This window comes from Sturnira hondurensis, unplaced genomic scaffold (genome assembly GCF_014824575.4).
Source record: "Sturnira hondurensis isolate 20B ecotype Veracruz unplaced genomic scaffold, ASM1482457v3 Scaffold0008196, whole genome shotgun sequence".
In the NCBI taxonomy this organism is placed as follows: Eukaryota; Metazoa; Chordata; class Mammalia; order Chiroptera; family Phyllostomidae; genus Sturnira; species Sturnira hondurensis.
In genome coordinates, this window is record NW_028080827.1 from 12259610 (window position 1) to 12547967 (window position 288358).

Consider the following 288358-nt stretch of genomic DNA (forward strand, 5'->3'; position numbering starts at 1 on the left):
TGAACTCCTTAAAGTCAAAAATGTTCTTCCATGTCACGCCCATCATCGGTTCCTATTCTCCCAGCTTAATCCAAAGAAAACACATATAACACAGAATTGGTCCTGTGAGGGCAACTGGGATACACTTTCACAGATCAAAAGTGCAAGATGCTGGGTGCTTTGATCTGTACTTATTTTAACCGCACGGCCCTCCATAGCTGCTAATTATGTGCCAGGCACTGTTCTGAGCTCTTCACAGACGTCATCTTAGTCAATCCCTGTAACAACTTGCTGAGACAGGTACTATTTCCATCCCCATTTGTTTTCCTGGAGTCCTCTTAGCATTCCAGTCAGCTATGCTGAGATGAAGATGTAGCTAGTCAGCCACCAAATAAAAGAAAGTTGGTTACATTTAGCACCGATGCATAAATGGGTGACAAATCAAGTGTCAGCCTTTGACCCCAGGCCTGGATCCCACAGATTCCACACTGATCACTGTGCGTTTACTAAGCACCGACCAGCACTGACCCTCCTTGAGTCCACAGCCTGGTGGAGGAAACACCACACACCTAAACAAACAAATCACCAGGCCACATAACAAGGACATGAGGATCAGAGAGGGGACAGCAAGAGAAAGTAATGACCTCTGGCAGATGAGAAGGCTTCCTGGAGGGGGTGATATCGGCAATTCATTTTCATGGATGGACCAGAGTTCATGGGGAGCAGCAGAGATGGGGGAGGAAGAGGGATTGCGAGGGTCCCTGCTATGAGCGGCTTTTGTGGGGAACTCTTGGCAGTTGGGGGCAGCAGGAGAATAGAGAGAGGGGAGGGGTTGCAGAATGAGGGGCTATCATTTAGGTGGTGGTTTTGCCTGCAATACCAAGAAGTTGAAGTCACTCAAGGATCTAATAGTCATTTCTGTTCTAGAAAGATTCTTGAGCAGCCGTGCAAAGGAGGATGGCAGACCACACATAGGCTGTTGTGATAAACCAAGCAAGAAACAGTATGCACATGAACTAAGACCCGGGGGTCTAGGGGCATGTGGGAACCTTCAGCTTTGGGCTGTTTGGCAGGCAGGTATGGAAGTTCAAGGTGACACTCCAGCTCCTGACTTAGCAGGAGGGCACAGTGTGCCTTGAAACTGGGAGCAGACTGGGAGCATGTTTGCAGGGCCAAGGGCTAGCTCAGACCGTCCATAAGCTTGGGAAAGCCAAACTGAGCAGAAGAAATCTTTATTATCTCAGAGAAGTTATTCAGATTCTCACTCACATCTCCTTTTAATAAAATATGATGCATCTCATTCTGTCATCACAGTGAAAAAGCATGGCTCTTTGCTGGGAATTAATAACCTTTCAAACTAACAACCTGTGGGTAGGAAAATTGGCTTCGTTAATACTTCCCCTTGTACTTGGTAGGTTCATCATCTCTCAGTCCAGCCATGCCCTGAAACCCAGAGCCCAAGACTCATCATTTGAGAAGCTGAATGACTTGGTACTCGAAAGAGTGATCAGGCTCCTTAGTCTTTTGGCCTAATTTAGTTCACAGACAAAAAACACTGGCATAGCCTTGTGTCCACTCCTCAGCTGTCAGGGAGGGAGGACGATTAGCCTGATTCCTAATCTTGGCAGAAAAGATGTCAGTCGTTTTGACATCAGAAAAGATGTCAGTGCTACGACTATGGAAACTGGTGCATCCTTGGGTGATAACCACTCCCATCCTAAAGTAGCTCAGGAGCAGGATGAGGCTCCCCCCAAAAAGAGGCTAAAAGGCCTTTCAGGAAAACCAAAAAATAGTGAAATCTGAAAAGCAATCTTTCTCTCCCTACCACACCCTTGCCCAGTCTTTGAAAGACTCCAAATGGATAGTCCTTTATCCTTGTCTGCTGAACGCTTTGGCAGCCACCTGTCACAGAGTACAAAGTCCAGAGCCCTCAGCATCCCAGGGCCCTACACCCTCTGTATGCCCAGGCCTCTCTCCTGCCTCCTTATGCCCACAAGGTCCCGTGCTTCTGAGCCCTTACTCAGCTGTTCCCTCCTCAGCACAGAAAGACCTACTCCCTCTCACACCCACCCACTACCCCCTCCCCCCACACACAAGCCCTCATTGGTCCTTCAAGGCCAAGATTAGCATCACTTTCCCTGAAAAGTTCTCCTTGAATGACATGCCCCTTCACACAAAATTCACCACTTCCTTTATGATCCTACCCACTCCACCACTACCTGGTCTGTACCAGGCCACATTATATAATAAGTGATGAGTTAAGCTACACGCAAGAATGCACAGTCATCTAACTGAGATGCTCTATTCACTGTCACCTAGCATAGGGACGTCGGGAATTGCAGCACAGAGACGTGGATTCAAATCCTGCATTTATCACTTACTGGCATTGTGATTTTGGGTGAAACCCCTGTCCTCTGGGCCTATTGCCTCTCTCTTATTCCTACTGTCCTAGAGTTACCTACTGGCTGGCTGGTCCTATAGTCACCAGGATGGTAGTGGGGAAGGTGACCCTCTCCACCTCCATGTTGGGTCCTCCTAGGTTACCCTCCATTATCTCCCAGGAGAGAATGGCCATTATCCCAGAAATGTTCTTTGGGGTTTCCCAAAGCTGTGACTCACGAGTATGTCCACCAACTCACCAGAACCCCATTGGCTGGTGTCCCCTGCCACCTTCCGGTTGTCCCAGAACTGGTGGAGGTAGAACAGATTTAAGCACCATCCCCAATCTTCCATTCTAGAGCCATTTGGAAGAAGATCTCGAGCTGTTGAAGAAAATGAAACGCTGCAGGAGATGAAGACAAGATTTCTACTCTTTGAAAGGGGAAGTGACAAGGCCTGTCAAATCAGGCTCCACCGTCCAGNCACCAGAACCCCATTGGCTGGTGTCCCCCGCCACCTTCGGGTTGTCCCAGAACTGGTGGAGGTAGAACAGATTTAAGCACCATCCCCAATCTTCCATTCTAGAGCCATTTGGAAGAAGATCTCGAGCTGTTGAAGAAAATGAAACGCTGCAGGAGATGAAGACAAGATTTCTACTCTTTGAAAGGGGAAGTGACAAGGCCTGTCAAATCAGGCTCCACCGTCCGGACACGCTCCTGCAGTGCGGCTTCAACTCCTCCCTGCCGCTGGTGGTGATCATCCACGGGTGGTCGGTAGGACACGCCGCCGCGGCCTTTTTCTCTCTGCTTCTCCATTTTCTCCTTTTCTCCCTTGTGTGTTCAATTCTAATAAAAAGATGGGGAGCTGGTGATAACAACGTCATGCATACTATTTGTAAAGCACATTCTAATTTTCCAAGTGCTTCCCCACACATTATCTCACTGAGTATCTCAATTCCATGAGTAAGCAGGGAGGGGAAAGTATAATTATCTCCACATTTCAGATAATAAAATGTGACTCAAAGAGGTCACACAGACATGAGGGCCCAGACTGCAGCCCACGCAGGTGAAGCTGCATGTCTCACAAGAGCAAGTAGGGAGACAGATGTCGTCTCTCGATGAAATGTATCTGTCAGTGTTAAATTTAGCTGCAAATAACAGAAACCCATTTGGCAGTGGTTCAGAGAAGTCAGAATTTATCTCCATTTCATACAATAGTCAGAGATATGTAATCCAGAACTGGATAAATGGCTTTGGTCAATGAAGTCCTCAAAGTCCCAGCTCATTTCCAGCTCACTGCTCTCCCATCCTTAGACATAGGCCTCATCCTCCTAGTCCAAGGTGGCAGCTACTGCACTAGCCATCACATCTTCATTCCAGGTAGCAAATGCTGTATACAAAGGAGTTGAAAAGCAAGGAGTTTTTTAACAACAACTTTAGTGATATATAATTCATATAGCATACAATTTATCCATTTAGCATGTATAATTCAATGGCTTTGCCATAAAAGAGAGGTGGTTTGTTGTTTTTTTTTAAGTTGGCCTCCCAGAAGCATCTGTGAAATACTTCTAGTAACATCCATTGGCCATACATCAATGGAAAGGGAGCTGAGACCTGTGTAGCCTCTTAGAGAAAGTATAGCCTTTTAGTGATGCTAAAAATTCCATTTCTACAGAAGAAGAGGGGAGAGAATACTGTGAGCAATAATCAAAGTCAAATTAAGTGAAGCCTTATCTCCAAGAGGAAATTCTGACTGCTGGTCACCAGCCCACCCATGATTTGAAGCTCAGTTCACAATATGAAACATCCAGGATTTGGGAGTCTATTTCGTGACTTGGAAACCTTTCCCTGCCGTCTAGTTGGAAATACCCCTGAAACCGCTTCTACTCCACCCTGGAGAGCAAAATGGGCCCATCTACCCACACGCCACTCCTTCAACAAGTATTCTCCAAGGGCCGCTACGTGCAGGCGCACAACCTCCCATGAACAAAACAGACCCCTGCCTGGCCATGAGAGGTGGTAGGGAGCCACGTGATGCCGTGGGTGTAGCCACGAGGTGGGGCGCCTTCTATAATCATCCTAGAATAGCACAGGGGCTCCTGCAGCCTGCCAGCAGTTTCCCCTCAGAATTGGCAGGGATCCCACCCTAGAGAAATGGGGGCTGGCAGCGAAAGTGGTGGGGGCCTTTTCTGCCCCTAGAGAAGGGACCTCACATAGATTGAAGCCCTACTGGAGCAAGGCCCTTGGCATTATGTATCAGCCCATTTCATCCTCATTCTCCCTGCATCCCTTCACCTCCCTGCGCCCTCCTGACTCCCCCTGCTTCCCCTCGCCTCTCTCTGCCTCCAGCAATACCCAGGTGTTTGTGGCTCCTCCTATGCTCCATGGGATTTCTCTCCTCTTGGCCTTGGCCTTGGCCTTGTCCTTGGCCTTGGCTCAGGCTGTGCTTTCCACCTATAGTGTCCTTTCCCCCTTCTCCTTTAGGACAGTATTCATGACATATTAGGTGCTCCAAAAATACTTGTTAACTGAAATAATGACGGAAGAAATATCTCGTTTCTTCAAATGCAACATGAAGATAATAGGGTCCTTTTACCAGAATGAGCTCTTCATTCTCAAATTCCTACCCAGACTGGAATACATCTACCATTATCAGTAATAATAATAATACAACTGCTAATAAGAACTAACATTTGCTGAGTGCTTACTATGTTTCAGGCAATACTCTAAGTGCTTTGCATTCATTGACTGATCTCGTCTTTACAACAGTCTTGGAAAGAAGGCACTATTCTTATCCCCATTTCCGCATGAGAAAACTGGGGCACAGGGATGTTAAATAACTCGCTTAAGGTCACTCAGCTAGCACCTGGGAGAGTCTGGATTTGAACCCAAACTGCTATATCCACACAGAAGGCCCTGGGGAAACATTTATTAAATAAATGGATCTTAACCTGGACGACACGTCAAGCCACCAGCTTTGCTCTTCACCTTAGTGGGCTAGTCTTTAGCCACACCTGCCTTTTCTCCTCTCCCCAGATGTACCACACTGTCCCTTTGTCATTCTGTGCCTCTGCCCATGCTCTTCCTTCTGCCTGGGATGCCCTAGACACTGCCCCCCCACCCCACCCCCCACCGCCACCGCCCCAACCAGCACCACAGTCACCTGCCCACCCTATTCTTAATCCTATTTCTCCTTTACAACACAGCATAAATGTATTTGCCCTGGGAACCCATCAGAAGTGCCCTTTAAACATTTATGGAGCTTCTACTATGTTTCTGGCTCATGGAGCTGGTCACTCTGAAGCAAGCCAAGCGCAGTGAGGGAGAGGAGAGGAGATGCAGTGGGTTTCAGAAGTGCGGCAGAGCAGGCCACCAGGAGGAGCTGGCGCGGGAGCTGACCCTCCAAGGACAGGTCAGGGTTCAGTGGCTGATTTACACAGGAGTTTCCATTGATCTAAGGCTTGGAAAGTCCTAAAATAGGGAAATGCTAAGACAACAGTTCTCAATTAGGGACTGGGGTGTAGCTCCCAGGAAACATTTGGCAAAGCCAGGAGGATTTTTGGTTTTCATAACAGGGGCAAGGGGTGCTGCTGGCATCTCCTGGATGGAGGCCAGAGATGCTGCTAAGTCTCCTACAACACACAGGACAGCCCCACAGCAAACAGGGATCTGGCCCAGATGTTCATAGTGCTGAGGTTGGGAAACCCTTAGAGAAAAGATCCAGTGTTACCCAAGAGTTGGAGAAAACCAAAAAGAGGTGAATAGAGAAAAGGAGGAAATGACTGCAAAGCCCCCTCTGTCCCCTCCTGGTGAAGCTGACCACCCTGTGGGCCTACCCTCAGCTGGACGGCTTGCTGGAAAGCTGGATCTGGCAGATGGTGACCGCGCTGAAGTCTCAGCTGGCCCAGCCGGTGAACGTGGCACTGGCAGACTGGATCGCCCTCGCCCGAAACCACTACGCCACCGCTGTCCACAACACGCGCCTCGTGGGAAAGGATGTCGCGGCTTTTATCCGGTGGCTGGAGGTAAGACCTGCCCCAACCTCCCTCCTCACCTTTCCTCCAAGACCCAGTGAATTCAGCTGGTCTCCAACAGCAGCCCAGACAGGAGAACCACGTGGGCTAAGCTCACAGGAATAGAAGGGCCTGAGGTGGTGACCAGGCCCCAGGGCTCTCTCGGCTGCCTCACCTGCACCCCTTTTTGAGGAATCATCTTCCCCTTACCATCCATCCATTAGTCCTTTTATGTTCACCAGTTGGATGTGCTACAGGATCTGTGTATCCTATAAACCAGCAATCCCCACACAGGAGCTACAAACAGGATTGCTTCAACAGGGCATTCATACCCAGGTGAAGACAGGCAGGCAGGAGGCCTAATCACTAGGCAGGGTCCCAGGTCGCTGAGCCTGGAAGGAGAGACGACAGGGTCTGCAAGGTGAGAAGCCAGTTTGGGTCTGCCGTATGAATGAAGCACCTCATTTGTGATCAGGCACCAAGAACAGAGTGGCAGCCTGAACAAGCTGGACCCACAAAGGCTTTTGTCGGGGCAGCTCTTCTCCTCCTGCAACCGAGTTATCACTGTCTTCCAGGCATCTGTTCCGTTTTCCCGAAGCAACGTTCATCTTATTGGGTACAGCCTGGGTGCACACGTCTCAGGATTTGCTGGCAGTTACATTGGCGGAAAGCACAAGATTGGGAGAATTACAGGTAACAATGCCTGATAACNTGAAGCACCTCATTTGCGATCAGGCACCAAGAACAGGGTGGCAGCCTGAACAAGCTGGACCCACAAAGGCTTTTGTCGGGGCAGCTCTTCTCCTCCTGCAACCGAGTTATCACTGTCTTCCAGGCATCTGTTCCGTTTTCCCGAAGCAACGTTCATCTTATTGGGTACAGCCTGGGTGCACACGTCTCAGGATTTGCTGGCAGTTACATTGGCGGAAAGCACAAGATTGGGAGAATTACAGGTAACAATGCCTGATAACTACGACCGTAATCTCACAGATGCATCAGGCCACAGAGCAAGGACCTGCTTTCCCAACAGTCTCCTAGTGAACACACTCTCAGCTTCCTTCCTGCTGGCTTGGTGTCTGGGGAGGGCTTGTAGCACTGTTGGAAACGCGAGCCTGGTCACGGACTGCTGCCCAAGAGAACTCAGAAATTGCAGCCTCCGCTGCTACTGCCTTTCCTCACACAGATGCCCCTCAGAGTCGGACCCTGTAGGATCTAAGAAGTAGATTTTTCTGTACACTTTCATAGCAGAAAGTTTATTTTTCAATTTATAATTTAAAAAACCCAACATGAACAAGTTAAAGAGTCACAGCCCTAAATATGCTGTAACAGCAACCACGTTTGTGCCTGGGTTTCCACATTGGTGAAACACATGGGTATTACTTGGGGCCCCCTTTGAATTGAGGGAGGGACCTCTGCACCAAAAACCTCGCCCCACACTCTACACCAACTCAGAAATGGCCCTGGTACCCAGGAAGAGATAAAGACATGCGAGAAGGCCTCTCCTCTAGGTGTCCCTGACCTCAACCCCACCCCCATGCTGCCCCAGAGTGACATGAGGAAAAACACACCTGACCAGATAGTTCCCCAACCACGTCCCCAAGGCCCACGAATCCCCACAATGGCCCAGGCGAGGCCCTTTGCAATGAGTGTAGTGTCCCAGAGCTTCAGCTTCTCCTCTGGCTGTTCCCTCCCTCTAGCTCTAGGCTTCAGTAACACCAGATTTTCCTCCACTTCACAAAGACGTCGTGGCCTCTCGTGCTTCTGGGCCTTCGCATGTACTGTTCCCTGTGCCTGGAATATCTTTCTGCCACTCACCCACCAGCTCTCATCTACCCTCAAACTCCTACTCATCCTTCAAGACCAAACAGGCTAAAACAATGCTTCGCAGGCTAAAACAATCCAAAGGAAATCTAAGATGAATAGCATTGCTATGACCTTTTACTTTTATCAAGTAAGAACATTTTTGGCAACTATTAAATATCATCTAGTGTTATCATTACTTCATAAAAGAAGACATTTATTTTAATATGAAAAAAGATAGGGATAATGGCAGATATTTAAACCAAGTAAATTTGTCATTATGAGAGTCCTTTTTTTTTCATCCTGGGGTGACTGGGGAGGCCTTGTCCCCAGACCAGTGACTGTGTCCCCACCAGTGTTATGTAACACCCAACAGCCTGGGTGTGGGCAGAGCTTCTCCAGAAGGCCCAGGAGGCCCATCACCAATGAACCAGGACTTGAGGTTGATCAGAATCACAGAGGCTGGATCAAGCCCGGACCATCTCCCCTTTGACTGGTACCCTGGGCGCCATCAGGCATTATTATCCAGGACCACATGTCAGAGACAGCGAGATGGCTAATTACTATTGTCCTCTTGTAGTCAGCCTGATGAAGAAAGGAATATAAATCACACCGAGACATTCTTCATTTATAACTGCGGAGAGGGCTGGAGAACAGGCACTCTCCTGGCGTCCGGTCAGTTCCTCCGCCCCTCTCAAGGATGAAAGCCAGGGCTGACATGGGGCATCAAAGGGCCCCCCAGAGAAGGTAAAGGAAGAAAGGGAAAAAACCTTGGGTGCATAAATGCTCCCCAACTCCCGCCAGCCAGGGGCTGCCACTCACCTCATGCAAACACATCTGTCACTTGAGGACTAGAGCTTTGAGAATGCTATCTGCTCTCAGTATCTTCTCCACCAGGGACCAGTGACGTACCGAGGCTGTTCTGGACCATCCCATGAAATGACATTAGTGTAGGAGAAAAGCCAGCTTGTTTAGGGAAGTTATAGGCAACATTCTGGCAAATTGCTTCTTTTTTCATGGGTAGGTTAAAACTATTTACAATAAGCACAGTGGGTTTTTTGCAGGCAAACAGATGCTCTTGAAACTAGCTTGAGAGGTACTTAAAATTGACTTGCTTAAATAAATCAGGCATTGCCTCATAACCTTATTTCTACCACTGCATAGTTCCTGCAGACCTCTTTTCCCCATAGATAATGCCCAGCTTGTGTTCAATTTTCAGCACCATGAATTACTGTGGTTTTACTGCAAAAAGGTTGTGGCAAGATTTTCTAGAGAAAGATTATGCCCTAGGATTTTCTTCTTCCTGCTAGCCCATGAATGTGTAATAACATGAATAAGCTAAAAAGAGCATCTCTCCTCCCCTCCCCTTGTTCTTACCTAAACCGTGCCCTTACTTTCCTGTTAGGGCTGGATGCCGCGGGCCCTTTGTTTGAAGGAATGTCCCCCAGTGACCGTCTTTCACCAGATGACGCCAATTTTGTGGACGCCATTCACACGTTTACCTGGGAGCACATTGGCCTGAGCGTGGGCATCAAACAGCCCATAGCACACTATGACTTCTACCCCAACGGAGGCGCCTTCCAGCCTGGATGTCACTTCCTAGAGTTCTACAAACACATTGGCAAGCATGGCCTAAATGGTGAGGAAGAAGACATGGCCAAGAGCACTGGCCTGCACCCCCACCCTCGCATGGGGCCTCTGCATCCTGTGCAATCTACCAGCTCTGTGGATTCTGGGAAGAGTTTGGCAAGGATGGGGGCCCAGGGTGTATGCTCACCAAGTCTGTTCAGAGAGAGGGCTTGTGGGTAAGAGCTGGTGTTCCCCCCTGCAGGCCCCTCCTCCTATCAGACAGAGGTCCTTGGGGCTCAAGCTCTGAGGATGCACTGAGGGCACCACCGGGAGTCCCCACCTCTTGCCCCCACTCAGTTCAAAGCCTCTCCAGGAACAGTAGCCCTTCTGAGAGTTGAAGGCGTTTAGTCCGCCTTCTCCAGAAGCTTCATCACTCAGGCAGCTTCCACTTCTCTGCTCACACGAGGACCCACTCACTAGATTATAGCTTCTTGATACTTGGCCTCACAAGAGTGTGAAAATTCTTCCACCTCTGTGAGGTTTATTCAGCTGATCCTCCAGGACAGTACTGTGATTCTTTCAACTCGAAGTTCAGCTCTAAACATGTCCCCGTGACTTCCTATAGCTTAGGGCAAAACCTGGATGTGGCATCAGCTGGGCCGTGATCCCACTTTTCTCTCAAATCCAAAACAGTAACATGAGTATCAATAACATGCACAGGGTTAAAAAACAAAACTTAAAAAAGCAAATGCCATACTCTCCATAGACGTCCCAAATTTCTCATTATTATAAGATGTCATCCTAATTAAAACATGCCAACTCACAAAGCCACTGGAGACCCCCACACTGCATACCGGTCTCACCCCAATCATCCAAAATCGAGCTGAAAACACACTCTCTTGTGATTGCATCACCCCCCTCACCCCTCCTGTATCAGGATGCCCTTCACACTCGACATGATCTCATTTGGGCTGTACTCCCAGCCCTGCAGCCACCCACACACGAGAGAACCCTCTGGGAACATCCCCCATCCCTTCTTACACGTTCCTGGTGTCATCGCACCTCCAGTCACCAGCAGTCCTGGCCGCCTGTCCCCAGCCAGCCTCTCAGACCCACACCTCCTGACACCCAGCACAGACCTCTAGGGTGGTGTGTGGCCACTAGTTGCCTGGTAAATGCATCTCTGAGCAATGAGTGCTGTTTGCTTTGGTGCTAAACTTCAAGGTGATGGAACCAAGTACACTCACTTAGCTTGTCCGACCTGGGTGTGGTTTTCCTCAGTTTTCTTCACCCTTATGTTGGCAAGTGATTCTGCGGTGTCTCTCACAACCAAAGCTAAATGAAAGGCAGCTTGATAACCGTTCTACCACCCTCATGACCGGGGTGAGGCTAGGTGAGGTGGAACGAGTCGGTGAATGTCTTTGAAGCCCCGTTTCCTCACTTGTAACAGCGGCCTCAGAGCTGGACGAAGATGCAGGGAGCAGATGAGTGAAGGCAGAGTACCTGCCTCGTGGTAAGTGCTCTGCAAATGTGGCCATGGGTGACCAAGAGCTAAGGTGACCAATGTCGGGAGAAGGGCTTTTGGCAAAGTTACCTGTGCTGTGCTTTCACATTCGGCACTTTCCATGACTTGTGGTGGTTTTTTCAACATTCTCTGTGAATCATTTACTAGATTAGGTTAATATTTGGAGAGAGAGAAATAAAGGAAGAAAGAAAAGGAAAGAAAGAGACAAAAGAAAGGAAGAAAAAGTAGCTGAACCTCCTAAGCTTGCTGGAGGGGTTCAGACCTGGTCACTGGGGCATGCTCTTCTAGAAGCCCGTCCCACACCGGTCTTAGTGGCCAGTTACCCCAGGGACGCAATGGCTGCTTTGGGACAGAAGGTAGACACTGCCAGAGGGGCCTCAGCTCTCAGCTCAGTGGCTGGGCCCCTAGTGCCACAGCCTGGTGTCCCTGGCTTTCCTAAGAAAAGAGGTATTCCACCCAAGCTTTCGTCAGCTAACTCATTTGTGCATTTTTAACCATTTAAGAAAGAAATTTTTCTAAAAGAAATTACATTACCCTGCTTCCTTAAATAATTTGATAGTTTCTGAGTGACTTGGGGTTCCCTTTAAAACATCTGCCACAGCCTGCGGCACCTGTGGGGTGCCTGCACCTGTGCCTCCGCACCAAGTGACTGAGAGGACCCTACGCTCCCCGAAGGTCTTCAGTCGCCTGTTATATGCACCATCGTCAGTGGGTCGACCTCAGCAGCCCCACCCGTCCATCCCAAGGTGCTGCTAGTCTGCACTGAGAAACAAGGCCATCCTTTGAACTGAAGGTTTAATCCTTTGGATTAAAGGTTGATAGTGTCCCTCTTGCCCTGTGTTCCAGCCATCCCCCAGACCATAAAATGTGCCCATGAGCGGTCGGTGCACCTCTTCTTGGACTCCTTGCTGCACCCCGACCAGCAGAGCATGGCCTACCAATGCAGCAGCATGGACCGCTTCAGCCAGGGCCTGTGCCTGAGCTGCAAGAAGGGCCACTGCAACACGCTGGGCTACCACACCCGCCAGGAGAGGCAGAGCAAGAAGAGCAAGAAGTTCTTTCTGGTGACTCGAGCCCAGTCTCCCTTCAAAGGTGAGTGCAGGTAGCCTGGAGCCTTCGCCAAGGACAAGGAGACAGTGCCCTGTCGGAAGGGTCAAAAATTCCCTGGAGTCTTTTCCTGGAATGACTTCAGGTTCTATTTTACTGTTTCTGAAATTGCACAGACTCCACACAGTGATATTGACAAGGCCTTTCTTTTGCCAAGAATGCGGCCACTGTGCTGCCAAATGCTAAAAGAAAAGCCTTACTACTTTCTGATACAATCCTTGGGTTGGCCTCTCTTCGTCCACTTGCATGGTCCCCTGAACAGTTACCTCCTGCCACAGGTGTCTCTGTTACGGAGACCTGGAGGTGTCCTAAACCCAGACTACAGCCCAGTGCCTTCATCTGCTCCTGACCCCCATGGAAAAACAGCTCCAGGCTACATTCATGGCTCCTCATTTTCCCGCAAGTTTCAATCAGCTGAGCATACAGGATATCACTGCCTGGTCGAGGCCTTTCCGAGATGCTTTTCAACTTCCACTGTTTCCCCGTCAGATCCCCACCTCAGGCAGAAACAGAGCCCCTGCCCCTCTCTGGGTTGAACAGGAGGTCAGAGAAAGGGCTGTGCTCACATCTTGGGCTGAAGCCAGCAAAAAAATATTCCACTGAAGCCCAAATCTTCCTGCAGGGAACCAGGGGACATCTATTGCCATTAACATTTCTGCCTAATCCTTAAAAGAGCTCATGAATGATTCAGCATCTTTCCTAGCACATGCTCACCTGCACTGGGAGGAACCCGTGTTTTGCTGTTTGATTATCACCATGCAAATATTCATATTTGCAGAAGGTGTATGCATCATTACCACCACTGTGCATCTGCACAGTGTTTCACACAAAACGTTAGATGCAGCCATTTATTTCCGGTGGTTCCCACACAGCCAAGCAAGGTCGGCCTGGCTGGTTACTATCCCGCTTTAAAAAGAGAGCAAAACTGGGACAGAGTGACCTGCCCACACTCCAGGCTGTGGGCAGGTACATCTGACTCCCAGTCCAGTGCTCCTTTTTACTATCAGGCTCCCAAGTTCAAGCTCTCAGGAGACTTATTTTTTAGGTGTGGAGTCCTCTGTTAATCTGAGCCTTTGCCCTTCAGCCAGATTTCCCTTCCCTGAGCCCAAGCTGCCCAGGAACGACAGGAATCATTGTGGGCAGCCGATGGCTTCTGAGAGTGCTTGGAGTGGGGGCGGGATCCTTCCCACCTGAAGGGCTGGAGAATCCCCTTTGCTGCTTGTGCCTTAAGGCCAGAGCAGGTGAGGGAATCAGGAAGGCCTCCTGCTTCAGGGGCTCCCCCACTATAGGCTGCCAATTAGACACTCACTCATTTGGGTTAAGCCGCTTCTCTTTTAAATGGCAAAGCTGCCTGGAATGATTAAGCTTCTCAGATAATCACATTTCCCTGGATCTACTTTAATCCCAGACTGTTAGCATTGCCAGAGACTGTTCACCCCTGCCAGTTTCACAGACAGGGAAACCGAGGCCCAGAGGGCGGAAATCGTTTGTCCAGGATCACAAAGTCGGTTCTTAGCAGAGCCAGCATTTAGACCCACGACTCCAACCAGCTAGCTGAGTGATTATGGTTAGCCCAGTAGCCTGCCCTGGTCTGTTTGTGGAGTGATGAAGGCAGGAGAAGAGAGGGGGTGGGTCGCTTTCCTTTTGAGATCAACTGGGAAGAAGGGCTATAGTTCATCTCCCAGGGATGGGCTGTGCATCTGAAGCAAGGGGACTGATCCAGACTTAGGGCTGGGAGAGGGAGGGCCGTGGGGAGGGTGTCAGGAGAAGGGAGAGGTAGAAGAAAGAGCAGTAGGCACAAGCCCGGCTGAGTACCTCCCTTTTGCCCAGGTACCCCCCACCCCATGCCTGACCTCCCCATGCTGGTGGTGGGAGCTCCCTTCCTATTAAGGAGACCACAGAATCACAGCAGCTACCAGCACTGATGTAATCACTTATTTGTTTCTTCTTCAAACATTAATTGAGCCAGAGTAGGCAGAGTCCCTACCTCTGAGGGGTTGGGTGAGACCGGCCCTGGCCATTTGGTATGTGCTCTGTGCTGTCCTGGAAAGACAGGTCATGAACCCCTTGGAGAAAACACTTGGGTCTCTTTATTACCAACTACCCGCCTTGATGAGAACTGGACCCACAGGGCCGGTGATGATGGAGGTAAGCCTATAAGGCAGGACTGCCTAAATCTGGTCAGAACCCAGACCTGCAGCAGGGTACTGAGGTTTCAGTGATATAACCCCCCTCCTCAGGACCTCCCAATTCTCCCCAGTTCTGCTTCAGTCCTTCCAGTAAGCCAAGTTCAATCCATCTGCTCACCAGTGGCCAGGAGCAGCCCTGCAGCCACACCAAGTGGTCCTGGGAATGGCTGGGAATCACACTCAGGTGAGACTCCACCTGTTTGGAAGCAGCTGCTCACAGGGATGCTGCGATCCGTCTGATGCTATGTCATCCAATATGATAGCTGCTAGCCATATGTGGCTATTTAAATTATTTAAACTAAATAAAATCAAAAATTTAAGTCCTCCATCACACTAGCCAGCTTTCAAGCGCTCAAATACACAGTTGCTGTCTCAGAGAGCACAGAAATAGATCTCCGTCACCGCAGAAAGTTCTCTGGATGGTGCTGGCAGGAAGCCTTTAATCTAAGCCACCATAACTACACCCTTCTCTACCCATCACTGCCAAGATCGTCTCCGCCTGGGGCCCCCAGAGCCTGTTTGGCTGGCCGCCTCCCGCATTTGATAAATATGTATCAGCTCATGAAAGAACTGACTTGCCCAACTCGGTCTCACAGAAGCCACAATCTGTGTTTTTCAAGGACATCTGATTGTACTATATATTTTAGTGCAGGGCCTGGCTGGGCAAGATATAACTCACCTCGCAGCTGTAGTTTTACAAAGGATGACTAACTTGGCCTTTGTTCCTCTGGCTCCCAAGATATTCTGACAAAACCATCAAAGGATCTATTTTCTACAACCGACTGCCAGAACGCGGGTAGACACTGGGAGAGCACAGCCCCAGCAGGGGAGAACTGGGAAACAGTCGCTGAGTGAAAGGAGGCAACTCATTGCCCCTTTCCATTCTCATTCTCTCAGGAGGAACCTTTAGCAGTTTGGGAGGCAGGTTTTTAAGGGGGTGGGGTAGAAGCACATCCACATTCAGTTAAATTCTGCTTAGCAAGCGCCTTATCTAACTGGTCCCGGGAGCTGTCAGGTGAGGCAGTGGGTGGAGCAGAGGGAAGCGGACCCTGGGGCTGTGGTCCAGGCACCCTGCTGGGTACGCACAAGAATTATCCCGCTTAGTATTTAATCCTCACAACGACTGAGAGATACTGAGGGACAGAGACAGAGACAGTGGGGTGGCAGTGAGAGATGGGGTGGGGGGCGGGGAACTGATTCATTTTCCAAAAAAAAAGTTAAGATTGAAAGAAGTTCAGTCTTCCCAAAGCCACACCGTTTGTAAGCCTCAAACACACTGCCGGACCCGAAGTCTCTGATTGTCATGGCCCTCGCTCCTTTCACTCCACATGGCCTTCTCCACCCCCATCCTTCCCTCTCCTTCTTTCTCTCCCCACCCCGCCCCTGCCCCGCCCCTGCCCCGCCCCCGCCCCGCCGCCTCAGCCAGCAGCGGACCTTGCTTCTGTCGCCACTCCAGCTAGTAAGAGGGTAAGAGCACTCTTCTCTTCTGGTCATGAGACGACCAGCCAGACTGTCGCCCGGGGTGTCTGTGTGTCTTTGGCTTTTCTCAGCTACTTTTTTGGAAGGTTTTCACTGACTTCCAGAGAGAGTTCCAGAAGAAGCAATACTTACAGGAGACGTTGTACAGGCTTAGGATTAGGACAAGGAGTCTCCAGAATTGGGCTTTGCCGCCAACAACACATGTGACCTTGACCTAGTGACAGAACCTGTGGGGGAACACTTAACACCCATTTTTAAAAGAAGGAAACTAAGCTTCAGAGAGGCTGTGCGTGCTAACCACCCCGTCGTGCTTGGTGGCAGAGTTGGGCTGCAACCTAGGGTCCTGTCCCTCAACAGAGAACTCATTGCCCCCCAACATGAGCCCCCACAGCACTGGCAGTGGGCAGCAGGGCACCAACCAGCATGGCACTCCTAACCACTCACACTCACACACTCACACAACACATTTCTCAGTCTTTACACACGTACACACGCACACACACTCCCCTATTTCCACCCCTAGCAGAAGGGGCAGCTACCTACAGAAGGGGCAAGGATCAGATCTTGTGGCTTTGGGCATCACTTAAATGGGGGATTACTGTTAAGCCCAAAGGTAGGCTTAAGCACCGACCTAAGCGCACATGCACACACGCATGCGCACACATGCACACGCTATCAAAACCCCTTTTCTTCCTCCGCACCTGCTCTGAGCTCGTTCCTGCAGCCCCTCCCCGCACCCTGCAGCCCGGCTGCCTCCAGGGGTGGCCTTCTGTTCAGTATAGCCCCTAGGCCTCTCAGTCCCAGGATGGGCAGCCTGCTCCTGGGTTAGAGGCATTTCAGACCCGGAGCAAGCCCTCAGTGCTGCAAGAAAACGCAAGAGATCCCACTCTTACCATCTCCGCCAGAGAAAATCAATAGATGGAAAAAATATGGCCTCTTTGATGTTTGCAAAGGGAGTCATAATATCTCCCAGAGCCTATATCTAATGATTCAGAATCATTTTTTCCAGGAAAGTAGAATAAATAAAAATAAATAAAAATGTTCTCTCTTCATGAATTTCACAACCTGGTGCTCACAGTGGCTGCCTTGAGAAAATCACCTTCAGCTGTTTTTTCTTAAGTGGCACCAGTGGGCTTCACACAGGAGTGGGGCGTCTGGACGCAGGCGGAGTCTGGTGAGGAGAATTTCAGGGGCTTCGCCTCCCTGCTGTAGGCGCAGTTTGCTTGATCTCACTCAGGGTTCATCAATTAGTTCATGTTTTCCATCTGTAAGATTTGAAATAGTTTCTCCTGCCTGCACTGAGGCGTGTGTTGTCCTGGCCTCTGTGCACTCACAGGATCAAAGGCATTTTCCCTAAATCAAATTTTTAAAGCCTTATTAAGCATGTCATAAAGTAAAATGAGTAAAATCGTGCTTTTTCCCTTAATTTTTGTAATAGTATCATTGTCCTGGAAGGGGGGTTGGGTATTGATGATAGGCAAGTTGTCTTTTTTCCCCAAGAAAAATAGTATAAAAATTTCAAAATAAGAAGAAAGAATTACTTCTCAGTATGGAAGGCCCTATCTTTTTAAAAAATATCAACGGCAAGTCTTCTCCAAAACAGCGACTTTCCCAGAGCGGGTAGTATGGGGTCCCCTGTGCTATCACCGTGCTGAGGGCTCTGCAGCAGGGCACCCCCTCTGTGCGCACAGGGGCTCTCCCACTCCCCCACTTCAGTCCCTGCCCTGCAGTCCACGTGCCTTCAAGCCCCTTACAGCTCACACATCCTTGACAACTCTGACTTTCGCACAGGTCCCACCCCAGGAAGACACTGGGGAGGGAAGGGGGAGGAACAGAGAACTCTCATTCATGGGATGTGAGAGCTAAAGGAACCTTCGCAGTCATCTAAGCAGATCCGGGTTTTACACTAGCAAGCGTATCCACAGCGTGAGACGAGACAAGGGGATCAATCTCCTCCTACAGGCAATTTAAGAACAAAGGAAGACAGAAACCCATCTCCAGGACAGAGACAGGAAACATTTATCCCCGCAGGGGCTAACAGTCAGGGGACAGGTGGGGGAACCTGCAGCAGTGATGGCCCAGGACGTATGTCCATGGGCGGGAGCGGCAGGCACTTGGTCCTGGTGGCTTCATTTGAGCAGGTTTCGACCACAGCTTTTCTTCAGGGGCCGAGTGTCTGCCATTTGTATTCTAAGGGTGGATTTAGCTACAGAACCAGAGCCCTAGGAGACAGTGAGTGGGAAGGGTCTTTTGGAACCAGAGAGACACCGCGTTTGAAATTCTGCTCCACTTCTAATTATCTGGGTAACCAGCCTCCAAGTCTCAGCCTCCTTTCTGTAATTCACCAGGATCATTGACACCCGGTTTGTCTAGGTTTCAGCAGAAAACAGAACTCCATCGGCCTGGGTCAGCAAAAGGGAGTGGGCAGGCCTCCTTATGCTTGGCAGGCAGTATTAAAGAAACCAACGTAGGGTATCAATGCGCCCCGCATCTGGTGACAGGCCAGGAAGTTTGAGGGGATACCCGGGAGAGTGGGAGCTGTGGAGGCATGGGGTGCAGTTACTGTGTTGTCAGGCTCCAAAGCAGGACGGAGCAGAGAAGAAACACCCTGACCTCCCTCTGATCTCCTGCGGGTGCCTCCCCAGAGGTCACTCTCAACCAGAAACCACTCTGCAGGGCAGCCAGGGCCGTGCTGCCCGTGGGGCCACATCCTGGGGTTCGAGCTGGGCGGAGAACGGATGGGGATAGCAAGGGTAAGTATGGAAACCCAGTCTAACCAGCATGTTGTCCGTATTTAGTCTTGTTATGAGGACAAAAATAATGTATGTAAAATACTTAGCAGGTAGTCGAATGCATAGTAGGATCTCGACAAGTGGAAGCTGTTTCCTCATGAGTCCTATTCACACGTGAGGCCTTTATTGTGGCAGGAGTCACGTGCTTTCACACAAAGAGCCCCTGCTGCGGTGTGTGCTGTGACCTGCGACCTGTGAACTCAGCGTTAACACAACCAGGACTGCCCTCAGGGAGATAAGACCTGGACCCTGGTGCCCATGAGGCAGAGGGTGACCAGAGTCTCATAAGACTTCCCAGCTGCAAGCTCCTCCAAGGCCAAGACCACAGCTCTGGTTCTCTCATTTTCTTTCTTAATACTTTTCAAAGCTTTTCTTTTTCCAATGAGATTCTAATTAGAATACATGCTTATTGTGGAAAATGTTGAACTTGTGGAAAAGCAGAGAGAAGAGAATTAAAAAATTCCCTCTCTACCCTCTCCAGAGACAAGCACTCAACATTTTTGTGAATGCCCCTCCCATGCATTCTGTTTTATAGTCAGTCTCATATTACACGTACAATTTACTTGTCTGGTTGTTGTTTGAGGTGCTCCCCACTTCTTTTATAAGCATTGAAATCATTCCAAAAGTATCTTTTAATGAGCTCATAAGAGTAAATCACATGACTGGGAATCTGAGCTCGGAATCAGCAGACTAACATTTAATCACAGCTTACCAGGTCTTCACCAGGACTCACCCTCAGCTTCTTCATCGGTGAAGCGATGCGGGAGGGAGAATGAGTAAGCCTCTTACGGAGCTGTCGCAAAGAGAAATGAAGTATTTATTGATGTGGAACCGTTAGCTCAGTGTCTAGGACAGAGTAAAGAGCTAAATGGTAGCTATCATAATTGTCATCGATAGTCCATTGTCATTCCTCCATTTGTGAATATTTAGGGTGTTTCTGATTTACTTTTAATTAAGTAATTCTGTTAGGAGATGTTTGAATTTAAGTCTTCTTTCCCCACTTCAACTTTTTCCCTAGGGTATATAAAGGGCTTGGTCTCAGGTTTCAACAGTTTAAAGTAGTTCAGTTTCTGGAGCCAGGTGCCCTGGGCCGACCTGCCAGCCGCGGCTTACTGCCTGCGCAGTCCCGGAGAAGTCACTTAACCCCTCTGTGCTTCAGTTACCCTGCTCTCAGAGGTCATGATGTAAGGATTGAAGGAGATAACATATGCAAAACACTCAGCACAGTTCAAATAAATATTAGCAAACATTATCATCATGCATATTGCCAGCTACACTCTTCCTTGTTTGTCCCTGACAGCTTTTAGCACTCGGCTGAGCACCAGGGACTTCCAGTTAATACATATTAAACTGGGTTAAAATGCATTGTTAGCAGCATTCCTTGGGGACTCTGACACATGTCCTTCCTCCTCCCTAGGAGGTTACCTGAGTTCAGTTTACCTCAGCCTGTCTGCATCATACCCGCCTCCCTCAGCAGATGCCTGTGGCCTGTGTCTTTGGAAAGACCTTTTGTTTGGCCTTAGTTCAACTTGTAACACTGCTCTCTTGAGTTTCCTAGACACATCTTAAATAGTGGAAGACCTCTCCAGAGGCTCTGAGACTGCAAGCCAGAGTCCCTGTTCACCACAACCACCCAAAGGGTTAGGGGCCTTCTTGGTACTTGACCCACAGCCCTTATTTCTCACCCAGAGTCTCACAGTCCTGAAAGTATCAGACTACTTTATTCTGAGCTGGAAGATTTAAGCCCCTATTATGTACAGGTCACTGGAGTAAATCCACCACAAAGGCCAAATGGGAAGATCGGTTTATGCCAAAGGGTAGGTTTGTATAAATAACCCAGAAACCCAGCAATGCAGGCACACCCTGCAGATGGGGTATTGGCAACCAACCATCAGCCACAGCTGCTATGTGTGTGTGCAGCTACCTGCCTCCAGTGGAAATGCACCATGTAGGAGTTAGTAGAATGATTCATGAGGGTGAGCAATCTCCACATGCTGGGTGCGTGAAATGGATGACCAAGTGGCTAGTTCTATATTCTGTTCTTCCCAGTGGGAATCCTCATATAACAAACCTTGATACACAGGCCTTGACTCCTCAGAGGCAATTTTCCATCTTGCCAGACGTTAATATGTACCCTAATACTGCTAAGCTAACTGTCAGGCCATTCATCCCATGTATGTTCAGTAAGTAACTACTATGTGCAAAGTACAGTATCAGCACAAGTGGGTTAGTCATTATTTAAGCCAGGAAAGGCAAGTATGCAGCAGGCATACCATAAATCCCCTATCCTTTGCCCAGAACAGACCATAACTAGCCTTCCAGGAGCCTGGACATGGTCTCAGAACCCAGTCCGAACACGGGCTCTAGGGGGTCCTTTCAATCACACTGACATGCCATATTACACCTGTCTGCAGTCTTGGAGCTAAAACACTGCAGGCACTTAGAGAATGTGGACAAAAAAAAAAAAAGAAATCTGAGGAGCTCTCAGCCAACTTGGAATGAGGGAGGGGAACTGTGAGGACAGACCCACAGCTGGTTGGTGCAGCAATGCAGGCCAAGCCAAGATCAAGCGAAGGTCAAGCCAAGGCCATGTTAGGAACCTTGGCAAAAGGTCCACACTAAGATCACAGGTGCTGCTATGTGACCTTGAGCTAGTCACTTCGCCTCTCTGAGCCCGTTTTTTGATGTATAACATGGAGATGATGATTACACTACCTACCTCATAGAATTGTTATGAAACGTTAATGAGATGGAGCAATGTGAAGTATCTAACAATACCTGTCTACTGGTAAGCAATTTGTTTTTATCAATGAAATATAGACTATACTTAGGTAAAGAATAAAATAAAGTTTCTGCCTTCAAACAACCCAGTAGAAGGACCTAATGGACATTTGGTAAAATAGAAAACTTTCAGGCCCAAGTGCTAGAACTCGAGTTACCTTATTTCCATTGGGAAAATGTGCTCACTGAACCCCCAGGGCGAGTCCCCAAGACCAGCCCCAGGGATGGGGCTGTGGCCACTAGGGCATGCCTCAGCCGGCATCCCGCCTCACCCCAACACGGACCCCATGAACAGAGGCAAAGGGAAAAATGGTAGTGTGTCCTCTTGCCTTTGGTGACTAAAAGGCAAATATCCTTTGATTTATGTAAGGGGACCCCTCCGAAACACATGGAACATTCCAACAGAATTGCACCCAGAAACCGGCAATGGCAGACATTGTACACTCCTGTTCTACCTTCTTCTGTGGATAATTCTTATTAGTACTATTTTACAAACACAAGTCCTTCCTCTGTAGACATTCAGAAAGTGCAGAGAAGGAAAGAGAAGAAAAGATATTCATAATTCCATTGCCAGGGTCAAGAGGGGGAAATTGGGGTATCTATCCATCCAGACTTTTCCCTCTGCACTTTTAAATTTTAAAAATGAGATTTTTAATTTACACACTTTCTGCTTAAATTCTCTTCCTCTCTCTCTCTCCTCTCCTCCCTGCTCCCAGTGTACCATTATCAGTTCAAGGCCCAGTTCCTCAACCAAATCGAGAACCCGGCGGAACCTACGTTTACCATGTCACTCCTGGGAACAGAAAAGGAAATGCAGAAAATCCCCATCACGCTGTGAGTATGAGGAGCGGCCCTGTGCGTGGAGAGGACAGACTTCACTTTCTCACAGGCACTGGATGGACTCTGTACTTTTTGACAGCCAAGCCAGATACAACCTACTCCCCTCAGCCCATTAGGACTGCTCCAAAAACCCTATCAGAAGAGACACCCACCCAAGCCCAATGCCTCGTCATCCCTCCTTGGCCTCACTCAGTCTCACCAGTTACTTTATGTTGGTTCCACTTGCATCTGTGATGGGCGCTGTGCCCTGTGGGCTGAGCAGAGAGAGAAGCCAGAGGTGGCCCAGGCCCGTCAGCAGTGCGGGAAGTAGGTCCGAGCAGGGCAGAGTGGTGAGGGCCGGAGCAGGTGTCCGCAGGAAGGCCCCGAGTGCCTCTCCAGTGAGTTCTGAATAGTAGCCCAGAAATAAAACTGTTATCACTCAACTTGGCACCGATTTCCCATCCCAATCAGCCTGCACTGCCAGCCTGTCCCATCTGTCCCCCGTCCTGTTACACACCTGCTCACAACATGAGCAGTGGCCTCACACCTCCCTCAGAGGCTCCCAGCCTCGCTGGTCGGAAAAGGCCCATCAGCTGCTTTTCCTTAGCCTCTCCCCTCCCAGTGTACGCTCTCCTTGGGAAGTGACACTGGTCCTTTACTCAATCCCGGGACAGTCCTCAGCTTCTGAAAAGTGCCCCCAGGCTTTGATCCCCACTAGTCACCCTGCTTCTGTCATTCAGAAAGTAGTTCTTGGTGCTCCACCCTAGTGGCAGAGAGGAACTTATCCTTAGGATGCTCCCAGTCTGGCAGGGTGCGGGCATTCCTGTGGTCCTCTACGATGTTCTGCAGGAAGAGCTATGCCGAGGCACGCAAAAAGCCCTCCATCCACCTGTCTCANAGTGACACTGGTCCTTCACTCAATCCCGGGACAGTCCTCAGCTTCTGAAAAGTGCCCCCCGGCTTTGATCCCCACTAGTCACCCTGCTTCTGTCATTCAGAAAGTAGTTCTTGGTGCTCCACCCTAGTGGCAGAGAGGAACTTATCCTTAGGATGCTCCCAGTCTGGCAGGGTGCGGGCATTCCTGTGGTCCTCTACGATGTTCTGCAGGAAGAGCTATGCCGAGGCACGCAAAAAGCCCTCCATCCACCTGTCTCACCCTAAATCTAACATTACCTATGCACTGTCGCAAGTCTCTCTCTGGGGGATTGTTCTGAAAAGAGTGGAAGGGGCCTCAGCGTTGGGGTATTTTTAATGTCCTGGCAATCAGTGAGTAAAGCTGATAATGATACCTATGAATATGCACCTAAATCTTGCTGCCGTCTGTACATCCCTTTAGTATATGGTTTTTTATGACAGTCATGCTTTGTTATTTAATAGAAGTTTCTATTTCTATGGGGAGACACAAAGCCTTAATGGGAAGGAGAGTGTGGTGTTCATCAAGCCTGCAGAGAGCTGCGCTGCTCAGAGGCCATTGCCCAAGCCCCATGGTCTCATCAGGGACAGTTTTCCCGATTTGTTGACATAAAAACTAGGAAGCCTTAGCGACACCAAGTTAACTAGATCTTTTATTGTGGAATTCTCAGAGCCTTTTAAATACACTAACCCAGAAAATAGTATGATTTTCCCCAATATTAGTGGTCTAGCAAACCCCTTTTTATCCTGGTGTGTCCATTGCTCTATTAACAACCTATCCTACACCAGTTTGAGAAATGCAGCAGAAATGACCACCCCGAGTCACACGTGCAAACCTAACACACCCTGACTATATCTAAGCATCACTTTGCAGTTATAAAGAAGCTGTCTGGTTTCCTTTGTATTTTCAAGGGATGAAGGAATTACTAGTAATAAAACCTACTCCTTTCTTATCACATTGGATTCGGATATTGGTGAGCTGGTGATGATCAAATTCAAGTGGGAAAACAGTGCAGTATGGACCAACGTGTGGAACACAGTCCAGACCATCATCCCATGGGGCAGCAGACCCCACTACTCAGGCCTTGTTTTGACGAGAATCCGAGTCAAAGCAGGAGAAACCCAGCAAAGGTGAGTGCTAATTCAACTTCCTCCTAACAGCTATTAAGCATCTACAGGGGCCAGCACTTTTATAATTTAATGCTTGCATTTATGTGAAGTGGGCATTATTCTGTCCTAATAATGGAGTATATACACTCAGGGAGGTGAAATGTCCATCACGAGTTCACTCAGCCATAAGAGGGAAGACGGAGATCTGCATCCGGGCCTTCTGAGTCTCAGCCTCGCCTCTTCCCACTGCCTGTGTTTAGTAGCCGCCTGCCTCCGGAGTTTGAGAGGAATCTCCCCAGCCCAATACAAGGACCATGCTTTGAGTGACAAGGACCCAGATTCCATATTTCTGTTGTTATTGTTCATTCAAAGGCATGCTTTTAACAGATTGCAATCTCAAAATCTCACTCTGTAACAGCACTTTTCAAATCTTTGCCTGCCAAAGAATCTCTGGGAAGCTTATTAGATGTGCATAATTCCCGGGCCCACCTGCAGAGCTGCTGATTCACCACGGTCTGTGGAGGGACCAGAGACACACATTTGTTACTAAGAGCCCTCAGAAATTCTGACGTGGACCAGTGGGTTACTCTTAAGAAATGCCGCTCTGTGTGATTTAATATCTGCCTTGGCCAAAGGGTCCTCTGGGACAATAAAGGCCTAGGGAGGGGATAGGAATAAAGGAAAGGAATATCTCCCAGCTGCTACTTCAGTCTGCTCAGCAGAGCAAAGGGATGCCCAGCATATTTTGCCATGGCAACCATACTTGTCTATAGTTCTGCAGGTCTCCATGAAAGGAGAATTCTGTCCTCCCCAGACCTCTCCCTGACTCTTCCTCCTGTGGTCAGGACACTGGTCTCTCCTCTCCCATTTCCTTTGTTGGGCAGCTCATTTCTCTCTTTGGCTTGTCCCCAGCAGGGGTGGAAAACAGCAGGCCTCTGACAACCTCCCACCCCTGCCCCAGGTTTCACTGCCGGAAGGGGGCCCAGGGCAGATTCATGCCCCCTGAGTCCCTTCCACAACTGCACTCTGAGAGTGTGTCTTCCTGGGATACAAAATCCTGGCAACCATAGAGAGCATAGTCTGCATTCTGCCAACAGATTTCTCCACATGATCAATTCCGAAAATTAAACTGCTCCTCTCCTCCTCTACGCTTAGCTATTCTTGCATGACCACTTGGCCCTTTAGATCAGCTCCACGTCTGAGCAGCAGCCCCCCAGACACACTGTCAGCTAGTAATTCCTCCAGTGTAGTGGCTGTTCACCATGACAAGTCTATGTGACTTGACCTCAAAGGTTGCCTACAAGACAACCCTACCTTTTCCACTGGTGCTTATCGCATAGTTCTCAAGAAGGAAGGAGGGAGGGAGGGAGTGGAGAGGGAGCGACACTTACTGAGCTCCCACAGCACGGGGAGCATTATACAAAGTGCTCCAGGAGTCTTTCCAGTGACCCTCTGAAATGGGTAATATTGGCTGTGCCGACTCAGAACCTAAGGCTCACAGAAGTCACACAGCTTGTGGACATTGCTAATAATTGTCCAAGCCCAGATCTGACTTGGGTTTGTCTGATTCATGGCTCATTTGTTGCCCGTGCACTGTTTCCAATAGGTCCTTCCTCTGTTATTCTTGGCCCTGTTAATCTGACCTTTTTTAGTGTAAACCAGCAGAGTGGCAGTGCTGGACATTAATATATGTGCACACCAAACTCTTCTTCATGGCTGTCAGAGGTACATGCAGAAAACAGAGGAGGGGCTGGGGGACCTAGAGTGTTTTTAAATAAGATTTTATTTATTTATCTTTAGAGGGGAAGGGAAGGAGAGAGGGAGAGAAATATCCATGGATGGTTGCCTCTGGTGAGTCCCCTGCTGGTAACTGGCCTGCAACCCAGGCATGTGCCCTGACTGGGAATCAAACCGCGATCGTGTGGTTCACACTTGGACCAGCAAGGGTTTAGCACTGCATGGCCTAGGAATTCCAGAGGAAAGACATCAGTTCAGGGTGGTGGTCTTGGGGCTGTGCTGCCACAGGCTTCGGGAGGCCAGGAGGCATTCCCAGAGAGACAGGCAGGGAGCAAGGCAGGGATCTTATGGCCTCTGTGGCAGCTGGTCCTAAACTCTAGTTCTGACTTCACACCTCTGTGGAATAAACGTGTAGAATAAACCATAACTGCACCTCTCTGAGACTCAACTCTCCAGTAATAAATGGGAATTATATTAATGCATCTCATGAGACTAATAACAATTACTAATTTTTAATTACCTTCTACAAACCAAAATCCCAGAGCCAACATGCAAACTCAACCTCGTACTCTCGATCTCTCTGCTAACTATCCGGGGGGGACACAGTGGTTAGATCATTTGCTCTGTGACTCCACGGGGTTATTTTTCTCTCCCAAAGGCACAGAGTTAGGGACAAGAGTGTCCGTTGTACGGTGAAGGGAAGGGCAGGCAGTATTAGCCCTACTAGAGGACATAAAACACAATTAGCTAAAAGTAATGAGATGTTCCATTTCCATAGTAATCTTGTAATTCAAAACAAAAATCAATGAGATCACCTTTGGTCACCCATTAGCTTGTCAGGAATGCAAAAACAGCAAGCACCTAGGGTTGGGATAGGTGTTGGTGCCGGTGTGGGGCAGCGGGCACTCTCATCCACTGGTGGTGGGAGTGAGCATTACGGAGCTTCTGCAGGGGCATTTCCCTCAACCACTACCATGCAGTGAGCACATACCTCATGCCAGGCACTGCTGTGGGCACCAGACGCACGGCAGTGAACAGAGGAGACAAAGGCCTTGGTCTCACGGACCTTCCATTATCAAAATTTTGCATGTGCATGATATATATGGCCAAGAATATAACATGACACAGTTTTCCGGTGTCCATCCTGGAACACATGAATTGTGTTCATAGAGGATGGACATACACAGAGTTTCCTGCAGTGCTATTTGGAAACAGTAAACTGTGGGGAAGCCTCAGGACCCACAGGACATGGCTGAATGCATGGAACTCTATGCAGGCAAGGACTGTCATGCAGCAGGTGGGTTGACATGACAGGGCTCCGAGTGTGTTATTTGGTGACAAGGAAAATTTTCAGAAAAATACCTGCAAAAAATCTACATTTGCATATGAACATTGACAGATGTGTGAATGCCCTGGAGAGACTAAAACCAAACCATGAAGTAGGGAGGCAAGCAACGCTGGAGAAGGGGAAAGGAGAAGAGGCTCAGTCATATTTGACTTTATTCTTTTCTATTTGAATTTTTCAAGAATGTGTTTATAAATCCCTCATAACGCTTTTATTTCAGCTTCATTGAAGTGTATTTAACAATAAAATTATAAGATATATATATCAAATCATCACTGTGATTTGATACACAGGGCAGGTTAAAATCGATTTACAATTGTATGCATGCAAAACAGTTGATCCTTGTGTTATTAGTTATTAATTATTATATTATTTATTTGCATTGCCACCGTAAACGTACTTTTGCCCAATCATGTACAAATACGTTGTGAAAGGATTCCTCCCGTCTAATTAACAAACACATTCATCACCTATTTATCATTTTTGTTGTTCTGAGAACATTTATGTTTACTCTGTTAGTAAATGTCATTTATACCATAGAGCATCACCAACGATAGTGACTATGTTTTTTATTATTAGTTCATCAGACCTTATTCATCCTATAGCTGAAAGTTTATACCCTTCCACCAACTTTCCCCTGGTCCCCTGCCCCTGGCACCTGGGAACTACTTTTCTATGATTTTTCTATGATTTATCTGGCTTTTACATGAATTTACAAAGTCTGATTTAGTAAAGACTTGACCTCAGATGTAATTCAGAGAAAAGGAAACCATACACGAGAATTCTCTGTGACTATTGCTAATTTTTCCCTAATAGATGCAGTTGAAGTTAGTAACACAATATAGCCCCTCGGGCCAAACTACTGGTCAAAGCAGTCTAGCCATTGTTCTCCATGAGAGAGTGAGACAATTGTGATGCCCTCTCTGGCAGGACAGCGTCTACCCCACTATGAGGAAGGGGTAGGGCTTACACAACTGGGCTAGGCAGAGGCTGGTGACAGTGGCCTCCTGTCCAGGGACCTTTAAGAACAGCTTTAACAAATTGGAGCTCGAACACAGAAGGAAGGCTGGGAGTGGAGAAGGGACCGCCAGTGTTTGTCCCAGAGTCAGGGCGGTGTCTGGAAAGGAATGCCAATTGCCCTCCAATCTCTGAGGAGTGGCTATGAAGGAGGACACAGGAGGACGGCCCCTAGGACTCCAGGTCTTCCAGAACCGACCCCACTCTGGAGCAGAGCCCTGGGAAGGCTTCCGCTGCTTGCTTTCACTGAAGTTAGGAAAATAGCTGCAAACATAGAATCTAATTTTTATAAAACACATCGCATGTGTTATATCAAATGAGCACTTAATGAAGGATGAGATGCTTCGGTAAGTTCCACGTAAAACTTAATGGTGTGTTTGTTTTATGTTTTCTATTCAGAATGGCATTTTGCCCAGAAAACATGGATGACCTACAACTTCACCCAACCCAGGAGAAAACCTTTGTGAGATGTTACATAAACTCTAAAATCCTGAAGATAAAGAACAGATGAGTTTTAATGAAGATCCAGTGTAAAAAATAAATGATCTTATTCCTTATCTGGAATGGTTGCCTTATTTGGAAACCAGTTATGTAAAAGAATCTTGGGTGAAGTTTAGACTTCAAGGGGGAGTATGTTTCACTACTATAAACTAAGTTTTTCATAACTATATTATGTAACTTTATTCAAATATTAATGCAACCAAATATTTTCCAATTTTAACTCTGATTAAATTGTAATATATGCAAATAAGTACAAATGTAAGAGCCATTTTAGATCTGTTGTTCTAATTTAAAATGTCTTTCCCAATTAAGTCAAATTTCCCATAGTTCTTTGCCAGTTTATCCTGATCAGTTTTTGAACCATGCTGGAAAGAGTCTTCTTTATTACATAACCAGTGCTTCAATAAAGTGAAATTAATCACTAGTTGTCCCAGTTTTCCTCTTCTACTAATGCTTGCCACAAAAGCTAGTGGAAAATCTCAAGAGTTAGGTATCGAATCTCAAACTGTCCGATACATGAAATAACGATGTTAGATCTGCAAATTCCATCACAGAGCACGTGAAGGAAATACTGGGTGTGGTGATCCCTTGGAAACGAGTTTCCGGTGGTTCAGAGGGGAAGAGCAGCTGTGCACACGTCACCACCTGCCCCGACATGGCCTAGGCTCGGCTCCACACAGCTCTTGGTTCCCATGCTCTTCACCAACGCAGGGTGAAGGGGCTGGTGCACTGCAAACAACAGTCCTGAGGAGAGATCTGCCTCTAAACCAGTGAAAGATGATCTGTCATGATTCACCTTTGTGTGGAAAAACAGCTGGGTCAGTGTCGCATTGTGTCCTGAATGCTACTCTTGCCTGCAAAAGTATCTGGCAACACTTTCAGGTAGAGTGTGCATGTGTCTACAAATGATGGATGTTCAAATGAACAGTATTTTCTATTATGGCTGAAATATTAGATTCACCCTAAAATCACCTCTCATCATTAACTGTCCAGGAAGAATCTGAAATACAGCGGTCCTCCATCTTCTTATTCTCAGTTTCACTTTCCAGGTTTCGGTTACCCTTGGTCAGTCACGGTCCAAAAATATTAAATGGAAAAATTCCACGAATAAACAATTCGCAAGTTTTAAATCAGGAGCTGTTCTGAGTAGCATAAGGAACTCTCACACTGTCCCATTCTGTCCGTCTGGGATGTGGGCCATCCCTTTGTCCAGTGTCTCCATGCTGGATACACTCTCTGCCTGTTCGTCACTTGGTGGCTGTCCCAGACATCAGATCAACCGTCGGGGTATCACAGTGCTTGTGTTCGAGTCACCCTCATTTTACTAAATAGCAGCCCCAACACACAAGAGTAGTGAAGCTAACAATTCAGATAGGCCACAGAGAAGCTGTAAAGTGCTCCCTTTAAGAGAAAGAGTTTGTATGTATATGAAAAGAAACACAGTATATATGAGGTTTGGTATTATCCATGGCTTCGGTTACCCACTGAGGGTCTTAGGACATATCCCCTGCAGACAAGTGGAGACTCCTATATCCCTTTTTGAAAATACTGGTTGCTATATGCTCTAGAGAGTCCATGCACATGCATACCAGGAGAAGTGTGGAGGAATATTCCTATAAGCTTTGAAATCATCACAACCAGAAACAGCTGGGTGGTTCATTTGGTTGGAGCGCACCACGCACCAAAAAGTTTGTGAGTTCAACTTCCAGTCAAGGCACCCACCTGGTTGCGGGTTCAGTCCCTGGTCAGGGCACATACAGAGGGTAGCCAATCTCTCTCTCTCTCTCTCTCTCTTCCTCTCTCTCAGGTGTGGATTAAAAAAATGAGCCAAAGTTATACATACAAGAACAGGATTGACCCTAGAGTAAGGCAAGGAGGCACTCAGGGTGCAAAATTTTAAAAAGCATTCATGGGATTGTGCATTTGCGTAAAGACACAAACATGTACAGTATGATACAAACAAAGCTAAACTATATCATCAGGGATGGGCAAATAGGCAGTAAAACTTTAAGGAAAAGCAATAAAATCACTAGCACAACAGTGACACCAGGGTAACTCTAGGAAGGAGGAAGTGCACATGAGTTTCCGGGTGCCAGCTCAATCATGTTCTCACTCCAGGTGGAGGGTGCCCAGGTGTCCATGTTTCCAACCATTTCTTTAAAGATTTTATTTATTTATCTTTAGAGGGGAAGGGAAGGAGAGAAATATCAATGTATGGTTGCCTCTCGTGTGTCCCTGCTGGGAACTGGCCCGCAACCCAGGCATGTGCCCTGACTGGGAATCAAACCACGTTCGTGTGGTTCACAGGCCTGTGCTCAATCCACTGAGCTACACCAGCCAGGGCCCAACATGGCAAATTGTTAGCTGGACCATTCGAAACTCCTCTTGGCCTGGATTGTTTTCATGTGGGAAGATGTGCTCATCGCCCTCACATTTGCTGAAGTACATCTTCGTATGGAAGTCAAATGGGGAAACTGAATAATGCAGCCACAACGCTTTATTGCACATGCAGAATGCTGGCTCATCCGCTGATTATACGCACCTCTCTCCAAAGAATCTGTACTTAGGAGCCCACTCAGGAAAGATAGTACTGGCATCTTGCCTTTCAGGCAAAAGCCTGTTTGCGCCTTTACTTGTAAGAGAGCACAGGGAAAGAAATAGAGCATCGATTAACACTGCAGCTGGGCTCTTTGAGGTGCATGGAGTCGGAGAGAAGGAAATGAGCCCCCCATTCAAGACTGAAATGAATGCTCTCTCCTCCGCAACAAAGCTGAGTATCCTCAGTGTTCACCTTGATGGTGTCGCCTCAAATATTGCAAAAGCTTTGACTGCACTTATGCACATCCAGGGTGGCAGAGCAGGAAGCCAGCTGCCCAGTGCAATGCCTGCTTTCCCACAGAGGAAAGTCAGGGTTAGAGCAAAGTCAGATGGATTCGAAATAAAAAGATAAGCAGGAGGTCGCCAGAGGGGTAGGGGTGTGGGGCTGGATGAAAAAGGTGAAGAGGTTAAGTACAAATTGGCAGTTATAAAAAAGCACGGGGATAAAAAGTACAGAACAGGGCATAGAGTCAGTAAACACTATAATAACTATGCCTGGTGCCAGGTGGGAGCTGGACTTACTGGAGTGATCACTTCTCGATTCCATCCAGGTGATGTGTCTAATCACTGTGTTGTGCACCTGAAACTAATATCGCATGTCGACCGAGATTGCAAAATACCCTGTAAAATTTTTCTTTAAAAAAGAAACAAGTTCCCTGGCCCAGTTAGTTGGAACGTCATCCTGTGAACTGAAAGGTCACGGGTTCTATTCCAGATCAGGGCATGTGCCCACATTGTAGGTTCCATCTCCAGTCCCAGCAGGCATGAGAGGCAACCAATTGGTGTTTCTCACATCAGTGTTTCTCTTCCTCCCTTTCCTTCTCTCTAAGCACATCTTTAGGTGAGGATTTAAATAAATAAATAAATAAATAATTTAAAGAGACAAGTGAGAGGAAGACCAAGGAATTCAATCCCAAAAGTCGCCATCTACCTGCTAACCTCATCCACACTACCTACTTCTCCTTGATAGTGATCAAGCGATCATGATGACTAGCCCCTGATAGTCCTTGGATGGCACGGGTCCCATCTCTGCTCTTCTACCTCCTCCCTCTTCCTCTCTCTCCAGAACTTTCTCCTCCCTGCCTAACTGAATCTCACCTACCCATCCAGGCCCCATTATTTTCACCAGCCATTTGCTAGCTCAGGCCAGTCCATGGATCTCTCTCTCCTCAATGCCTCGCTGTAACATGAGCGATGCTCTGTACCACTCACTTGGCCCTCACTTACTTGTGCCCCGCTGGATTTGCCCCTCCTCTCAGACTCCCCTTCTCCCCGCCCTCTGCCCAGCCTTTCAAGGTTGGCTCTCTCTGCTCACTCTGCTCTCTCTCTTTAGGCAATCTCGCCCACTCCTGTGGCTTTCATGAGGACCCACACAGGCCAACCGTTCCCACATTAGAGTTCTCTCCTCTCAGAATGTCCAAAACTGAGCCCACTATGTCCTCCCTGCTTCCCCAGACCCGCTCCTCCCCATGCCCCTTGTTCCGTAGCTCAGTGCTTGTCATCACTGCCCCTCAGCCCTTGATGCCAGACATTGGGGGCTCATGCATCATGTTCCCTCTCCATTGGCCCCTCGCAACCAAACAATCGCCAACTCCTGGATTCTACCTGCCTTTCTTCAATGTGCTTACATCTCCCCAGCTCCGAAGCCATCATTCTCTCCTCTCCCACCACTCCCTCTGGCTGGGGTGTCTGCCACGATTTTCCAACTCTTCCGGTTGGGTCTGCACTTCTCTTTCAATCCATTTTCATCACAACAGCCAGAGTGATTTAAAAATATATATATATCAGATCCCACTTTCCTGTTTTAAGTCCTTCAAATGAATTCCCACTACTCTTTGGAGAAACTCCCAAATAATTACTCCAGCCCCCAGGCCTCGGGGCAGGTTTTCACTGCTGCTCCCTCGTTCACTACGTCATTCATTGTCCACAGGTGCCAGCCCAGCCTGCGTGTTGGAACGGCCTTGGAGGCTTTAAAAGCCGCCCAGGTCTCAGCCCCTTCCCTAGAGAGTTTGATTGACTTGGTCTGGGGCAAGGCCTGGGGACTGTGGCTTAAATAGCTTTCCCGATGATTCTAACGTGTGCTGCATTTGAGAAACGTGGGTCTGGACGCATGGGCCATCTTTCAGTCCTTTGGCCCAGTGCAGGTGTTACTGCATCGGGATCCTTTAACGAGGACCGTCCCACCTGACACGAGCTTCTGTCAGCTCCCCCTGCTATACTTACTCTTAGCGCCTTTTCATTCTTCTGGTAAAATTATTGTAGCCATGTCCTGTGGAACCATGAACAAGGTGAAAAATCAGCATGTGAAACAATGCAAAGGTTTAAAAAGCGAAAGCTAATCACCTCCCTGCGCCCACCCCCTGCCCACCCCAGTGGGGTAGGGTAGAGAACAGCCTCAGCCTGGGCGGTTATTCCTTCCAACATCCCAAAGCATTCTGACATGCTCAGGGCGTTCTTGTCTTCACCAAAGCAGAATCATAGAAGTATACAGGCTCCCCTGCAGCTTGCTTTTAGTTTTTATCTTTCAGCCAATGATATATCATTGGTCTCCCTAGAAGCCAGGGGAGAGGGATCTTTCTCTAACCCCCATACAAGTAGAACCGCACACACTGCAGGAGTCAGTGCCATCTGTTTCCTCCTCTCCTTGCCTGGGCAGTCGCCCTGGCCCCTCGCCCACGTTAAAAGCTAGAGGTGTAATTAAAATATCTCCTATAGTCATACATCCTAACATATAAACCCGTTCTCATACACAAGGGGGCTTTCTCTATGTTACAAAAATGTAATTCTATTATGCATTCTTTTTAGCAAATTGATTCTCTTACTCAAATCTACCTCCTGAAGTGTTTCTAGGTCACATGGTTTAGTTCATTATTTTTGTTGACGGCATAATATTCTACCTCATAGAGATGTCTTCATTTATGGTTAGTCTCCTACTGATGTGCCTTCACTTTGCTTCCAGCTCTTTGCCCCTCTGCAAAATGCTGCATTTGACATCCCGATACATCTATTCCGTATATGTCCAATAATAGGAAATACTCTTAGGAGTGGAATTGCTAGGTCAAATATTTATGTATACATCATTTTTAACTTAATGTTGCCATATTATTCTCCTAAGGCACCTCAACTGTTGGCAGTCCCCCCGGCAATGTGTGAGTGCCTGTTCTCTCCCCACCTCCTTGCGGGCAGAAGCACTAACTTCTCATTTTAATTTCTGTCAATCTGATGAGTGTACGTGATGACCTCATGGTTACTCTACATTTCCCTACCTGCTTTGAGAATTGAGAGTCCTTCCATATGTTTATTGGATTTGCTGTACTGTGAATTAATTGTCCAAATCCCATTTTCTGTTAGAATGGTTGTCTTTTTCTTGTCAGTTTGTGAGAACTATGTATTTTATGAAGTATATAAACCCTTTATCTGTGCGCTTTGTGGCAAATATTTTTCTAAATCTATTCCTCTGTGGATTTCAACTATGGTATTTCTTTGTTGTACAATAGTAATAAAGTCTCACATTTCTTTTATAACATATGGATTTCCTGACTTAATTATAGCCTCTCTCATCATTGAACTGCTCTTCCACAAAATGAAGATTTTCATCTGAGATTTGTGTTTGTTTCAAAGGCTTTAATCTGAAATATACTTTTGTACATGGTGTGCAATAGAATACCGATTTTATTTTCTTTTATATAGCTAAAACTCACACTAACATTATTTATTAAATAAATTTTCCTTGCCGAATTGAGATCCCACCTTTATCATAAATTTTAAGTACATACTGAGAATTACTTCTTAATTCTCTATTTCATTACACCTTGTTTATTTCTATTCTAATCAAACTTAATTGATTTCAAAGTCTTTAATTTATTTGCTTACAGATGCTTTATATACTGTATATTCTCAGATATCTAGTCTTTAAGGTAATGACTTTACCTTAAGAACTTTAGGGTAATATAGTACAATTCCCCTAAAATCTTTGTTAATATTCTAATTGGGAATCACACAAAATCTAGAAATTAGTACAAGAACTGGACATTTTATTATATGAGGTCCTCTCATTCAGAACCATAATGTATTTTCCATTTTTCAGATTTCACTTCATGTTCTTTGATAAGATTTTGTAGTTTTTATTTTTAATTTTCACTTATTCCTGCATAATTTTATTTTTGTCACTATTGAGAATGGAATCACTGACTCCATTTCTGTTTAATGGGGTTTATCACTAGTACATAGAACTAAGGGTTCTGTAGCTTTGGGGTTTTATTTATTTATTCTGTATTTGTCCACTTACCGAGTTACCTTACTGATTCTGCTCGGTTTGATTTGATTCTTACTAGACTCTCACGGTGCACAATCACTTCGTCACCAAAAAAACAGCCCACACTGATTAATTTATCCTTTCACCTTACCAGCTGGGCCAGGAGCGCTAAGACATAAGAAAATTGATAGCGAACCCACTGTTTCATTCTTAGTATTAAAAGTTTTAATGTTTTGCTTTTATAATGCTTTTTTTCTTTTTTTAGTTTTGGCAAGTAAAGTCTATGGGATCTAAGTGATTTTGTTCTATTTTTCTTCTGTTTTTCCTAGAAATGGCTACTGGAATGTAGGAAATGCCTTAGTAACATTGGTGTTTCCTCTTTAGTTTATTCATAACAGATATTACGTTGACAGATTTCCTGCTCCTGACTCACACTCGCATCCTTGCAATAAATCCTCCATGGTTACAATGCACTTTTTTCATAACATTGCTGGGCTCCACTGACTAAAACTTCTGTAGATTTTTGCCTTATTTTCCTAAGTGAAACGGAGCCACGCCTTTTTGTGTGCACTGTCTTCACTGGGCGCTGCTGCTGCTCCACAGCTTTTATCAACGGCCTTGGATAGTTCAGATAATATTGCAATGATCATTTAATTTTTTTAAATAGAGAAAAGCTCAGCTGTGAAACCATCTGGTCCTTGTGCTTTTGCATCTAATATTCTTAGGTTTTCAGCTTTTACTTGTTTATTGCATGTAACATTTATTTAAATTATTATTGTGAGATACCTCCAAGTATGAGAATAACAAAGTTATATATGATCTCAGGAATGAGTAAATGAAACATAACATTAAATCACAGGAAAAATCACAAAGTAAATTTTGAAATTCTAATAATACTTCCTGAGGTAATCAAAGCAAATGAATATATTTTTCACAGAAAATAAGATTAAGCCACAAGAATGCTATGCAGTGCTCTATTAAACATTAATTAAAAATGTTTAACGTCAAACATTAAAAGAACACACATTCTTTTGTGTATTAGGTATAATACACAAAAGAAAAAAGGGGAAAACAATAGACTATAAAGTTGAATAGCTTTTGTTAACTCTCAAGAGAAATTATGTTGGAGAACGGTAATATTTCTCCCAGTTCTTAGAGATACCCTTCTTAAGAGTATATTTAAATACTATCTTTTGAGAAAATATATTTGGAGTAATTCCAAGTTCTTTCAATTCCTGGGAGGTTGTAGGGTTTGTTTATTTCATGGTTGGTGCTTTCCGAACATATACGTGTTTATTTTCTACCGTATTCCCTGAAATTCTAAATGGAGTAAGACCTATTACTATTTGTATTTTTAAGTAGTGACATACAATAACATATGTAGCCCCATTAAATGGGCCCATTAATTTAGGAATATAAAATAAGGTAATAGATCTAATACACTGATACAAAATTTTCTTAAAAAACAATTAGTAGACTACACGAAGTTATTTCTGTAAGAACCTCTCTAACTCTACTCTCTCTTCTGAGCCGGAATAAAACTAGTAAAATTAAAAGGTCATAGTAGCAAGTGTAAATTACATCTGGATTATAATGAGTTTAGTTAATCAGAAAAGGAGAGACAAACACTCAGGACAATGTCTTTTTTCTCCCTAAAAAGGAAGCTTTCACCTTTATAGCCGGGGCCAGGACTAAGGAGGCAAGCAAAGCACCCAGGTCACAAAACCCAATGAGCGGAGGTTGTGACGTGCCGGGGGGCACTGGTGCAGTGAGCCAGCGCCTGCCGGGGAGCCAGGGTGCCCAGGGGCAGGGCTGGCGCCTGCGCAACTCCATCTTCTCAAATTCTGTGCCCCGAACACCTCACTTGCCTCTTCAAGTCTCAACTCTGTTCATATTAATGTTTTTTAATTCTTGTTCAAGTACAGTTTTCCGTCCCCCACTCCCAACCCAGCCCACCTCCCCCCCGCCCCGCCCCCTCCCTCCCTCCCTCCCATTTCCACCCCCTTTAGTTGTTCTCCATGTGTCCTTTATACTAGATTCTGTGAATCCTTCCCCTTTTCCCCTGAAGTTCTGTTCATATTGATTTCTTATTCATATTTTCATTTGCTTTATTTTGCTTCCCATAGAATTTGCTCTGCAGAGAATCAAGTGCTTTTATTTTTATTCTTCTTTAATGAGAATGGTCAGTTGACAACTTTTCCTCTAGGTACAGAATCTGATGTAAAGTATTCTCCTCTTCATTGCTTTCTAGACAGTTTGCAGTTTTGGTTCTAAATTCCATTTTGTCCCAACGGTTATCCAGAAATTATTCCTTAATTTATGTAGACTATTCTGGACATTTTAAGTGGCTTATTTCTAATTTTATTGGCCTCTCCTTTCTACATACGGTAAGGCTTCCTTTTTGGTCATGCACACAATCAATGTTTATGATATTCTATTGAATATACGAAAAAATCCTATGATGTTTACTTCAGGGACTTACAATGACCTATATATTTATTAAATTAAGTATGTCAATTGTATTATTCATCTCTTCTTTGTCATTATTTTTTGTGTATTAGATCTGATTCAAAAAAATGTTTGAGGCCTACAATATTTTTACCAAGCTGTCTTTGAATTTACTTTGCTTTTGGTATATTAGGTATACCAAAGTAAATTCTGAGAATGTATTTTATATTGTTTCATAGTATCCTTCTTATAGGGCCTTTAACCTTAAATTCCTCCTTGTCTGCTATTAATTTTGCTAGTCCTATTTTATTTTTTATTATATTTCATTGGTATCTTTGTAAATCTTTTTATAAACTTTTCTTTATATTTTGTTCCTATAAAAATTTTAAAGATATTTCCTTCCTAGATAGTGTGTAGCTGGTTTATATTTTTAGTTCAGTCTAAGTGGCTCTGATTTTTAACAGGAAAATCCAGTCTGTTTACATGTAGTGTAATGATTGGACTCCTCTTATTTGTCAGCTTATTTTACTTATTTACCCCTTTTATTTGTATTTCTTTTTTCAGGCTGATCAAATTGCCCTTATTTTCCCCTTTCCATCTTGTTAGTATGACTTCTCTTGTAGATTCCCAGTCTGTTTGTGGCTACTTCCACTCCCTGTGGCTGATGATCAGATAAAATTTTCTTTACCATTATATGAAAGTCAGACATAGATTTCTCCCACCAAACACTCTATTCTTCCACCCCAAACTTTGGAATACTTCACTTCCCCAGCATTCCACAGCCAGCCACACCCCAGATGAGACTTCTGCAATGCTTCCCTCTTTTCGACCCACCCCCAATACCCTGATTTGCTGAGATTTGCTTATTTTTAGGTGTGGACTGTTTTTACAGGAGTCGTCAGGCAGACGGTGATCAATGCAGGAAAACAATAGACTTCCACAGCGCGGAGGCCCCAGCCACACCCCACAACAGTCCGAGGGACAAGCTTCTCTGCACTTCGAGAACCCAGGTATGGGCTGCACACCCCGAGTTCCTAAGATTTTACGTTCTCCTGGCCTTTCCCTACTCTTCTGGAGACTTTGAGTGTATGTGCTCGCTAAGTAATAGCTATCAATAATATATATATATATATCCTTGGGTTATTTTGCATCACTGAGTAAAGGAAAGTTACAGGACTTCTCCCTGGTCAGTTGCCACACAGCCCCTTTCTCCCAGTGGTCAGCAGTTTTTTTACATTGCGTCCTCCGGTATTGTAGATAAGCAGTCCAATGCTAGGACGATTCTTCCTCCTTCAGGAGGAATTTGTTCTCTGCAGAAACTTGGAAGATTTTTCTGTCCTCTGATAGATAGCTCAGAGATACAATATACCTAGGAGGCTTTCTATCATCAGTTCCTCCTGGAACTCTGTGAGATGTCGCTCTTCAGCTCAGAAACCTTCCTTATTTTATCAACTGCCCCCTTCTGTCGCATCTCCCCAAGCCACCCCCACCCCCCACCGGATTCCTATCCATCTTCTGATTTATGTGTCTTTCTGTTTTTGCACTGTGCTTTGAGTTGCATCTTTCTCTTTCCTTGCAGGGCACTAATTCACACATCAGCAGTTACCACTTTCTCCGTCAATTCATCTCTTGAAATTGTTATACCAAAATCTCCCTTTTGGATCTTAGAAAAAAAGTTTTTTGTGTGTGTGTTGCACTTAAATCTCAAGGGTTTTCTTTCTTTCTTTTTTTATGTTTTGTGTGTGTGTGTTGGGGGTGGGGTGGGCAAGGGGATCTGGTTCAAGTTATCTACGCCAGAAATTATTTTTGTACTTAGGGTTCTGCTTGTAACTTTTCTCCCTGGCTGCTGGGCCACATTAGGAATCTTCTTTTCTTTTGTTTGCTCACAGAGGCTGTTTCAGCCACTGGCTTATCTTAAGTGGCAGCCTTCCCAGAGCAGTAGAAGGAACAGCCACAGCACCCCTGGCCCAAGCTTAGCAGCAGATGGGTTACCAGTCCTCTGAGGAGGCTCTAGGAGGAAGCCCTTCCCAGGCTGCTCAGCTCTCTAATTCAGGAGTGGTGGCAACTCAACCCACGTGGGCCAGCTGCTCAGGACCGGGGAGACCAGGTGCACTCACAAAGCCCTTGCCCCACCCCCTCCTCAGGGCTCCATGTTACCGCCCTCAGGCAGAAGACTGTCGCCCCCAGCTCTCTCTGTGAGGGTTCCTGAGGCCTAACCCACCTCCCAGACCTTGTTTGTCCCCTGGAGGTCCCAGCAACTGCTTTTCACAGGAGAGGGAGGTGGGTTAAATTCCAAGTAGAAAAGAGGCGGGGTGTGTTCACGCCACTATCTTTCTATAAGCCCCTGTTCCTCATACCTCAGGACTTCTTGATTTCTCGTTTATTTTTGCGTTCCAAAGAGCTCAGTAAAATATGACTGACAAAATGCCACCACCCTTGCCTCAAATCTTCTCTGGTGCAGGGTCTATTAATTGTGATGCTTTGGGAAGGTAACTCAAACTGGCTTACATTTTTAAAAAACTTTCTAATTTCTCAAAAACATTGAGTCCCAAGGTAGGGTGGGCTTCAGTGATGATTGGTCCAGCAGTTCAGTAATATCTCTAAAATGACTTTTTCCCCCATTTTTCTGCTCCACCATCCTTGATTTGGCTTCATCCCTGGGCTGAGAGCAAGTTGGCTGCTGCGGCAGCAGACTTCGACACCGCAACACCCAGCAAAAGACAAGCAGAACCCCCTTCACATGTTAGTGGCCAGACTGGGTTACACGTCCATCCCTAAACTTGGCAATGGTTAGTTACCAAACACCAATCATCTCTTAACCACATGGCTGTTTGAGAAGATACTTTACAATCACAGAATACGTGCTCCCAAGCTGAATGTTCTCAGTTCAGTAACAAGTCTTTCACATGAAAACAAGAATGGCTGGCATTTGAGTGCTCACCATACGCAAGGTTACTTGCAAACATTCTCATTTAATCCTCATGACAGGCCCCTGGGGTAGCTAACATTATTCTTTGTTTCCCAGATGAGGTACCTACAGCTTAACTTTTACAAGGTCATGGTTAATGAACCATCATTTCCCTCCTTATAGATTCTATCTATCTACAAATGCAGCCTAGCATAGCACTCAGCAGCAGAAAACGTCCTTTACATACTAATTGGCTTGGACCCCATGTGAGAGATATAATTAGATCTCGACTTTAAGACACTGTTTTTTATATTTGGGGGCCTGGTAACTAGCTAACCGTGCAAATCATTCAGGGTGGACTGCGCTTTCCCTGAAGCTGCCGGGACGGTGCTGAGGCCTTTGGCTTTGCCTTGGAGTTTCACCTCTGTTTCATCATATAACAAGCTCAGGAATCCGCTTACGAAACAACCCTCAAATCTTATTATGGAACAGCTGAGCCCTACACATGGAACACTCTTGGCTTGCACATTCATTTTATATATTCCCTTTGAAATTATCAGGAATCTGGGAAGTTAAACAAGTGTTTCATACTTGTCTACATTGAAACTTTCCAATGGAGACTCTGCGGTGTAATTGTTTCCTCTTCCCTCTATGAAAGCAATACGTGCTCACAGGACACATCAGCGGAGCAAAGGAACCCGGAGCCCTACTCCCCAACTCTCCTCCCAAGACACCCACTGTTAACTATGTGGTGTGTTTCTATGGACTCTTTTAGCAATGTATTTATTTTTAATTTTTTATTACAGAAATACTCAAATATACATAAAAGTAGAGATAGTATAATGAAGTCCAACGTTTTCATCACTCAGCTCCAACAAGCAACACTGACAATGCACCGTGACACGTTTGACATCACATGTGTCCGGTGGTTTTAAAAAGCATTCTGAAAAGAGCCCGAGTTCATAAAAAATTCAAGCAGTATAGAAAGATGGAAAGTAAAAATTAAAAATACTCTTCCTCCCTCAAGTCCCTTAATTCCAATGTTCATTAATGTTTGCAACGTATCAGTCTAGACATTTTCTATTAATGTATTTTTACAAACTTAAAAACTCACATAAGAAATCAGACTATCCATATTTATTGCTACTTGCTTTTCCACTTACTATTCCTTAGAATTCCTCTAGAAGTAAATACCTGGAGGCAGTCTGCATTCTTCAGCAGCTCTGGGAAGCATACTGCACCCCGGAATGTGGGGGAAGGTGAAAGCTGACTTGGATACGTAAATCCTGACTCTTAAAGCCTCAGACTTACAGAGTTGTGTAACCATCAAGGTATGTGCAAAATGCCCCACAGGAACGTGGGGAAAAAGTGTAACTTCCATTCATGTTTACGCCATCCCTTCATGAGCTCGTATATTTTCAAATATACATAGTGCATTAATACATTTGTGTAATTAATAGATATTTCCTTATTAGAAACATATACTCGGACTTCTGCCAAGATGGAGGCATAGGTGGAAACACTGTGCCTTCTCCCACAACCAAGTTTGAATACAACAAAGGTTTGGAGAACAAAGACACAGCCAAACAACAGAAAATTGAATTACACGGAAGTCCAACAACAAAGACCCGTTCAACCAGGACCGGTAACAGGGGCGGAGCCAGCAGCGGAGCAGGGTCGGGCAGGAAGGATCCCTCCACCCAGGAGACCCAGGCGACCCAGGCACGCAGGTAGCTGGGGTAGCATCGAGGACCCAGTGAGGGTGCGGGGCAGGCTGAGCACGGTCACACATTCACGTGCAGATAAACCAGCAGAGGTGTGAGCAGTGAGACAGATCCTGCAGTCCGGGGGCAGGAGGAGGCAGAGGAGACCACCATTGATTTCCTTTGACCCCGCCCCCACATACAGCGTCACAACCCAGCCACTGAGTTGCCCCGCCCTGGTGAACACCTAGGGCTCCACTCCTCAGACGTAACAGGAATGAACAGTCCAAAATATGGCTCAAGAATAACTCAAAGCCCCAGAGCTGATAACTCTAAGCGAAAAAGAAATAGCGAACCTCTCAGATGCACAGTTCAAAATACTGGTGATCAGGATGCTCACAGAACTTGTTGATTATAGTCACAAATTAGAGGAACATATGAAGGCTAAACTAATTGAAATGAAGGGAAATGCACAGGAAACCAATAGTGATGGAAAGGAAACTGGGGCTCAAATCAATGGAGTGGACCAGAAGGAAGAAAGAAACATCCAACCAGAAAAGAATAAAGAAACAAGAATTCGAAAAAATGAGGAGAAGCTTAGGAACCTCCAGGACATCTTTAAATATCCCAACATCCAAATTATAGGGGTACCAGAAGGGGAAAAGAAAGAGCCACGAGTGGAAAACTTATTTGAACAAATAATAAAGGAGAACTTCCCCAGTCTGGCAAAGGAAATAGATTTCCAGGAAATCCAGGAAGCTCAGAGAGTCCCAAAGAATTTGGACCCAAGAAGGAACACACCAAGGCACATTATAATTACAATTAGCCAAGATTAAAATGAAGGAGAGAATCCTAGAAGCAGCAAGAGATAAGGGGACAGTCACCTACAAAGGAGTTCCCATCAGACTGTCAGCCGATTTCTCAAAAGAGACCTTACAGGCAAGAAGGGGCTAGAAAGAACTATTCCAAGTCATGAAATACAAAGACCTACAGCCAAGATTGCTTTATCCAGCAAAGTTTTCATTTAGAATGGAAGGACAGATAAAGTGCTTCTCAGATAAGATCAAATTCAAGGAGTTCATCATCACCAAGCCCTTATTATATGAAATGTTACAGGGACTTGTCTAAGAAAAAGAAGATAAAAAATATGAACAGTGAAAGGACAGCGAACTCACAGTTATCAACAACCACGCCTAAAACAAAAGCAAACCAAGAGGACAGCTAGATCAGGAGTGGAACCATAGAAATGAAGATCACATGGAGGGTTAGCAACAGGGGAGTGGGAGGAGGAGAAGGGGGGAGAAGGTACAGAAAATAGCATAGACAGTAGGTAGAAAATAGATAGGGGGGGAGGGCAAGAATAGTATATGATAGAATCCAATGAACTTGAGACAGGTGGTCATAAACTAATGTGGGGGATTGGTGGGGGAGGGGGTGTGCAGGGTGGAGGAGAATGAAGGGGGTGGAATAGGACAACAACTGTAATGGTATAATCAATAAAATATATTTTAAGAAAACGTATTCTCAAGTTGTTTAAGTATGGGGTACAAGATCAGCAAAGTGAGACCACTGCCCCAAGCAGATTTCTGGAGGCCACAGAAAGCAGTGCTGCTTGCGAGAGGGAAGGCGCAGGCTAAGGGCTTGTTCCCTCGGTCCCTGCCACCCATAGTCTGTCAGTGCTAACTGCTGTGACAGACGGGAGACTCCAAGCCCAGTGAGAATTCCGTAATTCCTTGCTGGGGACCCTGCAAAACAGTGCCTGCCATCTAAGCAGCAACCCCCCTGATGTCTTTGCTGACCCTGGACTCTCGAGGGGAAGAAACACCAGAAGAGCTACCTGGTCTGGCAGTGCTGTAAGGCCTTGTTAAGGCACAGTCGGTGTGACTACACTAAGGAGTACCTCATTTGCAAAAAAAATCAATACATGAAAATAAAAGCAAACTCTGATTTTTAACTCAGCATTTCTGTTTGACCCTGGACTCCATACCTAGTCCAAACTTTTTATTTTCCTGAATATCTGTTTAAAAACCTATGGAACTAGAATTTTATGGGGAAACTTTATAGAGAAATGTTGACCAGATCTCCTGCAGGAAAATACAATTTACAAAATGTTTAACTTCCACTTTCCATTATGAAATAGTCAAATACCATAGATAACTTAGCTAACAAAAACACTTGGCCAGGTGCACAAGAACGAGGGCCTCCATATTTCATTTCTAGTTCAAGCTGCGTCCACCTCTGCCCGGAGTTATCATTTGTAACTAACACGCTCCAAAGCTAAGCTGTGCTTTTCCCGCTTGTGCAAAACGTGGCGGGTACATTTTATATTCTACAAGTACAAGTGCACATTAGATTATGAAAGGAAATTTCTCCCCAGAGGTGAGGGGAGGAGGTTGTTCTACCAAGAGGATTTGGAATCAGAAATGTTAAAATTTAGAAGTATGGGTGTTGGTAACATGTTCTAATGAAACTAGCTTTGTGTTTATTTTATGAAATTAGTTTCACTGCCTATTTACAAAACACACACCCTTTATTAAAACACAAATGTTTACTGAACATTTACTATAACCAAGGAAACAGAGATTACCAAGGCACAGTTCTGTAGGAGAACCAACGGGGGCAGGCAATCCCCTTCTGCCCTGGCAGAAAGAAAACATACCCACTGGCAGGACAGCGTGAAAACGGTCAAGGAACTTGCCCGGCAGTGACATCATTTCTAAAAGCTTGTGACAGTAAGTCGGGACTAGAGCAAACTTTCACAAAATCTCTAAAACTCAGCTCAAGCCAATCTCCTTTGGGAAGTCCTGGCTCTCATGTGTCTCCTCTAAGTCTCTAGGTGCTCTGTGTTTGTATGTTTTACGGCACAAATCCCTCTGAATTGTAATTGTTGGGCTCTTTCCTGCCATTCAACTACATGAACTGCATTCTCTAGAGGCTGTGAGGACAAAATGCAGCTAAGTCGATAAGAGGATGAAAACTGAAGTAACCAATGGGAATAGACATTCTTTAACGAGCTTGGCTTAGACAAGGCAGGTTTCCACTGCAACGTGGTACATGCCATGACAGATAGATGTGCACACCGGAGAGCAGTACGTCGGAGAGACACTTCACTCACATGGTAGGAGGGTCCACGTCCTAACTCTCAGTCCATGGTTGTCATGATACAGAAATGAAGGTCGGAAAAGCCAAGGCCTATTACAACTCCCAAACTGTTGAGCCAACATCCTTAAGAACAATAACCGAGTATAACATCTGCCAAAGTAGAAGCCAGCTCTTCAGTAAACTAACACAATGCTAAGCAAAAATGAAAAAAAATCATTGAAAAATACATAAAGGAATCTGAAGGATAGGTTTACATATAATAAAAACAAGAGCAAATATTGAGTTGGCCAAAGTCCATTTTGATTTCCGTAAAATAAAGACATTTCATTTTCACCAATAACTTTATTGCTTTGGATATTTTATGTTGGCTATCTCCTGCTTGGAATAATGTTGATTGTTCACTTACTGTATCAATTTGATCACTATCAACTTCAACTGGTCTACCCAACCGTCCAGTGAGAGATCTCCAGTACAAAGCTTCACAAACCACTTCTGACACACTCAGTCACAGGACCTTCTCCATACACTGCACAAAACTTCTTGTGAATTTCCATTGCATATTTTCTTCCATCTCCCATATTAAAATGGCTACACAAAAAGTTACCAATTTTTCCCTGGCTAGTATAGCTCAGTGGATTGAGTACTGGCCTATGAACCAAAAGGTTGCTGGCCAGGTCCCCAGTTGGGGTGTGCAGTGTATGGAGAAGGTGCTGTGACTTTGCAATTCCATTGTTGTGTCTCTCACACATCAATGTTTCTCTCTCCCTTTCTCCCTTCCCCTCTAAAAATAAAATATTTTTTAAAACTCACCAATTTTATTAAGTTTCTTAAATGCCTGCTGATTAAGATAACTGTCACACTACGACCTAATAAAATTGTTTCAAATGAAGTTAAAGAGAACGAAGTGCTACTAGAGCCATCTTACGAAAAAAACAAAAACTTTTTGGTCAACCGAATGTAATTTTTTATTATTAAAAACTGTATTTTACCTCTTTTCATCAGTCAGATTTAGGCCCAAGCATCACTTTCATGGAAAAGCATCCATTCCCTGACATGCCTGACTAGGTCCCACCTCCTCCTGAGTCTCATCCCTGCGTGAGCTGCATGGACCACAAAGGCCTCCCCATCGCAGCACTCACCATACTTGGAATTGTGCAGGTATTCACCATTCTTTGATTAATATGTCTCATCTACCAGAACAAAAGCTTCACGAGGGCAGGGACATTGTTCAGTTCACTACTATACTCCTATCACATAGCAGAGGTGCTGGCACAGACAAGAGCTTCATATCTGTCCAGTGAGCCACTGAGGTAACCAGTCCAAACAGATCAGCACATGCCTACCATAGGGGCCTAAGAATTCCAAACACCTATGATAAGATTTCAAAGGAGAAGGGAGGAAAAAAGGACAATTCACTTAGTCAGAGGTGCTACTAACAGGGACTTATACAAAATGAAAACTACAATCACAAAACTAAGTGATGAAAAATTAATCACAACATATTGACACCTTCATTTATAAAAACTTGGTTTTGTGTTTAGATATATGAAGGCTAACTCCCATGCCCAAAAGGAGGAGAAAAAAGAATAAAATATATATTTAGAATGAAAATAATGGCTTCATTTATTCAGTATTACCAAACAGCCTCCACTTTTCCAAAACGTTTTCTGAAACTTATGCAATAGAAGCATTTTATGTAAGACAACCTACACTCTATCAAATTACTCTAATTTCTTTACACTGAGAACAAACATATCTTTTTAAAGACACATTTCTACCTCTGGGCATCATTATCATTTCAGCAAGAGCAGAATCTAGTTTATGATACTGAGCTACTTAACATTTATTCTAATACGGAACACGCAGATTAAATGTGGGTAGTCTGATCACCCTCCCTGATGTAACAGAAAATAAACATTTTCTTTAAATAGCTAGCAAGCCCCACAAAAAAACAGTGAGCAAGGAGGGATCTAATGGCCTGCTTGCAAAGCTGCTGAAATAACCGATAGCTTCCAGCATTCACCCTAGCCGTTAGAATCAATTAATCATTCACTGTAACTGGAGCAGAATATAATTAATTATGTTAGCTTGGCTGGTTCAAGATTAATTCCACTAAAAAAATCATTATGAACATGGGCCATTATCATGAATTATTGCTAAAATAAAAACAGTAATGAATGAGCTTCTATATGAATTTAATTCACATTTTTTAAAAAACCTTTACAGAAATTTTCTAATATAAACCCAGGGAGAAAAATAGTATAATGAATCTCCAAGTATCCATCACCAGGCTTTAACAATTATCAGCTCATGTCAATCTTGTTTCAACTAGATTTCCACATACTACCAAACTCCAACTCCTTATTTTTTAATATATTTTATTGATTATACTATTACAGTTGTCCCAATTTTTTCCCCTTTGCCTCCTCCACCTAGCACCTCCCCATCCCCCCCAACCTCCTCCCCTTACTTCATGTCCATGTCCAAGTTCTTTGGCTTCTCCATTTCCTATACTGTTCTTAACATCCCCCTGCCTATTCTGTACCTACCATTTTGTATTTCTTAATTCCTGGAACTTTTCCCCCATTCTCCCTCCGTCCCCTTTCAACTGATAACCATGTAAATGATTCCACATCTATGATTCTATTTCTGTTCTGCTTGTTTGCTTAGTTTGTTTTCTAGATTCAATTGTTGATAGTTGTAAATTTACTGCCATTTTAATGTCCCCAGCTTTGATTTTCTTTTTCTTAAATAAGTCCCTTTAACATTTCATATAATGATGACTTGGGGATGATGAACTCCTTTACTTTTACCTTGTCTGGAAGCACTTTATCTGTCCTTTGATTCTAAATGATAGCTTTGCTGGTTAGAACAATCTAGGTCATAGGTCCTTGCTTTTCATCACTTTGAATACTTCTTTCCAGTCCCTTCTAGCCTCAGAAGTTTCTTTCAAGAAGTCAGCTGACAGTCTTATCTACAAAGGGAACTCCTCTGTAGGTAACTATCTGCTTTTCTCTTGATGCTTTGAAGATTCTCTATCTTTAACCTTTGACATTTTAATTACGTTTTTTGGTGTAGTCCTCTTTGCATCCATCTTGTTTGGAACTCTATGCTTCCTGGACTTGCATGTCTATTTCCTTTGTCAAATTGGGTAAGTTTCCTTTCGTTATTTTTTCAAGCAAGTTTTCAACTTCTTATTCTTTCTCTTCTCCTCTGGCCCCCCTATGAGTTGAATGTTGGTACTTTTGAAGTTGTCCCAGAGGCTCCTTAACCTATCCTCATTTTTTTTGGACTTTTTTTCTTCTTGCTTTTCTGATTGAATATTTTTTCTTCATTGTTTCAAATCACTGATTTGATCATCAGCTTCATCCATTGCACTGTTGAGTCCCTGTAAATTTTTACTTGTTAGTGTAACCATTTCTGCCTGGGTTTTTTCCTTGAGCATCCTAATAATGAGTTTTGAACTCTGCATCTGATAGATTGCTTGTCTCTATTTTCTTTAAGTTTTTTTTCTGGAGTTTGCTGTTCTTTCATTTGGACCACATTTGTCTCCTCACTTTGGCAGCCTCCCTCAGTTCATTTCTATTAGGTAGGCTGCTTGACTCCATCTTAGTAGCGTGGCCTAATGTAGTAAAGTGACAGTACGTTGGATGGGGTAGAGGCTTAGGTAATCGCCAGGGCAAGGCATCCTTTGTGAACTAGGTTGATGAAGTCTCAAGATATGGTGCCGCAGCTCTCTGGTTCTGCATGGGGGAGGGCTCAGAAAAGAAACTGCCTGGCCTCTGAATTTTTGTTCAGAAGGAAGTTGTCCACCACTCACCTTGATGCCAGACACTTGTTTTTCCTGGTATGTCACTGGTGCCCTTCAAGCTGTTTCCCTAGTGCTGGAGCCCAGAGGGAGTGAGTCCTGTGTAGGTTCTAAGTCCATTGCAGGCATTTTAAGAAGAGATGCCTGGGAATCCCACAATTTCTTCCATTGCCCCACTCCCACCAATTTTTACAGCCAGAAGTTATGGGGATTTACATTCCTGGCACTAGAACCCTGGGCCGGTGGTCTGGCATGAGGCTAAAATCCCTTGATTCTGAGATGTCCCACTCAATTTTCATCTGCCATGTGTGGTGTGGAACTGGCCCATGCCATGTCTCTGTCCCTCCTAGCTGTCTAAATGAATGTGACCTCTTTAATTCCTTAGTTGTCAGACTTCCATACAACTCAATTTTCTGACAGTTCTAGGTGATAGCTGTTTTGCAGTTTGTGATTTTTGCTGTGGCTGTGCAAGGAGGCGAGTCATCTTTACCTACACCTCCATCTTGAATGGAAGTTCTCTCTTCAACGCTTTTATTATTTTTAAACAAATCCTAAATACCATATCATTTCAAACATTTTAATTTGCATTTGTAAAAGGGCTATTTTTTAAAATGTTAACACTATTCCATCATCATACCTAAAAAATAACTGTAAAACATTTTCACATCAGGTGTAGCTCAGTGGATTGAGCACAGGCCTGCAAACCAAAAGATTGCGGTTCGATTCCCTATCAGGGCACAGGCCTAGGTTGCAGGCCAGTTCCCAGCAGGGGATGCATGAGAAGCAACCATACATTGATATTTCTCTGCTTTTCTCCTTCCCTTCCCCTCTAAAGATAAATAAATAAAATAATTTAAAAATCACCAAATATCCAATTAGTTTTCCTATTTCCCTCATGGTATCATTTTTTCATTTGTTCAGATCAGGACCCAATTAAGTCCATAAACTGTAATAGTAGACATATCTCTTAAGTCTCTTTTAATCTTCCTTTTTTCTTTGCAATTCCTTGAAGAAATGGGGTCTTTATCCTGAGATTTTCCAGTCTAGATTTTGCTATTTAAATCCCTCATCATTTAATGTGTTTCTTCATTTTCTGCACTTCTAGTGAAGAGATGGTTAGGTCCAGAGGCTTGATCAGGATCAGATCTGACTTTTGGCAGGGCCGCTTCCCAAGTGGCATGTGCACTTCCATTAGGAGGTGTAAAATGTTTGACTGTTCTCTCTTTCATGAAGTTACCAGTCACTGGTGACCACTACCTAGATCCATTCATCCTTTGAGGGTAAAATGGTGATAGTCTATCATTCTCTAACTTACCATGTAGAATATTCCTTTAAGAGCATACTCCAAAATAACTATGGTTTTATAAACTATCATATTACCTCATGGAGTAAAATATAAGCTTCAATCTCCTGTAGGTATTATCTTTACTGATGCTAAAATTATCTCAGCTTTGGCCAGTGGGAACTTCTCCAACGTGGCTCCTGAATCTTTCTGAGAGACCTGTAATAGCCTCCTTGCTTTCTGGTATGGCAGTGGTTTCTAGGCTCTCCTTGGGCATTTCTCTTCCTAGATCTGGAATTAGCCATTTATCAAAGGATGTCCTAATAAAACAATAAGGTCAATTAAGAAGTCTCCTATTTTTGTTTCTAGTAAGTTCATGTGGTTGCATATCTATAAATTTTTAAGCATGGAGCTATCAGATTTAAGAGAAACGTCTATATAATACATATGCTAATGGTGAAAGTATTCTTATATATTAATGGAAGGAGTATAACTTGGTACATCCATCTGGAAGAAATTGTCAAAGTTTTTATCAATGATCTTTTAAAAACCTTTAACCCAACAATTTCACTTTTAGGAATTATTAGGCTTAGGATTTCCTTTATAGGACTGTTTAAAATCATTAACACTCTGAAAACCTAAATGTCCAAACAACAGGAACTGGTTAATTTTCAAAATGTACAGTACCTCCATAGAATGAAGTATTCAGTCATTAAAATGATGCAGATATAAGATCAATGTATTCTTAAAAGAGAGGTGGATCACAGAAGTGCGCATATTATGCCTTTAGCCACATGTGCAGGAAAAAAGTCTTGAAGGTCGTATTCCAATATTCCAACATTCCGTGCAAACGGCTGTTCTCATGTCTCCAGTGCTGGTTTAGAATTTGGCAGCACTGGGTCTGTCTGCCAAGTCAGATGCAATTCTTCTATTTGCTTCCCAGTTCCAACATTTTGTCCTCATTTTTTCTCAAATATCCCTTGTCCTTGTTGGATTTTGCTCTTTTCCCCCCAATTGCTGTGATTTTAGTGGAGATTTTAGGAAAGAGCAGAAGCTAATCAACATTTTCCTCTATTTTTACCTATCATCTTGTTGCTTTTCATAGGAGAGAACAGACACTCTGAAAAACTTATCAATTATAAGATATATAAATTTCCACTGAAAATAGTGCAAACATACATGTAAGACATACAAACAATACAGCAATATAGAACACAAGGGCTCACGTGTACCCTAATACAGAGTGCTGGATACAGAAACAATAATGGCAAAATTAAACTGGTAATAAATAGAAAAAGAGATTCAAATGGAAGTTTTGAATCAAGGACATAAAACCAAAAATGGTGAAACTGAAGCTGAGGTCTGCAGGGCAAACTCATCATCTTAGTTTAGTTCTTAGAAGTGAAAAAAAATGCTTTTCAGAAAGCTGTAATTTCTTGTAATTTTAGTGATTTCTCTGTAAATGAACCGTCTCTGGAGCTGCTTAAAACTACATCCAACTTGCTCTCTAGTTTTGGGAGACTATGACCCTTTAAATAATGAACTTTTTTTTCCTCTTGTACCACTGAAGATGGGCTGGGCTGCCCAGTCTTATAATGCATTTACTACAGTAACTCTCTCAGACTTTTGATTAAAGTGATTAAACAGAAAACATATATACATAACACAGACACAGACAATGGGATGGGGAGGGCTGAGGTGAGTAAAACAGGGTTGGAAATAGACTGAACTTGGGGCAATGCACACACGATACAGTATGCAGATGATGTTTTTTATTCAGTTGTACACTTGAAACATATATAATTTTGTGAATCAATGTCACACCAATAAACTCAATATGAAAAATGAAAAAGAGAAATACTAAACCAGAAATTAAAAGCCTTCTCAAGCACAAGCACTCACAACTGCACAGCTGCCAAGGACACTAATCCCTCTTTGGAGTAGTAATAATCATTACATCTTATAATGTACAGACCATAGGAACAGATTTAAGGACTTACAGAGCAGTCTGCTCAACTTGGAGAAACCCTCAGTTTTCATGAACCTGTGAATATGACAAAAATCAAGTACCCAGGCACAAAGTACTGAAGGCATCTCAGAAAACAAAACTGGTCAGAAAAATTGTCTTTGCCCTTAGGGAAGTCCTTTCCCAAACTGTATGATATTGCTTGATAGTATGAAAATCACTAGGTCCAGAACCTGTAATAATTTCTTTTACTGCTGATTTTGCTTGAGTTGTTGCTGAAATTTAGAAACTAAAAACAATTTTAAACAAAATCTAAGCATTCAATTGTCAGTAAAAAGTAACAAACTTTCAGTCACCTGAATTAATACTAATGGTTTCATGAACAAACAAAATTGAATATAATATGCATTTTAACATTTCTAAATTAAAGTACTAAAAAGTATGCCATGTTTATTTATTTAACAAATACTGTTTATTTATAGGTGGTCCCAATTTAAAAAAAAGAAAAAGAATTAGGGGAGATTATATTCTATGCAGGGCACCATTGTAGACTTACAATTTTTTCTAGGTGATTAAAATGCCAAATCTTTTCTTATTTGCCATATATTTGACAATGCATTAAAATGAGGCTCAATTTTTTAAAGACACTTATTAAACTAGACTTTTAAAATAAATGAGGTACTCAGCATTCAGAACTTTGCAAAAGAGACATACAGTAGGTCCTCGAATAACATTGTTTCATTCGACATTTAGCTATAACTTTGATGAGATGTTGTAGGAACTTAAGTCTTGTTTCTCTCAATTAACTTATAGTAAAGTTGGTTGCATTATACATCGTTTCATTTCAAGTCTCAGAACCTATGGAGCAAGTTAAGTGAGGACTTACTGTCAGTAAGACCAGTTTCCAAAATGTCAGCTCTTCCAAGACACTTTGAAATACAATGAAGAGTGGTTGGGAATAACGCGAAACAGTTGAGATTAGTTAAGTGTTTTTAAAATGTTCAATGTGTAGATACAGAGATATCCAATCATAATTTTTTACAAGGACTCCAAACTAGGAATAAAGAGATCTGTACTTGTATGGAAAGAGACAACCCCTTTCTCTTTAACAATCTCTTCCATTTAGGAAGGAAAAGATGCCTTGAGGGAAGCTTCTTTGGGCAGTTCTCAGAGTTCAAAGAGAATGGAACCTTTAAAATGATTTCATCAAGTCTATTTATTAATGCATTTCAAGTTTCAAAAAACCTTACATCTTTGCACAATACTTTATTTTTTGTAATTTTTAGTAAAAATTTCCAAAGTGAACAAAAAGATACTGTATAAAACACAGTGGACATTAAACTGACAGTAGTATTAGATTTCATTTGTCTTGAACCTTTTGTTTTACCACATCTTGATTTGCCATGGAGAGTTCAGTGCACGTATCTCTTTTCAGAAAACATTTAACTTAGACTCAAAATAAAATAGGGCAGTGTGTACCTGCCAAAACCTTACCACAGGATAACATTACAAGCAAAAAAAAAAAAAAAAAAAAAAAAAAAAAAAAAAACCAAAACGAAACAAAACAGAAAGTACATGTTCCAAAGTCTACCACACTCAAAAAGTTACTAAGAACTCTTGCAGAATAAAAGTCACCATTTTAGAAATGCAAAGCCACTTTCAACCTTTGCACAGTCCAAAACAAAGGCATTTAAATGATTTAAAAGCAATTACATACATACCTACCTACTTGTTTGTTTAGAATTATTTATAGTCTATCTGGGGTTTCATGTACAAAATTTTTCTCTAAATCATGTACAAAAAGCTGCATTTTTGAAAAAAGTCACCACGTACTGTACAAGTTTACAAGGAAGAGATCCCATTATTTTCTCTAGCATTTTTGGCCTTGCTGGCTTGTGTCACATTATGAGAATGATTGTGTAAACCTTATACTCTTAAGAAAAAAAAGAAAAATAAAGAAGTCAAAACACAAATTTTTTCAACTTTCCCTAAATTTGCCTCCTATGTGAAGCCAGGAAAATCATAGCCATTTATGTCTAATTTAAGTCATGTAGTTGGAAACAGAAGCAATAAATATGTCACAAGCTTAAAATATTCTTGTAATGCCCCTTTCCATTCCTGCATAGCAATAAGCCTGTTAATGCATTAAATGCTTTTGCTTTCCTTAAAAAGCCAATTATTTACATCTGTTTAAAAAATAATTTGGAATGGGACATTGTGCTGTTTCACCTCCATTGCTGTTAAAATATTTTAGGGAAAAAAATGTCAGAAGGCCTATCTATAATTTTAACTACTAGTTGAGCAAATCACTCTTCTTTAGTGGTTACCAATAATCAGTGATGATATGCTAAAAAAAGCTCATATACTCTGATAAAATAAAGACATAGCTTTTCTTCTCCATATCAGACAAAAACCAAAAACATAATTAGCATACTTTAGATATATGGAAAATACAAATAAAGGTTACAAATATAAAGAATCACTTCATTGACATAATTTCTACTGAGGCATGAATAAAATGTCACCTATTGATTCAAAAGTGGAATTGAATAAGAAAGTTTAAAATAAGTAAGCAGAAATCAGACACATTAAAGAACTCTGAAGTAGTACGCTGCATATGTCCAGTTGCACAACACCTCACTGTGTTCTTCAGCATAGTCACTCATGTGCTCGTAGCAGCCATTTGATAAAGACAAAATGAGTATCAGAACCAACTCCATCATTAAAAAAAGGTAAATTGATTCTCATTTCGAAACTGCCTCTGTAAAGCATTACAGAATCCTGGACCACTGGATACCACCATTCTCTGTTATCCTGAGTATGTCAATTAAACAGTAATTTTTCATTAAGAGCGGAAAAATTTTATAATACAAAGAAACATCCATATTGCAATTTCTGTTTACAATTGCACACAGAAGTACAGTGTACGTAAGAAATACATGTCTGCATATAACAAGGTATGTACATTGGCAAGTGATGTCTCCAATGTTGAGGTGGTCGAGCCTCCTAGCCTTGACTGGCAGTTGAAAAAAATATATATATATATTTCAATTTGTGATAAAAGTTTATACAGAGCCAAGTTTGCCTGCAAGTGAAGAAATGCAGCAACGAAGAACAGGGAACACAGGGCACATAATAATATTCTAAGACTTTGTGCCATTAGATTAAAAATATCTGTCCATAAGAAAATTGGGTTTCTTTTCCATCCCCCACCCCCAAATTGGAATTTTCAGGCTTTAAAATTTAAGTAATTCCACCTGGTCTGAGGACATGATCTCTTGCCATTTTTTTCTTCAACTCTTATTTGTGAGGGTTTAGTTTGGGGATGATTTAATAGGTGTCTCTTTGGAGTGAAGTTTCCCATTGTAGGCACTAGGAAGAACCAAGGCAAAAGCTGCAGTTAACGTCTCATGTGTCCCATCTGATAACTCTCCCGGGGCCTCTGACGCTGGGGCTGCTGAATGGGCTGTGGAGGTCTCCTCCTCTTTAAAGTGCCTGCGAGTCACAAGCAAAAGTAGAACAGACTTACCCGGAGCCTTATAATCTTTAAAAACAAAGTTGCCATATCAATAAGGAAGGTTCTAGATAGGTACTATCCAACAGAAATAGGTCATATATGTAATTTCAAATTTTCAGTAGCCACAATGAAAAAAAGTAAAAAAATAAAATAATGTCAATTATTTTATTTTTTATTTCACTTAGTCCAATATAGCCAAAATATTGTCATTTCAAGACATGATCAGTAAAATAATGAAATACTTCATTCATTTTTGTATAGTAAGTCTTCAAAGTCAGATATGTATTTTATACTCACAACACATCTCAACTGAGACTAGGCACTCTCAAGTGCTCAACAGCCACAGTTTATTAGACTAATATGGATTCTGAGGACAAAACCCATGACAAAGAAATTACTGAGTATCTTTGAACAGATGAGTTAATCTCTCAGCAACTCAAATGCCTTGTCTATAAAACAGGGAGAATAACTAACTCACACAGTCTACTCTGAGGGTGATATGGTCATTCATGTAAAAGTGCTTAACACTATTCGTGAGGGTTCAATAAATAGCGGCTAAGGACTTTTTTTAAGTTTTAAAGGTAGAATTTGCTTAAAGTAAAACCAAGTAGAAGAATTGTTTCATTGAATGAGACCATAATTAGTAGCGTATCTAAAAAATGTCATGGCGCCCTTAGAAATCCCTAAGAAACTGATACAAATTGCAGAAGGCTAAACATTGTAAATTTGTGAAAAGTAATGAAATAAAAATTAAATTTCCTGATTCCCACCATGATACTATCCCAGCTTCTTTACTGAGCTATCTTGCCCTAAATAGGTAAATCCAGGGAAACAACGGAGAGAAAACTGTAAGAAACCCTTAGTTTTCATGTGCTTTCTGTCAGGTAGTAGAATCGGCCTGAGGCGAGAGGCTTCATGAGAAGCCTACGAGGTCTAAGAGGGAACTGCTATCTTTTAGCTCTGGCTCTCCTCCACCACTGCCTTGGGGACGATCTCCACCCTAAACCTGCAGAACAGAGTGCCGGTCCAGGAGTCCTGCAGGCAGCGTAGACGCCACAAACACTCTGGGGACGGTGAGGGAGAAATGGGGGAACAGATAGTCTGGAGCAGTTGCTCCCTACCATTTTCTTCTGTAAGTCCCTGGAGCTAATCTAAACCCTCCCAGTGCCGTGTCTCCCTCAGAGGGAGAAGGTGAACACCAGACCTTAGGGGCTATTTTCAGGGAGGAAGAATGGTCACTTGGTGACTAAAAGCCTCCACCCTAAGACTCTCCCACAGACTCTATTTCCCCATAAGCACCATCCCTAGGAAAAATGAATTTATGTACCAGAAAATATCTGATGAACACAAACACTAAAAGCAATAACAGAAGCATAGCTATTAGACTAGAAAGACCAATCATTTAAAACAAAATTGGAAGATTTTACAATATGAAAACAAGAGAATAAGTATCAAGCAAAAATAAAACTTTCTAAGTCTAAACGTTTTTAGACACTTAGAGTAAATTAGCAATAAATTGGCAACCATTAGCTAGATTGGATTGATTTTTTTTAAAAAAACACTTAAAAATCAACTAATTCATCCAGTAATCGCATTCTCAAGGAGAAAGTACTATAAAATCAGTTTCTAAAGACTTGTTTATAATTCAATTCTACCTGCTGAATGGTTCTGTGTTATAAAAATACATACCTTGCTCAAACTGTCTTACCTGGAAGAGGTTTAGGAGGAGGCAACTTTGGATTACTACTTGGAGTGTGAACACTGCATATCTTAATAAATCCAGCCATTAACATGATCAGGGCAATTCCCATAAGCAATACTGCCCACCAATTAGCCTAGAAATAAGCAGATTTTTCTACTGAAAAGACTACAATATATTTTAGAATATTTTATATTATATAAAATACAGAATAGACTGTATTACATTTTAGTTTTTAAACAAGATGGCACATACATATTAATTTTAAATATAGAAAGTATAGAGGAAAAAAATAAAAGTCACCCATAACTTCACTTCCTAGAGGAAACCACTCAATCTTATTTCCCTTTCAATTATGTCATACACATGGATGAACACAAAAATGGAGTCATCCTGCACAGAGTTTACACTGTATTTTCCCATGTTATTACATATTTCTCCCCTTTTGGCCTAATACTCACACAGACTATGTTTTGTTTGCTTTTATACGATCCATTGATTTGAAAGTATATTATTGGGTTGGCCAAAAAGTCCATATTGTTTTTTTCCATAAAATAGAAGACTTATTTTTCATATTCACCAAAAACTTTCTTGACTTGGATATTTGGAGTATGTCATCTATCTCCCATGTGGTATAACATTCATTGTTCTCTATTAATGTCTCAATTTAATTGCCAACCAACCGTGGAGCATCGTCCAGTGAGAAATCTCCAGCACAAAACTTTGCAAACCACTTCTGACACATTCAATCAGTCACAGCACCTTCTCCATACACTGCACAAATCTTTTCTTTATGCATTTAATTCGTGTGTTTTGCCTTTCTTGAAATAATACTGCATAATATGCTGAAAATGCTGCATATTTTACTCCATCTTCAGTATTAAAATGGCTATACAAAAACTTAATTTTGGTAAGTTTTTTAAAAAATGCATGCTGGTATGGCAGCTGTCACAATACAATCTAACAAAATCATTTCAAATGAAGTTTAAAGACAACAAAGTGCTACCAGAGCCATCTTATGGAACAAACACAAATGAACATTTTGGCTAACCCGATACTTTAAATTCTACCACTGAAATTTATATTATTTTTCCTACTCATTGAAGACTAAAACTTTACCTTTTGTTGAGGCCCCCTTTTCCAGTTATTCTACTTCACTTGTGATTTGAGACCCAGAATACTGTTGTAAAATTATTTTTATATGATATATCTTAATTTTCATCATATTGCACAATATATATCATAGTATCTGTTACATATATTAATTTGTTTAAAGGTTAATGGTCTTTTTTAACATGAAAAAGTGGAATGATATATTCTAGAAGCAGGCAAACTTGACCCAATCTAAGAAGGAAAAAAATTCTATTTCCAACTTAAATCAGATTAAACAAATCAATTAGCTATATAAAAAAACCTTCAAAACTGGTATAATTTATATAAAAATTACTGTTGTCACTTAATAAATTACAAGTCTATTTTGCAACTCAAAGTATTCAAATATTAAGATAACATGTACAAAACGGTAATAACTTTAAAACTATGAACCTTCACATTGGCTTAATAGATTGTTATGGTACATATACAGTTATTGGTAATTACTGCAAATAAAAATCTCATTTAAAGAAGATCTTCTACCATCTGGGGGCCTTATAACAACCAGCCTATAACTTCGATACTGTTTTCTTTATCCAGCAGTGACAATGTAATTACAGTAATAGAAACTAAAATAAAAATGCACGTTGTGGCAAAATACTCCTGCCCACTTTTCCATATGTGCATAAAGCCCTTCGTATATATACATATTTTTAATTTGTTTACTTTTAAAGGAATCTCAAACTTATACAAAAGTTGCAAGTATAATACAAGTAACTTTTAAAAAACTGGAACCAACTGAGAGTATGTCGCTAGTATGATGCCCTGTTACATCTGAACATTCTAGCATGTGGTTCTACAACATCAGGGCGTTTTCCTAGACAACCACATCACTATCATCAGTCAGAAAATCAGCACTGATACATTACTACCATTTAATCCTTAGACCCCACTCAAGTTTTGCCATTTGTCCCAATGCCATTCAGTTCAGAATTGCATGTTGCATTTAGCAACCATGTTTCTTTAGTCTCCTGCAATACGGAAGTCTTTCCTTGGTTTATATAACTTTGACACTTTGTAAGATTACAGGCCAGTTATTTTGTATCAAAATGTCCCTCCATTTGGATTTCTCAGATGTTTCCTTATGATCAGATTCAGGCCATACCTCTTTGGTAAGAATACCACAGAAATGACACCAAGGTATGCATTCTGATCATTGCATCCTTATCAGGTGACACATGATTTTGATATCATTATTGGTGATGTTAATTTGATCCCTTGATTAAGATATTATCTGCCAAACTTTATCATATAGATACTCTTTTGTAATCAATATTTTGTAGGAACATAATTTGTAACTATGTAAATACCAGTTCTTCATCAAACTTTTAATTTATTCATTTATTTATTTATTCCCTCATGGTTTCCTATTTTACTCAATAGGTTATAATACATTACTTTCACTGTTGTGTCTTTTGGTCATGGCCCATAATTCTTTGAGTACTTCACTTTCTGACACAAAGTAAAAGTTCTAGGTTCATCTTGTTCTTTCCTGGACCCAGCCCAGGAGTAAGCCATTTCTCCATTGAACCCTGTTCTTTTTAGAGTAAGGCCTAATGCAATTCAGCCTTACTTACTGCCGAAAGATTTACTTTTTTAAGAGAAGCTACAAATCTAAATTTTTGTGCAAAATCTATTTTTAAATGCTGGCAACTCATTCAGATTTTCTAGAAACAACATGTAGACCATACAAGACATGTTTACCCAGAAGAATCTCGCTTGGATACCATACATTTACCATCTACTTTTCAGAGATATTTTTTACATCCTACTGAGATTGCCAGACAGTTTTCTAAAATTTTCTTTGGGTTTCTATGGAAAATAATTTTCAGGAAATGGTTCTTCCTGTGAGTCTTTAGGGTAATATTCCCTGTCCCTTATTGTACAAATTTTCCATAGTCTCCTGTTGTTTTTTTGTTTTATTCATCCTCATAACAAACCCATTATTTATCAGAAGGCATGACACAAGGCCTACCCTCAGTCTGTCAAGTGCTGGTTGACTTCTCTGTCCATTTCTGCCCACAGTCACAGGAAGAATGATAAGCACATCTTCTGTCCTGTCCCCAGCATCCAGATCTTTTAAATACGGCATTTAATGAAGCAGGATTTTCTTCTACCTCCACTGTCTGGGTTTCTGACACTCTGACCCAGTAAAATACACAAGAACCCACATTACCAGCTTGCACTGCCTTATGTTCTCCTCTGTCTCTACACCAGTGATTCTCAACCTTGGTTGCACATTAGAATCACCCGGAAAGCTTTTAAAATTCATACTCCCAGACCAAATCCCAGACATAAATGGGGTAGGGGTGAGATCCTAACACTAGTCATTTCACTAAAGCTCCCCAGATGACTTCATTATGCATCCAAAACTGAGAGCTACTGGTCTCTACTAGGGGTCAGCAAACTTTTTTCATAAAGTGCCAAATCAATAGTTTAGGCTTTGTAGGCCATGTGGTCTCTGTCACAACTACTCATTTCTAACTCTGTAGTGCAAAAGCAGCCATAGATAACAGCAAACAAATGAGTAGGGCTGTACATTACAGTCAGACCTTCTTATCCATGGTTTCCCATCTGTGGATTCAATCAACCACAAATTGAAAACAGTACTATTTTCAATCCACGGATACAGAGGGCCAATGGTATGCACACTGTTCTATGCCATTTTAAATAAGGAACTTGAACATCTCCAAATTTTGGTACTGTTGGGGGTGTCCTGGGACCAATCCCCCATGGATACTGAGAGACAATTGCATTTACAAAAACAGGGAGTTGAACAGATTTGACCCACGGGCCACAGTTTGTCAACCCCTGTTCTGTATCCACATACAGCACATTTGTCGAATGGATACCATTCAACACTAGCTCCTTAGCTCTCTCTATCTTACTACTTTCCTGAGAGTTTTGGGGGAAGCCAAGAGTATCTGACTGGCTGTAGAAAGAGGAGTCATATAACTGGGAAGAGCTGCTCAAAAAATCAGCACTCACATGGTCAAAAAAGTGTTTCCCATCTCTGACTAGATGTAAGAATTATTTTGTGTGCTTATTAAAATATAAGATTCTCAGGCCACAACTGTACATATTCCAATTCACTTGTTCTGGTTGGTGGAGGGTCCGACCAACTACATTTTAAACAAGGACACCAGAGATTAGGATGCAGAACAGTGCTTTGTATTAGTGTAGACACACTGGCATTGTGGTGCAAGACCATTCTCAGCAATGCAAGAAGCTGAGTATCCCTGGCCCTTATTCATCAAATGCTAATGAATCCCTCAGTTACTCTGACATCTATGGTACATTTCCAAATACCCTCTGAAAGGAAGTATCATCTCTAATGTGATCTAATCCATAGGGATAAAGGGTCAAGGGTCTTCTTCCTACTACTTTCAGGCTGATGGGCTATTTCTGTTATGAAAGATGCACTTCTATTCCTAATGTTCATTATATTCTCTAACATATTTCCTTCCTTCCAGTCTTCCCTGCTCAAAAACATCTTCCACCTACTCATCAATATTATAACTGCCTAAAAAGTGGAATTGACTATGTCACTCCTTTCTGCAAAACCCTTCTTCATAATCTTGCTGCCAAAGATCTCCAAAATAGACCATTAAGTGGAAGAAAAAAAAACCAAGCACACAATAAGGTGCTGCAAAGTAAATATATGATTCCACTTATTTTTTAAAATATGTATTCTTACAATAATATAAACAATTTCTGAAGAATGAAGAAGAAACTCATCTTGAAAAAATTCCAAGGTAAGCCCTGGCTGGTGTAGCTCAGTGGATTGAGTGCAGGCATGCGAACCAGAGGATCGCGGTTCGATTCCCAGTCAGGGCACATGCCTGGGTTGCAGGCCAGTTCTTTGCAGGCCATCCTCCAGCAGAGGATGCACAAAAGGCAACCATACATTGATGTTTCTCTCCCTCTCTCCTTCCCCTCTAAAGATAAATAAATAAGTAAAATCTAAAAAATAAAAAGACCTTCTTTATAAAAAAAAAAAATCCAAGGTAAAAAGAAGACTTCTGGCCAAGATGGAGGTGTAGGTGGAAACACTGTACCTCCTCGCACAACCAAATTTAAGGACAACAAAGAATTAGAAACAAAAACACAACTAAAACACAGAAAAATTGAACTGTACCAAAACACAGAAAAATTGAACTGTACCAAAGTCCAACAACAGTGAACCATTCATCCAGACTGGTAAGAGGGGCAGAGTAAGTGGCCAGCAGAGAGGGGTCCCGGCAAGAAAAGGCAGTGATCAGCAGACCAGGCACAGGGATGAAACAAGCAAATCCAGTAAGGCTTGCAAGGTGGCTGGCTGACCATGGACACACATTTGCACACAGATAAACCACGAAGGTTTAAAAACGGTCAGTGAGACAAACAGCACAACCCAGGGCTCCAGGGACAAGAAATAAAGCATAAAAGCACCAACTGGAAAAACTTTGGGGGTTGAAGTGCCAAGAGAGGCTCCCAGCCTCACAGGAGAGTTCATTGGGGAGACCAACAGGGTCCTAGAAGGTATACAAGCCCACACACCCGGGAACCAGCACCAGAAGGGCCCAGTTTGCTTGTAGGAAATGGCAGAGGGGACCAAAATCCGAGAGAGAGCAGAACAAACGCCATTGCTCCCTCTCTGACCCCGCCCCCAGTCACAAACCAGCAACTGGGTAGACCCGCTCTGGTGAACACCTAAGCCTCCGCCCCTCATACCTAACAGGGGTGAACAGACCAAAACATTACGGCTCAAGCAGAAGAACAGCTCAAAGCCCCAGAGCCAATACTTCTAAGTGACCAAGAGATAGCTAACCTATCAGACACACAGTTCAAAACACTAGTGATCAGGATGCTCACAGAGCTGGTTTATTTTGGTTGCCAATTAGATGAAAAAATGAAGGCTACACTAAGTGAAACGAAGCAAATTGCACAGGGAAACAACAGTGATGGAATAAATCTGGGACTAAAACCAATGGAGTGGACCAGAGGAAGAAAGAAACAACCAAACAGAAAAGAATGAAGAAGTAAGAATTCAAAAAACTGAGGAGAGGCTTAGGAACTTCCAGGATATCTTTAAACATTCCAACATCTGAATTATAGGGGTACCAGAAGGGGAAGAGGGAGAGTGATGAGTGGAAAACTTATTGGAACAAATAATAAAGGAGAACGTCCCCAGTCTGGCAAAGGAAATAGAATTCCAGGAAGTCCAGGAAGCTCAGAGAGTCCCAAAGAAGGTAGACCCAAGAAGGAACACACCAAGCCACATCATAATTGCATTAGCTAAGATTAAAATAAAGGAGAGAATCCTAGAAGCAGTAAGAGATAAGGGGACAGTCACCTACAAAGGAGTTCCCATCAGAGTGTCAGCGGATTTCTCAAAAGAGACCTTACAGGCAAGAAGGGGCTGGAAAGAAGTATTCCTGATCATGAAAGTAAAGGATCTACATCCAAGACAGCTCTATCCAGCAGCTTTCATTTAGAATGGAAGGGTAGATAAAGTGCTTCTCAGATAAGGTCAAGTTCAAGGAGTTCATCACCAAGCCCTTATTATATGAAATGTTAAAGGGACTTATCTAAGAAAAAGGAGTTAAAAATATGAACAGTGAAAGAATAGCAAACTCACAGTTATTAACAACCACACTTAAAACAAAAGCAAACTAAGTGAAGCAGACAGCTAGATCAAAAGCAGAGCCACAGAAATGGAGATCACATGGAAGGTTAGCAACAGGGGAGTGGGAGGAGCGGGGGGAAGGTACAGAGAATAAGTAGCATAGACAGTGGGGAGAAAAAGGACAGGGGGAGGGCAAGAGTAGTGTGGGAAATGTAGAAGCTAGAGAACTTATGACACTTGGACATGAACTAAAGGGGGGAAATGTGGGGGTAGGGGGTGGACAGGGTAGAGTGGAATCGAGGGGGGGAAATGGGACAACTGTAATGGCATAATCAATAAAATATATTTTTTTAAAAACAGGCAGTGGGCTGAATTTGGCTGGTGAGCCATAGTTTGCCAACCCCTAGATAAATGGTTGGTTCTCAATCCTGGCTCCTCATCAGAAATACTTAAGCCCCATTCCAGGTGATTCTGAATTAATGGGTCTAAGCCTTGAGGTAATTCTCACACACAACCACAAAGGAGGACTGCTGCTCTTAATGCTCCCCCAAGTGACTTCTAAGGATATTTAGGGTTTAATAAAGTTTGCATGAAGAAAGATTTCTGGGGTTAGTTAAGTTTGAAAATAAAGTTTAAAAGGTTTTTTTTAATTTCAGCATTTCTCACAATATTCTCAGAAAAATCTAAGAAGGGACTACAGTAGGCGATGTTTTCCAGATTTATTTGACCACTAATCCTATGGAACTAGTATTCTATGAATCACCTAGAAAACACTGCTCTAAATCTTTTATAAAGAATGCCAGGTTAAAAAAAAATAAAAAAAAATAAAAAAATAAAAAAAAAAAAAGAATGCCAGAGCCCTGGCCGGGTTGTTTAGTTGGTCGGAGCTTCGACCCCTACACCAAAAGGTTGCAGGTTCAATCCCTGGTCAGGGGGCATACGGGAGGCAACTGATCAATGTTTCTCTCTCACATTGATGTCTCTGTCCCCGCCCGCCTTCCTCTGTCTCTTAAATCAATAAATATATCCTCAGGTGAGGATTCAAAAGAACACCAGATACTTAAAATGACTAAATGACTAAAATGTCTAAAATGAATAAAAAATATGAGAGCAGAAATTGACAAAAGAGAAATACAGTTGGTTCTTATCCAAACAAAAATTTTAAAAGTCCAACTCCTATAAATCTGAATAAAAAAATTTCAAAAATCCACAAAATAACATGCAATTATCTTTAAAAGGGAAGAAAAAATACAATAATAAATTTGGAAAAAATCAAGGTCAAAGATGGTTTCTATGATGTCAAACCTAACACATAAGATGTAGAAAATATGAACACATCGAAAAGTCTGTAAGAAACTGAGAAAGAATTACCAATGCCCCCCAAACCCTCATTTTATAAAAAGGAGATGATGATACAAGGTCTTAATAGATTTTCTGGTGAATACTCTCAAACTACTCAAGAAGTTCCTAACTCCCTGATAAATCCAAGGGATTTTGGGCTGACCTACTGGCCAAATAGATACATAGTAGGTACTGAACAAATATAGTTAATATATTTTTGACAAATATATTCAAAACATTTTCAAAACAGCTTTACTCCAGAAAAGAAAGTAAAAGTCTTTATCACTTCATTACCATGGCACCAGTAGCAGTGAGTAACTCACACCCTGAAGTATTAAACTGCTTAGGTTCTTCCTCTCTGCCCCACACGTGGAGAAAAAAAATGCAACAGTATACAACAGAAAAGAGATGAAAAGCTATGAGGGGCCACGGAAAAGGAAAGTCAGAGAAAATAACCCATCATTCCTTTCACAGCTTCCTACACCAGAGCAGCCTAATAACCTATATTATTAATTAAAAAAACACTTTCCTGACATGATGAAAGACCAAAGCATAAGCAACTGATGTAGCTAAATAAACTCTACTATGCAAGTGAACTTGGCAGGTAACACAAATGACGCAAATAACTTAGAGACTAGGTGTTTGTTATTATACTGTTTATGCCGATAAAAGCAGCAACAAACACCCAAGTGGTACTTTTCAGGCATTGTGAAGCATACTATCCAAAAGAGTGGCATGTGGATGCCAACAATGATATAAAATAAAAGCATTCTACATCCGAGGCAAACTTACATAAACCTAGAAGTGCCTGCCCTGGCTGGTATGGCTCATTGGATTGAGTGTCAGCCTGTGAACCAAAGGGTCGCTGGTTCGCTTCCCAGTCTAGGGCATATGTCTGGGTCACAGGCCAGGTCCCTACCAGGGGACACATCACAGCCAACCTAGAAGTGCCTGATCAATGAGTTCCAAAGCACAAGAAAAGACTTCATATTGCTAAAGACTTCATACATATTCATTGTACGAAGCATTTCACTAAATACTCAAATCTAAACTATGAAAAAAGGTTTTAAAAATATATAAAAAGATCATTTCTATTAAATATTTTAATAGGAATTAATGAGTTTTTTAAATTCCAAATGAAACTGAGTCAAGATTGGACATAATGGAAAAAAGTGAAAAAAAGAAAAGCTGTTTTTAGATGATATGATGGCCTATTGGAAAACCTACAATACCTGCCACAACATATACTCAGTAGAACCCTACTAGAGATCCCCATTATTGGATTTCTTTTTTGGAAAATATTGATCTCTATAATAGACAAGTTTACTACATCTCAACCTATTCTTAATGAGATCATCTGAAAAAAAGAAGAAAAGAAGTGGATCTGAGTCGAACATAGGAAAGCAAAAGGCCAAGAAAGGTAAGCTACTTAAAGTCCTAGAACTGACAAAAGCAAGAAGGATGACCTGAATCCCTGCGTAATTCCCAAGCCTGTACTCATCCCACTTCACCATAGTGTCACAAGGCACTCTTCGTGTAACAGATATTTTTTTGGATACCTATTATGCACCAAGCATAGGAGTACAAAAACAGTAACACATCATGTTTTAAAGGTATCTAAGTTAATTGCCCCATTATTTGGTTTAAAATCTAGGTTTCCTAAATATGACTTCAAGGATCCGCCCACTACCAGTCATTACCTACCTAAAAACCACATACTCTAACACAAAGTGTTATTCTTCCATGTGTAATAAACACCCTTTAATGTTGCAGATTATCCCAAAATTTTCATTGTAGGTTATCCTCAGAGTATCAAAAAGAGTGACAATCCACACAAACAACTTTAGGGACTTTTGAGGCATCCTCACTCCTGAACACACACAAAAAGAGGTGAGAAAACACACTGGAGAAGGGGGTAAAAGAGAAGGGCTAGTTCTAAATCATTTCCAAAGCAAACTTAATCAGTTCAGGTATAGAACATTCTCAAAAACTTCACTTGCAAGCTTCCTACTTATATCTTAATGTAATCACTTAGAAACATGAATATTTAAGTGACTTAAGGTAGTCATTCTCAGCAATCTTCTAAGAAAATTTCAGGTAATTTAACATGTGTACAACTTGGAGAAATGTGCGCTTAAAAATAATACAATTTAGTAGATTTATGTTGGAATGAACACCCATAATCTTTAACAAATCTGCAAAAAGCCCTATATCTGATCTTACACTGTTCGACATTCCTATCACTGACAAGATGAAGACCCAGAAATTGTATTGAAGCATCAGGAAAAAAACCTTCAGAAAATCACCAATTTCTCTTTCATCTCTCCTGTTCAGCAAAATAGAACCCGCAGCTGGCTATCTGTCATATTGAGACAAGGGAGAAGTATAAAAATCAAGCAGGGCTTCCCAAAGCAACTTGAGGAATAACTCCCATGAAAATGCCCTACTCATATGTACCAAAGGAGGAAGTAACCCACCCAGGACACAAACTAGGGAGCAGAGTAAAACAGAATGACTCCTATCACCTACTAACTAATTGAACAATACACACGCAGAGATTCTGGTCACTTTAAAAGAAAATAATACCTAGGGATAGTTGAACTTTAAAAACCACTCTTAAAATAAAGTAATTACAGTGTAAACAAGTATTTTTCTCATAACACTGGTGACCTCTGCCCAAGTAAAATTATGCTCAAAACATTTTAAGATACAGTTTCTTTATTAAAAAAAACTATACTTACCACAATCCATTCAGCAATGTTTTCATAGAGCTCTGGACTAAAAATTGCTTTTTTAAGCCTAGCTAAAGGACCATCAGCATCTACTAATCTGCACCTCATGAAAACATCACAGTAGCCTCTAAAATCATTGCAAGGGGATCCAGGTTGCAGGGTGATGGTTCGACCCATGAAATGCTTGCTCCACTGCACAGACCCTGTGCTGGCACAAGTTGACAGGTCCACTGGAAAAGAAGTGCCAAATGTAAGTTGAAGATCAGATTTTCTAGCGAGCCAGTAGGGGAGAAAGGGAAGAAAGGAAGAAACTGCCTAAAATCATTATCATGACATGTTGTATAGACTTTCATTAGTTAGGCTAGATAACACCACTGGTAATTCACCTTAAATGTTACAATATAAGTAAACAAAGAGCAACCCTTGACTTAGTGCCTACAATAGCTTTAAAATCTTCTAGTGGGCCCTGGCTGGTGTAGCTCAGTGGATTGAGCTCGGGCCTGTGAAGCAAAGGGTTGCCGGTTCGATTCCCAGTCAGGGGACATGCCTGGGTTGCAGGCCAGGTCCCCAGTGGGGGACACATGAAAGGCAATCACACACTGATGTTTCTCTTCCACTCTTTCTCCTTCCCTTCCCCTCTAAATAAATAAATAAATAAATAAATAAATAAATAAATAAATAAATAAAATGTTTAAAAAAAAACCTCCTAGTGGTGTTTACAGTAATTATTGCCATAAGGTTAGCAGGTTTTTGTGTAGTTTATCATTTTAAAAAACTCCAGTGATCTAATAGTAGAAACACAAAGTTATACTACATTTAAAATTGTTCTCAAGAGGGTAAGTTTAGCAGGAAATTATCTGTGCAAAGTGTATATCAAAGTTTAACACTTAACATGTAGGAGAAAATAAGGTTTTTGAAACAAATTTTATACTCTTCTTGTATTTTAAAAGCCTTACTCTTCTTCATACAGCAGACGTGGCATAATTCCTTATCATCTTTGCTATCAGAACTGGCACAGGTACATTCCTCCAAGCCGTATTTCTCACAGATGGACCCTGCACATTGCTGAAAGGAAAACAGATGATCAATTATTTAATCCCTATGTAGTCAAGTCTATTGTTTGTTCAGAGTAACAGACAGATCCAAGTCTCCAAAGCTAAAATAATTAAGTAGAAATACAATCTAGGGAAAAAAGCTTAATTTAGTATCAGAAAGGGATCATATGAACACATTTGAAAAAGTCTAAGTGCAAATAAGATAGTAAATCTTTTAAGGAAATGGCAACTTAAAAAATCTTTACAAGTGCCCTGGCTGGTGTAGCTCAGTGGATTGAGCGCGAGCCTGTGAACCAAAAGGACGCCAGTTTGATTCCCAGTCAGGGCACATGCCTGGGCTATGGGCCAGGTTCCCAGTAGGGGACACATGAAAAGCAGCCACACACTGATGTTTCTCTCCTTCTCTTTCTCCCTCCCTTCCCTTCTGTCTAAAAATAAATAAATAAAATCTTTTAAAAAATCTTTACAAAGTAAAAACAGAAAGAGGAGATGAGCACCAATTTTATGTTAATTACTATATAGCTCCTTTATAAGGAGAGAAGAATGAGGTTCTCCTCATGAAGAAAGTGATCATTTAGGCAAGAAAGATTCAAAGGCATCACATTCTTTTATTTAGGGCATTAAAAAGATATTAACTTACAAAAGTTAAAAGCAGTAAAAAGTCACATGACTAGCTGTGTAATTTTTCTCTTGAGAATATCAAACACACAGTGGAAAGATAAAAGGCAAGTCGATAATTAATTGATTGCCACCAGCAATTTAATACATTATGGCTTTGTGGCGAAATAGATAGGAATATTATTGAAACAGGGACTGAGATTAATTATTTTAACTAAGCACCCTTAAGTGTCAACAACTATTCTGAAAAAGCAAGTTTTATAAAACTAAATTAAAAGCATATAAATGGAATGCTTACCCCATTAATGCATACTTGTGTGTGCCTATTACAGTCTGTGAAGTTTGGTTTGGGGTCAGACGCCGGGCAGAGAGCTGTAACACCATTACATATCCCTTCTTTCGCACAGTCGGAATCATCCCGACACTTTTCAGTTTTCGACTTGAATGCACACTGTGCTGTACAACAGGGACCTTGGCTTGGACTAGAAGAAACATTGAATGATTAAAGAAAATCATTAGAATACTTTATTTATGTACATATTCCTAATTTTTACATCATAAATCTCATCTTTTAAGTGGTATGTTACTGATATACAACTTCAAATATTGGAATAAAAGGCTACTAAGTTTCAACATTATAATAAATGTAGAAAAGTGATTATCGTATTTTTATAAGCAAGGTGTCCTTACTCTATTTTGCTCTTAGTGAAAGGGAATACTAGGCAAATTATCAGTGACATTATCAATTTATCAATTCACTGAAAATTGACCTTAGTCAATTTATCAATTTTCTGACATTTATATGCCAAAATCAAACTAGGATAAACAGACCAACCACTTAAAAAGTATTCCACAAACAATAGTCTATTGCTTATATTAGTTACTACCAAAGTAATTTGACAAGTGAAGTAATCAATGATATTGTTTTAAGAGTGTATGGAATTAATATTATTTAAATATTTAAAATTAAGACTCTAAAAATATGGACAATAGTCATATTTTTAAAGAACTAAATAAAATGTATTTTACTGAGTATCCTTTGCATGGCTTTTTTTAACACCCACCACACAAATTACAAGTAGTTCAATCTGCCAATAACAGTGTACTAACCAATACTATGGAGTAGAAATAAATAAAATATATTGTAAAAAAAAAAAATAAAACAAAACAACAAATAAAGATAGTCTCAAAACCATATGCAACTCTTAATCTGTTTAAATCTGTCTTAACCGCCTTTAAGTGACTTTACAGGAACATAAACATGACTGGAATTAGCAAGGCACCTGCACTGTTTTCCAGGTTTTAGCTTGCACTTTCTGCCTTCCGGCTGGTTTGCATCATAGCAGCATTCGTCTTTACACTGGTCACTATAGCCGCAGTCACATTCTTCACCTTGCTCTACCATCCCATTTCCGCAAATAGGTTGGCCAGATTCTGAGGAGAAAAACCAAGGCAAAGTGAGCACTGTATGAACACATTAATTTGATTTAAAATCCACAAACTCTGGAGATTCATACAAAAGGAAAAAGGAAAGCTTTGATGAGTAAGAAAGGTAGAACAATCTAGAAATCTGGAAATCAGAAGACCTAATTCCGACACTGGCTCAGTCACTAATTAGCAATGGGGCCTGGGCAATTTGCTTCCCTTTCTTAGGTCTCAGTTTCCTCACCTGTATAGTGAGGGGATTTGACCTGATGGTCTCCTCCTCTAAGGCTCCTTCTAAAACTGATGACATTCTTATGCCACACTACACTGAGCTTTACCGAGCAGTAACAGCACTGTTTATATTACACAAATATAACTTAAGTTAGTGACTTATCAACCAGAAAATTAAACCTTTTTTGTTAGATGGAAAAATTCAAACCTACAAAGAAGTAGTAAAAGAATAAGTACAATAAACACCTATGTACCAAGCACTCAGCTTTAACAACTATCAACAATATATTGTCAACAACTCTACCCAACATATTCGTTTTTATAAATACTCCAGGATGAATCTGAGAGAAGTTTCTTTCTTTGTTAAATCTAACCATAGTACCACTATCACACCTGGCTAATCTCTATTTACTTTTACATGCTTTATTTGTTAAAGAAACTGGTCATTTTGTCCTATGGAATTTCCCACATTCTATTTGACAGAATTTATCTTAGTCCACAAGTATTTTTTTTAACTTACGTTAGTGTTGCACCTCAGCTAGACCAAGCTCCTTAAGGGAAGAAGCACGAATTATTTACATTGTTTGTATTCCCACAGAGCTTTATCAGTATTGGGTCAAATCTTGGTTCATTAAGGTTAGGCTGCCTGTCTTAAGCATACCAAATAATTTTAGAGAAAATGTTAGGCTCTCTTTTAAAGTTCTTTGATTTTGTCAGTTAGGTTTAAAATTAGAACAAGAATGCTACTGTTTATAAGATCATAAAATCACAGAACTTCAGCATCTGCAGGGAAATAACAAAAATCAAATGTCTTCATTTTACAGAAAAGAAAACTAACTTCCAGAGACCTTGAGACTTGTAGGAAACCACATGCCCCAGGATGGGCAAAAGACTGGGTCTCCTCAATCTCAAATCTTGTGCTCTTCCTCTACACTAAATCAACCTGGCAAACAGTTGCAGTGCACGTTTCAAATGGAAAACTGAACTAAGTAGAACGGAGTACATCTCAAACGCAGGAACTCAACATGAGGGATATCTGAAGTCCAGAAAAAATATTCTAGACGTCTACCTTTATAATCAGAAAGTTCATTCTCATCTTTTTTAAAAGATTTAGTTCATACTTATCTTTTAAAAAATATTTTATTTATTTTTTTAGAGAGAAGGGAAGGGAGAGAGAAAGAGCGGGAGAGATGCATCAATGTGTGGTTGCCTCTCACCCGCCCCCACCAGGGACCTGGCCTGCAATCCAGGCATGTGCGCTGACTGGGAATGGAACCTGTGACTCTAGTTTGTAGACAGGCACTCAATCCACTGAGCTACACCAGCCAGGGCTCATTCTTATCTTTAACCACATCAAATATTAAAGATAATCTTAGCAATAATTAAAGTTCTACCTTTCATTTTTTTACCATCTCTTTCATTTTCTAAAACTGGATGCATGCACATATATACTAGGTAAAGAATGATTCTTCTAAAGTCTAGTAATAATTACTTTATAATCCATGTGACATGTAATTAAGTAGAAAAAGGAAAATAATAAAGTCAGAAAACGTTTGATGCAATATTCACTACACATTAATTTACATCTCACATAGAAATATTACTTCAATCAGCTACTTGCTAACAGTTTAACACAGAAAAGGTGCTGTTTTTTTTTATTTTATTTTATTTATTTACCTTCAGAGGGGAAAGGAAGGAGAGAAGGAGAGGAGTATCAATGTATGGTTGCCTCTCGCGAGTCCCCTACCGGGAACCAGCCCTCAACCCAGGCATGTGCCCTGACCGGGAATCGAACCGCAATCGTGTGGTTCGCAGGCCCGCGCTCAATCCACTGAGCCACGGCAGCCAGGGCAAAAAAGGTGCTGTTTAAATGCAACAATTGTAATAGGTACATATTTCATTATAAAAAACAAATTTCCTTCCCATAATACCTACAAAGCAATATGTTCATTTTAAAAGTGAACTTCAACCAGAACATTTATTTGTGAAAATCCAGCTTACAAATGAAGAACTTATGCAGAGGTAAGAAACTTTAGAAAAATTACACAGATAATAAAAATAAAAATGACAACATCAGTGTAATTTTAATCTATACTTTAAAAAGAAAAAGATGGCTTTAAAAGAGAAAGCCAATCAGTAAAAGTACAAATAGATAATTTGGATCTCATCAAAATTTAACATTTGCTCTGGGAAAGACCCTATGAAAAAGACTGGAAAAAAAAAAAAACAAGCTACAGACTGGGAGAAAGTATTTGCTGATCCGTATCTAACAATCGACTAGTATCTAGACTGTGTAAAAGACCTCTTAACAGAAAAAATTGAATTAGAAATGGTCAAATATGCACATGAAAAGATGTTCAACATTATTCATTAGCTATCAGAAAAATAGCAATGAAAATCACGAGATATCACAATATACCTATCAGTAGAGATGAAATAAAAATCTTAAAAATGCCAAGTGTGGGTGAGGATACAGAAACATTAGATCTCTTATACACCGCTGGTGGGAACATAAAACAGTACAACCACTCCAGAAAGCTCAGCAGTTTCACATAAACAAAAACAAATAATTACTATATGACCCATCAGTTGGACTTGAGGACATTCATCCCAGAGAAATAAAAACACATGTTTATGTAAAAAAAAACCTACATATGAATGTTTCTACCTGCTTTGATCATAATAACCAAAAAATGAAAGTTGCCCAGATGTCCTTTAACAAGTGAATGGTTAATTAAACAAACCATGCCAAAAAATACTATTCGGCAACAAAAAGAAACAAACTACTGTACTGATACAGGCAACAATTTGGATGAATCTCCAGAGAATTATGCTGAATGAAAAAGCCAATCCCAAAAGGTTACATACATTGTATGATTCCAATTACATAACATTCCTGCAGTGACAAAACTTCAGAGATGAGGAATGGTTACTGGGGCAAGTGAGGGAACAGTAGAAGGGAGGTGAGCGTGGTTATGAAAGCAAGCACTGAGGGTTCCTGTGGTGACAGAACTGTTCTGCACGGTGTTTATGCTTACCCACACACACGATAAAACTAGAACCAAACACACACAGAAATGAGGAAAACGGGGAAATTTGGATAAGATCTGTGGATCACATCAGCGTCAAACCTGGTTATGACATTCTACTATATACAGCTTTACAAGATGTTACCAATGGGTGAAGGGTACATGGAATCTGTTATTTCTGCCTGTGAATCTGAACTATAAAATTACAGTTAAAAACAGAAGGCAATGATGTTATCTCAATTACACCTCAATTTTTTATAGGCTTAAAAAAAGAAAAAAAGGCCATGCTTATCTGGAAATTGCCCTCAATTCTTTCTCCTTTGCTGTCAAATATTTAAACCCATTTTTGAGCGGTCTTTATGTATAAGGTAGCCACCTCAATTTTGCCTTCAAGTAACTTATAATTTTGTGAAATAAAACAAGAACCCCACCAAAAATACTATAAGATAGACTATATAGAATATTAAATGTCATGAGAGTCCTAACAGATGAAGAGATAAATGTGTCATATCCACTGGATGAAATACTCTTCAGCCACAAAAACGTCTGACAATCTGACACATGCTACAACTGGAATACTGAAAATGCTATGCTAAGTGAACTAAGGCAGAATCACACAAGTACAAATACTGTACGATGCCACTTACATGAGGCACCTAGAACAGGCAAATGCGTAGAGGCAGAAAACAGATGAGAGGTTACCAAGGGCTGAGGAGAGGAAGAACAGGAATTACTGTTTAATAGTTACAGAATTTCTATTTGGAGTGATAAAAAGGTTTGGAAATGGACAGTGGTGATGATTACACGACATTGTGAATATACTTAATGCCCCTGAAATGGACGCTCAAAATTAGTTTAAATACGTATTTTATTTTATGTACATTTTACTACAATATGGGAAAAAAAGAATTTCATAGCAGCCTAATTCATGTTAGCCTAAACCTGAAAAGCCCAGGTGTTAATCAGTAGGAGAGTGAATGAACAAACTGCGACGCTATGCAATATTATTCAGCAATAGCATGAAACAGAATACTAATGATAAATCTCAAAATATTATGCTGGGTAAAAGCCGCCTTCCACAAAATGGTATAAACTATAAGATTCCATTTATAAGAAGTAAAACAAGCAAAATTTATCTATGGCAAAATAAATCAAAATAGTGGTTACTTCTCTCTCTTTTTAAAGATATATTTCTTTTTAGAGAGAGGGGAATGGAAGAAAAAAGAAAGGAAAAGAAACATCCAATCAGTTGCCTCTTGCATACACCCCAAGCAGGGACCGAACCCTGTAACCAGGGCATGTGCCAGGAATTTGCCCTGACTGGGAATCCAACTGGGGACCTTTTGCTGTGTAGTACGACGCCCAACCAACTGAGTCACACTGGTCAGGACAGAACAGGAGTTACTCCTGTGTGTTTTGGGAGCAGAAACTGATTGGGAAGGGAAATGAAAGAACCTTCTGGGTGGTAGAAATGTTCTATATCTTGACAGGTTACACAGGTAAATGCATTTGTCAAAGCTCATCAAATTGTGGACTTAGGATTTGTGTATTTGATTTATATAAAAAATAAAAGACTCGCAAACAATAATTAACCCTAATGATATGTACCCTGAATTGTTGAGGGGTGAAGTATACTGATACAATCCACTTTAAATTGCAACAAAAATATGGACTAAGGTACGGATATATTGATAAATCTGTGATAAAGCAAATACACCAAAGTCAAAACATAGGTGGTGGGTACACAGATGTTCACTATATAATTCTTTCAAGTTTGAAAACAGTCGTAGTAAAATATTGGGAAAATATACCTACCAACAAAACAGTTGTTTCTCTTCTTCTCAAGAACTTGGCTTATATTTCTAATGCTACACAGTGAGAATTTATTGTTGTTAAGTTTGTCCCCAGATGTTGCTCTTGCATACATGATGTAATTGCCATTTTCTTTTTGTCCTAAATTCTTAGATTCTCCTGGAGTGCACTCTGTTCCAGAATCATGCTGTCAAACAGAATACAGACTTACATAAACAGGGAAGTCAAACAAGGTTTTCAGGGCATTTGATCAAATGCAATTTTCTCATCAGAAGAACAATAGAGGCTTGGTGAACTCTCCTTTGAAAAGATCTTACAATTGTTTTAGATTGTATGGTGGAAAACAATCTGCTCTTTTAAGGCTGCTGTCTTAGAAGGGAAAGAAAAAAACAGCGAAGTTCTAATCACAACAACTCACAGCTTTGAAAGTAGGGAGTATAATGAAGGACAAACTATCATAAAACTCTATTAAAAATGAGTTCACTTACTTTTAAAAGTAGTAACAGGAATATAAACTACTTAAAACTACTAAAAAGTCTTTGAAATACACTTTAAATTACATGCTATTGAGAAGACAGAGGTAGGGAAAGACAGGAAACAAAAGAGAATGGTATGGGGCTAAGTAGATACAGGACAGGCATCTAAGAGAGTCGAGGACTCACATAAGAAAGATAAGTAAATGCTGAGTAGGGATAGAAACACAATGCTCCATTTTAATTTTTTTAAAGATTTTATTTATTTCTTTTTAGAGGCAAAGGGAAGGAGAAAGAGAGGGAAAGAAATCTCAATGTGTGGCTGTCTTTCGCTTGCCCCCCACAACCCAGGCCTGTGCCCTAGCTAGGAATGGAACCAGAGACCCTTTGGTTTGCAAGCCTTCACTCAATCCACTGAGCCACACCAGCCAGGGCCAGTGCTCTATTTTTAAATGAAGACTAAGAAAAGCCAAGAGGTAAACCAAAACACTGCTTTGTAGAATAAAACAGAAGACATACATAGGTACAAAAATAGTTTATGGCATTGGTAACTATTAGGAGAATTATCAGATATATACAGAAAAGTATCAAACCACAACTCCATGAATTTTCTCAAAATAATACACTTACTTACATGACCAACACTGAGATCCAGAAAGAGAGTAATACCAGATCCCAGCAGGTCTCCCCAGCCCCAGGGAGGATATGCACCTAAAAGCAAAACTAAAGACCCTCACAATGCTCCACAATCAACAATTCAGAACTTGTCAGCAAAGACCACCTTGAATGTACCCCCCAAAAGTGTTGTGAGTTCAAATATAGATGGTTTCACAAACTATAATCTTACTTTAAGAAAACATAAAAGCTTTTTTCTGAGTACAAAAACAATATATATTTAGACATTTTAAAAAATGAAAAATGGACAAAGAAAAATTCAATCATAACCCACTAACCACATGACCACTATTCACATTCTGGTCCATTTCCAACCTGACTTTAAAATATTCTAATATAAAACTTGTGCTAGACTCAGTGTACAGTTGTATAAATGGATTCTTTCAGTTTAACTGTACAGGGCAAGCATTCAATACGTTTATTATTTATTTTAACCCTCACCCAAGGATATGTTTTACTGATTTTTAGAGAGAAAGGAAGAAAGTTGGGGCAGGGGGTGGGGAGAGAAACATCCATGTGAGGAACATCGATTGGCTGCCTCCCACATGTTTACCAACTGGGGAGCAAACTGCAGCCTAGGCGTGTGCCCTGTCCAGGAATCAGACTTGCACTGCTTTCGTGCGTAGGATGATGCTCTAACAACTGAGCCACCCAGCCAGGGACAAAAGCTTTATTTTTAAATGACAGTAGAGCATTTCACTATACTTTCCTAGTTGTGGGGGCATTTAGGCTGTTTTAAATTGTTTGCTATTATAAATAAAATGGCAATGGATACCATTTCACTTTTATGGTTGAAATGTACACAAATCTTTCACAGATTCTGCATTTATTTCTTTTAGTTAGATTCCCAGAGGAAGAGTCAGTCAATAAAAAGATCAAATATTTTAAGGGTCATTTTTTTTCTTTAAGATGTTTGTTTGTTTGTTTGTTTTGGGGGTAGGAGAAGGGAAGGACAAAGCGAGGGAGAGAAACATCAATGTGTGGTTGCCTCTCACATGCCCCAAACCGCGGACCTGGCCTGCAACCCAGGCATGTGCCCTGACTGGGAATCGAACCGGTGACCCTTTGGTTCACAGGCCTGCACTCAATCCACTGAGCTATACTAGCCAGGGATATATTAAGGGTCTTGATACACACTGCCAAACTGTCTGACAAAAGGACATATTAATTTATATAACAGTATGGATCAAGATTTCAATAGGCAGAGATGGGAAGGAATTGGCTTCCTGGCAGAAGGAAAGTTTTAAAGAACTGTTACTATTTAATTTGACAAAAGAGGGGAGATAACATTGAAAATAAACTTGAACCCAAATTATGGAAGATCCTAAATGCTAAGATAAGAAAATTGTATCAGTAGGTACTAAAAGTAAGCTGTAAAGAGAAATGACATGATCAGAACTATACTTAGACAAAGATTAATCTGGTAAGAGTGGGCACATATTAGAATTTTCACACTGAGAGACAGAATTTGTCTCATTTACAATTACAACTTCCCACAACACAGATTATGAAGTGGTTAACAACAGGTATGCAATAAACATTTGAGACACGGTAAATAAATATAAGGGATACCGTAAACCACTCAGAGAAAAAGTAACATTGACATAGTATATAGATTTATAACAGGAGAGATAAAGATACAGACGGCAAGGAAGACAGGCTTGGGAGTTTACGGTTTGCCTGTTCTTACTATTAAATTACTGAATAAATATTTAGTAAGTACCTATTACATATATGAATGATAGCACCAACAACATGCACAAAGGAATGGGGTGTGTTTAAGCACAGTAGAACCATTAAACGAGTATTGTATCTAGATAGGGTATGTGGCAAAAGCGCTGTAACCAATACAGGCTACAAGGACTATCACCGACATAGGAAGACCAACCCCCACAGGACTTATGGCTTAGAACAAACAGAAGGCCAGCTCAACCAACAAAGTGACTCATTTCACCTTGCAGTAACCCTTAGTCTCATTATATGCTCACTGTAATATATTAACATACTAAACGACCCAACCCCACCTGACTGAAAGGGAAAGCCCACATAAGGACACAAAATGGCGGACGGCGGTCTTCCAAGAAATCTCCACCACTTTTCCCAGAAAAATCCTGAATATTCTGCCCCATATTGAAAGACCTACCCCTTGATTAAATGAGAATCAATTTAAAAAAAAGTAAATCACTAGGGCGGGGCTGCTCTGTGAATGGAGTAGCCACTGTCTGCCTCTCTCTTTCACTAATGAACTCTCACTTTAAACTATGCTAGTTCACATTTGAGTTCTTTCCTGCTGGAAGCCAAAAAGCCCACAGAGGGTCACGGCCTTTCAGATCCCCGGACTGGGGAAAGCCATCAGTACGACAGGAAAAAAAAGTGAGACAGACAAAAAATGGGAGCCAGTTTACCCACTAGACAATAAGTAATGTAACATTAACGTACTGAAAATACTCCTCTAGCAACTGGGTAGGAGATGGATTAGACAAGAAGGGAAGAGAGAGCAGAGCAGACTCCCACCCAAGTGTGGTCCACAGACCAGCAGCAACAGGGGGTTTCTTAGACACTTGCGTCCCACCAAAAACTCACTGAACCTAAATTTGTATTTTAAGGTCACCAGTATTTTATCTGCTCGATAAGCTTTAAGAGGACCTAGACTGAAAGGTAGGAGAACGGTTAGAAGGTGCTACAATCTCCTTGGGGGAAGGCTGGAAACAAAAAAACAGGGAGAGCTGGGAGGACATTTAACTGTCCTAGAAAATGCAAATTACCAGTGAACAACAGTTCTCTGCTCATCTCTATAATTTCAATTACTCTTTTAAGAACAGGACACAAAAACAATCAAGAGGCAGAGAGATTAAATACATCTTAAATACTTTCTGAAATTTTAAAATATCAACTTCATTCCACAGTAGAAAAAGACAAAATACCATATTTTGCCATGTATAATGCACTCCAGTGTGTAATGTGCACCCACATTTTTGGCCCAAACTTTCAGGAAAAATATCTTGTGTTTTAACTTTTTAACTCAATTATTAATTTATTTATATTTAGAAACCAAACTGAGTATCATATTCCAGGATATTATTGTGCATACAGATATAGTTTTTGCTTTCTAGAGCTATACTTTCAACACATAAGCATAAATAAAAGAATTAAAAACATTTATTTAATATGAAATTAGTACTACCCATGTATAAAGCACATCCTTATTTTCTCCTCAAAATTTTGGGCAAAAAAGTATGTAGAATACACTGCAAAATACAGTAGTAAGCCCTAACAATGCTTTAACAGAATTGAAGTAAAACAACCACTCCACAATTTGCTAACATTCAAGATGTACTTTAAACAATAATAAGTGATTCTCATTCAATGAATATTTCAATAAATCATGTACCAGGCACTGGTCTAGGGCCAGGAGGTACAGAAGTGAATAAAAGAGACAAAATCCCTTGCCTTCATTGAATTCTGGCATTGTTAGATTGATTTTTCTTATTTTAATCACAAATATTCTATTTTACTCCCTTTCAATACAGTCAAGCACATGACTATGTTCTGAGATATAAAAACTCAACATTCATACATATTTGTTTTCATTATAAACAAAAAAAATCACGACAAAAAAGGTTAGTAACTTTTATTATTTTATTCAAAATCTAGTAATTAGGCAATACTTACTGGAGATCCAAAGTTATGTCCAACCTCATGAGCAAAAGTAATGTGAGAGACTTTGGGAGGTACATGAGATCCATAGTTCTGAACAGTAATAATTCCAGTGTTTAAGGACTTCTTCTTACCATCTGAATAGAGCTTACTTTTTTCACATATTCCTCCAGAGCTTCCTGATTCAGAACAAAAGATGGCTAAATTATTATCTATTTTCCCCCCAATAACTTTCTAATATGTGTTATACTAAGACATGTTGTATTCTGAGTCCAAAAATATAACTTGGTACCTACATATACAAAACACTCAAAAGTTTCTTTGGTCCAAGATTAGGAACTCATTCCAAATAAAGGTTTTAATGAAGAAATTCCCAGGATGGAGTAGAAAGCCCTTATAAAATATCCCTCTTCATAATTAAAACATTCCCCAATTGTTGTTCCCATTAATTTAGCAAAAAAAAATGTTTGCGTTTCTGTTAAATTTGAATATATCAGTATTTACACTAAGTCAAAGTCCATACCCTTCATCTTTTAAACAGAAAATTTGAAGTAAATGAAAGTCAAGTAAAATATTCTCAAGTGACATTATGAAAAAGTCACTTCTACAAATAAAAGCAGTGATGCACAGGAGTATGTATGTGATTAACTATCTTGAAAGGCAACATAAAATGAATTTTTTTTAAAGGAAAAGAATTAGCCATTGTCAGGGGCTGGGGGTGTGGGTTTGGGAGAAATAGGGAGAGGTTGGTAGAAGGTAAAACCTTCGATTATACAAATTTTCACAATGTATACAAATAGAAAATCATCATGATGTACAACTTCAAATATCTCACAACTTTATTTGTCATTTACACCTCAATAAAACTGAAAAAGAGAATTACATTAAATGGGCAAAAAACAAAGGGAGGAGGGAAGAAAGGAGAACATGACAAGGGAGAGCAAATGTGGCAAAATGTTAACTATCAGATATTCACCATATTACTCTTGCAATTTTTTGGCTTGTTTGTAACTTTTTTCAAAATAAAATAAAATAATTGAATTATGATTTTCTAATGTGCCTTGAACTTTGAAAGAAAACATGCATTTTTACTTTGATTCTGTCCCTGTTCTAGTTGTTTGCCTAGTTTGTTTTTATAGGTTCAGTTGTTGATAGTTGTATGTTGTCATTTTACTATTCATAGTTCTGATCTTCTTCCATTTCTTTAATATTTTTATTGATTATGCTATTAGAGGTGTCTCATTTCACCCCTTTATTCCCCTCCACGCTGCACACCCCCCTCACCTGCATTCCCCCCTTTAATCCATGTCCATGGGTCATACATGTAAGTTATTTGGCTACCCTATTTCCTACACCATTTTAACCACCCCTCTGGCTACTTGGTACCCTGCCATTTATGCTTCTTATTTCCTGTACCTTTTCCTGCATTCTCACCACTCCACCTCCCCACTGATACCTTCTATGTGACCTCTATTTCTCTGATTCTGTTCTTGTTCTAGTTGTTCGCTTATTTTTTGTTTTCACTGTTTTTCTTTTCTTTTAGGTTCATTGTGGTTTTTATCTTCTTTTTCTTAAATAAGTCTTATTACATTTCATGTAATTAGGGTTTGGTGATGATGAACTCCTTTAAATTGACCTTATCTGGGAAGCACTTTATGTGCTCTTCCATTCTAAATGATAGCTTTGCTGAATAGAGCCTTTGAATACTTTCCAGCCTCTTCTTGCCTTTAAGGTTTCTTTTGAGAAATCAGCTTATGATAGCCTTATGGGAACTCCTTTGTAGGTAACTGTCTCCTTTATCTTGCTGCTTTTAAGATTCTCCATTCTCCTTTAATCTTGGGTAATTTAACTGTAATTTGCCTTGGTGTTTCCTTTCTTGGGTCCAACTTCCTTGGGATTCTCTCTGAGTTTCCTGGACTTGCATGTCTAGTTCCTTCACCAGACTGGGTAAGTTTTCCTTCACTACTTTTTCAAGTAAGTTTTCAATTTCTTGCTCTTCCTCTCTCCTTCAGCAGCACTATGATTCGGATACGGGAAGGCTTAAAGTTGTCCCAGAGGTTCCTAAGCTTCTCCTCATTTTTTTAAATCCGTTTCTTCATTCTGTTGCAAATCCAAATTGTATGTTTTTTCTTCCTTCTGCTCCAAATCATTAAGGCCTGGCATCCTTCCTTACACAGTTGGTTCCTTGTATATTTTGCTTTTTTTCACTTTAGGTAACCTTTATTTCTTCCTTCATTTTGCAACCGAGCTCAATCATTTCTGTGAGCACCCTGATTACCAGCATTTTGAACTCTGCATCAGATAGGTTGGTTATCTCTTCATCACTTAGTTCTTTTTCTGGAGTTTTAATCTGTTCTTTCATTTGGGCCATGTTTCTTTGTCTCAGTGCATGTTCCATTGTATGGGGCAAAGCCTTAGGTATTCACCAGGGTGGGGCAACTCACATCTCTCCGTTGTGGTGCTGTATGTCGGGGAGGGGAACAGTGCTGCTTGCTAGGGTCTCATCCCACTTCCCTCGCTTCCCACAAATAGATTGTGCCCTTTCAGCTTCTGATTCCCAGGTGGATGGGTTTGTGTACATTCTAGGACCCCATGGGCCTCTTCAACAGACTCTCCTACAACACTGGGAGTTTCTCTCACTATCAAACCCCGCCACTAACCCCGGTTTTTACAGCTAGATGTCATGAGTCTTTAGTTTCCCATGCTGAAACCCTGGGTTTCATGGTCTGTCTTGCTCCCCATTTGTTTTCCCACTTTTCTGTGCATGAATATGGGACACCCAGTCAGCCAGCCCCAGCCTTGTCCACTCGGTCCACTGCCTTGTCATGCTGGGACCTCTCTGCCCTGCTGCCAGTCTCCGCCCCTCCTACTGGTCTGGGTGTTTCTTTTAACTCTTGGTTGCCAGATTTCCACGCAGTTTGACTTTCTAACATGTCTAGTTGTTTTCTGTTTTTAAATTGGTTGTTATCTTTCCTTTCGTTGTGCAAAAAAGTAAGGTGTTTCGACTTATACCTCCATCTTGGCCAGAGTCTCATAGTTTTCTTAATAACTTTATTAAAAACTTTTAGTAAGAAGTTCTGTATATTCACATTTAAAAGGTTTCTCTACTTGAGTTTTTGTTAAAATACTATCAAAAGGAGTAGCATATTCTGATAACTGATCAAATTATTTCAAATTAGCTTTCTAAATGTATGCAAAGTTACAAACATGTCATTAAATCATTTTACAAAACATAATCCTTCATAAAGTATATAATAAAAAGCAATTACAAATGGATCTGTGAGAATGGCATGACACTACAATTACTGCCTTATTTCTTTTAAAATTACAAGTAGCTCTGGCTGGTGTGGTTCAGTGGACTGAGCACCAGCCTGTGAACCAAGGGTAACTGGTTCAATTCCCTGTCAGGGCACATGTCTGGGTTACGGGCCAGGTCCCCGGCTGGGGGTGTGTGAGAGACAACTGATCGATGTTTCTCTCCCACATCAATGTTTCTTTCTCATTCTTTCTCCCTCCCTCACCTTCTCTCTGAAAATAAATAAAATATTTTTTAAAAATTCACAAAGTATATGGCAACAAAACATAAATTTGAATTATCAAGATACAATTTAGGAAGCTGAAATGAGAATGTACTTCACAGAAAAATAAACTGAACAACTGAGCCATAATGCAGATTTTACCCAGCAAAGGACTGAGAACCTTTATGATAGTCAGTTTTCTACAGAGGAAACCGAATAAAAAGGAAACAACCAATGATTTATGAATATTTAATATATTGTCTTAAGGTACCTCTACTTTTAGAGATGAGTCCTAAGGACTATATCACTATTTCTAGAAAATAGAAAAGACAGGAATAAGCACTCTCCATATGACAATAACAGTCTACAATTTTTTGTTTTGAACAAATAGTAAATTAGTATCCTGCCTCAGCAAAGATTTGTCATATGCAAATTGGTCCAATGTACTGTCAAACTTGAATTAGGCATAGAAGACTCACCACTGCAAATTTATCAGTTAAAAGAAAAAGTAAATAGCATATATTAAAAACTCTGATAATATACTTTTCTGTATTTTTTAAATGTATCTAGTGTCAGGGAAAAACATACATAAATTTGAGTGTACTTTTCTGAAATAAAGCCTTCATAATTTATATCTTATTTAACGTCTTAAAAAACTGCTTTTGATCTTAATGACTACTACTTATAGGAAAGGTTAATATTTATTACAGGCTAATAGAGTATGTTGGAATAACTCAATTATAGAGGAAGAAATACAATACTATATTTAATTTTGTAAGTTATGGTTTATTTTTTTTAAATACCATGTTTTGATATGCCAGAAACTCTAAGTGATAAGATATTATATATACCTATAACTACACTAAAAAGGAAATTTATGATATTCAACTGCTGCCTTAAAAATTAAAGCAAGAATATAAAAGCAAAAATACAGTACAAAAGCTGTTAAAATATGCATAATAAATCAATGAATAAACTAGTAAGAACAGGAATAGAAAAGCCTATTTTACCCTGAATAAAGAATTAGTTGATTCTTTAAAAAAAAAAAGAAAATGATGCATCAGAGAATTGCTGTGTAAACAGCTCAGAAGATGACAGACTAGCGATCAATCTATGAGCTGGCAAAATTCATATGCAGAGTATGTGATTCTCTGTACTCATCTTTCAATTAATAAACCTGTGTTTCCCTTAACTAGGCTACTGAACACAGTCAACTGCAAATCACAGGCACTCACCCCCCACTGTAATGGGAAGGGGATTAGACTATTAGCTTTCTTCGTGACAATAGCATTCAAGGCTGAGGCACAGACCCCAGCAAAGTACTGGCCCATTGTGCTGGGGCCTCCTGACTGCATCTTCACATTTGTTAAAATAATGACTACAAAAAAACAATAATTAAGGCAGTCATTCTTTTCCTTCTATCTGTTGCTCCTGACCAGGATTACTCTTCTTTCTATCTCACTCTAGAACAGAAGCAACAACATAGGTTTCCCCTCTTGACTCAAAACTGTCATTAAAATATTTTTTAAATAATAATGTTAACTTTTGTGAAAAAAATTAGTATTTTGCTTTTGATTTCAGAAATGATAATACAATTACTTATTTTGGCTACTGACTGTACCAAATGTCAGGATAACTTCCTAATGCTACTCTTTTCAAAATAAAAAGCTGTTTCATTTATTTTTCTATTTACATTATGCTAATGAATCTTACCTCACTTAAGCTGTGTACATGAAGATATTGTACATGCATCACTTTCACCAGTACTTTGTAAAACTCAGTCTGCCCTGAAACTGCATTTCGTTTCAAGTATTAAGACATAGTTAAACTACCTGAAGGTGCTCCAACCCAGGCCAGACCAAGAACACCATCATCAAAATCTCGATCTGTGAAGACGTAGGCCAAGCAGTAGTCATCATGATTCTGTTCAGAATTCAGTTCCAGAAACTTCTCCACACCAATATTTGGAAAACGGAAGGGATTTGTGGGGTCTTTCTCATCAGCAGTGGTATTGATCTAAAATCCAAAACAATGATTTAAATAAGCAATTGAATTGAGCCTTAGTGTTAAGTCTGTGTTCACCTTCAGAATCTGCCTGAACAATAAGCTTGAAGCCCCAGGGAAATCTAGCCTCAATTAAGGCTTTTATGGTTGTTCCCACTGCCCCCCAATCCCTGAGGCTGATTAAAAAAGAAAAAAGACAGAAAAAAGAAAGGCAAGATAGAACATGTTACATTTTTAATAAGTATTCACCAGATTTCTGAACACTGGACACTTGGGGTAGAAGAACAAGTTCTGCTTTCTTTCAAAACCTCTAATAAAGTAAGTTCAGTTTCTCAAATTTAATCATCTGATCAACTCTCATAGTGCTAATCTCCTATTTACGGTGATAAGTATAAGGTCATAAAACCCTTTATTTTAGCTAATTCCTAGAATATAAAATAAATACTGACCCCAAGAATGTCAATTCAGCAGACAAATAATTTTCTTGGTTCTCCCTGCAAGTTCAATTTTTTTCCCTGGATGCAGCAATACATACATACGTACATACATACATACATAATTCTGCCTATTTGCTTCTCTTACTATCTCAGGCTAAGTTTCCCCAGAATGTTTCTTTTGACACTTAGCTACTGAACTCCTAGTGCAGGTTCCTCCTTCACAATCTGAAGAATCATGGGAGTTAGGATACCAAGCTTCTGTTAATCAAAAGCTTTCATTTATCAACCAATGCTTCCTTTCAGAAAAGCCTATGTGCCTTTCAAAGCTCTAGAACAATCTGGCTTTGCTCAAGTCAGAGAATTACACACAATATTATCACTAGAGAGTAAAAAGGGGTATGTATGAAAGTAAGCATTTTTTTAGATGGCAAACCTCAGTCTACTGAAAATGTCAGTAGTAAGGGGAGGATATAACAGGCGATAAAATAAGAACAACTGGTCATTTGGGGATCCATACCATTCAGTAGAATGGAGGATCTTCGAAGCAGAATGGCAGCAATACCATTGAAGGCAATCGCCTATGGACAGATTTCAGAACATCTGATTTATCCATTAACAAATGACGAAAAAAAATCTTAATACATCCAAGCAAATCCAAAAACAAACATGCAATATATATTATAAATAGCCCATGTTTAGAGAAATGGCTTTTTCCTATTAAATACAGATAAGAAATTCCCTGATATTTCTGTAATATCGGCTACAAATCAAAATGGTATTTAAATTGTAGTTACCTAATCATATCAGATGATTAAAATTTAAATATTTGCTAATATAAATTTCAAATTAAGTGATGAGTCACACCCTTCAATGGATGAGATTTGAACTAAAGTTTTTTAATCCTATTTAAGAGCCCGAAAACAGCCAACTGCCACATTACCCATCTGTACACAGCATGCATTTCTTCATAATGCAAATTACTCAAAAAAATGTGCTTCACTAAAATTTGTTCAGGTGGTCTCTACTTTTCACTACTTTGCATTTTATTGCCCTGCCTACTAAACAGCAATAGTTACACCGGTTATTACTTTTACTTACTCATTTAAAGGTTTACATTGCTTTCAAAATACATGAAAGCAATTACGAATAGTTCTTTATTATATTTCTATAAACCACATTTCACTTTAAAACAACCCAATTTAATATTTAATGCTACTTCTACAGGCAAGGACCATCTCCAACTGTGTTAATTATATATTACATATGTGTATTAAAATTATAGTCGTCAATCATATTTCAAGAAACATAAGAGCACACATATAAAGAAATGCTACAGCAAGTATTTTTGTAAAATTACTTTTTAAACTTAGGTTGTTTATCTAATTTATAAATTCAGATTCTTAAAAGCTATACATAATGAAAGAATTCATATGTACAAAAAAATTTAAAACAATTAGCCTAATTTTGTTAGTAATTGAATATTTACTTATTTGCAATAAGATTACAATTAATAATCAGTGGCTCTGAATCAGCATTTCTTTAGAGTCTCAGTTGATGTTACCACAAAAAAAGGTTTCATGGTCAAATGAGTTTAGAAAAATATGGGTTTCTCCCCTGGCCAGTGTGGCTCAGTGGATTGAGCACGGGCCTGTGAAGCAAAGGGCTGCCAATTGATTCTCAGTGAGGGCACATGCCTGGGTTGCTGGCCAGGTCCCCAGTTAGGGGTATGTGAGAGGCAACCACACACTGATGTTTCTCTCCCTCTCTTTCTCTTGCCCTTCCCCTCTGCCTAAAAATAAATAAATAAAATCTTTTTAAAAAAGAAAAACATAAGTTTCTTTCCTGAAGGACTTCTCAAAACCTGAGATATGTTAGTGTGTACTGAATTTTCAACAAAACAGTATACAGTATTAAGCATTTCTCCATCTTCCAATTTTATGTAACATAAATCTATCCTTCCCTCTGCTGGAACACAATGCAATACACTGCACAAGGCAAATCTTAGGAAAGTGGGGAATAATATCAAGGGGAAAAAATGTCAGGTACTATAGCTGTAGTTATTGAGAAAAGGCTTTCTAACTGGAATGTTAATCAGGTAGTGAGAAAGTAGTACTGCTATACTTATTTTGCAGCCCAGATTAAAGTCCAATAGATTCCATTCTTAAATCATAAATGCAGGTATCCCTTCTGGGTGCATGCATATGTGTGTGTGTATAAAAGCCAAGAGTAAAGATAAACTGTATCAGTATACACAATTTAAACTATTTAATGCATAAAAATTAATTTTATTTTCCTTTTTGTAAACATCATCCTTATTGTTTCTCTTTTTTACCTTTCTCAACTATTAAAACTCCTTACTCGCCCTGGTTGGTGTGGCTCAGTGGATTGAGCGCAGGCCTGCAAACCAGACGATCACGGTTCGATTCCCGGTCAGGGCACATGCCTGGGTTGCAGGCGAGTTCCCAGCAGGGGACCCACGAGAAGCAACCATATATTGATATTTCTCTCCCCCTCTCCTTCCCTTCCCCTCTAAAGATAAATAAATAAAATATTTTGTAAAAAACTTTATAAAAAAAAAAAACAAAAAAACTCCTTACTCTTATGCGTTTCACCATGAAACTGATGTTACGGATTCCAGAGAAGTCTGTGGTCTGATAAATCGTATCAATCGCTTTAACATGACTGGATATCTAGAGATTTTTTAAAAAAGAAAAATATTTTAGATACAATGTTAAAATATAAAAAAGATTAATTTTCCATCTCCCAAATCAGGAATTATTCCTGTTCTACCACATTCAAAATTTAAAATGTCTATATCATATACCAGATGGAAAGAATCAAACACATTAGTAAACTAGAGCTGTAAAGGAAAGATTCTGTGCTTTTTCCAGACTCTTCTCTGGTCCACCCTTGCTTCACCCATACAAAAACTTTGTTTCCTCAATTCATCCTCCAATATGTCATCTTTATGCCCTTTCACTTGCTGCTCCTTTATGCCTAGGGTATTCATCCTTCAGACTCAGCTCAGCTCAAATATCTCTGAAAACTTCCCTGATAATATCAGGGCACTCAGTCATTATCTAACTTTGGTCTTTCTGTTGCTGTACTAGCAAACATTCTCTAAGTTTTGTTGGCCACTTACTATACACTAGACACTGTTCTAGGTGCTAGGGATTTAATGAACAAAACAGAAAAGGTCCCTGTAAATTTACAGAGATATATTTGCTTCAGGGGGGTGCACAGGTAATAAAAGTATAAATAAGGTATTTAAACTTTGCTAAATTTTAGGAAAAGAGTAACATGATAGAATACAAAATGATCCTCTGTTTACTTAGATGACTAGCAAACTTTCTGGCTTCTAAACCCATCTGTACACAATCTTCCCACTTTCATTTACAAGAAGTACTTGCTACCATTAATGTGAAAACATATATATGTATGTATATACATGTACATATGTACATACATATACTATTTTCAAAAAATTATATAAATATAAGATAGTCAAGTAGAAGCATTAACAATAATAATTTCAAAAGTAGCCCAGGTTACCAAACACTGATAAAGTCGTAACATGACTGATAGGGCCCATTAAAAACTCATGCTCTCTAACTTCGGTTTAGCCTAACAGTCCTGGACTCCATTCTCAGTGGTGGTTCAACCATTTTTCCACAGATGATTACACTTCATACTTTACTGAGACTTCATCTTGACTTCCCATCTTTATCTGTTTATACCTTTCTCAATGAGTCATTCTTCCTTAAAGGATAACTTTTCTTTATTCCTGATCCTGCTCCTTCCTGGATCTTCAAGAACATTTTTTCACATCAACTTTTTTTCCACTTATATGTACCTTGCACTGCTTCTCTACTAGATCATTTTCCTCTTCAACCGGCTTCTCAGGTAATTCCCCCATCTCCCTTTCACACCCAAATATTTAATATTATTTTAAGTCACCATATTTTGTTCTGTTTTTTGCATTACTTAAAACTCTCACTATTTTTGCCAACCCTCTTCCTTATCCTATTCACTATATATGGATAGTATCTCCCAGCTTTACCTTTTGATTTCATTCTCTCCCTTTTTCTCACCTTACTTTAACTATCTCTTTTATACCCATAAATTCCATGCAGAAAGCTCAAACCTCTCCCAAGTTCCAATTCTGTATTTTCAATATCCTTAAGGGCATGACCACCTGGCTTTTAAACATGTCAAAAATTAAGCTCACCACTACCAAAGTGAGTTGACCATTATATTAGAGGCATACATCCTCTCAGTCTCAAATCCTTACAATCAAAATGCATTCAAAAACTCTCACTGGTTACCTTCAACATCAAGAACATATTGAAGGGTATAGCCCAAAATTTTATACTTTAATAAGGATTGAGAAGACAAAATACAAATTAATAATGTAACCTAGAAAGCATTAAGTACAATGGGTATATAGAACAGAAATTAAATGCTTCTTGTTGAAACAATTCCTCTATCCTTCCCTCTTTTAAGACCACAAGTGAAAATCCAATCCTCTTTCCAAAGCTAAGCTCCAGTCATCTCTTTCATCAAATCATTTTCTTACAATGACACTAAAATATCCTCACTGGTCTTTCAATTATCTGTGTACTTATATCTTAAATATTTTATCATACCACAATCAAAAACATATACTCTTTGTCTTTCCCAAATGAGGTAGGTACTAACTTTAATTCTTAGAGGAAGACATTTCTATAATGATATAAGAACTAAAATAGAAGGAAAGTTATAAATACCTGGGCAATCACAGCTTCTCGTGTTCCGTAATATTTAAAGAACAGATGATCAGTCTGAATATAAAGCTGACAAGTATTTTTTTCAGCTGAAGTTGTACGTTTTTTCCTCAAGAGTTCTGGACCATTACCAGCATGTTCTTCTTTATGTGTCTACATCAAAAAGAGAGTCATTTCTAATCACTGGCATGCTTCACCATTATAATTTTATACACTTAAATGTTATAAACAATCTCATATTTTCCTTTATTATTAATGCCATAGGCATTTCCCTATGCCATTAAAAATTCCTCATAAACATCACATACAGTCTTATACCATCTACTTATAGATGATTATTTATTCAAGTGATTCTTTCAAACATTATAAAAACAAACCTTTTAATATGTAATCATTTCAATATAAAGCAAGTGTTATATGTTTATAAAACCTTGGTACCTTCTTCCACCTCACCTCTGTAAGTCCAATCTATCACTTAGCCCTGTCAAATGTGTCTCCTAAATCCTAAGGAACCTGACTATTGTATCTCTGTCTCCATCACATTAGCCCAAGCTACCATCACGTATTACCTGAGTACTGCAATAAGAGCAATACAATCTATCTATATCCATTATTGGTTTTTAATCTATTCTCTATACTGCAATCTTTTCAAAGTGCAAACTTGAAAATATTACCCACCTGCATATATTTCAATAACTTCCTATTCCTCTAAGGATAAAGCCTTAAATCCAACAGATCAGCACTGCAGACTTTACTTACCTGTCCAGTTTCTTCCCGTTTCGTATTACTTCACAGAGATACTACATTACCCAACTCTAGCTCTCTATATACAGCTACATAGACCTTCCTTCCACTCCCCCAACACAGTCCATCTCCTGCCACAGTCTTTGCACATGCTGATGTTACCTCTCCTGATCTAGTTAACTTCATTAAGACGTAACAAATGTTACTTCACCCATTATACCACTTCATAGAACCAGGTGCCTATATCCTTACATAGAGTAACCGTACAGTTTACTATGTGGTTAATTGATCATTTCTGTCCCCAGCCCAACACCTATTACTTCAACCACTATAACATGAGTTCTAGAAAGAAAACACTATTTCTGTGTTTGCTCTTTACTATATTTTTACCACCTAACACAGACCTGGCAAGCAAACTGAATGCTCAGTAAGTATTTGAAGAATTAGCAATGCAACTGAATCCAATTACTTAAGCATTTGTTAACATCTTAAAGCACCATTTTAATCCAGACCTGTGTGGCTCCATTGGGTAGGTATCATCCTGCAAAGCAAAAAAGGTTGCCAGTTCAATTACTGGCCAAGGCACATGCCTCGGATGTGGGGTTGGTCCCTGTTTAGGACACACACAAGAGGCAAACCAATCGATGTTACCCTCTCATTCGATGTTTCTCTCCCTCTATTCCTCCCTTCCCCTCTCTCTAAAAAAATTAAAATACTTTAAAAAATAAAAAATATAAAAGCACCACTTTTAAAGGAATCTTTATGACACAGTACTGAGAGATGACACAGTCCCTAAGAGAATTCAAATTAAAATGTACGCCACAATTACAAATTTACATTTTCATTCTCCTTTGAACACTCCATGTTCAACTTTCTCTTCAGTATTGTTTTTTTACTATTACCTATTTACACTGAGTCCATCATTCTGAATTAGCTGTTTGAAACATTCCACTTTCTTCTGGTTTCAACTGTTTCCAATGAGAAATGAGCTGTCATTTTCACCGTTGCTTCTTTAAAGTTTACTAGACTGTTTTTATTGGTGCTTTTAAGAGGGTATCCACTGATTTTTAGATTTTTGTAATAACGTGCTGGGGTGTTATTTTTATTAGAGTATTTATCCTGCTCTAATTACAAGGCTTACTGAATTTCTTGTTTGATATCCTGTGCTATTTGGAAATTCTCTGCCATTTATTGTCCCTATTTCACTCTCATTTTTTTCTATCAATTATATGCATTAGAATTCTTTAAATATTAGTACCTATGTCTCTTGTGCTCTTTTCTGTATTTTCTATTCTGGGGTTTTTTCCGTATTTCTTTATTGTTGTTCAAGTACAGTTGTCTCCATTTTCTCCTCACCACTCTCCCCAACCCCAGCCATCCCTACTTCCCACCCTTGATCCTATGCCCCTTTGGTTTTGTCCATGTGTTCTTTAAGCATGTTCCTGAAAACCCTTCCCCCTTTTCCCCCAATTAACCCTTCCCACCTCCCCTCTGGCTACTCTAAGTTCTTCCAATGTCTCTGGTTATACTTTGTTTGCTTGTTTGTTTTGTTGACTAGGTTCCACGTACAGGTGAGATCATGTGGTATTTGTCTTTCACTGCCTTGGCTTATTTCACTTAGCATAATGCTGTCCAGGTCCATCCATGCTGTTGCAAAGGGTAAGACTTCCTTCTCTTTTACAGCCAAGTAGTATTCGACTGTGTAAGTGTACCACCCATTTTTATTCGCTCATCTACTGAGGGACACTGGGGTGGCATCAAAATCTTGACTATTGTAAATAATGCTGCAGAGTATAAGCACGCATATACTCTAGAATTAGCGTTTTGGGTTCCTTTCGATATATTCCCAGAAGTAGAATTCCTGGATTGAAAGGCAGATCCATTTTTAATTTTTTGCAGTATATGTATACTGCTTTCCACCATGGCTACACCAGGATTGCTGCATTCCCATCAACAGTGCACAAGGGTTCCCTTTTCTCCACATCCTCACCCAAGATTGTTATTTGATTTATTGATGATAGTCATTCTGGCATGTTTGAATTGTTTTAATTTGCTTTTCTCTGACAATTACTGACATTAAGCATCTTTTCATATGTCCAATGGCCGTTTGTTTGTATGTCCTCTTTAGAAAAGTGTCTATTCATGTCCTTTGCCCATTTTTTAATCCAATTGTCTTCCAGGTGTTGAGTTGTAAAAGTTCTTCATCTCATATATTTGGAGATTAAACTCTTATCAGATATATAGTCAGCAAGTATGTTCTTTCACTGTGTTGTTTTCATTTTGGTGATTTCCTTTGCTGTGCAAAAACTTTTCCGTTTATGTAGTACCATTTGTTTATTTTTTATTTTGTTTTCTTTGCCCAAGCAATACATTAGAAAAAAATATTGCTAAGAGAAATGTCCAAGATTTTACTGCCTATGTTTTCTTCTAAGATTTTAGTGTTTTGACGTCTAGTATTTAAGTCTTTCATCCATTTTGGGTTTTTTCTTGTATGTGATATAAGAAGGTGGGCTAGTTTCTTTCTTTTTTTTTTTTTTGCACATAGCTGTCCAATATTCCCGACCCCATTTATTGAATAGACTACCTTTACCTGATTGTGTTTTTTTGCCTCCTTTGTCAAATATTGACTATATAGGTATGGGTTTATTTCTAGGCTGTTTTGTTCCATTGATCTGTATATCTGGTAATAAGCCAGCACCATGCTATTTTGATTATTATGGCACTGTAGTATAATTTGATATCAAGTAGTGTGATTCTTCCAACCTTGTTCTGCTTTCTCAAGACTATTATTGCTATTCAGGGTCTTTGATGGTTCCATATACATTTTTGGAATATTTGTTCTAGTTGTATATGCTCTATTAATATCTTCATAGGAATTTCGTTGAATCTATACATAACTGGGTATACTATGAACATTTTGATGACGTTAATTCTCCCTATCCATGAACACAGTATATGCTTCCACTTATTTGTATCTTCCTAAATTTCTTTCTTCGGTGTCTTATAATTTTCTGAGTACAGGTCTCTTACATTCTTGGTTAAATTTATTCTGGGTATTTTTATTCTTTTTGAAGCAATTGTGAATGGGACTGTTTTCTTAGTTTCCCTTTCTGACAGTCATTACTGGTATATAAAAAAGCAACTGATTTCTGAGTATTTCTTTTGTACTCTGCTACTTTACTGAATTCATTGATCAAGTGGAATAGTTTTGGGTGAAATCTTTAGGGTTCTCTATATACAATATCATGTCATCTGCAAATAATGACAGTTTTACTTCTTCCTTTCCAATTTGGATGTCTTTTACTTATTCTCCTTGTCTGACTGCTTTGGCTAGAACTTCCAGTATGTTGAATATGAGTGGTGAAAGCAGCCCTAGCTGTGGCTCAGTTGGTTGAAGCATCATTCCGTACACCAAAAAGGTTGAGGGTTTGATTCCCTGTCAGGGAACATGCCTAGGTTGCAAGTTCGATTCCTGGTTGGGGCATGTATGGGAAATACTGATGGATCTCTCTCTCTCACATCGATGTTTCTCTGCCTCTAAAATCAATAAACATATCCTCAAGTGGGGATTTTTTTTGGTTCTAAATTATTTTTAATTGATTATGCTATTACAGTTTTCCTAATTTTTCCCCTTTTATCCCCCGCTGCCCTGGCCCCCAACCTCTAGCATTTCCCCCTCCTTAGTTCATGTCCATGGGTCATACATGTTAAGTTCTTTGAGTCCTCTGTTTCCTACATCATTTTTATTTCTCCCCATCTACTTTATGCCTATTAATTATGCTTCTTCTTCCCTGTACCTTTTACTCCCCACTCCTCCCTTGCCCCTCCCCAATGAAATAAATCCCTGTAGGTGATATCCATTTCTCTGATTCTATTCCTGTTCTAGTTGTACCCTTAGTTCTTGTTTTCATTGTTTTCTTTTAGGTTCATTTATTGATAGTTGTGAATCTGTTGTCATTTTCCTGTTCTATTTTTTATCTTCCCTTTCTTAGTAAGTTCCTTTAACATTTCATATAATAATGGTTTAATGATGATGAACTCCTTTAACTTGACCTTATCTGGGAAGCACTTTATCTGCCCTTCCATTCTAAATGAAAGCGTTGCTGGATAGAGTCAACTTGGATATAGGTCCTGGCCTTTCATGACTTCAAATACTTCTTTCCAACCCCTTCTTGCCTTTAAGGTTTCTTTTGAGAAGTCAGCTGATAGCCTTATGGGAGCTCCATTGTAGGTAACTCTTTTTCTCTTCCTGCTTTTAAGATTCTCTCCTTTTCTTTAATCTTGGGTACCTTAACGATTATGTTTCTTGGTGTGTTCCTCTTTGAATCCAACTTCTTTGGGACTCTCTGGGCTCCCTGGAAAGCTATTTCCTTTGCCAGATTGGGTAAGTATTCCCTCATTATTTGTTCAAATACATTTTCAATTTCTTGCTGTTGTTCTTCTCCTTCTGGCCCCCTATAATTCGGATATTAAAATATTTCAGGTTGTCCCAGAAGTTTGTAAGTCTCTCTTTACTTTTTTGAATTTGTGTTTCTTCATTCTGTTCCAGATGGATGTTTATTTCCCTCTTTTGTTCCAAATAGTTGCTTTGAGTACTGGTTTCCATCCTGTCACTGTTGGTTCCCTGAATATTTTGCTTTCTTTCATTCTGGGTATCTTTCATTTGTTTTTTGTTTGTTTTTTTTTCATTTTTTCACCAAGCTCAATCAGTGCTGTGAGCATTTTGATTACCAGAGCTTTAAATTCTCCATCTGATAGGTTGGCTATCTCCTCATTGCTTAGCTCTCTTTCTGAAGTTTTCCTCTGTTCTTTCATTTGAGCCATATTTCTTTTTCTTGGTGCACCAGTCTGGTTGTTCTGGTTGATTTTTTCTTTAATTCCTTGATTGGTGGACTTCCATGCAGTTTGACTTTCTGGCTTTTCTGGTTGTTTATTACTTTTAGATTGGTTATTATCCTCCTTTTGGTTGTATGAGGAAGTGAAGGTTTCTACCTACACCTCCATCTTGGCTGGAACTTCCCCAATCATCCCTCCGGTGAGGATTAAAAAAAACAGTGGTGACAACAGACATCCCTGTCTTATTTCAATCTTAAGTGAAATATTTCCACTTTTCCCATTGAGTATGAGGTTGGCTATGAGTTTGTTATATATGGCCTTTATCACATTGAGGTATATTCCTTCTATTCTCACTTTGCTGAGAGTTTTATAAGTTTTATCATAAAATAGTGCTGAATTTTATCAAACCCTTTTTCTATATCTACTGATACAATTGTGTGATTCTGTCCATTTTATGTGGTGTATGACGTTTATTGACTCACAAATACTGTACTAACTTTGCATCCCCAGAATAAATCCCACTTCATCATAGTATATGATCTTTTTAATATACTGCTGCATCCAGTTTGCCAATATTTTGCTGAGGATTTTACCATCTATGTTCATCAGGGATACTGGCCTATAATTTTCTTCCTTTGTCATGTCTTTATCTGGTTATGGAAATAAGATACTGCTGGTGTTGTAAAATAAGCTCAAGTCTCCCCTCCTCTTGGAATTTTTTGAAATAATTTGAGAATGATAGAGGTTACTTCTTTGAATGTTTGGTAAAAATTCACCTGTGAATATATCCAGTCCAGGGCTTCTGTTTGTTGTAAGTTTTTTTATTCTGCTTCAATTTCACTAGTTGCAATTTGTCTATTCGGATTCTCTGATTCTTCTTGATTCAGTTTTGGAAGATTTTAAGTTTCCAGAAATGTACCCATTTCCTTCAGATTACCCAATTTGTTGCGATGTAGTTGTTCATAATAGTTTACTACAAACTTCTGAATTTCTTTGATGTCAGTTGATACTTCTCCTTCATTTCTGATATTATTTATTTGGGTCCTCTCTCTCTCTCTCTTTTTGCCATGTCTGGTTAAAGGTGTGTTGATTTTGTTTATCTTCTTAAAGAATCAGCTCTTGATTTCATTGATCTCTTGTATATTATTTTAGACTCTTACTACATTTCTTTATGCTCTGATCTGCATTATTTCCTTCCTTGTACTACTTTAGGCTACCTATTGTTTTTGAATTTCCTTTAAGTATATAGTTAGATTGTTTATTTGAAATTTTTGTTTCTTTAGGCAGGCCTGTAATGCTATAAATTTCCCACTTAGGACTGCTTTTGCTGTGTCCCATAAATTTTGGGTTGTTGTGTTCTCATTTCCATTTGTTTCACAATAACTTTTAATTTCTTCCTTTATTTCATTGTTAATCCATTCATTGTTTAGTAACATATTATTTAGCCTCCATGTCTTTGTGTGTTTTTCAGGTTTTTTTCCCCTTGTGATTGATTTCTAGTTTCACAAAAATAGAGAAGATGCTTGATATGATTTCAATCTCCTTAAATTTACTGAGACTTGTTTTGTATCCTAACATGTGGTCTATCCTAGAAAATATTCCATGTGCACTTGATAAGAATATGTATTTTGCCCTGGCTGGTGAAGCTCAGTGGATTGAGTGCGGGCCTGCGAACCAGACGTTCGCGGTTTGATTCCAAGTCAGGGCACATGCCTAGGTTGCAGGCCAGTTCCCAACAAGGGACGCATGAGAGGCAACCATACACTGATATTTCCCTCCCCCTCTCCTTCCCTTCCCCTCTAAAGATAAATAAAATCTCTATAAAAATTTTAAAAAAGAATATATATTTTGCTGCTTCAGGGTAAAATGCTCCAAAAATAATCAGTTAAGTCCATTTGATGTAGTATGTTCTTCAAGTCCACCATTTCCGTGTTTATTTTCTGTCTGGAAGATACATCCATTGATGGGTGTTAAAAATCCCCTACTATGGCCCTAGCTGGTGTGGCTTTGTTGGTTGGAGCATCATCCCATGCACCAAAGGATTGGTGACCCGATTCTCAGTCGGGGTACATGGCTGGGTTGTGGGTACAATCCATGGTTGAGGCATGTATGACAGGCAACCAATTGTTGTTTTTCTCTCCCTTCCTATTTCTAAAATCAATAAACTTTTTAAAAAAAATCCACTACTATGACTGTATTACTCTCAATCTCTCTTTATATCAAGGTTTGCTTTACATATTTGGGTGCAACGATGTTGTATGCATAAATATTTACAGAGGTTATATCCTTTTGTTAGATTTCTCCCTGTATAATTACAACAGTATCCTTCTTTGTCTCTTACTAAAGCCTTTTAGTTTTCTTAGTCACATGTAAATATTCCTACCCCAGCTTTTTTCCTTTCCATTTGCACATAATATCTTTTACCATCTCTTCTAAATAAATTTTCAAATGAGAAAAAATGTCCTTTATAGTTATCTACATATTTATTTTGTTATGTTCTTCATTCTTCACTTCTTTGTATAAATCTGTGTTCCCATCGCCTATTCTTTTTCTACCTGAAGAATCTGTGTAAACAATTCTTTTTTTTTTAAGATTTTATTTATTTCTCTTTAGAGGGGAAGGGAAGGAGAGAGGGAGAGAAATATCAACGTATGGTTGCCTCTCATGCATCCCCTGCTGGGAACTGGCCTGCAACCCAGGCATGTGCCTTGACTGGGAATCGAACCGCGATCATCTGGTTCACAGGCCCACACTCAATCCACTGAGCTACACCAGCCAGGGCTGTGTTAACAATTCTTGCAGTGTAGATTTCCTACCATCAAATTCCCTCAGCTTTTCTTTTTGTGACAGGGATCTTTAACTTGCCCTCATTTTTGAAAATTATTTTCACAGAATATAGAATTCTAGTTTGATATTTTTCCAACACTTTGAAAGTATCATTATATAATCTTCAGTTTGTACTGTGTAAGGAGAAGTCAGAAGTTATTCTTGCACAGGGGCCATACTAATCTTCTCTGTATTGTTCCAATTTTAGTATATGTACTGCCAAAGCAAGCTCAAGAAGTTATTCTTATATTTGTTCCTCTGTATATAAATGCATCTTCTTTTCTATATCTACTTTTATTTACGGTTTTCTTTTCAATGGTTTCCAATAATTTGATTATAATATGCCCTGGTGTGTGTGTGTGTGTATGTGTGTGTGTGTGTGCATGTGTGTGTCTTATACCTGGGTTTCATTGAGCTTCTTGGACCATAAAGTTTTCATCATATTAAAAAATTTGAGACATTAATATGTGAAATATTTTTTCTGCATCCCTTGACCCCAGAGTCCAGTAATTTTCTCTTTCTGGTAGATCTAGATAGCATCTATTGTCTTACTGTCCTTTATTCACGTTTAGCCACTCTGTCATCTGCAGTAATTAATTTGCTCTTATCTATTAAATATTTCAATTTGGAAGATGTACTTTTCAGTTCTATGTTACATTTAGTTCTTTCTTATAATTTCTATTCTCTTCTGTTTGTTTTTATGTTTTTCTGTTAGTCTTTGAACATATTTATAGTTGCTGTTTTAAATTCCTGTGCTAATAGCAGTAATTTATGGTTCTGTTTCTACTGGTGGTTTTTCTCCTGATTATGGATCACATTTTTCAGCTTATCATCTAGTAATGTGTTGTGAATGCTGGGCACTGTGAATGTTACATTATTGAGCATTTGCATCCTTCATACTCTTCTAACAAGTACTACTGAACTTTGTTCTGACGGGCAGCTAATTTACCTGAAAGTCACCTTGATCTTTTTGAAATTTGGTTTTTCAGCTTAGTTATACGGTAAGTCTCCTATAGCCTTTAATTCTAAGGTGAAATCAGCCTACTCCTAAAATGGCTTGGGATCTATAACGAGTGTATTTTCTAATAATACATTAATTCCACAGTAGATTTTCTTTCCCTGGTAGTTTCCTCATAGAATTTCACCCTGTGCATGTATAGCTTAATATCTAAGGCTCAAGAAACCCTTGTGCAGATATCTGGATCTTTTTCTCAGTATAGCCATCTCCTCTCATACTCTGCCTCCTTGAACTGTGACCTGTTTCTTCAACTCAGTGAGATTGCTGTACACTACCTGCTCTTTTTGAGATGCCCTTCCTTGTGCAATACCTGAAATTTCTCCTCCAGTCAAAAGATCAGGGAAATCACAGAGATACTTATTTTTCTTCTCTCAAGAATTGTCATCCTACATTGCCTGTTTCCAATGTTTGAAAACAACTGTTTCATATATTTTGTTTTCTACTTGATTTCTGCAGGAAAGATAGCTGGATACCAGTTACCGAGGATGGGAATGGGAACTATTTACTTTTATTACTAAGAGTTTCAAAGTTTTCATTTTAGACATTTAATACTTTAATCCATCTGGAGTTTTGTTTTAAATATGTTAAGAAATAGAGATCCAAGTTAATCTTTTTCCAAATGGAGAAACACTTTTTTCTGGCTCCATTTATTCAATCATCTCGACTATTCCTCACCCATTTGAGATCCCAACTCTAATATACAACCAAGTTTCATATATGTATGGGTCTCTTCCTGAGCACTCAATTTTACTCCTCTGGTTAACTTGCTCATTCCTACATTAATATCACACTCACAATTGCTATAGCATGTTTTTGATACATTCTAGGGAAAATCCCTCTTTCTTTCCTATTCATCAGCTTTAGTTGTTTTTTTTTTTACAGTGTACAATTTTTATATTTAGAATCAGCCAGCTGCACTCTGCTTAGAAGATCCCAATTTTGTTGATAACAACTAAAGCGTCATAGTCAGGAGCAAGCTGAACATATGACGTCTTCTTTCCATCAGACCTGATCATGGAGGTTCTTCATAGACTTTTTGATCTGGTGCTATTGGCCTTGACAACCACAATGAATACAAGTGTAGTGTTGTCTTCTGTCTTCATAATGGCTGACTTAGTAGTCAGAGGAAACTTGATGGCATAGGGGTTCCATCTATGCCATCTCCTGGGGGCACTCTTCAGAGGATATTTAGGCTGCCTTGGGAGTCGCAGTGTCTTTGGACATCAGAAGGTTCATGATATGAGGATCTCCTTTTTTTGTGTGGGTGCAAAAGCCGTCCAGTGTTTTCTTTGCCTTCAAAGCCTTTACTTTGGCTTTAGCTTTCAGAAGGGCAAGAGCTTCTTCCTTCTTCACTTTTGGTGCCATTTTTGTGAAAAGGATTGCTCATCACCTTTAGATAGGCCCTACTTCTTCTCGATAAGGGTTTTACCATAAAATAATTTTTTTCATTTTTGACTTGAGTTTTAAGTAACTATAAACCTATACCTATAACAAGAAAAAAGAAGTTGAAAAAAAGAATAAAAGTCAAATGGTGAAAAATCTTACAATTAAAACATCAACAGCACTGAGATTATTATTAGGGTGTCTAACAATCTCAGTTTGCTTAAAGACACACAACTCTCAGTATTAAACTGGGAAGTCCTGGGCAAACAAGGGGAAGTTAGTCAATTTAATTCTTACACTAGTACAAATACTTACATTTATATAAAACACAAGTTCAGACTGAATGTTGTTTAAATTCCATAATAAAACATGTAAGACTGGGTGTGCTTTGGACATGCAGTGTAGTGTTTATTGAGTCACACAGATTTGTATTTAAATCTCAGCACGTCTTCATTATAGGGAAGTTAACTGGCCTCTTTGAGCATTAAAAAAATATCAGTATTTCTCCAGTATTGTAAATCTTTCAGAAATTCTAGAACATATATTTATTGAATTTTTTTAAAAAATCAATTTTACGGAAAGAGAGGAAGAGAAAGAGAGAAACACTGATTTGTTTTCCACTACTGATGCATTCACTGGTTATCTCTTGTACATGCCCTGACTGGAGATTGACCTTGCAACCTTGATACATCAGACAATGCTCCAACCAACTGAACTACCTGGCCAGAGTTAGAGAATATATATATGTATATATATACATACATATACACACATATTTATTTATTTATTTATTTTTAGAGAAAGGTGAAGGGAAGGAGAAAGAGTGGGAGCAAAACATCAATGTGTGGTTGCCTCTCATGTATCCCCTACTGGGGGCCTGGCCTGCTACCCAGGCATGTGCACTGACTGGGTATCAAACTGGTGACCCTTTGCTTCACAGGCCCGTGTTCAATCCACTGAGCTATACCAGCCAGGGCAGAACATATATATTTTTAATGTAGAAACACATGCCCAAGTTCATTTCCGTTTCTTAAATGCAAGCTAGTTTTAAAATCCTTACCTGTGTTACTTCCTCTACACCAGTCATCTGATACTTCTTCATCTTTTCAAATACTGAATGATCTGCACAGCCCCCCTGTGGACCATATTTATGGGGATAGTCTAAAACACAAAGAAGAAATAACATTACTGTCACATTTATAATTACCTTATAAATGAAAATTTAACTGTCATAAGTAATACAGGAAAGGAATTATGCTGGCATTCTAATTTTCAAACCTGGTAGGTTCCTAAGTTCCCTCTCAATAAAACATCATTGGCCTCTAGAACTTTATCATATAGATGATTTGTAAATTCTAGAAAAGAACAATAATCAAGATTTATTCTGAGTTTTACTTTCCCAACTTTTCCCACTTTGGACCTACAGAACAACTTAATACTACAATTTACTTCATTTTGTAATTTAAGATTTTCCTTTCAAACACATTAAATTCCTATGCTGCAAAGTACAAAGCCACCTCAATCTGAACTACAGTTAGGCTAGTATAATGTTATGGTTGGCTTGAATTTCTTCAATGATTACCAACTGGCCTCAGAAAAGTGACCTAGAAACATGTTTCCTAGTACAGTAAAAGCAGAGAGTTTAAATTTACTCAATATATAATTCAAGCAAATGCTTTATACACTAAAAACTATTTTACCACCCATCTTTTCCTTTACAATTAAACAATGATTAATTTATTCTTAACTGAATTGGTTCTATCTTCAGATAGGTGTTCAATGTAGTTTAGTCATTTAAAAGTTTACTCCACTCTCCCAAAGTTCACATACTTCTCCATTGTTAAAGTCCTTCTTAGTTCATGAACATACTCTATAATTCAATCTAGTAACCATAATTATGAGAATTATCAAAATTAAATGTCAAGACATGGGTGGAAGGGGAAGCACTGAAAACCTCTAAGTAGCTTACCAATGTAATCCACAGACTTACAATTAGGAACCCTGCAAGTAGTTTAAGTGGACACTACTAACCTATTTCATTGAAAATACGAATTAAATGCTATAATAAAAATCTAAACTGGCAGACAGAAGTTATGGACAATGTACCTACACTGATGTAACAGTTCTGAATTAAACTTTTAAATTAATTTTTATCAGGGATCAAAACTGCAACAGCTGTAAAATTCTAATCAACACATGTGAAAGAAATGATAGACTTAAAAGTTACCATTTACAACCCCAGGTGTCTTAGTTAATGCAGGCCAAAATCATCAATGGGTGCTAAAACCAATGAGTGAAAGATGTGAGGTAACATGATATTCATAGTCTCTGGAAGTATCCTTCCACAGATTGCTTAATAATTATGGAGAAAAAAGGTTGCTTCAGATCCAAACAATATAGTGATTACCACTTCATTTACCATATGATTACTTAAACCATTACCAATACTAGGACAACTTGATATTATGTACCTTCTGTTGTGATGCAGTTAAGAAACACTGAGCTTCACCTGTGCAGTATTCTTGCCAAAATATACGTTAACTCAATCTAATCACAAATAAACAATCAGACAAACTGAGAATGTGGGACATTCTATAAGTCACTGACCTAGACATGTGAAAGAAAGGCAATATAATTATAAAACAGAGAACGTTGAGAACTGAGGGGGTTGGGGAGTCTGGAAGTTAAGACACGAAGACATAATAAATACAAAAAAAAGATTTTAGAACTGGAGAAATTTTTATAGACTGTATAATAAATGGTATTATTAATGTTCATCTTTTAGAGATAGAATGATATTATAGTTATTTAGAAAAATGTACATATTCTTAGGAGATGTGTGCTGAAGTATTTAGCCGTGATTTTTCATGATGTCTGCCGCCTAATGTCAAATGGTTCCCCAAAAGAGTGCGTTGGAGGAGGTGTAAAATGTTAAGAAATGGGAAACCTGGGAAAATATATGTGTTCATTGTATAATTATGTAAACATATTTTGAGTTTGAAATTTTCAAAGATACATCAGAACTAAAAGACTGATGAATCAGTAGAACAAGCTCAAGTGATTTTGAAATGGAAAAGTAACAAAGGAAGTGATAAACTAGGAAAAAAACTAATATTTATTACTTTATCATTTCAAAAAGTAGCTTTAGCAAAGTGAAAATACAATACCATCAAACATATATTTAATAGGAATCTACCACAGAGGCTAGAAAGTTTTATAGTGTAAGATGCCAATGTTTTCAATTCTCACCATTTAGTAGATTTGTAGTACTACGCCACAACTGTCTTCTTCTGCTACTATAATTTCAACCTTAAAATGCCCCAATGAGTCTTGCCCAAATTCTTAATGGAACCTAGCTTGCCTGGACCACCAACTAAAGTTCCTCCATGTCAAGAATACAATGTAAAGGCATACTCAGAGACAAGTGTACATACATGCTTAAGTTCTTTTTTTGGTTAATGAACTTTAGAGCTCTTGGAATTTTTCTCTTCATTGTCATTATTGTATAAAGTCAAGTCATAATTTGATATTATTTATACCTCCATTATTTTCTGCTATTCTAGCCAATATTGGGATAGTCCAGTATCCAGCAAATAAAAAATGTGGCCTGACCCTCTGGCTAGTTTTTCCTTAAATCATGGATAAGAAAGTAATTTACCCATTTCTAACAAGGTAAATGAGGAGAAATCCTTCAGCTGACTCTGGCAACAACTAAGCAGACAAGTAAAAAATGCTCTGAATACTGCTATACAAAATATTTTGACATAGGGAACGGATAATACCAAGTAATATATTTTTGAAAGCTTATTTTAATTTCTGTTACAATGTAATAAGCCACTAACTTATGATTCAATTAGTATGTTCTTTTCTTCCTTTATGGATCAGTTTGTGGTGTCTTAATTTAGATTGTTTATTAAGATAATAGTTAATCATTTATTTTACCATTTACCTTACGCTAATTTAACTTCAATGAAATAAATGTGCATTTTAACATTCGATGGAATTCTAGAGCTGAATTAGACCTCTCCCAACACATAAAAAAAAGAGCTACTTTAAACTACAGTTCAAATTTATCATAAAGCTTTATAAAAATATCTAATAACCTCCATACCCAACTGCTATCTCTCACACTCAAACGTGAACACAGACACAAGAGCGTGGACATCAATGGCCCCGCTCCCAAATAAAAAACTATTTAACTCAGTTTTCAAAGGAAAAGCCCTGTGATTCAAAATCCTTACAGCCTGTTTTCAGATGACTTCCCCTAAACGTCTACCATACCTGGTCTCACCATCTGACATGCCTTACCACTACCAAATACATTTTTAAAAAACAGTGTATGGGGCTGGAGAATAATCTGTTTCCCAAAATATACAACCTCCCCCAAAATCCTTCCCTAACAGTTTATTGATCATATGACCAGTTTTTAAAAAAAAGTTTTTAAATGTTTGGAGATTTTAATTGAAAAAAAAAAAAAAGCTGACAAACAGGTTCCTGGCTATCCTGAGTACTAACCTAGACTAAATTTCCCAGCCTCCCATCCAGGCTAGGTTTGACATAACCTAGTTCTAGCTGCAGAAATGTGAGCACTAGAAAAGTGAACTAGCCAAGGTCCTTATCTGCTCTTTTCCCTTCTAAATGGCTGGTAGGAAAGAACTGGAAACAGCATTATGTACAGTATAATGCAAAATAAAGTAGCCTGAACGCCTACTCACTTACTGAAGAAAATTTGCCTGGTAAGGAATAGTCACATTAAACTGTTACATAGTAAGGAATGAGTTTTTTTTGTTGTTTGTTTTTTTTTTAGGAGCTTTTGTTACATTTTGTCACTGAATTTGGGGGCTGTTTGGTACTGAAGTTAGCATTATCTTAATACATGGTGAAAACTTTTATCAAGAACAGAACTTATTTTATATCTGCTCTCCACTAGCTTATTTGGCAAATTTTTTATCACAGACAATAGCAAAATAATCTTGGTCTAATACATCACAAATTCTTTAGTAGTGTTCGTATTTGTTATAGTTTTCCAAATGTTTTTATTTATAACTAGCTTTCACTCATTCTACGATAAAACTTTTGCCAAAAAATCAGTCACATAGTTAAGTTGAAGACAGATACAGTACAGTAATTAACTCCATTTTTAAACTAAAGACAGAAACTTGTAAACTCTACAATATCTAGATTAAATATACTGCATGCTTCAAGAAATAAATATTATTATCACTTTCAATGTTTTTCAAAAAAGGATTTACACAATTCAAGATTTTCACTTTCAGAAAGCAAAAAGCTGTGAGATTCATTAGAAATCTAGTTTAGGTCCACCGTGTAAGTCAGTTAATATACCTGATTTTATTCAAATTTGAGAAATAGCAAAGCTCATAATCTGAGCATAAGAGAAACCAGGATTTACCTTTATTCAAAGTTTTTATAAAATATATTTTAAATCTGCTCCTACATAAGCATAAAAGTCCTGCTACCAAGTATTTCTGAGAGAATTTTATGGCTTCCAAACCTTGTACACAGCATCTAACTGAACCTCTTAACTAAATTCAACAACAAAAATATCCCTAGCTTAAACAACTTAACATCACTTTCTTTAATGTAATAAAGAAAGCCACAGAAGAGTATACATGTCTGATTTATATATAATCAGCAATCCCTATTATATAGTATCCCAATAAAATACACTTTCCAGATATTAATAATACTAAAGACACTGGCACTATATCATCAATACACTGGCACTAATGCTGGGCATCTGAACATGTCAGGGAGGAACACGCTTCTCTACCCTTCTAGGTTCTTTTGGCTGGTATAGGAATTAAATTGACATGAGACAGATTGGTTAACAGGAGAAAATCAAATTTAATTTTGTACACACAGAAGTCCCTAAGAATATGAGGCCCAAAGGGCAACAAGGTAACAAGTTTATATGACATTCTGAGCTAAGGAGAAGAGAGAAGGGGTCTGGGACTTCAAAAAGGAAAAAGACACAGAAAGGTAAAAGAATGAATTATTTGCCATGCCTTGCAGAGACTAAGGGACACAGAGAAGAATGTGAACAAACAGGCCTTGCCCTGACTGATGTGGCTCAGTTGGTTTGGGGTCCACCTGCAAAGCGATGGATGGGTCATCAGTTCAATTCCTAGTCAAGGGCACATACCTGGGTTGCGGGGCAAGAGGCAAGTGCAACTGATGGATGTTTCTTTCTCACACGAATATTTTTCTCCCAGACTTTCTCCCTCCCTCCCTCTCTCTCTAAAAATAAATAAATAAAATCTTTAAAAAAATACAAACAAGACTTGTTACTTCCGCCAAGATGGAAGCATAGGTGGAAACACTGTGCCTTCTCCCACAACCAAGTTTGAATACAACAAAGGTTTGGAGAACTAGGACACACACAAAGACCAGAACACGGAATTATACGGAAGTCTGACAACTACGAACCGTTCAATGGGGACGGTTAGAGAGGCGGAGCCAGCAGCGGAGCTGGGTCGGGCAGGACAGATCCCCCAACCTAGGTGCACAGGCAGCCCGGAACCAGTCGGGGTGTGGGGCAGACTGACCACAGTCACACATTCGCACACAATGAGATGGACCACGCAGGCTCCAGGGGGCGAACCCAGTGGTGGAGGGCTGACCGAGGTGGCACACTCGCGTGCAGTGGGACGAAACGCGTGGGCCCAGTGACAGTGGTGGCTGCAGCGCCACAGCGGCAGGCGGCAGACAGGAAGCCATTGTCCCTCTTTGACCCCGCCCCCACATACAACGTCACAACCCAGCGACTTAGTTGCCCTGCTCTAGTGAACACTTTAGGGCTCTGATCCTGCTATGGAACAGGCACGAACGGCCCAAAAGATGGCACAAGAAGAACTCAAAGTCCCAGAGCCAATAACTCTAAGCGACCGAGAAATTGCCAGCCTCTCAGAAGCACAATTCAAGACACTATTTATCAGGATGCTCACAGAGATTATAGTCACAGATTAGAGGAACATATGAAGGATAAACTAATTGAAATGAAGGGAGATGTCCAGGAAACCAATAGTGATGGAAAGGAAACTGGGACTCAAATCGATGGAATGGATCAGAAGGAAGAACAAAACATCCCACCAGAAAGGAATGAAGAAATGAGAATTCAAAAAAATGAGGAGAAGCTTAGGAACCTCCAGGACATCTTTAAACATTCCAACATCCAAATTATAGGGGTACCAGAAGGGGAAGAGGAACAGCCACGAGTGGAAAACTTATTTGAACAAATAATAAAGGAGAACTTCCCCAGTCTGGCAAAGGAAATAGACTTCCAGGAAATCCAGGAAGCTCAGAGAGTGCCAAAGAAGTTGGACCCAAGAAGGAACACACCAAGGCACATCATAATTACATTAGCCAAGACCAAAATGAAGGAGAGAATCCTAGAAGCAGCAAGGGATAAGGGGACAGTCACCTACAAAGGAGTACCCATCAGACTGTCAGCGGATTTCTCAAAAGAGACCTTACAGGCAAGAAGGGGCTGGAAAGAAGTATTCCAAGTCATGAAATCCAAAGACCTACAGCCAAGATTGCTTTATCCAGCAAAACTTTCATTTAGAATGGAAGGACAGATAAAGTGCTTCTCAGATAAGGTCAAGTTCAAGGAGTTCATCATCACCAAGCCCTTATTATATGAAATGTTAAAGGGACTTATCTAAGAAAAAGAAGATGAAAAATATGAACAGTGAAAGGACAGCAAACACAGTTATTAACAACCACAGCTAAAACAAAAGCAAACCAAGAGGACAGCTAGATCAGGAGTGGAACCATAGAAATGAAGAACACATGGAGGGTTAGAAACAGGGGGGTGGGAGGAGAAGGGGGGAGAAGGCACAGAAAATAGCACAGATGGTAGGTAGAAAATGAATAGGGGGGAGGGCGAGAATAGTGGGGGAAATATAGAATCCAAAGAACTTGAGACACGTGGTTATAAACTAAGAGGGGGAGAATGGTGGGGGAGGGAGTGTGCGGGTGGAGGGGAATGAAGAGGGGGAATAGAACAACTGTAATGGTATAATCAATAAAATATATTTAAAAAAAGGAAAAAAAAAGACTTGTTAAGTTTCCCTCAGTCCGCCACACCTTTTCCAAATTCTCTGTAGTTTATCTCTGGTGATGGCTCCATCTCTTGGAATAAGCCCTGTATTTAACTTCTTTTAAGCACTTCAGGGGGAAATCAAAAGAAAAAATTTCTTAAATTTTTGTTTCTTAAAAACAATCAGCCTAAAATAATCCACAGGCCAAAGAGACACATTTGGGGTGGCAAATTTTACTCTACTACAAACATTAAGATTAGGGTAATCAAACAAGCAGTGTCTAATAGGTATCTAATCTACTTGATAAAATGCATTAGGTTGATGTATTTACATATACAAAAATACATATACATATAAATGCACACATAAAACTGATATATACATAATGCGTGGATTTCTTTCTACCACTCCTCCACACAATCAGAAGGCAAGCAAGTACCAGTGTAATACAACACTACCTACAGACTAGTATGAGCAGGAATTGAAAGGAAGCCAGCAGAAACTTAAGAACAGAACCACAACCTAGCAGGCCACCACTTTCCAAGGCAGAAAGACGGCCCAGATTCAATGATAAGATTCCCTGCCCCTATCCCACCTCCAATAGGTTGCATTTGGCTGGAATCAAGAGGAGAGTACCTATGTTTCAGAAAAACACCTCTTTTGATCCATGTTCTGGCTTGGGTAAAGAGAATCCTCCTGTAGCATTCTGCCCCTGCATCACAAGGACTCCAGCAGAAATCAGGTGGGAACCCCAGAACACTTCCAGTCTTAGAAGACATTCCCCTGCTCCTCACTTGCAGCTATTTACCACTGTCTGCCTTAGGATCATTAGGACTAATCTCACTGTGACTGGCTTTCAGAGTCATGAGACAATACCCAGGGGTGTCCAACCTTCTGGTGTCTCTGGGTCACACTGAAAGAAGAGTTTCTTGGGCTACACATTAAATAAACAAACACTAACAAAAACAAAAAAATTTCGTGATGCTTTAAGTAAATTTACAACTTTGTGTTGGGTCACATTCATTGCCATCTTAGGCCTCATGCGGCCCACAGATTGGATACCCTTGGCATTATACACCAACTTATTGTAGGTATTTGCTGCCTCCCAAGTCACTACTTCCCTCCACGTTATTATTTTTAGCTCCTAACTCATTGTCACTCTTCCTGACACTACCCTTCATATTAGTAATTACAAGATTCACACTGATGATCCTTCCAATACACTCATATCACCTTCTCTCTGGTAGTGTTCTCCTACTTCAACTTCTCACTTATATGGTCATAGTTTTGAACCTGTCATTAACTGATAACCAAAACCCCTTCATAACCTCAACTTCTAAATCATACTTTCTTTCTACCACTTTTCTTTTCCGAACATTCCCTCTAGACTCCAAAATTCCTTTAACAACACTAAGACCCATCCATCTTACCAATGTCACCTACCACCTTGTCCACTGTCCATCACTGGATGTTCTCTTTCTTTTCCTTACTCACCTTAAATTCCATAGTGAATTACTATTATAATGACTCCATTGCATTTGCCTTAAACTCCCTTGATACCCACCTCCCAACTCTCACCCAAATCCTGTTTAAATTCAACTTTCTACCTACACCACTGCAGTCCAAAGAAGCTGGAGAAAAACTGGTAACTATGACTACTTTCATTCGAAAATCATAATCTGTAACCTCAAGAACCTCATTAATTCCACCTGGCAATGATACTATATTTTTCAGAGTCCATTCTCAACCCTATTTACCTAATTAACCACTAGCAGTCCTTACTTCGCCGCATTTGTAGAGGCAGTAAAATTGAGCATGACAGCTGAAACTATGCAAAGTGATCTTAGTAATCAATGAGGAAAATTAAAATTGTTCCATGACCTTTAAAATTTATCAAAAGACTAAAATTCTCTTATACTGCTTTTAAATAAGACAGGTAAATGAAAAATAATAAAACTATATAGTTTAATGTAACTTAAGACTTTAGAAACATGAAGAATTTGAATATTTTGCCCTGGCTGGTGTAGCTCTGTGGATTGAGCGCGGGCCTGCGAACCACATGATCACAGTTCAATTCCCAGCTAGGGCACATGCCTGGGTTGCAGGCCAGTTCCTAGCAGGGGACTCATGAGAGGCAACCATATATTAATATTTCTCTCCTTCTCTCCTTCCCTTACTCTCTAAAGATAAATAAATAAAATCTTTTTTAAAAAAGTCCAATAAATTCAATAAGAAAGTAAAAAAAATAATTTTTAAAAAGAATTTGAATATTTTTTAAAAATCAGAGTTTTATTTCTCTGTAAATTGTATTTATCATAAATTAAAGGCACATATTCCTTTTGAAAGCTTGATATTTAGGTAAAACTATTTCCAAAGCAACAAAGCAATACTTATATATGCATCAAATTCTGTCAGCACAAAATTCTCCCAATCAAAAACAAAGAAAAGATCATGTATAAAATTTTTCTTGTATACTTTAAAAACTTCTCTACAAGAGCCTGTTTTCCTTGGTCACCACATTAACTGTAAAAATGAACAATGACATTCTTCCTCTAAAAATACTTAAAATATAATCCCCATTTCTAGAAAAAGCCTTTGTTCAACTAATGAATAAGCCCTCATTGAGCCGCTAAATCATAGGATGCACTGTAGTTCCCCTGAAAAGGCCAAACAGCGGACTCTTTCACAAAGAATGAGTCATTGGTGTAGAATAGTCAGCCTATTTAAAACAAAGACCAGCTTTAAATCTATTGCCTTTCTTCCAGTTCCTCTGCACACCAACCTCTTGCTTTTGTTTTGTTGTAGGAGGTGCAAATATAAATAATACATATATTGTGATACTGGCCTCATCAAGGAAATAGCTCTAGTTAACTCTCAATTACCAACTCCAAGAAAGGGGAACATTTACAGTTCACATTATCTGCCCAACAGAACCATGCACAGAACACCCACATCTTACCCCCTTCCTCCATACTAACTAGAGTAGCTCCTGCATCCTCACTGAGCCCAGCCAGGCATCCTTCCCTCTCTGCAGCAGGAAGGTTAAGAATTTGATCGCAAAGTCCAAGGCCATGCTTATGAGATGACTCTGTAACACTCAAAACGGTGTAATCACTCCAATAATATGCTATGAATCACCAAATCCAGTAAAATAATCCAACTTTTATTATATTAATCAAATTTAAAATAGAGTGACTCTAAAAACAAATAAGGCACAAAAAGCTGTTTTGTTAATATCTGAAGGGTGGGTGGGTGGGGTCCTTGTCCAAGAACATTTCATTTATTCCCAAAGTTGCCAAAAATCAACATGGATTCACTGAAGGAAAAGTAAAAGAAAGGTGTTGGTTTTTTATCTTTTTTAGGAGACATGATGAGTTTGAAAGTGTGAGAAACAAGACAACAGGCCCCAAATTGAATCACTTATGTTAGCCCCATGTCACCAAATCCAGACTTGACTTAATGGCAGTTTAAGCTGCTCCCAGAAACGGAATCTTAAACCTGTCAATCAGGAATCACCTGTTCAACATCAATGAGGTAATCTGCATAACAGACCCCTGCTATCCCCTAAAGGAAAGTGACTTACCATAACCTATCACTCTTTGTTAGTATAACTTCCTTGTTCTCAGCTCCTTTCTTCCTAAAATTTCATTTTTTAACAGCTCCTTGGAGCTCTTTTCTATCTGCTGGCTGAGATGCTGCATAATTCATGAATTGTCGAATAAAGTTCTTATGAGTTTTAAAATTTACTCAGTTGAATTTTACTTTTTAACCCAGCAAGAAGAATGAGAGCAGACTCTCAATGTCTTCTTCCTTCTAATTCCGGGGGATAGGAGTCCCTTTCTCCCTAGTACCCCTTCCCCATCCTCCTTGCCAAGTCTCACTTTAGGAAGGGTGAAGAGAAACCGTAAGAAGAAGGACAAAGTATGACTGTCCCAGGAAGGAAAGGAAGCTGAAGATGGCCCAAGTTCCACATGTACACATAATACTGTTATCCCAAGAACAGATGTGGGGAGCAGCAAGGCCAGGCATATCCTCAACCCACCCCTGGTTTTCAGTAAGAGTTAGTGTTGGAACACAGTATGAACATGGACATTAGGTTAGTAGAAGAAATGTTGCCCTACTATTATGATCAATTAAAAATAGAATCGCTAGACTCTCAAGTGCATCAGGGCAGAAACCTTTGCCCAGTTTAACACTTCAACCACAGTATCTAAAAATGTCTTGTCTTCCGGTCAAGGTAGTGGTATAGGTAAACACAGATCGCCTCCTCACACAACCACATCAAAATTATACAACTAAAATATAGAACAAAGATCACTCAGAACCATCAGAAATCAAGTTGAACAGAAGTCTGGCAAGTGTATGATTAAAGAAACCACACCCATCCACACCAGTAGGAACGGTAGACCATGGAACAGGGTGGTCCCACATCCATGTGTGGTGGATAAAAATTCAGGAGGGACACCTCCAGAGCAAGGAATCCCAGTCCTACACCAGGCCCCACAGCCCAGGGTTTCAGTGCCAGGAAGGTAAGTCCTCATTGTTTTCTGGCTTCAAAAACCAGTGGGGATTGAGTCAGTGGAAGAAACTTTTAGAGTCCCAAGCAGTTCCTATTAAAGAACCCACAGAAGGACTTACTCAGATGCACTCCCCCTGAGCTCCAGTACCAAGGTAGCAGCTTGAAAGGCACCTGTGGCACACAGGGAAAAAGTGAAGTATCTGGCATCAAGGTGAGAGGTGAGGAACAGGCTTCTGCCAAAAAGTCATGCAGAGGGGTCCCATTTCTGAACTCTCCCCCAACAGACCCAAACAACAGCAGGCTGGTGTCATATCTGAGACTCCATCAACCTGGCTAACACTGTTTGCCCAGCTGTGGAGATGCACAAAGACTCTATTGCACCAATTACAGATGTACCCAAGCTGCTTTTCCATATGAATGACAGGTCTTGACTCATAATTTACAATGTCCTAATTACTCTCTAACATGCAACAGCTGACCTTAGGCACAGCACACTAGCAGCAACCAGCCTAGATTCATAGCTTAGCTTCTCCTGGGAATCTTCAACAGCATAAAAAAAGGACCAGTCAGAAATGAAGGTTAAACTGACTGAAATGAATAACTTACAGGAAATCAACAGTAGAGTAGATGAAGCCAGGAGAGTTCACTTAGCAGGCCCACATGGATTTAGAAAGAATGCAAATCCACCTACTCCGAGAATCAAATCAGCAATTTGGAATATAAGGAAGCAAAAACTATGTACTCAGAACAGCAAAGAGAAAAAAATACTCCAAAATGGTGAGAATACTGTAAGGAGCCTCTGAAACAACTTCAACCATTCCAACCTTCACATCATAGGAATGCCAGAAATAGAAGAGAAACAGCAAGAAGTGAGAAATGTATTTGAAAAAATAATGAAAGAAAACTTCCCTAATTTGGTGAAGGAAATACACATGCAAGTCCAGGAAACACAGAGAGTCCAAAACATGATGTATGCAAAGAGGCCCCATAATTAAAATGCCAAAGGTTAAACATAAACAGAATCCTAAAAGCAGCAAGAGAAAAGCAGTTAGTTACTTAAAGGGAAGTTACTAGAATACTGTCAGCTTATTTTTCAACAGAAACTTTGCAGGCCAGAAGGAATTGCCAAGAAAGATTCAAAGTCATGAAAAGAGGAGCCCAGACTTCCTGTGAAGATAGGGGCATTGATAGACATGTTTCACCTCCCCACGCAACCAGAAAGAATTACAACTATTTTTCAAAACAAACAAACAAGAATAGTTAGAAAAATCAAGCTGTATGGAAATACAACGACCAAGGATTTAAAGAAGCCACTTTCATCCAAATGGGTAGAAGGGGTAAAGTCCTGGAGATGGGCAGAGTGGCGCAAAGAGTTGGTGGCAGTGGCAGGCCTGGCACAGGTGGTCCCACATTCACATGTGATGGATAAAAATCAGGAGGGATACCTTGGGAGTGAGGGATCCCCACCCAAGGCCAGACCACAGAGCCCAAGATTCCAGCGCCAGGAAGATAAACCTACATAACTTTTGGCTGTAAAAACCACTGAGGGTTGGGGAAACAGAAGAAGCTGCTAGATTTCCAGGAGAGTTCATTTAGCAGCCCCACATGGATTTAGAATGAATGCAAACCCACCTACTCCAAGACTCACCACCATGGCAACAACTGGAAGGGTGCTAATCGCACATGGGAAGTGGGTGAATTGAGTGCTAACATGGTGAGAGCCAGCAAACCTCCAGAAGCCAGGCAACAACACTGCCCCCCACCCATGGCTCTTCTTCCACAAAGAACGACCAAGTGGTGAAGTGGGTGGCCCTGCCCTAGCAAATACCTAAGGCCCTGCCCCACAAAATTTACAAGTGCCTTTTACAGTGAGTCAAAGCAGCTCTATCTAATACACGGAAACAACACATTGAGTATGGCAAAAACATAAGGGAAGAAAGGAAGGTTACACTAAATGAAATAAAGAAAAATCTACACGGAACCAACAGTAGAGATCATGAAACCAACAATCAAACCAACAATTTAGAACATAAGGAAGAAAAAAAGCATTCAATCAGAACAGTAGGAAGAAAACAATTTTTAAAAAGGAGGATAAGCTTAGGAACCTCTGGGATAACTTTAAATGTACCAACATCCAAATCATAAGGGTGCCAGAAGGAGAAGAGAGAGGGCAAGAAATTGAAAATTTATTTGAAAAAAAAAGAAAATTTCCTCAATTTGGTGAAAGAAACAGACATGAAAGTCCAGGAAGCACAGAGTCCCAAACAAGTTGGATTCAAAGAGGACCACACCAAGACACCCCATATTTAAAATACCAAAGGCTAAAGATAAAAAGAGATTCTTAAAAGCAGCAAAAGAAAAGCAGCAAGTTACCCACAAAGGAGATACCATAAGACTATCAAAAGAAGATTTCTCAAAAGAAACATTGCAGGCAAGAAGGGACTGGCAAGAAGTATTGAAAGTGATGAAAAGCAAGGACTTACAATCTAAATTACTCTATCCAGCAAAGGAATATCAAGAGTATCATAGGAAATGAACTTATATGCATGACACACGGGCATGAACAAAGGAGATGGACTGCTGATGGAACTTATATGCATGACACACGGGTATGAACAAAGGAGATGGACTGCTGATGGAAAAGGGGTACTAGGCAAAGGGGGAAAATTGGGACAACTGTAATAGCATAATCAATAAAATATTTTTTAAGAGAGAAAAGTAGGGACCTACAGCCAAGATGGCTCTAACCAGCAAATCCTTCCTTTAGAATTGAAGGGCAAATAAAGAGCTTCCCAGATGAGAAAAAAACTAAAGGAGTCTATCATCACCAAATCATTATATGAAATGTTAAGGGGACCTTATCTAAAAAAAAGACCAAAACCATGAACAATAAAGTGGCAATAAATATATATCTACCAACAATTAAATCTAAACAAACTAAGCAAACAAGAACAACAGAATCATGGATATGGAGAATGTTTATGGTTGCCAGATGGGAAGGAGGTATGTGAGAATGGGTGAGGAGCTGAGGGGATTAAGAAGTACAAATAAGTAGTTACAGAATGGCCATGGGAATGTAAAGTACAGTATAGAAAATGGAGTACCAAAAAACCATCTATGCATGATCCATGAACGTGAACAATGGTGTGGGGGATTGCCTGAAGGGGTGGGTGATGCTGAGTGGAGGGGAACAAAGGGGCAAGAATTGGGACAACTATAATAGCATAATCAATAAAATATAATTTTTAAAAATGTCTTGTAGAGATTAGGCCCTCTAACAATCTTAATAAGTTAAATCATTAACCCTGTAAAAATGAAACTTGTAATAAAAACTTGTAATACACTGATTTACAGTGGCCATTATTTCCATTTATTCAATTTGAAACTATATTCAGCTAATAAATAGAAAATGAGTGATTCCAGGCCATAGAAGATACCAGTGTACTTTGTTTTCTGAAGTTCTCAGCTGTTGCAGCTAACATGAAATACTGTTACAGCCAGAGTAATAATCTATCTTTCTTGTATCATCACAGATTCTTATCTCCAACAGTCAAAAGTATACCCCCAATCTTCAAAGTTCAAGTCAAATGCCAACTCCCATGGGAAGTCTTCCTAAAAATCTCTAACCCTCCCACCGTGTGTTCCATCCTCAGTGACTTGATGACATTTATGTTATAGCACTATCACAGTCTATTATTGACTTAGAATTCCCCTGAAGGTTTTTTCAAAGTCTTAATCCTTGCCGTATGTTCACAAGTCAATAAGCACTCGTTTAATTTTTCAGTGAGCAGTGAGGTTTCCGTGCCTCTTTTCAATATTCATCCATTAACCAACCAAACTATAAACTGCTGACTCCAATCATCTTTTAGCCTTCGTTCTACCTGCGAAACCAGGACCTGTCTCCTATTTTAAATTGTTTCTGCAGGAAAGTTGGTTCTAAATCCCAAGTTTACAGACTGACTATAAAATAGGGCACGTTCAAAATGAGTGCCTGTATGCACATAAATTTCCTAACCATATGTCAATGGAATTCTCTATTGCCTTAATTTTTTACAAAAAAAATAATGGGAGGGCAAAACTATTACTTACCAAACATCACTGATACAAGAAAAATGACACAGAGTACATATCCTGAAAGAGCAAACAATTTGCTAAGTATTCAATCTCCCTCTAATATCCACAGTTCATTAAATATTGGCTGAATTTAATTTACTCAACCAGCCAACAACTGAATTCCTTCCACACCTCTTCTGAAACATCAATCATATGACCATTGACTGTAAACTGTTGGATTAAAACACAGGGAGGACTCACCAATACAAAAACAGTAGTAAAGGGAGGACACTCAGCACTAAGGGGACAGACGGGTTCTAAATTACAACAGGACAGTATTTTGAAGGGTGAGTATGGGTTAAGGGGAGAGAACCAACATGAAACATTCCTTCTGCTCTCTTGCTTCCACAAGGCTCATCTTCAATTTCCAAAAATGCCCCTTTCTCTAGAGCTTAGGTATTAGACCAAGACATGAAAGTCCTTAGTAGGGAACTTCCGCCAAGATGGAGGCATAGGTGGAAACACTGTGCCTTCTCCCACAACCAAGTTTGAATACAACAAAGGTTTGGAGAAACAAAGACACAACCAAAGGACAGAAAATTGAATTATACAGAAGTCCGACTACATCTAACCGTTCAACGGGAACGGTAAGAGGGGCGGAGCCAGCAGCGAGCAGGGTCGGACAGGACAGGTCTGCCGACCCAGGCGCACAGGCAGCCCGGAACCAACTTGGGTGAGGGGCAGACTGACCTCGGTCGAACATTCTCGCACAGTGAGAGAGACCACACAGGCCCCAGGGGGCGAGGGCTGACGGCGGTGGCACACTCGCATGCAGTGGGACGAAACGCGTGGGCCCGGTGACGGCAGCAACTGCGGCACCGGTGAGGGCCGCTGCGGCAGGCGGCAGACAAGACGCCATAGTCCCTCTTNGGGAGAAGGCACAGAAAATAGCATAGATGGTAGGTAGAAAATGGATAGGGGAGAGGGCAAGACCATAGAAATGAAGAACACATGGAGGGTTAGAAACAGGGGAGTGGGAGGAGGAGAAGGGGGGAGAAGGCACAGAAAATAGCATAGATGGTAGGTAGAAAATGGATAGGGGAGAGGGCAAGACCATAGAAATGAAGAACACATGGAGGGTTAGAAACAGGGGAGTGGGAGGAGGAGAAGGGGGGAGAAGGCACAGAAAATAGCATAGATGGTAGGTAGAAAATGGATAGGGGAGAGGGCAAGACCATAGAAATGAAGAACACATGGAGGGTTAGAAACAGGGGAGTGGGAGGAGGAGAAGGGGGGAGAAGGCACAGAAAATAGCATAGATGGTAGGTAGAAAATGGATAGGGGAGAGGGCAAGACCATAGAAATGAAGAACACATGGAGGGTTAGAAACAGGGGAGTGGGAGGAGGAGAAGGGGGGAGAAGGCACAGAAAATAGCATAGATGGTAGGTAGAAAATGGATAGGGGAGAGGGCAAGACCATAGAAATGAAGAACACATGGAGGGTTAGAAACAGGGGGGTGGGAGGGGGAGAAGGGGGGAGAAGGCACAGAAAATAGCATAGATGGTAGGTAGAAAATGGATAGGGGAGAGGGCGAGAATAGTGGGGGAAATATAGAATCCAAAGAACGTGAGACACGTGGTTATAAACTAAGAGGGGGAGAATGGTGGGGGAGGGAGTGTGCGGGTGGAGGGGAATGAAGGGGGGGAATAGAACAACTGTAATGGTATAATCAATAAAATATATTTAAAAAAAAAAGAAAGTCCTTAGTATATTTTTCATCCCTTTGCCCCTTTTCAAAGTGTATCTTCTTTAAACAATCAATAGTTATGAATTAATATCAAAAACTTTATAGTAATTGTTTGCAATAACGCATACCTGTTAATAACCCAAATATCCATGAACAGGGAGAATGCAAAAACAGAGTATGTTACCCATAAAATAGAATATTACTCATCAATAAAAAGAAACAGACTATTAAAACACAGAATTACATAAATGGATCTCAAAATAATTGTGCTAAATTAAAGAAGCCATATTTTTTAAAAAGAATACATACTGTATAACTGCATTTACATAAAATTCTAGAAAATGCAAATTAACCTGAGCAAAGAAGGATTGGGAAGAGGAGTACCCTGAGCACGGGGAAGCTTTCAGGGGTGATGGATATATACATTATGTTGATTATTGTGATAGTTCACAGTTATATAAAGATATTAAAAATTATTAAATTGTATACTTTAGAAATGAACATTTCACTATGCCAATTTTTCCTCAATAAAGCTGTTTTAACTAGACAATCAAACACGATGATTAAATCCTGTTTTTTTCTTAAAGGGACTTTCCTGCAGAGCAAGCAGGAAAATATGCCTAAACACCCTATATCATATTATTTTTATATCTTCTTTTTATTTATTTTTTAAATCATTTTTTAATTTTTCGATTACAGTTGGCATTCAATATTACATGAGTTTCAGGTATACACAGCACCAATTAAACATCATATAATTTACTAAGTGATCATCATGATAAATCTTGTACCTATCTGACACCATACACGGTTATTCAAATACTATTGACTATATTCCCTGTGCTGTACTTGACATTCCTACGATTATTCTGTAACTACCAATTTGTACTTCCTAATCCCTTCACTTTTCTCATCCACCCCTACAACCATTTCCCATCTGGCAATTATCAAAATTTTTTCTGTATCTATGAATCTGTTCCTCTTCTGTTTATTCATTTATTTTGTTTTTTAGAGTCAGCTGTTGATAGCTACGTATTTATTGCTATTTTATTGTTCATATTTTTTATCTTTTTTTCTTCTTCTTAAAGGAGACCCTTTAACATTTCATGTAATAGTGATTTGGTGTGACTAATTCCTTTAGCTTTTTCTTGTCTGGCAAACTCTTTAAATGTCCTTTGATCCTAAGTGATAGCTTTGCTGGGTAGAGTAATCTTGGTTGTTGATATTTGTTTTTCAATACTTTGACTATTTCTTGTCAATTCCTTCTGGTCTGCAAAGTTTCTGTTGAGAAGTCAGCATACAGGCTTATGGGAACTCTCTTGGAGGTACCAGCTAACTGCTTTTCTCTTGCTGCTTTTAAGATTCTCTCTTTGTCTTTATCCTTTTGTAATTTAATTATGATGGGCCTTTGGGTTCATCTTGTTTGGGATTCTCTGCATTTCCTGGACTAATGTCTATTTCCTTCACCAAGTTAGGAAAGTTTTCTGTCAATATTTTTTTAAGTAGGTCTTCAACTTTTTGCTCTCTCTCTCCTCCTTCCGGCACTCCCATGATGTGAATGTTGGTGGGCTTTAAGTCCCAGATGCTCCTTATACTATCCTCATTATTTTGGAATGTTTTTTCTTTTTGTTGTTCTGAGTGGATATTTTTGCTTCCTTACATTCCAAATTACTGATTTGATTCTTGGCTTCATCTACTCTACTGTTGATTTCCTATAAATAATTCTTCATTTCAGTCAGGGTATCCTTTCTTTCTGATCAGCCCTTTTTTATGCTGTTGAAGTTCTCACTAAATTCATTAAGTATCCTTTTAACCAGTGTTTGGAACTCTCCATCTAGTAGATTGCTTGTCCCCCTTTTGTTTAGTTCTTTTCCTACAGTTTTATTCTGTTTTCATTTGGAACATGTTTCTGTTACCTCTTTTTGGCCGTCTCCCAGTGACTGTTTCTATGTATTAGGAAGAGTTGCTACATCTCCTGTGCTTGGCCTAATGTAGTAGGTGTTCTGTAGGGTCCACTGGCGCAGCCTCCCCATCTGCCCAAGTTGGGCACTCCAGGTACAGCCCTTGCATGGGCTGTACACGTCCTCTTGTAGTTGAGCCTTGATTGCTACTGGCACACCAATGGGAGAGATATAACTCCTGGCCAATCAACTCTAAGGACTGGCTGCAATCACCATGGAGGATTACCTTTGAAGAGGCCCATCTCACAGAGCAGGACTTAATAAAACAGGGCTCTGGTGCCCATTGAGGATTGTGTCCTCGTGGAGATGGTCAGGGTTGTAACTTTGACGTGTTCTGAAGCTGACCACCATTTGTGCTGGCTCTGGGGCAACCCAGAAGGTCAGCCATCACCTGTGTTCTGCCTGGAACCCCGCAACATGACCTACAAAGAGATCTGCAAATGGCTGCTACTTGTGCTGGGCTTGGAGGTTCCCAGGAAAGTCGAGCTAAGAACCAAGGCCAAGTGCTTGTGGAAATTATATATCTAATCTCCAAATTTACATTTCTCTAAACAATCAGATACCACAATACCTCTTTAGAAGCAGCTCTTTGGGGGTCCCAAGTCCTGCACCAATGTCCTTTGATTTTAACCAGCTTTTAAACTAGTCTTTCCCAATTTAGCAAAAAAGCACTGTAGTGGAAGCCAGGAGACATGGATCTTTGTCGTGACCACATTATACAAGTTGTTCAATACTCTCTAGGCTTCAGATTCCATCATCTTTAAACTCAGGGTTTTCAAGTAATTCTAGTGCTTTTTGCAATATTACAGGTATAGATTTCACAACATCAATCTTCTGGTTCACTCCAACCAACTCAGTTTACCATAAAGTTTGCTAACTAGATATGATGAAAGAAACAATGCCCCCTTCCAAAAAAAATGCCCTTATTTGCTGACTAGGTCTGATGAAGAAACAATGCCCCCAAAAGAAAACTGTTATTTTCAAAATGCATATAGTTGTGAAGTCTTAATTTAAAACTTTCCAATTCATTCTTCTTACTAAAACATCAAATGCCTACAAAATTTTTTCCAAACCCTCAAACACTGACATGACAGTAGATGAAAACTATGCTTAAAACTGAATATATGCTTAAAACTATGCTTAAAACTGAATCCAGAGTTGGGGAGAAAAAAATAACTTTCCCCCTACCCTTCTAAGTCATGTTGGTTGGATTAACAATCAAAATAACATGAGAAAGATTTAGCAGGAGTGCATTGCTAATCCAAACTCTCTGGGCTTTCCTATTGTACACAAACACGAAAATAAACTTGAAACAAAAAGAATAAAACCAAACGTTCTTCTTCTGCAGCTTCATATATTAACAAAATATTTTTTAGTTCAAAGATGAAATGTTTTTATGTAAGTACAGCAATGGAAAAATTACTTAGACCATTACCCTCTCAGAGAACAGTAAACCAAAGGGTGCATGGTACACTATTTATGATCGAGTTCAAGCAATCACATGTCAGTCATTCCTAAAAGCTGTCCTAAAATTAATTTGTGCCCTAAACTAGTAAGATTAACAGCATAGTTTATGAGGCAATATTTTCCCATTACTTTAAAATAAACTATGCCAAAGAGCAGAAGATTAAGTGGTATTCTTAACTTGTTGTAACAGTTCACAGTTCTACATCCTAAAAGAAAGTGCTTTTTACTCCCTAAATACAGAATTGAACAAGTGGGAATTTTAAACTAATAACTTTACATAGTTTTGTCACTGTAGTACCTAACGGGGTATCAAAGTACCTAAGGAAGCTATTAAATACTGTCACTGAAAATTGTCTGTATTCTGGTACAGCCTCAGAAGCCATTTACTTAAATTCTCTGGAATAGCAATATCCTTTTCGATGGTAGTTTCACATTTACACCTACAGTTGCAAAAACAGTATTAAGAGGAGGGTAGCCTAACTCTCATCAAAACTCCTAACCAAGGTTGGTGTGCTTTGCTCCTGCTGAAAATACTGTATTTTGCCATTTATAATGCACCCCTGTATATAATGCACATCGACGTTTTTGGCCCAAACTTTCAGGAAAAAATAATCTTTTGTTCTAATTTTTTAATTCAATCTTTTATTTATTTATAATTAGGCATTTATTTCTTATACTATAAAGAAATGTTAGCATTTATTTTTAAACATATTATGATATAAGAAATTTTTTCAAGAAATTCTTTCAAGAAATAATTACAAAGCACAAGAATAAGTACAAACATTTCAGGCCCTACCCATGTACAATGTACATCCTTATTTTCCCTTCAAAAATTTGGGCAAAAATGTGTGCAAAATACATGGCAAAATACAGTAACAAATATAGAGAGATACCAAATACACTCAAACACATATACACAGTAACCTAAACAATCATGCTACCTTAGTTGTGGAAAAAAATTATTGGCACTTAAGCAAATTATATGAAAACAATAATGTACAATGTCTGTCCAGAAGTTCTTTTCAGCTCTTAATTTTTCATTGTCCAAGTAAATATATATTTAACATAAGGAGGCCATTTCACATTCTTTTTATTATTAGATACCAAGTGTGGTATTAGAACTTAAAAATGGTAATGTTTAGAATGATTTTCTGGTAAATGGAAATGTAACAATATGAGGTTGAGGGTTTGGGAAGGAATTGCTTTAAATAGACTTTTTAATGCATGTAAATTAATACAATTACTTTTGAGAAACAATCTGAAAAATCAGTCAAGGTACATGTGGTTTAAGAAAACCACCACGTGTTTACCTTTTATGTTCTAAATAGTTGTTATCTTCTAGATTCTACACCAAGGGCTGGCAGATCTATTACAAATCCAGACATGTAATATGAAAAATAGACATTTACTGAAGAAGATACACGATACAAGAAACACTGTACATAGGACAATGATGCCTCAGTTCCCTTCAAAGTGGGCACCTTGGGACCTCACACAATCCTCCCAATTGCCATCAGCTGCCCTGTTCTATTGTCCTAATTCTCATTGACAATCTAAAATTTCTTCCCTTTCCAAGGTAATGTTAGTTTGGGGAATAGCCAGAAGTCACAGAGCATCAAATCTGGGTTGTAATGGCAGGGCTGAGTCACCTGGGTAATTTGATGTTTTGCCAAAAATGTCTGTACATGACATGATACCTAAGCGGGCACATTGTGATGATGCTGTCAATCACCAGTCACCCATAGCTACGGCCTTCTGAATCATCTTAATAGTCTCCACAGAGGAATGTTCAAGCTTAATGCTAAATTTGATGCAGATTCTTTGCTCTCCTTGCTCAGTCATTTTGAATGAGACAGCCACAGAGTACACATGCTCACTCAATGGCATTTACCTCCCCCACTGACTAGTACAGTGAAGCCCTCATTGTTCACACATACACATTCCAGTCAGCTCTCCTTGGCTGCCAGGTTACATCAATGTCACTCAAACCATTTTCATTATATTAACAATGTCTGTACTTTCTACGGGCAGACCTCATACATTAAAGAGACAACCTGTACCTTTGAATTAGTTGTAAAATAACCACCTATTGCTAAATATATTGAAAAAAATTGTCTTAAAACAGCAATAGATACAAAAATGTGATTTTAGAGAGGCTTACACATTTCAGAAAAGTCCCATAAACCTGTGGAAACATGCCAATGTGAATTTATAGCTTTCTTTCATAAGCAAAGCATAAGAGCACAGGGTTAAAAACATGAGAAGCACATTCAAGTGGCATTAGTGTTATAAGCCTTAGTTTCCTCGTGTATAAAGTAGGGAAAACAAGGGTGCCTAATACCTCATAGGGTTATTGTGAACATTAAATTTAGAGATTCAAGAACTGTATCTAGTGCCAGGTACACATTAAATAGTAATAGCTACCATATTACTATTATTACTATTAAAACTTGGATATTCTACACAGAGAGGTTAAAGAGTCAATTAAAAGTAACTTTATCCTCTAGAGGGGAAAACAAACTACAACCTGCTGGACAAGTGAGTCCTTTTCTTTGGTATATAAGTTAAGGGTAACTTTTACAGGCTGAAAAAACTTAAAAAATATTTTGCATCATGTAAATATTATATGAAGTTTGAATTTAAGAATATCTAACAAAAGCTTTATTGGACCACAACCACACGTAATCATTTACATATTTCCTATGGCTGTTTTCACACTACAATGGCAGAAATGAACAGTTGCAATTAATCTCACGTGGCCCAGAAAGAGAAAAGTATTTACTATTTTGCCCTTTTTAGAAAAGATCTGCCAGCCCTTGGTGTAGAATCTAGAAGATAACAACTATTTAGAACGTAAAAGGTAAACACGTGGTGGTTTTCTTAAACCACATGTACCTTGACTGATTTTTCAGATTGTTTCTCAAAAGTAATTGTATTAATTTACATGCATTAAAAAGTCTATTTAAAGCAATTCCTTCCCAAACCCTCAACCTCATATTGTTACATTTCCATTTACCAGAAAATCATTCTAAACATTACCATTTTTAAGTTCTAATACCACACTTGGTATCTAATAATAAAAAGAATGTGAAATGGCCTCCTTATGTTAAATATATATTTACTTGGACAATGAAAAATTAAGAGCTGAAATCAATGGTAAAGTTAAATGCCAAGAGAAACAGAAAACTAAGTTTCATCCAATATCACTGATCTTCTAAGCCAACTCGTATCTTTGGGGAAAATAAGGTTGACATAAAGGAAAACATGTGAAAGACTATAATATGCAAACTGGACAAATGCAATTACATGACAAGGAAGAAATAAAAGTGGGGGAAAAAAGAATATGCTTAAACTACTACACATCCAAACAGATGAGAGGAGAGAAGCAAGAGAGATTCAATACAAGAAATCATAAAAGGCAGAACAAACATAGTGGAGGGCACTTATGGGAAGTGTAAAGCGAAGGAAAAAGCTTGATTACAATATTATGGGTAGTTAAAGGTAAGTTTCAAATCTTTTAAATTCCCTCTTCCTCTCCTTCTTTTCCTAAAATGTCTGTTTAATTTTGAGAAAATGTTATAGAGAAAATGTTTAAAGACTTCATTCAGTATCTGTGAAGAATCTGCTCCAGGTTCCAACTGGTATTTGGAATGTTAAAGAAGCAAAGAAATAGAAACTGCAGTTGGAGAACTTACATACACCGAATAGAAAAGAAAATCTACAGGAAGACGAATCTACAGAAAGATGAAATTACTAACAAAATTACAAAGTAACGTGAAAATCAAGTAGTTGATAATTCTGTTGTCAGCAAGCAAGGAGGAAAAGGAATTCATATTCCAACTTTTGTGAAAGAGGATTGAGCTAACATATAGAGGAGATTTTGAAATACTAGGAAGGAAAATTGGAAAAAATAAGGATGAGTAAAAATATGGGCAAGTAGAGTTGATGAATTTATAATTCAGCAAGTAGCTAAAATTATAAATGTATCCCATCTAGAATAATTATGCTATGTTCTGCAGTAATAGAGCATCAGAAAAAACAAGCATTTAGACAGACTGTTAGAACTGACAGAACAAGAAGTTAAAATGATTAAGGCTTTCTAGCACATTACTAGGGTAAGAATATTAGTATTGACAATAAAGTTCTGGCTGTAGAAAGAAAAATGAAGCAAGGAAGAATCTGCCAAGTTAAAAACAAATAGGCAAAAATTGAGAGACCAGTCTAATTACACTCAAAAATAAAATGAGGATTCAAGAGACACATAATTAGAGGAATGAATTTCTGTGGTATTCCATTAAAGCATTCTCATGATTACAGGACTATGGATAGCCAATGGTAGAAATTTAAAAAGTGAAGTCTAAATACATTTTCTACTCTTAAAACAAAGAAAAAGGACTCTCCCAACAAACTGCATCATATAAAGACTACAGTAGAGGACAAAACCCATGGATTCTTAACAAACTGAAGTCATTATTTATTTCAAGATTCAAAAAGACAAATACTCAAAGGACTTAAAAATTACAAAAATACCTAAAATATCCACCCTGATATTTATATATAAAGAAAATAATGTTTCAGTAGAATACACACAGGCGTTATAGCATCAAATTACTAGCTCATACCAGAACAGAGGACTGACAGCTCAATCATAGTTGGTCAACTTACAGTTCAAATAGGCTTGGCTGTATATCAACAAAGTAGGACCGGTATGGACTGATAAGGAAACTGCCTCACTGTACTATCAATCTATTCATTCATTAAATTGAGTCTCTGGTTATGAAACTATTTTCTAGTCTAATAGCTCAGGACAGAAAACAGTTCAGGTCTCATTTTCTCCACATAGTTTTAACTATTTATGCCCTTTTTTCCCCAAAAGGGTACTAGATAAAAGTTAAGTACTTACTAATATCATCTTCATGATAAATGACAGAGTGAAAAGGCAGAGTTCGGTCTTTAATATATCTCTCTGCTGGCTCAACATAAAATGTGCCACCATGAGTGTGGATGAATCCTTCAAATCTCCCATCAATAACAGACCCATGGCTAAAACTTCCTTCTTCACCTATTAATGAAAGCAACAAACTCTTGAAAATTTAATTTGCATGTACATGTTAACTTCATTTTTCTTTAAAGAGCTATTTGTATATATATATTTAAAAATCTAAATATAAATTTATTGAGGAAAATTAATTTTAATACAAAATATATCAACCTGAATTTGAGATATGAACAGCAACTACTACACAGTTAAAACTTACACAATTATTAGTAGCAACAATGAAACAGAACATCTGTCTGCCTGACAGTCACCTAGCACAGTGCCTGGGCATACATGCAATAATTAATACATAATTGTTCAATTAAGTTAAACTTAGAAAGAGGCTAACAGGCCCACTGATGAAATGAACACTTTAAAAATAAAGATATTAAAGTTTCTTTTGAAATTTTGCTCTAATTGCTGTAAGACAAAAGTTCCTTTCCAGCCTGATATATTCTTCATGAGCATATGGCTTCCTTAACACCTTGAGGTTTTATGAATATTAATATATTTTTAAAATAAGATAGTGTCAAAAATTTTAAAAGCAATCTGAACAAAAGCATAACAATATACTTTTTATGACACTGGACAGATTTGTAATACTGTCCCACCAACTATACTTCTCTAGTGAAAGAACATAACAGAAAAAAGGTCTTTTTGATTCTTGACATAATCACAAAGAAAAAGCTAAGCACTAAATATCAAGTGCTTTGAAGTGATGGAAGAAGGGGGCTTTAAAAGTTAAATGTACTTAAACTTTTCTCATTAAAACAAAAATCAGGCCTTTTACAATTTTTTTTTAGATTTTATTTATTTATCTTTAGAGGGGATGGGAAGGAGAGAAGGAGAGAAATATCAATGTATGGTTGTCTCTCGTGTGTCCCCTGCTGGGAACCGGCCTGCAACCCAGGCATGTGCCCTGACTGGGAATCAAACTGCGATCATGTGGTTGGCAGGCACGCGCTCAATCCACTGAGCTACACCAGCCAGGGCCAGTGATACAATTTCTAAATTATAGATTAAAATTAATTAGTTAACTTTTAAGTAATTATGAACTTAAGAGCCCAGGACACTGGTATTTTAAGTTACATGCCTTTTATCTGAAAACTCAGTCTTATGCTTTTCTTGACCATCACCTAGCAAAAAAAGGGCAGAGACTATGAGTTCCTTGTCCAGAAATATAAATAATAAAAAACTAATAGAAAACTGTAGTCTAACATTAAAAACACAGCAAGGTTACTGCTAATTTCTTCCTTGAATGATCAGAAAACTATGGAAGACTTTAAACATTTTTTTAAAATATAAGTTTGCAACTACTGAGAGAGCCAAAAATCATACCTTTCAGAAGCCAGACATTGCATAATTCAACAGTAAACAAACATGTAAAGATAAATCCAAGGAGTACTTCATTCTTTAAAGATAATTATACCTTTTATGAAAGATTCAAATCTCCTCATACTTTACTCCATCTTTTCTGAAATACTTGCCTATGCTTCAACGTGTATATTTCCATGTATAGAAAAAAATTAAAGGATTCTAAGATTCAACTTACCATAAATATGTCCAGTGTAAATATGAGAGGTATCATAATCAAGTACTCTATTTGATGTTTCTACTTTAAATTCATCACTAAAAAGGGAAGTGTCCCTCTTCATTCGTAGGTTGAAATGTCTGTAACATGGGGCAGGAAAAGGAAAAATGAAATTTAAAGGATCCAAATTTTAAACAATTTATTTGTCTTTAGTAAGAAAGTCTGAAAAATGTACACTGTTTCACACAATTTGCCTATTTGAGAAGTATACTGACCAAGATTTTCTTTTTAAAAAATCTCCTCTAAAATTCAGCCTAGTAGCTATGACATAATTCTAAATTATACACAATTAAACAGGAAATGTCTGGAATATAAAAAATATATGCCAACAGGCTGATCCCTACATGGTAAAACAAGGTCATTCCAATAGCAACTACTTTGCTTGGAGATAAAAAAACAAGCTTCTGGACCCACCCAATTACTATTAAAACTGCCTGTCCTCCCTCTCTAGTAGTTCTACGGCTTTGACATTCCCCCTACTTTTTACAACTCAAAGAATATAATACATAGGAAAATGGCATCTGTGTTAGGTACTTAACATCTCAGAGATACATGCTCTTTCGTTTACACACACACACACACAGACAAAACATTTCAGTCCTTTATTTTCCCCCCAGGGCTTCTAACTCTTCTAATTATCTTTGGAGCTTACTCAGTTAAATTTGGGAACCCTAAAAGACCATGATATTAACTGAAATTGTGCTCTTTCTAACCCTATAAAGGAGAGGAAAAGACCAAAATGTTGAAGTGAAATTAAATAAAGAATCTGGGGATTTAATCTTAAGCCTAAAATTTACTAGCCCAGGACTCCTGTCTGTGCAGGAATATAATACATTCTATCTTCTAGAACTGTTTTATGGATTAGGGATTATAATGTATGTATAGTCATTAACACAGTATCTGGCACATAGGAGTTATACAATAAATGGTACTAAGTTAGATATCATTACTTAAAAGTATACCAAGTCTCTTATAATTTCTATAAATATCTGAACATAACACAATTTCTGTCAATGAACCTGACCCAGTTTTCAATTAGCCAACCTCCAATGTTAACAGGAAGTGGGGTTCCGGAATTCACACACACTGCTACACAATCACTCTGGAAAACTGACAGTTTTTTATAAAGTTAAATATAAAAAATTCTATGATTCATAATTTCACTCCAAAAGAAGTAAAAACATAAAACATATGTCCAAACAAACACTGGACACAAATGTCCATAGTAGCTTTATTCATAATAGCCCCAAGCTGGAAATAACCTAAAATGTCTATCAATGACTAAAGAGATAAAAAAGATCATGGTTTATTCATTCAATAGCAAACTACCAGCAAAAAACAAACAAACAAAAAAAACCATACTACTGCAGTTTTGAAGATATTGAATACAAAAAAAGAAACACAGTATAATTCCAAATATATGTAATTTTAGAAGAGGTAAAACCTATCTATAGTGACAGGAAGCAGATAGTAGTTACCTAGGTGAGAGAAACTAGGAGCAAAGAAGTACGAAGGAACTTAGTGCTACAATGAAAACATTCTATATATTGATTTGAATGGTGGTTATAAAAGTGTATACATCTGTCAAACTACACATTTAAAATAAATGTTTTATTTTACTGTAAATCATATATCAGTGAAGTTGATTTTAAGCAAAAAAATTAATTTTCAAGTGAATAAGAGTCAACAGAGCATACTCATTAGCTTCAGAACACGATTTTATCTTTTCCCTATTTTCATGTCAATATTGGTACCCTTTCATTTTGAGGCTGTACTCAGATTCCACTAGCCCAAAACCCTCACCAAAACCATGGGCTTCTCATGTGCTGTGACAAGGACTCTAGGTTCGGAAAGGCCTCCTCAACAAGGACTCAAGAAAGTGGAACATTTTCTAAATGGAAACTCTACAAATTTTAAAATAATCTATCCTAAACAAACAAGAATCTTGCCTGAATTCTATCTTTTCATGAAATTACTTCTGCCTCAGGGGAAAAAGGGGAGGGACTTAGAGGAACTAGTATAAAAGACACATGGACAACAACTAAGGGGGGTGGAAATGGGAGGGAGGTGGGGAGCACTGGGGGGTGGGCTGGGATGGGAGTAATAGACAGAAAACTGTACTTAAAAAAAGAAAAAAGAACTGGAAGGCAACTTGTAGAAATTAAAATAGTTTGAATAAGAAAAAAAGGGATTACATCAGGAAAAAAAAAGAAATTACTTCTGCCTACTACAGGAAATTTTTTTAATCATACATACATGAGTGTAAATACATTATATTTTAAAGGATCCCAGTATTTTGAAAAAATCATTAATTTATCATTATATATACTTTTAATTTACTAAACAAATATTACCTGTAAAAGAGCACCTTTGTTAAAGAGCATCTTTATTAAACAATAATTGTCAAAGGACTTTATATACTTATCATTCAGGATTTATTATTCTGCAAAATTATTTTACCCTAAAAACAGATAAATAAAATCTTTTTAAAAAGTTAGATTTCCTTTGAGACAATAAGATGCTCTGTATAAAGAACACTACTATAAGCAAGAACATTAGTATTCTATATGGCAAAAATAAGGGGGGGTGAGAGGGTAAATGTTTCAGAAAGACATTTAAGGTCAACATAAGAACAATTTATGCTACACTCCATTCCCTTCCCTCTCTAAAATAGTTTTATATCACTTAAAGTGTCTAATCAGACAGCAACCCTAGAGGGAAGTTGTAACAGAGAGAATTTAAGAACACTTGAGGCATGCCCCTTCCGACCCTGATACTGATTTCATAAGCAGAAAATAGTTTCAGCCCTGGCTGGTGTAGCTCAGTGGACTGAGCGCGGGCCTGCCAACCACACAATCACGGTTTGATTCCCAGTCAGGGCACATGCCTGGGTTGCAGGCCAGTTCCCAGCAAGGGACTCACGAGAGGCAACCATACATTGATATTTCTCTCCTTCTCTCCTTCCCTTCTCCTCTAAAGATAAATAAATAAATAAATCTTTTTAAAAAAGAAAATTGTTTCATATATACTAAACATTATTCTTGGTACTGACTTAAATTGAAATTAAAATCATATAAAAAATCAGTTCTCAATGATCCATGCAGAGTCAAGTAGCAATAAATAAAGCCAAAAAATGTGATCACACCCCCAAATGAAGTTTTCATTAATTATATCAGAATTAATTTGCAACTAAAACATACATCAACAGATGAGGGAATAAAACAGAGATAAGCACACAAGGCAGGTAAATGGCAGACAGAAGCCAAACTGAATTAAAGTCTGTCGCAATCTATGAAAATACCTAAGAAAAACTACAAAAGAATAGTCAGAAACTAGACATATTTATTCCATTAACTAACCCACTAGACTCCAATTCCCTAATTTTGATCCTACTACCATCAGTTTGATAGTTCATATCTTTATACTATTTTAATATTTATATAAATTACAATTTCTTTATAATATTCCTATTGAATAACACACTGTAAAAAAATAAAAATTGGGTGACTAACCACATTCTGCCCTACTGGTTTCTCAACAACCTAACTAAAAAGCAATCTAAAAACATAACCTGATAACCTGATCCTGTAATTGTTTAAACTTCTGTCTCAAAGATCAGAAAAAAGTGCAGTGAACACTGCCTTATAAAAACCACTGTATTCTCGGAAACTAGTTTAGAGGTTCCTCAAAAAGTGAAACGTCGAGATTACCATAGGATCCAGAAGTTCTTATTCTAGGTATATACCCAGAAAAACTGAAATCAGGGACACAACAGATACTTGTACACCAATATTTATAGCAGTATTATTCACAAAAGCCAAAAAACTGAAACAACCCAAATGTCCATTAACAGATGGATAAAAAACTATAAGTAGTAAACACATACAATAGATTAATCAGCCTTAAAAAGGAACAAAATTGACATGCTACAATACAGATAGATCTTAAAAAATTTTCATTAAGTCTGACACAAAAGGACAAATATTGTATGATTCCACTTACATGAGGTACTTAGAATAGGCAAATTCATAAAGATGGCAAGCAGAATAGAGGTTACCAAGGGCAGAATGGAGAGTTACTATTTAATGAGTATATAGTTTCTGTTTGGGGTCATGAAAAAACTCTAGAAATAGACAGTGGAAACAGTTGCACAACACTGGGAATGTACTTGATGTCACTGAATTGTACATTTAAAAAGGGTTAAAATAGTAAGTTACAATTATTTCATCTATTATTATTTCACAATAATAATACATGAAAATTATTATTTCATCACAATAGAAATAAAATTTTTAATTCAATGTATTCCAAAAGCTAGAATATAAAATAAAATTATGTAGTTAGATATACCACGCTAAGTAGTAAAAGTTAAAAGAGATTTGGTTAAGATAGTGGTATGTGGAAGGAGATGAGTTTGGCTGGGGTTGGGGGGAATGGAGAGGGGTAAATGCAGACAACTGTAACTGAACAACAATAAAATAATTTTTTAAAAAAGATAGTGGTATGTTTTATGAGGAGGATGAAGAAATTATATAACATTCTTTTTAAAGTTATATAGGTTTATGATTTTTAGCATTTTTACATATATTATTACATTTTATCTTCATGTAACACTGCAAAAAAGGCATGATGCATATTTTTATCAAAGAGTATGGCTCAAGGTCCCAAGAGTAGAATTAGGACTAGAATCCCAGTATTTTGTTGCTGCGTATCATTCTTTCCACCATGCCACAAGCCTCTCAAGCATGTAATAAAAAAAAGTCAAGCTAATATATGCTGAGTGTTATAAAATAATGTTATCAGTCTCCACTGACAAGTCACCTTTTAAAATCCACACAAATGCAAATAAGATATATAAATAAAAATTTAACTTTGACTTGCACTAAATATTGTTCTTTACAGCACCATCGTAAGAAATTCTCTTTAATTATTAAAGCTTGAGCCACTTTCAAGACTAAGGCTAAATTCTGTCTCCTTTTTTTACTGTTTCTTTCATCAGGTTTAATTCTCTTCATTACTATAATATGATGCACTGTCATTAAACTTTAGATTTCCACCCTGGCTGGTGTGGCTCAATGGATAGAGTGCCGGCCTGGGAACTAGAGAGTCACTGGCTTGATTCCCAACCAGGGGATGCGCCTGGGTTGCAGCTGGGTCCCCGGTGGGGGATATGAGGCAGCAGCCACACACTGATGTTTCTCTCCCTTTCTTTCTCCCTCTCTTCCCCTCTCTTTAAAAATAAATAAATAAAATCTTTTTAAAAAGTTAGATTTCCTTTGAGGCAATAAGATGCTCTGTATAAAGAACACTATTTTCACTGGGAATGTTTTTCTACGCATAGATTTAACCACTACATTGATTTTACCGATCAATAGCATTTTCTTTTATCTTGATTACTGTAGTTCTATTAAATTCCTTTTTTGTCTTTTCTCAGTAGCAGTATAATAAAGTTATAAAGAATGGGGTGAAATTATAAGAGAGAAAAATCAGTTCACAAATGACAGCAATGTGAAAAAACAGACCAGATTCCAATTTTTCAGCCTCAGTAATATGAACATTCAGTTGTCCCATGTGGTGGAAATAGCTGCTTTCCTTCCTTAGGCTTTAGAAAAGCACTCTACATCTAAAGCAAACAAACAACAAAGGTACCAGAACCACCTCTGGTACAGAACAAGATAAATTATGTTAAGATATGATTCTATTCGTTTCTGGAAAGTCATGTACCTTCTATGTCTTTATAAAAAAGGTACCTTTCTATAGATTAGTAGAACAGTAAAATACAGTAAAAAGTTGCCTTTTCCTATATGATTGCTATTTTGGCTAAAGATAGTACAGCTCTGATTCTCAGAAGAAAACACTGCAATAGATTAAGGGTGCATACCTCAAACTGAAGTCATTTTAAGACCAAAAGCCTCACTTAATTAAGTACACCTTGATAACAAAGGGAAGAAACCTGAAAGCAAAAACCCTGTTTCAAAGTATGTCAGGGTAATGCAGCAGTCCCAGACACCAAGACTGTCTTCATGAACAGAGGGCTATCATGTCTAAATGGAACAGGTCTACGGTAGGTCTGAGTTTGTTATTCCCAAGGAGACCGAACTTAATAGGTTATCCCTGCCGTCTCTAGATGTTCTTTTCCCTCACCTTCCTCTTAATAAAGATACTTGAGAGAAACTCACATCCAAATTATTTTTTAAGACAAGTTGCCAATATTAACATCAAATACCACTGAGTCAAATATCTAATTTACCTCTGCTAGTACACTTTTTGAAACAGAAAAGTCGGTTCAAATTATCTTAAAGAAGCCAATATTAAAAGAGGGTGAGGCATAGGACAGGTTGGTAGGAGGGGAAAGGGCATAGTCAGTCCATGTGCACCCCAATGGGCAATACCTGAGATAGCCTCCACAGAAATTCTAGTGATCAACAGTTTGAAAAACATTAGTTCCAGGCTTAACTAATGGCCCTGAAGTAGATAAATTACCTCAAATAGGCAAAAATAGGTAAACAAAAATCCTGAAGAATCTCCTGGAAAGATAAAATTGAAACTGTAACTTAAGCTAAAATGAGTAACTCTCTCCTGTGTAAGAAGACAAGCACATCATCAATGTGAGTCTTCTCCCTATAAAGTAGAGCCAAGGGGAAGAATCTGCCACAGGGCGTGATAACAGAACATGTGATTACATGTATAATCCATGATCACAGAATAAGCAGATCTACCCACTGGAGAGAGGAAACACAGGTTTCTGTAAATACTTTGACCCTCAATATCTATGTAACTAAACAATTAGCAAACAAAACTACTATCTATAAAACAATGAAACAATGAGATTTAAGAGTAGAATGAGACTTTAATTATTTAGATATTTAGTGTATATTAAATGTATAAAAACATAAAGATCACCTAAATTTTCTAATTTCACAAACCAGGGAAGGCTGGCCTGACCAAGATCACGTGAATAAAATCAGAGCTTGAATCTAAACCAAAGTCTTCATTAGCCAACCAACGATCTTTCTACCACACAAAGCTATAGTTCACTCCTTAGAGAGCTCTAGGCTGACAAAATACAGGACAGCCAAAATACAGGACAGCTTCCCAGTGAAAGAAAAACAATGAAAAACTGACTTAAAAAGCATAGTCAATGGCATTATTTCTAAAAGAAGAATGTGCAGTAAAAGGGAATCTAAAAGAAAACGATCAAAGAAGTTAAACTGGTCGTGTACACACAAAGAAAGTAATCAGAACCATGAACTTGGCTGTATGCTGTTCCTTCATTCCATAAATGTTCAATGAGCACTTCCTGGGTCAAGCACAGGGATACAGGCACGAACAACACAAGTCACAGAATACACTGTAGCTTATACATAATTAGTGAGCAGAAAAGGGAGGAAAGAGGAGAGGAACAGAGGAAGATGGTGTTACAGTGATGAATGCTATATGAAAAACAAAGCAGGATAAAAAGACAGAGTGGTGGGGGGAAAGGAGGATGCTATTTTACCAAGGTGGTCGGAAAGATTCTGTGAACAGAAGACATTTGAACAGACTTGAATGAAGTGAAGGAGCAAGAGCCAAGTAGTTGTGGAGAGGGTGTAGGGAAGGGTTTGAGGCGGAGAAGAACTACAAGTGCTAAAGGTGTACATTCTGCGTTAGAGCAAAGTCACTGGGGCTCCAGGGGTATAAAGAAGAGGAAGGAGGGAGGAGATAAGACAGAAGACTAGAATTTGGCACACAGATGGGGCTCCAAAACCTTTGTTGAATTAATGAAGATGTGCCTGGGCAGCTAGCAGATTATTCTTTATGTGGCAAACTCTCTCTAAAACATCTCTATGCTTATCTATCTCCCTTCAAACTACAATATTCCCTATTCCCCTTTGGTGGGGAGTGAGAAATGGAAAGAGAACTTGCCCTTCTGCCATCCATTTTCATCATTTCCAATTTCTCCTTTTTAAAAATAAAACTTATCATCTCTTCCTTACACTCCTCAATTATTCCATCCATATTTTCTTGCCCCTATTACTTTCCCACATCCAAGGAGGCCTGAGGATCCCTCCTTCTCCAAGCTCTACTCCCAGGCTCCATCCATCCAACTGTGGCCAATCAAGTCGCTCCACTCTCCTTCCCTGTGGATAAGTGGGTACTGCATTCACTTCTCATCCTCAGCCCCCCTACAAAAATGAAGTTTCTAACGAAACTGAGGTACTGCTGTCCTGCTATAGGAGTGTTTGATAGCTTTTCGATTTATCCTGCAATAATCTCAACTTCCAGAAGAAAAAGAACACAATGATGGGAACTTATACTCTAGATTTAATACTGGTAAACTGTAAGTAGTTATGGTTGATAATGAAGTGACAGAAACGTAAGAGAAAAAACCATTGTCATCCTATCACTTTATAGTTTATTAAAACATGAAAAAACACATAAAATAGTAATGGTTTTAGTAAAGTATATTCTTAAATGTTCACAGAAATCACGATTAAATAAAATCACCTATTTGGGGACTTTAAACCCATACAAGTAAAGGTGAGTGACCATGTCTCAAAAACATCATTCAGTATGAAGTTGGACAAAGTGACCTCTAAAATCTCAAGATACATTATGTGAAAGGCTCACTCAGTTTGACAGGGAGAGTAAACTATTTGTCAAACTGAAAAATAAAAAGATTTTGGAACTAAATTAAAACAGATTTGAATGTAAACAGCAATTGAAAAATAAAAAAAATTTAAGTAGTTTTAAGAAATTTTAAAAGTCAGTTAAAAAAAAACAGATTTGGGGTCCTGGCTGGTGTGGCTCAGTGGATTAAGCAACAGACTGCAAACCAAAGGGTCAGTGGTTCAATTCCCAGTCAGGGCACATACCCAGGTTACAGACCAGGTCCCCAGTTGGGGGTGCTCAAGAGGTAACCATACATCGACATTTCTCTCCTTATTTCTCCCTTCCCCTTTCTAAAAATAAATAAAATCTTGAGAATTAAAAAAAAACAGTTTGAGAGTCATATATATAGCCAGAACAGCTTTACTAAGAACCCCCCCCACAAAAAAGTTTGTAGTTCATACATTTAGGGAAAAATTAACCAAGCTGTACTCAAAAGATAACTGGGTCCTTGTAATCAATCACCACAGAATTGGTAGAGATGTTTCCTCAAAGACATTAGCCCAATATGCTCTCTTAACCAAAATATATTGGCTATTATATTAAATCATTAGGAATTCAAACAAAAAAGGTTATTTCTTTACCCTTTTCCTGTACATGACTAACATGTGTCCAAATAGGGACTACTCTGTGTAATTACATCCAGCAAGATCAAACAGAACTAGAGAAATGTAAAGAAGGATAAGTAACATGGACTAAGAATATTACTAATGTTCACCATAACAGGAGCAAGAAGCAACAACTGGCCACTCCCCTCCTTGAAATATTTTTCTCTTGGCTTCCAGTATACCCTACTCCCAGCTTTTCTTCTACTTTTCTTACCTCTCTTAAGTCTTTGCATCCTCTCCCACACCTAAACCCTTAAATATTGGGATTTAGCAGTGCTATTTCCTAGGCCCTACTCGTGAACTTCATACAACATGTCCAAAACTAATTTACAATTTCCTTTCGAACTTATAGCCATGTCAGTATTCCCTACCTGAGCAAATGGTCCCTCTAGCAAACAGTAGCCCCTCAGTTGCTAGAACCAGTTAACAGTCAAAACATTTGACTTCCTACCTGGCTGGTGTAGCTCAGTGGATTGAGCGCAGGCCTGCCAACCACACAATCACGGTTTGATTCCCAGTCAGGGCACATGCCTGGGTTGCAGGCCAGTTCCCAGCAGGGGACTCATGAGAAGCAACCATACATTGATATTTCTCTCCTTCTCTCCTTCCCTTCCCCTCTAAAGATAAATAAATAAAATCTTTTTTAAAAAAAACACTTGACTCCTTCTCTTGATACCTCACTACACATCAGCTAAGTCCAATAAATTCTACCTTAAAAATATTTTTCAAAGCTATTCACTCTCTTTCACCAGAGAGTGCCACTTTAATCCAGGCTACCACTTCCCATGAGGACCAGTGCAATAGCCTGCTAAATAATGGCATGCACATAGTCTTCATCACAGCCAGACTAAATGTTTTAAAGATCACAAAATTACTTATCATTAAAAACCTTTCATTGCTAAGTAAAAACCTGTCACTGTAACTTACATAAATTCTCAAAGATCTGGCTCATGCTTACTTGCACAGCCTCATTTGAAATCTTTTTCCCTCACATTTTAAGCACCAGGCAATCCATGAGCATGCCACTTCTCATCTCAGTATCTTTGCACATGCTGTTTCCTCTGTCTAGAACACACTTCCTCCCCTTCTTTGCCTAACCAACTCCTTCAGTCATCCTTCCAGCATCAGTTTAAATGATATCTACTAAGTGCAGTCTTTCCTAAACTCCAGAAAAGATGGTTTTCCTCTGTGTTCCCACAGCAATCTTCAGAGCATTCCTTTCTTAAAATTTATCAACAGTTCTCATTGCTAATCCAATATCTGTCTTTCTCATAAGTCCATTAACTCCACCAAGAGCAAGGACCTGTCTTGTTCAGTTACTGTATTCCTAGTGACTATTAAAGTGCCTATAATAGATTAGATGCTTAATAAATATGTAAAACAATAAAACAGTTGAAACAAATTAAAACATAAAATTTGACTTAGAAAATTATGGCATGTTAATAGCTCAAATAAATAGTTCAAATAAAGCTCAAATAGCTCAATTAATAGTTCAAATAAATTTAAACAAAAGGAAATGTACATTTGTTCATTGCATCCAGAAATCAAAATTCCATTTAACTGAATTTGTAGTTTAATTTTGTTTGTTTGTTTTATTTTTTCAATCCTCACCCAAGGACATACTCACTGATTTGAGAGAGAACAGAGGAGAGAGAAACACTGATGTGAGATAGAAACATCGATCAACCACCTCTTCCCCCTAATCATCCCCCCATTCCACCACACACACCCCCATCAGGGGCCCAACTACAACCCAGGTACATGCCCTGGCCAGGAACCAAACCACAACGCATTTTTTATTTTGGAACATGGGATGATGTTCCAACCAAATGACCCACCCAGCCAGGCTAGGGTTTCTTAAAAAAAAAAAAGGATGACTATTGCTGCATAACACAACTATTTGGCCCATACCATCATATCTACAATTTTTGATCTGCAAGACTTTTAACCCTCTATACAAGTACCAAATATATCTGTCAACCCAAAGATGTACAGAAAAGTTCTAGTGACTCATAGAGAGGTTATGAGGACTTTCGGTCAAAACAGTGGCACAGGTAAACACAGCTCGCCTCCTCTCACAAAAACATAGAAATTACAACTAAACTATAGAACCATCATTCAGAATCATCAGAAATTGAGCTGAAGGAAAGTCCTATAAAAAGGGAACTAGAGAACAAACTACACTGTCACTGGCAGGAGGGGCAGAGACAAGGAACAGGCTGGTCCCACACCCACATATGACAGATAAAAATCGGCAGGGATATCTGAGGAGGGAAGGAAGGGTCCAAGTCCCACAACAGCCCCCACCCTCAGCCCAGGGTTCCAGTGCCAGAAACATAAGTTTCAAAAACTTTTACCTATAAAAACAAGTGGGGATTGAGGCTTTGGAAGACAGATACTGCTGAAATGTCTTAGGTTCCTCTTAAATGGCCCATGCACAGACTTACTCTGACCTACCACCCACTGTGAGCTCCGGCACAGGGGCAGCAGATTGAAAGGCACCAGGGGCATATGGAAGGAACTGAATTCTCCAGCATCAGGGTGAGAGCTGGAGAGCAGCTTCCTCCTAGAAAAAAGTGCTAGCAGAGGCATTGTTTCTTTTCCAAGCCCTACAGCACAGTGCCACCCACAGAGCTGGCAGGCAGGCTCCCTATCAGAGAATCCACCAACCTGGCACACACTGTATGCTCCATCTTGGTGATTCTCTGAGGCCCTGCCCCACCCAACTTTTAGGCCAACCCAAGCTGTTTCCAGTGGCATGTCCATACAAATGGTCCATGCTTCAGATTTTCCTAAATTCTCTCAAGCAAGCAGCTCTGATTCAACATGCCCCATTCCTCTCACTAAGTTGCCTGAGGTCCAGCACTATCAGCAGCCAGCCCTGGTTCTCAGCTTAGCTTCTCCTGAGTTCTTCTAAGCCCAGCACAAGAAGCAACCATCTACGGATTGTTTTGTAGCTTATGCTGTGTGATCCATGACAAAACACAAGCATGGATGACCTTGGAAGTGCCAATAACAATCAAGGCTCATTACAATAGGAGGTTGTTCACAGCCTATACAGTGGGTGTACCTCGAGTACACAGATTGGGTAATAGGGGAGGCTGTGCCCCTGGGCCCTATAGGACACCTACTACATTATGCGACTCTACCAAGCTTGGGAGATGTAGCAGCTCTACCTACTACATAAAAACAAACACAGGGAGGTTGCCAAAATGAGGAAACAAAGAAACAGGTCCCAAATGAAAGAACAGAACTCCAAAGAAAGAATGAAACAAAATGGAGACAAACAAGCTACCAGATGCAGAGTTCAAAATACTGTTGAAAGGATGCTCAGTGAACTCAGGAGAAGAGCAGATGAACTCAGAGAGAACTTCAACACTATAAAAAAGGACATGGAAACCATGAATAAAAAAAAATAGTAATAAAGGATACACTAACTGAAATAAAAAACAATTTACAGAAAACCAACAGTAGAATGGATGACATCAAGAATCAAATCAGTGATTTGCAATACAAAGAAGCAAAAAACAAACAAACAACAACAACAACAACAAAAACAACCAGAACAGCAAGAAAAAAAAAGAATCCAAAAAAATAAAGACAGTATAAGGAGCTTCTGGGACAACTTCAAGCATACTAACATTAGTATCAGGGAGGTGCCAGAAGGAGAAGAGAGAGAGAGCAAGAAAATGGAAATCTACTTCAAAAAATAATGAAAGGAAAACTTCCTTAACTTGGTGAAGGTAATAGACATGCAACATCACGAAGTTCAGAGACTCCCTATCAAGATGAACTCAAAGAGGCCCACCCCAAGACACATTATAATTAAAATGCAAAAAATATAAAAACAAAGAGAGAACCTTAAAAGCTGCAAGATAAAGCAGCCAGTTGCCTTAGGGAGCTCCCATAACACTATCAGGTGATTTCTCAAAAACATACTTTGCAGGTTTGAAGGGAGTGGCAAGAAATATTCAAAGTGATGAAAAACAAGGACTTACAACCAATATTACTACACCCAGCAAAGCTATCATTAAGAATGGAAACAGATAAGGAGCTTCCAGACAAGAAAAAACTAAAGGAGTACATCACCGCCAAACCAGCATTATATAAAATGTTAAAGGGTCTTCTTTAAGAAGATCAAAGGCCCTGGCTGATGTAGCTCAGTGGATTGAGCGAGGGCCTGCGAATCAGAGGATCGCGGTTTGATTCCCAGTCAGGGCACATGCCTGGGTTGCAGGCCAGTTCCCTGCAGGTCAACTCCCAGCAGGGGACGCACGAAAGGCAACCATACATTGATGTTTCTCTCCCTCCCCTTCCCCTCTAAAGATAAATAAATAAATAAATAAAATCTTTTTTTAAAAAGATCAAAAATATGAACAATAAAATGGCAACAAATACCTATCTATCAACTATTGAATCTAAAAATAAAATAAACAAGCAGAACAGAAACAGAATCATAAACAGAACGTTTTTGATGGTTGCTATTTGGGAGGGGGTGGGGGTGGGGGGCTAAAAACGTGAAGGGATAAGTAGTACAAAGTAACAGTTACAGGATAGTCATGAGGATGTGAAGTACACAAAGGAAATGGAGTATCCAAAGAACATATAGGCATGACCCATGGGCATGGACAACGGAATGGGATTGTCTGAGGGAGTGAGGGGGCTGAGTGGAGGAGGCAAATGGGGAAAAATGGGACAACTCTAATAGCATAATCGATAAAATACAGTTTTTTAAAAAGAGGTTATGATGCAATCAAGTGAAAAATCAATATTTAGAAGTTATTTCAAAAAGGAACTGTACAAGTGATTACCAAAAAAGCTTTATTATTTTTTCAGTCCTCACCCTAAGATACATTTATTGATTTTAGAGAGAGAGGAAAAAAGAAAGAGAGAGAAACAAACATCACTGTGAAAGAGAAACATCTATCAGTTGCCTCCCATACATGCCCCACCCAGGGATCAGAGCCACAACCTAGGTGTGTGTGCCCTGACTGGAATCGAACCCACAACCTAGTTGTGTACAGACAACACTCCAAACAACTGAGTCACCTGGTCAGGGCACCACAGAATTTTTAAATATGTTCATTAATTTAAAAATTTCACACTACTATACAAGAAGATTTCACTGATGCTTAATAGAACAATCCAAACAAGAACATTAAAAACTGATCATCTAAACATATCCATTCTACACAGTTATATAAAGAATTTTCAGGTACAATGAAATAGGATAAACATTTAAATAACCTTCAGTAATAAAACCCTTGTTACACTTTTAAGAAATAGCACTATAATTTACATGGAGCTTAATCACTTGGAGAACTGAGAAAACAAGGCAGACTATGAATCCTAATTAAAAAGTGCTTATCTTACTAAAGACCCAACTGTTTATGCAACATTTTAGTATGAAATATAACTTACACTTGAGGAAAATGATGGCTGAGCTTTTCTACTAGACATACGCCATATCTCACTTTCCTCCTACACAATGACATATGCATTATTGCCTGCTGTCCTGATTAAATCTATGTTTGATTTATTTTTCTATCACCAACAGCTTAAACTAGGTAAATTTTAAGTAGCAGTCAATATTTTTTGGATGACTAAATAACATCATGAGAATACTCGCATGTGCTCTCTCTCATGCACACATGCAGGCACGCAAGCACACAGATGTAATAAAAATCTCATGATGTAACAGGAATGTGGTATCCAAACGAAAGGCATCTAGAATCTCAACTTTTCCTTTCGGCAGTCACACCATATTTGGAATAAAGTATCAAATTTATTTTGAGGTAGTCACTAAACCCTTAGGGAGATTTAATGCTTGTGTATTATTTCATGGTATGAATAAATAATAGATAATTTTAAAATACCAGAAGTTGCCCTGATGATTGGCTCAGTTCACTGGAGCATCGTCCAGCAAAGCAAAAGGTCACTGGTTCAGTTCCCGGCCAGGGAATGTGCTTGAGATAGGTCCCTGGTTGAGGCACCTACAACAGGCAACTAATTGATGTTTCTCTCTCACATCAATATATCTCTCCCTCTTTCTCCTTGCTCTCTCTCTAAGAATAAATAAATAAAATCTTTTTTAAAATATCAGGGGTTAAGGGCCATAAAAATTTACATAATCCCTGGCTGGTATGGCTCAGTGGATTGAGTGCAAGCCTGCAAACCAAAGGATAGCCAGTTCGATTCCCAATCAGGGCACATGCGTGGGTTGCAGTCCGGGTCCCCAGTTGGGGGCACATGAGAAGCAACCACACATTGATGTTTCTCTCTCTCTATTTCTCCCTCCCTTCCCCTCTCTCTAAAAGTAAATAAATAAAATCTTCTAAAAAATTTACATGAAATGCTGCCACTAAAATTTTTATCAAGAAAACAAACAGAAGCCCTGGCTGGCGTAGCTCAGTGGATTGAGCACAGGCCTGCGAACCAGAGGATCGCGGTTCGATTCCCAGTCAGGGCACATGCCTGGGTTGCAGGCCAGTTCCCTGCAAGCCAACTCCCAGCAGGGGACGCACGAAAGGCAACCATACATTGATATTTCTCTCCCTCTCTCCTTCCCCTCTAAAGATAAATAAATACATAAAATCTTTATTAAAAAAAAAAGAAAAGAAACAGACCAATGGAATCTGTTTCTCACCTTCAAATCAATGTAGCAGATTTTATAGCACATAATTTTTTCTACAATGATCATTATTTTGTAATATGGAAAATAAGTAACTCATGTATTTCCATGTACAAAATACTTTGTTTCATGTTACTTCTTGTTATCTGATTTTTCAATCATTAAAATATTTAAGCATTTGTACTATAACTGCAAATAATGGACACATTAAATAGCTGCCAGATTACTTGCCTGGGAGAAATAAAAATATTAGTTATAAAAAAATAAACAAAAAATACATGCATGAAAAGGAAGAGAAAACTAATATAATGCCAGTTCTAAGTAACTTAAAGGTACACGCAAAGTTTCAAAAAAGTAAAACTTCAATTGTACATTAAAAGATGATGACCCTGGCTGGTGTGGCTCAGTGGATTGAGTGCAGGCTTGTGAACCAAAAGGTCACAGGTTGGATTTCCAGTCAAAGCACAGGCCTGGGTTGTAGGCCAGGCTCTCCAGTTCAGGGTGTATGAGAGGCAACCAATCAATGTAATCTCCTGCACACTGATGTTTCTTTCCTTCTCTTTCTCCCTCCTTTCAGCTCTCTCTAAAAAGTAAATAAATAAAATTTGAAAAAAAATGATGATGATAATTGGCCCTGGCTGGGTAGCTCAGTTGGTTAGAGCATTGTCCCACTACACCAAGGTTGTGGGTTCGAGCTCCTCCTGTCAGAGCACATACAAGAAGCATTCAATATAAATCAGTGGAATAACAAATCCATGTCTGTCTGTCTGTTACTCTCTCTCTCTCCTCCCTGCCTCTTCTACCCAAATAATTTTTTTAAAAGATGATGAAAATTATTTTAAGATAAATGACACAGGGAACAAACTGTACATGGCTTAATCAGCAATCAGAGGATCATTCTAAGTAAAACAAAATGTTGGGAAGTGGAGTAATTTTAAAACAATAAATCAGAATTAATTTACAGAGGATCTTGAAAGCCAAGTTAAGAAATCTGGCTAACAATTGTGAATTGAAAACTTCAGGCAAATAAACTAGCATGAAAATGGAAACATTTAAAGAAGAGTTCTCTTACAGCAGTACCTAGGATAGACTTAATGGTAAATGGAGTGAAAACTGGGAAACCTATTAGGAAGTTAATAATAAATGAATTTGTAACAGTAAAAAAAGTACAAAAGGAATAGATTTACTAATTACAACACCCAAGTAAGAGAGTCTGACAAAGAATACTCAAAGATTTTGAATCTAAGTACCCCTAACAGACAGAAAGAAAAAAATATCTGGCTTTGAGTTGGACGGATATGGGCCAAATCTGTGCTGTGTAATTTTAAAGACATTAACTTATTTGAGCTTTAGTTTCCTCCACTACAGAGATATTTACTTGGTTTGGATGTTGAGGAAATTAAATAAGAAAATGCATATAAAGTATCTATGTACCTGGAACACAACAAGCACTAAATAAATGTGATTTTTTTCCCTCTGCCCCTTGCCTCCCTTTTCTGTATCCCTTAACAATTCTGAGAATTGAGTGGTACAGTAGGCAATCTATCTACAAGTTGTCATTTTAGAGCTGATAAAATTCAGTTTATGAGATATTAAATGATTTACTCAATAGCACAGAACCAGCTATCTTCACTATTCATACCAGAAAACAGATATATTGACCGTAAAACACATAAAACGTAGTAAAAAACCAGAAACATAAAATCTCCTTCAAAGTCATATCCTCTAATAACACAACAGAAAATCTAATTTGTAAATTTAAAAATATTTAAATGACTGTTTCCTTAAGAATATGAAAAGGACAATCCATTTTAAAAGAAAACATTTTTCCAAGTTTATACCAAATTACAGTGTAGGCTGAATTCCAAATAGAGACCTTTCAATTAGAGAAGATAAATTAAGAGCAAAATTTTCTTCTTTTAAATTAGACTGAATACAGGGGAACTTCAAACTCAATCGGCAATAAATTTACTCACCTTCCATGGGCATGGAAATCTAGGCGTAAAAACTGGTCCTCATGTGAAACTGCTCTTTTGGCACGCTGGTGTTTTTGGTGTAATGAATCCACATCATAAGATAATCCTTCATAATGTCTAATGTATTTAGTTAAAGGATTTCCATACTGACCTATGAAAAATAAACACTTTGAATTAGTATCATCTTGAAGGCTCATTCTAGTTCTAATGATTCCTTGATCACTCAAATATCTACAAGTATGTATAAAACTATTCTTACTAATCCTATTATAGGATTAGTATATATCCTAAAATATAGCATATATTTTCTAAAAAATTATTGTAACAGAAATTTCTGTCATACACAAAAGTTTGGATGCTAGCCATAGATTTGTCTTAGATGTACATACATTTTTTGGAATTTATTGCAAAGAAAATTTTAACCATAATCAAGTTTGGATGTTCAGCATAGGTTTATCTTCTTGTCTTTTACTAGGTTGAGAACATTCTCTTCTCTTCATACTTTGCTGATAAAAACTATCAGGAACAAAAGCTGATTTTTGTCACCTGCTTGACTCAGCATGAATAAAGACGATTATAGTTGTTTTTCATTTTAGCCTATTAATGTGACAAACTGACTGATTTTCTAATATTAAACCAATCTTGCATTACCACCAATCAACCCCACTTGGTCACGGTGTATTATCTTTTATAATATTACTGAATTCTATTTGCTATATAGTCTTAGAATTTTTATCTATATTCATGAGACATTGGTGTGTAGTTTTCTTGTACTTACTGTCTTTGTCAGATTTTAATATTACAGTAAAAAATGAGGTGGGAATATTACCTCCTCTTCAGTTTTCTGGACAAATTCATAGAGAATTGGTATTATTTCCTCCTTAAATGCTTTGCAGAATTTACTGATGAAGCCATCTTGGCCTGGAGTTTTTTTTGTGAAAGGTTTAACCTACAATTCCCATTTCAACACAGCTACACTGTACATATGTAATACATAACATTAACTACAACTTCAATTTCAATATAGAGGTATTCAGATTATCTGACTCAATGAGCTTTGGAAGGCAGCTATGCTCACCACTCTACCACCAACATAGCACTTGAGTGAGCTTTGGTAAAAACCTGTCCATCGCATCCAAGTTGTGGAGATGATAAAGTGGTTTATAATTTTCTCTTAAAATGTTTTTACATCTTCTGAATCTCTTATTTCTGATATTGGTAATCTGTATCTTCTCTCTTTCGCTCCTAATTAGGAGAGTAGAGATTTATGGATTTTATTGATCTTCTCAAAGGACCAACTAATTTTTCCTTTGATTTTTCCTCCAATATTTGTTTTCTATTTTATTTTCACTTTGATCTGTTATTTTTCTTCTACTTACTTTGAATTTAAACTACTCATCTATTTTTTGTTTGTTTGATAAAGTGAGGCCACTGATTTAAGACCTTGGTTTTTAATATAGGTTTTTAGTGCTATACTTGTCCCCTGAATACCGTTTTAGCATAGATTCTGTTGTGATGCCATTTCATTCTGCTCAGCACACTTTTGTTTTCTCAACATACTTTCTAATTTCCCTTTGAGGAAGGGAGATGGACCATAGAATTCTTCTATGGTCCATGTCCTATTTAGAAGTGTGTTATTTAGTTTCCAAATACAGAGAATTTTTTGTATCTTTGTTAATGACTTCCAATTTATTTAAAGTAGTCAGAGAACATACTTTATATGACATCAATTATTTTAAATACGCTTGACACTATTTTAGGATGCAGAATATGGTCTATCCTTGCAAATGTTTCATATGCACCTGAAATGAACGTACTCTGCTGTTAATGCATTAGTGTTCTAAAAAACTCTATCTCTGCTTATTTAGTAGAGTGTTCTAGAAATGTCAACGAGATCAGGCTGGTTGACAGTACTGTTCAAGTCTTTTCTCTACCCTTACTGATTTTCTATCTACCTATTCTATTTTTGAGAGAGGTACTGAAATCTTTACCTATGACTGTGACTATCTCTCCTTGCAGCCCTTTGCTCCACTAATTTTCACAGTTGTTATTACATGCATAAATGTTAATAAGTATGCATTTGGATTAACTCCCTTATAATCAAGTGATCTTTATTCTCTGAGATATTTTATGTTCTAAAATCTACTTTGTCTGATATTAATATAATCATTTCTTTTGTTTTTACTCACATGGTATATATCTTTTTCCATCCTTTTACCTTTAATCTAATTGTATCTTTATATTTAAAGTGAGTTTATTGTAGATAGCAAATGGCTGGATACCACTTTTTTATCCAATCCAATAATCTCTGCCTTTTTACTGGAGTATTTATACATTTACATTTAAAGCGATCACAAATGTGATTAGGTTTAAGTCAATCACCTTGCTATATTTCTATCTGTCTCACTTGTTCTTTGTTTCCTTTCATTCTTTTCACCTTTTTTTTTATTATGCCAATTTATCTCTTCATGGCTTACTAGTAAAACTTTGGTTATTTTAGTGGTTGCTGTAGGCTTAAAATATATACCTTAGTTTAGCTCAGCCTACCTTCAAGTGATATTAAAACATTTCAAGTATAACAATTTGACATTAGTACACTTCAATTTTTCTCCACCTGGTTTTAGGCTGTTTCCATCACATTTAATTTATATACCTTATAAACCCCACAATACATTGTTATTCTTTTGGATTAAATAATTATCTTGATACACACACACACACACACACATGAAATCTTTCATTCCTTTGTGTAGATCCATATTTCCATCTGGCATCATTTTCCTTGTACCTGGATGACCTCCTCTAACATTTCTCCTACTGGCAAAAAACTTTCAGCTTCTATGTGTTAGAGAGTATTATATCTTGATTTTTGAAAGATAGTTTGACTGGGCTGACAGGTTTCTGGGTGTTTTTTTTAAAATACCTTTAAAATGTTGCACAACCAAATGTATATTTGGTATACAAATGTATATTTTGTATATTTATTCCTTCTGGAAAGAAGTCTGTCATCATTATTTTAATTAGTAAATCCATCATTTCTGACTGGATCGTTTTGATGCTGTTGAGATCTTCACGAAGTTCCTTGAGCACCCTGATAACCAGTGTTTTCAAAGACAGATTGCTTATCTCCATTTCATTTAGCTCTTTTTCTGGAGTTTTGACCTGTTCTTTCTGTGCCATGTTTCTTTGCCTCCTCATTTTGGCAGCCTCCATGTGTTTGTTTCTATGTATGAGGTAGAGCTGCTATGACTACCTACCTGCCTTGGTAGCACGGCCTAATGTAGTAGGTGTCCTTAGGGTCTAGTGGCACAGCTTCCCCTACCACTGAAGCTGTGAATCTGAGGTGCACCCTTCATGTGTGCTAAATACACCCTCATCTTGTAGTTGAGTCTTGACTGCTATTGGCAGGTCAATAGGAGGTGTTTACTCAGGCCAATCAGCTGTAAGAAGTGGCTGTGACCACTGGTCACCAACCTCTGACCTCCGTGGAGTATAGGCTTTGTGGGGGCAAGGTGGTGGTGTTCCAACATGGTCTGTAGCTGTCCGCTACATGTGCAGGCTCTGTGGTTTCCCAGGTGGTAAAGGCCAAGGTCAGCCCCCTGTGTTTCGCCTGGGGCCACCCTGCCAGACATATCAAGCAATCTGAGATGACTGATACTTGTGCTGGATTTGGAGATTCCCAAAGACAAGCTGTGAATCTAGGCTAACCGCTGCTTGTGCCCATAGGGCTACTTAGCAAGAGATAAAGGGGGTTGGGGGGGCTCACTGAGGCTGACTATTGCTTGTTTTATAGGATTTAGGAAGTTGCAAAGCCAACACCATCCTGTTCATACAGAATATCAGCTTGGTTGGGCCTGTAAGTTGGGTGGGACCCAGTCACTGAAGACCTCCAGCATAGGACAAATAGTTCTAGCCAGGTTGATGGGGCCTCAGATACAGCACCACCCTTCCAGCTATGTGATCAAGTGAAATTTCAGAGAAGGGACACTGGCCACTGCCTGCCTTTCTATCTGGGAGAAACCTGTCCCCCAGCTTTCACCTTGATGCCAGACACTTCCATTTCTCCCTGTGTGCCACTGGTGCCTTTCAACCAGCTACCCTGGTGCTAGAGCTCAGAGGGTGTGAGTTTGAGTAAGTTTGTATGTGGGCTCTTTAAGAAGAACTGCTTGAAATTCCAGATGTTTCTTTGACCAACACAGTCTCCACTGATTTTTGCATGTGGAAGTTATGAGGACTTATTTCCCTGGCACTGAAACCCTGGGCTGGGGTACCTGGTTGGGGCTAGGACTCCTCACTCTAGAGATATTCCTCTAATTTTTTTTTTACTTTTTAATATATTTTATTGATTATGCCATTATAGTTGTTCTATTTCACCCCCTTCATTCCCCTCCACCCTGCATACCCCCTCCCCCACCATTTCCCTCCTTTAGTTTATGACCACTTGTCTCAAGTTCTTTAAATTCTGTATTTCCCCTACTATACTTGCCCTCCCCCTATCTATTTTCTACCATTTATGCTACTTATTTTCTGTATCTTCTCCCCCCTTCTCCTCCTCCCACTCCCCTGCTGCTAACCCTCCATGTGATCTTCATTTCTATGGTTCCTCTCCTGATCTAGCTGTCCTCTTGGTGTGCTTTTGTTTTAGCTGTGGTTGTTGATAACTGTGAGTTTGTTGTCCTTTCACTGTTCATATTTTTCATCTTCTTTTTCTTAGATAAGTCCCTTTAACATTTCATATAATAAGGGCTTGGTGATGATGAACTCCTTGAACTTGACCTTATCTGAGAAGCACTTTATCTGTCCTTCCATTCTAAATGAAAGTTTTGCTGGATAAAGCAATCTTGGCTGTAGGTCTTTGGATTTCATGACTTGGAATACTTCTTTCCAGCCCCTTCTTGCCTGGAAGGTCTCTTTTGAGAAATCTGCTGACAGTCTGATGGGCACTCCTTTGTAGGTGACTGCCCCCTTATCTCTTGCTGCTTCTAGGATTCTCTCCTTCATTTTAATCTTGGGCAATGTAATTATGATGTACCTTGGTGTGTTCCTTCTTGGGTCCAACTTCTTTGGGACTCTCTGAGCTTCCTGGATTTCCTGGAATTCTATTTCCTTTGCCAGACTGGGGAAGTTCTCCTTTATTATTTGTTCAAATAGGTTTTCCACTCATGGCTGTTCCTCTTCCTCTTCTGGTACCCCTATAATTCGGATGTTGGAACATTTAAAGATAGCCTGGAAGTTCCTAAGCCTCTCATCATTTTTTTGAATTCTTGTTACTTCATATTTTTGTTTGGTCATTTTTTTCTTCCTTCTGGTCCACTCCATTGATATGAGTCTCAGTTTCCTTTCCATCACTATTGTTTTCCTGTGCATTTCCCTTCATTTCAATTAGTTTAGCCTTTATATTTTCCTCTAATTTGTGACTAAAATCAACCAGTTCTGTGAGCATCCTGATCACCAGTATTTTGAACTGTGCATCTGAGGGGTTTGCTATTTCTTTTTCGCTCAAGAGTTATCAGCTCTGGGGCTTTGAGTTCTTGAGACATGTTTTGGACTGTTCATGCCTGCTACGTATGAGCGGATCTCTAGGTGTTCACCAGGGCAGGGCAACTCAGTCACTGGGTTGTGACGCTATATGTGGGGGCGGGGTCAAAGAGGAGCAATGGTGGTGGCCTCTGCTGCTTCCCGCCGCTGGGGCCTGCGTGGTCCATCTCAATGCTCGCTCCTTCGCTGATTTATCTGCGCACGAATGTGTGACCGGGGTCAGCCTGCCACCTTGCACTCTCACTGGGTCTGCCCGTTGCTACCCCACACCTGGGATCCGTCTACCGCTGCCTGGGCACCTGGGTTGGGGGATCTTTCCTGCCTGACCCTGCTCCGCTGCTGACTCCGCCCCTCTTACCAGTCCTGGTTGAATGGTTCGTTGTTGTCGGACTTCCGTATAGTTCATATTTTCTGTGTTTTGGCTCCATTTTTGTTTACTAAAACTTTGTTGTCTTTAAACTTGGTTGTGGGAGAAGGCACAGTGTTTCCACCTACGCCTCCATCTTGGCGGAAGTCCCTTCCTCTGGAATTTTTATCCACCACAACTTGATGTGGTAACAGCCTGTTCCACATCTCTGCCCATCCTACCAATACGGATGGATATGATTTCTTTAATTCCATAGTTGCTGGGCTTCCATTCAACTCGATTTCTGATGGCAAGGGTCTGGTGAGAAATACTCAAAGTCATGAAAACCAGGAACCTAGAGCCAAGACTGCTCTACCCTGCAAATATTACCCTATTAGAATCAAAGGACAGATACAGATTTTCCCTGGCAAGAAAAAAATAAAGGAGTTCCCCATCACCAAACCAGTATTATGTGAAATGTTCAAGAGACTTATCTGAATTGATGTTTCAAGATTCTTAAGGTATATTCCCAGTAGTGGAATCAATGGTTCAAAAAGCAGTTCCATTTTCAGTTTTTTGAGGAAATTCCATTCTGTTTTCCACAGTGGCTATACCAGTCTGTATGCCAACCAATAGTGCACTAGGGTTCCTTTTTCTCCACATCCTCACCAGCATTTGTTGTTTGTTGATTTATTAATGATAGCCATTTTGGCAGGTGTGAGGTGACATCTCATTGTGAGGGTTTTTTAAAGATTTTATTTATTTTTAGAGAGGGAAAGGGAGGAAGAGAGGTTGAGAAACATCAACGTGTGGTTGCCTTTCACTCTCCCCCTACTGGGGACCTGCCCTGGCCCACAGCCCAGGTATGTGCCCTGAATGGGAACTGCAGGTGACCCTTTGGTTCACAGGTTGGCACGCAATCCACTGAACCACACCAGCCTGGGCCTCCTTGTGGTTTTAATTTGCATATCTCTGATGGCTAGTGATGTTGCATATTTTTTGTTACATCTATGGGCCATCTCTATGTCTTCTTAATCGCTTCCCCTTTTTCACCCAGCTCACCAAAATCCTCTCCTCTGGAAACCATCAGTCTGTTTTCTGTATCAATTTTCTTTGTTAATCTATTTGGGCTTTTGACTCCACATGTAAGTGAAGTCATATAATACTTGTCTTTCTGTCTGACTTATTTTACTTAACATAATACCATCTAGGTCCAACTACGCAGTCAAAAATGGTTATGGTGAGTAGTATTCCATTGCATACAGGCAGTCACTTTTTTGTTGGGTCATCTATTGATGGTCACTTGCATTGTTTCCACACCTTGGCCACTGTAAAGAATACTGCATAAACACAGAGGTGCATATACTCTTTTCAATTGGGGTCTGAGGTTCCTTTATATACCTAGTGTACACGAACGCCAGCTGCCATCCTTCTGGAGCCTTTGACCTTTGTGGTGGGGCAGGGCAACAGGGAGCTGGCAGGATGGAGCTACTGCATCTCCCCAGGCTATTGCCATGAGCGGAGATGGGAAACAGGAACGGTGGCACCAGTGGAGCATGTAGGAAAAATGGCCCTTGCCCTAAAGCCACATAACTCAGTCTCTCCCTGTGTGTGTCTGACACCCCTTGAGTTTGCCCAGACTTCCTACAGAATTTTTCAAGATTGCAACACAGGTGCCAATTGGCTACAGCCAGCAGATTCCCCTGCAGGGTATAAGCTGGGCAAAATGAAGCCTCAGAGTAAGGAGGATGGAGCCAGTGCATCTCCCCAGATTGATGCCATATGGAGGGGAGTGCTAGACCCAGGAAAGATGACATCTGTGGGAGATATGGGAGAAGTACTTGGCCTCAGGGATACTAGCAGCTGTCCCTCCAGCCTCTCTCTGAAGCCACACAACCCAATCTCACCCTGTATGGCTTCAGTCCCCTCTAAGTCACCATCCCTCTGCTAGAGCCCAGGGTGAGTGCCTGCAAGAGATTTTGTGGGCTGACCCTTTAAGAGGGTGCCTGGATTTCTAGCAGTCTCATCCTGGAAGAAAGAATCCCTGACAATTTTCACAGCCAGATGTTGTATGGACTTCTCTTCCCAGCACTGGTGCTCCAGATTAGGAAACCAGGGTGGGGCTGAGACCCCATGCTCCTTGGACAGTATCTCTACAGTTGAGATAACCCTCCAAATTCTCAACCCCTAAATGTAGGTGCAGGACCAACCCTTTCTGCATCTCCGTCCTTCCTACCAGTCTTGATGTGGCTTTTTCTCTATATTCTTACTTATAAGACTTCTGTTCAGCTAGTCTTCAGATGGTTATCCAGGTCATTGTTCTGTAACTTAGTTATAATTTTGATATGCTCTTGGGAGGGGGTGAGTGTAACTTCCACCTACTCCAATACCATATAGGATCTCCTATTCTCTCCATAAATTTTAAAAGGTACAAATCACAGAGTATATTTTCTCACTATAGTGCCATTAAATCACTTTGACATATTTGAAAACACCCCCAAACATCAGGAACATAAAAAACTTCTAAACTGCCCATAGAAGAAATCAAAAGGAAGTCAGAAAGTATTTTTAATTGACTGTAAAGAACATGAGAAAACTTTATGGATGTACATGTTCTATATTATGATTAAAAGAGCAGTTATATGACTATAAACATTTCTCAAAATTAACTAATTTTATGAAAATTATACTTCAAAAAATAAATTATTAAAAAGGAAAACACTGAGTCAATGTGGTAGGTATATAGGTATTTGATCTTTCTTTTACTTTTCCCTAATTCATAAAATTTTTCAAAATAAAAGATCAGAATCAAAAACAAAGACAATTCAAAACATTCCAACTTGTCTTCTTCCAATAAAATAAATGAAATCAACAATCTACTTGGCTCCAAGAATTATGCATCCTATATTGACTTATTATTCACAAATAATGGTATTTTTGTTAATAGGACATATATTAGTTAGCCAACGTCATAACCACTATGGAAACACCCTAGGAAACATAATAGCAAGAGATGGGAGAAATAAAAGAATAAATAATAACCAGTGATCACAGGTTAAAAAAAAAGACATTTGGAGAAACCAAGCATCAATAAAAAGTAGCAGTTGAGGCTGTCTGATGGTTAAGAGTGCTAAGAGACTGTTCACAAAGCAAGCTGAAAATGAATACCAGAGGACCTGGATCTCAACCAAAGGACAGTATTCCAGTTACAGAACTTTCAGCAAGTAGACGTTTTGAAAGTCATGATCTTCTTCGAAAAGGTTTCACTCGTGTGAAAAATGAACTTTTGCCCAGTCATCCTCTTCAATTATCAGAAAAAAATTTCCAGCTCAACCAAGATAAAATGAGTTTTTCCACACTGAGAAACACCCAGGGTCTACGTGCTGCACTAAAATTGCAAATGGAATTCAAGGCAGTGCAACAGGTTCAGTGTCTTCCATTTCTTCCAAGCTCAAACTTTCCACTGAATATTTTGAGGGGTAATGATGAGACTACTGGATTTGAAGATATTCTTAATGACCCATCACAAAGTGAACTAATGGGAGAACCACACCTAATGGTGGAATATAAACTTGATTTGCTGTAATGCAGTGTACTGATCATGAAAATGGAGGAGCTATATCTTGTTTATATCGTCTTTTTACTACAATTATATGTTTACAATATTAAAAGTACTGACACATAAGGGGAAAAAAAGGAAAAACACCAGCTGAGAAAGGGGCAACTACACCACTTCAAGAACTTCTTAGCAATATTAAAGGTCCAACTCCACATTTAAACTAAAAAGCTAAAAAGAATCTGGAAACCTACTTATTCACCATGCATTTAAATAACAAATTCATTCATTAAGTATTACCACTGAGAGTGGAAATGTGTGTGTGGATGTTTCAATCCTTACCCAATTAAATCTTCTAAGCACAGCATTTTGTGTTTTCCTGACACAGAACCTTGCTATCCATACTGTTTCAGAGACGAGCTACACAGACATATCCTGGGAAATTATTAGCAATGCAGAATCTTGAGCTCCCCCTGATCTACTGATCACCCAAAGTGACTCAGGCACTACCTGGTTACCAGAGTAATATGTACACACATGCAAGTTTGAGAAGCTCTACAACTTTTCTGCATACTGAAATTCCCTAACTTCCACCAGAAGCTATTTCCTTCTTTTTCCACATACTTGCTTTACTCTAAGATTTATTTTTTTAAGATTTTATTTATTTATTGTAGAGAAACGGGGAAAGAAGAAGAAAAAGAGGGAGAGAAACGTCATTCAGTTGCCTCTCGCAAGCCCCCAACTGAGGACCTGGCCAGCAATCCAGGCATGTGCCCTGACCGGAAGTTGAACAAGCAACCTTCCAGTCCACAGGCCAGTGCTCAATCCACTGAGCCACACCAGCCAGGGATACTCTTAAAATTTTAATAGCATAATAGGGCTGGGCACCACATGTGCTACTATTTAAGCAAAAAATACCTTAAATATCACAGGTAATGTACTAATTAGAAAAAGTTTCCAAATAATATATAATAGACATAGGCAAACTACAGCCCATAGGCCAATTTCAGCTGGCCAACTGTTTTTGCAACATAGTTATATGATCCTTCTTTACCTATTTTCCATCACTGTTTTCATACTGTAACAAGAGTTGAATAAGCAGAGCACTGCAAAACAGGTATCAAATCTGTAGTAAGCCCCTTGAGCATTTAGTTTCATTACTGTTGACTGATTACAACTCATCTTTTTCAACTCTTCAACAGCTCTAACCTAAGATCCATGTGCTGCACTATAGGGGATTCATGAGTCCCATGATTTGGGTGTGGATTGCTAAGAACATTCTTCTTTTTGGGGGGGAGGGAGGGCGCTAGCACTCCGTGGATTCTGCTTTTCATATTTAAATAATTTATTCATTTATTTATAAGTCTATCTTTTTTCCATTTTTAATTGAATTTATTCACATTCACCACCCTAAGTCTCCATCAATCACCATTTATCCCCCCATACCATCCTCCACAGTCCCCACCCAACCCTACTCCCAAAAGCTGTCAGCCTGCTCTCTCAAAGTCTGTTTTTATTTTTCTTGTTAGGTCTTTTTGTTCAGTAGATTCCACATATGAGTGAAATTGTATGGTACTTGTCTTTCTCTGACTGTCTTATTTCACTCCGCATAATGCTCTCCAGTCCACCCATCCTGTCATGAAGGGTAAGAGTTCCTTCTTTTTTACAGCAAGTAGCATTCCACTGTGTAAATGTACAACTTTTTTCTTCATTCATCTACTGATGGACCGTGGGGCTGTTTCCAAATCTTGGCTACTGTAAATAATGCTGCAATGAACATAGGGGTGCACATATCCTCTAGAGTTAGTGTTTTGGATTCCTTCAGATAAAGTCCCAGAAGTGGAACTGCTGGGTCATAAGGCAGTTTTAATTTTTTTTTATTTTATTTATTTATCTTTAGAGGGGAAGGGAAGGAGAGAGGGAGAGAAATATCAATGTATGGTTACCTCTGCCGAGGACACACAATGTATCGTGTGTCCCCTGCCGGGAACTGGCTCGCAACCCAGGCATGTGCCCTGACTGGGAATCGAACCACGATCCTCTGGTTTGCCAGTTTTAATTTTTTGTGATAACCATATAAATCTATTTTTAACTTACTACACTAACTAGGACCACCAAACTATGCTGATCAACAGTAAGGGTATTTTTATTTTGTTCCTGACTTTAATAAAAATATCTTTAGTTTTTCCTCATGTAAAATACTAATACTATATTGTTTCTTCCAATTCCTATTTTAGAAATCTAGTATTTTAAAATTCACCTGAAAATCTAGCTAAAAGACATTTTTTTTGTTTTTAAAGCTTCACATCTTCAAATGAAAAAATTTAAAATCCATAACTACATATGCCTACTTTGTTTAAATATGTGTTCCATTATTTCAAAATGTACAAACTCAAAAAACTATTTTTAAGTATTAAACTATGTATATAAATTGGATGTTATAACTTTATTTAGCACATGCCATCTCCCAGGCCGAGCATTCCACATTTTTTCATTTAATCAACCCAAAAGGCATGTAGAGTCAGAAGTATTAGCCCATTTGAAAGAAAACTGAGGTTTGAGAGACATATAAAAAGCCCAATGGTTATCACAAAGCAAATAGGAGGCAATACCAAGGAGATCATTTTGGTTTTGATGACTTCATGATTTTTCCACAATAATTCTATTACCCACATCAAAGGCTAGTTAAGTCATGATTCACATTTCTGATGTGATTACCAAAAAAACTAAAAAGGAAAAAATTATCAAAATACAGCACATGGCAGGGACCTTCCAAAACCTAAATTGGTATCTACCTAAGATGTAAAAAGCATGTAATGGAATACCACAGAATATTTTTAATAGATGAAAAATATATAATGTATTTGATTTCCAGAGCTAGTGATTGAAACTGACAGTTTACAGGAACCCATGCCAATCTCCAATGCTTACACTATATAGCTCCGTCAGACACCATAAAATTGCCAGGTCTCACATGCAGAGTCTGGACCTATTCAACTGAGATTTATTCTTATAATCTAGCAACCAATCAAAAGCTCAAAAAATAGGGATAGAGTGCAGCTCTATCACCAAATCTCACTGATGCAGTTAAATATTCACCCATCTCCTTAACTGTATCTAAACAGAGCTTAGCCTCTGATCTACTCACCTTTGTTATCTGATCTCCTCTTGTTACAGATCTTCTTGATTCCCTAGTTCTAAGCTGCCTACTAGTCTACTCTAATTCCTATTCGACTACACTACTCCTGATGCTGTTACTTGCTAGACTCTCCCATGTTTCATCAATCCAAAAATATCTGTGACTTAGTACAAACATTATCATTGCTTCTATAATATAGTACCAGACACAAATAGAAATCAAGATTTTGTTTCCTGAAAATCAATATGCAAATCCCACAAAGGAAATCTGACCCAGAATCCACAGATTTTTTTCATATATACTAAAGCATTCCCTAACCCTAACCCATTATGATAGTATTCAATTCCCATACTTCTCATACAATATTATCTTATTTGAAGTAACATTCTATTACTTGACAATACCGGAACCTTCACCACTTCTATCTTTCTCAAGATTAGCCAGATGTCCCCAGAAGCTAGAAATATAAACCATAATTACCCTAAAAATTTCATGTGAAAAACACCTAACACTGCTCTCCCTCTCCAATGTCACTTTTGTACCAGAAACACAAAGTTAAAACAACCAGGAAGAACATTTTTCATAATTGTCTGAAAGATGCACATTACTGGCAGAACTTGAGCAAGCAAACATGTGCTCAGTTCAGAATTCAGGTCTCCGGTGATGCTTCTGATTACAGGAGCCTAGTTCAGAACACTAGTTAAATGCCGGTGTCCTAGTTGCAAATTAAGGAGAGATGGAATTCACAGGGCTGAAAATGTGTCAAACACAGTAAAGTTCAAAAGGCTCTGGGAAATCAAAAACCATGACAAATAACTGCCCTCTTTCCTTCCATTCATGCCCCCTACAGTCTACTTTTCACACAATAGTCAGAGTAATGTTTAGGTAAAGTCGTATGGTGTCACTACTCTACTCAAAACCTTCCAAAGGTTTCTCAACTGCTCCAAGTCCTAGCCAGGGCTTACAAGGCTGAACATGACCCTTACCAGGGGCTGCATTACTCCACCCCACTCTCTGTCTCACCTTATCTTCTACCACTCTCCCCTTGCTATGTGCATTAACCCACATTAGTCTCCTTATTGTTCCTCTGCCTACAGCATCTTCCCCAAGCAGGGTGGCTGCCACACAGAACTGCCAGAAAATTGAACTGTATGGAAGTCTGAAAACCAAGGAATTAAAGAAACATTCATCCAGACCAATAGGAAGGGCAGGAGGGGCGAAGACAGGCAGGAGGGCAGAGAGGACTAGTGGCAAGACAGAGGCTGATGGAGGACCAGGGCAGGCAAGGTGGTGGCTGGCTGACCAGGTAGTCCCATATTTGCATGCAGATAAACTAGGAGAAACAACTTGGGGGCAAGAGAGACCACACAACCCAGAGTTCCAGCATAAGGAAATAAAGCCTCAAAACCTCTGGCTGTAAAAACCTGTGGAGGTTGCAGCAGCCGGAGACCCTCCTAGACTCATAGGAGAATTAAAAAAACCCATAGGGTCCTAGAACAAACACATACCCACCCACCTGGGGAATCAGCATCAAAAGGGCCCAATTTGCTTGTGGGTAGTGGGGGAAGTGACTAAAAGTCTCTGAGAGCACAGCAAGCGGCACTGTTCCCTCTCTGACCCCCACATTGGGGACCACAAAGCATCCACCTGGATTGCCCTGCCCTGGCCAATGCTTAAGGCTCCGCCCCTTACTATGTACCAGGCCTGCCAAACAAAAATATATGGCTCAAATGAAAGAACAGATCAGAAGCTCAGAAAAAGAACTAAACAATGAGAAGATAGCCAACCTATCAGATGCAGAGTATAAAACACTGGTAATCAGGATGCTCACAGAAATGATTGAATATGGTCACAAAGTAAGGAAGAAGTGAAGGCTATGCAAAGCGAAATAAAGGAAAATGTACAGGGAACCAACCAACAGTGATGGGAAGGAAACTGGGACTCAAATCAACAGTTTGGAACATAAAGAAGAAATAAACATTCAACCAGAATAGAATGAAGAAACAAGAATTTTAAAAAATTAGGAGAGACTTAGGAACCCCCAGGACTTTAAACATTCCAATATCCAAATCATAGGGGTACCAGAGGGAGAACAGGAAGAGCAAGAAACTGAGAACTTATTTGAAAAAATAATGAAGGGGAACTTCCCTAATCTGGCAAAGGAAATAGGCTTCCAGGAAGTCCAGGAAGCTTAGAGAGTCCCAAAGAAGTTGGAGCCAAGGAAGCACACACCAAGGCACATCATAATTATATTACCCAAGATTAAAGATAAGGAGAAGCCCTGGCTGGTGTGGCTCAGTAAACTGAGCTCTGGTCTGGGAACCAAATGATCACAATTTGGTTCCCAGTCAGGGCAAATGCCTGGGTTGCAGGCCAGGTCCCAGGTAGGGGGCATGAGAGGCAACCCCACATTTCTCTCTCTCTTTCTCCCTCCCTTCCCCTCTCTTAAATTCATAAATAAAATCTTTTAAAAAAGGAGAGAATCTTAAAAGCAGCAAGATAAAGGAGACAGTTACCTACAAAGGAGTTCCCATAAGGCTACCAGGTGATCTCTCAAAAGAAACCTTGCAGGCAAGAAGAGGTTGGAAAGAAGTATTCGAAGTCATGAAAGGCAAGGACCTAGATCCAAGATTACTCTCTCCAACAAAACTATCATTTAGAATGGAAGGGGGGATTAAAGTGCTTCCCAGATAAGGTAAATTCAAAGGTGTTCATCATCACTAACCTCTATTATATGAAATGTCAAAAGGACTTATCTAAGAAAAAGATGCTGATCAAAACTATGAACAGTAAAATGACAACAAACTCACAACTATCAACAACTGAACCAAAAACAAAATATGCAAATAACTAGAACAGGAACAGAATTACAGAAATGGAGCTCACATGGAGGGTTATCAGTGGGGAGGGAGAGTGGGGAGAATGTGAGAAAAAGTACAGGGAATAAGAAGCATAAATGGTAGCTACAAAATAGACAGGGGGAGAATAGTATGGGAAATGGAAAAGCCAAAGAACTTATACATATGACCCATGGACATGAACTAAGGCGGGGGAATGCTGGTGGGAGGGGGGGTTGCAAGGCAAAAAGGAAGAAAGGGGAGAAAAAAATGGGACAACTGCAATAACCTAATCAATAAAATATATTAAAAATAATAAATATACTATAAATGAAATGGGTTTCTTAAAGTTTCACATTAATAACATAGTAAAGTTTACAAGTTTTATTGGGTATAATCAGAAAACCATAAAGATATTTCACATTTCCCCTTTTAGTCCAATTTTTATACTGAATGACAATTGTCAAGTGCTTTTAAAATAACATTTTTTAAAAATAGGAGCACACAGTAGTTGAAAAAAGTAGCTTAGTTTTTATAGAGAATATAACTCACTCAACCTACCTAATTTTTTAACTAACAGAGCACCTAAAAATACTCAAATACGCTAACAAAAATGATAATTTCATTCCATTTTAAAGTCAACTAAATTAAAAGACTTAGAAGCCAAGTATTTCCAGACATACTTAGAAACTCCTAATTCTTATGTAATTTATAAAAAGTGCAAGTAGTCCAGTAGTCATCTACATACTCAACACATATAATGGCACCTATTAAATGCCTGGTGTTGTTTTAGGTCCTGGGAATATAGCAGTGACTAAGACAAAGTTACTGACCTCATGAAGCTTTATTCTAGAAAAGGAGACAGACAATAAAACAAACAATACAGGTCATGACTGCAGGTTAAGCAGACTGAATGTGCAAAAGGAGTTATTATTTTTATATGCTATAATAGGAACACCTAACATTTGAGCAAAGACTTAAAAGAGAAAGAGCAAAATACTTGATGCTACTGAAGAACACTCTTAAAAAAGTGGTCATGATGATAAATTTTATGTTATGTGTATTTTACCACTACTTCAGAAACAAACAAGGAGGAAGAACTGTGCAGGCCCTAGGAAGATAAGTATGTAAGTATACATGTATATCAGGTAGCACCACACGAGCCACTCTATAAGAACTTTGGCTTTTCCTTAAAATAGTAAGCCACTAAATGGGGTTTCATTAATTTATTTTGTTATCATGTGCTTCATTGAGGTACAATTCACATAACATAAAACTTACCATTTTAACATATAAAATTGGCTAGTACATGTTCCTGACCAAATAGCTTCTGAACAGATCACACTGACTGCTTTGTTGAGAAGAGACTGGGAGATCAAGATAACTGGGAGAACAGTTAGCAGGTTTTACAGTAATTAAATGAAATAGATGTTGGCCTGTATCAATCAGGGTAGTAGCAGTGGAGCTAGTGATAAGTAGTCAAAATCTGCATATACTTTGAAGGAGGAGCTAACAAGACTGCATGCAAGGTATAAAAGGCAGGAACCAAGGATAACCAAGTTTTTGTCCTGAGCTAGGGAAGAACTGAGCTCCCATTTACTGAGATGGAAAAGACTACAGGGCAAAAGGCTAAAGATAATGGAATCAGAGGTTTGTTTTGGTGACGTTAAGTTTGAGATGCCCATTGGACATCTAACTAGAGATGTAGTTGGCATACAGGAGTCTGGATTTCAAGGAAGTTGAACTAGAGATAAAAATAAGCAGGTCACCAGCATATTATGGGTTATTTAAAGCAACTAATAAGTTAAGTGCAGGCATAGAAACTACATTTTCCAAAGATCCGTTGCTATTTAAGTTAATATATAATTTGTATTTCATAATGTAGACTATTTTTCCCTTTAATTTAAATCCTTTATTTATACGAAGTAGATTTGTATGAAAGGAAATATAGCCCACAAATCTAGTATTAAAAAAGAAAATAACAACAATGGAAAAAAACAAACGAGTCCTGCTCTGTCCCTGAATATAGACCTGGAGCTTCTTTTATCCCTCTGATATATTACCCAGGCAGGGCAAAATGAATGACATGAAAAGTAACAGGAAGGACTCAAAGGACAGCAATCTATAACTCACTTTATCCCTTCTAATAAAGAATAGAATACTCACTGAAGATATTCTCATGTAAAGTCCTTAGCAATGAACAAACAGCTCTGTTACCTGACAATGATGAGAATAAAATACATTTAACTTAGGGTACAGTATGCTAGTAATCTGACTTCAGTGGAAAATGACAGCTTCCACTGAGGAAAATTTCTGCAAATTGAAGTTTACCTATGTGTCAGATCTTTCCATTTAAACTATTATTGATTTCTCCCTCCACCTAAGTATCTTCTTGGGGTAGGCTCACCCTTATTAACATCTTTATCCTAAGAGATCATATCGATGCGATAACCTCAATGCTATCATATGTTATTGCATCATTGTGACTACATAAAAGGGCTCCATCCTGCAGTGCAGTTATTCTGCCAATGCTTTCTCCTTTCCCTACTTTATTATACCTATACATAATGCGTAGCAACAGCATTTACTTTCCGGTCCTTAGTTGTAGTTGCTAGAAATCTGGCCGTCCCAAAGCATACAACAAATTTACATGGTACCTAGTATTTACAAGCTTCATAGGATATTTAAACATCCCCAAACTTAACTGAAAGAGAAAATAATCTTCCTGATCATATAAGACAATGTCCTTAACCTTATGAGATGCATACTGAAGTATTTAGGGGTACAACTTACTCTCAAATGGTTCACAGCTAAGGGGGGAGTATTTAGAGAAAGCAAATGTAGCAAAAGATAACCATTAATAAATTTAAGTGAAAGGTATATAAATGTTAGTTGGACTATATATACTTCTAATCTTTCAGAAAGTATAAAAGTTTCTAAGACAGGAAAAAAAACTAATATAGTGTGTCAAGCAAATGCCTACATATAAAACTGGTAGAAGAATGAATGATTGTACATTAAGATAAAGAAAATAGATAAATAATGTTCAAAATTTTAGAAGAAAAACTGGTGCAAAGAAAAGCAGTATCAAAAAACCACCCACATGCAAGAGTGGAAAGTGATCAGAGGTGTAAGAAGTAGAAAAAAAAATGTTAAGTCTCCTAAAAGAGCTTAGGAGACTAAATTTTACAATTTCACTTATTTTACAACTTGAGAACAGTACAGTTGTTCCTTAGCATCCACAGGGGATTGGTTCTACAACCCCCCACAAATACCAAAATCCACAGATGTTAACCTTCTTATGTAAAATGGCATAGTATTTGCATACAATCTATTATTTGCATATAGCATATAGAAGGGAATGCCTACACATCACTTCATTTGCCTGGATTAAGTGTAGTGTAGTGCTTGACACATGGCAAATTCAAGTTCTGATTTTGGAACTTGCTGAGATTTTTTTCCTGAATATTTTCAATCTGTGGTTGGTTGAATTTGTAGATGCTAAACATACAGATACACAGGGCCAAATGTATTTTTATTTCCTATAACTTTCCTATAACTTCCTATAATTTTTATTTCCTAACTTTTATTTCCTATAACTTCTTTTTAAAAGATTTTCTTTATTTATCTTTAGAGGGGATGGGAAGGAGAGAAAGAAAGAAATATCAATGTATGGTTGCCTTTCGTGAGTCCCCTGCTGGGAACTGGCCTGCAACCCAGGCATGTGCCCTGACTGGGAATCGAACAGTGATCGTGTGGTTCACAGGCCCGCACTCATATTCCCTATAACTTTTTAATGGTAACCTGCCTTAAAAGAAAATTATTTTTTCTCATACAAAAGTGATTAGTGTAGAAACAGGTACTTTATGCTTCACCATCCAGAGATTTAGTATCTATCCTCAAGTTTTTTCAAAAATAAACACAATACATAAATATAGCTGTAACAAAACTGAAATAATATTGTGCGCATAAATGTCCTATAAAGTGCTTCCCCCTTAATTATAAACATTTTCTAATGTCAAAAAATATACCTTTTGTGAAAGAACTTAACTGACCAAAAGTCAAATAGCGCAAATACTACAAGATATGTTTCTAAAAGGCAGTATGGCATTTAAGAGCAAGAATTCTGGAGCCGGCTGACTATATTCAAATACTGGCTTTCCCGAACCTGCTCCCATTTTTATAAAATAAGTATACCAGAACCTATCTTATAGAGATGTTATGAAGATTGAGTTAATATACAAAATGCCCTAAGAATAGTGCTTGGCATATGTAAGTTTCCCATAAATGTTAGCTATTTATGATTATTTTACATATTTCAAGGGTAGGTAAGATGCTTACCTACCCTTGAAACATTTGCAAACATCTCCTGAATCCAAAACTACAATCTTCTGTTCCAGTCTAAGTTAAAAATAAGAATGAGGCAAAAACATAGAATGAAAATTCCATTAACACTGGGAGAATAACAGCCAACAGAGTATAGCTTCCTGATGATGGATCAATGTCGTCATCTTTGTGTGGGATACACAATATTACATAACAAGTAAGTTTAATTTTTTCCTGTGTTAAATAACATTGATTCTATAATCTTAAGAATGGGAGAAAGAAATATGCAAAAATGTTTGACATTACAGATCTTATTTACAGAAAAACTTAATTACAATAAATGAGAGGATGTGTAAGAATAAACTAAGGATGGCACATTTTCATTCCTCAGAAAAATTACTTGTAATCAAGTTGTTTTCAACTTGCATAATTTTAAAAGGAGGTACCCAGAGCATTTTACTCCAACATAAGAGGACATTTCCTAGAACTTGAGTCATCAACTGTGCCTTAGGCATCACACTGCATTGACCAATGCTTCTTATATTTGGTATGTATTCACTATGATATTGAAGCACTGAATACCACTAACAAACTGTTCTGTTGTAGGACAAAGGTAGGCTTCTGGGCACTATCATGTCCTATATTTCAATGATACTTATGTGCCTTTACTGCACTCTTGGAAACACTACTTCTACAATGTAACTTCAATTTTAAGCCATGGTACCCATTTCTTCACTAGAAACCAGTCATTTTCTACAAGCAATATCTACACGTAACAGTGACAAGTGAAGGTTCAAGATAAGAGGGTGTGTCTATAATTATAAGTGTATTTCAACACACCCCCTTTTTGAGATAAACTAGTCTCTAAGAATTAAAAATAAAGCTAGCTGGATCAGAAGCTAAAATGAGCCATTCACTTTTAAATTATAAACTAAACCAATCACCAATCACAAAGAACACAAAACATCAACGATTAAAACCTACTAAATGTATTATTTCTACCACTAACTTATAAAATACAACTTAAAAATCCAAAAATTGAAATATGTACATAAATTTCTATGCTAATTTGAAATGCCTTAATACCATTTCAATAAACTGCAGGCACAAATAGACAGCAACCCATATAAAGGACTGTGACTTTAAACCCACCTAAGTAAAACACATACACATACACACACACACACACACACACACACACACACAAATGGATCCAGTCACTACTCTACCTGACCGAGACCTTGCATTTCATCCTAAACCCACTCTTATTACTTCACCCTTTTCCTTTATTATATCCCATCTGCCTCTGCCACCTTCTAGGAAATATGGATGGGTAAATAAAACCAACTTTGCCAAAGGCACTATTGATGACAGTAAGGTAAGGGGAAACAAAGTTATGAAAAAGATATGGAAATTGTTGAGGACTTATGAGTTAAAACTTTGAATAAAATTGAGAAAAGTTGAAACTGGGTAGAACTAATTCTGAAGATAGATTTGCAGAGTAAGTTGCTGATTTGAGTACCTCAAAATATCTTTCCCCACAGAAACTAAAATCCTTCTAATCCATAGGTCTTCTCGGATTAAGGTGGGTTTTTAAATAATCCTTATGGACTATTGGTCATTCAATCACTAATATAAATTAACACAATCAGATTTCCCCCCTACTATAAACTGCACAATGAAGATAAGAATGGGAAGTGCTGGAAGATACAGGATCGAGTAAATGTTTTAGAACTGCAGTGTAGAGCACTGGGAAAGGAAGGCTTGAACAGGACAGGAATGTGGGAAACTTACAAAATTTAAGTAATCAATTAAAACAGCAAGCTATCAGAAACAACGGAAAACAAAAAAGGACAATGACTCAAATTTCCTTTAGAGCAGGGTTTCTCAAACTCAGCACTACTGACATTTTGGCCAGATGATTCTTTATTGTGGGGGGGTCTGTCCTGTGCATTGTCAAGATGTCTGGCTACATCTTTGACCTCTACCCACCAGATGCCAGTAACACCCCTCCTGTTGTGACAACCAAAACTGTCTCTAGATCACTTATGAATATTTTAGTGTATGCTTTACATATGTTTTAACTATGTTAATTTTTTGTAATTTTTAAAGATTCCATTTATTTATTTTTAGAGAGGGGGGAAAAGAGAGAGAGAGAGAAACATCAATGTGTGGTTTCCTCTAGCACACCCTCTTCTGGGGACCTGGCCCACAATCCAGGCATGAGCCCTGACTGGGAATCAAACCAGTGACCCTTTGGTTTGCAGGTGGGCACTCAATCCACTGAGCCACACCAGCCAGGGCTACATGTTAATTTTTCATAGAATACAAAACTGCATAAATTGTATAATGTAAATTCATAATAGACATTTTAAAAGACTGAAAGATTAGTATTAAAAGCAATAAAACTGTGTTGGAGAAAGGATTAGAAATTTTCTTAAATTCTATTTTCTAATGTTTGCTAATGATATTCTAGTATTTCAATTTTATAAATATATTTTATCCATCTGTATTTTGTAACTAACAGATTCCAAACAAAAGTAGGCCCAGGAACACCATAATTTTAATAATGTTTGCATAGCACTTTACAATCTCTTCAGTATTTTTGCAAACTTATCCCGTTTAATTCTTAGGAAAAGAGACAGTGCCCTAGCCAGGTGGCTCTGCTGGTTGGAGCATCACCCCGATGCACCAAAGTTATGGGTTCGATCCTGCAGCCAGGGCACATACAAGAAGCAACTAAAGAATGCATAAATGGGTAGAACAACAAATCAATGTTTCTTTCTCTCCATCCCTCTCTTTCTCTCCCCCTTCCTTTCTCTCTCTCTAAAATCAATAAATTTTTTTAAAGTTTTAAAAGATAGTAAATTACTGGGTTGGCCAAAAAGTTTGTTTTTTTCTGTAAGATGGCTTAAATAATGCTTAGTTGTCTTTAACTTCATTCAAAACAATTTTGTTAAATTATATTGAGACAGCATACATGTTAAAAAACTTATCAAAACTAGTGAATTTTTGTGTAGCCATTTTAATACTGAAGATGGAAGAAAATACCCAACATTTTCAGCATATTATGCTTTATTATTTCAAGAAAGGTAAAAAACACAACTGGAACGCCCAAAAAAAAAAGAGAGAGAGAGAGAGATGTGCAGTATATGGAGAAGGTACTGTGACTGATCAAACATGTCAAAAGTGGTTTGTAAAGTTTGTGATGCTCCAGTCAGGTAGACCAGCTGAAGTTGACAGCAATCAAATCAAGACATTAATTGAGAACAACCAACATTATACCATGCAGGAGATAACCAACATACTCAAAATATCCAGATCAATAAAGTTACTGGTGAAAATGAAAAATGTGTCTTTTATTTGTATGGAAAAAAACCATATGGACTTTTGGCTCACCTTATAATATTTCACTCAACACGTAAACGTAGGATTCTATCTGCATTCTTTTGAAGACAAAATCCAAAGTTCAGAGCTCAAAACATATATGCATGTACCCCTTGCAATCATCAATGCAAGCAAAGACCAATGAAAAAACATTCTGCTCCACAAATCATATATGTACAGTTGCCTCAAGATCACATTCTTTGTCCCCAATTTGTCTCTGAAATAGGAAGTTCATAATTCACATATAATCAAGAGTATCAAGCATATTCTTGAACTAAAAAGCATAATTCCAGCTTAAGGAAAGTAAAGATACACTTTTAAAGTAAAAACGTATGTACTTGCTAATACATCATTAAATGTAACTGCTCCACTCCACTTCAAATTCACCAAACTTCTATCTTCCAACTCTCAGGGGCAGTGCTTCACAAACAACTAGCCACAGATTACTGAAGGGCTGTGCAAAGTTTTAACCAATCCCCAACAAAAGTATTAGCTTGCACGCAGGATAAAATCCCAGACTTGGTCACATATCCCAACCCATAACCTTCTATCAAGATTCAAAATCTTAGATATTTTCAACTGCAAAGATTGAGGTCCTCGAGGTTCTATAAAACCACATTCTCAAATGCAACAGTGTCTAAGGTCTAAATTCAACAACAGAATGAGCACTCAATACATTTCATCTTCACATTAAACATTTGCCAAGTTTTACCAATTCTTCTTCCATGTCATTTGTTCTATCCTTACTTATTTCTATTATCACTACCTAATCCAGGATTCAATCACCCAGTTCATCCAGCATCTAATTTATTCCTTACTGTATCATACTCTACCTCAGTTAGTATGACCTTGAATGTGAATAATCATAGAGTCCTGGTTATCCTAGCCCAGGTAGCATTCCCCCTTATTTCCTGCCACGGAATCTCTACTCCAGTCAAGTAAACCTACTAGCATCTTACTATACCATAAGCCTCTCCTTTCAAAAAGCTTTTCCAAACTAGCTGATGTCTCTTCAGCTTAATAAAGCCTCATGTCAACTGCAATTACAATACATAAATAGAACTATATTTTCTATCTTGGCATTTCTGTCTACACTTAGCGATTTTTACTCTCCTTCTCACTCATGACTGTGCCTTCATGACTCCTACCAGCTGGAGACATACAATAAATTCTGATAACTAAACAGCATTTTCTCTCTGTACACATTCTCACAATGTTCAGTTGGAATTGTAGTTCAGAATAAACTCACACATTATCAAAGAGAGTGCCCATTCCTGAGTACTGTTCTCAGTATTATACTGCTGTTTCCTGCAACCTAGCTAGGACAGAACTGTCCCCACTAGTACTAAGGCAAAGCCTTCACTCAGCGGGATAGAAATGTTACTACCCTCAATGAAATCTAACCACTAGGACTATTAGGTTTTCCACTTATCTTTAACAATGCTTCCTTTTCCTAGCATAAAAATTGACAGCTAAACTAGGCAGATTTTTATTCAGAACATGCATACTTTTTTGAAGAGTTGCTTGGAAGAATCACTAACAATCATCAGTCAGTATCTCCTTTAATAGAAAAATAAAATCAAGTAAAATAAAAAAAATGGGGCTCTTTACCCAAGCACGTCACATTCGGTTGTCCATGTGAAAACAGACCAAATGCAAATAAATTCCTACAATTTTAGTGTCTGTGCTGTGACTTAGGGCTCTGACTGGAAATTACTTTGTATATCTCTGTCCACAGCCTCTCCTATGTCCAATTTGTCTCCCCACTCAATGGACACCTAGGCCCCTCACTAAAACTTCATGCCAGTAGTTATGTCCAATGACTCCCCTTTCCCTGCACCCAAACCTTTCCACACACACACAAACTCCATTTCTGGTGCTCCCCATAAACTATGTTTTAAGCTAAGGCATACCAAAAATATACCTCCAAAAATGACAAAATTTTTCTAACCATTAGAATGTGATACAATGCAAAGACTAAAAATTTAACTTTATACAAATCACAAAGTCACCAAAACTGTAACACACAACAGCTACTTACTACAAACAATAAAACACAGTATCCAGAGTCTCTGTCATCTTCCTTCTATCTAATATTTCCTTTAAATACTTTTTTACCTAATACTTTCCTTTAAATACAGAGAATACTTTCTCTTAACTTACAACTCACATTCCTATAGAGGATACAGTAATGTAAGTGTACATTTTAGGGTATGTTTAATATCAGTAACCTAATATATTAGATTCAAATCAGAGTACTTGAAGATTCACATCTAGGAAATGATCCACAGGCAACCAAACAATTGTGTATTTTGTTTGCTATGTCTTGCTGGTCATTCACCAGTTTCTTCTCTCCATTCTACTTCATCTCACTTCTAACTAGCAAAACAGTACATCATCATCCCAATTGTTAAGAATGTAAAAGAACAGGGCAACCTCAACACTAAACCCTATAAAACCAAAAGATATACATTAAAAAAAAACTTATCTAAAGCTCATGTATTCCACTTTACATAAAAGTGTGTCAAGTATGATTATTTACTTTTCCCACAGAAAATATATTAGAAACAATGAATTAAAAAGTGATATCCTCAAGGTTTGCAAGCAAGCCAGGACATGTAACCCAAAGTTGAAAATACTATTAAAACCAGCTGCAGCAATGACAAGCACAATCACCTAGAATAAATTTAGAATGCTCATTTCAATTGTTTCTAAAAAATAAAAATAGAAAATACAATAGAACACAGAACAATAAAGTTGTTCTTATACTGAACCTCACTCATTTAAGATTAAATTTAGTCCCTTTTAAGGACACAGTAAATGTGTGCTTCTTAGAAAAACTTCTATCAGAAAAAAGTCACACCCTGGACAGGTAGCTCAGTTGGTACTCAGCTGGTTAGAGTGTGCACAAGGTTTCGAGTTCAATCTCAGGTCAGGGCACATACAAGAAGCAGAAATAAATGCAAAAGTTAGTGTCTGTCTGTCTGTCTCTCTCCCCTTCCCTCCCTCTCAAATCAATCATGCAATAATTCTTTTTTCCAGCCCTGGCTGCTATATAGCTCAGCGGATTGATCACAGGCTGCGAACCAAAGGGTTGTAGGTTTGATCCCCAGTCAGGGCCACGCCTGGGTTGCGGGGCCAGGTCCCCAGTGGAGGCCGCGTGAGAGGCAACCACATATTGATGTTTCCCTCCCTTCCTCCCTTTCTAAAAATAAGTAAATAAAATCTTTTTAAAATAAAAATAATAAAATTTTTTACAAAGGCCACCATTTTAAGTCCAGTCCGAGATTTATTATATGGGAATCTTCTGATATCTGAACCTGTCAACTCCCAACAAGGTAAGAAAAACGTAACTTATTGCTGAATTTATTGTTTCATTTCAATGTTCTTACTTTCAAAAGCAGAGTTTATATTTATTGCCCATTCTTCAAAAGAGAAAAGTCTAAGTTTTTACTGACATGACCCTCAATCCATCTTCTGAGAGTGTCATCCCAGCAGAAGAAGAAATGCTTTCTTATTTATTTGCTCACTAAGCTAAACCTACTGGGAAAAACTATAACCATCATTCTTTAAGACCTTCAAATTGTTGGCACTATGAAAACAGAGATTTTAAATAATATTTAATAACCTAAAGCTAGATAAAAATATGTCCATTTTTAACAAGTTTTAAGACTATGAAAAATAATTACTATACACACATACATTAGATAAGAGGTCAGTCAAAAAATATATGTATTTGAAAGTTTGGAGTCATCCATGCAAAAACAAGTCAAGGCAGAGATGCAATTAGCATTCTTACAGGACCCAGGCAGGTAACAAAAATGAGTGAAGTAAGCCAGGTGTATTATCAGCAAAAATGATGGGAACTGCACTGATTGGTAAGCACACGCCAAGTCTAAAGAGGGCAGCCCGTACAGCTCCACCACTCAACTCCAAAAAGAAATACAGCCTAGTAGTGCCTGGATTTTCAAGTCTTCCCCCAAAATTCCAAAAATCCAGGAACTTCACTGAGAAATTTCCCAATTTTTCAATGTTGATCACTAGTTGAAACAAAACATATCTCTAAGGTGATTCAGTCCAGAGGTCACTTCTAAGCTAATGGGTGAAAACTGCTTTCAAAATGTATGAGGAGATAACGGCAAAAAGCTCAGGCTTTGAGGTCAAACTGGCGTGGGTCTGAATGGATGATGCTAGAAAAACTTTCTTCAAGTCTGTTTCTTCAACTGTAAAATACCACCTCTCTCATAAATGCTGAAAAGTAAAACTTCTATCACAATGGCCCTTACTCTCCCTACTCAACCATGCGAGTCCTTAGGAAAATTTAAGATACCAGATAATAAACACACTTGAAGATCTTAGGAAGTTATAAAAAGGACATCAAAAGACAAGTTGCCTGCCATGTCCATTGCCCTCAACCCCTGCTACACAGAGAGGCCCTTACATACACAGAGAAGATACTGTTAATTTAGGGCAGGATTTTCAACCTTTTTCATCTGTAGGCACATGACTAAATAGTCAGGTACTGCATGTTTTAAAAATTCTCGCAGCATGCTATAAGAAACTGGCCCACTTAAAGTGATACGGCTAACTGGATTATCAATCTTCAGTTATAAAGATAAAGAGCCAGAGATCCTTGAAGATAAAGACAAAATGTCTGTCTCTTTTATTAATTTCGTAGATTCTTACTTGCTGGTAGAAGTGAAAGAAATACTTTTAACACTTTGGGCCAAACTTTCAGAAACTTATTTCTACAGAATGCATGGTATAAAGTATTTATACCACATTTCTAAATATAAAAAAATCATACTCTAAAGTTCATTTTATGTATAATTTCATCAAACCAAATGCTATGGGATTAAAGTTACTGCTAAAAATACCTTTTGACCCCTGAAACACTAATTATTTTTTAAAAGACATCAACTATCCAGCATATTTGTGTTAAAAATAATAATCACACATACATAAAAATTATTTGGGCTATGTTTCATAAAAATAGGTCAAATAAATTTCTAATGTGGCTACAAAGAATAAAGAAAAGCATTTTATGTGTATATTTGAGTACATGTCTACATAGACACTTAAATGAACTCTAGAAATTTTACTCTATCTTCCTACAAATACAGCATAGGCTGGGACATGCGCTACAAATGGGCAGCACTAGGAAAGTTTAAATTTTATAATTCTAAACACTTTATCTCTTCCAGTTACCCATGAGCAAAAAAAATTAATACAAACCAGTGATTGATAAATCGGAAGGGGGAAGGAACTAAAAAGGGTTTATTAAGTACCTAAAATTATTTACACTTTCACGTTAAATCCCTATTTCCACTAATTCTCCTAATCTACACAAACATATTCATTTGCTCATCAATTAAAATAGTCTATTTGAACATATTCTTTTCTGCATAACTCATCATTTAAACTTCTTACAAACTTGATCATATTTCAGATTAATCGATTAAAATAATACACAATATTGCCATAAGATTATAAATAGCTCCATGTACCCAAAAGCTACAATCTTAGTGCTAATTTTAAAATCAAAAGTTTTTTAAAGTTCTGCTTAAAACAAATGTCTTTGTATGTAACAAGCCTTTTAACCAATGTTTAATGCAAAATAATACTTTATAAATGACTCCAGAGTTCTGAATTTAGAAAATGTTTGTGTAATAAGGTGCTTACCCACAAAAATTGTTACTTTATCTTCTTCGACCATCAGACTACACTAGTTTCTTTTCTGTTTCATTCTTTATGTATAAAGGACAGTTTATATACTAAATCAGTAATTTAAAGTACCTCAAGTATCCATCGTACCTTTTACTACCTTAGACACTATCAGAGTCTAACTCCTTACCATAATCACAAAAGTTAAAAGACAGAGAGAAGTTATCAACAAAGTTATCAACCTCGGACTAAGCAGAATACAGGACAAAAATATGCTGAGCTCTGCAACCATAAGTCAAAATGACAAAAGAAAAGCAATATACTACACTAAATATTCAGATATTTTCTAAATTATCAAATTAAGGTATACCCATCTAAAGCATTCCGGAAATCTTTTCTATCCAATACTTCTAAAAACACATCACGGTATTTAAGCATACTTTGGGCAAGTCAAAAAGTTTACCTAAAACAAAGCACTTTACACAACAAAATGATGCAACTGGTCCTACGATACAATAGAAACAAACATCGTCTTCAAAACCCACGTAATCAAGAAACTGCATCTTTTTAATAAATTTAACTCCACTTTGGGAAGTCAGGCATTGCTTCTGTTTTGACAATTACCCCGAATGTCTACTCCTCCTGATAGTTTAAGAAAACTCTTCAAGCTGGGTCACCCAGGGACCGTCGCTCTAAGTGACAAAAAACCCAATCCAGCCTACAGATCAGAGAATATCCAGAAACACTGTACCTTCTCCCCACCAAACCCTTTCCCCTGGGCAACAGAATGTTTTCACTGAACATGAACACACCCTCCAGCGATCTCTCCACTCGGACACAGACAGGGCAGAACGGAAGCCTTTTAGCTCAGACAAGCAGCAGACTGTTGTTACCCCTCCACCGGCGGACCCTCTGCAGAACCGGGTCGGTCTGGACCGCCACCCCTGGTAAAGAACAATTCACCAGCCCAGCCGCACAAATCGCGCAACTTCCCAAGAGCCTGCAAAGCGGTCCTTTTTCGCGGAGCAGAATTCGGAATCACCCACCGGGGAAGGGATGAGGACAGAAGGGTAAAAAGAATGAACGCGGAATCAGGACGACAGAGACTGCTGGCCCCGCGGTGGCTGCCCGCCCAGGAGCCCAGCGTACAGGCTGGAGGGATGGAGCCACCGGCCTGGGCTCCCCGGCTACCGCCTGGAGACCCGGATCTCCCGACTTTGCTTCTGTGGAAAGCGACCCCCACATTCCGTGCCACCCGGGCGGTAGGGGGCAGGGAAGGCCTCGCAGGAGGCTCTGAGCCTCCTCGGCCCGACGCAGAAGGGAACGCGGTCGGGGTACGAGGGACAATAGGGAGCCGGGAGCGCTGCGCGCCGGAGTGGCGCCGCCGGCCGGCGGGGCTGACTGACGCGCCCTCCGAACCGCACGACTGGGGTGTGCTGGGCAGGGCCGCCGCTGCCGCCGCGCAGTCCGCGGGGGTCACGGCGCCCCCGGCGCTTCAGGTCGTGCCTCACCTCCCAGCCCCGCCGCCCAAGAGAAGAGCAGAATTAACACTCTCAGCAACACCATCTTCCGCTGCCGCCGCCTCCTCACGGGTTAACAGCAGCACATCGATCCGGAGGGAGAAGCTGAAGGGGCTTGGTCCAGAGCCTCCACGGGAAGCCGGGACCTTCCCCGGCAGGAGAAACGGCGGAGCACCGTCCTTACGCTCCACTTCAGGGGCCGGCAAAGCTCTCAGCTCCTCCAAAACAGGGATCTCCCTCCCCCTCGTTCGTTTCCTTCCTCCCTTCCCCGCTTTCCTTCCCTCGCTCCTTTCCTCTTCTCAATCGCCCTCCCCAAAACCGGGACCTCCGCCTCCTTCCTCACCACGTGACGCTTGGGCGCCCAACGGGCACGCGGAGCCGCACCCCTTCCTCCCGCTCCTCCCCCTCCCCCAGGCACCCCGGGGGTGCGCGCATGCGCATGGAGGCCAGTTCCCGGGCTGCTAAGCCCGCCGCTGCTTCCTGTCCGCCAGCAGGGAGCTGGGATTGGGTTTGGGAGGCGGGGTTTCCTCTGGCTCCGCCTCCACTCCGGCGGGAGCGTGTCTTCGCGGACCTTGCTATGCTACTTCTTAAAGCTGCTGGCAACTGCGTTAGGCGAAAAATGGGAGAGTGAAGAATGTCAAGCAGCAGGTTCCCACTTCTTAACTTCACAAGAAACGGAGATTTTTTTGTTTATTTTTTGGCCTGTAGTGCCGCACGACAGTTAATAAGTAAACAAAAGCAAAGTACCAACAAGCAGTAGTTATACTGGTGACAGCCACCTGTGATCTGAACACAAATGTTCAGACCCGAAAGCATCTGAAAGGAAAAACACAGCCTAAGGCACATTTCTGGGAGCTTGTTACAAATTTGTGTCACAGACCTGTTCTTAGCCGTTCTAAAAGTTCGCAGCCTGAACCACAAAGGTCCTAAATCTCCAGCCCCCCAAAATGTCCTCTTTACCATTTTGTCCAGCCTCTGAAGAGAACGCTCAAATCTCCCTCACTTCAACTTCCTAGCTTCTTTAAAGTTTATATTTGGTGTCTTAGTAACTCACTTTCGTTACTTAAATTTGTATTTCCTGTACTACAGATTTAAGGAAAAGACCTGAAAACATAAAACTTTTTTTAAAAACTGGAAAAGCTCCTTCACGTTGGTCCTGGCAATGATTTTTGAAAAGATTTTATTTATTTACTTTTAGTGAGAGGGGAGGGAGGGAGGGAGAAAAAAAGGGAGAGAAACGTGAATCAGTTGCATGACCCCTGCCCCCAAACTAGGGATCTGGCCCCTTGCCCAGAATCAAACCGTGACACTTTGTTTTGCAGGACCACACCCAACAATCAGTCACACTGGACAGGGCAGTCCTGGCAATAATTTTTTGTATATGACACCAAAAGCACAAACAAAGCAAAAATAAATATATGGAACTACATCAAAGCAAAAACCTTCTGCACAGCAAAAGAAACAAGAAAATAAAAAGGCAACCTCTGGAATGACAAAAAATATTTCCAAATCAAATATCTGACAAAGTGTTAATATCCAAAGTACATATAAGGAATTCTCACAGCTCAATAGCAAAAAAGCAAACAATCCAATTTAAAAATCTGCAGAGGAACTGAATAAACATTCTCCCGAGGATATCCAGATGACCAGCAAGTACAAGAAAAGATGCTCAATACCACTGATCATCAGGGAAACACAAATCAAAGCCACAACAAGGCACCAAAAAGCTATGACCTTTGGAAGGCCTATGACCAAAAAGACAAGTATGGGCAAGGATGTGGAGAAAAGGTGGTAGGAATGTAAATTGTTACAACCATGACAGAAAAAAAAATACAGAGGTCCCTCAAAAAATCAAAAATAGAACTATCATGATTCAGCATTACCACTTTGGAGTATACAGTATATCGAAAGGAAATGAAATCAGGATCTCAAAAAGATGTCTGGACTCCCTCGTCCATTGCAATATTATTCACAATTCCCACGATATTGAAACAACGTAAGTATTTTTCTAAGAATGAATGGATGAAGACAATGTGATGTGCGCATCCACACACACACAATGGAATCATTCAGCTATGAGAAAGGAAATCCTGATATTTTCGACACCATGGATGAACCCTCAGTGCAATAATCTGGTAGAAAGAAGTCAAATAAAAGAAGACAAATACTGTGTGATCTCTCTTACTTATATGTGGACTCTAAAAGAGCCAAACTCATAGAAACAGAGAGTAGAAGGTTGGTTAGCAGAGGCTACGGAGTGGGGAAGTGGGGAGATGTTGGTCAAAGGGTACAAATGTCCAGCTGTAAAATGAGTAAGTTCTGGGGACCTAAAGGACAGCAGGGAGACTATAGTTAATACCACTGTATTATATACTTCAGAGTTACTAAGAGAGTAGATCTTAAATGTTCTCACCACAAAAAATAAATGGTATTCATGTGAGAGGTGTTAACTAATTACCCTATTGTTGTAATGCTTTTACATTATAATAAGCACATCAAATCAGCACAATGTAAACCTTAACCATACACATTGAAGTATGTTGATTATATCTCAATAAATATGAAAAAATTACAATCAAATGAATAAAAGTAAACAATTCAGTGGTATGTAGTAAATTCACAATGTTCTGCAACCACCACCACTATCTAGTTTCAAAACTTATTCATAAGGTGAATAAGAAAAGAAACCTGTAATTCATGAACTAGAACTTTTTGATGGTTTTTTAAAAGATTTTATTTATTTATCTTTAGAGGGGAAGAGAAGGAGAAAGGGAGAGAAACATCAATGTATGCTTGCCTCTCGTGGGTCCCCCACTGGGAACTGGCCCGCAACCCAGGCATGTGCCCTGACCGGGAATCGAATTGCGATCATATGGTTCGAAGGCCCGCGCTCAATCCACTGAGCCACACCAGCCAGGGCAACTTTTTGATGGTTTTCAATTAGATATTCTTCATCTATTTGGCATTTTGCTTAAATAAGTTGAATTAGGAAATATAAATATTAATAATATGGATACAAATAATATATTAGAAACCCCGTACTCATGCTCTGAATATTTTTTCAATGTATTACCATTAAGTTAAGAGCATGTTTCTTTAATTTTTAGTTTGAGAAATGAACAATAATAGTTTTGCTCCAACAAGAGTAAGCACAAAAATACAGTCAGTTCTAAAATGCTCATTAATAGCATCCACTTGTAATGAAATGTATAAAATTATTAAACAATGACAGAATCTCATGAATAGTTTTTTTCCTTTCTTAAAAGATCCAATCTTCTGGTCAAGATGGCAGCATAGGCATAGATAGCTCGCCTCTTCTTATAACCACAACAAAATCACAACTAAAATGTAGAACAACTATCACTCAGAACCATCAGAAAGTGAGTTGAATAGAAGTCTGACTACTGGGAATTAAAGAAACAACATCTATCCATACTGATGGAAGGGATGCAGACTTGGAACCCTCTGGTCCCTCACCCATATGTGGTAGATAAAAATTCAAGAAGGATATTTAGGAGTGAGGAGTCCCAGTCCCACACCAAACCCCACAGCCCACAGTTCCAGTGCCAGGAAGGTAAGTCCCCATGACTTCTGACTGAAAAAACCAGTGGGGATTGAGTCAGTAGAAGAAATTTCTGGAGCCCCAAGCACTTTCTCTTAAAGAAACCACACATGGACTTACCTATTCAGCCTCGCTCCCTCCAAGCTTCACCCCTGCTGGGGTGGCAGCTGGTAAGGCACCAGTGTCATGCTGGGAGAAACTGAGGTGTTGGCATCAAAACAAGCAGACGCCATTGTCTTTTTTCTGGGCCCTCAACCCAAAGAGCAGGCAGGTTGGTGGCATATCTGAGACTCCATCAACCTGGCTAACACTGTTTGGCACGCCTTGGAAGTCCCCCAGAATGCCTTCCCACCCAACTTATGGGCCCAACCAGCTGCTTTTTTATATGAATGGCTGGTCCTGGCTGGCTCATGCTACACAACTTCCTAAATCCTCTCAAACAAGCAACTCCTGCCCTCAGTGGACCCCAGGCCTGGCACTAGCAGCAGCCAGCCTAGATTCACAGCTTGGCTTCGCCTGGGAATCTCCAAGCCCAGCACAAGTGGCAGCCATCTCAGATTGCTTTAGGGCTCAGGCAAGGTGGCCCTGGGCAAAACACATGGGGGGGGGGGGAGAAACTGACCTTGTCCTACACCACCCGGGAAACTCCAAGGGCAGTGCACCCAGTGGATGGCTACAGATCACATCAAAACACCACCACCTTGCCCCTGCACAACCGATCCTCCACAGAGAGCAGAGGTTGGTGACAAGTGATGACAGCCAAACCTTGCAGCTGACTGGCCTGGGTAAATCCCTCCCATCGATCTGCCAACAACAACCAAGCCTCAACTGCAAGAGGAGGGTGTACTCAGCCCACACAGGGGGCACACCTTGAGTACCCAGCTTGGGTGAGAGGGGAGGCTGTGCCACTGGACCCTACAGGACACTGAGTACATTAGGCCACACTATCAAGACACAGAGTCCAAGCAGCTCTACCTAATACAGAGAAACAAATGCAGGGGAAGGCTGTCAAAATGAGGAGACAGAGAAACATGGCCCAAATGAAAGACAGATCCAAACTACAGAAAAAGAACCAAGTGAAATGGAGATAAACAATCTATCAGATGCAGAGTTCAAAACACTGGTTATAAGGATGCTCAGGGAACTCAATGAGGACCTCAGCAGCATAAAAAAATATACAGTCAGAAATGAAGAATACACTAATTGAGATAACTACTTTCAGGGAAACAGTAGAGTGGATAAAGCCACACCCGCCAGGGCTGTCCTGAAGTTTTAACAATGAGAAATTATGTGGTAAGCATATGGCCATGTACAGTTTAATATACAAGTAATACTATGGAGAAATGCTTGTTGTACAACTTGAAGCCAATGTGGTAAATGTTTCAATAATCACATTTTAAATTTACAACTCCTAGTAATCTAACTGCTGGCTGGATGTCTCACTGTCATGCTAAATGCCACATGTTTAACATCTTATTTCTGAGAATGGTACCACTTCTCTCCCAGTAACCAGGGATGGAGACTAGAATCATCTTAGACTCTCTTAGGCTCTCCTTGTCTACTCATAACCAGCCATCAGGTATTGATTCTTCCCTAACGTTATCTTTCTTGTGCCTGTAATCCTTCCCTTCATACTACAGTCACTTCAATTCACAGAATTATTTTCTTGTTTAGACTGCTACAGTGTCTCTCATTCCAGTCTCTCTGGTCCTGCTTTCAAACCTCACCTCAATCCATTGCAATCTGCTTCTGTTCCCATCATTCCCAAGAAGTTACTCTTCCTGGGGCCATGAAAGACTGGTTAGCCGTGAATGTTACCGTACACCTTCGCTCCTTGTCTAACCAGACTTCTTGGTCAATTAGCACTCTTTCCTCAAAATTCCTGTCTCCATGTTACCCAAGACCTTGCTCTCTCCTGATTTTCCTCCTTTCTTAAAGATTTTATTTTTATCCTCACTCAAAGACATTCGCATTGATTTTTTTTTTTGAGAGAGAGGACAAGGGAGGGGTGAAGGGAGGAAAACATAAATGAGAAAGTAAAACATGGATCTGCTGCCTCCCACACAAACTCTGACTGGGGACCGAACCAGCAGCCTAGCTGTGTGCCCTGACTAGGAATGGAACCTGCAACCTTTCCACTTATGGGACAATGCTCCAACCCAATGGAGGAGTACCAGCAGGCCAGGTCTCCTCCTCACTTTTATCTGTGTATATTCCCTGGGGCTTTTTCTTTCTTTTATTCTTTAAATATTGCTGTTCCTCAGGATTTGAACCTTGGCTTTCTTATCTTCTCATTGTTCACTTGCATGATTGTTTTTTGTACTACCCCAAAAGTCTATGACTCACTAAGCTGTAAACTCTATGAAAACAAAGCCTGGGTCTGCCTTGTTCTGAATTCTATTGCCTAGCAGATAGCCCTTTTCCTGGACCTGTGCCCCAAGCTCCAGATCTGTATGTACCCTAGTTGCACCATATACTAGCTGTGCGATCTTGGGTACATACATTAAAGCCCCTGTGCCACAGTCTCCTAATACTCACGGTAACAAAAATGGTCATACCAATCTTAGGTGGTTGTTGTGAGAGTTAAGTAACTTAATAGATGTAAAGCACTTAGAATACCTGTATGGCACATAACAAGCATTATAAAATGTTACGTTTCATTATTATTATATATCCAAGGTTCACTAGCTAACTCCTCCTTAAAGTTACACAGCCACATCGAGTTCAACATGTTTCAAACTGAATAAACCCCCACATCAACCTACACAAACCATTTTCTTCTTCCTAAATTTTCTATTTTTTTTAGTGGCAACACCATTGATGCCATTCTCTAAAGTCCCGTCCCAACCCAGTAGGTGTTCAAGTCATCTTTCATCTCCATTGTGTGAAATTCCCCCACCTACCTCATCTACCACAGTTCAACCTCTGGTCTCCTTGTCTTGCAGTGCCCACTCCCTGACACTTTGCACAACTGCAGTCAGAGTAATGTTTAAAATATATGTATCATTTTATCTCCAGGATAAAAATAGAAGACCTTCGTGATCTAGTTGTTGCCTTCTCTGCCAGCTTCATCTTTCACCACCCTTTCTTACTCCATCTTCTACAAGGAGTGCAGGCATGCCCCTGGTTGGTGTGGCTCAGTCAACTCAGTCAATGGAGTGCCAGCCTGCGAATCAAGGGGTCACCAGTTTGATTCCCAGTCAGGGCACATGCCTGGGCCATGGGCCAGGTCCCCATTTGAAGGCATGTGAGAGGCAACCACACATTGATGTTTCTCTCCCTCTCTTTCTCCTTTCCCATCTCTCTAAAAATAAATAATAAAATCTTTTTTTTTAAAGGTAGTAAAGACAAAACTCAGAATAACTGTACTAGCTGACAGTTAGTAAGGAAAATGGCAGTTTAAAGGACTTAAATAAGTTTCCCAAAGTCACAAAGCTGGAACAGGGCAGAGCCAACACCCAGAGTTAAATCTGCCTCCAAAGCATGTGCTTTAATCACTGTACTATGCGGCTGTTCAACTGGGGTTGTCTTCCCAAACACATGCGTCACTTTCCTCTGACACCTGTGAACACCTTATTCTTCCCATGAGGACTACCTCTCTCATTTAGGCTATATATTCTACAAAACTAGGCTCAAAGAATTCTTTCAGTAACTCATTTTGAGACACTTTTGTGTTAGGATTTTGCTTTCTCTGTACAAAAAAGGATGAGAGAAAAAAGAACTTAGAAAATCCACTTTCAGGGAAAAGAGAAGAGTGAAAATGGTATTTATAACTTAAGGCATTTAGAAGGCATGTATAAATGTCAATTTCCTCTCAAATGTAAAGGAATAGCTATTGTTAAAGATACGGTTCAGGCTTCTTCTTCTCTGTTAAATCTTCACTAACTTCATTACCAGACAAAATATCTACCATTTATACAATTCTAATGTAGCTTTATCAAAGTGTATTGTATTTGTTTAACATCATCCCTAATCATTACGAATAGGTATGCATCACATTATAGGGGTTTTAAAAATAGGGCCTCAGAGATTTAGAAAATATGCATGCAACAAATGTTTATTGACTCTTAGTGCTAGAATAAGGTCATTTTCACTAATTTTTTCAAACACTAGGAGTGGGCCCTCACTGCCTAACACCGTGATTTCTTATTCTAATATTCAAAGTAGTACACGAAAGAACTCACTTGTCCAACCTCTTCTCTTTTCTCCCTTAAATGAAACTCCTATTGTGTCCAGTCGAATCTGGGAACCCCAGGCATCTCAAACTGTCCCCCTTCCATGCTCTTGCCCCCCATTTCCTTTCTGCTTACACAGTATGACTAAGAGAGAGCGAGAGAGAGAGAGCGCGCAGACCCAAAATGTAGTTTCTTATGCTAAAGGCCATGTCAACAAACTGAAACTGAACTTACAGTTTCAGCTCTCCCAGAAATAAAATCTAAAACCAATTGTTAGGAATTGCCTGATCAGCACTTGCTGGTATTCTGACTGATTGACCCCTGTCATTCCCTAAAGGAAAGTGACTTGGTAATAATCAACCAGCTTTTTTGCCCAGTATAACTTCCTTGTTCCCTTTCCCTTCTGTTATAAAAAGAAAAATCTTTCGTTTTGTACAGCTTCTTGGAGCTCTTTTCTACCTGCTAGATTGCATGCTGCCTGATTTGAATCAGTATTTACCCAGTGAATTCCTAAAATTTTTTATATGCATCAGTTATCTTTTAATAAATATTACCTAGACTTTAAAACTCTGGTTACAGCCTGGTAACTCATAACCAAATTATACTCACAGACATGTTTGGTTTGAGGGTAATCAATTTCTTTTTTATTTATGTCAATTTTTAACAATTAGGAGCTTTCGCGTTAAAATCTAAATTCCAGATTTTCTGTGAAAACTGTGAGATTAAGCAGATTTAAGTTCTTGCAAAACATCAATTGGCTTACCCTGAGTAGAGGCTGCCCTTCTTGGATGGGGGTGGGCTGGTCTAATATCACCCCACCCTGAATTATCCTTGCCAGTATTCAAGCTTGTTACCTCTGTTTTAAGAACTAGACCAAGCTCCAAATAGACCTAAAGTGGTCTCCTAGACCTGTAGGCCCCAGTAATCTCAATCACAGTTTAGTCCAGAATACCTATTATTTTTGGCCCTCATCTTCAATTAATGTGTAACTTTATGGAAACTCTTGTATTATTATCTTGACATTGCAAAGGGCAGAGACAGAGAGGATTTAAAGCAAATAGAGGGTGTCCCCCAAAAACTCTTACAGGGTGACAGTAGTGATTATTGGTCATTCATGCAATGAATATTTGTTCTACTCCTGATTTAGAGATTTCCAGGCTGCTATGACAATATTTCTGACCAGGCACAAACATTATCCCATTTACTCTTCACAACAACGCCTCGTGAAGTAGACGTAACCTATTTCACAAATAAGGAAAGAGTGGCAGACCAGGTTTCTAACCCAAGTTGGTTTAACTCTGAATATTGAATATTTTGAATTCCTGGATGAATCCATCTTTATTATCATTGCATGGTCCAGAATCTACTTCTTGCCTTTGAAGTTCCAGAAGCTGGATTTTTCTCACTGCATCCTGAGTTGATCAGCCAAAAAGGACTAATTCGTAGGAGCTAAACTCTCAGGAGACTTATGTCTTGATCAAAATGTCACCTCATTAATTTACAAGTTAGATATTCATGTTAGCAAGTCAATGCATTTTGTTTTTTTATATTTAATACTTGAAAAGCTAAATTATAATTGAAAGTGGCATAGTAAGCAAGATATCAGTGCAGGAAAAATTAATTGAAAATTTTATTGGATAGTTCATCCATTATGCAAGTCACTGTGCCATTCTATCAAGACAATGTCACTCTACCAAGAATCTATCATGGAACTAGACTGATACCAAACCACCCATCTCTTCAGGTCCCCTCCACCCCAGATGGTGATCTAAACACACTGTGACACAAGATGGCAGCGCAGACAGACCTAACTCACCTCTTTGCACAACCACATCAGAGTTACAGCTAAAATAGAACAACCATCACTCAGAACCACCAGAAAGTGAGTTGAATGGAAGTCTGACAACCACAGAATTTTTAAAAAACACACATTTAGCCCTGGCTGGTATAGCTCAGTGGATTGAGCGTGGATCACGGTTCAATTCCCAGTCAGGGCACATGCCTGGGTTGCAGGCCAGTTCCCGGAGGGGGACACATGAAAGGCAGCCATACATTGATATTTCTCTCCCTCTCTCCTTCCCTTCCCCTCTAAAGATAAATAAATAAAATCTTTAAAAATTAAAAACAAAAACAAAAAAACCCCACATTTATCCGACTGGTAAAAGGGGTACAGATGCAGAACAGATAGGTCCCACATCCACATGTGGTGGATAACATTTGGGAAGGATATGTAGGGAGTAAGAGGTCACAGCCCCGTACTAGGCCCCCCAGCACGGGGTTCCAGTGCCAGAAAGATAAGTCCTCACAACTTTTGACTGAAAAAACCAGTGGGGATTGAGTCAGTAGAAGAAACTTCTGGAGCCCCAAGCAGTTCCTCTTAAAGAGCCCACATATGGACTCACCTATTCAGACTCACTCCCTCTAAGCTTCAGTACTGGAGTGGCAGCTTGTAAGGCACCAGTGTCATGCTGAGAGAAAATGAGGTGTTTCGCATCAAGGCAAGCACAGGCCATTATCATTTTTCTGGGCCCTCAACCCGGAGAGCCATGGAGTCATCAAACTGGTGGCATATCTGAGACTCCATCAACCTGGCTAACACTGTTTGGCACTCCTTGGAAGTCCCCCAGAATGCCTTCCCACCCAACTTATGGGCCCAACCAGCTGCTTTTTTATATGAATGGCTGGTCCTGGCTGGCTCATGCTACACAACTTCCTAAATCCTCTCAAACAAGCAACTCCTGCCCTCAGTGGACCCCAGGCCTGGCACTAGCAGCAGCCAGCCTAGATTCACAGCTTGGCTTCGCCTGGGAATCTCCAAGCCCAGCACAAGTGGCAGCCATCTCAGATTGCTTTAGGGCTCAGGCAACGTGGCCCTGGGCAAAACACATGGGGGGGTGGGAGAAACTGACCTTGGCCTACACCACCCGGGAAACTCCAAGGGCAGTGCACCCAGTGGATGGCTACAGATCACATCAAAACACCACCACCTTGCCCCTGCACAACCGATCCTCCACAGAGAGCAGAGGTTGGTGACAAGTGATGACAGCCAAACCTTGCAGCTGACTGGCCTGGGTAAATCCCTCCCATCGATCTGCCAACAACAACCAAGCCTCAACTGCAAGAGGAGGGTGTACTCAGCCCACACAGGGGGCACACCTTGAGTACCCAGCTTGGGTGAGAGGGGAGGCTGTGCCACTGGACCCTACAGGACACTGAGCACATTAGGCCACACTATCAAGACACAGAGTCCAAGCAGCTCTACCTAATACAGAGAAACAAATGCAGGGGAAGGCTGTCAAAATGAGGAGACAGAGAAACATGGCCCAAATGAAAGACAGATCCAAACTACAGAAAAAGAACCAAGTGAAATGGAGATAAACAATCTATCAGATGCAGAGTTCAAAACACTGGTTATAAGGATGCTCAAGGAACTCAATGAGGACCTCAGCAGCATAAAAAATATCCAGTCAAAAGCAAAGGATACACTAATTGAAATAAAGAACCATTTTCAGGATCACAACAGTAGAGTGGTAGAGCTGAGAATCAATTCAATGATTGGAACATAAGGAATAAAGAAACAACCAATCAAAACAACAAGAAGAAAAAAGAATTAAAAAAATGAGGATAGTATAAGCAGCCTCTGGGACAACTTTAAGCGTTACATTTGCATCTTGCGGGTGCCAGAAAGAGAAGAAAAAGAGAAGAAATTGGAAATACATTTGAAAAATAATGAAAGAAAACTTCCCTAATTTGGTGACAGAGTAGACATGCAAGTTCAGGAAACATGGAGAATCCCAAACAAGATGGATGCAAAGAGGCCCACTCCAAGACACATCATAATTAAAATGCCAAAGGTTAAAGATAAAGAGAGAATATTAAAGCAGCAAGAGAAAATCAGATAATTAGGTACAGGAGAGTTCCCATAAGACTGTTAGCTGATTTCTCAAAAGAAACTTTGCAGGCTAGAAGAGATTGGGAAGAGATATTTACAGTCGGAAAAGCAGAGACATAGAGCCAAGATTGCTCTACCCAGCAAAGCTATCATTTAGAATCGAAGGACAGATAAGGAGCTTCCCAGACACGAAAAAACTAAAGAAGTTCATCATCACCAAACTGGTATTCTATGAAATGTTAAAGGGACTCGTTTAATAAAAAGAGGGTGATCGAAACTATGAACAACAAAATGGCAATAAACACATTATCTATTTACACTTGAATCTAAAAAGCAAACCAGAAGAACAAACGACAGAATCATGGGTATGTAAAGCATTTTGATGGCTGTCTTATGGGAGGTGGGTTTGGGGGACTGGGTGAGAAGTTGAGGGGATTAAGAAGTACAAATAGGTAGTTACAGAATAGCCATGAGGATGTGAAGTACGGTATAGGAAATGGAGAAGCCAAAGAACTTATATGCCTGACCCATGGACATGGACACCCGTGGTGTGGGGATTGCCTGAGGGAGTGGGGGGTCCAGGGTGGACTGTGGCAAAGGGGGGAAAAGCAGAACAACTGTAATAGCTTAATAAATAGCATATAATTTAAAAAAAGAAACACACTGTGACAAATCATTTTGTTTTGTAATCTTCTCTAGACTCCATGCAGACCACCCCCCTTTCTGTTATTTGCTTTCTTCAGAAACAATATAATTGATTAAGCCACAATGCTTATAACATTTATTCAGTCATTTGATTCAATTACCAGGCCTCACTGTTGCATCTTTTTTGTTTGTTTGTTTGTTTATAGAGAGGGGGAAATGGAGGGAGAAAGAGAGACAGAAACATCAGTGTGTGGTTGCTTCTCATGTGGCCCCCACTGGGGACCTGGCCTGCAACCCAGGCATGTTCCCTGACTGGGAATCGAACTCATGAGCCCCTGGTTCACAGCCCACACTCAATGCACTGAGCTACACCAGCCAGGTTTTTGTTTTTGTTTTTTACTGTTGCATTTTTTGTACCTGGAAAATACTGTTTTCTGTGGGAACTATAACAAATAGCTAATCTGATTCATTTTATACTTATTGATTCTCATCCTGGGAAGCTCTTTGTAGTAGCACTTGTAAAGTGCCTCAACTGTTATATTTCTATTTCACTTGGAGTTGCTTATGTCTTGTCTTCCTTACCAGATTGTAACTAATTTGAGGGTAGTAAGAATAATAATTTGTTTGAAGAGCATTGCTATATGTTCCCATTTTATTCACAAAACCACATAAATAATTTGTGTAAATATTTTTCTCCACCCTCTTTTTTTTTCTTTTACAAAAGATGACAACTGAAGCCAACAGAAGTTAACTGAACTTTCCAAACCTGTAAAATTAGTCAATGACAAGACCAGGTTCTGGTCCCAGGTCTTGAGGTCTCCATTCATCACACTTTCTACTACATTAGGCTTCTTGTGTATGCCCATGCTTAATATTCTCTTCTGTGCTCCAAGCACCTCATTGTAGATGTTCAATGAATAATTATAGGGGTTCATTATCGCAAATATAAACCAAAGAGTCATAACTCTTACTATGTGCATTAACAATTACAGTTATACGTCAATTCTCAACAATGCAGGTGGTTATTTTCTCTTTTTTTTTTGGTTATTTTCTGATATTGTATTGGATGAGTGTTTCTCAGTGTGTGGCCAGTAAATTACTTGTACCAGAGTTGCTTAGGATGCTTGTCAAAACTGCAGATTCCTGGGCTTTTCTCCAATTCTGTTGAATCAGAATTCCTAGAGATGGAGCCCAGAAATATGCATTTTAACAGGCTACTCACATAAGAGTTAACCACTGAGATAAGACAATCACTGTTCTGAATAAACATAATGAGTGAACATAAAAGACCAAGTTTTTTGGAAAGGGAATGTCAATATATAAAAATAATAGAGAACAGGATGCAATTCTTTGACTCAAGGATACCCCAATTGTGTGATATACCATTCATTTATTTAATAAAAGCTTTTGAATAGCCTTAACTGTTTAAGAAAATTTAATTATGAATTTAGAATAATTTAAATATTAATAAAGTAAACTTTAGCCCTGAGGAATTTCAATAATTATATTTTAATTTGTATGAAAACAGAAGGGTTTGAAGGTGGGAAGTTACATGTAACCTGAGTAGATTTCGAAAGCTAATCTAGGATTTAAGAGAGAAAAAACATTTTATTTTTATTTTTCTTTAAAGATTTTATTTATTTATAGAGAAAGGGAAAGGGAAGGAGAAAGAGGGAGAGAAATATCAATGTGTGGTTGCCCCTCAGGTTCCCCCACCAGGGACCTGGCCTGTAACCCAGACATGTGCCCTGACTGGGAATCGAACCAGCAACCACTTGGTTCACAAGTCCAAGGTCAATCCACTAAGCCACACCAGCCAGGGAATGAGGGTGTTTTTTAAATTTTTCTTCTTTTTGCTTATTTATGTTCTCCAATTTTTCTAAAATAAATATATTTTGGTTTTGTATTAAGAAGGCAAATTATTTATTTACATTAAACATTTTAAATTAAAAATAAGGCATTGCCGCCCTGGCTGGTGTAGCTCAGTGGATTGAGCGCGGGCTTGCGAACCACACGATCGTGGTTCGATTCCCAGTCAGGGCACATGCCTGGGTTGTGGGCCAATTCCCAGGGGGGCTTATGAGAGGCAACCATACATTGATGTTTCTCTCCTTCTCTCCTTCCCTTCCTCTCTAAAGATAAATAAATAAAATCTTTAAAAAAAAATAAGACATTGCTTGTGAGGAAACTAAAACAAAACTACTTGTACATTTTAAACCTGGGTGACAGACACTGGTATTTACATAAAAATGTGGGAAAGGCAAGAACAATAGAGTATTTTTAGACCAAAATGATAAAATATAGTTTTAGACATGACTTTGTTTTTATTTATTTTTAGATTTTATTTATTTATTTATCTTTAGAGGGGAAGGAGAGAGGAAGAGAAACATCAATGTATGGTTGCCTTTCATGCATTCCCTGCTGGGAGTTGGCCTGCAGGGAACCGACCTGCAACCCAGGCATGTGCCCTGACTGGGAATCGGGGTTCACAGGCCTCTGGTTCACAGGCCTGTGCTCAATCCACTGAGCTACACCAGCCAGGGCTTAGACATGACTTTGAAGGGACACACACATACACACAACCCTTGAGAGAGTACATTGAAACAATGAGCAAAAGACTCGCTGTGGAGCATTGTGGAGTACTGGAAGAGTAATGAAAAAGAACATTGGCTATAGGAGATAAATTTAGGAATCTTTCACTCTTGCTAAGGTTTATTCATCAGCCACAGAGGTGGGGAGGGAGGGCTTCCCCTACTGCTAGAATAGTAATTCTCAAACTTTTTCATGTATCAGAACACCTAGAGGTCTCATTAAAACACAGACCTCTGTGATGCCGGGCTCTAAACAAAAGTTTCTGATTTTGTAGAATCTGGGGTGGGGCTAGAGAACTTTTATTTTTCACAAGTTCTCAGATGACGTTTACACTGCGAATCCAAAAACCACACTTTGAGAACGACTGTACTAGATTTGGGAGCTATCTGGCAAACTCGTGGGTTGGCGGGGCACAAGTATACGCGAAGAGAAAGGTCCTTAGGAAAGAAGTCTTAAGACATGATATACTTGGTCCAATAACAAAACATTAACCACTTGGTGTAAGATCAGGAAAGTAAGGATTCTGAGCTGAAGGTGATGAAATATATTCCTTGAATTCATTCCCGGTGCAGCCCATTACACTTAGGCCCCACTTTTAAAGGACTACATAGTGAAGTTGAGAGAACTGTTTCCCAAGTACTATAGCATATTAGAGTTATAATAAGAGGGAAAAAAGGTTCATTTCCTTCCATTCTCCATCATGTACTTTTACCACCACCAGGACAGACTAGCATCTGGTGAAGCAGCATGGAGTAGGAGCAGCACCTGGTAGAATCTCACAGAATTGGATTTGTTTCTGAACAGGTGTGGCGCTCCTCATGGGCTCTCAGAGATAATTAAATAGGGTATGTACTTTGCAGGAGGCTGGAGTTTCTGCACAAGCAGTTGAGGGCCAGAGCCAGAGCAATTTGAGTTACATGGAAACCCCTGATTTTAACGCAGATTTTTTTCACTGCATCTTGAGTAGAAAGCTATAAAGTGTAAAGGTATATATATACCCAGTATCTTCTCACAGCCAACTTTTAATTCAGCTAACAATAAAGAGCCATCAAATTATTTGTCGTAGAACCAGCAACAAAATTAAAGCAAGATGTTTGAACTACAGCTCTTGTAGGTTTAATTAGGATAAGCTGAGAAAGAGAAAACTATAGTCTGGGGAGTACTTAGACTGTTGCTACACTGTACTGGTAAGGTAATAAGCACTCAGCTACAGATGAATGAAGTCGGAAAGGGGTATATAATATCAGCAAGACTCGATAGATGAGATAATATCCAGTAAATAAATTAGGGTAAAGTCAAAGATGCTTCCAATTTTTCTGTCATGGCAGCCAGAAAAGCTATGACCCAACTAAGAAAAACAGAGAATTTTGAAAGATGAATCATTTTGAGTATTAGAGAAATATATTTTGGATTTACTGAGCCTGAGGTAAAGAATCAGCCTGTGATTTTTAGTGTCTGCCGTGATGAAGTAACCGCTTGGGCTAGAGCCAACCCAATCAGCCTGTGGTTTTAATTAGGAGAGTGTACCTTAATCCCTTTAATTATCTCCCTTTAAAAGATTTTTTCTCATCTGAAGTTTTATAACAATTATTGCTTATACTACATATTTAATATTACTAACTGACTTACATTCTCAATAACTATTACCTGTGAGTATATCTTATTCCCCAAACAGACTTTGTCCCCCAAAGAGTAAAACCTATGTTTTACCCTTGTACCGCCATAACTCACTCTCTGGCACTATCAGCAACTTCATACTGACTAAGTAAATATCCTTTTTTTATAGCATATGTTTCAGGTACCCTTTGGAAAATATAAAAGATACATTAAAATTATGACCAATATGCTAAGACATGAAGTCAGAATGCCATAAAACAATAAAAAGGAACTAAAAAGAACTTTCAGAAATCAAATATAAGATAACATGAATAAACAATGCATTAAAAAGAACAGAAAGATAAAGTTGAGGAGATCTCTCACAAAGTAAAACAAAAAGATAAATAAAATTAGAGAAAACATAAGAATTATTTAAAAATAAAAATAGAACATTTCCTAAACCTTAAGGACCTAAGTTTTTACACTGAGTGTGATTACTCCCAAGTACCCAGCCCAATAAATAAAGCATGACCCACTCAAAGATATCAAATGCTAAAATGTCAGGACACCAAGCCAAGAGTAAAGAGAAGATCAAGTAAACTTTAGAGAGAAGAAACATGTTACACACAAAGGTTTTGGAATTTGATAATATCCAACTTCACTCCAATCACCTGGAAGTTAGAAGACAGTTGATGAATGACTTCAAAATGATGAAAAGGCATTTCCAAAACTGAATTTTATATTCAACTAAACTATAAACCATAAAGATAGAATAAAGATTTTTTTCCGAACTACAAAAATATACTTCCGGCCCTGAGTTGTGTGACAGTTGGCTGGGCATCTTTCCACAAAGTGAAAGGTCATGGTTTGATTCTGTCAGGGCACCCGCTTGGTTATGGGTTTGGTCTCATAACCAAGGGACTCGTGTGAAAGGCAGCTGATTGATATTTCTCTTTCACATTGATGTTTTTCTTTTTCTCTCCTTTCCCGCTCTCTAAAAATACATAAAATCTTTAAAAAACTGTGCTTCCTACGCACTTTTTCTCAGGGAGTTAAGAGTACGTTCAACCATATTGAAGAAGGAAGACAGGAAATCCAAGAAAGTCGATTCCTTTATGGAATCAACATGTAGGAGAGGAAGAAGGAATTTCTAAAACAATAATGGAGAGAAATCCCTGTATGACAGCTGTGCATCAGGCCTATAAACAACAAGTCCAAAACGGAGCAAGAGGTAATTGTTCCAGGAGGGATACAGCCAAGATTAAAACGGGTCTGAGAAGGAGCTTGATATCATCTATAGCTTTGATACTGGTCAGTCTGTGGCTGAGTTACTGGTAGATGAAGAGTTAAGCACACAAACAAAATGACAAGGCAACTGTTAATTCCAAGGAAAACAAAAAGTTTAACAAGAAAAATGTAATCACAACCACAGTAAAATACCTCATTTACAGGTGAATAATATTCACATATATCTAATGCTTTAAACTTTGAGTACTTTAATTAAATTTTTTGAAATAATTATGAGGTTGGAGCAAGAAGAGGAAGAATGGTATGAGAGAAGAGAACTAAATTCTCATCTTCCATGGGAATAAATCAGTAAATATCTACAACTTTTAAATGAACAAATCACAGTGTACTCTTGTTACTCAGAAGTACAGAGATAAGGAGCTATAGAACTTGTAGGAGTTGAATGGGACAGCTTCTAAAAGAATAACTCAAAAGTGTGGAGAAAAACTGTATGATGTGATTAATTAGTGTTATCCCAATACATTTAATTTAAAATTTATTTTTTAATTGAGGTAATTATAAAAGTGTGGAGGGACAGAACAGTAAACTGCTGTTCTAAAATTGTTTTTAGTTGTAGATTTTATTTATTTGTTTTGAGAGACAGGGGAAAGGAGGGAGAAAGAAAGAGAAAGAAACATGGATGTGCAAGAGAAACATTGATGGGTTGCCTCTCACATGCCCTCAGCTGGGAACCTGGCCCTGCAACTCAGGCATGTGCCTTGACCAGGAATTGAACTGGCAGGCTGCTGCTCAGTCCACTCAGCCATGCCAGCCAGGGCTGCTTTGCTTTTATATAAACTATTAAGTAAAATAGTTTAAGCCTATTACATTTACATATTGAAAAATAATTTTAAAATGTGAAAAGTAACCATTTTACTTTAAAATTATATATTTTACATCACATTTAATGAAATATACATGTAAGCCAAAAAAAGAAACTTTCTTAGTTTATTATCTTTTGACATTCCCCCAGAGGTCACTTCTCACCTTCCTTAGAAATATAATTATGTACATTTTTGCAAGCTTAAATAAACATATACTTTTAAAATATTTTATTTATTTATTTTTAGAGAATGGGGAAGAAAGAAAAACACCAACGTGAGAGAGAAACACCTACCAGTTGCCTTCTGTACGCACCCAGACTAGGGACTGAACCTGCATCCCAGGCATGTGCCCTGACCAGGAATCAAACAGGCAACCTTTCTGGTGACCTTTTGCTTTGCAGAAAGATGCCCAAACAACAGAGCTGCACTGATCAGGATTAAATATGTACTTTTTCACAGCTGTTCATCTTGGCTTACATAACTGCAGATGACATATGAAAAGAAAAATTGGTTATTTTTTGTTATAAATAATTAAATTAGGCATGTGAGCATTTGTAACATATACCAATAACATACCAGTAAAAACTACCAGAGCTACCAGAGCTTATCAGTACAGGTTTACCTAAGTAGGGTTTTTACAAAATGAAAGGCCATTATATGAGACATGTATTTCATGGGTTTGGGCTCTACTATGGTTTCTGGTCTGTAAGTGATGCATTCATTCAATCTACTCATATTACACACCTTTACAACTCTCCTTTTCATAATCAAGGAAACTTGCTAAATTCTGAATTTCCTGAAATCTATAATATTCTCATTTGCACTTAATGGCCTTAAATATTACAAAGTGCTTAATCCAGCAGCAAATATCTTAATCTGTTTACACTCACAACTGTTTTTCAGAGAAAATTTTCAATTTTTTGTAGTTCTCATTTAATATTCTAATACAAGTACCTTATTAAGATAACTAACATTTTGACAGTTTCACTGTCTTTCCATATTAGCATAATATATTTGAGAAAAACAGCAAAAAGGAAAATGAAGATTGAACAGGACAAGTTATTAAAGGAGAATGAAGTAAAGATTAAATGGAGAAAGTGAAGTATCATTGGACATTTGTTTAGAAGAAAACAGATCAACTATGGATTTCACAAATCAAAAGTTTTTAATTCAATACATTACAAATCCTTTTGAATGTAAAAGGTTGAAATTAAAATGTCTATAAACTTTAGGCCTTAAACAGTACCAATTCTTCTGATCAAAGAAGGCCACAGCAGTTAAGATTATATTACTTGATTTTATTTTACACTACATGGTGGGCACAATGCAATCCTCCTTGATGAAGTTGACAATGAGCTTCACTCAGAACATTTTTCATAATGCACAATTAAAAAAACCATATTATTACAAATTGTTCTGCAATCCAAATACACAATAGCTTGGAAAAGAACATTTAGAAAACAAAATCCAATGTAAAAAGTCATTAAAAAAACTAGAACAGTATGAGTTTTATAGGGCTCTGATTTTATGGTTTTCTTACTGCATTATCAATGTCAGAAATCTATTCCTTCAAATGCTCCACTGCTTGAGATTTAAAGAAATACCTGTTCCTCCTGGTTTTACTGGATCCATCCAATATTCCCGAATATCAATTAGGACTTTTCAAGTTCCGAATGCCAATGCATCTCATTTTCTTGTCTGAAACATGTTATCATTGCTGCTGCTTGCTGCTCCGCTTAGAAAATGACAGGGCTCTTGAAGTGTCACCTCTTTTGCTTCTTGACAGGTTTTTCTGAAGTAACTTGCTTTTTCCCTCTTTAACTTTTTGTCAACTTCATTGTCAGAATTGCTGACACAATAGCTTCAAGGAACAAGTTCCTTTGACTCGGGCATTGCTCTCTCCTGCTACCTAACAGCCGGATGCTGGCTAGCTCATGACTCACTGAAAAACTCTAATTTGAAAAATTGTATTTGTTGCTTATGGATTGTAATCATGTTACTGAAAACCAAACACAAAGCTTCTAAATTCTACAGTCTGAATAAGCTTTCTGTTACCTTTTCTAATTTTCCTCTCTTCCAAGACTTAAAAAAACATCATAATATTGTTGTCAATGTAAAAAGATAGAAGAAGCTCCATCTTTTGCCTTCTCAGGAAACCACACTTCCCAAGCAAGTATTACAAATACAGCAATAAGCCCTGTCTAAGTGACTCAGTTGGCCGCAGCATCCTTCCCAGCACCAAAAGCTTGCCGTTTTATCAGGTCGTGGCACACACCTGTGTTGTGACTTCCATTCCCCTCAGAGCATACATGTAAGGGAGGCAACCCATCCATGTTTCTGTCTGTCTTTCCCTTACTCTCTCTAAAATCAGTAAAAACATATCCTTGGGCGAGGACTAAAAAATAAAAATATAGCAATAAGAAAAAAAACCACTTGAGAGTAAAAACCATGCCCATTCTCTTAATCACCATAACCTCCCCAGTGCCAAACACAATATCCAGCAATATACTTGGTACTGAAATGTGTTAAAGGAGTGAATGAAACACTACTTTGCAATTTTGTCTACCATTTCTAACCAGAAGAGATACAAAAGATTACATTCTATTAGGTATCAGGCATTTATATGTCTGACCACGAAGGAAGAGCTGTGTTGTCAATTTCTTTCCCCCCCAGATACTAGAAAATATTGAAAGATTTAAAAAGGGGGGAGCCCTTGTCTGGAACAGGTTTAAATAAGAACCAAGTCCATTTTGTCACCAACAAAACTTTCAGCTTACTCTGCCCTCTCTGATAAATTGAATGGCCTTAGGTCAGTTCAAATTGGAAAAGTTACTTTTTCAGGAACCAGTTCTTCCTTCCTACACACCCAAAGTGAGGCCCAGTTAACAAAACCGCAAAGACTTGGCTTATTCAAGGACAAGCTAATTTACTATTATTGGCCTAAATTGCCCACTATTTTTTTTTTCCTGTGAAGGCCAATATCCACAACCGCAGTGACGCCCTATGCAGGGCTAACGTTTTCACCCGTAGCTAGTGGGAGTACACCGTTTCTTGGCTAACAAGGAGGGAGACTAGAATTTGTGCAGGATAGTACAAGTTGATCCTAGCCTTTGAAATATGCATTTTGTAAGAAATTCCTTCAATTTTCTATATGACAAGGTAGGGAAGCAAATCTGAACCCTCCCAAGGCGAACTCTTTTCCAATTACAGCAACCACCGCCAACTCCTCATTTCCGAGCCCAAGGCCAGGACACACAAGACGCAGCTCTTCAGGATCTCAGCCAAGATGCGAGCCTGCTGCCTTGCCTTTAAATAAGCCGGTTGCGGTCGAGCTGCCCCAGAGTTCAACTTCCGGTCACATAGCGAGAGGGTGTTTTCCTCCTGGCCACGCCCGCTACGCCACGCCTTCCGAGCGCGCGCTCCGGCGGGGCCGCTAGGTTCACCGTAACCCGGCGGCGCGCAGGCACGCGCAGACACGCCCAGAGGTGGTTGGCCGCGCGGCGGCGCGCGCGCGCTCCCGGTGCCCTTCCCCGTGACGTGCCAGGCCGCGGCTGTGCTAGGGCGCTGTATCTGCCAGTGCCGCTGTTATGGCGTCGGAGGTGCTGGCTAACGAGAACCCGCCGCGGTCTCTTTAGAGCAAGGGGCGGGCGGCTGGGTATGGAGAGCGGCCCCGATAGCCTGCAGCCGCTAGAACACGGGGTGGCCACCGGGCCAGCGTCAGGGACAGCTTCTCCGCAGGAAGGACGACAGGAGACCAGGCTCGCCGCTGGGGATGGTCCCGAAGTATGGGCGGCGGAGAACAGCGGCGGGAATGGGCAGGGGGCGGCGGCCGCCGGGAGAAGCCTCCCGGACGCGGTCTCTCCCACCAGCGCTCCGCAGGTTCCTGGACCCTGCAGTTCCTTACCCGGCTTGGACTTGCAGGAGAGCGATTTAGAGAGTCCTACTGCCCAGAAGGTGCCTCTGAGAGGGCAGCACAAGGTGACCGCTGCCCCGGAGACAGCCGAGGCCGGAGCGGGCCAGGGGTTGGGTCCTGCTGGAGATTCCGGCGCCCGGCCTGATCTTGCCCGCACCTGCCGGCCAGAGTTGGCGGCCGCAGGCTCTGAAGAGCCCAGCAGCGCCGGCGGCCTCAGCAGCAGTTGCAGCGACCCGAGCCCTCCCGGGGAATCGCTGAGCCTGGACTCCCTGGAGTCGTTCTCTAACCTGCATTCTTTCCCCAGTAGCTCCGAGTTCAATAGTGAGGAAGGAGCTGAGAGCAGGGTCCCCGAGGAGGAGGAGGAGGGTGGCGCTCCGGTGTTGCCCGGGGCTGTGCCTCTCTGCCGCGGGGAGGAGGAGGAGGAGGAGGGAGGGGAGGCAGCTCAGGTACTCCCGGCCTCCAAAGAACGCTTCCCCGGACAATCTGTCTATCACATCAAGTGGATCCAGTGGAAGGAAGAGAACACACCCATCATCACCCAGAATGAGAACGGACCCTGCCCTTTGCTGGCCATCCTCAATGTTTTGCTTCTGGCTTGGAAGGTACATTGTGCAGCTTCCTATTTCCTACTGCTTTGGGGGAGGAAGTAAACGGGGTAGGGGAGCTACTGCATATCAGCCGATGGCTTCCTCCTTTCTTTCCTCATTCATCAGTTCCTTTTTCTTATTATATGAAATTCATTCTGGCACTCCTTTGTTTCAAGAATTGCTGGCAACCTCAGGTTTCTTGTAGTGTTTAAATAAGAGTTTAATATACTTACCAAAAAAACCCAAAACAAAACAGGACTTAGAGCATCCTAAACCCTACGATCATTTTTAAACTCTATTTTTCTATGTTATTTCTTTTTACTGACTTTATCTCATATGCGAATATGAGTAATAGGGGAAAATGATCTTCAGAAGTTATCAATCCATGATGTCAGGGACCAAGTCCTAATGATTATGTTTAGTCTATTTTCCAACTAATGCTTGCTCCATTTGGGTGTGGGTACTTAAAGAAATGGTGATAGGGAAGATGTGGCTCCTTAGACAAATTCCATTTAAGGAAAAACATTGGTCTGAGGCCCAATTATCATAATTTCTTGGTTTTCAAAGATTACGTTTTCTATTTATGCATGATTTTTATCTGCCTCATTTCTTTGACTCTTCTGAAATAGTTCCGCATTATCACCAGCAACCATGCATCAGAATGTGTTAAGGGAGCTAAAATTGTAACAACTAAAATAAGAAAAGATATATTCAAGATAAAGGAGCATAGAAGGGAAGGGTCTTCAAAAGTATGTTGAGGACTCAAAGTGAGTTACCTATAAATGGAGTCTTATTCGAGCTGGCAGTTTTAAGGTGCTGGGAAGATAAATCTCCGTAGTATAATTTATTTTCAAATTGATGGTTATTTCTATAGATAAAATGTTACCTAGAAGAAAATAACCTGGAGTATTCTGACCAGTAAGGAAGGAAGTCAAGTTATAGCATTTATTACATGTCTTTGTCTTCCTGTTACTGCAAAGGGTTGATGCAAAAGATGTAAGATTAGAAACCTTATCAGTATATGGTACATACTGGCACTCACACTCTTTGAATGAAAACTGTACCTACTACCCTGAAAGAGCTGTCAAGCTATTTGGGGTTGCAGCATTTACTTACTTGAAATTATTAAAGAACAATGCAAAACAATACAATATAAATACTAGGTTATAGGAAACAGATTGAAATGCATTAGGTATCCCAAAAGAAGAAATTTTGCTTTGGTCTGGCCTAGTTCCAGAGAGCTTCATGGATTTTTTGAGTCTTGAACCAAGCTTTTAATGAAAAGTAGAATTTAAAATAACGTGGAAATGCAATTCCTGGGAGATAGAAGAATATAAACCAAAGGGGGAAAAATAGAATGGAGTGTGTGTGTGTGGAATGACAGACGTGGTCAGTTCATATTAGAGAATAATAGGAAATAAAATTGAAAAGGTGAAGTAGAGCCACTTGGTGCAGGCCCTTGAATGTTAGAGTAGGGAATTAGACTTGATCCTGCGGTCCAAAGTTTTCTCATCTTTTTGTAGGAAGGTTATAAGTTTCCTTTAGGCTTGTCGTTCTTCTTAAATTCTATATAGCACTACAGGAGTTCAGGGGAAGGAACAGGTACTGTGGAGTATTTGGGGATAGATGAACATTAAACTGACTCTTTGAGAGACATGACTTCAAGTGAATGATCAAATGTGTGAGGGCCTAGAAATACAAAGTCCAGTAAGGTGCAAGTCTGCCCTCATATAGTTTAGTATTAGTGGGGAGAGAGACATGAATAATAATCATGGTGCAAAGTGAGAAGGTCTAAATGTGCTATGGAATTACAGAGAAAAGGGTAATTGGGGATGTGATGTGTCAAGAGAAAGCTTTAAAGAATTGGTAACTTACGAAGTAGTTCTGAAGAATGAGTGAGAGAAGGCCTTCCAGGCAGAGGGAATAGTGTATTTATTCAAAGATGCTGAAGCAGAAAAATATTTGTTCTACTTGGGGAGTACAGTGGAGGAGGGAAAGAAAATGCAATAGCAGAAAATAAAATTAATAGATGAGGTTAAACTGATAATAAGTAGGCCTGCTAATGAATTTGGAAATTATTTTATAAATCTGTGATTCTTAGCTTTCTTTCTGTCTCCAGGCTATTGCTGCACTCCACAGTTAATAATCAGTAATCTTGAATGAATGATACAGGCAAGGATTAAAAGAATCAAGGTCAGATAAAGGAGTGTTTTTTTTTAAGATTTATTTATTTCTAGAGAGAGGAGAAGGGAGGAAGAAAGAAAGGGAGAGACATATCGATGTGAGAGAGAAACAACAGTCAGTTGTCTCCCATATGAAACCCAACCAGGGACGGAGCTGCCGCCCAGGCATTTGCCCTAACCTGGAATCAAACAAGCAACCTTTCACACCCCACCGACTGGTCTTGGATAGAGGAGTGTACTTAAAGTGAGCTACAGGTGTTAGAGGTCAAACTATTTTCATAATAATACTAAGATATTATTTGCCTTTTCACTCTCATTCTCTCACAAGTGTCAGTGGAGCTTTCCAGGCTGCATGATGTACGATGACATCATTGCTCTGACAATTAATGGAACATGTGCTTGTGTATTTTTGTGTTTAAAATTTTCTTCAATTTTCATTTTCAGTACCGTAAGTATTGATAGATATAACCCACACAGACAAAAGCTCTTGAGGATCTTTAGTAATTTTAGGACCATGGAGGGTCCTGAGACCAAAAAGTGTGAGAAATACTATAGTACAGAACAATAGTAAATAGTATATAAAGGTAGTTGTCAGATTTCAGAGGACCCCATCACTGGGGTATTTAAACTTAATATGTAGCTGATAATAGGGAGCGCTTATAAATTACTGGGCAGAGAAATGACATGGTGAAAGTGATCTTTTCGTTTGAGATTAGACTAGAAGTAAAACTACAATGAGTGTTGCAGGAAGAATGGGTAAGGATAGGAATGGGAGATTCCTCATCCCTCTTTTGAGTGGGAAATTCTTTACCCCTTTTCTTTGATGTCACAACCTAAATGATGAATCGATTGCTACCTGGATATAGGAAATGAAGTAGATGACACCACTTTTGCTGATCTGGGCAATGGAGGTTTTTGCTGTCATTCAAAAGATAGAGGAAGTGCTTTCTATTTTAGCTTTTTAAAAAATCTAAATTTATTTATTTATTCTTACCCAACAATATGCTTATTGATTTTACAGACAGGGGAGGGAGAGAGAAAGGGAAAGAAACATCATTGTGAGAGAGAAACATCAATTGGTTGCCTCTAGCATGTCCCCCAGCGGGGACCAAACCCACAACCTAGGCATGTGCCCTAACTGGGAATCAAACTGGCAGCCTTTCAGTTCTCAGGACAACACCCAACCAACTGAGCCACACTGGCCAGAGATAGAGAAGGTGTTTTAGATGGGAAAGTTGATGTCAAAGTTTGATTGTGTCGGTTGGAAATGTCTCACAGGACATAAAAATGTAAATGTTCTTTATGCCTCTAGAAACATGGACTGGGTCTCAGGAAAGAGGTCAAAATTATTGAGAAAAATTGAATGGGGGAAATATTACATAGATATAAGGATGGTAGCTATGAGAATAAATGAGAGTGGTGAGTAATAGTTCTCAACTTTTTCCACCCCAATTTATGTGAGGAACTACAAATTGCCAGCATGAACATCTCCCCTATTTCCTCACTTTCTTTTCCACCCCATTCTTTAGTAGATATAGAGAAAACAAGAATAAAGATTAAACTTTGGGGAGAGGGGAATGCTAAACATTAAGGAAGAAAGAGTATAAAAGAAACCAGTATAGACATAATTTGAGATGTGAATAAGAACTAGAAATAGGGAAATGTCATGATAGTCTGGGACAGAAACTGTAATGAAACAGTGGTTATCATTGTCAAATGCAGCAGCATCAAGGAGCTGGTAGAGTGGGAAAGATTTTGCCTAAAAGGACAGGCCTGAGGACAAGGTCCCTGAAATGTCAGGGTAATACAGACTCCTCAGAATAGGTGGTAAAGTTCTTTTTAGAGGAAAGGAGAAACAATCTCATTTTCTGAAGTGATGGAAGGAATTGGACAAGGCAGATACATTCAAAGACAAGGTTACGTTAAGTTCGAGAGGCAGACGGAAATTGCCTCATTTTCCATTTTGGCAGAATAACAGCTGACCTCATCAGTAATAGCTATCAAACTTGTCAGTAATTAAGAAGGAAAGAGGTGTAAAGTATGAGGGGTTGGTCTTGTCAAAAAAGTACATTGTATTTTAAATAAATTTTAATCTCATTGGAGATTATGCCTAGGAATTTGAGGCATAAGTAGGAAGTAGTAGCAATGAATAAATTAGGATGTTTTAAAAAAACTTAATGTATCAGTTTTGCTTTATTGTTATCATTGTTTTTCTCCTAGTAGTTCTCTTATACCTGGAAATAGGAGCAGGAAAAAGGGCTAGTTAGGGTTGTCAGGGATTGGGCTTTTCAAGGTTTGATTCATGGAGACTCAGTGGAATCAGTTAAAAGTAAAACAGTCGATCATTTCTTTTGGTGGCTGATGTAATGAAATAATCAGTAAACTGAACGTATTGGTAGAAAATAGTGATTTAAAGGAAGTAAATGCTGTAGTTCTGAATGAGAGGTTGACAGTTAAAATTATCAAACAGGTTAAATACCAAGCTGGAAATGTTGGAGTTTTAATTAAAAGTGTTGGCTTTGGACTGATGGTGAGTAGGTAGGTGACCCATCATTCACAATCTGTATAATAGTTGAGCTGTGATAATCCAATAAATCAATTAATTAATGTATTTGATTTTAATTGACTCGTTAATTAATTCAAGCTCAAATTTCTAAGTTTTTAATTGACATCAGGTTGTTTACTCAAATTCATGTCTTGGAATGCATTTTCAGTTTGTTTCTTTACATTAGACTATACTTGGTGTTTTTATAGTTTTCCTAAATTTTTCATTTTGTCAATCAAAAATAATGTCATTTGTAGGTATTTGGAGGGCTGTGACCCATTTACCGTCATTAGATTAATTATAAAAATCAACACGTCAGAAGATATATTAAATATAAAATTTGGTTTCTGATGATACTGGCCTTATGTTATAAATGTTTAATCTGAGTGATTTTGAAGTTCATATGCTTTTATTTTTCTACTTCTGCATATGATTTAAATTTTACATTGAGACATTTTTAGTTTCTTCCTTAATGTTTTTATGTTTATTAAGGTATTAATTTAATGATAAAGGTAGTCCCTGCTTTGTCATACTTGTGTTGTCTTATAGAAAGAGTGTTACAGCTTCTGAGGGCCACACACTCCAGAAAACTTACGTATGACTTACATTGTACATAACCATAAAGGACATATGCTATTGTAATATCTAATTATTTTGTAGCATTTTAGTAGAAAAATGAATAGGCTGCTCTGATTTAAGATGCTGGAATCACATCTCCTTTCTTCCCTAGCTCTTTTGGGTGGGAAATTCTTTTCTCCCTCTTTTTCTTTGCTTAGTAGGAGCTGAGACCATCTCCTACCCTAAGTCAAGGGAGGAAAACCAGGGTTCTGAAACAAGACTTTTTTTTACATTAAACTGGTTTCTCCAGACATTAAGCCTAGAAACTGTAAAATAAGAATTAATACATTTGATTCTATAAAAACCAAAAAGCTTAAGGTTAAAGAAAAAAGAGACAAAAAGAGCCTCCCTTTACACCTACCAAACCCACCAGGAACTAATCAAAACACATACTACAATTTGAGAGAACTGTTTGCCAGATTCTGTGTCTAAGAGCTAGTTTCTTAATTTACAAAGAGCCCTTATAAATTAGAAAGAAAAAGATGAGCAACACAATAGCAAAATGAGCAAAAGGCCATTAACAGAAGATTCGAAGTTCAGATGTTTATATCCTGTGTGTCATTATCACCTGCAGAGTGAGCACCATGAGGGTGAGCCTCTCACCAGCAGTGAGTTCTTGCTCTAGTTCTTCCTCCTGGATGAGATTTCTTTTCTCACACCTTACAGACACCTCCTCTTGCTTCTTTTGCTCCCTTACTTGTAGGAACATTGCAGTCACACAAATTTTCTCATATTCCCATTTTCCTGAAGTGGGCAGAAAGCTCTTTTGAGGCTTTCCAAGTGTGATTATTACTTTTAAAAACACAAGGTGAGCCAAAGATTCCATTTTAGCCTCTGCCCAGCCTGTTTTTTGTAAGAAGAGATTAAAAACTTCACACAGTGATGGAGTCTTGTTTACAGAACAGATGCAAGTAACACTTCAGCGGCTTTCATTTCCATTCTCTTCTTCTAAGAATAAGGATTGGTGTAGTATCTTTGGATTTCTGAGATAAAGTAGATGAGGGCTGATGACAGTATGAAAGTTGCCAGTGGGTGATTGTCCTATTAGCAGTGTGTTCACTTTCTCCTCTCCCCTTGCTATGGTGTCATCCTTCAGTGGAAAACCTTCCCATTTCCTGTCCAACCTTGACTATGTTGAGTCCCAGGTGAAGGAAATTTGAGAACAGGTGGTACCAGAAATCATACGCTTTGAATAATAATGGTAAGTATTCAATTATTTTTATGTTTAGGTACTATGCTAAATATTTTACATGCATTATATGTATTTTCTCTTTTTTAAAAAACTACATCATGAAATCCTTCATAGATATTGTCCCTATTTTGCATGTGTAGAAAATTGAGGTGCATACAGTTTAAATAACTTGCCCAGGGAAGATTATTACCTGCTTCAGAACCTGAGCTCTTACTTGGGATAGTTGGTTGGAAAGTTCAAATTAAAGATAACATGTGGACTTAGACTTATAGTCTGTGGACAATAAATCTAAGACAAAGCATAGTGAAAAGGCCAGTGATAAAGTCAGAGAAACAGAAATAGACTTCAGCATCCCTTCAGGGGTGTCCAACCTTTTGGAAGGTTGTGTGTGGTCCAGGACAGCTCTTCTTCAGCCACTGGAAGAAGAGGAGTTGTCTTGGGCCTCACATTAAATATACAAACACTAACAAAAACTGATGAGGAAAAAAAAAGGTTTTAAGTAAATTTACAATTTTGTTTTGAGTAGCATTCATAGCCATTCTGGGCCACACACAGCCTGCAGGCCGTGGGTTGGACACCCCAGCAAATCCTGGAGAATCTAGTACCAGCTGTTCTTTACACAGACTTCTTCCATTTTTAGTCCTCTTTGCTTTATCCCACATCTTCTGAATTATCTGACACTTCCAATTTCAGAGCCTTTCTTTGGTTCTGTGGTGAATGAGCTTGTCTTTCTCATCATAGTGTATTAAATACATTCTTTGCCGTGGCTCAGGTAGCTCCGTTGATTGGAGCATCATCCTGATACTCCAAGGTTGTGGGTCCAGTCAGGGCACATACAAGGATCAACCAATGAGTGCGTAAATAAGTGGAACAACAAATCATTGTTTCTCTCTCTCTTTTCCTGCCTCTCTAAAAATAAATAAATAATCCATTTAAGTACATTTTTGACATTTTCAGTAATTAGTAACTGTATCTACTACTATCACCATAGTTCAGGCCAACTTCATCTCTCACCTGGACTACTTCAGTAGCCTTCTAACTGGTCTCTCATTTTACTCTATTTCCATCTATCTTTCAAACAATTCATGTAAAAGTTTCACTGTCCGCTTTAATTTCTTTTTGTGGGGAAGGGAGGTGGTGGGAGGTGGATTTCAACATTGTAACCTTGCCAAGCTTCTTAAACATAAGCCCAGTGAATTTTGAACTTCTTTTATTAGTAAGCTTTTACTGGTAAATTTCACTGTAACAACATTCTTCATTTCTCTAAAACCCTTTGAATTGCATTTAAAATAAGGCACACTAACATGTGAGTACATCTGCAGTTCCTGATGGTTTTAAACAGGCTGAGGATAGGGTCTAAATTATGATCAAATTGATGGTGAAAATGTTTCAAATTGGCCTAAGTTGAGGTTGTCTTTCATAAAATTTTCCTGGTTTGAAATACTGACAAGTAGAAAGTTAGATTTACTAAAAAGTCTGAATTTTAGTGCTTTAAGAGTAGTAATTATTTTAATAATAAATGAATAGTGCATATAAGAAATTAAAATATAAAGCATGATGTATAATAGCTTGTATTACATAGTTTGTTATAGCCAAAATTAAAAGCATGTTGAAAGGATCCTTATGTTGTATAGTCCTTATTTTGAAAAAAGCTACATTTCTTCCCTTTAATTCCCATTAATAACATTTCTAATTTTTTCAAAAATTAATTTCTATATAATTTCAACTAAAAATATTATAAATGCTATATAATTCTTTAAACAATCAAAATTAGTAAACTTTGAAGAAGAAGAGGTTGCATTATTTATTTAATTGGTCCATTTTAGCATAAGTAATGCAAAAGTAGACTGCAGCACAGGAATCAAATATTTCATGTACAAATTAAAAGTGATTGTCTCTTGAGCTTCGTCTCAACTTTCTGTTTGAATGCCAAGCATAACTTCATAGCTCTGAAGCAAACATCATTTTCATCTACAAACTTATCTTCCCTTACCAAATGTCTTATTTATTTATTTATTTATTTATAAAAAGATTTTATTTATTTATTTATCTTTAGAGGGGAGGGAGAGAGGGAGAGAAACATCAATGTATGGTTGCCTTTTGTGCGTCCCCTGCTGGTAGTTAGCCTGCAGGGAACCAGCCTGCAACCCAGGCGTGTGCCCTGACTGGGAATCGAACTGTGATCGTCTGGTTTGCAGGCCCGCGCTCAATCCACTGAGCTACGCCGGCCAGGGCTCCAAATGTCTTTTTTAAAGTGTATTTTATTGATTATGCTATTACAGTTGTCCCGATTTATTCTCTCTTTTATCCTCCTCCTCCTCCCTGCACCAGCCCCCTCGCCCTCCAGCATTACCCACCCTCAGTTCATGTCGTGCATATAAGTTCTTCGGCTTTACCATTTCCTATACTATTCTTAATCTCCCCCTGTCCATTTTTTGCCTACATATTCTGCTTCTTATTCCCTGTACCTGTTTCTCCCATTCTTCCCCTTCCCCTCCCTGTGATTACCCTCACTGATTACCCTCCATGTGATCTCCCATTTCTGTGATTCTGTACCTGTTCTAGTTGTTTACTTAGGTTTTGTTTTTGCTTTGTAGGTTCAATTGTTGATAGTTGTGAGTTTGTTGTCATTTTACTTTCATAGTTTTTGATCTTCTATTTCTTAGATAAGTTCTTTTAACATTTCTTATAAAAAGGGCTTGGTGATGGTAAATTCCTTTAACTCGACCTTCTCTGGGAAACACTTATTTATTTATTTATTTAATGTTTTATTGATTATGCCATTACAGTTGTCCAATTTCCCCTCCTTCATTCCCCTCCATCCTGCATACCCCCTTAGCCTCCATTTCCCCCCTTTAGTTCATGTCCATGTGTCACAAGTTCTTTAGATTCTGTATTTCCCATACTATTCTTGTCTTCCCCCCTCTATTTTCTCCCCACAGTCTATGCTACTTATTCTCTGTACCTTCTCCCACACTCTCTTCCTCCCACTCCCCTGTTGCTAACCCTCCATGTGATCGCCATTTATTTATTTTTCTTTTTAATATATTTTATTGATTATGCCATTACAGTTATCCCATTTCCCCCCTTCATAATAAAGGAGAACTTCCCCAATCTGGCAAAGGAAATAAACTTCCAGAATCCTAGAAGCAGCAAGAGATAAGGGGACAGTCAGCCACAAAGGAGTTCCCATCAGACTGTCAGCTGATTTCTCAAAAGAGACCTTACAGGCAAGAAGGGGCTGGAAAGAAGTATTCCAAGTCATGATCCAAAGACCTACATCCTAGATTGCTCTATCCAGCTATGCTTTCATTTAGAATGGAAGGACAGATAAAGTGCTTCTCAGATAAGGTCAAGTTAAAAAAGTTCCTCATCACCAAGCCCTTGTTATATGAAATGTTAAAGGGACTTATCTAAGAAAAAGAAGTTAAAAAATATGAACAGTGAAAGGACAGCAAACTCACAGTTGTTAACAACCACACCTAAAACAAAAGCAAACTAAGAGGACAGCTAGATCAGGAGTGGAACCATAGAAATGAAGAACACATGGAGGGTTAGCAACAGGGGAGTGGGAAGAAGAGAAGGGGGGAGAAGGTACAGAGAATAAGTAGCATAGATGGTAGGTAGAAAATAGACAGGGGGGAGGGCAAGAATAGTATGGGAACACATCGACATGAACTAAAGGAGGGGAATGGTGGGGGAGGGGTATGCACTCTGGGAAATACTTTATGTGCCCTTTTATTCTAAATGATAGCTTGGCTGGATAGAGTAACCTTGCGGGTGGGTCCTTGCCTTTCATGACTTCAAATGCTTCTTTCTAAGCTCTTCTGGCCTATAAGGTTTTTTTTTCCTTTGAGAAATCAGCTGATAGTCTTATGGGAACTCCTTTGTAGATAACTGTTTCCTTTTCTCCTGCTGCTTTTAAGATTCTCTCCTTATCTTTAATCTTGGGTAACTTAATTATGATGTGCCTTGGTGTGCTCCTCCTTGGGTCCAATCTTTTTTTGGGACTCTCGAGGCTTCCTGGACTTCCTGGAAGTCTTTTTCCTTCATTACTTCAAATAAGTTTTCAATATCTTACTCTTCCTTTTTTCCTTCTGGCACTCCCATGATTTGGATATTGGAACACTTAAACTTGTTCCAGAGGTTCCTAAGCCTCTCCTCATTTTTTGAATTCTTGTTTCTCCATTCTGTTCTGGTTTGATGCTTATTTCTTCCTTTTGTTTCAAGTCATTAATATGACTTCTGGTTTCCTTCCCTTCACTGTTGGTTCCCTGGACATTTTCCTTTATTTCATTTTGTGTAGCCTTCATTTCTTCCTTCATTTTGTGACCAAGGTCAATCAATTCTGTGAGCATTCTGATTACCGTTTTTTTGTTTGTTTGTTTTTTTAATTTTAGGAAGGAGAGAGGGAGAGAAATACCAATGTGTGGTTGCCTCTCGTGAGTCCCCTGCTGGGAACTGGCCTGCAACCCAGGCGTGTGCCCTGACTGGGAATCGAACCATGAGCTTGTGGTTCACAGGCCCGAGCTCAATCTACTGAGCTACACCAGCCAGGGTTGACTACCAGTGTTTTAAACTCTACATCAGACAGGTTGTCTATCTCCTTGTTGATTAGTTCTTTTTCTGGAGTTTTGATCTGTTCTTTTATTTGGGCTGTATTTCTTTGTCTCAGCACATTGTCTGGGTGAATGTTTCTTTAACTACTTGGTTGTTTGACTTCCATGAAAATGTTTTTCTGGCAGTTTAGGTTGTTCTTTGTTTTTAAATAGGTTGTTACTAGTTTTTGTTTTTGTTTTTGTTTTGTTTTTTGATTGTGCAAGGAAGTGAAATGTTTCTGCCTACACCTCTGTCTTGGGCAGAACTCTGAAATCAATCACATTTCTTATTTTTATTGCTTGTATGGATCTTGATTTTTAAAGTTTCCTGAGCCTTAGAGTCAACCTCAATTATTCTTTCTGCATTATCCTTCACTTTTCATTGGTCACAAAGTTTTGTCAATTCTTCATTTAGAACATATTTCAGATGTTGTTTTATATAAGATTTTGTTGAAAGAAAGTGTTTTGCTGTTTTCAAAAGTCTGTAAATGCTGGTATAATGGAAAGGCTAATTGGCTTGGAAGTCAGATCTCAATTCATAACACTGCCACTTTGAACAAATTAACTCTTTAATGCCTTCATTTATTCTTTGAGTGAAAGTAATAATGTCTGGTTTATGGGATTGTTGCAGATTAAGGATAACATGTGAGTTGAATGGCAATTAATAGTAAATTTAATACATGTAGTTTTTTTCCTAACTTTTGTAAGAGCGGAGATTGGCAAATACTTAATTTTTCTTGAAGTATCTCTGTGACTTTAAAGAGCTGTTAGAATTCAAGCTATGTATTTCTTTTTTTGTAACTTTATTTACTTTTAGAGGGGAAGAGAGAGAGAGAAAGAAAGAGAAAGAAGCATCAATGTGAGAAAGAAACATCAATTGATTATCTCTCTCATTCACCTGGACCAGGACTGGGACTGAACTGCAACCCAGGCCTGTGTCCCAACTTGTAATCTGCTGGCAACCCTTCGCTTTGTGGGAGAATGCCCAACTACTTTTGAGGCACCAGTTGGGACTCAAACTATGTGTCTCTTGAGTGCTTATTAATTTATAGTCTAATAAAACATTTAATAATGTTTTTTGGCTGTTAATTTCCATGACTTACTATCACCTATATAAATTGCTTTTTAATCACTTAGTAATTTTGGGGTCCCCTGCATTTTATTCCCTCTTCAGAATATCAAAATCATAGGTATCAAAATCTTGACATGTTGCTTTTGGGATGTTTTACATTTTTGTTTTAAGTTTATTAACACTTTAATAATTTTTTGATTGATTTGAGAGAGAGGGAGAAAACATTGCTTCACTGTTCCACCTATTTATGCATTTATTGGTATTCTCTTGCATGTGCCCTGACTGGAGATGGAACCTGCAACCTTCGAGTTTAGGGTCAACCCTCTAACCAACTGAGCTAGCCAGCCAGAGCCTGTTAACACTTTAAATGGAGGTTTTGTTGCTTTTATTTTTGGTTTTATTTGGATCTATTCTAAAATACACCGCTCTCTAGATGACTAAGGATTACAAAATTATTGGGCTAATTAATTAATGAGGTTTGTCTTACAGTTGAATAATTGGAGTTGGATTAGCTATTTCCTTTTGTTAATTAAAAAACTTTTTTGCTGTGCTGATTAAGTTGCTCAGGAAATCTAGTTAATGCAATAAAATGTTATTTAAAATAAGATAGGGCATTATTTTTCTGGAGAAAAAAGCTTCATTTTATTTGGACTCTTATTAATTTGGAACTATATGTTAATATGTTCTGAGATGCTTTGCTCAAGTTTTAGGAAGACTGTGTAAATTACCAAAGAGAGTACCTTCCAAGTACTCATGTATACATTAAAGTACAAAGTACTCTCATTTACTCAAACGTTATAGATTATTACTAGAAGAGGACCACCTGAGAGCCTAGGTTATAATTAATTTATTTTTTAATAGTACAATTTTAAAATTTAGTGTTTGAGACAGAATGCCACAATTGTTTTATCTAGCTATCTCATAACCTGTTTTTCCTTAATAAAATGTAAAGAGACAAAGGAGTAAAAGTCTTAGGATCATTAATAAAACCTTTGCACTGGCTTTTAAGGTGATGGTGGTAGAGGAAAGCAAAAAGAGAAGCAAGTTTTCAGGAATATCATTTTGTGGGTAAAAAAGTTAAGCTCTGTTGATGGCTCCCAAGTATTAGTGAGAGGCAGGCATTTTTCTTTACTGTTTTACTCTTTTGTTTCTAGTGTTGATGAATATCAGCATTTTTAGTGGCTGTGATTCAGGAAAGAAATGTGCCACTGAGTATGCTTGTGAATAAGTCAGTTAAAATATTTGTGTATTTGTTGGCCTACTTTTAAAATCAGTATAGAGGTTGTCATTTCCGATTTCAAATATTTGAAGCAATACATGGTAGGCAGTTATTATTTGGAAATTCCAAGGCTAAACTCTAAAATTATCTGTTTGTAGAAATTTGTCTGTAGAATGTATTTCCCAAATGTGCTTATTGTTAGTGCCCTTTTTTTCTTAACTTGATAATTTTATAGCAGGATTACTACATTAACCAAGGCATAGAGGATAAGCTTTGTTTGTGGAATTTTCTAGTGAAAATATTTCAGTAATAAATATGTATGGAATAAATGAATTTATAGGTCTTATTTTATTTAAGAAATATTGCTAGGTGTAATGGTCTTTCAGTGTGGTCTGACAGTTTTCAGAAAATTAACATCCATAGTGAAAATACACTACTGGTTTAAATATCAGACTTTCAAAAGCAGTACTGAAGCACTTTGATAAAATATTGTATAATAGTTAAAATCATCTAAAGCAGGGATTAATAACTTTTTTTTCTTGTAAAGGACCAGAAAGTAAATATTTAAGTCTTTGTGAGCTAAAGTGGTTCCTGTTGCAAAAATTCAACTTGGCTACTATAGTGCAAAAGCAAATAGACAATGCATAAATCATGTTTCAATAAAAATTTATTTAGAAAAACAGGCAGGGATCCTAATTGCCAATGAGTTTTAATTAAAAAAATATAGCCCTGGCTGGTGTGGCTCAGTGTGGTGAATGCCAGCTGGTGAACCCAAAGGTTGCCGGTTCAGTTCCTGGTCAGGGCACATGCCTGGGTTGTGGGCCAGGTCCCCAGTTGGGGGTGTAAGAGAGGCAACTGATCAGTGTTTCTCTTGCATATTGATGTTTCTCTCCCTCTCTCTCTGTTCCACTTTTCCTCTCTCTAAGAAATAAATAATATATATATATATATATATATATGTATATATATATATATATATATATAGACCATAAATGGGAACTCTCTAATTTCTTCTCAGTTTTTCTGTAAACTTAAAACTACTAAAATTTATTATAATTAAAAAAAACAGAAAATGAAAATAATTTGATCAAAACCTCCATGGATTCTCTTGGTTTTCACTGAGTGATAAATCTACTAGATGACTTAATCATAAGCATTAATTATCATATATGCTCTCAGAAGGTCTCACACTGTTCTGTGTTACAGGGATCTTTTTAGGACCTATTATACTCATTCATAAAAACAAACAAGCAAGACATTGTGGCATGCTATCACTATATTTGGTAACATAAACAGCCAGAGGGCTTTTTCCAACACTTGGGGGGAATTGTTGGAGAAATTGCTGACATAAATGATTTCCTTGATTTAATAGAAAATAATACCTGAACAATTTTAAATTATGCTGCTATTCTCCTATCATTGATATATTAATTACTTTGTTTGAGATTCCATCCTACAATATTTACTTTTCTCCTATGACTATACCACAGAGTATGCTTTTGAATAAATCAATTAAAATATAGTCATTAGCTATATAATCTGTGTAACTTATAACAATTCATTTGAAAAATTTAGACTGATGTATTTCAGCTGAATTAGCTTTAGAAAATTAAATATATATCTACTTTTAATTTTATTGTGAAATAAGCACATAAAGCAGAGATGTTCAGTTTAACAAGTTATTATAAAGTAAAAATAGAACTACCATGTAAATCAAGAAATAGAGCATTGCTAGCACCTCAGAAATGTCTTACACGCTTTCCAGCTATCACTTCTTTTGTAGGGCTAACCATAATCCTGATTTTATAGTATCTATTTTCTTTCTTTTCTTTGTAGTTTTATCTCCAAGTATGCAGCTCTAAACAATATGGCTTAATTTTCCTGTTTTTAAATTTTACAAGTGGAATCATAAGGTCTAATTTCTTCAGTGTGTGACTAACACTTTAATACTGTACTCATGTTAGCCATTCATCAACAACAACACAAGCGGACAAGGTAGACTGAAGTAATGGGCCACTGAGCTGTGGTTAAGCCTGTTTTTAGTGAAACTGCTTGGTGAGTCACCTGTCACAACATGTTTGGTGCCTCTTCCTGCCCTTTACTTGAATTTTTTATTATGCAGGACACTACTGCAGGCACCTAATAACAATCATGATGGGTCTTGAAAGGCAGAGCACTAGACTTTGAAAACAGATTTCTCAGTGGGCTCTATGAGACCTTATATCATTCTGTAAATTTTATTATGATAGGATTGATTGTTATATTTTATAAAGATTCATTTTAAAGATTTTAATAACAGGAATGTTAATGTGTACAAATAGTAGATACATATATACACATACATACTTGTATTTGTGACAAAAGAAACATTTTAATCACCTTAAATGTTTGATTTTATAGAAAAAATACTTTGTTTTTCAGGTGAAACTTCCACCGATGATGGAAATCATAACTGCTGAACAGCTGATGGAATATTTAGGTTAGTGTTGAAAAGTGGATGATTTTTTATCTCTTTTAAAATAAAACAAATGCCCTGACTGACATGGGTTAGTGGATTGAGCACTGGACTGCGAACCAAAGGGTCACTGGTTCGATTCCCAGTCAGGGCACATGCCTGGGTTCTTGGCCAGTTCCCCAGTAGGGGCACATGAGAGGCAACCATACATTGATGTTTCTCTTTCTCTTTCCCTCCTTTCCCCTCTCTCTGATAGGAAATAAATAAAATCTTTTTAAAAAGAAATAATAAAACAAAGTTTTCAAGGCTAGTATGTTACCAAATCTCACCTTCCTGAAGTACTATTACATAATCTACTTTAAAATTATAAATTTTTTAATCTCTTAGTTAAAATTTCTTATCAGTATGTTACTGTTTTTGGATGATAAAGCTGCCTTTTTGACCAGGTTTAAAATTCTGTAATACAGATAAGAAAACAGAACATCTAGAAACAAGATATATATTAGTTCCAATAAATTGCAGAATGAGAAGTGTCACAGGAGTGCTGACACTGCATGTAGAAAGTCTTTTTAAAATGCTGATTAAACTTGAATTGAAGACCCAGGAGGTGATGTAGAGCAGTGCTACCCAAAGTGTGATTTGTAGACCTACTCCAGTTTATGAAACGGAAGCTACCAGGATGTAGTGAGGTAGGGGCTCGTACTAGAATGTAAAACATTTGCATTAGTAAGCACACTGTTTAGTTCATCTGAAACTTTTTATTTGTTTTTGTGTTATTTATGTAAGCAAGCCCTTTAAAATTTTTTTATTTTTATTGTTGACAGTCTTGCAGATGTCCTCATTTTCTCCCCTTTTGCCTCCCTCCCCCTTCCCTCTGGCCATCACCACAGGCTACCCATGGGTTATACATACATGTTTTTTGGCTAATCCCTTCACTTTCTCTCATCCAGTACCCACCTCCCCAAAACTTCTTCATAGCAAAATTTTCTTGATGAAAGAAGCGGTGTATTTAATTGCATTCTTATGCAAGCTTCTTATTTCAAAACAAACCATCAATACACAGTTTGCAGTCCAGTTGCATTGACTAGAACTTGATTATAGAGCAGATAGTTACACATCCTACTGGGATATTTTACAATTTAGTAAATAAAAGTTTTCATATTTATTACCAAATAGGAAATCTTAATCCATATTCTTACAATTTTTTAGTTGTTAAATTTTTATTTTTATTTTTATTTTTAAATTGTCAGCTGATTATTTTGTGCCATTCCAGACAACTAGCTAAGTGATTTTTTTGTGAGATGAAGGCTTAGTGAAGTAATGGAGAATGCAGCATTTGGAAAACCCTTTTCTTTATGTAATTAATATTATTTAATTCCATTTACTGGTCAGGGATCCTCATAGATCCGTGTATGTATGTGTAATCTACCTCACAGATATGGGTAGATTACTTTTAATACCTAGGTATCTAGAAATAGAATTTCTTAAACCTCTTTGAGTCTACCTTAGTGATTCTTAGATTTTGTGATTTCTACATTGTATTTTATGGGAAAACTAAAATATGTTTGGCCCTGGTCAGTGTGGCTTGGTTGGAGTGTTGTCCCATGTACTTAAATGACATGGGTTCAATTCCTGGTCAGGGCACATACCCAGGTTGTGGGTTTGATCCCTGGAAGAGGTGTGTGTGAGAAGAAAACCAATTGATGTTTCTCTCTCACATCCGTAGTTCTCTGTCTCTCTCTCCCCTCCCCACCCCTCCCTCACTACCTCCCTCTCACCTCCCTCTCTAAAGGCAATGAAAAATATCCTTGAGTGAGTATAAAAATATAAATAAATAAATACAATATGTTTGGTGCTTTTGAGGAACAGCCAGTTTGACTGCCAAGGAGTGTGTGGGGGGGAGGCAGTAGGAAGTGATATTAGAGAAGTAACAGGGTCAGATCATACAGGGCTCTGTAGGCTATTTATAGGAGCTTTGGCCTGTGCTGGGAATGAGCTGGGAAGCCATTAGAGAATTCTGAATAGAGGACTGACGTGATCTGACTTTTAGTTTAACAAGAATTCTCTGGCTGTGATATTGAAAATAGAATTTAGAATATTGAAGATAGAATTTAATCTCTCTGATTAAGCAGAAGCAGAGAGATTCGGTGGTGGCTTCAAAAAGGGTAGTAGAAGTGGAGATTGTAAAATGTGGTCAGGTGCTGAATATAGAGCTAACGAAATTTGCTGATCAGTTGAATATGGAGTGAGATTGAGTGTAGAGTCAAGGATCACCCCATTGTTTTTGGCTTGAACAACTAGAAGGATGGAGTTCACATTAACTGAAACAGGAAAAAATAGAAGAAAATGTTTAGGGAGAAGTATTAGGGAGAATGTATTAGGGTTTTGCTTTTGAGAAGTTTATTGATACATAAATGGAGATATCAGGAAAGTCGTTGGATATAAACATACAGAGTTAAGAGGAGAGATCTAGAGCAGCACGTGCAGTGGAACTTTCTGTGCTGATAGCAATGCCCAATGTCTGTGCTCCCCAGTGTGGTGGCACTAGCCACACTTGGCTCTTGAGATCTTAAAATGTCACTGTGACTGAGTTACTAAATATTAACTTTAATTTTAATTAATTTAAATTGATATTGCCATATGTTGATATTGGCTAATGTACTAGTACAGCTCTAGCTTGTAAATATACATTAAGAAGCAGAAAACGTATAAAGTTGAGTTAGATTAAGATCGTGAAGAGGATGCATGTAGACAGAGATGGGAAGAGATCAGTGGACTGAGTCTGGACATGCCAGTGATTAGAAGTTGGGGAAGAGGAAGGAGCAGGCGTGCTTAACCAGGTAGAAGGAAAACGGGACTGATTTCCTAGAATCCAAGTGAAGAAGAGTTTCAATGAAGAGTGAGGTATTATCTGAATCAAATGCTGCAGTAGGTAAGCAGGAAGAAGACTTAAAAATTGACTATTGATTAAGCCATCAAGAGTCCATTGATTGGTAACCTCAAAAAGTGCATGGGATGAAAACCTGCCTGGAGTGAGTGTACAAGAGGAAATTGGAAATTCTCATACATAACCAACAGGAATGTAACGAAGAGCTCATTTTGTCTCAGAAGGTATACAGACAAAGGCAAGTAGAGGGTGATAATAGCAGGGAGAAGGTTGGGTATAAAATTCATCTAAATGTTAGCTAACAAAGCCTTGAGGAAGCAAGACATAGGGTAGGCAATTTTAATAGGGAAAAGGAAAATTTGGTGAAATACCTAGATCTGGGTGAGGAGACTCCGCTACTAAGGGCAGCATGAGGGTGATATCCTAATGGGAGGTGGGGGGGAAGTGAGCAAGAGTGGTATGAGAAAAGAGACTCTGAAGAATTTGCCTAGCCAAAAGTAAACTCTATTCAGGGCAAATCCTGCTAGGACAAATTGTTTAATTTTCTAAACCATATGAATTTTCTTCTCTTGAGATTACTCCAGTTCTCTAGAGGAACTAGAGATGCTTTTGAGTTAATAAGCAAACACTAGTAGAAAGATGATAAGAGAAACCATTAATTGCTTTCCTAGCACCTAGCCAAAGAACCACAGGAACTTGGGAATTTTTGTTGGTAAGGGTTAGAGGAGGAGGGAATTTTAATTTGGGAGTTTGTTACGAGAGTGGTAGAGCAGGGCCATATGTGGACACGGCTCGTTGGAGAGCTTGGGCACAAGGAAGGGAACAAGAGAAGCCCGGAAACTTAGGAGGTCTGTGGGGTCTGAGAGGGAAGAAGTGTAGGTGGAAGGCAGAAAATGGGTAGGAAGATAATTTTTTTAAAGTATAATGCAAATTGTAACTTATAACTTTACTCATCTGTAATAGTTTGCATGATGACTAGACATAGTATTACAGTAAAGAAAATTATTGGGGTGGTGGTGTTGTTTTATCTTTTGAATATAAATACTGTATAGGGAGGTCAGTGTTGAAACATTTTAATTTTGCCCAGAGGTGACAGTATCTGCTCTTTTCCAAATGCCCACCTGGGAGAAGCTAACACTGCCAAACCCTCTTCCATTTTTTGGCCTAATGAAGCTTTAAGGCCGTTTGTTTCTTCATTTCTTTTTATCTGGATTATCCCATTAGTAGCAAAGTCATGTAGATTCTATCTTAAAACTTTCTTTTCTCTGTATATGGATATTTCATAACATGATTTATTGCAAACTCTTTTGGTTCCTCTCGCCTCCAAAGTAGCTTACATACCAGTGTTATCCTTTGAAAACATCAGTTTGGTCCTGCACTTGGCTACCTAAACCATAAAGATCTCTTATGATCTTTCACAAACAGACATATTATTTATGATTTTCTATAATCTGGTTGAGTTTACTGGTCCAGCCATATTCCCCACCACTCTGCAACAGAATCTTATGTATAAACCTTCTTATAAGCTGTGCATATGGGATGATGTTTCTTAACATGTGCTTTTTCCATTACTCTTTCTCCTCAAAAAATGCTTTTTCCCTCATTGCCTTGCCAAGTTTGCCCATTTTTCTGAATCCAGTTTAGATACCACCTCCTCCAAAATGTATTTCTAAGTGTTATATGCTTTATCAGTATCTCTCTTCAAAATTATTTGATACTTTAGGCATTTATTACATTTTAACTATATTATATTTTATTAATATCTTATTCTGTTTCCTGTATGTTCTTTGCTGAAACAAATTATTATTTTTTAAGAAAATGATTCATTTCCTAGTATTTGTTTTAATCATTACCAAACACATAATAGGCTGTCAATAGGTAGTTATTGATTGAAATAATATGTTGACCAATTTCAGAAAATAAAAGTTAGATAAGCTAGACAAAACACACTCTTGGTTTACTTAGGTATCTAAAAGTAAAACATGTTTCTTTAAAAACTCAAATTCTGACTTAATAAAAATTATTTATTTATTTATGTTTAGAGAGAGGGGAAGGGAGGGAGAAAGAGAGGGAGAGATACATCCATGTGCAAGAGATACATTGATCAGTTGCCTTTTGAACAACCCCCAGCTGGGGACCTGGGCCTCAATGGAGGCGTACGCCCTGACCATGGCAACCTGTCACTTTGCAGGATGACCCCCAACCTGGTGAGCTTCACTGGTCAGGCTCAAACTCTTTCGTTTAGAAATATATCTGGTTCTTCTATCAAATAAAATATGCAAGTACAACTATTATGTTCTCAATTATTTGAATAAATGATATATAGAATTTACTGAAAGTAAAGCACAGTTTTTAGTTAAATGCTGTATATATATATGTATATATATATGCACACACACACATTATGTAAGGTGGCACACAATGTGCCATATGCAGTAAGGACTCAAAAATATTTGTCAAATAGGCTTGCTTATATATCTCTGAAAATCACTTAACTTACTCCTTTGAAGTTCCTGTACCTATGCAGAACGAAATCTTCACTAGTTAGATTTGGCTATCTTAAAGTTCTAATTAAAAGTATAAGTAATATATTAACGATCATAGCAGTTCTTTTAGCAGAGTTGGAAAGCTTAAGAGAATACTTGATGCAGTCTTCAGAAGTTTATTTTGAACTAGAAAATAGCGGTTGTATTATAAACAATGTCATCAGTTTGTTAGTGATTTAGAAGTCTGGGTAAGAAGTTGGTTTCCGCCCTGGCTGCTGTAGCTCAGTGGATTGAGCGTGGGCCTGTGAACCACACAATTGGGGTTCGATTCCCAGCCAGGGCACATGCCTGGATTGCAGGCCAGTTCCCAGCAGGGGATGCATGAGAAGCAACCATACATTGATATTTCTCTCCCTCTCTCCTTCCCTTCCCCTCTAAAAATAAATAAATAAATAATCTTAAAAAAAAAGAAGTTGGTTTCCTATGTAACTATTTACATCAAAATAAATTCCAGGTAAATTAAAGATTTAAACATTAAAAAAACAAGCATAAAATTACATGAAGAAGGCATGTGTATTTGTATACTCTTAAGAGGTGAAGATCTTTCTAAACATGACATCCAACCCAGAAGCCATAATAGAATAATTTGATTACATTAAAATTAAATATATTTGTATCATAGACAAAAAATCATCACCATAAAGTCAGACGCCAATATGGGGAAAGATATTTACCATTCATGTAATAGTTAATGTTTTAATTCCTCTAATTGAAAAAGAGCTTTTACAGTTCAGTAGGAAGAAATAATACTTTTTGAGGCAGACAATTCAAAGAAAAGTAGTATATATATATATAGTTAATACATAATTAAGAAGGCAAACATAGACAAAAACACTGCAGATATTAAAATATAGCTAAATATATTTAAAAGGTTCTACAGTTGGTTAGGACATCATTTCGATATGCCAAGGTTGTGAGTTTGATCCAGAATCAGGGCACATATGAGAATCAACCAATGAATGCATAAATAAGTGGAACAACAAATCAATGTTTTTCTCTCTCCCCCTTTCTGTCTCTCTTTCTAAAACCAGCAAATAAAAATAAAACAAAAGGTGCCACATGTACTAAAAGTCACGCATGTGTTAAAAATGTGATAGCAAATAAAAATACACACATGAAAACATCAATTTTTTAAATGCAAAAAAAACTTTGCTTACTTCTCAGAATGGCAAACATTCAGAAGACTAATAACACCCCCATTCTTGGAAAGGTAATGGAGTAATAATTCTATTGTTAATAACAGTGAAACTTTTAGCGTTTTATTTTAGTGGCATGGGAAGATGCTCATGTGTATTGTAAAATGGAAGAGAAAGCTCAAATGCATTAGAGTATGTACATTGAAAAATATATGTGAGACTAGCAAACAGTTAATATCAATTTTCTCTGAATAAAATTGGGGAGGGGGTAATTTTATATGTTCCCTATTGCTGTAATTTAGAATTAAAATCTATCTTTGCAATCAGAAAAAAGTAATATTTTTAAAAGGCAATACATAATTTCTTTTTACAGGAGATTATATGCTTGATGCAAAGCCAAAAGAAATTTCAGAAATTCAACGTTTAAACTATGAACAGGTAATAGAAACAATTTTTATTATAATATGTAATTTTTAACTTATGGATATATTCATTGGTCTCTATCAGTGGCCAGTCTTTGTTTTATATGAATATACTTGTATATGCTATATAAAATAAAACATAGATATTATTTTACAGACCTATGTAGACTGATAACTATTTTTCTTCAAAATTAACTTTCAAGTTATTTTTGTCATTGATTCATCTTTCACCATTTAAAAAAACTATATTTTATGATTAAGTTATATAGGAAAAAGCTGAACAAGTGATATCTAGGATATGTCATTAGGATAATTAGGACCCTGCTGTTTAATATTTTCGGTGTGTTCATATTTCTTAGCATGTTCTTTACTCTGTTTTGTAACATAGGAGTGGTCACTAGGTTCAAAATTATAGGAACTGGAAGAAAGCAAGCAGAGCTTCCCTTTTTTTTCAGTTTTCTTCCTTTGTCTGACAGTAAAAGCTCCGAAGGAATCAGTTTCTTACAGTAGAAGGAAGGAAGCGTGAGCCAGAGCAAAAATAGACATCGTATAAAGTATATTTACTTTCAGAGTTTTTTAATGTACTTTCACTAGTATCAGATTGTCAAGCAAAATTCATTTCATTATCACAGAATTTCTTGAATTTAGATGTTTAGATAATCTAGTTCTAGAAGAATTGAAAAGCCAACATGTTGCATTGCATCATTTGTATAAGGTTGGAAATCTGTAGCTAAAGCCAAATATGCTAAGTCATTTAAATCCTATTGAAATTCATAGCTTAAAACAGTGATTTCTAAATATTTTGCAATATAAACCCCTTTGAAAGGAAATCTTATGCTAACTTCCAATACATAAAACCAGTAAATGATATTTATAAGTATAAAGTGATATGGTTCAGTTTATATTACTTATTTATCATATTCATGTCATTTCTTACTGAAATCAGTGAGGCTATTTTGATAAATACAAAACCTTGAAATTAGGAATCATAGATAATAGCTAGAGTTTCCATTCAACGTCAAAATTCATTTCACTTCTGTCGCACAGTCTTGAGAAAATCTTGACTGATGAATGTTTGCAAAATGATATCAGCATTTTGTTTGCTTCAAGTCCGTTTTTCAGTCTCAGGATATACTTCAGTAAGGTGATGGACTCTTGGAAAAAGACTGGAAGTAGGTTTGTTTAAAAATTGAAATGAACACTATCTAACAACTGCTCCTATTTCCTATAAACATGCCAAACAAAAAATACCCTGCATTTAAAATAAGCTCTAGCCCTGGCTGGTGTAGCTCAGTGGACTGAGCAGGGGCCTGTGAATCAAAGGGTCACTGGTTCAATTCCCAGTCAGGGCACATGCCTGGGTTGCAGGCCAGGTCCCCAGTAGGGGACACATGAGAGGCAACCACACATTGATGTTTCTCTCCCTCTCTTTCTCCTTCCCTTCCCCTCTCTCTAAAAATAAACAAATAAAATATTTTTTAAAAATAAATAAATAAAATAAGCTCTAAAACTATAAGGTATTTTGATTATATTATCATTACCTTTGAGAGTAGTATATATCATGCTGATATGGCTGAGTATAAGTTGGTGTTTAATATTATACAAGTACGATATAATAATGTTCTTTTTTTTGTATAATTATGTGTGATCAGAAATGTTCAAGCCTAAATTTTAGGGAGACCTGTGAAGAGCCATGATCTTCCTAATTAAAACCTCTTTACCAGAAGTTGTAATATCAACAAAGAGCATATTTTCCCAGTTTTGCTAAATGATACATACCATGACAACACCAGAAAACATTGAATTTTTGTGTGTGTTTATGACAGGGTTTTATTCATTTATTTATTATTTTAAATCATTTTTATTGAATTAATTGGAGTGATGCTGGTTAACAAAATTAGGCAGGTTTCAAGTGCACCATTCCACAACACGTCATCTGTACATTGTAGTGCATGGTCACCGCCCAAGTCAGGTCTCCCTCCATCACCATTTATCCCCTCATACCCACCTCCACCTGCTCCCACCCCTCCCCACCTCGACAATCACTGCACTACCGTCCATGCCCTTGAGTTTTTTATTTTTAGTGCAATCCCTCCACCGTACCCCACAACTGTCAGCCTGCTCTCTGTCTATGAGACTGTCTCTGTATGACAGGTTTTTAAATGACTGCAAATATATTTTTTAATATATTTTATATTTAAATTTAAAATATTTTGCTGTTAGAAGTACCTTTTGGGGAAAATTCCAAGAAACAGCTTAACCACTGGCTTAAAGGAGCCAAGAGTAAATCTTGTGATGTAAGCAACCATTCCTAGAATCTACATAACTTGAATTTAGGGAAAATATGACAAAATATTTACTCTTTTAAATTATTTGTTTATAACTGTTTATTTTTATCACTATTAATCTTTATGGATTAATCATAGAAATTATCTGATGGTATCAATTTATTTGTTTTAATGCTATATAATCTGTAACAAAATATAGAAGATATATAAAGATGTAAACATGAGTCTATTAGCTATTCAAAATTATACTTCCCCTAATGGAAATTTGGGGACTGGCAACCTTGAATTTAACAAACATAGAAGAAAAATCAGTAGTAGTAGAAGTACAGTCTTATATATTGCTCATTATTGTTACTATTTTCTAAGATGCTTCATTGCTATGGCTTTAGGCAAAGCTTTAAAATACTGAAAGGAAAAACGTGAACTGATTTTTAAGGGTTCAGCTTTTGATAAAATTGAGAAAATACAGTTGACCCTTGAACAATTTGGAGGTTAGGGTCACTGAAATGCAGTACAAAGAACTGCATATGACTTTTGACTCTCCCAAAACTTAGCTGTGAATAGCTTACTGTTGACCTGAAGCCTTACCAATAACATAAACAGCCAATTAGCATATATTGTTGTATCTCTTATGAGGGGAGACCCCCCCATAAAACAGAATTATCATCTGGAGGGCAGGCCCCTTGTAGGACAGGCTTCTCACACTAGGTGAGTGTTCTGGGAACCCATCTGTGTCATTGTACCTGCTGATGTTTTGAGAGGCTGCGTTCAGCCTCTGAAAATTTTTTAACGACTTTTTCAACATGTTTTCCCATTTCATGATGGGTGATTTACAGCACACCTGCCCACACTGTGCTGAGTGTTCAGCAGTTTTTGACCGAAAACATCATCACTCCTGACCCCCACCCTCTTTATTCACCTGATTTTGCCCTGAGTGACTCTTTTTTTTTGTTGTTTCCCTGGATGAAAAAAGCCCTCAAAGGCAAACATTTTGCCAGTGTGGAACAGGTGAAATAAAAAAATGGTGGAAGCACTAAAAGGCATCTAAATCAACATGTTTGCCCTGGCTGATGTATCTCAGTGGGCTGAGTACCAGCCTGCGATCTAAAAGATCACTAGTTCGAGTCCCAGTCAGGGTACCTGCCTGGGTTTGTGGGCCAGGTCCCTAGTGGGAGGCATGTGAAAGGCAACCAATGTTTGTCTCACACATCAGTCTTTCTCCTTCTTTCTTATTCTCTTCCCCTTGCTCTAAAAATAAATAGATAGATAGATAGATAGATAAATAAATAAATAGATAGATAAATAAAATCTTTTTAAAAAATTGACATGTTCAGTTTCAAAGGTGGAAGAAATGTCTCTATAGGTGTATTGCATCAAATGAAGAGTATTTGAAGGTGACTAAAGTTTAAACATGTGAGAATAAATACACAATTTTTTATAAATAAATTTTGTTTTTTTCTGGGTTCTCCTTCATATATATTAGGTACTGTATTCTTACAATGAAATAAGTGAGAGAAAAGAACATGTTAAGAAAATTATAAGGAAACTACTGTAATATTGAATGTCAACTATAATTAAAAAATAATAAAATCATAAGGAAGACAAAATACATTTGTAGCATTTATTGAAAAAGATCTGTATGTGAGTAGATGTATGTAATTCAATTTCATGTTACTGTTCAAGGGTCAGTTATATTGTTTTGGGGAAACATAGTCATTACAAAGAGGTGAAACTGATGAAAGCCAGACTATATAATAATGTTATCCTGTTATAAATTCCTTATTCATAAATTTTAAATATTTGAACAATTTCTGTTTTTAGTCTGTCCAGTCTTTTATAATAGAATTTTATCAGTTGTTTGGTAAAACAGAACTTTGTTCTTATGACATAAATTTGTCTCTTTCAGATTTCAGAGAGAGTCCTGAGCTTTAATATAAAAGGATTTATTCCATGTTTACCCTTTCTGCTAAAAACTCCAATAGGCTATCGTCTACTCCTGTTTTATGTCTTTAATATGTATCACAGTGTCTTAACAGTAGGGATTAGCAGTAGGGATTCTCAAAGTTTTATTAAATTTTATATATTGAGCACTGGCTGGTGTAGCTCAGTGGATTGAGCTCGGGCCTGCGAACCACACGATCGCGGTACAATTCCCAGTCAGGGCACATGCCTGGGTTGCAGGCCAGTTCCCAGCAGGGGACTCACAAGAGGCAACCATACATTGATATTTCTCTCCTCTCCTTCCCTTCCTCTCTAAAGATAAATAAAATCTTTAAAAAATTTTTTATATATTGGCTTCTATTTGTTCCATCAAATACATTCTTTATAAGTATGTCCATATTTAATGTATTAAATTTTAGAAAAACATTTTAAAATAGTATTTATTACAGAGTTGTGTGATCACATTTATTGAAAAAATCGATGTGAATAGAAAGACTCCTTAATTTGACCAACAAACCTACGTGATCCAGCCTCTGTCTCAGACTTCATCTCGCACCTCTTTCCAATTCATTTATTATGTTCTAGCCATGCTGGACTCCTTGCTCTTTCATGGGCACAATACTGAACTCGTTTCTGCATCAGAATTTTTACACTAATGTCCACTTTGTCTGAAATACCTTTTTCCCAGAGCTTCCCAAGATTCAGTATTTTACTTGGACACTATTTAAGTGTCATTTTAAAAGACTTCCCCCTCCTCTTTTTAAAGCAATTTGAGTTTACAAAAATTTATTAAAAAGTACAGTTTCCATCTACCTCCTGTCCCCTAATATATACACACAACCCCACCCACTATCAACATCAGAGTGATACATTTGTTATAAGTGATGAACCTACATTGACATATAATTAATACCCAAAGTCCATAGTTGATGTCAGGGTTCACCCTTAGTGTTGTGTGTTCTATGAGTATGACAAATGTATCTCCTTATAGTATCATACAGAATACTTTCAGTGCCTAAAAATCCTCTGTGCTCTGCCTGCGTATCCCTTTCTCCTCCTAACCTCTAGGAACCACTATTTTTCACTGTCTCCATTGTTTTATCTTTCCCACATTGTCATTTAGAATCATACATCATGTAGCCATTTTATATTGTCTTCTTTCATTTAGTAATAACATACATTTAAATTTCTCCCATGTCACCCTGGCTGTGGCCTGCAGATGGAAAGGTCACAGTTCGATTCCCAATCAGGGCACGGGCCAGGTCCCCAGTGTGGGAGGCAGCTAGTCCATGGTTCTCTCACACACTGATGTTTCTCTCCCTCTCTTTCTCCCTCCCTTCCCTGTCTCTAAAAAAATAAATACAAAAAATTTTCCTCCATGTCTTAATAGCTTATTTCTTTTTCTTTTTTTTTGTGGTTAAAAAAGATAAAATTTACTATCTTAATCATTTTAAGCATAAAATTCAGTGGTGTTAACTGTATTCACATTGTTTCATAACAGATCTCTAGAATATTTTTATCTTGTAAAACTGAGATTATGCGCCCGTCGAACAGTTTCGCAGCTCTCCCTCCAGGCCCTCACAACCATCATTCTACTTTGTGTTTCCATGATTTTGACTACTCTAGGTATTTCATATAAGTGGAATTTCAGATAAATGCAGTATTTATCTGTTTGCAGTGGCTTATTTTATTCAGCATAAGGTCCTCAAGTTTCATTTGTGTTGTAGCATGTAATAGAATTTTCTTTTTTTCAAGGCTGGATAATAGTCTATTGTATGTACGGACCACATTTTCTTTATTTATATGACAGTAGACATGTAGGCTGTTTCTGCCTCTTGGCTATTTTGAATAATGCTGCAGTGAATGTGTGTACAGTATCTCCTCAAGATGCTGCTTTCAGTTCTTTGGGACATATATGTACATGTGGGAGAGGCCTTTCTCTTTGACTAGAAACTTTTGTCTTTCAGCTTCCTGGTCTAAAAATCAATACCTCACCCCTGTAATTCTGTACATCTTTATCCTGCTCAAATTCTTTTACTAATACTTGACATTATATATGTGTCTCTCATAGTAGAATGTTAGTTGCATGAGATCAGGAACTTTTTCTATTTTATTCACTTATATATTTAGAACTAAAATTACTGTCTTGTGTATAGTAGGTACTTAATAAAAATAATAAATAGTGAAATAAAAAAGGGATGAATAAATTAGATAAAATGGAAAATTAGAAGCAAATGTACTTGCATTTAAATATCTTTTTGTTCTTTCATTTTCCTTATCCTTACCCTTTACTTTTCTATTTTCAGAATATGAGTGATGCTATGGCAATCTTGCACAAACTACAGACAGGCTTGGATGTAAATGTAAAATTCACTGGTGTTCGAGTGTTTGAATATACACCAGAATGCATAGTATTTGATCTTCTTGATATTCCTTTGTACCATGGGTGGTTAGTGGACCCTCAGGTAAGTAGAAAAATTTAAATTATGTAAACACAAATTTAGTAAAATGCTACTAATTTGGCATATTAAATCTAGATTTATATTTTCTGATACTTATGTTTTTGCATTTTTACCTGGAGCCAAGTTGAGAGGTTAAGGGAAGAGCCCTCCAGAGTGCTAAACCTGCCCAAGCCCAAGACTTCTGATTGTAACTTCAGGGAGTTAGGAATCGATTACAAAGTTGAGTCCCCATCCTCACAAACACTTATTGTCTGTATTTTTTTAATTATTGTCATCCTAATAGGTGTAAAGTTGTATCTCATTGTGGATTTGTTTGTATTTCTCTGATGACTAATGGTGTCAAACGTTTTTTCATATGCTTATTGGCCATTTGTATGTTTTCTTTGGAAAAATGTCTGTAGATCCCTTCCCATTTTTAATTGGGCTGTTTGTCTTTTTGTTACTGACTTGCAGGAGTTCTTTATATGAGGGGGAACCCAAAACCCCCCAAAATTTATTTATAAAATTTTTTGATTTATTCTTACATGTTTAAACTTCAGTCACCTTCAAAGTACTCTCTATTTGATGCAATACACTTATTGAGACTCTTTTTCCACTGCTCAAATTAGTTTTTGAACTCATCAATATTGTTGCCATTTATTGCTTCTACCATTTTTGTTTCAGCTCTTCTACATCAGTAAAACATTTCCTTGGAAGACTGTTTCGTATAGGGAAATTAAAAAAAAAAGCCATTCAGGTCGAGATTGGGTGAATAAGGAGGGTGGGACTCAGGGGTCATGACATTTTTGGTCAAAAACTCTGAACACTCAGTGCAGTATGGGCAGGCGTGCTGATAAATAACCCATCGTGAGATGGGCAAATGCATTGAAAGAGTCTTCAAAAAAATTCACTGAGGCCAAACGCAGCCTCTCAAAACACCNCTCTCTATTTGATGCAATACACTTATTGAGACTTTTTCCACTGCTCAAATTAGTTTTTGAACTCATCAATATTGTTGCCGTTTATTGCTTCTACCATTTTTGTTTCAGCTCTTTTACATCAGTAAAACGTTTCCTTTGGAAGACTGTTTCATATAGGGAAATTTTTAAAAAAAGCCATTCAGGTCAAGATTGGGTGAATAAGGAGGGTGGGACTCAGGGGTTATGACATTTTTGGTCAAAAACTCTGAACACTCAGTGCAGTATGGGCAGGCGTGCTGATAAATAACCCATCGTGAGATGGGCAAATGCATTGAAAGAGTCTTCAAAAAAATTCACTGAGGCCAAACGCAGCCTCTCAAAACACCAGCTGGCACACTGATGCAAATGGGTTTCTAGTAGAACACTCACCTAATGTGGGAAGTCTTTACTACAAGGGGCTCATACTCCAGAAGATAATTTTGTGGTTTATTTTGGGGGATTCCTCTTGTATGTCTACATATTTGTCTCTTCAGATACATGATTTGCAAATTTTTCTTCCAATCTGTACGTTGTCTTTTCACTTTATGATATCTTTTAAAGAACAAAGTTTTTAATTTTAATGAAGTCCAATTTATCTGTTTTTTCTTCTGTTGATTATGCTTTTGCTGTCCTACCTAAGAAGAGTGCCTAACCCAAAGTCACAGGGATTTATTCCTATATCTTCTTCTATAATTTTACAATTTTAGTTCTTAGGTTCAGGTGTATGATCCATTGTGAGCTGATTTTTGTATATGGCTTGAGGAGGTGGTCCAATTTTATTCTTTTGCCATGATGTCTACTTGTCCTAGCACCATTTGTTAACAAGATTATTCTTTCACTTCATGGATTATCTTGGCACTTAGAGTGATCTTTGTAAAATAAACCCTCTCCTTTATCCCTATTCCCTCCTTTAAAGTCCTCAGTGAAACTAAAACAAGATGCAAAATCCTTATTAGAGTTTTTATCTGTTTTTTTTTTTCAATTTTTTTATTTAATTATTTTTCAAGTACAGTTTTCTGTCTATTACTCCCATCCCATCCCACCCCCCATTCTCCCCCCTAGAGTTTTTATGGTAAGGTTGCATCATCTAGACTTTGTTTGTCTGTCCAAATTTACCTCATATTAATTCTCCTCCTGCTTTACTATACCCAGTAGTACTGCCTTTCTGTTCTTCAAACATCTCAAACTCATTCCTTTCTCAGTTTCTGTGCTACCTATATCCCCAGTGTGGAACATTGTTTTCCTATCCCAACACATTGTTCTCCCAGATCTTCACATTTCTAGTTCCTCATTACTTAGGCCTTAGGTCACATATCACATTGTTGGAAAATTGTTCCTTGACCAACTTGTTGAAATTAGTCACCCTCTATTTCCCTGGTCATTTCTTTTCCCATGACTGTATTTGATTTTCTTTGCCACTTATTCAGAATTATTATTTATTTCTTTTCTTGACTGACGGTCATTGCCCACTGGAATGTTTGTTTTATGAGGGCTGGGGTCTTATTTCTCATTGTTTAGAAAAGTTCCTGGCACACAGTAGGTTCTCAATAATATTGACTGATGAAATGAAGCATGCATGCAAGCAAGCATGCACTAACTACAATGAGGGAGAGATTATAATAGCAAGGACCTGATTGGTTTTATCCCTATCCATTGGTAATAACAATTGATATTCTGGGCAATGAAAGTGTGGTTTGTTATAAGCAGTGTATCTGTATCTTTGTTGACACTGCCTCTGAGAATATCACTGACAAGTCTAATGTCCAACATTTAACACATCCAAGGTGAGCCACATTGGGTCCCAGAAGATGATAAGGCCAGGTAGCCTAGATTCTTGAGAATGAACTAATGGTCTGAGGAACTTAAGCCTAAATTCTTAAAAATTGGATTTAGATCAACCCTCTCTGACTGACAACAGCAGAAATGATATATTTAGCATGCTGAAAAAAGACAAATGCTAAACTATAATCCTATTCCCAGAAAAATTATCTTGCAAGAATGGAGGAAAATTAAGTCATTTTTTAGATTAATTAAACTAAGATAATTTCCTGCCAGTAGATCATCATTAGTGGAAATTCTAAACAAAGATTTTGAGAAGGAAAGTAATCCCAGATAAAAGGAAGACTGAATGGAGAAAAAATAATATGATAAATACATGGATAAATAAAAATGTTGACTGCATCAATAACATCATATTTGGGGGTTTATATAAAGAATATTCGCATATGTTTAAAAATATGAGTTTGAAGGAAAGTAAAGTATATTGAGAATAATTAATTGTTCAAGAAGAGGGTATTAACTTCTGACTTAGATATAGTAGGAGCAGATGTTATAGTTTCTATAACTTCTCTGTCCAATATGGTAACCAAGTTGGGGCTATTTCAATTGGATTGAATTTAGTTCCTGACTTCCGGCCAAGATAGAGGAGTAGGTGGAAACACTGCCTCCTCGCACAACCAAGTTTAAAGACAACAAAGTTTTACTGACAAAAATGCAACCAAAACAGAAAATTGAACTGTACAGAAGTCCGACAACAACAAACCGTTCAGCCAGACCGATAAACCAGGCAAAGGAGCAAGCAGTGAGACAGACCACTTAGGCCCCAGCGGCTTGCAGGAAGCAGCAGAGGGGACCGCCATTGCCCCTCTGACCCTGACCCCACGTACAACGCCACAACCCATCGACCTAGGTTGCCCTGCCCTGGTGAGCACCTAAGGCTCTGCCCTTCATACATAACAGGTGCGAACAGACCAAAACATTATAGCTCAAGAAGAAGAACAGCTCAAACCCAGAGCCAGTACTTCTAAGTGACCAAGAGATAGCCAACCAGATACACAGTTCAAAACACTGGTGATCAGGATGCTCACAGAACTGGTTGGTTTTCATCACAAATTAGAAGAAAAATGAAGGCTACACTAAGTGAAATGAATGAAAATGCACAGGGAACCAAGAGTGATGGAAAGAAAACTGGGACTCAAATCAATGGAGTGGACTAGAAGGAAAAAAAAACAACCAAACAGAAAAGAATGAAGAAACAAAAATTCAAAAAAAATGAGGAGAGGCTTAGGAACCTCCAGGACATCTTTAAACGTTCCAACATCCGAATTATAGAGGTACCAGAAGGGGAAAAGAAACAGCCATGAGTGGAAAACCTATTTGAACAAATAATAAAGGAGAACTTCCCCAGTCTGGCAAAGGAAATGGACTTCCAGGAAATCCAGAAAGCTCAGAGAGTCAGTCCCAAAGAAGTTGGACCCAAGAAGGAACACACCAAGGTACATCATAATTACATTAGCCAAGATTAAAATGAAGGATAGAATACTAGAAACAGCAAGGGATAAGGGGACAATCACCTATGAAGGAGTTCCCATCAGACTGTCAGCTGATTTCTCAAAAGAGACCTTACAGGCAAGAAAGGGCTGGAAAGAAGTATTCCAAGTCATGAAATGCAAGGGCCTATATCCAAGATTGCTCTATCCAGCAAAGCTTTCATTTAGAGTGGAAGGCCAGATAAAGCACTTCTCAGATAAGTTCAAGTTCAATGAGTTCATCATCACCAAGCCCTTATTATATGAAATGTTAAAGGGACTTATCTAAGAAAAAGAAGGTAAAAAAATACAAACAGTAAAAAGACAACAAACTCACAGTCATTAGCAACCACACCTAAAACAAAAGCAAACTATGTGGACAGCTAGATTAGGATTGGAGCCACAGAAATGGGGATCACATGGAGGGTTAGGAACAAGAGAGTCAGAGAAGGAGAAGTTGGGAGAAGATACAGAGAATAAGTAGCATAGACAGTGGGGAGAAATTAGACTGGGGGAGGGCAAGAGTAGTATGGGAAGTGTAGAAACTAAAGTACTTATGACATATGGACATGAACTAAAGGGGGGATTGTGGGTGCGAGGGGGTGTGCAGGATGGAAGGGAATGAAGGGGGGAAATGGGACAACTGTAATGGCATAATCAATAAAATATATTTTTAAAAAAGAGAAAGGACCCAAATGAATACAATCAGAAATGAAAGAGGAGAAATAACAACTGATATCAAAGGAATACAAAGTATTGTAAGAAAATATTATGAACAGTTACATGCCAACAAAGTAGACAGTCTGGATGAAATGTATAAATTCCTAGAAACATAAAATCTTCTGAAAGTAAATCAGGAAGAATCAGAGAATCTGAATAGAAAAATTATACCTAGTGAAATTGAAGCCATTATTTTTTTTAAAAAGCTCCCAACAAATATAAGCCTTGGACCAGGTGGCCTCAGAGCTGAATTTTACCAAACATTCCACAAAGTAGTACCTCTCCTTCTCACACTATTTCATAAAATTCAAGAAGATGGATGGCTCTCAAACTCATTTTACAGAGCCAGTATTGTCCTTATTCCAAAACCAGATAAAGACACTATGAAAAAAGAAAATTATAGACCAATATCTCTGATGAACAGAAATGTTAAAATCCTCAACAAAGTATTAGGATACCCAATAAAGCAATGCATCAAAATGATCATACACCATGATCATGTGGGAGTTATTCTGGGAATGCAAGATTGGTATAACATTTGCAAATGTGATTCACCACATAAAATGAAGGATTAAAAAAAAACACACTCATATTAGTAGATGCAGAAAACCTTTGGGTAAAATCCAGCACAGATTTATGATCAAAACTCTCAGGAAAGTGGGAATAGAAGGAACATACCTAAACATAACAAAGACCATATATGGCAAACCTAGTGCCAGCGTCATACTCAATGGGCAAAAACTACACATGTTCCCCTTAATATCAAGAACAAGAAAGGGATGTCAGCTTTACTTCTCTTATTCAACACAGTACTGGAAGTCCTAGCCACAGTAATCAGACAAGAAGAAATAAAAGGCATCCAAATTATTTACAGATGACATGATACTGTACATAGAGAACTCCAAAGATTCCACCTAGAAACAACTAGAACTGATAAATGAATTCAGCGAAGTAGCAGGATACAAAATGAATATTCAGAAATCAGTTTCATTCTTCAAAGATTTTATTCATTTATCTCCAGAGGGAAAGAGAAGGAGAGAAACATCAATGTGTGGTTGCCTCTCGTAGGTCCCCCACTGGGAACCGGCCCGCAACCCAGGCATGTTCCCTGACTGGGAATCAAACCTCGATTGTGTGGTTCGCAGGTCCACACTCAATCCACTGAGCTACACCAGCCAGGGCCAGTTGCATTCTTATATGTCAATAATGAACTAACAGAGAAATTTAGAAAACAATCCCATTTACAGTTGCTTCAAAAAGAATAAAATACCTAGGAATAAACCTAACCAAGTATGCAAAAGACCTGTACTCGGAAAATTATAAGACACTGAAGAAAGAAATTGAAGAAGATAGAAATAATTGGGAGCACATACCATGTTCGTGAATAGGAAGAATTAACATCACTAAAATGTCCATACTACCCAAAGCAATCTATAGATTGAATGCAGTTTCTGTCAAGATTCCAATGACACATTCACAGAACTAGAACAAATATTTAAAAAAATTTTATGGAACCATAAAAGGCCCTATATAGCAAAAGTGATCTTGAGAAAGAAGAACAAAGTTTGAGGAATCACAGTACCTAATATCAAACTATACCACAAGGCCATGGTAATCCAAACAGCCTGGTACTGGCATAAAACACATCCATAGATCAATGGAACAGAATTGGGACCCCGGAAATAAATGCACACCTTTATAGTCAATTAATATTCAACAGAGGAAGCAAGCACATACAATGGACTAAAGATAGTTTATTCAACAAATGGTGTTAGGAAAATTGGACAGATAGATAGATGCAGAAAAATGAAACTAGACCACCTTCTTACACCACACACATGAATGAACTCAAAATGGATTAAAGAGTTAAATGTTAGACCTGAAAACATAAAAATCCTAAAAGAAAACATAGGTAGCAAAATTTTGGACATTGCTCATAGAAATTTTTTATCAGTTATATGTCTCCAGGCAAGGGAAACAAAAGAAAAAATTAAAAAATGGGACTTTACCAAACTAAAAGGAGTTTTTTTGTTTTTTTTTTTAATTTTATTTATTTATTTATTTTTAGAGGGGAAGGGAAGGAGAGAGGGAGAGAAATATCAGTGTATGGTTGCCTCTGCTATGGACACACAATGTATCGTGTGTTCCCTGCCAGGAACTGGCCTGCAACCCAGGCATGTGCCCTGACTGGGAATCAAACTGCGATCCTCTGGTTCGCAGGCCCGCGCTCAATCCACTGAGCTACACTAGCCAGGACTAAAAAGTGTTTGTACAGCAAAGGATATCGTCAACATAATAAATAGACAACCCACAGAATGGGAAATCATATTCACCAATACATATGATAAGGGGTTAATATCCAAAATTTATAAAGAACTTGCAAAACTCTACACTAAGAAAATCAAACAATCCAATTAAAAAATGAGCAAAGGACCTAAATAGACATTTCTCAAAGAGGACATACACTTGGCTAATAGACATATGAAAAGATGCTTAATGGCGCTAATCATCAGAGAAGTGCAAATACAAACTACAATGAGATACCATTTCACACCTGTCAGAATGCTATCAATAAGTCAAAAGCAACAAGTGCTGGCAAGGATGTGGACAAAGGGGTGCCTTTTGAACTGTTGGTTGGAATGCAGACTGGTGCGGCCACTGTGGAAAGAAAGCAGTATGGAGATACCTCAAAAATTAAAAATGGATCTGCCTTTCAACCCAGGAATTCTACTTCTAGGAATATAGCCAAAGGAACCCAAAACACTAATTCAAAAAAACATAAGCACCCCTATGTTTATTGCAGTGTTATTTACAATTGCTAAGATATGGAAGCAGCCCAAGTGTCTGTCAGTAGATAAGTGGATGAAACACCTATGGGACATTTACACAATGGAATTCCACTTGGCCATAAAAAGATAAAATTTTACCCTTTGCAACAGTATGGATGGACCTGGAAAACATTATGTTAAGTGAAGTACGTGAGTCAGAGAAATGTACCATATGATTTCACTCATGTGGAATCTAATGAACAAACTGAACTAACAAGCAAAGCAGACAGACTCATTGATGGAGAGCAGATGGCAGCTAGTCGGGAGGAGTAAGGGGGTGGAGGGATTAAGGAAAAAGGACTTATGGATATAGACAACAGTGTGGTGATTGCGGGGGGGAGAGTAGTATAACAGGACTAAATGTTAATGGAAAAATACAATAAAGATTACATTTTTTAAAATTTGGGAGGGATATCTCTAGAGCAAAGAATCCCTGCCCCACTCCAGGCCCCTCAGCCAAGGGTTTCTGCCCTAGGAAGAAGAGTCTCCACAACCTCTGGCTGCAAAGAGCAGCAGGGATTGAGTCAGTGGTAGAAACTTCTGGAGTCCCCAGCAGTTCCTCGTAACCCACACTTGGACTTATGGATTCCTTTGCTCTGAGCTCCAGCACCAGGATAGCAGCTTGAAAGAGACCAGTGACAACTGAATTGTCTGGCATCAAGGCAAGAAATAATTGTCCCCCTTTCTGTCTGGGGGACAGCTTTCTCCCGGAAAGAAAAGTGGTCAGAGACCCCATAAAAGGGCTTTTTTATATTCCCTTTAAGGGCTTTCTGAGCCCTCCCCCTAAAGAGCCACAGAGCTGACAGTCAGGGGCCATATATGAAACTCTGTCTCTTGGCTGACATGGTTTGCTCTGTCTTCTTGAACCCCTGAGGCTCCACCCCACTGAACTTATGGGCCCACCCAATCTGTTAACAGTGGCTTTCCATATCAGTGCCTGGTCTTGGCTCATGCTTCACAACTTCCTAGGTCCTATCAAACAAGCAACAGCTGGCCTCAGCAAGGCCCAAGCCTCCATACCTTGTGTTAAATGGCTATAAGCACAGTACTAGCAGTAGCCAGCCTACATTCACAGCTTGGCTTTGCCTGGGAATCCACAACTCCAGCACAAGTAATAGCCATCTCATAGCTCATGCAGGGTGACCTTAGGCAGAATACAGGTGGGATGGACCTTGGCCTGCACCACGCAGAAAACTCTAGAGCCTTCACATCCAGTGGACAGCTGTAGACCATGTCAGATCATCACCATGCTACCACTGCATAGCTGATCCTCCACAGAGGGCAGAGGCGGCTGGTTTTCAGTGGTCACAGCCAGTTTTTGCAGCTGAGTGGCCTGGGTAAATCCCTCTCATTGACCTGCCAGCATCAACCAAGACTCAATGATAAGAGGAGCGTGTGTACTCACCCACATGAGGGGTACATCTCGAATATCAGCTTGGGTGATAGGGGAGTCTATGCCACTGGACTTTACAGGGCACCTACTACATTAGGCCACATTACCAAGACAGGGAATCCTAGCAGCTCTGCCTAATATACAGAAACACACAGAGGAGCCTGCCAAAATGAGGAGACAAAGAAACATTGCCAAAANGGGTGACCTTAGGCAGAATACAGGTGGGATGGACCTTGGCCTGCACCACCCAGAAAACTCTAGAGCCTTCACATCCAGTGGACAGCTGTAGACCATGTCAGATCATCACCGTGCTACCACTGCATAGCTGATCCTCCACAGAGGGCAGAGGCTGGTTTTCAGTGGTCACAGCCAGTTTTTGCAGCTAGACTCAATGATAAGAGGAGCGTGTGTACTCACCCACATGAGGGGTACATCTTGAATATCAGCTTGGGTGATAGGGGAGTCTATGCCACTGGACTTTACAGGGCACCTACTACATTAGGCCACATTACCAAGACAGGGAATCCTAGCAGCTCTGCCTAATATACAGAAACACACAGAGGAGCCTGCCAAAATGAGGAGACAAAGAAACATTGCCAAAATGGAAGAACAGATCAAAACTTTAGAAAAGAACTAAACAAATGGCGATAATCTGTCAGAGGCAGAGTTGCAAAACATTGGTTATGAGAATGTTCAAGGAACTTAGGACCTCTATAGCATAAAAAAGATACAGTCAAATGAAGGAAAGAAATAGCAACTTACAGGGAAGCAACAGTACAGTGGATGAAGCCAAGAATAAAATCAAAAGTTTGGAACATAAGGAAGCAAAAAATAACCAATCACAGCACAAGATGAAAAAGGAACCCCCCCCAAAAATGAGTATAGTATAAGCTGCCCCTGGGACAACTTGAAGCATTCCAACATTCACATCACAGGTGTACCAGAAGGAGAAGAGCAAGAGCAAGAAATTGGAAATCTATCTGATAAATAATGAAAGAAAACTTCCCTAATTTTGTGAAGGAAATAGATGAGCAAGTCTACCAAGTACAAGAGTCCCAAACAAGATGGATGCAAAGAGGCCCACTCCTGGACACATGATAATTAAAATGCTGAAGATTAAAGATAAAGACAGAATCTTAAAAGCAGCAAGAGAAAGGCTGTTAGTTACTTCAGGGGAGTTCCCATAAGACTGTCAGCTGATTTTTCTACAGAAACTTTGCAGACTAGAAGAGACTGACAAATATTGGAAGTCTTGTAAAGCAGGGACCTATAGCAAGATTGCTCTACCCAGCAGAGCTGTCATTTAGAATTGAAGGTCAGATAAAGAGCTTCTGTTACAAGCAAAAACAAAAGGAGTTCATTATCACCAAAACCATTATATGACATGTTACTGGGACTTATTTAAGAAAAGGTCAAAACCACTAATAATACAATGGCAATAAATATGTATCTATCAACAGTTGAATCTAAGAAACAAACTAATCAGACATGAACAGAGACAGAATTATGGTACAGCAAGCATTTTGATGATTGGGAAGATGGGAAGTGCATGTAGGGGAATGGGTGATAAGGTGAGGATATTAAGTACAAATAGGTAGTTACAGAATAGCCATGGGGATGGAAAATACAGTATAGGAAATGGAATAGCCGAAGAATGTATATGCATGATCCCCATAGACATGAATAATGGTGTGGGCATTGCCTGTGGGAGTGGTAGATCCTGGGTGGAGGCAGACAAAGGGGAAAAATTGGGGGCAAATACAATAGTATAATCAATAAAATATAATTTAAAATAAAATAATGTTATAGTAATTAAGGGGATAAATAAATATATTACAGTATATTCAGAACAATGAAAAAGAATAGCTGTACACTACTACATACAACTACCATGCATGTTATCTATTTGATTATTTGGTTTATTATTTGTTTTTGCTCTGGAATATAAACTTTTTTTTTTAAGATTTTATTTATTTATTTATTTTTAGAGGGGAAGGAGAGAGGGAGAGAAACATCAATGTATGGTTGCCTTTTGTGCATCCCCTGCTGGTAGTTAGCCTGCAAGGAACCGGCTTGCAACCCAGGCATGTGCCCTGACTGGGAATCGAACCTCGATCATCTGGTTTGCGGGCCAGATGATCTGGCCTATAAATAGTATAGATGATCTGGCATCTGGTTTGCAGGCCTGGCTGAGCTACGCCAGCCAGTGGAATATAAACTTTATTGAAAGCATAGATCTATTTTGTTCACTAATGTGTCTGCATTTTCTCTAACAGGACCTGGTATATATAGTAGTATATAAAAGGCACCCAAATGAATTAATTAAATGAAATATTAACATAGAGATTCAACCTATGAAAACTTGAAATTTTGTATTGCTCATTGTTAGTCTATATAAGTACAATTGATTTTTGTATATTGATCCTGTATTTTTATTGTAGTTGTATTTTTGTGGCTTCCTTAAGATTGAAAATTTAGATTCTTTGAAATACAATGAAGTTGACTCACTAAAGAAAATTGCTCTAAACTGTTAAAGTGTTAACAAAAATAATGAAAATGTAAAGGAAATGCCCTTAAATTGCTTTTTAAGGGTTTAAGTTTTCTTTTTAAATAAAGCAAAGCTGGAAGTCATACTGTTTTATGTGGCTTACATAGACCAATAGACAACAGATCCTGTTTCAAAGAAAAGGCCTTATTTGCCTCTGCATCAAAAGATTTACAAGTTAATACAAAGTGTTTAGAATATATATGTGTATGTGTATATATATACAACTACATACAACCACACACACACACACACACATATATATGACATTTTCTACAACTCACTTTGACTTTTTCAATTTACTGGTCTTCTCAACCAACCATCAGTCCCACTTGCATTGTCAAGATTTTTTTTTACCATTGTAGGATTTTGCAGGAACAAAGGAAATAAATTATAGCCTAGAGCAGAGCAGTTGTTCTCATACTTTGCTCTTCAGCAGTGGAATAAAACTTAGACCATTGATAAGCAGCTTGGGCTAGAATTCTTTTAAAGCTTCTTAACAAGCTCTCCAGTTTGGCAACTATTGGTTAGAATATTATTACTTGTGCAGATATATGTCAAGATCTGTGGTATTCAAAGAGTAAGTATCCAAGATCATCTGGATTGGAGAGAAAACATTGGCCCTCTTATTTTTATAACATTGTATTAATTTGTACTTGTTTGGGGTTTTTTAGATTTTATTTATTTATCTTTAGAAGGGAAGGGAAGGAGAGAGGGAGAGAAACATCAATGCATGGTTGCCTCCCATGCATCCCCCGCTGGGAACCAGCCCACAATCCAGGCATGTGCCCTGACAGAATCGAACCACCACCCTTTGGTTCACGGGCCCATGCCCAATCCACTGAGCCACACCAGCCAGGGCTGTAGTTGTTTTATTATGCATATATTTTATTAATATAGTAATACATGTAAATAGTTTATAAATATACTTTAGGGATGGAACCAAAAAACATTGTTTATACAGTATAAATCTATTTTTCTACAATAATCGAGAATAGAGATGCCCAATCTTATTTTCCTATGGCTTAAAACACTGAATTTACTTTCCTAGTGTACCTCTAATGACAAATATTAAATAAGAATCAGTAGGCAAATACTGTCCCTGATTAATATACATTAACTTTCTTTAGGAAAATAAAATTAGTTATATCTACTTTTATTTCCACCACACCTGGCTGGGAATTAAATAAATAAAATGGAAAAATTCTCATATATTAACACCTTTAAATTTTCCTTGCTTTAAACACAAAACATTTGTATTTCGGTAAAAAAACCTGAGATTTTCTTATTTTTCCTCCTGAAATACTTTATTTTTTATTTTAATCACTTACGTGAATCTTTAAAACCTTAAGAAATAAAGTTGCATGTAATAATTTCATTTAATTATCTTTTTGGTAATTGAAATACAGCTGAGCAATATTTTTATAATATGTTATAGCTGTAAGCAAAATTGGAAACAGTTGGGTGTTAATTTTGGTGTTGATTTTTTATAAGTAATATTTGAAAATTTTGTATTGCATTAGAATAAAACCTTGAAGAGTGATACAGGTTTCTATGTTATTGTTTTTAATCTTAATCGTGATTATTGAGACAGTCATTTGTTTTCTAGATTGATGACATTGTAAAAGCTGTTGGTAACTGCAGCTACAACCAACTAGTGGAGAAGATCATCTCTTGTAAGCAGTCGGACAATAGTGAGCTGGTTAGTGAAGGTGGGTGAGTGTTGCTGTTTCCCGACTTATTCATGGCAAAATAACTTATCTGATAATTTAATGTTTTATAAATGTCTGAAATAAAACTTCTCAAACACAAATGTTGCTGCTTGTAGGAATTAAGAGAAATAATTATTCATAAAGTTGCCAGTGAAAGGTTTTCTCTAGAAACCTCTTTACTTATAAAATGAGGCCTGCATTTTAATAAGTCTTTGGAATCTCTAGCTAGCTTTCATATGAGTTACCAAAAGGTAACTGATAATTTCACTTTTTAAAAATGATTATTATTTGGGAGTACTATGTTAACTGTATAATTCATCCTGAACACTCCAGTTGACTGAGATGAGTATTACAGTACTTACCTGTTCATTTTTGTAGAGCTCTGTCTTATATCTCAGTACAATAGAAGTAGTATAGTAAAGCTCCGTTCTGGATCAAAGTATACCCTCGATCATTCAGTTTTCCTGATCCTTAGCTAATTAAAATGTTAAGTTCATCATCATAGAAGGAGTTTCATATTTTTTTCAGCAGTATTCCAAACAGTGAAGGAAAGAGCAGATTTGAAACCAGAATGCAATCAGTAGCCATAGCATTTGGGTATACCTTCACCACCCACTACACTTTTTAATAAATATGCTCAAATACTAAGGCTGCTCTTTCCCTCTGTCTGAAGGGTAAACACAAAAGAGAAATCATGGAAAGCAGGGAGTGAGCTTTATTATTTTTAGATACACAATTCTTTTAAATATGGTATGTTATTATATGTATTACAATTACTACATTTTTGAAAAGTTTTTATTTATTTATTTTTAGAGAGAGGAGGGGAAGGAGAAAGAGAGGGAGAGAAACATCAGTGTGTGGTTGCCTGTTGTGTGCCCCGTACTGAGGACCTGGCTTGTAACCCAGGAATGTGCCCTGAGTGGGAATCTAATCAGTGACCCTTTGGTTCACAGGCCCACACTCAATCCACTGAGCTACACCAGCCACTGCTTTATTTTTTAAAAGTTAAAATTAAGAGACTACAAGAGTATATGAAAGCATATAAAAGAAGACATGTACATGAATCCCATATGATATTGATTAATCAGAACCCAATTAATTATATTATTCTGTTATCCATAAGTTTAGCATGTTTATGCAAGAGGCAAGTAGCAGGGAAGTACACTGTATTTTAATTGAGGTTTATCCTAGTCTTCTACTTGCAATAAACACATAAATATGGAGGGATATTGGTCATTGATTTGCATGACAGCACTTTCACGAGGACTGAAGGCAGCAAAGTTTAAATTTTAGGGGGAGAAAGAGTAACAAAAGCTGTTAGAAATATTTTATCTCAATTAACAAAATTTCACTGACTAGAACTTTATGTAGTCTTTTATTACTATAAATATGTTCTTGAAAAACAAGCATATAGAAAATTTCCATCTGCAGATTCCTACTTTCACAGTAACTTCCAATATGCTATTCAGTAGTAATGGAGGGAACAATAGGATTCAAAAAGTGTTAACAGAATCATAACTAAGAAGTGATATTTGGGTGAATAGATTTATAGGGTAAGAAGCTATAGGAAACAGTTTAACAGCATTTTTACAGGTCAACAGTTTCTCAAGTTGACCCGTAATGTAACAAGGTAAGACTTACGTAATACACTAATTAACAAATGCACAACAACAACAATAACAGACCCCAGTCCTTTTTCACTTCTCCTTTTCTCAACCGGATGCTACAAGTATTATTATTATTGTTATTATTAATATTATTTCTCTGACACTGACTCCCTAGGATAATAAAAAATAATAGCTAATTTATATACTATTTATAGCTTGAGAAGAACATCTTGGTAAAAGCAAGAAAGGGATTATCTTTTTTAGTGGTATAGGATTTGGGGGCATTATATTACCAGAATTCATTAATTCCTATATATATATATATACATTTTATAATGATGAAATTCTGTATATCAGATTTCCAGATGAAGAAATAATTATATAGAGAATTCACTACACTTAAAATTCTAAACTAGTTTTTATCAGAAACTACAAGTGTGTCATGTTTGAAATAATTATATAACTCCAATGGTTACTTGAAAGGCAAGGCACTAAGAAATCATAGGAAAAAAGAGGCCACAACAGACATTTTTATTTATAATGTAGCAACTAGCTCCCGTTTATCATTCTCTTCATCATGTTTTCTTGGGTATAGTGTTGAACTGAAGTAGTCTGCTTTCTTTTCTGTTTGTTCTGCAACTGTGATTTTTCTTGTGAATCAATAACACATCCAAAAGGTGGTTATTTCTAATTCTTCTGCATTAAAATGTATTAAACTTCAGTCTTAGATGGTAACTAATTTTTAATTCAAATATTTCATCTTTATAAGGTGCAGAATACTAAAAATACTTATTATTCTTTCTGATAAATAGATAAATATTATTTAGCTGACAGTCAAATAGAATAAAATACACTTTCAACTTCTTTCAGATGATACTCATTTTATTTTGATGGCAACACTTTTAATGTAAAAGCACAGAACTTTTACACGTACAGAGTATGTATTATTTGCTAATTCACCTGGGTATTCATACTTTTTTAAATCTAGTTATAATGGTATGTTGTGGCAAGGCAGCAAAAAACAACAAAAAAATAGCACAGTACCAGCTGCCAGACTTCACCAGAGTTGGTCATTTAATTCCACATGCTCTCTCAGGAATAATTTCTTCTTTAACAATTGTTTCCAGGTTAAAATATATATATTATATATAATATATATAATTATGTGTCTATATATAGACACACACATATATTTAAAGAAATAATTCCTAAGTATTCATTAATTCAAATATTTATTGAGCCTTTATTGTGTGCTATATGTATATACTGAAGGTTATAGTTTGAATTCATATCATTTTGATTAAATAATATTGGTTTTCTTTATTTTGAAAAATCTCAATAAAAACATTGGAATAGTACCATGAATATATGTGTTTGTGTGTTTGTGTACATGTTTTACCTCAATTCAGGAATTATTAACATATTGAATTTTTGCTGTCTTTCTATATTCTCACACACGTTTTTTCCTAAATCATGTGAGAATTAATGGCAAATATCATAGCACTTTAACCATTAATGCTTTAACGTTTGTCTCCTAAGAACAAAGAATTCTCCTATATAATCACCTTAAAATTATCTCAGGAAACTTATCATTGATACAATACTCTTATCTAATGTAGTGTTCATATTCAAAATTCCCCAATTGTCCCAATAATGTCCCTTACAGGTTTTAAATGTTTTGATGCAAGCTTCAATCAAGGATTATCTAATTGTCCTATCATTTTAGTCTCTTAAAATCTAAAACAGATCCCTAACCCTTTTTCTTTCTTTTTTTCTGTTTGTTTTGTGACATCAACTTTTCTTAGTAGTCCAGGCCACTTGTTTTATACAATAGTCCCCCATTTGGATTCATGTGATTGTTTTTCTTAGTAGATTTAGGTTATATATTTTTGGTGGAAATACTATAGAGGTGACATTTTATCTCCCCCAGTGCATCAAATCAGATAGCACATGATGTCATCAATTCATTATTGGTGATGTTCACAGTGATTAAGGTGGTGTCTGCCAGATTTTTTGTTGAAAAGCCCTTTGCCCTTATAATTAACAAGTAATCTCTGATCTTAATGCTTTGAAACTGTGTGAATACCTTGTTTCCTAATAATCTTTCACCTACTAGAGTTGGCATTTCTTGATTCTTGCTAAATCAATTATTAATGTGGTGGTTATAATATTTCTTTATAATATAAAGGAATGTTATTCCTTTTACATTTATTAATTGGCATCTTATAAAAGTAGTTTCCCTTTCTTACCCCATTAAAATTTTTCTTTATCAGCCTTGGCTGGTGTAGCTCAGTGGATTGAGCACAGGCCTATGAAGCAAAGGGTCACTGGTTCGATTCCCAGTCAGGGCACATCCCTGGGTTGCAGACCAGGTCCCCAGTGGGGGACACATGAGAGGCAACCACACATTGATGTTTCTCTCCCACTCTTTCTCTCTCCCTTCCCTTCTGTCTAAAAATAAATAACTTAAATATTTAAATTTTTTTCTTTATCATTGTAGACTCATGAATAGTACCTTATTTAGCATATTATAGCTTCTTTGTTATCATTATTCTTTTCAGTGCTTAGAATTATCCCAGCTAAGGCCAATGGGATGGTCTCAAGCTGGATCCAATTTTCTTTTGACGTGTTTTCATCATTTCTTGAGTATTTCCTTATTTTCTAGTACAATAAGAAGTTCTGGGCTCCCTACTGCTTCCCTGGAATTGAATCATATGAGCCCCTATATTTTCATATTAAAAGAGATTTTTGTCCCATCCACTTGAAGAAAAATATTAATACACTGTGATTGATTTTATTTTATTTTATTTTTTTATTTATTATTATTTTTTTAGCTAGTTTATTTTATTTATTTATTTTTTAAAAAGATTTTATTTATTTATCTTTAGAGGGGAAGGGAAGGAGAGAGGGAGAGAAACAACAATGTGTGGTTGCCTTTCGTGCGTCCCCTGCTGGGACCTGGCCTGCAGGGAACTGGCCTGCAACCCAGGCATGTGCCCTGACTGAGAATCGAACTGCGATCGTCTGAGTCGCAGGCCCGCGCTCAATCCACTGAGCTACACCAGCCAGGGCTCACTGTCATTGATTTTAGAATCTCACAGTAGATGAATTTAAAAAGAGAATCATATCATTTGCTTAAAGCTATCACAGCGACATAGTTAAATTTTGATTGAGTTTTAATTTGAACATGAGTCTCAGCCAGGGCCACTAGCCAATATTTTTAAATAATCTAAATTTTCTTTTGTATCCTTTTTATTAAGATTTTTTTAAATTTATTTTTGGAGAGAGGGGAAGGGAGGGAAAAGAGAGGGAGAGAAACATCAATGTGTGGTTGCCTCTCCTGCTCCCTGAACTGGGGACCTGGCCCACAACCCAGGTGTGTGTCCTGACTGGGAATTGAACCAGCAACCTTTTAATGTGCAGGCTGGCATCAATGCACTGAACCACACAAGGCAGGACCTCTTTTTACATCATTACCTCTTTTTGTTCCTTTTTGCCTAATTTTAGTGCCTCTCATTCTAATTTCACATCAGGCAGTCAGAACTTTCATCTTGTCTAATAATTCTTCATTAATAAAGGAAAATAATTTGATAAACGAAGTTAGTATTGAATTTCTGAAACCAGGAGATATTTTTAAACACACTGATATCAGGAAAATAATTTTTAATTTAAATTTATTTTCAGTAATATTATATTATTGCTACCATTATTATATTTTTTACCTTACTTTAGTATCATTAATAACACCATAACAATAAAATTGAAATTTAAATATTGAAAATAAATTGTCATTTGAAGCAATGCAGATAAATAAACTGCTATGTAACACTTAGAATTGTTTACCAAAATTTGTTTAATTAGTTATGAAAAATTGAAACTAGATTAGGCTTTTGAATATTCCACTAAAATCACAGGAGTGTCATTGTTTAAGAGTTGGTAAAAGAATTAGGAAACATTGTTCTCTATAAGTCTAAATTACTGTGCTTTATTATTTGGTAGGAAATATAATTCAATTGCATTTGTAATAAGAAGCTAATTTTTTAATAATTTCAATAATTCTCCTGGGTTCCAGTCTTTATTTTTCCATAAGTAGTTTTTGTCCTCAAGAAAGTTACTTATTCTCTCTGAGCCTCTGTTCTGTTCTACAGAAAGAAGCTGAGAAAGCCCTTTCTAATGTTGAATTTTTGAATTTCATACATATGGATGTGATGTTGAGCTCTATCTCCATTGAATTTTTTGGTCTTTTTTAAAAAATAAAGGGTTTTTTTGTTTTAATCTTGGAGAAAGAGAAACATCGATTTGTTGTTACACTTATTTGTCCATTCATTGGCTGCTTCTTGTAGTTTGCCCTAACCAGGAATCAAACCTCTGCCACCTTGGTGTATCTCCGGGCACTGCTCACCAACTGAGCTGCTCTGCTCGGCCAGAGCAGATGTTTGTGTTTTCTGGAAAGAATTTGTAAAGAGGACATTGTGTGAGTGAGGTGTTGGAGGAGCATTTGGAAATATCTTTGTGAAGGAAGTGTTCAGTAACCCAGCAGTGGTGCTTCTCAGCACAGGCACTAGACTTTTAAAATGCTGTACAATAGTAAGTGCTTCAGTATATAACCCACATATTCTACTCAATAACTTAGTATTTAGCAAAGTAATAATAGTAATTGACGGGGGCAACTCTACTTCTAAATTTGTTAGCCCCAGAAGTTGCAAATGGCTATAAATTCCCTCTTGCTGTGGTCTTCTGTATGTTTTGCACTTCCCCTCCTACCTTAACCAATTTTTTGTAATAGTGTGATATACTGGTAACTTTTTACAACCACTTTGTAGCTTGAAGTGGTGTGGCCTGACACTAAAGGTGAGGGGTGGAGAGTGAGTGGAATGCCTATCTATGCCTTCCAGCTGCCTCTGGCCCTACCAAGTTTATTTTCAGTTTCTTGTTGAGGCGTCAGTTTCTGAACACAGGTTCAACTTTATTGTCCGTATTTGCACCTCTCTGCTTGCTTACAAAGTGTTTTAGAGCACGCTTTTCCTCCTACTATTTCTGAGACTTTTCTTCTTTATTAGAGGAAGGAAATAAAAGCAGAAAAAGATGGAAAGAGAGAAATACAGGCTTTTAAAATATTTATAAATTTGATTCTCATTCCCAGCAGTTATGTTCTATAACAGTGATTTTCTGCCTTTTTCATTTCATGACGCATATAAACTAATTACTAAAATTCCATGGCACACCAAATTTTTTTTTTGCCAATCAGACATGAAAAATAGGTATAAGTCTGATTCATTAACATCAGATGGCTATTGTTGTGTTGGCTGTTGTAATTTTTTATTAGACCATCTAAGGAAAAAGAGGTCAGTACCCCTGACTAAGTAGTCATGTATTTGCATGTTTTAAAAATTCTTGCAGCATACTGATTGAAAATCGCTATTCTATAAAGTTGCTATGAAAACTCTATTAATTAGTGAATAATTTAACCATTGCTTCTATGAGAAACACAAGATTAGGTTCCCTATGAGCCTCTAGTCACAAGATTTTCATCAACTGATAAGTATATAGCCTTGCTTTATGTGCATTTCTGTTTAGAGGTACCTTATTTAATATATATTATTGATTCAGTAACATTAAACTCATGGCCAGCAGCACTATAATTCACCTGAACAGAGCTGCAAAAATGTGAATTTTCTCCATAGTCACATCACAGCCCTTATCCACTTAGAACACTAACAAGCACTCCAGTATTATGCTTGGGGGCCATTTTATGCTGTAAATATCATCTCCCAAAAAACACCAAAATGGGAAGAATGTGGCACTCAGTCAACTGTGGAAAGGATATTTGTTACAGTATGAGGGCTGAAACAAGGCAGAAGGTTGCATTGTTTGACCTCAGTAGGAAATGGGCATGTTTGGCAACTCAGTTTCTTTGCAGCTTTGCACATATCTAGGAATGATCCTGAAAGCACAGCAGATACTAGTTTTAAAGTTATAAATAAATTTTAGCTAGTAGGCAAATTTGGCCAGTAACAGGAATCAATTATTTGTGTATCTTTTAAATTAAACCCCAAAAACTTCTTTATATTTTACTTTGAAAACAAAAGAGATTATTTCTGTTTCTGAACTATATATATAAAAATATACATATACATGAGGTGGGACCCAAAAAACCTTCAGAATTTATTTATAAAAATTGTGCATTTATTCTTACATGTTAAAACTTCAGTCACCTTCAAAGGACTCTCTATTTGATGCAATACACCTATCAAGATGTTTTCCCACTGCTCAAAACAGTTTTGATCTCGATTTGATGCCAATTTTTTGCTACCGTTGCTTTTTGTTTACTTCTTCTACATTGGCAAAATGTTTCCCTTTGAGGACTTTTTTCATCTAGGAAAACAAAAGTCATTCAGGGCGAGATCAGGTGAATAGAGAGGGTGGGACACTGGGATCGTGGTGTTTTTGGTCAAAAGCTGATGAACACTCAGCATGGTGTGGACAGATACCCTCAAATCACCCATCATGAAATGGGCCAATGTGTTGAAAGAGTCTTCGAAACAAAATCACTGAAGCCAGACACAGCCTCTCACAACAACACCAGCTGATACACGGATACAGATGGGTTCCTAGAACATTCTCCTGGTGTGGGAAGCCTGTACTACAACGTGCCCACCCTCCAAAAGATACTTATGGGTTTTTTAGGGGGATCCCCCCTCATACATAGTGGTATATGTTGGAGGAGATTAGGATAGTAATGGCATCAGTTATCCACTGTTTTCAATTTTACACCTAGTTTTAGTTTTAAGGCAAGAATTGAACAGTTTGTGAATTGAGAATTATTTGGGACCTTTGTTAAAATCTAAAGCAACTTAATTTGTTAAGACCACTTTTAATTTCTAAACACCCATCATTGGGGAAGTAGCTGTTGACATACATCTCTCACTCCCACACATTTTTTAAATTGCTAACTCTTGCCTTATTTGTTTTAGCGGGCTTTAATTTTATTGTGTCTGTGTGTTTTGTTGCAAGCCACCTGAAATCCTTTTTGAAAGTAGGTAAAGTATATGTAAGTACATTAACTAATAAAAAGAATTTTGTAACTTCTTTAGGATGGGAATGTCTATAGACACATCTTCCAAAATAAAACAGTAGGGTCTCCAAGTGGGTCCATAATGTTACAGTAGGAGAGAAGTCTTGTTCTGACTGGCCTTTTTTCACACTTGGAACACAATGTAAATAGAAAAACTTTTTAAATTTTAAAATTATTCTTCCATCTAATATTATGCATTGGTTCCATAGGCTTTGTAGCTGAGCAGTTTCTAAATAACACAGCCACTCAACTGACATACCATGGATTATGTGAACTAACTTCAACGGTTCAGGAAGGAGAACTTTGTGTGTTCTTTCGGAATAATCATTTTAGCACCATGACCAAACACAAGGTATGGTATAGAAATAGCTATTTAATTGTTGTTTGAAATTAAAGGAACTTGATTTAGATCTGTTATTTAGGTCTTATGATCTACTTCAAAATGAAAAAAAGTTAGCATAATATTCCTTAACCATCAAATTATGAAAGTAACTTTTATTTTTATTTATTTTTAGGTAATTTTTAAATACTTCTTTAGGATGAAATGGATTAGCCATTTAAGTGTTACTTCCAATTTTGTCTTTTTTTAGTTTAAATCTCACCTTCTTTTTTTCTCATACACACACACTACAACATATTAAAATGTATTTATTCCCTTTTTTTAAGAAAAAAAGATAAACCCTAGAGAGAGAACTAGGATGACTGCTAATGAATGGGAGATGTTCATATTTGAGTGCTAAAGGAGTTTAGAAGAAAGAATCAAGTTTGTTTTTATGATACTGTTTGCTATCATTAGAGGTATCAGTGTGACTTTAAAGTCTTGTCATGCTATTTATAGCTCTGCCAAAAAATCTTACTGGAATCATCTGTTTTGTTATCTCTTTATCCACACCTCTCATTTTTATAGCTACCATGTAATTCAGAAGTTTATCAACTTATACCTAGACTTCTGTCATAGAATACTGCTCTGACCATGCCAGTAATATAGCAAAAATGTGCAGTAGCACCTAGAGGTACCAGTTCAGTGCCTACAGGATAACAATTTGAAGAATTTTCTACTGTCCCTCTGCCAACACCACTTCAGGCGTAATGGCCTGTCTACTCATTAATAATCCTCCATCCCCACACACACTTGATGCTTTTTTAAAAAGATTTTATTTATTTATCTTTAGAGGGGAAGGGAAGGAGAGAGCGAGAGAAATATCAATGCATGGTTGCCTCTCGTGAGTCCCCTGCTGGGAACTGGCCTGCAACCCAGGCATGTGCCCTGACTGGGAATTGAACCACGATCGTGTGGTTTGCAGGCCCACGCTCAATCCACTGAGCTACACCAGCCAGGGCCACACTTGATGCTTTTACATTCTGTACCTTACTGCCATTTATTACTCCTTAATCCCTATTTAAAAAGATCCCACTCCTTTTTGACTATTCAAATTTTACCTTTTAAGAAGCATTTCAAATACCAACTCTTTAGTAAAGTTACTACTTTTCTTTTTACACCAGTGGTTCTCAATCCAGATTGCATGCTAGAACTACCTGGGGAGCTTTTAAAAAAAATACCAATGCACAGCCCTGGCCAGTGCAGCTCAGTTGGTAGGAGTGACATCCTGTAACCGAAGTGTTGCAGGTTTGATGCCCGGTTAAGGGCACACACCTAGGTTGTGGGTTCAATCCCTGGTCCAGGTGTGTATGATCCTCTCTCCAGGTGCATACAAGAGACAACCAGTTGATGTTTCTCTCTCCTTTCCTCTCTCTCTAAAAGCAATGAAATAATGTCCTCGGGTGAGGATTAAAAAAAAAAAATACCAGTGCACAGGGTCCATCACCAACTAAAATCAGCATCCCTGGAGGTGGAACCTGAGCATCAGTATTTCTTTAAATGCTCCCAGGTGGTTTTAATGTGATGGAAGGATAAGGTAAGACTGGGGATCATTCCTCCATCCATCCTTCTCTAGCTTTTGTGGGTCATACTATCCTTACTTTGCACTTATTGATGAGTTCCTAGATACCAGTTTTCTTTATAAATATGTATTATTTTTCTAAGTGAAAATATGCTTATTCAAGTTAGGAATCAGGTCTTCATATTTCTTTCAACATTTTAATCAGTAGATTGCACAAGGTAGTGTGAATAACAATTTGTTTGCTCACATAAGAATATTCCAAAGCCCTAGCTTTCTTACCCCTGTATTAGTTATAGAAAATGTTCACTTGTATGGCTCCCACATTTGAGCTAGATGTGTGCTAGGAGTGGGCCCAGAGTCATCCTACTCCTCAGAAATCTAAGGCCAAAAAACATCAGAAATAGAATTGCTACTAATTAGTAAATATTGCAAAGTCATCTTGCTGTACCTGATCTCTTCAGGTCTACACTTCATTTATTTAACAAATAACTATTGATCATGATTATGTCTGGGCACTCAGCTAATTACTAGGACTGCAGACCAAGCAAGGTAGCTATGGCTGCTGCCATTTAAGGACCTCCTACTTTGGCAAGGGTCAGGTGTTAAAATAATTGCACAAATAGTTATTATTTCTATTGAGATACACTCTGGAAAGGGTACCTACCACATGCTGAGTGCTCTTATTAGGACTTATGACCTGGTTGAGGATGTCAGGAAAGACTTCTTTGAGAAGTAACATTTAAACTGAGGCCTGAACTTTTGGTTTTTTGTTTGTTTCTTTTTTAAGACTTTATGTATTTATTTATATTTTTTTGTCACTGTTCAAGTACAGTTGTCTCCATTTCCCCCACATTTCCTCCCACTTCAGCCATCCCCACTTCCCACCCTTTGCTCCTTCCTTCCTTTGATTTGTTCGCTTGTCCTTTGTTTTTATTGGTGTCTGTCGTGGAGAGTTTATTAGATGAGAAAAGAGGTATGCTTTTCTCATCTCAGCCATAGTTTGGATTTGGTAACTCTTAATAAAAGAGGCTAGTATCACCTAAAAAAAAATTAAAATGATACCTGAAAAAGAATCTTGTAGGAGTTTCATTAGTTAGCAAAATAAATAAAGTAAATAAAAAGAATTAAGCAACATGTGTCCAGAGACCCTGAGGAGGGAAAGAACTTAACTCCTTAAGGAATTGAAAGAAGGCCTGTGTGGCTGAAGCATAGAAAGTAAGAAACACGAAATAAGACTAAAAATATAGGCAGATACCTGATCTTGAGTTAAGAAAAGAAACAGACCTTGGTTTCTTGATGGCCTAATGGTTCTTTTTGTTTTCTCTTTTGGGCTCAGCAGGAACAGATAATTCAATGGGAAAACAAAGTCTCTAACAGTCATTGGTGATTGTTATACCACCTCCCAAAACTGAGCTCTAGATGTTCTCTTCCTGTCGAGGCCATATCCCTGACTGGAAACCCTTTACTGCTCAGCAGTGTTCCAGTGTTCCAGTGTTCCTGTGTGGTTGGGGGGAGGGGTGCCCCTTCAGGAGTGCTTTCTATCATATCTCTGTTTCTGGCCTGACTGTGCCTTTCTGTGAGATAGTGGTAGCTCAGAGAATGTATACATTTGCTGTTTCTCTTTGCTTCTACTGGGTTGGCCAAAAAGTTCGTTTGTTTTTGTCCACAAAATGACTCTAGTAGCGGCTAGTTGTCTTTAACTTCATTTGAAACAATTTTGTTAGATTGTATTGTGACAGCTATCATATCAGCATGAATTTTAAAAAAACCCATCAAAATTGGTGAATTTTTCTGGAGCCATTTTAATATTGAAGATGGAATAAAATATGCAACATTTTCAGCATATAGTACTTTATTATTTCAAGAAAGGTAAAAACACAACTGAAATGCAAAGAAAGATTTTTACGGTGTTTAGAGAACGTGCTGTGACTGATTGAATATGTCAAAACTGTTTTACGAAGTTTTTTGCTGGAGATTTTTTGCTGGACAATATTCCATGGTCTTGTAGACCAATTGAAGTTGATAGCAGTCAAATCAAGACATCTAGAACAGTCAGTGTTCTACCACATGGGAGACACCCAACATATTCAAAATCAAGTCAGTGAAGTTATTGGTGAAAATGAAAATATGTATTTTATATTACAGGGAAAACCATATGGACTTTTTGGCTAATTCAGTAAGTTTTTCTCAGTAAACCTATTCTATAATCAAACAGTGTACCACTAGTGGTGTGTGTCTCCTTGCCCTGTATACACCATTAAGGTGTTTTGGACTTTGAGGCATGAGTGAATGGGGATTTAGTTGGGAGACTGTTGCAGGAGGCCAAGTGAGAAGTTACAGTGACTTGGGCTAGGATGGTAAAGAAGTGAAGAGTAGACAGATTCCATAGACATTTAGGAGATATAACCAACCAGCTCTGGTAATTAAGATGTGAAAAAATAAGAAAGAATGATTTCTGGGTTCTGAGCATGAAGAGCTAGATGAATGGAGGTGCTCTGTATTGAAACATGCCACTGGAAGATAAGAAAGAGTCCAAGGCTGCAGTTAGCCTTGGAACCAGCATAGCTTCTTCTGAGGCATCACTTCAAGTGGAAATATTGGGAAAGTGGTTCAAGACAGGAATAATTTTTGTGTACAAAAAGTAATTGACCAATATGATAAAATTTACAACAAAAATATGGAATGAGAAGAAAAAAGAAGGCCTACAACAGAGATTTGAGGAGTGCCAACATTTAAGGATCAACTAGAGGGGGATGAACTAGCAAAGGAAACTGAGAAAGAAAAGAATAAAAGGAAAATCTAAAAATTATAATATCAATTCCAAAATGAAAGCTACACTTATCTGCTCTTGGCCCCAGATTTACAGCTAAATTATAGAGCATGATTGTCCTATAATTTATTCACACCTGAATAACCAACTGAAGGCTAGCTGAACTGAAACTTTATAACCAAGGATTCTCAGAAGCAGCTACATAAAGACTAGTGGGAAGGGTGGAGATGTAGAAAGGGCTTGATCCTGCACCCAGGTGCAGTGGCTGAAAAACTGGAGGGGTATTGTGGCTACAAAACTCCCTCCCCTCAGGAGTGTGGGATCTCAACCCCACGCAGGGATCCCCAGCCCAGAGCAACAGAGATGGAAAGAGGAGCCTGCATAGTATCTGGTAGGGAAAATCAGTGGGGATTCGGTCTGCCTGGGAAACTCAGATGCCACCTTCCAGGGACAAGCATTCCTATGGTTACAGCTCAGCCTGAGGAGTGCACCTCTGGTCTCCTACTGCTGGCAATGTCACTCTGCTATATTCACGTCCTGCAGAGAGGGCTGTGGGCTGTACCTAGCAGTGAATTTTGAGGCCCTTGTTTTTCTTGGGAGGCTTTTGGTGGGGACTCAGACAGTGACTAAACTGTATGACTGAAAAGAGAGCTGGTCTTCCATACCTTGAGCACACAGCTGCCTACCCCAGCCCCTCACCTGTTGAATCACTGGGCCAACTCTATCCTGCTGAGATCAGCCACTCAAGAGGACCAGAGTGCTGACTAGAGCTGGGATTTTTGGAGCATGTCTCCCCAGGAAGCTTTTGTTTAGGAACCAGACAGGCGGGTGCTGGGGTACATGGCTATATCGAGGGGGGAGGGCAGCCATTCCCATCTTCCTTGTGAGCTCAGCCTTCACTACCCCAGGATGAGGAAGAAGTGCCATCCTTCACTCGTACGGGGTTGCAGACAGCACTCTCAAAGGGAGACTGTTGGGATCAGGCTTGCCAAGCCTCAGATACCCTAGGCTCAGTTCCACGGCTGGGAAGGAAGAATGGTTAAGAGCTGGGATATTCAAATTTTGAGAACCTCAGAGGCCATTGTTTGGGGCCTGGAGGAACTGCTTAGCCCCCTTCTGTGGGTTGGGCCAGTGTCACCCTCCAATGGGAGACTTGATTTGTCCTGAGCCCAGTGGCTCTGCCCTGCTGAACTTCCTCCTTCAGAGGAGATGGCTGGCTACACACAATCTGAACCTGCCTGATGTCCCTTCTGGAAAAACTAGAGTTGGAGACTCTGGCAGAGAATGAGTGGCCACTTTCCCCTCACTAAGCACCTGACTACATGACCCTCAAAAAGGGAACCTGCTAACCCTGTCCTCCTGACTCCAGTTGCCCCATCTTACCAAGCTCACAACCTGTGGAAAGGCCTGTGGGTTTTGGCCAGCCTGGGTCCACGCTACAGTCCTTCATCAGAAAGTTCTAGAGGAATCCCAGGCAAAACCTCAGGGGAAGGCAGAGTCAATGACAGGTAGAGGCAGACCTCAGGGAGCCTTGGTTCTTTTACAGGTCTGCCCCCAGCTCTAAGCTGGAGGAAGCTGACCATTATACACAGATTGTCTCCTCCCATATACAGCCAGGCCCTGTAGACAAAGACAAAAACAGTGAACAGTGTGGGAGCTCCTGACAGGTAGCCCAAGACCATGTACACACAATGCCTGACATGAATGTGTACCTAAACTTCACCCAAGTGGACCCAGAACCAACACAAGCAGTGGTTGGCTTCACAACACACTAGAGCTTGATGCAACTAGCCACACAAGCAGCATACTGAAAGGTAGATTCTGGCAGGCACCAGACTCTGCTGAAAAAACTCTGCCTCAGGGGACAGCCCCTGCACATTGTCTCCTACGTGATGATTGAGGTTTACTGTTATAGTCAGCCACCCTGAAGGATTAACTCCAGCCACAAAAGGACCAACAACATTCAAGACTCAACTGTAACAGGAAGGTGCACATAACCCACAAGAAGCGTTTCTGGAGCACAGCTCAGATGAGCCAGAATATTGTGCCACAGAGCCCAGCAAGACACCTTCATCATAAAGCTATGATAATAAGTTTGGAAGTTATAGCAGATCTACCTAACACACAGGGACAAGTGGGGAGACAAAGAAATATGACCCAAATGAAAGAACTAGGAAATCCCCAGAAAAAGATACATGAAATGGAAGCAACCAAGAGACCAGATGCAAAGTATAAAACGATGGTTATAAGGATACTCAAGGACCTTAGGGGAAGAATGGATGATCTCAATGAGAACTTAAAGAGATAGTAAACATTAAAAAGGACATAGAAATCATAAAAAAGAGCCAGTCAGAAATGAAGAGTACACTAGAGGGAATCAATAGCAGGTTAGCTGAAGCACAGGATCAGATTAGTGATTTAGAGGACAAGATAACAGTAAGCACCCCAGCAGAGCACCAAAAAGAAAAGAGGCCCTGGCTGGTATTTCTTAGTTGGTTAGAGCATTGTCCTGTAAACTAAGAGGTTGCAGGTTTGATTCCTGGTCAGGGCATATGCTAGGGTTGTGGATTCAGTCCATGGTCAGGGGTGTGCGAGAGGCAAGCAGTCAGTGTTTCTGTCTCACATCAGTGTTCCTCTTCCCTTTTCTCTCTCCCTCTCTTCTGCTCTTTCTAAAATCAGTGAGTGTGTCCAAAGGTAAGGCTTTAAATGAGAGAGAGAAAGTTTTACAAATTAAAAGGAAAGTTAAGGGATTTCTGGGACAACATCATGGGTAACAACATCCACATCATAAGGATACCAGAAGGAGGAGAGAGTAAGCAAGGGATAGAGACCCTGTTTGGAGAAATAATGGCTGAAAAGGTCCCTAACCTGCTGAAGGAAAAAGTCACACAAGCTCAGTAAACAGAGAGAGTCCAAATCAAGATGAACAAAAAGAGACCTGCACCAAGACACATAATAATTAAAATGCCAAAGGTTAGCCCTGGCTGGTGTGGCTTAGTGGATTGGGTGCTGGCCTGTGAACCAAGGGGTCGTTGGTTCAATTCCCAGTCAGGGCATATGCCTGGATTGTAGGCCAGGTCCCCAGTTGGTGATGCAGGAGAGGCAGCCACACATTGATGTTTCTCTCCCTTTCTTTCTCCCTCCCTTTCCCTCTGTCTAAAAATAAATCTTTTAAAAAAAGCCAAAGGTTAAAGATAGAGAAACTTAAAAACAGCAAGGGAGAGACAGTTACCCTCAAGGCAGCTCCTGTAAGGCTGTCAGCTGATTTCTCAACAGAAACTCCAGGCCAGAAGGGATTGGCAGGAAGTATACAGAGTGATGAAAAACATGAACCTATAGCTAAGGCTGTGCTATTCAGCATGGCTATCATTTAGAATGTAAATTGAAGGCAAAATAAAGAACTTCTTAGACAAAAACAAAAACAAAAAACCAACCCTAAGGAGTTTATTACCATGAAGCCAGTATTGCAAGAGTTAAAGGGCCTGCATTAAGAAGAAGAAATATAAAGAGGAACATAAGTATAAATAATAAAATTACAACAGATAAGTACTTATTAATAATAATCTTAAATGTAAATGGATTAAATGCCCCAATCAAAAGACATAGGGTAGCCAAATGAATAAGAAAACATGACCCATATAGGAGGCCTGTCTGGAAAATGTCTAGCCATTGTTAATATAATAATGGTTTGCATGACATCCATGTAACCTGGCAGCTAGGGAAGTGGACTAGAATAGCCATATGTGACCAATGACACCTACTTAACTATATTAGTTAGTGGCATGGTAGACGCTCTTGAGTGAGCATGTGTACTGCGTGGCCATGCCATTCAAAATGAGCAAGTAGAGCAATTAATCTGCATCAAATGTTACATTAAGCTTGAACATTCCTCCACGGAAACATCCTGTTTGGATGATTCAGAAGGCTTTTGGGGATGACATAGTAAGTGCAGCACAAATAAACGTGTGGCACAAATGCTTCAAAGATGGTTGAGAATCTTTTGAAAGTGATCCATGTTCTGGAAGGCAGAACACAGGAAAAGTTAAGGGACCTCTTGGACAGCATCTGGGTAACAAGCAGAACACCTGGGAACATTGAACCTGTACGGGCTGCAATCACAAAGATCGGTAATTGACAGTGCAAGAACTAGAAGCTGATCTGGGGCTTCCAAAAACTACCGTGTCCGAGATTTTGACGCAAGATCTTGGCATGAAACATGTCATGGCAAAATTTGTTCTGCAGTTTCTGCTACCAGAGAAGGAACACCGTGCTGCAGTTTCTAATGACTTGATTCAAACCGCTACCAATGAACCAGATTTCCTCAAGACAGTCATAACCAGAGACGGATCATGGGTCTGTGACTGTGATCCAGAAACAAAGGCCCTGTTGTCCCAATGGAAGTCACCTGGTTCTCCACACCTGAGGAAGGTGCAACAAAGTCACAGCAAGATCAAGCCGATGTTAACTGTGCTTTTTATTGGAAAGGTATTGTCCATTACATGTATGACCTCCCAGGTCGAATAATTAATAAGGAGTGTTACCTCAATGTTCTTTGTTGATCAAGAGATGCAATACAATGAAAACAGCTGCGGCTCTGGGTAACTGGCGATGGGCAACTTCACAACAGTGCACCCCCTCATGCATCATGCTTCCTACAGGGTTTTTTGGCACCTGTGACATCTGGCTTTTCCCAAAACTGAAAATCACCTTTGAAAGTGAAGAGATTTCAGACCATTGATGAGGTTCAGAAAAATGTGACAGGGCAACTAATGGAGAATTGTTGTGAGGTCCCAAGGTGCCTACTTTGAAGGGGACTGAGGCATCATTGTCCTATGTACAGTGTTTCTTGTATCTTCAATAAATGCCTCCATTTTCCATATTACCTGGCTGGTTACCTTCTGGACAGACCTCATATATTCTATCCACAGGAGACTCACCTCAGAACAAAAGATACACACAGACTGAAAGTAAAAGGATGAAAGAAATACAGCATGCAAGTGGAAATGAAAAAAAAAGGCTGGGTTAGCAATACTTATATCTCACAAAATAGACTTCAGAGTAAAGGCCATAATAAGAGACAGAGAACGTTACTACATAATATTAAAGGGATTGATCCAACAAGAAGATATAACCCTTGTAAACATGTATGCACCCGATATAAGAGCACCTAAATATATAAAGAAAATCTTGGTGGACATGAAGGTAGAGCTTGATGGCAGTACAGTCAGAGTAGGGGATTTTAACACCTCATTGTCATCAATGGATAGATCTTCTAGATAGAAATCAACAAGGCAACAGTGACCTTAAATGCCACACTGTATTGGAGGATTTAATTGTATTTGCAGAACATTTCATCCCAAAGCAGAATATACGATCTTCTCAAGGGCACATGGAATATTCTCAAAAGTAGATCACATGTTAGATCACAAAATAAGTCTTAACAAATTGAATAAGATTGAAATCATATCAAGCATCTTCTCTGATCACAATGGTATGAACCTGGAAACAAATGAAAATGAACACATAAGAAACCAGCGAAAGCTGGGTGGGATAGGGCCTCAGGCAACCACCGGAGTGGGACAAACTGTGAGCCATGTTGATGGAGTGTCAGATATAGTGTCCAACTATAGCTCTTTGGGGGAGGACTCAGAAGATGAACAATGGCCTCTGCCAGCACTTCTGTCTGGAGAAAGCTGCCCCCTAGCTCTCACCCTGATGCTGGACAATTCAGTTCCTCTTTATATGTCTTTGATGTCTTTCAGTCTGTTGCCTCTGGGCTGGAGCTCAGAGGGAGTGAGTCCAAGCAAGTCCATGAATGGGTGAATGGGCCCTTTAAGCGAAACTGCCTGGGACTCCAGAAGTTTCTGTCTTCCACAGCCTCAATCCCCACTGGTTTTTACAGCCAGAAGTTATGGCAACTTATGTTCCTGGCACTAGAACCCTGGGCTGGGGGGGCCGGTATGAGGCTGGGACCCCTCACTCCTGAGATATGCCTTCTGATTTTTATGTGCCACACAAGGTTGTGGGTCCAGGGCATTCTACATTTCTGCCCCTACTACAGGTCTCATTGTGGTTTCTTCTTTAATTCTGTAGTTGTAGAACTTCCATTTAGCTTGCTTTCTGACAGTTCTGAGTGATGGTTTTTCTACAGTTGTAATTTTGATCCAGTTATGTAAGGAGGTGAGCCATGTTTACTTCTGCTGCCATCTTGAACAGAAGTCCAACAATTTTGACATTATACTGCTTTTCTCTTTTTGTTTATACTTTAATATGCATATCTAAACGAGAATATTTTTTCAAGTAAATTTCATACCATTGTTGCTTCTAACAAAATTAACTATCATTTTTTAATATCATCTAATACCCAGTCCATATTCAGAGTTCTCGTTTTTCTTCATGTAGATTCCTATGGTTGCTTTGTTCAAACCAGGATCTAATGGAAACAAACTTTCCATTGGAAAGTAGAGCATACTACAGGAACTAGTAAAAAGGACACATGGACAACAACTAAGGGGGGTGGAAATGGGAGGGGGTGGGGAGCACGGGGGGTGGGCTGGGATGGGAGTAAAAGACAGAAAACTGTACTTGAATAATAATTAAATTAAAAAAAAGAAAGTGGAGCATAAATAAATATGCTCTCCATCCTATATTCTTCATTTCTCTTCAACTATAATTCCAATCTAAGGATCTTTAAATAAGACACTGCTTTATTTCTGGCTGAGTGCTCAGTGAGTACCTTGTTTAGAAGAGTCAGAGACACTTTTCCTCCTCATTGATCTAGTGACTGATTAACTGAATTTACAGTAGAATTTACAGCACTCCTTCGGCACTTGCTGTAGAACAAGCCCTGAAGGAATACTTAATAAAATTTAGAAAGGAATTCCTCCAAAATAGTATCCATTTGCTTAATAAGGAAATAGGATGGGGGATTGTTCCCTTGTTGTGTTAAAACTGTTAAGCATTCAAACTATTATTCTCTATCACTAATTCCTGGATTGTTAGAGTTTTTTATTTCTTTATAAACTTGAGTGCCAGGGAATCTGTGATATAATAATGATACAAATAAGGAAAAGACTAGAAAGCTGCTTTTTCAAATAAGATTAGGCTACATTTAATACTACAGTAGATCTTCATAATGCCTTTTAACATTTCACTTTTGAAGAACTCTTAGATTTTAGGGACATTTTATGCATTCACATTTAATGATCACTTCCCACCTGTCTGTCTCTGTGAACTCCTTGGAATACCTGTGCTGTGGTACAGACACAGTTCATCCCACAGAATTCAGATATACTTTCAACCAAAAAAAATTTAGTATCTGGATAGAGTTCTTTCTAATACAGGTAAATGGTATCTGTAACTAGAGACCTATAATAATAAATTGGCAATCAGTCATAAATATCTACAAATTTATTATTTTATTATTGGGGCTTATTTTTTAGAATTTGCAGAAAGTATCTTTATACTCTCTGGTACCTATATCATATCATATATCATTATCATCTCAGGACCAAGACCAACAAGGAAGAATTCCATGTTGGCAGCACAAAAGGGATTACTTAGGAAAGGTCATTTCCAGTGTCTTTTATTGGTTGCCTGTCAATTTTCTTAGGAATTTACTAAACTCTAACTTATGGGTAAAAACTTTTGTCATCTAAAGTCTTTTGGAACTTTAGAGATGTATGAGCTATGGATTGTTGTTTGACCAAAGGGGACGTATGTGTCTGTTATAACATTCTCCAGTACTATACTTTTGTTCTAACTCCTATTTCTAGACATTGGATAGCGACAAGACAGATTCTCTTTTAGGTTAGAATTTTTGGCACTCTCTATACACCAAAGCGTTAGAGAGTATAGCTATTTCTTTTTTTAAAATAATTTTATTTATTTATTAGATTTTAAAATTTATCTTTAGAAGGGAAGGGAAAGAGAGAGGAAGAGAAATATCAATGTATAGTTTCTTCTCGTGTGTCCCCTACTGGGAACTGTCCCCTGCTGGTGACTGGCTTGCAACCCAGGCATGTGCCCTGACTGGAAATCAAACCGCGATCCTTTAGTTCATAGCCCCATGCCCAATCCACTGAGCTACACCAGTGATATTTCTGAAACTTGTATTTGGAAAGAGTATTCTCCATTTATGAACTTTACCTTCCCATCTTTTTTCCCTGTAGACTTTTTACTAGGCCTTCTGCCATTGAAGAGTCACAGTGGATATGTTCATCAAATTGATTCCCCCCTCTTCTGTGTAATGTCTGCCAGTCAACCTCACATTTTCCAAGTAAACACAGTATGACCTATGGTTTTGATCGCATGTTTTCTGTGACCTTCACCTTTCTCTGACAGATACCTCTGCTTCCTGTTGTAGAAAAATCCTCTTTAAAATTATTTATTTATTTATTTATTTTTAGAGGGAGAGGGAGACAAACATCAGTGTGTAGTTGCCTCTCACGTGCCCCCTATTGGGGACCTGGCCTGCAACCCAGACATGTGCCCTGACTGGGAATTGAACCAGTGAACCTTTGATTCACAGGCTGGCGCTCAATCAACTGAGCCACACCAGCCAGGGTGAAAAGTCCTCTTATCATTTCCAGCTTTGTGGTTTACTATTCCTAAACTCTGAACAAGTACTTTATGCTGTTTCCTCCATGACTGGAAAGTAATCCAGTCCAGCTTTTGTGGTTGTTTGTTTTAATAGCACCCCCTTGAATCCTTGATTAAACTATTCATCCATCATCTGTCCATTGGCAGCAAATACATATAGCCCCAATTTCTGCTATCGCTATGGTAATTTGCTCCACATATTTCCACTTAATCTTGTACAATTAAACTGGACAGATCATCATGGCAAATCCACATTATATATGTTATTCTCTGAAGATCTGTGTTTTTAATCAGCATACCTGAAGTAGAATCTGAGAGCAGCAGCAGGAGACCCTAGTGAGAGAACAGATGCTCTCAGGGCCATTCCTGTGGTTGTAGATAGTGAGATGACTTTGTCTACAGGCAGGAAATTTGACAGTATAAAAATGAGCCATGAATAAACTACCTTTTTCATAGAAACATTCTGTTTTGCTTCTGACACTATCCATATGATCATGACTATTAGATTCTTATATATACATACATAATTCTGTATCCAAGATCTAGTTATTCTGTTTTATTTTTATGATCCACCCCCCTTCTCCAATACTTTCTGCTTGCTCTCAAGTAGGATAAACTACTAATTCCTTGGCCCCTGTCTAGATAACCTAGCTTCTGGGTCTTTGGTTTATATGATGACATGTGCACAGCTCTTTCCTGTCATGACTCCCTCTTGAACATCCCTTTTCCTTATCAACTTTATGTCCATGTCATAACTTTTCTCTGCCTCTTGGTTTCAAATTGCTGACATCTCTCTGGAGTATATTCATAACCAAGGTTTTATTTGCCTTTTTACTTTACAAAGGTTTTGTTTGCCTTTTTACTTTACATTTAGGGATTAGCAGTGAAGAGTAGTATAGAAGGAGATACAGTTCCAGATATGTACCAGAGCCGTGATAAAGAGTTAACTTTGTCCATTCTCTTTTCTGTTTGACTAAGACTATAGTGGGATTTTTTTCACAGAAGGCTATATTTAAATAAAAATTTATTTACTTTCATTATTTTATTTTTGTAATGATTTTATTTGTTTTGTTTTTTGGGTTTTTTTTTAGAAAGAGGGGAAGGGAGGAGGAAAGAGAGGGAGAGAACCATCGATGTGTGAGTGAAATATCGATTGCCTCTGGCACATGGACCAACTGATTCGCAACCCAGGCATGTGCTCTGACCAGGAATCAAAGCAGCAGCCTCCTGCTTTGTATAGGGCTTAATATAGTTATTCTTTTTGGTTTTGTTTTGTTTTGTTTTTATTTAACTCCTGTTCAAGTACAGTTTTCTTTCTTGTATTCCCAGCCCTGCCGCCCCCCCAATATAGTTATTCTTAAAAGGTGGTTGATGCATCAAATATTGTCACTTTCTTTTAAATTTTCTTTTAGCCCTGGCTGGCATAGCTCAGTGGATTGAGCTCTGGCCTGCCAACCAAAAGGTCACTGGTTAAGTTCCCTGTCAGGGTACATGCCTGGGTTGCAGACTAGGTCCCCATTTGGGGGCAAACAAAAGGCAACCGATTGATGTTTGTCTCCTTCTCTTTCTCCCTTCTTTCTCCTCTCTCTGAAAATAAATAAATAAAATCTTAGGTGGGAAAAAGGTTAATAGTCTTAAATTTATTTTAAAAAATAATAATAAATTTTGTTTTTTAAATAGGAGCAAGGGATAGAGAAATGTGGAAGCAGAGTAAAGAAAGTGGTAAATCCCATAGTACAGGCAGAGAGATTTTTCCTTTTCTTTTAACTGGGAGAAGAAGGCAGATACAGAAACTGAGATAAGTAGGTAATAATCATGAATATAATATCTTATATTCATTAAGCACCATGTGCTTTGAATTGTGCTAAGCACTTTATATTTGTTGTCTCATTTAATTTTCACAACTGTGAATATTATTACTCCCTTATTACTTTACAACTGAGAGAACATATTTGAAGGCCCTAAGTTACTTGTCCCAGACCACTCAGCTTGTAAGCAGCACCAGTCTAACTTCACGTCCACATTCTCAACAGCTCTGCCTCTGTAGGTAGACCTATTTGTGGATAAAATTTATGCTTGTTAAGTAGGAATAAAGTTCATCTTTCAATTCATAAAATAACCTAGAAATTTTTAAATCTGTCTCTATATCACTTCATAAGAAAAGAAAGCTTAAGTTCAAAGATATTAAAGTAATTTGAATCCAAATAGTTAACAAAAAATACTCAGGTAGTGCTTTCTTCTGTATTTTAAAGGCTGGAATTACTTATTTTTTTCTTATATTCACCAAGTTTAATTGTATCCATTTATAAATTGTAATGATATTGACATTATGTTATTCATACTCTGTACAGAACTAATTTGTCAAGATATTACCAGTTTTCTTTTGTTATTCAATTGCCTCATTTAAAGAACTATAAAAATTATCTGTTGGTTTTTATCACTTTTATATAATTTATACATTTTATACATGAATAAATAATTTAAGAATGTAATATATGCATCCTGTATTAGTTATTTTTTATGAAATTAGTATTTTAGAGACTGGTGAGTGAGATTAGAAAGAAGAGTAGGGCTTAGAAGAGAAAACTCTGGCTACATACTGTAGCAAAAGTGATGGTGTGTAAAAAAGCAAAAAGTGTTCTTTTTTTTTTTAAAGATTTTATTTATTTATCTTTAGAGAGGAAAGGAAGGAGAGAAGGAGAGAAACATCAGTGTATGGTTGCCTCTCATGCGTCCCCTGATGGGAACTGGCCCGCAACCCAGGCATGTGCCCTGACTGGGAATTGAACCGCGATCATGTGGTTCACAGGCCAGCGCTCAATCCACTGAGCTACACCAGCCAGGGTGCAAAAAGTGTTCTTGATAGTAATTTAACCATAGACTCTCAGGAAAGGTGGGCCAGAGGTATTCAGTATTAAATGAATAAATACTTTGCTGTTCTATACTGCAGTTATGTAAAAGACTATTGAGTAATAAGCATGGTTGACAGTGGACCATTTACACATGGTTTTCATAAATGTCAAGATATAAAAGAGGAAGAAATTGAGGCTGATGGTCCTTGAGAAGATGGGTCAGTTATACCAGGAATAGAATACCTTTTTAGATAAAACATAAATATTCACATACTGTGGATGATAATAGCTTTAATAGAAACCATCATGCTTATTATTACTTTTTTAAAAAAGAAATTACCCATCCTAAAGTAGCATTGGAGAAAAATTATTCATAAGATTGTGGTTCCTCCCCTAGCACACAACCAATCTAATATGATTGACATAAAATAAATTATAAAGCCTAGATATGGTATAATGTAATGGTATGTTGAAATATATTGTGATAAGTATGAACAGAAGGGTCAGATCTATTCTGTCGAAAGTTGGCTGGGTAGGACTTTTATTTTTTTTCTTTCTTTTATTTTAATTCTTGTTCAAGTACAGTTTTCTGTCTTATATTCCCAGCCCTGCCCCCCCACAGTGCTCCCCACCTCCCTCCCATTTCCGCCCCCCACCTTAGTTATTGTCCATGTGTTCCCCTTTTCCCCTGTGATTCCCTCCCCTCTCCCCTCTGGTCCCTGTCAGCCTGTTCCATATTTCAGTGTCTTTGGTCATATTTTGCTTGCTTGTTTGTATTTTTTTTCTTAAATTATTCTAGGACAAGATAGGTTCTAACCAGGTATTAAAAATATGTTACAATAGCCCTGGCTGGTGTAGCTCAGTGGATTGACCACGGGCCTGTGAACCACATGATCGCGGTTCAATTCCCAGTCAGGGCACATGCCTGGGTTGCAGGCCAGTTCCCACCAGGGGACGCATGAGAGGCAACCATACATTGATGTTTCTCTCCTTCTCTCTTTCCCTTCCCCTCTAAAGATAAATAAATAAAATCTTAAAAATATATATGTTACAATAGATCACAAGGACCATGGCTCTGGCCCTCAAGGAGCTTGAAATGTATTGAGGGATGATTAAGTAAGCAGATAACTACAATTCAGTGTATAAAGTGCTAATACCAAACTAAGATAGAGTTATTATTTTCTATGACATGAATCCTCAAGCACTTAGCATAGTGCTGAGCATGTGATAGACATTCAGGTATTTGATGAATTGAAACATACCTGACTTTTAAAAAAATTATTGACCTGGACTTAATTTTTACTTGAAACAATGTCTTTAAATTTTATATCAAAATATTTTTCTTCATGAATACTCTTCATGCTGCTATAATAATTTCATGCTGCTATATAATAATTGACTATACAAATCAGTCAATATCTATAGCTAACTCTTGAATGTAACTGGTAGTAGACAGCAGGAAAGACTTTGTACATTAGGAAGAGTCATGTCCCTCAGTGAACCCATAATAAATGTTCAAAAATAATTATTTAATTTTTAAAGCTTCAGAATTAATTTAATAATTTCTCTACCTACACTGTCAAACTCTTTAAATAATTTCTTATTCTTAATTATTAAGGTTAATTGTGATGATAAGAGAGAACATGAAAAGTATGATTTTTGTGTGATAATAAACACTGAGTTAACCAGTGGGAACTCTGAACAAGTAAATGAGAGTCACATCCTTGGCAAATCTGAAGAAAATGGCTTACAATTCTTATGTGATATACTAGGGACACTTTACACATGATTGGAGTTAGAACTAAAGCATATGAAAAATTAGAGTTCAATGCTAAATTCTTTGGCAGTGACCAAGGGCCAAAAATATAGAGGTTAAAACATATAGTCTGGGGAATGGGGCAGGAAAACACAAGCATGGTATAGTGTGATTCAGTGCTACAGTGGACACAGGTACAAAGTACTGTTGGTGTGTGAAAGAAGAGCAACTAATGGTACAGAGGAAGGAAAATTGGTATGAGTTGGATTAGTCAAATAGGCTATGACTGTAGGCAATGTGATATTCAAAGACAGGTATATTTAATGCATCGAACAAATAAGATACCTACTTGGTCTACTATTTACGATGTTGTGCATATCTAACTAGTAGGAATAATGAATATGCTTCAAGTATACAGATTTTAAAATTTCTCTTATATATGACCATATTTTTCAGACCATAAAATGCACCTAGGTTTTAGAGGAGGAAAATATTTTTTGAAGCAAAACATGTGGTAAAATACTTAATAACATAAATAACATAATATTTCACCAATGAGAATGTAACTCTACATTTAGACTATAAGACCCCCATTTTCCTCCCAAATTTGGGAGGTACAGTGTGTCTTATAGTCCCAAAAATATGGTGATTAGTTTTACTTAATCTAACAGTCCTTTTTCTTTTTTTGTTTTTTATTAAGGGTCTACTATATTTGCTGGTAACAGACCAGGGGTTTCTTACTGAAGAAAAAGTTGTTTGGGAAAGCCTGCACAATGTTGATGGCGATGGAAATTTCTGTGACTCAGAATTTCATCTGCGGCCTCCTTCAGATCCTGAAACTGTATACAGAGGACAACAAGATCAAATAGATCAGGTAACTTTGTTTTGTCTTCTTTATTTTGTTTAAAATACTCATTCCTTTCAAATATGAATTTAGTTATCCAAAACTTTTGAAGTAAAGATTTATTCATTAATATACTTGTGAAATTTTCCTGATACTTCCTAAATAGGTAAGCGATCATTCTGTAGGTACATTAATTACATACTTCAGAAGACCACATCATACAGAACTGTGATGGTCATGGTAAACAGTTTGAATTTGATTTGAGTTGTAGTAGGAAAGATGGCCTAAGTATACCACGTAGAAGTGACATGATCTACTTTACCTTCAAAAAATTTTTTTTCACTTATTTTTAGACAAAGGGATGACGGGCGGGGTAGGGGAGAGAAGGACAGAAACATCAATCAGTTACCTCTCACACACCCCCTACTGGGGACCTGGCCTGCAACCCAGGCAAGTGCCCTGACCAGGAATCAAAATAGCGACTCTTTAGCTTATGGGGCAACATCCAAGCCACTAAACCAAACCAGTCAGGGCTGCTTCACCTTTTTAAAAGGTTGCCAAGTGGCCCTGGCTGGGTGGCTTAGTGGGTGGTAGCATGGGGCCCATGCACAAGGTGGCCAATTGGTGTTCTCTCTCACACTGGTTTCTCTCTCTCTCCCGCTTCTCCCTCTGGGGTCAGTGGGCATGTCCTTGGGTGAGGATTAAAAATGGAGGAAGGAAAGGAGGAAGGGAGAGGGGAAAGAAGGAAGGTAGGTTGGCTGGTTGCTGGATGGAGACTACAGAGGAAGGACACAGGTATAAGTCGAGACTAGTAGTCCAAGCAAGAAGGGATGATGCTTAGTATTGGGTGGTAGAGATGAAGAGACAAGTACATATTTGGGATATATTTTGGCTAATCAGAAAACGTAGAAAAGAGGGAGTCTTGAAGATAGCATGCACGGGGTAAAGTGTAGGTGGGTATTCTAAGCCTTAGAGTCCAAGTTAAGGAAGAGTAGATTAGTGAGGAGGATACCCATTTAGAACTGAGACATAAGATTTTTGCCTGCAACAGGTGAGCAGGGTTGCGGCCACAATGTTTATTACTAGAAGTGTAACAGTGATGTGACTTCTCCAACTGAGGCTGAAATATTTTTATGTTAAATGATTAACATATGTTTTGCTAGTAGCAATTTAAGTTCGTAGAGACCGCGTTCATTTAGCCAATATCCATTGAGCAATATATTCTTGGCACTATAACAAGGTCCTAGAGACAGAAAGATAAATCATTTGATTTTGCCCTCAAAGATTCTGTAGTTCTAGCAGTTATTTGACCAACTAATACTATATGTTGTTATATAATGGCAATTTGAATAGCAAAGAATGAATGCATGGAGGAATACTTGATTCAAACAAATGTCAATATTTCTAGGACTTTTCACTTTCCTTTGACAATCATAATAATAAACATACTCATTGTGTTTCAGAAACTGTATCCCTATATATCCCCATTGTTTTTTAATATTACTTAAAAAATTAAACAATTTTTCTAATCATGATATGTACAAGATATTGGAGCAGAGAGAATGAAGGCAAGGCAACAGATTGCCACAGGAGGCCCAGTTGTAAGGTATTGACACTATATACACCCCCACACAAATGCAGTAGCAAGGAAGGAATGGATTTAAGACCAGGGAACTTGGCAAAGAGCAGAGTTTGAAGAATTGAGGGAAAAATTTGAAGGGTAAATTCTTAGTATCAGTAAGATGGTCATGCTAGATAGTACAAGGACAAGTACAAACAACATACCCTGTGCAATTTTTAATTTCTTTTTATTTTGAGGAGATGCATAGAGTAGTCAAGTTTCACTCAGCACTAATTCTTAGTGAAAGTGGGTATTAAGTTAGATAATATAGCTTTTGACCAAAGAGGCATCACTTTTTCTCACAAGAAATAATCTGTGTGTGTATATGTGAAGGAGAGACAGTGGTTAAGTAATTGAGTATGACTGTATGGTGGACAACTCTGTTGACTTTAAAAATCTTGTTTTGGTAGAATTTTAATACATAATTTTGGAAAGTGTATATGATTTTTAAAATTTTTTTGAACAGAAGATTTTCATGCCCTGGCTGGTATGGCTCAGTGGATTGGGTGCTAGCCTGCAAACCGAAAGGTTGCTGGTTCAATACCCAGTCAGGGCACGTGCCTGGATTGCAGGCCAGGTCCCCAGTAGGGGGCACATGAGAGGCAATCACACAGTGATGTTTCTCTCCCTCTCTTTCTGCTTCCTTTCCCCTCTCTGTAAAAAATAAATAAATAACATTTTAAAAAATAAAAAATAAACAAGATTTTTATTACATTAGATGGAAAAGAAAAGAGATTATAATAATTTTTAGGGACTCGGAGATGTGTTTGAATTTGTATATGAATGTAGCAAAACTAGGTGGATGTATTTTAACACATCTCTGTCTAATAATATGGTAATTTTAACTTTCTTATAGTTTCATATTTTGTCCTAATTTTCTAGACTTTTTTTTGTAAACAGGAGAAACATTTTTAAAACTTTCTCAAATGCCTTATATACTGTTTCTAGAACGAATTTCAAATGAATTCCAAAAATATTTAGAACAATGGCAGCATCACTGAAATAAGTTTATATTCCCAAACAGAAATACTTGGATAACTTTGGTTTTTACATTTCAGCTCTGGTATGTTTTTAAAAAGCCATTCTCATAGTTTTGTAGATGTATCCTCTGTGTTTACACTTACTAGTTTTTGGGTAAAGTGTCATAGCTAAAGATGGTTATAATTTAATTTCTTAGGACTATCTTATGGCATTGTCTTTACAACAAGAACAGCAGAGCCAAGAGATCAATTGGGAACAAATACCTGAAGGAATCAGTGATTTGGAACTGGCAAAGAAACTCCAAGAAGAAGAGGACAGACGGGCTTCTCAATATTATCAGGAACAGGAACAAGCAGCCGCCGCTGCTGCTTCGGCTTCCGTTTCTACACAGGCTCAGGTAAAACCAGTGTTCGTATTCTTAAACATAATGATCACTGTAACTATATAGACATTCATGCTGAGATAGAAAAATTTTAGTTAGGCATTGACTCTTCAATTATGTTAGCACTTTAGCAGCCATTAGATTTTATAACATTATTCTATTTTTTATTATCTTAATATTTTTCTCATTTAGTGCTGTTATATTTCCTAACGTTCTGATGACAAGATTTTTCACATTTATTTTTGAAGTTATTAAATAGCTGCAAAGAATATAAATCAATTTACACAGTCTTTTCTGTCAATTAGAGGACAGTATGAGGTACAATGGAAAGAATGTAGACTTCTGAGCCAGAGAGATGTGGATTTGCACTTCCTGCAACCCCGTAGACCAAGCCCTCTGCTTCTTAGCCTCCTTTGCCCTGTCTGTAAAATAGAAGATAACCTTAACTCTTAGGTTGTGGTTGAAATCAATTAAACCCAGTGTCTGACATGTACTAAGTATCCTACAAAGATTAGCATTCCCACTTTTTACTTTTCCTAGTTGAATGTTTTAAGCACTGACAATGTGACTGTAAAGTAAGTTACTATATGTCAACTCTCATTGCATTAATGTTTTTTAAAAATCCCATGTTTATGTTTAACTGTAGTTTGCAAGAATTGGTCCTTTGATATATGTGTATAAGAAAGCAAGTTGCCCTTTAAGGGCTGATGAAGATTTAAGTACAGAGGTCTCCAGTAAAATGCATACCTATTTCTAGTTCAAATACTCAACTACTGCAAGCTTAAAAGTGAAGACCTACCATTTATGATTAGCTTTTCATTTGAAAATGTCTCTTGTTTCACTGGATACACTTATTCCACATTCTGTTTACAGCATTTTTGTTCTTTTAAAATCTGTTTATTATGGTATTTACTGTGGTCTTGGAGAACTGTTGTAGTTTACCAAATGGTATCATTTTCACTAACATTTCTCTAAACTTCATCATAAGTATTTCTTGAATTTGAGGCTTCAGGCAGTGTAATATTACAGTGTTATTTATTGTTTGAAGTTCTATTTACTTAGGCTAATAGATACATTAATTATATTTATCCAGAATGGTAGAGGCAACTACTTAGATACCATGTAACATAACCAGTCTATACACCAGTAGCTTCTTTTTCCATTGAGTCCTTTCACTCATGTGGTTTTTCTTTCTAGATAACTATGATTAAGTACCTTAGAAAAGTTAAGGTAATTTCTTCCTGTTTATTTTTCCTAAAGCAAAGCCAGCCAGCACAAGCCTCTCCATCAAGTGGAAAACAATCTGGGAATAGTGAACGTAAACGAAAGGAACCTCGAGAAAAAGATAAAGAAAAAGAAAAGGAAAAAAATAGCTGTGTTATTTTGTAACAAGTGTTGGATTCTATTGGAACCATCTGTATTTCATAAGAAACAAAACCACAGGAGGAAAGGAAGAAAAACCGATAAATACCGTCTGTGCCTGATTTCCCAATGGATTTTGTTCGTTTTTCAGGGGAAAGGTTGTTAACTTAGCTACAATCAAACTTTTTCAAGTCACACAGTACACTCTTTATGAGCTGGAGTTTCATGTTACAAGTTGGAAATGCTGTGTGTTGTCATTCATGAAAAATACTGCACTTGTAGCCAAATAAGCAAATCACAGCAAACTTTGTGTCATAGTGACATTCATAACTCCTATCAGTTAGTAAGCTATTTTATCTTCTGTTCTAACAATGAATGGAGGTAATTGACTTTGTCTGATTCCTTCCTGAAAGCTAACTATTAGCACAATAGTTTCTGAAATTAATTTTTTCAATGTTAAATCCACAAGAAACCAGGGGTTTAATGTAGAGGTTGAAAAAGGAAAAAAGACAAAAAATAACAGGAATAAATAACTCCTAATTGTATATCAGACTAGTTCAGCCCTTGAACAGCTTTACCTTTCTTTAGGAATGTACATTTTAGATTTCATCATGAGAACTGATCATGCAGCTTGGATTTAATTAGAAAAAATAAAGATTTGTATTTCTTTTCTAGCAGCAAAAAATTGCATAACACTAATCTCATCTTATCAAAAGCAGATATTATGACTTTGTAGTGTTGTGAAATTTGGAGGAATTTTGAAATCTTTAACATAGGTAACTTGGACCACAGTTACTGTTTCCTGATAGTGTGGTGAGAGTAAGAAGGGAACCCCAGTGGGTGCTGGGCTTTGTGAATATGGGCACGGAGAAAGGAAATGGTTCAGTGTCTACCTTTTTCTAGAATTACCTTGAACCTTAAAATTTAAATCATGTTTATTTGCTAGAAAATTAAGTATACTTACTAAAACCAACAAAAAAGCACATTTCTGAAAGAAAGTTAGAGATAATTTCTGAGTCTAGTAAAAAAGAATTAATAAAAATCTGTTGGAGGAATTTATATAAAAGCAATCAGATTTTTTAACTTATGGGAACCAGATAAAACTATAAGATCTTGTAGTGTTTGTAGGACTCAAAAAGAATATTTATTGAACTTAATCATGAGGCAACACATATATTCCTGTATTTCTAGGTATAGTTTGGAAAACTACCCTTAACAGTCCCTTTTTATATGCTTTATATTTAAAAGTTTGTTTTAGTCATTTTTGAAACCGCTATTGCTGCTGCAAGTAGTTACGTGATGTGCATTCGGAGCCTCGGTAAACTGTTTAAGAGCGTCAGTCTAACTTGAGCGTCCACTTGGAGAGTGTCGTTTATGGTCTCGGTGACAGTAGACTACCAAAAAATGGTCTAAATGTCCTTAACATTCTCAGTGATCTAAGACAAGTGACAGGATTAGTCTCTGTGTAAAAAGTCAGGTCTTATTTATGGAAGGGATTATTCTAAGGGAAAAATCCAGGGTCAAGCTGTATCTTTTGTCTTATGTATTGCATGTCTATTTATGTTATACCATTTGTTATTTCTTCAAATTTCCTATGCTCGCATGATAATCATCAGAGAACCTGTTTGGGATATAAAACTTTGATGTGAACTATTTGGTGGGTCTTGATCGTAACACAGAACATGCGCACATTGGTAAAGTAATCCAACGTACCACAGGGGGCTCTGTTGGCCCAAACAGGTGGCCTTATCCGGGTTTACTCCTGATGTCACTCTGGTTGAGGAGGAAACTGGAACCTCAGGGTTTGTTTTTCCCAGAACAGATAGTGGTGATAGTATGTTGTATTTTAATAAGAAAAAAAATGAAACAATAAATCCTGAGAAATTTTACAAAGCATATTTGAGGCATATTTCCCATAATTATATACTTATCTATTTATTGCCCTCAAAAATGTATGTGTAGAAGTTACTCTTCTGTTATTTGCTGCTGCTGTCTTACTTTGTCCGAAAGGTAATGCTGCCACTCTCCGTCCCTCCGGAAGTAAACAGTAACTCACTCCAAAGCAGCAGTGCTGTCAGACAAGTAGATGTCAGTGTGTGCTTATAATTAAAACATGGAATGTGTTTGCTAATTTAACCTTTTTCTATGTTGTATTTCCAAGTCAGATTTTCCTACATTCCTGGAATGTTTGATACACCAAGAGTAACAGTGATAACATGTTTGCTTTGATTACTATGGGGGAAAATTAAATGTTCAATTCTATTAAAACAAAGAAGCTTCTCAGAGATTCTGGTTTCCCATCCTTGAAAATTATAAAGAATTTAGAGCTACTGTGTCTTTATTTTCTTATATTTTTCTTAAGGCAACACAGTATATTCAGACATTTCATTGCTAGTTTGGGTACATTGGAATTTGGTAGTGGTATATCAAACTCTTTCCCTCACGGTATTTTGCAATACTTGAAAATTGTTACCTGTATACTGCTAGCAGCAGTTAGAAGTCAAACATTTTTGTTTTTAATATTCTTAGGCTAGATTAGGGGCACATTTGCACCAATCAGTCACCATTACAGCTAGTAAGAGAGATACATGAATGAATGAAATGATCACTACACTTTCACATACTTTCAAAATCTATTCCTTAAGGTTAGTGAACAGTCTTTATTAACAATACGAATTGTCTTCGTATCTAATACTATTGAGTCAATAATGCCATGATTCACAATAGGTTATCAGCATTTAAAAGCATTTACTGTATATTTATGAAGCAAGGATCCATTAGTTTAATTAGATTCTCAAAGGAATCTGGGAATTTTCCTCAAATTTAAGAGTCAACATGTTAAGAATACAAAGACCGAGCAGTTTGAGGTGGCTAAAATTGGCAGTGGCTGCTTCCTGTAATATGCTGGTCCATTGTGCTTAGGTAAGGTAACTGCTATGTTTTGAGGTGTCAGGATGGCTGAATGAGGCATAAATTTAAGTTTAGGGTTAGGCATTAGAATATATCTTGTTTCATTGCCTCACATTTTTAGAATTTAACAACTTACCCCTTATTATGTTTTGAATTCTTCCTCATACTTCTTGATCCTAGTTTTGATTAAGCAAGTTAGAATCAGAGATTACTTGACTGAACCCAATGTTAACCATTTCATACTTGCACAAAAACTTATTTTAACAAATCACCACCTCAGCTCTGTAAGAGACCTGAGAGAAAGGAACAAGAAGTCAAATAGAGATTTAAGGGAAGGATTATTGTGGTCCCTGTATTAATGTAGGCATACGAGGCAGAAGGATCAAGGCAAGAATTTCCAGAACTGTCCTCAATCTCGCTTATTTAAAAAAATTCTTTCAGCGAAACAAACTTTCCTATTCAATATACCAGTTATGTCCAATGTGATGGGAAGCTATGGGCTTTCCCAATCACACACTGCTTGGGCATATAACTTAAACTATAGTTGTAAGTTATGTTTGACAGAATAAGATGGAGGCATTAAAATAGTTATATTTTAATGAATTGGAAGTGTGGAATTCTGAATCATCTAAAAACCTGGCTTTTATCTTGCCATGGTGAACTTTCTGTGCCTCAGTTTAAATATATAAATGACACTTTTTTAGTGCTTTGCACTCGTGAATAAAGGGCATAGTATAAGCACAAAGTGTTACCTAAAGAATTATAAATATTGCATAGTTTTTGTTCTTGAAAGTCAAGTTTTTCCCTAATGACTTTCTTAAGCCAGTTTTTAATGCTGTCATAATCTGTAGAATTACTGGGTCTTTCAGTATGGTATCATCTCTTCCCAAAATGTATTTTACAGTTCTTTTGTGTTCTGTGGACTATAGGGTCAAAATCAAGGGTATTTGGGGAAAATAAAAAGCACTGAAATTGTATTTTTCCCAGTACCTTTCATATATATAAATATTTAGATTCTCTGCCTTTTCTTCCATGGAACAAAGTATAATGGTATTAGGTTATTAGTACCATATATGTAAACTTTATTGCATGGATGGAATACATTTAGATCTCAATTACTGCCATTTTTAGGGCTATTTAAATTCTTTTTTAGTATAAAATATCATTTGATAAGTGTGTTTTAATTTTTTTTAGAAAATGACTGAGAATGTTGAAGGAACTCATCAGAATTGGAGTTCTTAGGTTCTCTGGTAATTTTTTTCTAAGATTTTATTTATTTATTGTTAGAGAGAGGGAAAGAAGGGGAGGGAGGAAAGAAGATGTTGATCGATTGCCTCTCACACACCCCTCACTAAGGACCTGGCCCACAACCCAGGCTTGTGTCCTGGCTGGGAATCGAACTGGCAACCCTTTGGTTTGCAGGCCGGTATGCATTCTACTGAGCCACACTAGCCAGGGCACGTTCTCCGGTAATTTAGTGCTTTTTTTTTTATGTCAAACACCCGTGAAGCTTTTGGGAAAACATGAATTGAGGTTACTGTTCTTGGTAACACTGTAACACAAACTAAAATTTAAAATAGAAGGCTTCCTGAACAAAATAAATTGCAAAAGACAGATAATGGAGTCTAAGTGACATATTGCAGGACCCAGACAAATTTAACTTTGAAGATCTATCTAAATTTTAATTAAGGCATGTATTTGATTTAATCCTCATGTTTCTGCTTTTAGTAATTTGAGTTTAATGAATTGATACGCACACATATTTTTATGTGAAGGATTCTAGTTTCTAATTTCACATCTATCTCAAAAACATTAAACTCAAGAACAGGGTAAAAGACTCCAACTACTGCCTCAAATTCAGCTTCATGCTATTTTTCTGAGAAAGGAAGAAATTTAGACTTGTCTGCCTAGAACAGATGTTTTTTAGGGCATGGTACTATCCCAGGTAAGGTGTTGAAATCTCATAGCAGAAATACAATACCTGAGCTTTAAACCACAAGAAAGAAATTGTATTGTTTTTCTACAAAAATCTACTTAATCAGATATTCTAAGAGTTCCCTCAAATCATGTAGTAATTTGTCACCAATAACTAAGAACATTATATCCATCCTTACTGTAATGTCTTACTTTGAAATGGGATGCCTCCTGGATAGAACATGCACAAAGAAAAGTTTTTCTAAAGGTGATCCTGGCTTCATTGGCTTTAGTAGCTACAACTTTAAACAGGAAGTCAGGAAATTAAATTGCCCGTGTAAATTCCAAGTCAGTGACCTGTCCAAGTGAATGTTATAACTGACTGCTGAGCAGTCTAACCAATGGGATGTATGTTAAGACTAACGTCATTTAATCTTTGAAAAGATTAAATGTCCTGCATGTCTCAAATTTGTCAGATATTGTTGTTCCTTTTTACATCTGTGTAAAATAATATTTTTTTCCAGAGTATATAGTAGGAGATCTAAACTTTACAAATTTTTAAAGATGAGGATTTGAAAAGCTTCCAGTGGTTTTTGTTACAGTGCTTTATCTTCCTCAATAAAATACAACTGTTGTTTTCACAGATCTGCACATCACAAGTAAGACAATATGATAGAAGACTGATGTATGACTGCTACACAACAGTCAGCAAAAGGAATAATCTTCACTTGTGAAACTTCAGAGAAACCCTGAAAGTCATTTCCTAACGTTAGTGCCCGTGAGTCTTTTCTCCTTGAATTGTGCAGAACGATTGAATTGTGGCACATATCAGGGGGAGTAGCAAGTAAAATGTTGTAAAGACTGTAGAGAGAGTGATCTTGAAATATAGCAAGAAGAAGAAACAAGTTTTCTTCCTTTACTTTACTGTCAGACTATTTGGGTCAAGAAGTTGCTATGAAATGTCAGATGTCTCCGTGCTCGGCCGAGACTGGCCCATTGAAACAAGGTTCTCGAAGAGTTTAAACAGTGTATGAGTGTCTGTTTTTTCTCTTTTTTTACTATCTTAATGCCCTTCCTACTTCTGAGATAACTCATCTGTTTTGCTTCATGACCAGCTTTTGACCATTCTTAATATCAGTTTAAGAATAATAGCAACCTTAGAGCTGATAGAACACTGAAGTACATTTTTTTGAATAGACGGCATAAAACACCTACCCAGCTTAGGGCTGAATTGAATTTCTGTGAAAGTTACTCTCAAATACTAATCACGCTAAAACTATTTAATTCTAAAAACTGTCAAGATTCAAAAGTTTCACTTTTGGAGGATATTCCTTAAAAAAGACATACTGAGCATAGATGGGAAAGTATAAAATATTTCTGACAGGATTATTCAGTGTTCAACATTTAATTTCATGTTTGTTACTGTACCACAAAGATGGTGTCATACTTGGATTAAAATGTTGGATTTCTTGTTAATATACTCAAAACTGTAACCAGTGATAACACTCTTAGTATTTTTTATTATAGATTCTATTTTATTTCAATAAACTTTGATATTTAGACCAAACAGTCTTTCTGCTATGTGTATGCATCTCATTAAGCTACTTCTTACAAATATGAGTGGGGAAATGGGGAATAACATAATTGATTTACATGTATGTAGGATGAACTCTTAGAATACTTGGACCAATTCTTGATGAAGACAGGTGCCCCCAACCCCAGGCAGTGAAAGACGCAATTAACTCTATACCATATAGTTAATTACTTGATCCCAATGGTAGATTTGTTTGTTATATTGGATACTTCTATCCTCTTGGAGGACTTGAGTTAGAAAGACCTGAGAATGAATCAGTTTTCTCGTTACACTAAGCCAATCACAGGGTAAAGTTTTTGTACAACAATTTAATGTCCAAATCAGCTAATGTCTGCTGTTTCTCTGTGAAAGCATTTGTGGACTCCACAACCCTCTGGCCGAATGATTCATTCCACACAGTGTTTTGCTGGCCTCCCCTCACTGCAGCACTTCAGCTAGACTGTGAGCCTTTTAAGGACAAAGTCGTGTCTAACTCACTTTGATTTTCTTGGCACATTACATAATCTTTGGTACTTTGAATGAACTTGAGTATCTATTTACAGGAATTTTTTTATTTTAAATATTTTATTTGTTTGATTTTAGCCGGGGGAAGGAGGGAGAAAGAGAAGGAGAGAAACATCAGTGTGTGGTTGGTTCTCTCTCACAACCGCGTACTAGGGACCTGGCCCACAACCCAGGCATGTGCCCGACTGGGAATCAAACCCACTTTGGTTCACAGGCCAGCACTCAATCTACTGAATCACACCAGCCAGGGAGGAATTTTTTAAATTATATTTTATTGATCATGCTATTACAGTTGTCCGTTTTTTCCACTTTGCCCCCGCCACCCAGCACTCCCCACTCCTTCAAGTGATCCGAACACCATTCTTCATGCCTACGGGTCATGCATAACAGTTCTTCGGCTACTCCATTTCCTAAACTGTATCTTACATCCAAATGGCTATTCTACATACAGAAATTTAAAAAACACCTGCATTATATAGCTATTGCTCGCCTGTACTTTAAATGAGTTGGGTTATTGAATCTGTTTTTCCCTGTAGCGTGAACGTTATGTATATAGAAAGAACTAAAATCCTTAATCCTTTGTCCATGCCCTCCTCCCTGATTTTCCCTGGGGACCATCCTACATCCTCCTCCTAGAGCCAATGGGAGAACAGGGAGAATGGCAGCCTCAGCAAAACCAAGGTAAGCAGCATTGTTCTACCCCCATCTCGCAGCCTTCTTGCAGGGGCTCTCCTCACTTTGGATTATCCTCTGAAGTGGGCACCAATTCATTTGTCGGAGCTGAGATCTGAAGGCAAGTGGTCTAATCCAGAATCTGTGCTTACAAATCATGTCCGAAAGAGGACAAGAAATCCAGGCCATCTGTGTTCAAAATATGACTGGGCTTTTCAAGTCACATTTGATTCAAACCTTGCTGTAATCTTCAAAATTGGGCCTACTAATCTTTATTGTGCTCTCATTCTTAGGATCAAGTTAATTCAGCATGGCCTGTTTTCTCATCTCTAAAATGGAATAATTTTTACCTTCTTGAAATTGGTGTAATGTACATAGTGTCATACACATGATAAAGTCAATAAACTGTAGCATTGTTACTACCAGACTAGGGACTGTTCGGGGTGAAGTTTGGAACAATTTACAAAGATGATCAGTGGTCAATAAGCACATGAAAACATGCTCAACATCACTCATCAGCAGGGAAATGCAAAACAAAAACCATAAGACAGTTCTGTATACCCACTACAATGGTTAAAATTAAAGACTGACAATACTAAGTATTGGTGAGTCAGCAGAGTAATTTGGACTCTTTACATTGCTGATGTAAACTGGTACCACTTCAGAAAACTGGCAGTTTCCTGTCATGTTAAATATATGCTTAATAGTGTGTATCTATCTACCTATCTATGTATATATCTATATCTATATCTATCTTCCCATCCCAGCAATTCCACTCCTTGATACTCACTTGAGAAATGAAAACATGTTTGCACAGAAATATTCATAGCAGTTTTATTCATAATAGTCAAAAACTGTCAACTCAAATTTTTATCAATGAGAAAGTGAAAGCATAAAAATTCCATACAATGAAATACTATGCAGCAACAAAAAGAAGCCAGACATAATGCAAAATTGAATTGCAAAACTATTATGCTGAACAACAGAAGCCAGGTACAAAAGACATTATGATTCTGTTCATATGGAACTCCAGGAAGCATCAAATCTGTAGTGATAGAAAGATGAGCAGTTGCCTGGGGCCAGAGATGTGGATTGTGATGGCCAGAAAAAGGCACAAAAACTTTTAGAGATAGAAATGTTTTTCATCTCGATCATGGTAGTGGGCACTTGAGTGCGCACATTTGCCAAAACTCATTAAACTGTATACTTCAATTGTGTGCATGATATTACTTGTAAATTTTACTTCAAAAAATTGTAATTGTATTTCCATGTATTAACAGCAAACCATTAAAACCTGAAATTTAAAAAATTCCATTTATAATAACATCAAACAACATACTAGATAAAAATTTAACAAAATTTTAAGACCTATATATACATTGAAAACTAGAACTTCAGTCACTTCATTTCTATCATCGTGTGTACCTACTTGGAGTTTTTATGTTTAAAAGTTTAAAATAGTTAAAACTGAGTAAGAACTAGAAAGTGTACTATTTTTACTCGGTAAATGCAAATTTTAGTTGATGCAAAAATATTTTATTGGGCCCTGGCCTGGCAGTTCAGTTGGTTAAGAGTGTCATCCTGAGATGCCAAGGTTTAGTTCAATTCCAGGTCAGGGCACATACAAGATGCAACGAATGAACGCATAAATAAGTGGAACCACAAATCGAGAACTCTCTCGCCCTTCCTCTCTCTAAGTCAATAAATACGATTTTTAAACATTTTACTGAATTATATTTTAAATTGAAAATTATTTTAAAACCGAATAAAGGAAATGCTTATACAGAAGACAATTTTATCATATAGAAAAGAATGCATTTAAAAATATTTGCTTTCTGATATCAAATACATTACATATTCCACTGGTCTTAGCTGCCCTGCACTGGATGGGATGATTTGAAGTGACAATCTTCTAGGTGTGTGACTATATTTGAATCTTGGCTCCACCACTTGCTATCTTTATGATCTTGGGAAATTAGTTCATTAGTTTACCCACATACAAAATGGGAATAGAAATATACCTACACCTTACCCATAATCTTGTTGTAGGAATAAGTTAATGCATGTAAATCACCCAGTACAATGCCTACCTAGTCCAGAGTAAGTTCTCAACAGTAATGTATGATGATAACCTTACTCTATTTAAGGAGCTGGGCACACAGTAAGCTTGAAATATTAGTTACCTTATTGTGGAACAAGATTTTTCTCCACTTTGGTTAAAACATCAATTGTTAAAAGGCAATTTTAAATGTTTATTATAACAGAAATTAGACAGTAGGAATCATAAAGGTCATAAATCTACAGATAAAGAAATTGGGATCTATCAGTGTTAAATTATGTTTATGATTAAGCTAGTAGGATTAGACCCAGACTCCAGGCCTTCTGACTCCTGCTTTCATTCTTGGTCTTGGTATCTGACTCTAACTTTTTTTCTTTTTTAATCTTTAGAGAAGGGATGAAGAAAGAGAGGGAGACATACATCAATGTGTGGTTGCTTCTAACACACCCGCTACTGGCCTACAACCCAGGCATGTGCCCAGAGTGGGAATTGAACCAGCGACCCTTTGGTTTGCAGTCCGGTGCTCAATCTATTGAGCCACACCAGACAGGGCTGATTCTAGCTTTTTAAAACCCTTTT

General features: G+C 38.6%; 4 protein-coding genes, 1 non-coding gene and 1 pseudogene across 7 annotated transcripts; 3 read left to right on the forward strand and 3 right to left on the reverse strand.

The window, feature by feature from the left end:
• Nucleotides 1–2468: 2468 nt before the first annotated feature.
• On the forward strand, nucleotides 2469–29116 carry LIPC (lipase C, hepatic type). Its single transcript, XM_037054433.1, has 9 exons — nucleotides 2469–2483; nucleotides 2907–3131; nucleotides 6200–6382; nucleotides 6946–7063; nucleotides 9576–9809; nucleotides 12111–12356; nucleotides 22329–22446; nucleotides 24256–24474; nucleotides 28952–29116. The coding sequence occupies exons 1-9, from the start codon at nucleotides 2469–2471 to the stop codon at nucleotides 29061–29063; spliced, it is 1470 nt and encodes a 489-aa protein (XP_036910328.1). The 3' UTR covers nucleotides 29064–29116.
• A 25204-nt stretch (nucleotides 29117–54320) lies between these two features.
• On the reverse strand, nucleotides 54321–180610 carry ADAM10 (ADAM metallopeptidase domain 10). The gene is made up of 16 exons (XM_037053985.1): nucleotides 180285–180610; nucleotides 149981–150131; nucleotides 132078–132196; nucleotides 130391–130549; nucleotides 104737–104837; nucleotides 92873–93022; nucleotides 90704–90796; nucleotides 87498–87681; nucleotides 82163–82326; nucleotides 77346–77529; nucleotides 72129–72279; nucleotides 71144–71327; nucleotides 70129–70237; nucleotides 69182–69402; nucleotides 58349–58475; nucleotides 54321–56618 (listed from the first exon to the last, which is right to left on the reverse strand). The coding sequence occupies exons 1-16, from the start codon at nucleotides 180337–180339 to the stop codon at nucleotides 56524–56526; spliced, it is 2247 nt and encodes a 748-aa protein (XP_036909880.1). The 5' UTR covers nucleotides 180340–180610; the 3' UTR covers nucleotides 54321–56523.
• On the reverse strand, nucleotides 101399–101503 carry LOC118992711 (U6 spliceosomal RNA). Its single transcript, XR_005067710.1, has one exon. It is a non-coding gene; the product is annotated as a U6 spliceosomal RNA (small nuclear RNA).
• On the forward strand, nucleotides 158954–159450 carry LOC118992260 (proteasome maturation protein-like). The gene has a single exon (XM_037053986.1). The coding sequence runs from the start codon at nucleotides 159025–159027 to the stop codon at nucleotides 159448–159450; it is 426 nt and encodes a 141-aa protein (XP_036909881.1). The 5' UTR covers nucleotides 158954–159024.
• A 19417-nt stretch (nucleotides 180611–200027) lies between the features above and the next one.
• Nucleotides 200028–202367, reverse strand: LOC118992262 (activated RNA polymerase II transcriptional coactivator p15-like; annotated as a pseudogene).
• Nucleotides 202368–202406: 39 nt separating this feature from the next.
• Nucleotides 202407–284276, forward strand: MINDY2 (MINDY lysine 48 deubiquitinase 2). Of its 3 annotated transcripts, XM_037053989.1 has the most exons (10): nucleotides 202409–202926; nucleotides 202969–203381; nucleotides 219215–219272; nucleotides 226191–226255; nucleotides 232775–232933; nucleotides 246272–246374; nucleotides 255266–255408; nucleotides 273637–273810; nucleotides 276579–276779; nucleotides 278025–280411. In XM_037053989.1, the coding sequence occupies exons 1-10, from the start codon at nucleotides 202524–202526 to the stop codon at nucleotides 278151–278153; spliced, it is 1848 nt and encodes a 615-aa protein (XP_036909884.1). In that variant the 5' UTR covers nucleotides 202409–202523; the 3' UTR covers nucleotides 278154–280411. The 3 variants fall into 3 exon arrangements, with proteins under 3 accessions (XP_036909883.1, XP_036909882.1, XP_036909884.1); XM_037053988.1 differs by lacking the exon at nucleotides 278025–280411 and adding an exon at nucleotides 283595–284276 and having other exon boundaries at nucleotides 202407–203381; XM_037053987.1 differs by having other exon boundaries at nucleotides 202408–203381.
• Nucleotides 284277–288358: the final 4082 nt, after the last annotated feature.

Bases quoted from the DNA above. Each gene is read 5' to 3' on its own strand.
- LIPC (XM_037054433.1), top strand. The intron at 9,810-12,110 runs GTGAGGAAGAAG...CCTGTGTTCCAG, and splicing joins TGGCAAGCATGGCCTAAATG to CCATCCCCCAGACCATAAAA. The intron at 24,475-28,951 runs GTGAGTGCTAAT...TTTTCTATTCAG, and splicing joins GCAGGAGAAACCCAGCAAAG to AATGGCATTTTGCCCAGAAA.
- LOC118992260 (XM_037053986.1), top strand. From the start codon at position 159,025: ATGAATACCAGAGGACCTGGATCTCAACCAAAGGACAGTATTCCAGTT.
- ADAM10 (XM_037053985.1), bottom strand. From the start codon at position 180,339: ATGGTGTTGCTGAGAGTGTTAATTCTGCTCTTCTCTTGGGCGGCGGGG. The intron at 90,797-92,872 runs GTATTTATAACT...AAAAATCTCTAG, and splicing joins GAGAAGCTGTGATTGCCCAG to ATATCCAGTCATGTTAAAGC. The intron at 71,328-72,128 runs GTGCCTTGCTAA...TGTTTCTTCTAG, and splicing joins AAACCTGGAAAACAGTGCAG to TCCAAGCCAAGGTCCCTGTT.
- MINDY2 (XM_037053987.1), top strand. From the start codon at position 202,524: ATGGAGAGCGGCCCCGATAGCCTGCAGCCGCTAGAACACGGGGTGGCC. The intron at 255,409-273,636 runs GTATGGTATAGA...TTTTTTATTAAG, and splicing joins GCACCATGACCAAACACAAG to GGTCTACTATATTTGCTGGT. The intron at 273,811-276,578 runs GTAACTTTGTTT...TTAATTTCTTAG, and splicing joins AACAAGATCAAATAGATCAG to GACTATCTTATGGCATTGTC.